The 243,793-nt window shown below is 33.5% G+C and overlaps 2 protein-coding genes across 6 annotated transcripts; one reads left to right on the top strand and one right to left on the bottom strand.

The window, feature by feature from the left end:
* Positions 1-574: 574 nt before the first annotated feature.
* On the bottom strand, positions 575-66,277 carry CCT1 (chaperonin containing TCP1 subunit 1). The gene is made up of 11 exons (XM_035358199.2): positions 66,126-66,277; positions 56,058-56,143; positions 51,588-51,716; positions 45,377-45,474; positions 35,969-36,261; positions 34,504-34,630; positions 29,870-30,045; positions 19,978-20,101; positions 9,618-9,810; positions 7,852-8,015; positions 575-972 (listed from the first exon to the last, which is right to left on the bottom strand). Exons 1-11 carry the CDS (start codon positions 66,193-66,195, stop codon positions 792-794), a joined length of 1,641 nt encoding a protein of 546 aa, XP_035214090.1. The 5' UTR covers positions 66,196-66,277; the 3' UTR covers positions 575-791.
* Positions 66,278-66,736: 459 nt separating this feature from the next.
* LOC118187908 (spindle assembly abnormal protein 6 homolog) lies at positions 66,737-138,844 on the top strand. Of its 5 annotated transcripts, XM_035358196.2 has the most exons (14): positions 66,737-66,921; positions 67,033-67,139; positions 67,372-67,432; positions 75,672-75,751; positions 82,293-82,397; positions 83,775-83,949; positions 89,390-89,587; positions 115,620-115,736; positions 116,746-117,015; positions 123,405-123,548; positions 137,271-137,396; positions 138,379-138,459; positions 138,556-138,653; positions 138,753-138,844. In XM_035358196.2, the coding sequence occupies exons 2-13, from the start codon at positions 67,057-67,059 to the stop codon at positions 138,568-138,570; spliced, it is 1,455 nt and encodes a 484-aa protein (XP_035214087.2). In that variant the 5' UTR covers positions 66,737-66,921; positions 67,033-67,056; the 3' UTR covers positions 138,571-138,653; positions 138,753-138,844. The 5 variants fall into 5 exon arrangements, with proteins under 5 accessions (XP_035214087.2, XP_035214086.2, XP_035214088.2 ...); XM_035358195.2 differs by lacking the exon at positions 66,737-66,921 and having other exon boundaries at positions 66,928-67,139; XM_035358197.2 differs by lacking the exons at positions 66,737-66,921; positions 82,293-82,397 and having other exon boundaries at positions 66,928-67,139.
* The last annotated feature ends 104,949 nt before the right edge of the window (positions 138,845-243,793 follow it).

The following is a 243,793-nucleotide window of genomic DNA, read 5'->3' as shown; positions in this document are numbered from 1 at the left end:
AGTGTAAGAGAATCTGTGTTATAAGCAAAGTGTCCTATAACTTGATTATTCTTCATATATTATTACACAAATAAATTACAAGAAAAAATAAATAATATAAATAATTTTAAAATTTCAGTGAAATGGCTGGCTGGTTTAGACTTTTCATGGTTTTCCCAAATATAACTTGAATATCAGCCAATTTTTCCCAGAAAGTTTGCCATGAAGGTATTTCACGAGTAAACAGCCTAGTGGTGTGCTCCACTATAATCTAATAAATCCAAATCCTATACAATATATTATATTATTAAATATTAAGACTATTTTTGCTATAAAAATTAAGATTTGGTTACAGTCAGACGACATGTTACATCGAGCATTAAATTAAATACGAAAGAGACTACAAATGAGTTTGAAAAAAAAAAAAAAAAAAATTTGTAATGATTCACTTAATAATGCAGAGCAATTTTAAAACATGAACTGGAAACAAAACAGAATTTTCTTTGAGTAAAGATGATTGGTTTGGTGAAAATTTTACTCATTAGTCACTTAGAAATCTTGTTTCTTATATTATGACTGATAAATAAATAAATGATTTAAATATAATTGAATATTTATTCAGTGAAAACTTGCATAACATTTATTACAAGAGATGGCAATACATAAGTACACTTTATGGAAATTGCTCCCAGAGCTGTTAAAGAATGAAGTTCATTAATCTTTTCTTTTAAAGCAAACACAGACCCTGCTGATGTTAGAGAAGCTAGTTGTTTTGCAGCATAAATTAGGAGTACTATGCATTGAATGGACTATTAGTCATCATGTCCTTGATTCTTTTGCTCCGGTGCTAGTTTTATCATGTCATCAATACGAAGAATTGTGATTGCTGCTTCAGTTGCAAATTTAAGAGACTTGATTTTGGAAACTGCAGGTTCAAGAACACCAACCTTTTTGTTGTTCCGCACTGTTCCTTCATATAAATCAAGTCCAACCCTTTAAAAGAATAAATACATCTAAAATATGCAATAAATTAATGATGCATTATTAATTTTTTAAAGTTCAGAATGTTCTGAGGGGAAAAAGCCATAAAATTATGATACATATATGAAATAGGCAGGTGATTTTTCTTGTAAATAAAAAAAACATCTGGCTAGTGAGTCAATCCGATTTTTTTTTTGTTTTTTTAGCTGCTGTATAATATAAAAGGTGCCCTTTTTTACCGTTCATCATTTACTTGTAATATTTAAAGGGAAAAACATGTCAGTAGATAAAGTGCATTTACGACACTGCATTTTATATGAATTCCAAAAAGGAAGCAACGCATCTGTTGCATGTAAAAATTTATGTGCGGTATTTGGAAAAGATATTGTAAATGTTCGTACTTGTCAAAGATGGTTTAGCAAATTTCGTTCTGGGGACCTGAGCCTCAAAGAAAGTGTTCGATCTGGACAACCATCCAAGATCGATAATGATGTTTTGCGATCCATGTTGGAAAATAATCCACATTTAACAAGTCGAGAAATTGCAGAAGAGTTTGGCATTCATCATACAATTGTTGGAGATCACATTAAATCTCTTGGGTTTGTGTTAAAGCAAAGTGTTTGGGTTCCACATGAATTAACGGAAAAGAATTTGTCTGATCGTGTAAGAATATGTTCATCACATCTGATTAGACACAATGTGGAGCCTTTTTTGGACAGGCTGGTTACTGGAGATGAAAAGTGGATTCTTTACGAGAATATTAAAAAAAAAAAATCTTACTGCAAACCAGGAACATCATCAGCAACAGTTCCAAAACCAAGTATCCATCAACGAAAAGTACTGCTTTGTTTGTGGTGGAACAGGAAAGGTCCAGTGTATTACGACTTGCTGAAACAGGGAAAAAACATCAACGCGGATCTGTACTGCAATCAGCTGGATAAATTGAATGCAGCAATCAAAGAAAAAAGGCCAGCATTAGCGTCCAGAAAAGGAATAGTGTTCCATCACGATAATGCTCGCCCGCATACTGCAGTGGTGACACTACAAAAACTGAATGCGTTAGGATGGGAAATCCTTAGTCATCCCCTGTATTCACCTGACATTGCACCCTCTGATTATTACCTGTTCAGATCTCTGCAAAATTATCTAACGGGAAAATTTCAAGTCTTTTGAAAGTGTTTCTAAGGCAGTTGCTGACTATTTTAACTCCATGGATGAGAGCTTCTACAAAACAGGAATTTACAGGTTACCTGGAAGATGGCAACAGGTTGTAACAAATAACGGAGAATATATAATTGATTAATATTAAACACATATTTTTATAAATGAATTCAAATATTTTCTTTAAAATACGACAGAACTTTCCCTCCAACCCATTATATTGAGCAGCCACCTTAATAAGCAAACACACCTAATGTGTCTTACTAAATCTTATCTAATCTCTGAAAAAGCTTCATTTCTAGAGTACACAGACTACATAAATTTCTAAAATGATTTTAAATACACACAGCCCCAACCATGAAACAACCGTATGCTACTTCATATTTTGACTACAAACAACAGTTTTGACTTCATTCCAAAGAAGGATGAGGTTACAGTACACTGCTCAAAGTTATTCAAAATCTACACTGTATTCTTAAAGTTATGTCAAAATGAATTAAGCTTTGCAGCTAAGAAAATTTGTCTACCATAGAGATAGAAGAAAAAAAGACAAAAAACCATAGAGATAGAAGAAAGTGGACAAAAACAGAGTATGAAGAATTGTTCAATTGGAATTCAGTGAACCTAATGAGTGCCATCAAAACAATCAATTCTCATACTTTGACATGCCACCAGCTCTTCATGTGGTCACTGTACAAAAGTACTACCTTATTTTGACTATTATCATTTCTCTACACAATATTTTGATATAAGTGATTTTTTAAGGAAAGAGAAAATTTAAAACATGAACTTTGAATAGCATATATTGGCAAAAATAATATGACCTGCCAATAAAAAATGATTTTTACTACACAGTCCAGTCACATTTAATATGACCCATCTGTCAAAAGCCAGAATAACCACCTTTCGCAGAGCGGACCTCTGCAAGATGTGCAGGAAGAGAGTCAGGCTCCTGAAGGTATTCATTGGGAAGTTGAGCCATACCCACTCAAGTGTACAGGCCAGCTGCGCTAGGTTAAGCCGTTAAGGATCTATGGTGCAAACAACCTGATCGAGGTTTTACTGCAGAGTCTCAAATGGGTTCAAGTCTGGCGATCTTGCTGGCCAGGGGAGTAAACTCATCCTGGTGCTCTTCAAATCATGCAGGTACATTGCAAGCTATATGGCACTCTGTACTGCTGACAGATGCCATCATTCTGAGGAAAAACAATTTGCATGTATGGGTGGACATGGTCCACAAGGAAGGTGCACATTTCCATTGATTCATCTTGCCCTCTTCAATTATGAGTTCACCCAGAGTGCCACGAAAACATTCCCAGACCATAATGCTCACTTCTCCTGCTTGGACCCCTCCCGGCAATTATGGCAAGGTGTTTGGTTTCCAACATTTTTGCCATATACGTCAACATCCATCTGTCCCGTTGAGCATAAAACCTCATTCATCAGGAAAAGGCCCCTGTCATCACTCAGTAAACATTCAGTTGCTGTGCTGGCTTGCAAATTCCAGCCTTCTTTACCGAAGAACTGCAGTCAGCATAGGTGTGTTAACCAGGCATCTGTTGCGAGACCAATACGGAGGAATGTTCGCCGAACCGTCATTGAGAAGAAACTGTTGGTAGCCCCTAGTTTCATCTGGGTGGTCAGTTGCTCAACGGTAGCACGCCTGTTCACTCGAATGTATATTCGCAGCCGTCGTTCACCTGTGTCATCTATGGCCCATGGTGCACCACATTTGCCACGTCACTCATTTTGGGTAGTACCATTTTGCCATGCATGGTATACTTTTACCATGCCAGCACACAAACAGTTCATAGAATTAGCCGTTTTGGAATTGGTTCTACCCTTGGCTCGAAAGTCAATGATTGTGGCATTTTGGACGTCACATAAATCACTCCATTTCTCTGCATTATGGCAATGACTGCAATGTTTTCTGCGTGTCTCGGCCACCCTTTATATGCGCTCCACTGCAATGACCTGCCTTCTGTGATTGATTAGTTCACATTGACGTTGAAAGTAGGTGGTGGTTACATTACGCAAACAGAAAGAAATTTACAGCAAATTTTTAAGCTCAAATTAATGTATGGAAGAAGGGGACAATCTAAATTTGTTAAATAAAAAAAAACTTTCGAATTAATTTAAACCAACCTTTAGTGAATTTTACCCTCTATACAAATAAGATCTAAGAATTAGAATTTTTTTTATAATTAAATATTTGACAATTCAATTTAAATGCATGTATTTAAAAAAACTTGTTTTATATTTTCCCCTTCCCCCTCTTTATTTTAAGCTTCCAAAATGTTTTAAATCTGTAATACGATCTTAAGTAATTTTCCTTTATCTCTCAGCACTGAAATTCTCAAATATTTTAGCTTTTCATAATGAACTTTATGTGATATTTTCAACAGAGAAGAGAATATATATTAAAAAATAAACCATATGTATAATGTGCTACAATTAAATATAAATTTCCCAATTTAGGAATTGGAGAGATGATACAAATAATTTTAATCCTGACTGATAATTGTAAATGGTGCTGGCATGCTGAATGCATAATGTACAGTAAAAGGACAAAACTTGCAAAGCTTAGATTCAACACATTTTATATATAGATAAAATAATTCTTGAGACGACTACTCCAATTCCCACATCATTACGGTCACAATCTTCATATTTTTGGAAGCTTACTAATATTATGTCTTAAGATATACTATGGATGGAAGAAAGAAATGAACCACATTGTGTTAGCTGAGGCAAGCAAGGGGGAAAGTCCATTCAAAGGAAGCCTGAAAGAGTTCAAATGATTTTGTTTCTTAAAAAAGTTTTGATTTCAATTGAAATCTTATTTTCTGATTGGCTAAAAGGTACCCAATGCAGAGTTATGCAAGACTGAATGATACGAATTAATATGAAATGATGAAGTTTAGAATTGACATATCAAAGGCAGTCAATATTTTTAGGACAGAAACGGTACATATTCCAATTAAAATGAAGATTGTAAGGTTGCTTTTCCCAATTAAAATAATAAATTCGCTTTAAATACTTCTTATCATACATATGTAGGTATATAAAAAGCTAACTGCTATCTGTAATAAATATGAATTTCTTTCTACAAACTACAAAATCTTATTATAATAATATCTTCAAAAGCAGGATATATGGACTACAATATTGCATTTAAGTTTGAATTCTAAATAAGATGTCTTTAAAGCAAAAATGGAAATTGTAACACTAGAATTACGGATGTCTTCATATACCTAGAATTACGGTGGGTGTCATTTTGACCCCTTGATAAGATATCTGCATATTTCTCTATATGATATAATATATTTCTGAAAAAGAAATTAAAATAACACAAAATATGACAACTACAGTTTATTTAAAAAAATATTGATACTTTGCAGGTATGTAGTCAAATAATGAACAAGCATTTAAATATTTTCATCGGAAAATGTTTCCCCTTCCCCCATTTTCTATAGCTTACATTTCAGAAACACAGAAAATAAAATGTATAAATATTTATGCAATTTTTTCCAAAAAGTGGTCTTTAATCCAAATATTAAATTATTTTAAAAAAAGCTTTTTGCTATAAAGAGTAAGTACATAGAAATGTTTTATTTACAGATAATATATTAGTCAGCGCAGCCATTAACACACACACTTATCTTTCTGATTTGATGGTGCTTTCACGGAGTACTTTCTTGCCATTTGATCCAAAACATCTACCCTGAATTTTGTAGAATTGTGAAACTGTATTACATCAGGAACCTTCTTTTCATTAGATTCAAATTCAACAGATGAATGGAGTGTACTTAACAAAATTATGTTTTTGTTCCTTTTCCCTTGATATGATGTAAGTGTTATATAGTCGTGTTTCATCACAACTGAAGAAAAAAGTTCGTTTCTTACATGTTTGAAACTAGAGGGAATTTCTCTTTTTGCGTGATGTACTGTTCCAACATGTAGATGTTCCAACATCCTTTTGATTTTAGGAATTTTGCAAGTTTTACTGATGTAAGGAAACTGTAGTTATATTTCGGCCAGTATTTTTGTAAGGATCAACTAAACGATTTACTACGTTCTCTCCTAAACCTTGATCACTTGGTCTCATTTCATCTTTTCCTAAATATGGAAATCCGTTTAACAAGTATTTTGTCCTAACGTCTACTGCTAGCCAAAATTTTATTCCAAATTTATCAAGCTTGTTAGGCATATACTGCAAAAAACGGCATCTTGTTTTTGTAGGGAATAACTATTCATCAATTGTAATGTTTTCATTTGGTTTGTAGCAAAGCTTACAGTTTTCTATAAAAGTATTCTATACTTCGGATATTAGTGCAAATTTATCACAATGAAAATGTGAAGACCTTGTTAGTTTATTATCAAAACGAAGAAATTTCATTATTTACAGAAGCCTATCTCTTCTCATAGTTTCATGAAAAAACTTTGTTCCCCAAGTCTTGGACCACAAACTAAGAATTGGTAAGCCGTTGGCGGCTAATGCCCCTCTTTGTACAGCAACGCTATAATTGCTTCCAGTTCTGCTAATAAAATAGTGAAAGAGTCATTATGAAGTTTACGCTTGGCTTCAGCATCGGTACACTCCTTTATGACACGTAAACTTTTTCCAGTTATTATTAACTTCCATGCACTACCAGAACAAATGTGACGTTTAGCATTGGATGTCGGTCCTGGATTTTCTCGTAAGATATTTTGCAAGGGTTGCCGACCACAAGTATTTGAAGTTCTTTCTACTTTCCATACAGTTCCATCACTAAGCAATTTCTTTAAAGTGTTAGTCTGAATTACATTGAATTTCATATTCCCTTTTGAGCGTCTACTAGTTCCCGCTTTGGCATTCTGAGGTATGGCAGAATTTGAACTCGTAGAAACAAATCCATTAGTATTTTCACTTGAGCTAGAGGATGATATTGCCGGATTACTCTCTATAATAAATTCAGAATCACAAGATGTTTTATCTTCATCTTTATCTGTAGAATTATTTTCAATTTCAGAACCGGAATCGCATCAGATAGTTCTTGCATCGGTTTCCCAATTTCTTCATGCGTTAGTCCTTTTCTACGTGCCATTAGTACATCACTATAATAAATTAATCTAAATAGAATAAAATTTTGCACTAAAATATTAAATTAAATAAATATAAAAAATACTAAAATAAAATAAAAATTTTATGCATAATAAACAAAATATTTATGAAAAAACTACAAATGTTCAGCTCGTAATCTCTTTTCTCTATTTTCTTTCAACAAAGAAAAGTACTACACATATTGCAAATCATGTGACCGGCAGATTTGAAACTACTCAGACCCACCACATTCTTTTCCTTTGTTTGTATTTTGTTTAGCAGGTGCAAATAAAAATAGTTTACAGAAGTAACAGTTTCAGATAATACAATGGAATGTATTCACATTTCTTTTCTCTCAAAGGGGTCAAAATGATACCTGCAGTATTTCTAGGTATAATCATTTGTTAGGGCTAAAATAAAAATATGATTTTCTTGAAATCTTTACTATTTCGTAAATCACAATGATTTAGGAAAAGTCGAAAAAAGACTAAGATATTTGGGAAAAAAAAAAAAAAAAAAAAAAAAAAAAGAAGAAGAAGAAGAAGAAGAAGAGCTGTCAGAGATAAAAGTTCGCTACGTGTCAAAATGATCCCTTCCGTAATTCTAGAGTTAAATTAAAATGCAACAAAACCTTTAGCTTTCATTACCATTTTAAATCAGCATGTTCAGGCTTTGTCTGGGAGCTGTTATGATATGCACGCAACTTTGCAACTAGATCACTGGCATCCTTAGCAGCATTCACAGCAAGAGTTTTCGGAATCACAAGAAGACTTTTAGCATACTCAGCAATAGCCAGCTGTTCTCTAGAACTCTAATACAAAAATTTCAAAACAAAGTTAAAAAATAAAATAATCTAAATTTAGCACTGAAAATAGATTATTATAACAAAATAATAATTCCTTAAAATAAAATTATAATAAAGTATTCAATAGCCAGTTATAAATTTTTAATATAAAATAATTCAACCAAAAAGTAAAATGTTATTTTTCAATCATTTTGTACATGTAAATAAAAAAAAAGTCTTCATTTATAATGAAGCCTTTTTTGTCAATTATAATGCCTTAAACCACTTATTTTTTTTTTTTTTTTTTTAATTTTAAAATTTGCAAATGAAAATGCCATTGAAAAGGACATAAACATTTTGGGCCAATACAATATTTTGTTAAACAGTCTTTATATTGAAGGTTCATAACAATGCACACTCATTACAGTCTGAAATTCAAGAATATTAATGATATGATTTATATAGAAAGTTATAAGAAGGCAGGATAAATATGCCAACGAGTCAAAAATAAATTGCAGTTTTATAAAATGCATTTTTGCAAAATTCTTGTGCAGCAATTTAATTAGTATGAACTAAATTTTATTTTATGGAACACCATAATAAAGAATATTAAATGAAGCAGTTACTGACTACTTCACTTAACGTTGTTAAATGAAGTTAAATAATGTTAGCTGAAGTTAATTAAGTGAAATTAAATGATGTTACTGCACAGTGCCTGCCCTCTTCAATGAGTGGCGGAGACCTCATGGGCCCTATAAGAGCATGGGGAGGAAGGCCTAAGCCCGCCTCTTTTTCTCCCTTTTCCAACGGCGGGCTGCGATTGTCGAGCATGGAGAGGAAGGCGCACGATCTCCGGATCTCAATCCCATCGAGCTCGCCGGGAATCGAATCCCGCGAACGGGCTATTCCAGAGGTCGGTGGTTCGATTCCCAGCGAAGACAAGAAAGAAAAAGACAGTATGGATAGGGCCTTCTCCGGGATTCGAATCCAGGCCCCCCTTCATGATTTAATTCAAGGCCCTCCCTTGCTGCAGCCACCGGAAGGCCTTTGCCGGGAATCGAACCGCGGACAGGACCTGTGAAAGCGAGGGCAGGCCAAATGAGAAAAGCTGTGCTGCCGGTGTTCTCTCTTTCCTTCAGTGCCCTTCCTTTCGAACATCGCACACGAAAACGTCCCTTCTTTCTGCATGCCTTCGTGGTGTGGTGGTCTCTCAGTAAGTATGCTTCTCTGGAACGGAAGCAATTGTCCCCCCCCTCGGTGCTTCATTTTACATTATTAAATAAAGTAGTCAGACAACTAATTCATACTAATCTGATATTTAAAGGCAAAAATACACATTGTTAAGAATTTGCATGCCATGTGAATTCATTTAGCACTTCACTAGCATTTAATCAAGTGATTAATTCAAGTGATAAGGGCAAATTTTTAGAGCTTATTTATAACAGTATTACATTTAATTTAAATAGCAGCAGATTAAAAAAAAAAAAAAAAATTAACAATCAAAATCTCAACTTACTAAAATTCTTCTTAGTTTATAACATTAAAAATTCTTGAATTTTAATTAGCTTTATTAAAACTTATTAGAAACTCATAAGAAAGGGAGTTAAAATTAATATGAAAAATACTAACCAATGAAGTTGCAAAGTTTTCCAAATAAATAGATAAAGCAGCTTCAACAGCACCTCCCCCAGGAACAACCGTTTTTGATTCCAAAACTCTTTTCACAACACATAATGAATCATGCACTGACCTTTCCATTTCATCAACATAATAGTCATTGGCTCCACGCAAAATGATAGAACTTGCAGAACGAGCTTTAGGCCTATTTAAAAATATTTATCAATAAATTATTGATATGAATTTAGAAAAATATTCTCAACATGATGAAATCCAGATTCATAAACATATTTTTGCGATAGACATTATACTTCAGAAAATTAATTGCGATTTCAGAAAGAATATGTTATATAAGTCTAGTAGAAAAGAATATTTGGGTATAAACTCCAAATCCCTTGCAAAAATATTTCATCATATATTCGATATTATACATTTTTATGGACAGTAATCTTTTATCTTATGCAGTCAACTTGTTCGTCTAAGCTCTCCTCATTCATTTTTTTTTTTTTTAAATCAACGTATATTAAAAATTCATACAAACTTGCTAAAATACTTGGCCTAACTCTAATTTCCTATGTCCATATTTACACCAAATCCTTTAATACATGCTTATGGTATAATACTGTTATGAAATGTAAAGGCACGGTGAGATGGTTTCCCCGCAAAGCAGTTTTAAGGTTGCCACATTTGGCGACATACCATGGACGAATGGAGAACCTTCTGGAACAAATTTTTACCGGTTTAGCAAGAATGTTCTCGAACACAAGCCAAAAGCTATATAAACCCTGCTGCTCCGCAGTCAGTTAGAGTGTGTGCGCCTCGTTAGGAGAGCTGATAGTCAGTTTGTATCGAGAGTGTGCCTCGTCTAAAGAGCAAGATAGTTAGTCAGTCCGTGCGGAGTCGATCAAGTTGACAGCCAGGCAACGAGTGCCGAGTGGGTTGTTGAGTTCCCTGAAGGAATCTCTTAGTGTATTGCGGTTAGTGCATCGTCGAGAGAGCGTGTTGAGCTCCAGCAATGACTGAGCCGAAGGGTCGGGAGCCATGCTCTGTGTGTCATTGAGTGCATCGCGACTTGTAGTGTGGAGAGTCTCAAGAGTACATGGAGTTCCAAAAACGACCGAGCAGAGTCGGGAGTTGTACTCTGGCGCTTTGCAGTGAAACTGTCTCCACCATTATTGCCCGACAGTGTGAAGGCTGTAAAATTGTGTTTTGGAGCTGTCCTGACAATACTAACCAATAAAGTGAGTTTCGATACTTCATCAAGTAGTATCATCATTATTCACTCCAAATTCACACGAACTCCATACGAACGTGAAGTAAGAAAATTACATAACAACTGGTGTCAGAAAAAGAAAAACGCAACAATACTACTGCCAACCAGAGCCATGGTTAAATATTTTTTTTTACCCAAGGCAAACAGATAAATGTGCACCTCTATATATTGTTACGAATTTGGTATTTAAAAAGCTAATGTTAGTTCAATTATAAATTAAATGGTTTTATTTCTCGCGCAGTGCAGCGCGTGACGAATATTAAAAGAAAGCTAAGCCGGAAAATTAAAAATACAAGAGCGCGTGCGTTAAATAAATAAATATCTCTTTTTGATTTCGAGAAAGTACTGGAAAATTCTAGCGCGTGATTTTAAAATCTTATAAAAGGAGGAAAACATCTCAGTTTGTAGTAGTTGCTTAGTTTGTTGTTGTTTAGAAAACTGCTCTTGTTGATTGTAGCGAATTCGCGGATTAGCGTTCTTTAGCTGTTTTGAATTACGTTCTATTGGATATTTGAGTAGTTAAAAGATAACTACTGTGAGATATTGTAATACTGCATGATAATTTGAGAAAATTTAAGCATTTTTGTTGTGATAATAATAAATTTTTGTTCATTTTTCATCGGACTTGTGCATTCATTTCATAACGAACCCGTACGCACGCAACAATTTTTGGTGTCAGAAGTGGGATTTGAATGCCAATAACAAGAGTGATGGAAGAGCAATTAAGGCAGTTGATCTCAGCCTCTGCCTCGTTGAAAGAAGATATGAAATCTAATCAGGAAAAGATTGAAGCAGGACAGGAAAAGATTGAAGCAAGACAAGAAGAGATGAAAAGAGAAATTACCTGCATAATAGAAAATAAATTTGAGGTTATAGGAGGCAGAATAGACGCGGTTGAAATTAAAGTTGGACAAATTGAAGAAAAAGTCTTTTCTGTGAAAGAGCAAATAGAAGACAGAGTTTCGGCAGTGGAACAACAAATAGGTTACAGAGTTGATTCTGTCAAAGAAGAAATAGAAGGAAGAGTTTGTTCTGTTCAACAACAAATCGAATCCCAAATTGATGATAGGGTTTCTGCTGCCGTCGCCAAAGAAGTTGACAGCCTAAAGAAGTGCATAGCGATGGCAGGAAGCAATTCTGAAGGTTTTAAATTTCTATCTATGCCTGCTCGCTCCTCTCTGAAACTATGCACATATGATGGGAAGACATCCTGGCAAGTGTATAAAACACAATTTTCTATCGTTTCGGATGCAAATGGTTGGGATTCCCAAACTAAGGCCTGCCATCTCGCCGCTTCTCTGAGAGCAGACGCAGCGGATATCCTGCAGACGCTTCCAGAAAACCAAAGACTTGACTTCGAAGCTTTATCCGGCGCATTGGAGCTGCGCTTTGGCGAGAAATGTTTAAAAGACTACAGCAGGCTTCAATTAAAATCCTGTCAACAGAAGCCCACCGAATCACTCCAGGAAATCGCCACAGATGTTGAAAGGCTGTCCCACCTCGCCTTTACGGAGTGCCCGAGAGAAACGAGGGAAATCCTGTCCCTGCAGTACTTTATCGATGGCATCCGGGATCCCGAAATACAGAAGGCTCTACGAATGGCGGATGTTAAAGATTTGAAAAGCGCTTTAGTGTACGCCATGAAATTCGAGGCAGCCCAGCAAGCCACTCGTCGAGACCGCCACCCCGTGAGAGCTGCTCAAGTCCAGCAGCCAGAGAATCAAGTCACTGCTCGTCTAGACGATTTAACTAGACAACTCAACGCTTTGAGACGGAATATTGGTGATAAGAAACCGACCGTTAAGTGCTGGAACTGCTGTGCTGAAGGACACATACGACGAAACTGCAGAACACCCCAGGGCACGGATGTTAAGACCGCTCCTAGCAAGCAGCAGGGAAACTAATTAGTGGCCATCTCGTGGGGCGGAGGTTGCCAGATAATGAAAAGCCCCAGTTTAAAGCTCTTCAGATTTCTGCAGTGAGAGGCGGCAGTAATGGACTTTTTATAATAGGACATATTAATGAAGCTCCCTGCAATATGACAATAGATACAGGAGCCAACGTTACCATCATCCGAAAAGATTTGGCTCAACAATTGGGATGCAAACTTATCTGGACGCCGCCCTGCGTTACCCTCCAGACTGTGTGCGGTGAGAAGATCGATATCGCGGGGAAAGTGAACGTTAATATCAGGTTTGGAAGTGCCGCTTACCATCACATGGCATATGTAGCAGATGTTACAGATCCTTGCATACTCGGATTAGACTTTTTAAGGAAATATAATTTTTCCTTGGACTTTAAAAATAATGCGTAATAAATTCTGCGTCTGAGGAAATAACGTTATTTGGAATTAATAATGAAGAAGTTAAATCTGTCCACAGAATCATAGCACAAGACAATATCACAATACCGGCAAGAACAGAAATTTTACTCCCTGGATCTATAGCCGAAAACAGAGATTTTCACTACGGCATCATAGAATATCCCAATAACTGTAATAGCCCGAAAGGAGTACTAGTAGCCTCAACACTCGTCGACCTATCGAGAATGGTTATTCCTGTGAGAGTTGCCAATGTAACTGAGAAGGCGAGAGTTATTAAGAAAGGCGACGTGGTTGCAGCATGTACTCCAGTAACAAGCGTTGAAAGAAAGAGCAACATCCCAGAACCCGTGTCCTCAGAGAGCATTACATCGGAGTTATTGCAGAATGTGCAATTAAACGACGAAGAGAAGAATGCTGCCGAAGCGTCATTAAAGATCTTCAAGTTGTTTTCTCCCGCTCGTCTTCTGACGTGGGTCGAACTAGTTTGACACAATATAGAATCGATACCGGCGATCATCACCCGATCAAGCAACATCCAAGACGCCTACCGTTTGCTAACCAGGAAGAGGTACGAACACTTTTAAAGGATATGGAAGAAAGCGATGTTATCGAGCCTTCAGCAAGTCCATGGGCACCTCCCATCGTTCTTGTCAGAAAGAAAGACGGCTCAACAAGATTTTGCGTTGACTATCGTCGGTTAAATGAGGTTACGAAGAAAGACAGTTACCCTCTTCCTAGAATTGACGACATTTTGGACACTCTTTTTGGAAGCAAGTGGTTCTCAACACTTGATTTAAAGAGTGGGTATTGGCAGGTAGAAATACAGCCTGAAGACCGAGAAAAGACGGCATTTACTACGGGACAAGGGCTTTGGCAATTCAAGGTGATGCCGTTTGGACTGTGTAATGCGCCGGCAACATTCGAACGCCTTATGGAGACTGTTTTGAAAGGTCTTTCCTACGATATACCTGTCTGATATACCTGGACGACATCATCATCGTCGGAAAGAGTTTTGAAGAACATTTAGAAAATCTTAGGAAGGTGCTTCAGAAACTGAAAGAAGCCAATCTGAAGCTGAGTCCCGCTAAATGCAAATTGTTCCGAAAGGAAGTGACTTACCTGGGACATGTCATCTCTGCAGAAGGTGTGTGCACGGATCCTGAAAAGGTATCAGCGGTTAAATCCTGGAAACGTCCTGAAAATGTCCATCAGCTGAGAAGCTTCCTAGGGCTTTGCACCTACTATAGGAGATTCGTGAAGGACTTTTCTTCCATCGCAAGACCCCTTCACAAGCTGACAGAGAGCAAGCAAAGATTCTTGTGGACAAAAGAATGCGAGGATGCATTTAACAACTTAAAGGAGGCTTTAACATCTGCTCCAATCCTGACGTATCCTCAGCTCGACCGACCATTTATTCTTGACACCGACGCGAGCAATGAAAGTGTCGGTGCTGTTTTGTCCCAAGAAATAGACGGCCAAGAACGTGTAGTGGCGTACTGGAGCAAGTGCCTGTCTAAACCGGAGAGGAATTACTGTGTCACCAGGAAAGAGTTGCTCGCCGTAGTCAAAGCTGTAGAACATTTCCATCATTATCTATACGGCAGAAAATTCCTCCTCCGCACGGACCATGCCTCATTAGCCTGGCTTTTAAATTTCAAGAATCTTGAGGGTCAAATAGCCAGGTGGATACAGAGACTCCAAGAATATGACATCACTATCCGTCATCGAAAGGGATCATCACACGGGAACGCCGACGCCCTGTCTAGAAGACCTTGCCCAGAAAGCTGCCGATATTGCTCCAGGGTGGAAGCGAAATACGAGCTGCTGACTCCGGTCGCAAGACAAATTGCAACATCAACATCGGCTGATCGAGACCCGTGGAGTGATGATGAAGTCAGGAAAGACCAGCTGGAAGACCGCGACATTAAACCCATACTTGATTTAATAGTCATCAAACAGAAAACCTACATGGCAGGACATTTCTACCTGTAGTCCTACAACAAAACAATACTGGGCACTCTGGGATTCACTTCACATTCGAAACGGCGTCTTATACCGGAAATTCGAGTTGGATGATGGGAAGACGTTCCGATGGCAACTGATACTTCCAAGATCCCGGATGTCCTCAAAGAACTACATAACAGCCCTACAGGAGGTCACTTTGGAATTCTGAAGACCTTACAGAGAGTTCGTGAGCGATTTTACTGGAATAATGCAAAGGATGACGTGCAAAAGTGGTGCCGATCTTGCGATGCCTGTGCAGGTCGGAAAGGACCAAGGAAACGCAGCCGAGGCAAGCTGCAACGTTACAACGTAGGTGCGCCGTTTGAACGTATCGCCTTTGACATCTTGGAACCTCTGCCACGAACTGCTGATGGTAACAAATACATACTCGTTGTCATTGATTACTTCACCAAGTGGCCTGAAGCGTATCCTATTCCAGATCAAGAGGCTGTTACAGTAGCTGAAATACAGCACTGGATTTCCAGGTTCGGGGTGCCTCTTCAGTTACATTCCGATCAGGGAAGGAATTTTACCTCGGTAGTAATCAAAGAACTATGCAAACTACTCGGCATTGACAAAACCCAAACGACGCCATTACATCCCCAGTCGGACGGCATGGTAGAGAGGTTCAATCGAACCATCCTTAATAACCTCTCATTAGTGGTTTCCAGAAACCAGCAGGACTGGGACAAGAAATTACCACTCTTTTTACTGGCTTACCGCAGTGCTGTTCACGAGACTACCGGCTATTCCCCATCACAGATGCTCTTCGGTCGTGACCTTCGTCTGCCTTGTGATCTATTGTTTGGTCGCCCTCCGGATTCTCCTTCATCGTCTGAGGAATATATTCAAGATCTCCAGGCCCGGTTTGAAGTGATGCACAACTTTGCACGAGAAAGAGTCAACTTGGCGGCAGAGAAGATGAAGACCCGCTACGACACAAGAGCTACTGAACATCAATTCCACGAAGGAGACAAGGTGTGGTTGTGGAATCCGACTCGACGGAAAGGACTTTGTCCGAAATTACAGTCACCTTGGGATGGCCCGTACACAGTCCTAAATAGGCTGAATGACGTCGTGGTTCGGATTCGTAAGTCTTCGAACTCTAAACCTAAAGTCATTCATTACGACAGGTTAGCTCATTACTATGGCCTTAGTACGTAATGTAAATAATTGTAAATAGTATAAGACCATGGTCCTTTTTGTTTTTAAATGTATATTTGATTTGATTTGTATTTAGTATTTGATTTGTATTTGATAGCATTTGATTTGTTTTATGTATTGCATTTATTGTTCATGTTGTTTATTATTGTAATGTAATGCTTATTAATGCATTTATGCCACAGTTGTAAATTTAGCTTCCTGTACAGGGATTGTACTGCCCGGGACGTGCAGTCCTTGGGAAGAGGGCAGTGTTACGAATTTGGTATTTAAAAAGCTAATGTTAGTTCAATTATAAATTAAATGGTTTTATTTCTCGCGCAGTGCAGCGCGTGACGAATATTAAAAGAAAGCTAAGCTGGAAAATTAAAAATACAAGAGCGCGTGCGTTAAATAAATAAATATCTCTTTTTGATTTCGAGAAAGTACTAGAAAATTCTAGCGCATGATTTTAAAATCTTATAAAAGGAGGAAAACATCTCAGTTTGTAGTAGTTGCTTAGTTTGTTGTTGTTTAGAAAACTGCTCTTGTTGATTGTAGCGAATTCGCGGATTAGCATTCTTTAGCTGTTTTGAATTACGTTCTATTGGATATTTGAGTAGTTAAAAGATAACTACCGTGAGATATTGTAATACTGCATGATAATTTGAGAAAATTTAAGCATTTTTGTTGTGATAATAATAAATTTTTGTTCATTTTTCATCGGACTTGTGCATTCATTTCATAACGAACCCGTACGCACGCAACAATATGATAAATTTAACTACATCTGTACACTTTTACATTCAACAAAGATCATAGCAAAGCTCCTATAAGTTTATAAAATTTTAAGTTTTCTGAAATTTCTTTCACCCATGGCAATGTTAAAAATATTGTTAATGCAATCTCCAAATTCAGGTACAATTGAACTATACAGTATTCTTGAATCATCTTTAAATAATTTGATATTGTTTAGCAATCAGAGTTATTGAAATATGATGGTTCATAATTAGGTATTTCTGCTGGAATATTTCAGGCATTTACTTTATTTGGATATTTAAGTGCTAAGCAGCTCTTCAAAAACATATAAATCTACTAACATTCATTTTGAACCATTTATAAACAGGGCAACTGAAGCTATTTTGTGAGGTTAAAATATTTATTTAGTCTTACATTTCTACTATGAAAAAATTTGCCTGAAAAATTAGTTCTTTCATCAATTAATTCTTGATGACCGATTTGCTATATTTTCCTTTTCCATTCTCTTCATATTCTAATGAAATATCCATCTCTCTAAAGCTAAATTTTCACATTTCTCAAAGCACCTCTCATATTTTGCTAACAAAAAAAAAAAAAAAAAAAAAGAGAGAGAGTATTTCTCCATTATGTTTATGCATTTATTTTAGTACAGCAAAGCAAGATGACGGTTTTTTGCCTAAGGACAGAGATGTCTCTTAGAGGTAAGCAGTCTTGTTTTAAGTTGCAAATTGGTAAAAGCACCCCCGCAGCTAACTAATTTCTTGGAAATCAATATTTGGTTTAAGTCCTCTATTAAGCGTGAACCTTTGTGTTCAATTAACATTTTTCATTGCAAGACTTACCTTTTCTGTTTCTTACAGGATTAAATTCCATGCAGAAAATTTTAAACTGATTTGCTTAAAGAGGCTCTTAATTTTAAAACATTGCCATGATATAGCATCTGATCCTTTATATAAATTTGAAGAATTTATATCAGTATAAAGCAAAAATGACAAGCTGAAAATTATATAAAACGTACAATTTTTGTCTCGTTTTAAATATTAAATCATTAAAAAATAATTATCTCCTGATTTTGATTTGGTTAATTGATTTCACAAGTATTCAAGAATGTAGAGGTCTCTCTCTTTTTGTTTTTTAATTTTTGCGATATTTTAACATGCTTTTCCATGCATTTTAAAATTGAATGAATGTTAACAATAATAGTTAATGTTTTAATGCATTGGTAAAAATTAGGTAATCTGGCATCCCTGCTACCCGTTCGCACTTGCTTCGCCCTTGTCCCAGCTCTGCTACCAACAAATAATACTATTTTCAACAAATCATATTTGCTGTTTAAATAATAGCATAAATTGTTATAATTATTATTTGAAAGAAAATGTGTCATGACACAAATGTGCAACTCTTTTTCCAACCTATTAAATGCTATAATAATAATAATGTGACAGACAATAATAATAATGTATGTGCAATAATATGTTTATAAAATTTCTTTCCCATCTCCTACATAAATTTATTAAACATAAATGTAAGAAATATATTAAAGCATGTATCTCAAATTTTCTAACAATATAAGAATTTATATACTCCCTTCACATTTTTACACAGAAGTACATTCATTCAATAGGAAAATCACTAATATCCCATCTGCATAATTTCACTGTAAGCAACTTAATAATCATATTAAAAACTGGAATGCATGATAAATTTAACAAAACTGAATATCCTATTCTTTTAATGTTATTCAAAGAAGACTCACTTTGAAAATTTGCAATCTTGTGTATGCCAAAAAAATTGCAATAATTTTATTACGTCCAATTTATGTTTATTTTTTGGCTATGATAAAAAGATTTATTGTCTACAACTAAACTGATATTCTACAATAATGTAAAACATACAAAGAAGACATTTATTAATCCTCTGTCTGATGTATTTAAATTTTTGTCACAATTTACTAAGAATTTATAATCCATTTTCTTTCAACTACTATTAATGTTTTTCAGAAGATTAAAAGTCCTAAAAGACTGAAAGAAAATACGAAGCAGACAGATGTTTAACATATTTGTAACTGATATGAAAGATCTAAATATTTATTTGAAGATAACATAAACTTGAATAATATTTATTCAGACACATCAAACTCATAGGCTAGTTTACCTTTTGGAGATGATTAATATTAAAGTATGCATTTCATAAGCATAAACAGCATTAAGTTGTAAAGTGATATTGTTGCATATTATTAACAAATAAAAATGTATAAAATATGACTTATTAAAGGCTTTCAGTCTTCATAATTTAGCAACATCATTAGAAATGAGATTATTAAATCTTGATACATAACTACTTCTCGAAGTTCACATGGGTTCCAATTTATTAATGTCCTTAAATCAATATATACAGTTTAAAACACACCAGAAATTTACACAGCTTTAATTTTGACAAGTTCAATAAACACACTAGTTACTTCAAAAACTTTAGTTATTAAGATAACATATCCACTCAATGCAATTTCATCCTGTATGTATGTATATACTAGTGTGCAATTTAGATTTGAAAATAAATTACTGCAAAAATATGATTTATTAAACATATTATTCATTAACATACCACCTACTAAATATTCAGAAACATGAAAGGAATTTCTCAAGGTTCCCTTCATCTTTTTTTTTTAATATGTGAAGAATTCTTCATATGTCTATTTGAACACAATTATAAAGATGTTAATCAGGATATCTGTTTCTATATATCTTTTCTGATAAACTTCAAAGCAGAATTTCTACAAAACATTGTTTATTATTTATTATATGGATATATATATATAAACCTACCAGCAAATATCTATTTAATGCATTTAAAAAGTTAAAAAGCCGACATACCCTTTTACAAGAATAAGTTCATCATCGCATATCCTTTCTTGACAAACTTCTTCAGCTTCACCTAACATTGAAGCATCAAAACTTTCTTCTCCCTCAATGTTGGCTAGACTCTGAATAAATTGAGCTAAAGGCAAAAAATATTATTTATGCAAATAATTACTCTTTTGTTTATTAAAATGATGAATAAAAAAAAATAAATGTATGTGTAATAATATGTTTATAAAATTTCTTTCCCATCTCCTACATAAATTTATTAAACATAAATGTAAGAAATATATTAAAGCATGTATCTCAAATTTTCTAACAATATAAGAATTTATATACTCCCTTCACATTTTTACACAGAAGTACATTCATTCAATAGGAAAATCACTAATATCCCATCTGCATAATTTCACTGTAAGCAACTTAATAATCATATATTAAAAACTGGAATGCATGATAAATTTAACAAAACTGAATATCCTATTCTTTTAATGTTATTCAAAGAGACTCACTTTGAAAATTTGCAATCTTGTGTATGCCAAAAAAATTGCAATAATTTTATTACGTCCAATTTATGTTTATTTTTTGGCTATGATAAAAAGATTTATTGTCTACACCACTAGTTTCAACTTAAACTGCATGCAGGCAAATGCATAAATTAAAAATAGCTGGTGTGTAAGAATTTTTTTAAAATAAAATGGAAAATGTTATTACCAAAGTTTTAAAAAATTTACATAAATTTTAAATTTTGCTTACTATATATTTATCAAAATATGCACAAATGACAGTATAATAATATATAATATACAGTATAATGATATTGCAAAGGGAAAAAAATTCAAATTTATATAAATTTTCTATCTTAAATAAGTTTGGTACTTTTGTTGAATATATTTTGTAATATAACTGATCATTAGCTTACTTTAATTTAAAACACAAATTATTCTTTTAAGTTTCACTTCCTAAGTTTTCAGAGAAAATTTACCAAGTGCGACATACAGCTTCAGAATAAATAATGACACACTAGTCTCTTTCTCTTATTTATTAATTTTTTCTTTGAGAGATTAATAAAAAATAAATATGTTTGAATGTATATAATTATATACTTTTTTATTTCTTACTACAGCTCCACACTTGACAGCATTTGGATTCTAATGAAGTTTGTAACTTTGAAAAGAAATTACTAAAAAATTATCTTCATTGTGTATTACATAAGCTCACTGATCAATCTGGTGCTTTACTCACTCTTCATATAATCACATTCCCAAACAAAGCAATTACTCTCAGTGAAAGGATTTTAAACTGTTATTTATTTATTTATTTTTGATTATTAAGAATAAAAATTAATAAAATCTGTATCTTCAACTCTTTAAATAAGATTTATATCATACTGTAAATTAATTAGCTTCATTTATAGATTTTCTGGTACATTATTCATGTTCATTTTTAAAGGAGATGAAAATAAACCATAATTGAAATGCATACTTGTTAACCTATGACACTCAAAAATCAGGAGATTTATCACAATGTTAAAAAGACTTTTTAAATGGTAAAAATATAGTTTTTAATACTGAATTAACTTTAAATAATTACTAATTCTTAAACACAAGCAACACAAAAATACCATACACATAAAAGCATTTTTATTACTTGCATCGTTTAAGGAAAAAACAAAAAGACACTTGTGTACTTTTCGTACAAATGTTATGATTAGTGGCAGATTTTGCTTTTGTTAAGAAAGAAACTTCATAATTTTGTTCATAACAATTGCCACGTCGGCCTGCTTTCGCTCATAAAGTCTTTTCTAATGTGTCATCACTAATATGAGATCTAAATTTAGTCCTCATTTTCGCAACAACACTGAAAATCCTCTTGCACTCTGCATTACTATGGGGAACTGTCAAGATGGCCAACATAATTCTAAACAGTTCACTATATTTTAAAATTTCATCAGCACATTTCTGTTTTCCAAATAAACTCCACTGGGTGTCAATCCTAGCTCATTTTATAACTTCATCAAAGTTTTCTAATTGTAAACTGCAAAATATTAGTGGCTACATCAATATCATCATCTTTCATGACTAAATGAAGTAACATAGTAAATCTGTTCAAAAAGTACCTTATATCAGAAAAAGATGCATTTGCTAGAGCAGAAACATCAGCAACTTTAGCATGCAAAATCATTTCATCGTTGACTAATAATTTAGGTAGTATGTAATCACATACTCGACAAAAGTAACTTCTAACAAGAAGATAAAACTTATTTTTGAAAGAACTTTCAAAAATAAGTTTACTTTTATTTTTGAAACTTTCTTTTGAAAGTTCTTCCACTACTTTTGTAGTTGCAGTTCCTGTTACCAAATCATCTTTCTTCTGATTTTCTATTTCACCATAAATCACATCATATATAGAATTACAAGACAAAACACAGACTGGTTTTACAAACTTTGATAAAATGTCTTTAAACAGATCATAAATCATTGATTGCAAAACATGAATTAATGGAATTCTGCTTTGTAGAACTGTGTTAAGGACATCAAATGATGACAAAATGAAAAGTAACAAAAAAAAAAAAGCAAAAAGCTTTGTTAAGGTCCGAAGAAATAAACATAAATATTTGTTCTTCACAAGAAAAATTTACAGTAATCGGAAAATGTTTCATGTGTTGAGCAAATTTTTTTTTATTTTGAGAGAAATTTGTATCAGTTTTATGCTTATATTTTGCAGTATTATTTTGAGAACTGCCAGTTTAATTGCTAAATGGTGCAGAAATTATTTTTCTCACCTATTTTTAACAATGGAAGTAGCAACTACATCTCCATTTACTTTAGGTATTTTATAACTTTCAATAGAGCCTTTTATCTAAACTCTCGAAGCATTTACTTCTTCTTTAAAAAATGCAAGAAGTGGGTTCCATTGATCGAGGATTCTACATACGCATTTCTTTAAAGACAGCCAGCGTGTACACACTTTTCAAAATTTTTCTCATTTCAGTATTATGCAGCTGTTGGAACTGTTTCAATTTTTCCTTTCTTTAAGAACTCCTTTCAAGATAATAATAAATATCAACAATGTGTTCATCCACATTTAATGGTAAAGAAGCTGCCCCCTTTTCAGCTGGTAAATTTAAGAGGTGACAGGTGCACCTCATAATCTGCAAATCTGAATTTTCCTTTCTTAAGATGCCTACAACACCAGTCTTTAAGCCTACCATTACTGATACATTATCGCACCAAGCGTTAAGCAATTATCCAGAGGGACTGCATTTTCTTTTAAAGTTTTAATAATTAGCTGTGCTATATTAAAGCCTGTCGAATGTCCTTCTAAAGTGGAGACAGAAAGTAAACTGCAATTTCTGAAGACTCTGGATTAAAAAAAGAAACAACAGCAGTTGGATACAGTTTTTAATCGGTATTATTGCTTCCATCCGTAAAGAGGCAGAACAGAGCTGTTTTAATGCAATCAATAACTGAAGATTTCTTTTTTAAACCCATTTTTTTTAACAATTGCACCTGTTGTAGTCCTTGCATTTGAGTATTTCTTAGCGATTTCACTATCGAGAGACATTTTTCTAAATAAAGCTGCAGCATGATTCGATGCATTCAGTGGCAGGTTGTGCTCCAGTAAAAAGGCAGAGAAGAGACATTCTGCATTAATAACTTCTGGTCCTTTGTTTCCAAAGAAAATTTTCATTTTTTATTTTTTCCAAAACAGCTCATGTTGTCCTTGTGTTTTTGTGTATGCACATGTTTGAGAACATCCGTCCTTCCACCATGCAAAATCGAAAATTCGCTACAACAGACGGTACACATCTCAAATGTATTACATTTCCTTGAAGAAATAATGGAAAGAAAGTCAACTGTGTACGATTTTTGAAACATACACGAGTATTTCGTCCTTTCTCGCAGACATAACAAAATATGATAATTTCTAAAACTATTTCCCGAAGGCACGTATACTCACACAACTCAGAACAAGATGAACGAAATAATTAAAGAACATCCAAATTACAGCCTTGAGCTTGCTTTGTGCTCATTGGCTAATACAATCAAAAGTCGTTAATCCGGACTCGTCGGGACTTCGGCGATTCCGGATTATAGATCATCAGTTTAAATCTCGTAAGATGCATGCAGAAATTCTAAAATTAAAAATATGAAACCGTAATTTATGAAATAAAGAACAATTATGATCTAAAGGGTATCAAAATTTACAAAAAAAAAAAAAAAAAAAAAAAAAAAAAAAAAAAAAAGCTTAATATTTATTTGTTTACTTTATTAAACATTTCTTTCAATGCAAGTTGTTTAAGTTTTGCTTCGTTTCATGTGATAATACTTTCTCTTTAATTCTATTAAACAGGCATAATTTCTTGTTCAGTTACAAAGTTCCGCTGTTTAAGTCCTATAATTGCTGTGTCGAGAACACCGACTAATTTGTCAATCGAAATTTTTTCGTTTTCAATAACCTCTGTCACCTTTCTTTGCTATCGGAAGCGAATTATAATAAGGAGGAACTTGTTTTAAGTCATATGAAAGACGGAGCATATCGAGATGAAATACCTACATTTGGTAAGGAATTATAAGCCAAATAAAATAAAAACATCTGCGCTGAAGATAAGGATAGTGCTGACAGATCAACTTCCAATTCATTACGCGCCCGCCGCGGCGTCCCCCCCCCGCCGAGCAGCGTGAAATTGATAAACAGATTTCGGATTTCAAAACATACTTTCGCTTTAGATCCTTTACATATTAACAAATATATATCGGAAATTCTATTTGATATAATCGAAAGTTTAAGCTCACTTTTATAAAATTGCTCTTACAGTCTGCAAAAAATAATAAGCCGGGTCCAATTTGAAAATTAAGGAACAACGCAATCATCAACATTAACTGAAATAGATAATTAGATAATTTTAGCTTATACATCCATTATAGATAAAACGCGCACGCGAAAACGTATTCTGCACTTGCGCAAACTCATATGCGCAGTCGTAAAAGGTAAATCTGGTAAGATGGCATGCAGAAATTATAAAATAAAAAATATGAAACAATAATTTATGAAATAAAGAGCAATTATGATCTAAAGGGTATCAAAATTTACAAAAAAAAAAAAAAAAAAAAAAAAAAAAAAACTTCATATTTATTTGTTTACTTTATTAAACATTTCTTTCAATGTAAGTTAAGTTGCTTCGTTTTATGTGATAATACTTTCTCTTTAATTCTACAAACAGACATAATTTCTTGTTCAGTTACAAAGTTCTGCTGTTTAAGTTCCGTAATTGCTGTGCCGAGAATACCGACTAATTTGTCAATCGAAATTTTTTCGTTTTCACTAACCTCTCTGTCACCTTCTTCATGTCTTTATTCATTTTTTGCAGCAATTCCACTTTTTGTTTGATGGACATCGAAACACACTTTCGTTTTGTAGATCCTTTGGGAGCTCCAGTATCGGAAATTCTATTTGACATAATCGAAAGTTCAAGTTTACTTTTATAAAATTGCTCTTACAGTCTGCAAAAATAATAAGCCGGATCCACTTCGAAGATTAAGGAACAACGCAATCGTCAACATCAACTGAAATAGATAATTTTAGCTTATACTGTCCATTACACATTAAATGCGCACGCGAAAACGTATTCTGCATTTGCGCACACGCACATACGCAGTCGTAAAAGTCTTGCGCGCACAGGTAAACGCATATGTGCATGTGTCAATGCAGAGCGTACGCAGAAAGTTTGTAGCTTTGAGGTCCGGATTATGGGCGTCCGAATTAACGACTTTTGACTGTATATGCCAGATGACACACGGTGGAGCTCGAAGCCCATTGGAGAACTGGAGAATGATGTTTCTGGATACGTATGCTCTGGAAATGTCTTTATGGGCCGCATAAAATTGCTTCTGAGGCTGCAAATAACCGAGGTTAAAACCACTAGTCTACACATTAACATCTCCCCTCTCCTCCACCAATACAGATTTGAAAAAAAATTGCCCCTTGTACAATGAGCTTTTAGGTCTGCTAGGCATTCACCAAAGGCTGGTCATACAAGCAGCTGTTCTTTAAAAAATAGAGAGAGAAACAGCATTTATAAAACAACAGACTTCTACAGTGAGCCCAATTTCTTTGCAAAATTTCTTTCTGACAAGGAAGGAAAGCTAGATTAAATAAATAAAATCAGTATTAGAGAAAATCTATACACAATGAAAAAAAGTTTTTTTATATGTTTTTTCCCTATTAAAATCAAAATCTAATAAAATTTCACAGTTAAAAATACATGTAATTTATGACATTGATTTTTAAAAGATATTAGGATAATTACACATTAAAAGCTACAAAACATTTATGTTTTGTAACAACAACACTCAACAAAATATTTATCCATCATTTTAATTTGAAGCCTTGCCAAACCTTTTGACTAATTTATATAGATTTCCTTCTCTTTAAGCATTTTTTCTAAGAATTCGAAATTTGTCTTAGTATGCACAACAATGTTCTCACTAGTTTCTGCGTGCTTTATCTCCTAATCCTCTCCACAAGGTACCTATGAGGGTTTTACTCGAGCTGGTAAAAGTTAAATAGTCCAAACCCCCCCAACAGATGTGAAGCAAATTATCACTATGTCTGAAAGTAACTACAAAGGCAGACGGGTTTAAATAAGCTTCTTATTTAAAAAGCAGTTAGAACACAAAGGCATGTTCTTATGCTAACAAAGTCAATTGCAGCTCGTAGTGATGTAATTAAACAAGAAGAGTCAAACTCAAGATAAAAATATGGACTAATGGTCAAAGACTATACAATTTAATTTTATCTTAAGCTGGCTTAGTTACTCTATCATCATAACAAATTCAAATGTCGGCAGCAGTTATGCAAAGACGAATAATTACAAATTATAAGAGCTGGCAGGAACTAATGCAAGGAACAAGTGGAGGTCAGAAACACACTCTTGTCTTACACTCCAAAAACCTCAGTTTAAAAACTGTGTAAGTGATTTGTATTCTGGTGAGAAATTAGAAATGGGAAATTATAGTAAAGGCTGAAATTGTAAACAACTGGATATTTTACATAATAGTATCTGTACACATCTTTGAAGAATAATTTTCTTTCTCTTTATGTATTTGGTTTCTTTCTTCCACGTTTCCTTTTTCACTTTAGAATTTTTGGATTTAATTAAAGATTTCTGTTATTCTAAAAAAACTAAATGCATTTAGAATGTATAGAAAAAGCTGCTAATTTTATTTCTCTAGTAATATGAAAATTCAGAAGGAATATGAAATTGTTATGGTCAGGTCTGGTTACAGAGCTGGTGTGGCAAATTTTTAGAATTTAGTGATTGCATCAGATGGGAAAATGCCTAGTGCCATCTCTGGATCTTTTAAATTGTAAATTTTGAATTTCTTTATTAATAAATAAATCCCTTTCTATAATGCTTATATGATAAGATTAGGAGCATTTTTTATATTTTCCATGCTTGTGTCTAGTGAAAAATAGAGAAAATAAAAGGAAGATGAAAATATTAAGAAAAAAATTCTAATATCAGAAGTAAAACATTCAACTATTATGTTTTCATTGTTCTTCCAGACATTCTCCAAAAAGTAAGAAATCCTTTTATTTTCTCTACTTTTCACTAGACACAAGCATGGAAAGTATAAAAAATGCTTCTAATCTTATCATATGGACAGGCATTATAGAAAGGGATTTTTTTATTAATAAAGAAATTCAAAATTTACAATTTAAAAGATCCATCTAATATGTCTTAATGCATCATACACAGAGCTGGCACTAGGCATTGGCCACTTGTTACTAGGGAGACATTTTCCATTTTTCCATTCTGGAATCTTCTAGAATCGTGGGTCTATAAATCTTGCCTTAAAATCTTTCTAAACTTTCCAAGCTCAAATATCTAAAATCCTAAAGAAAAATTACCCTTACCAATTCTGAAACAGCAAAAAGCCAGAAATATTTTGAAAGGGGGGGGGAAGGAAAAAGTGTAAAATTAATTTTATAGAGAAAACTGATGCAAATTCTAGGAATTTTGAATATTCTGCGACAATTACATGGGAATAACTCAAAGAAGACATTTTTAATTAATTATACAGCTAATTTTGCTTTTGCTAAAAGTTATTTCATAAATTATGCTTTTTATAGCATTATACCTACTTTGTCTACTGTCTCTATTTTTCAGATTAAAATATTGTATAATAAGTGGCCAAAATGGAATTTTTAATATGACAGTGAAAAATAAAAATGCTTTACTTAAATGTTATTTCTTAAATATAATTAGATTACATTACCGTTATTTTAATGAAATTTATCAATGTTATAATGTTCTAAAAAAAAGTCGTCGAAAGATTCCCAGATATCGGAATTAACCCCTTAACTGCCGCGGAAAACGTACAAGATTCATTCCCCAATGCCACGGTTTTTCACATATCCGCGCGTAGTTATGCGATTTATTAGGGGGAAAATAAGAGCAAGTTTTACTTTCTAAAAATTGTTTAGTTTCACAAAATAAACAGTAAAAAAAAAAAAAAAAAAAAAAACGCACAAAATTTCATATTTTGAGTAAAAATATAATAAAAAGATGTAAGTATAATAAAAATGATGTTTTTATAATAAAAAAGATCCCTATAATGGGGTTTCGATCAATTCATTTTTAGACCAGTAAAGTGTAATATCATGTTTCAGTGTTATATACCTTGTGAAATCAGTATGCCTATAAAAACATATATTTGTTCTGAATTGGTTGAATGCCACGATATTGTTCTTGATTTTTCTTTTGCAAGGTGTTGTTGGTTCATATACTCGTCTACAAAACGGCTAGTTTCAGTAGTAATATAAAGCACGAGCAGTTCATCAAAAAATAATTCAAGAAAGATAAATGGGTTTGAAACATCCGTTATATCTTTCTTTATTCCTGGAACCTACTACAAAAAGTAAACGAAAACGGAGGACACAGAATAAAAAAAAAAAAAAAAAAAAAAAAACGTTTTACTCAAACAACACTAGCCAATACCACGCAGTCATTACTTTCAGCACTTTAGACACGTCCCTCTCTCCAATTTCTCCCCCCACTTCTCTGAAATAATATCCTCCTTCACATACTTCGTCAAGGTCATTCTGGTGTTGCATTCCAAAAGTTTGCGAATAGTTTAACGGGTAGCAGCGCAAAGCAACTGATAGTATTTTGTTACGGGGCAGTTAACGCATCGGCTGAGCAAGGCATATATATACGCCCGCCGCAGTTAAGGGGTTAAAAAATTTCTATACAGACTGTTCTTAAAATCGTCAAAATTTTCACAAGTCGACAAATTTAAAACCGTTTAATAAAAGAAAATAAAAGAATTTACATCCCCAAGAGCAAAAAGTTGTTTAAGAGCTCATTTGAAGAAATGAAATAATTTCGAAATGCTTACGTCTCACTTCTTGCTCAGAAATTCTATTCCACATTTATATTAGAAATAGGAACAAATTATAACACATTTACCCATTCAAAAGATAACCATATTTGTCAGCAAATCGCCGAAAATATTCATCCACTTCACACTCAAAATGACAGTCATAAAAACAAACAGAAATTTCAGATGATTAAAATTAAGGACCTTCTGCCTAATTTGTCAAAATTAAAGACCAAAAATCGATTTAAAAAAACTTAAGGACCACACGAATCCTGTCTTTATGAAAATTTTTAAGGGTGATAACTCGTATTTAAACTGCCCCCTTCCCACAAATAATAATTAATACAATATGCATGTCTCACTTATGTGTATAAAATCCAGAATAATTAATTTGATATTGCATAGCCTAACAATACACAGTTTGCACTTTCTAAATTTATTATTTTAATTAAAATTCTATATACAGTTATTCAAATTTCAGTTCCCAGATGTACAATTTAAAATGAAAATTGACTCACCTCCAGTTGCTTTAGCTATTCTCTTCAGATCTTGTTTCTTACACCTGCGAACAGCCATAGCGCCAGCTTCAACAAAATACTTCAAACATAAGTCATCAATACCTCCAGTAGTAAGAACAACATTTGCCCCAGCTGATAAGATTTTCTGTATACGTTCTTTTGTAATGTCAGCCTCACTGTTATAAAATAATGAAGTTCATCCATTATATATTTTCAAATAAAATTTGAACATGTCTAACTCATATTCTTTCATATATGACGAAAAATCTCAAAATATTTCACATAATCTCATAAAAGATATAAAAATCTGTCATCCTAAACCATGATTCTGGATATAAAAGATTTCTAGTAAAGTTTTTCCCTTTGTCAACTAATTTTAAAACACTTTGTTAGTGGTTTGTCAGTATTAAACATCCACTGGTAAAAATAACGATTAAAGTTTTCCCATTTCAAACTAATCAACAAAATATATATAATTAAATTCCTTTCACAAAAGAAACAGGAATTATAATTTTAATAAGGTTCTATTTTTCTCATACATATACATATTAACAGAATTCTATAAAATATCCATATTCATTTGATTTTAGTTTGCATATATTTTCATACAAAAAGCTAATACAGTAAGGAGTAAGAGATCCAGACTCATCAGGACTTCTCCGAATCCAGATTTGGGATTTTTTCTGGATCATCAGTTTAAATCTACCAAGATGGCATGTAGAAATTATAAAATTAAAAAATATGAAATCATGACTTACGAAATAGTAAAGCATTTATGATTTAAAGGGTATCAAAATTTACAAAAAAAAAAAAAAAAAAAAAAAAAAAAAAAAAAGTTACTTATTTCTTTACTTTATTAAACATTTCTTTCAATGTAGAGTAGTTTAAGTTGCTCTCCTTTTTACATTAATACTTTCTCTTTGTCTACTTTGTCTCTATGTCTTTGTCTTTTTCTCCAGACAGACATAATTTCTTGTTCAGTTACAAGTTCCACTGTTCACGTCCTGTAATTGTAGTGTCAAGAATTTTGACTAACTTGTCAATCAAAATTTTTCATTTTCAGTAACTTCTCTGTCACTCTTTTCAGTATCGATAGCGATATTTTCTGGATCCAGAATCATACTACACATTTTGCTGTTCGTTAATTGATCGATGACCGGGGCATTATGATCACAATGAAAAACTTCTTTTATATCAACTTTATTTATTACCACATCTCCACTATTCTTTACAAAATCCATCAATTGGAAAATTTCACCTATGGTTTGCGATATCCTTCAAATTTGTGGCTATTATCTTCATCATCCCACTATGAAATATGGTAGCTGGACATAAATTATGCAAGCATTTTTTAAAGTATTTGGAAAGTAGTATGAGACTAGTGACTAAAGACAAGTTGTTCCATTAAATTTTATCTTGCTTCTATTGCACACTGAGACAATTAAGAATGAATTGTATTAATTTAGTTATTTATTATACTTACATCTATTTTTTGCACATGCTTAAGACTTATCTGAATCCCGAATAAATAAATTCCCACATATACTTAAGGCTTATACAGGGCCTGACACAGTATCTGCGGGTCATAAATTTTGTTACCAAGCACCTTCCCAAGTACTAAATTTTTGCAGAGTCTAAATTTAGGGTCCCAGTGCTTTCCCTAAAAATTTGTCATCCCTCAATTTTGTTGCTCAGTGCTTCTCTACATTTCAAAATTCTTGTCTTCCCTAAATTCTGCCACCTGGTGCAGCTACACGAGCTCTGGCGCTGGTTCTGGGTTTATGTGAATAAAAAAATCAGTTATTCTTAATTCAAATAGCACTAAATGTAATATTTTGGCCTATGAGTTTCATTAACAAAATCTATTTTCAGCATATGGAAAGAAATTTTTGTTAAATCTTTCCTCATCAACGTTTCTTAGCACATTCAACTTAAATCTGTAATCATCGGTAAGCGTAATGTCAACATAAAAGGTTACCACAATCTTTGTTATTCAATTACTAATATATAAAACAAAATTTTTGTAGGCATCGCACATTACTCAAATTGTCATGTTTTGATAATTATACGGTGATAAAAGCACAATATAATAAATAATGATTCATCAGGGATGAAAAATATTAGTAAAGATAAAATGAACAATGTTTCAGTTTGGGATGTATGCCAAGCAGATATGCAGCTACAGAGACAAATTATTAATCACACAAATTCATGCTAAAATGATTATTTCTTCAATAATGAGGTATTTTATTTTGTGTTGAAGTGAAATTAAGAATTGGGACTCTCCAAGTGTTACTATGAGAGGAAAAAATCAAATGCAGACACATCATGAATTCCAACCCCCCCAAAAAAAACTTGTTGGTGACTTTGTAGCCTGGAGGTTAGATCATTCCAGATATTGGACTTCTGGATCTGAGACTTTGTACTGTATTTAGTCGTGCTAAATACAACCAAAATATCAAATAACTGATTATGCTAAAGAAAATTCAGATGCCTCAAATGATAATAAAAATTGGCTAAATTATGCAAAGTGGGCTTTTACAATTTTGCAGATTTATTTAAATATTGGAAAAATGAGCAAAATACTTGAGCAAATAATGAGCAAATCTCGTTCCATACATGATCTTTTTTCCTCATTTAAAAAAATTTGATTTTGGTTCATCCTTCAACTATACATAAATATTAACTGGCAATTTATATAACTTGAAAATAACATTCAGAGTAAATCTAGGAATAATACTGCATAAAAAAAACTTATTTCTTGGCTAACTATAGTACAGATCCCACATAAATTGGAACTGCATCAACATAATTAATCTAAAAAAAAAAAAAAAAAAAAAAAAGAACTGAACTTTGAAATTAAAACACTATTGCGTCAACCTAGCAAATTCACTGTTATGGTGATGTGTAGCATTAACTTCAATCTTACACCTGCTCCTTTCTTAAAACACATAAATCTGTCACTGCTTGATGAGTGGTAGAATAAACCAGTATCATATGTGTTCAATGATTATTTAAATTTTCAAAACTAAAAAAGACCTTAAGGATCAATAAGTTTATGTGAAGTTCTGAACAAGATTGGCAAAAAATTTTACTAAAACATTTGAAATGTTGCAACAAGGATTTTTTTGCCATTCTCAATGCTATAAATATGCTTTCAAACCCAACAGAACATCCAACAAAGATGATTTGAAAACTGAATACGCCTCCCTGTCAACAAGCTATATTCACATCGAGGAAGTGCATACTTAAACAAATCATCATTTAAGTACCTGTGAGAATAAAGCAGATCTAAGGCATCAGGAAAACTTCATGTCACACAATTTGACTGACAATTTGCAGATATAACACACTGTAGCAAAACTTTCACAACCAGTCAGAAGATGTTAGATAATTCAAATGCAGTTCAAAACTTCACAATACAGTCTGGTTCATAATAGGTGATAGGTTTACAGATATGACACTGAAATAAAAAGGCAACTGTTGCAGTGGTTTGGATTACTGTCACCAAGACCAAAAAAGTTCCAGATTTTCATTTGTACCTATTTTTGTTAACAAAAATACTTACAGTAGCACCATTTGTTTATTTCCAAACACTGCATCCAAATTCAGGCATATCATGCATAATTTGTTATATATTAAAGTAAAGGAAATTTAAATAGTTAAAAAAACTTACTTATAATATAAAGGATGCAGTTTATTTTAGATGATGCTATGCATGACAGTTTATGTTTTCTAAAAGAGTTCATCTTTACATTAAATATACTATATTCATAAAAAATTAATACTGAGAAATAAAATAACTTCTTTAAAATTAAAACAAGGATCATGCTGAAAAACAAAACTACACCTTAATTCTCCAAGAAATCAATACAATGTATATTTACATTCAAAAATACGTAATGATTCCTTCAAATATACAAGCATGCATACTGAAATATGCCTAAACAAAAAATTAAGGCACTGAATCAAAGTATAAAGAGGGAAGGAAGGTCATTTCAGAATTCTAATTAAGAAATATGATTTGCTCATGGCCTTCTGGAGAATTCTAGGGTTTTAAGCCAAAACCTTAGTAGCTTGGAGGGTTAAGCTGATACAGAAAATGCCAGCTTAGAAAGTAACTTTAGATCATAATAATATATTGAAGCAATGTACTACTTAAAGAAATGTATTACTTAAAAAATTCTAAACTCCTATAATTGAATATTGCATTACAATGTACTGCAAACATCATTTTCGTGTAAAATTGTGCACAATATATAATAAAAATTACAAATATGAATTCTGAACTCTAAGCTACTAGTAATTAGTGTACTACTATTTAAACTATCATTTTAACAGTTCTTTTTTTAATTAACAAATTTTAACAAGCAATGAAATATAAACTTATCCCAATGCAGTAAAAAAAAAAAAAAAAAAAAAAAAAAAAAAAAAAAAAATCCACTGATGTATAATCATTAAATTACAAAATGCTTAATTATTTAAATTCAACTTGCAATACTAGCAAATATAAAAATTTTATCATTTTGTTACATATGCTTAAAACTTATATTCATAGCTAATATGTAACATATAATACAATTCAGAATAAATATAACATAAACAAAAGAGAGAAAAATTTATATACAATTTACCGTTGTCTAATAGCATCTAATTTTTCAGGATCAGTGATCAGAACTTGTACTCCAAGATGCATTTTCACTTTCTGTAGACCAAAATCAAGGCAAGCAATTTTTGCATTTGTTATAATTTTCGGCATAGCTACAAAATATACAATGGTTTTTCGAAACGAGTTACGCTACAGTTAGCATATGCAGAAAACAGTAAAGAAATTGTAACAGAATTTTAAAAATATTATAAATAAATATATCAATGAAAAGACATCTGTTTTCCTATTTTAAAGCAAACATAAATAAACAATTATTTAAAAGTTTAACACTTATTCAGATTCATACAATATGGTAATGTTTTTATCAATTAAATAACAAACATTTTTAACCAAGGTTTATTTTACCTAATTATCAGCAGTGAACTGTGAAAATTTTACCAAAAGCATTGCACCTTGTTTAAAAAAAAAGTTCTAATAAGATGTTTAGCTTTTTACAAAAGTAAAAATTTATGCATAAAACAAAAAATTAGATATGAAATATTAAAGAAATTGCAGAAAATAATGAATAAATTTAATTATGGGATACAATTTATCCCAGAATCTGCCACACATTTCTTCCTCTTTCTTGTCCGATGGATATTCTAGAAGATTTTAAGGTTGAAGAGTTTCGGAAACATTTTGAACACCAGATTTACATTAAATAAAAATCCTACGGCCAAAAACATTGTTCATGAAGCTGAAAATTTATCCAGCTTCATTGCTACCAGATACAGCCTTCATGAAGACTTGTATACATCAATACGCAATCCATTATGCACTTTTTTTGTTAAAGCTATCTCAATGAAATACTGAAAGTAATTTTACTATTTCAAATTATAAAATATAATGTTTGTATCTTTTTCTCCTTCTGCACAGAAAATAATAAATTATATAAGCAATAAAATATTTCAAACAATTTATTTTATCCAAGAATACATGCTGGGGAAGGGGAATACTGCTTCAGAAAATGCAAAGTAATTTTATATAACACATAAATACAATAAACCAGGGGTTCTCAACCCATGGTACACAAGAGAAAAACATGTGGTTCGCAAAGAAGCAAGATTTTTTAACTATTAAATTCGAAAATTAAAACCCCCAACATCCTGATTGAGTTTTTTCTCTAACACTCGTAAATTTATGCGATCTGAGCTTTGTTCAAGAGTGGTGGTACTAAAGGTTTCAATTTTTGTTTAGTTGGTATGTGTTAGTCAAAAGGTTGAAAACCGCTGCAATAAACTATAAATATGAGAGCTAGGTTTTAGCCAGATATAAGACCTAACTAATAAATCACGAAAGGCGGAGTTAAAAATAATTTTTAAATAAGTTTAAGGAGAAAACTATTTTCATCATTCATTTAAAGTAAGATGTATTTATAGTTTCAGAATAGTCTACTTATATCAAGAACATTTATATTCAGATTCCATTCTAGCTTTTCAAAGAATACTTACCTTGAGAAGCTACAGTGCAATTAAGTGCATATCCATTTATTAGCATACTTTCAGTAGAACTTCTTCCATGAGCCTTTAAAACATTTACAGCATTAATTGGAAACTTATAACCCCCTTTACCATCAGGAACCCGGACAGCCATGGCAGCATCAACTACCATATTAGCAAAGAAATCACTTTCAGCTCCAATAAGTTTTGAAGACAATGATGTTTTAGCAGCATTAACAATACATTCTCTCCCTAACTCATCAGTATTAATTGTGAGATGTTCTTGGATGTATTTACAAGCTTCCCTACAAAGAAATATATACATATAAATTACGATAAATAAGTTACACATTAAAAACAAAATTTTTCAAAATATTCAGATCTGCAATATACAAAGTTTTCAGAAAACAAAGGGAAAAAAAAAAAAAAAAAAGCCAAGTGACTAGCTATATATTGCAAAGTATCCCAGAATTATTGCAATAAACTTTAACGGTATGGGGGCATCACAAGGATTTATATTTGCATAGCAACCCATAATCGGAAATGTAGTGGAAGCATAGTATGGCACATACATGAAACAAAGTTTTTTGCAAGTGGATACATATTACAAAAATGAATCTTCTTAACTTCCCTGCATTGCTGACAATATGCATGGTCTCAAGCATAATTATCAATTTACTTATGTTCTTCGGAGTACCTTCCTTCATTTTCACAAAATTCCCTTCTGTTCATCCTTTTCTGAACACCTTTTCTAAAATGACGTTCAAAAGCTTTTATAATACCCTGGTCAAAAGGCTAAACACCAGAAGGTGTATTTGAAAGAAATGACACTTGCGTTCTTCAGGGAGATCAAATGTGTATATGTTGCACAGTTATCTAATTGGTAAATTAGTTTTCCATTTTTTAGCTCCCCAATTTCAAAACATAATTAGCATACACACTATTTGCCATCTATTAGATCTAGTTGCTATAATGCTATAAGGTGAATTCTTGACTCCTTTCAAACGGCAATTTTGTTTGTTTGTTTGTTTTTTTGTTTTATCAATAATTAAGGCTGTCTTCTTATTGGATCCATACTACATATAAATAGCCCACTTACTCATTCACTCAATTTTCATTCTCTGTAGAGTTATTTTCTGTGGATAATAATAGTAATAATAATAATTTAAAAAAAAAAAAAAACTTTTATTATCTGATATGTAATTCTGCGAAATGTAAAATCGGAGAGTATTTTTGTCAGTTTTAATACAAAATCACATCTTACAAATATGTGTCTAGTAATGCTTTGTAACACCATCCAGTTTTGTCAGTATTATGAATCTAAAATGACTTACATTCATTTTGCCATTCGAGTAAAACATCCTTTATCTAGGTATCAGTTGCATGATGATCTGCCAAAATGCAATTTGTGATGAATATTCTTGGATTTTTATTTCTACAAAATATAAGCCAGCTATCACCAATACAAAATTCTCTCCTAGCATTTGGCGAATTAATAAAAAAAGAAAGGCTCTAGCATTAAAAGAAGCAATTCTTAATTTTATAACTTGAAAACCATTCAGAAAAAACAGTTTTAATATTTCTCAATTTTCTGATTTTGCTTCCTTGAGACAATCGCCTTTTTTTGAGGGGGAGTCATTAACTACAATTCTCTGCTTAAATAAGCTGCTGTTTGGGAAGTTCCAAGTTTAAATGTAGTTTTTCTCTGGCTGCAATCACCAAGAACAACAAGGTTTTTCAATAATTTATCCTTCTCTTTCAGGCTGTCTTTTTTGCTTGGCATTTTCAACGTGGTAAGGACCCCAATTTTTTTTTTTTTTTAAATGCTTCTTCCAGTCATTTATTCAAGTTTTAAAACCTACGTTTCTAGAGCAGCAGAAAAATTCCCTTTGTACATTTAGCCACTTAATGACTGCATGTCCAATGCTTTACATTTTCTTCAGCCGAGAGTTATCACTTCTTCATTCAAAGGGTGTTAACATACTGTAATGCTAACAAGCACTTTTTTTTATATTTGTATAACTCTCTGAGAGCATAAAGTTAAATTTTCAATGTTAATTTTTCAATTCCAAATTTAGTTAAATTTTCAATTTCTAAATGGAAATTTTTAATCTGGAAAACTTAAAAGATAGGTTACAGAAGTTGTACTTTCACCTCTTATTCAAGAAGAATGATGCGGTGACTATGCACCTTTGAAGCTCAATGCTGACAAAGAACTCTGAAATCAATGTCTCACAGACACAGGGGCCAGGGGATAAGAAAATTTTGGTCAAACCTGTTTTGCTGAAGGATGACTGTTGTTTTATTTTACCCCAAAAATAAAGCCATAACCCAAAATATGTTAAATGGATGAACTATGAAAAGCTTTGCTAGGTACAAACAGGATATTTTGGCACTAAAAAATCATTTTCAACAGCAGAGATTAGTTTCATAAATAGTGGTTTTTCTATTAATTAATATGTATTTGTTTTGTTTCCTGAACATTTGAATACAATAAATGCCTAAGTTTTTAACCAGTGAGTTGTGGCACGCACTGTAATTTTAGTTTCTAAATATTCACCAAAAAAATGCCTTTAATTTCAATGAAAGTGATTTCTTTTATATGTTTCAGCAGCTAAAACATCTATTTTTAGACATGATCTGTGTATTGGTAAGAAAAGAAGAAAAGTCTGAAGCCAATACAATAGCTTTAAAAAAGTGCTCACTTCAATACATCAGAAAATACAAAGCGAGATGCTTTTAGCATACAGCAATTCTCCTCTGTATGTCAGAAGATACATTTTCCCTTTATGTTGATATGAAAAATAAATACTGAAATTTATGAAAAGTGATAAGGAGAGAAAGAAAAACATTTTGAAGAAAATAAATTTAAAAAATCACCTTGTATTGTTACAAATGTACTACTCAAACAGAAGAAGTGACTGACATGCAAATGATCTGGGTTGAATTCCACCAAAAGTTGTTTTCAATGAAAATACAGGAATATACATTTTAAAAGTTATTCTTAACTTGGAATTTGAGGCAATAGATAAAATTAATACACTTGAAATTAAGTGCACGAAATAGCATCTCCCATGCAGCAACAACTAATTAATTTAGACAGAGATTTCATTAAAGCTTTTGCAATACACGAAGGAAAGAAAAGAATGCCTGATCTAAATATTCCATTAGAAATATTGGTAAATAAAAAGAATTTTATCAAAAAACTCACATTTCTTAAGAAATGATTCTTTTCTAGATTTCTTGAACGCAGATGAGAATAAACTACTGTGGAAAAATATGTGAAGATGAAATTATTGATCAAGAGCTCAATATGAGAACCATGGGGCAATTCAATAAGAATGTTTAGAGACTGTTCCAAGACCTACACTTAAAGAAGTCAAAGAACGTCTGTCACAATATTTTTTAAAGTAGGTAACAATTTTGAGATGCTTCTAGCATTAGCTATGTATAATCAGATATTAATAAAAATTTAAAGGGAAAACAAGTTTAAAATATAATAATAAAATTTAAAAAGGGGGGATTCCTAGAGAATGAATGCTAGTTTTATTTTTTTACTGTCACTTCCATTTTCAAACTTTTTAATAGTCCATGCGAGTTGCAAAAATTCACAATCCACCGTAATTTTAAACTCTACAAATATTGCAATGAAACAATAAATATATTCTGAATGATGAAATTCATACTTCCTAACACTAAATACATACAGCATAACATATACACGTTCGAATATGACGGTTAAATAAAGTTAATAAAAATGCAAAGCATAGTGAAATATAAAGATTGTTTGATTATATATGAATAAAACACAATTGAATTAAAATTTTTTAATATATATATATATGTGTGTGTGTTAAGATACAGTCAAAAGTCGTTAATCCGGACTCGTCGGGACTTGGCGATTCCGGATTATCGTTTTTTCCAGATTATAGATAATCAGTTTAAATCTGGTAAGATGGCATGCAGAAATTACAAAATTAAAAATATGAAACCGTAATTTATGAAATAAAGAACAATTATGATCTAAAGGGTATCAAAATTTACAAAAAGAAAAAGCTTAATATTTATTTGTTTACTTTATTAAACATTTCCTTCAATGTAAGTTGCTTCGTTTCATGTGATAATACTTTCTCTTTAATTCTATTAAACAGACATAATTTCTTGTTTAGTTACAAAGTTCCGCTGTTCAAGTCCTATAATTGCTGTGTTGAGAATACCGACTAATTTGTCAATCAAAATGTTTTTGTTTTCAATAACCTCTGGGTCACTTTCTTCACTATCCGAAGCGAATTATAATGAGGAGGAACTTGATTTAAATCATATCAAAGGAGTACATCGAGATGAAATACTACACTTAGTACGGAATTATAAACCAAATAAAATAAAAACATCTGCCCTGAAGATAAGGATAGTGCTGACAGACCAACTTCCAATCTGCAGGGTGAAATTGATAAACAGATTTCGGATTTTAAAACATACTTTCGCTTTGTAGATACAAATTACATATTAGTAAATATATATCGGAAATTCTATTTGACATAATCTTTCTAATCTATCAGAATCTAATAATGACGTTTCTGCCCCTCCCCCCTCTGCCGCAGAGCAGCGTGAAATTGATAAACAGATTTCGGATTTCAAAACATACTTTCGCTTTGTAGTAAATATATATCGGAAATTCTATTTGACATAATCAAAAGTTCAAGCTTACTTTTATAAAATTGCTCTAACAGTCTGCAAAAAATAATAAGCCGGATCCAATTCGAAGATTAAGGAACAACGCAATCTGCAACATTAACTGAATTAGAGAACTTTAGCTTAGCGTATAACTCCGTTACACATTAAATGCGCATGCGCACAAACATATTCGCAGCCATAAGGGTCTTACGCGCTCTCGTAAACGCCTGTGCGCATGCGTGAACGCGACGCATGCGCAGAAAGTTTGTAGCTTTGAGGTCCGGATTATGGGTGTCCGAATTAACGACTTTTGACTGTATAACAAAATATGATGGCTGCTTTAAAAAATGATTTGCGACCTCAAAATTAACTATTCTACATTTTACGTTCTCCCCACCCCCTAAATTCGAGATCTTTCCAAGTTACATAATAACCCAAAATTAATCAATCACAGATCAGCTTTACTTATGCATCATACTTAGTATAAATACTCTTGGCAAAACAACTATGTCATTCCCAAGGTCCGTACAGTGAAAAGGTTTGCGCATTCGGAAACTGAGGCATAGAGCGCATGCGTCAAGTCTCAACGTATGACGTCACAGGGCGACCAGACGAGGCCTACGTGATATACGAGTCTAAGGGAAACGCCGTCATTGCTTTCGAATGCTGAACTCCTGTGAAGTCCTCTGTCAGTGAGAATATTTTCTTCAAGGTTAGTAAAATTTCAGTACTTTTGTTTTATTCACTTCTGTTTTATACTATCAAATATTTTATCTTCAGTACTAATTGTAAAATAACAAGCTTAAGTTCAGAGCTTGTTTATAGACGAATTTTGTATATCTATTTGTGCCAAAACAGCTTAAATTACAGAATAAAATTAAAAAAATGTGTATATATGTGAAATTACAAATTAAAAATATATATAAACATGTCTAGTATTTCCGCGCATTAGTTGTTAAAAAATTATCAGTAAAGACATAAAGTAAGAAATTTACTTTTCACAAAGACCAAAAGGTGAAATTCGTAATTAATAAATTTCAAATAATTCTTTAAATGCAAAAAAGAATTTTAAAAAGTTTATAAAAATGTATTTTAAAAATGTTTAAAAAGTTACATATATATATTAATGTAATATAACATAGTTTTCTATATCAAAAGGTTAAAATATTTACTGAATATTTTTATATTATATTATGGAATGCTTACAGTGCAGAAAAACGATTCTGAAATTCTTTCTTTTGTTCAATTTTACTAGATGCCTGGAATGCGATGTGCCGTTGCTCTTTGCAACAACAGTTTAGAAAAAACTAAAAATTTATTTGAGCGCATAGTTTATCATAAATTTCCAAGTGATCCTACATTAAGAAGGAAGTGGATAAATCTTTGCCGTCGAGAAGATAAATGGAATGCAAACTCTTCTAGGATATGTTCTGCCCATTTTACTGCGTATAAACTGAAAGAAGATCCAAATTGTATTTCGTCGTGGATACAACATCTGTCTCATGGAGGACTAATTCAGCCCTCTGAAGAGTGGAAAACGCAGGTCCATAAAATGGAAGAACAATTTTTAATTTTCAACGGTTCCGCTTTAAGAAAGGGAGAAAATATTATAAAGGACTTTGTCAAAACCCTTAAACAGCAGTTTTCCGACACAGATGAAAACTTACTTAAGTCCTTTGCTAGAATTCGAACTTTCATACGATTAAGGACTTTAAATCAAAAATTAGTTAATAAAAAATATTCGAAAGCACAAAAAAGAAGACTAAATTCAGTCGATGAAAACTGTGACATAACGCGGAAAAGAAAAAATAAATTGAAGAAAATAATTTCGTAATATCAAAAAATTATTTCTTTAACTGAATATAAATCGAGCTATCTTTTGTTTTGTTATCTTAGGTGCGCTATTTTTTTAGCCTAACCATTGTAAGGAATACTTAAAATTTTTCTTCAAGCAAAGCTTAGCTGCGGAAAAAATGGTGTATCCAGCATATCTGTTGAAAGAAATATTTTTTATTAAACAGAACTGATCCAAATTACGTAACTAGACTAAATTTTAGATGCAAATACCTGGTTACTTTTGGAAAGAAAAATATATTTTGTATTACGTATTATCTGATATATATATTTTTTTAAACATTCATCTCATAATATTTGTATATATTATATATATATATATAAATGCATATATCTTAGTGTAAAATATTATATGTATATATATAATACATCTTCATAATGTAAAATAAATAAATAAAAATACTTTTGATTCTGAAAAAGCGAATTGTGACATAAAAAAATCTGCAACTACAAAAATCTATTTTGTTTTTTTACAATAGCATTTGCGAATTCATGTGCCAGTTCCTTATTCAGTATGATATTTGAATTAGCTTAGATTATGTTTAGAATTTAATAAATATAGCCACTAAACTTATGCAATTTACAGCACATAATTTGGGTTCTGAACTTAATTTGCCCTCGGTTTAAATTATTCAAAGTTTATTTTTATAAGATATCTTTATATACTGTCTTAAAAATTATACGCTCAAGTATAAAATATGTCAAAGAAATAAGGGTATGTACAATGCAAATTTATTTTTCAGGTTAGTGTTCATTCATTGATTTGCGTATTTATTCGATACGGTTAGTTTTAAATATATATTTCAAAAGTCGTATGTATGTCGATAAAAAATGTTTATTAGATATTTATACATGTTAAATTATGATTTAGTTAATATCCTTCTTTAACATTTTAATGTAAACACCTAGCAAATAAGAACAGTCAAATAAGCGCAAATTCGTTTCAAGCGCCTACCGTAGTTTCTACCCTCGTAGTATCAGAGAAAGCAACAGAGGTCTCCCTGTGACGTCACGATGTGGTTGACCATTCAACGCGTTTTTCCTCTTATGCGCGAACCTTTTCACTGTACGGACCTTGCATCATTCCTTCCTTAACTTCTACCATGCTAACATCTTCGCACCAGCTTTGCTTCAAAGGCTAGGATGTCTATGTCTTACTTTTAAAACCAGTGTAAATAAAAATTGTTGTATTCAACTATGATTGGATAAAAGCCTTGTCTACCAAAAGTTATTTGATGCAAATTATCATAGAATAACACTGTGTTTAGAAATGGCCACATCTGGAAGTTACTGTTTTCTTCATCAATCTCTCTAACTATGCAACACAAATACTGCATATATATATATATATATATATATATATTTAAATAGGAAAGGAATTTAAAACCTACAAAAAGCTATCAAAAACACTTGAAGCAACCTATCATAGTTCCAGCAACACTTTGTAAAATGAGTTACTAAGAATATTACAAATTATGAAGCCTCCATTAGCATAGCAACAAGCTAAAGAAGACTTGTTTCTAGTTTTGGAAAAGCCTTGCTTTTCGTTGAAGATGACTGTTTAAAATTTCTGGTAACCCCTTGTTTGCTTCATTCAAAATTTGGTAAACTTTCCACATCCGGATTTTTCACAGCTTAACTGTAGCCAGAGCTCAAGTCAACAGCAACGTAAGTTTTTAGTTTTAATTCTTTTTCCATTATGAGCAAAATGCTCCTCCCTTTATTTACTTGCACAAGTCTTTACGGTTTTTAAAAGACAAAAGTTTTTCAATTCACGGAGTTGGTCCCCCTTAATGTTATTTTCACAAAAGACTTTCAAGTTTAATTTTAATATCTGAGAATTGTTTGAATATTTTTATTCTTTTGTATTTATTGTCATTTGACCGTTAGCCTTACTAGGCCAATTATGATTTAGGATCTGACTTTAATTATGTTTCAATTTTAGTTTTTATTTTTAGTACTTTGTTTGCTTTTTGACATAGTATGATTTAGAAAATGCAGACATGTCGGAAAAGAGGCAAATTCAATGAGAGTTTTGTTTAGTTTAAATTAATAAAAAATTTTGAGTTAATTTAAAAACTTTCGAAGTCTCAGTGGGTTTGTCAGACGAAACATGTTTGCATGTTCTAGTTAATCAACTTGGTTTGAGGCTCTCAAACACTTTTCCCTTGCCAATTTCTGTTTGAAGCTTTAAACAGAGAAGATTAACAAAATATTTTTGTGCTCCTTTTTTCACATTTTTATTGTTTTTAATAAAGTTTTTTAGTTCATAATTTGTAATATTCTTAGTATCTTATTTTACAAAGTGTTGCCGGAATTACAATAGTTTACTTCAAGTGTTTTTAACGGATTTTTCTAGGTTTTAAATTCCTTTCCGATTTAAATTCATTAAAAAAAATCAGCAGTTCAAAGTGCCATTTTTGACTAGATAGGTCTTTCGTTTTAAAAATTATTTTTTACTTCTTTATTTTCTTATATATATAAATGTAGAGTAAGTCTCAATATCACTTAGAGAAAAAAGAAAAATGGTTATCAGAGAGACCACCTGGCCCCCCCCCCCAAAAAAATCATATTTTTCATTATTATTATAGCAAGAAATTTTTAGATGAAAAAATAAAGCACAATGTTAACTATAGTAATTAATATCTTAGATTATCATTACTGATGATAAATTTCAAATTGCTAAAATAATGAAAAATAAACCAAGAATAATAATAAACTTTTATATTTAATACTACTGATTAGTTGAATTTTCTTTTGTATATAAACTTGCTATTTTTTCCCCTGTTTTTTGTATTTACCATTAATTTAATTACACATATAATATGTCAAAAAATTGTGGTAATTAAGGCAGAAGAAAAAGTTTATACAAATAAATAAAATTTGGCTCACTTGCAAGCCAATCGGTATCCACTTATAATTGAGGTTGGGTGGATCTTGCACTTTACTAATTCATCAGCATTTTTTAATAACTCAGCAGCTATTAATACCTAAAATATATAACAGAACTTAAGTGCAAAGAAGCAAAATAAAAAAGATCAGGAACAACTTGTAATCTAAAAACTACAATTTTACACCTCAAAGAGCTAACCAATAAAATTTTCAGAAAATTAAATACATAGTCGAATCCTACTATAATGAACTTCAAGATACCCAAAGTTTGCTTCGCAATATTCAATTAAATAAGAAAATGGATCATCGCATAAAATTTGCAAAAACTTGCTGCTGAATCACTCACACACAAAGAAAACTGACCAATATTGTTACATGTATCAAAAGATATGAATAATAAATATAATTAAACCAATGTTATTAGGATTTAATTAAAATTACTGTGTGCAGTTATTAAATTTGTTGGTTTTTTCCAGTTTCCCTGAATGTTAATCATTCATTACAAATAATCATTTTATTCATAAAATATTAAAACATTAAAAATGAATAGCAAAAAAGAATATTGATAAATTTACCTTCAAATTTTACTTAACTTCTGAGCACAAAAATAATCTGGAATACAAGTGTTATGCAAATCCCAGGAAAATTTTACCCATATTTTTGTTCAAAAATTTAAAGCTTCATTCATGTTCAGTTTATGTGAATAAACATTGAATGAATGCATATCACAGCCTTGGCATACACAGTGGTAGGTTAGTTCCCTTCCTATGTTTTGAGTTTCCTCAACATTTACATCAGTATCAGAAGAATTGTCAGTGTCAGCATTTCTTGTTTAATTTCTGTCACAATATATAACTTGGATTGGTACTTACTGATTATCTACTCCCCTGAAAAGTATTCATGACGCAACATGCTATGTTGACAAAATGTATTTATGTGTCAACCCAGGTATGGAAGTGTGTGCTCTCACAACAGACAAGGATAGATTCCATCTTAAAATTTGGCGGTTCATTTTCAACTAGTATTACTTTTCCATTGAGAACTTTTTTCTTTATAAAACATTTTAATGGGACTATGGAGTTTCTTCAGTCTTTAAACTACACCGTTTAATTTGGCATTATTTTACAGAACACTTGTTAGCACTGAAAATGTCTTTTTTTTTCATACTCCCAAGAAAGATAATCAAAATTTTCCCCCATTTCTCTACATCAAAGTTTGAAACACTATCAAATTCTCCAGCAATTTTTCTTAAGAAACGTTGTTTGACATCTTCAATTTCTCCAACTAGTTACCTGAGCACAAATAGGCAGTCTCTCCAACATGTCTGGAAAATTCATTGCCAAAACAACATTTGTACAGATATTAGTAGATTATAACTTCTTTGACTGCCAAAACCTTTTATTATTCAATCCTATTGCATGGTCTTTTTCTACTTTCTCTCATATATAAAATTTTTCCATTAAGAGAACTTAAAGAGTCTTGATTTTTTTTTTACGTAGTACTAACTGTAGATTTCGATAAACCGTATTCTTAGCAGACGTCGATTTGGCTGCATACATTGTGCAATTTTCAAATAATATGCCCCTTGTCTTCAATGCAGAAAATAGTTTAGTTTAATCTCCGCCATGCAGATGTATTTTCGACTCGAACAGCAATCAATATATCTCATCCAATGCTCATTGAGAATACAATAATTTCCTCCAAGATATGTATAATTGCAAAGCAAAGATTCAGTAACCTTTTTTAAAGAATATCCTACGTCACGCAAAAAAACCTAAACATTTATGCACGTGGAAATTATGAACTTTTAAGGATCATCAATGAAAAAAATTGACAACTTACCCGCAAATAGAAATTGAAAAAACTAAAGCAATTATCTACATCTGAACTTCGTTTTTGTAATTTATAAGAATAAAATAAATCTACAAGCAGGATACATTATTATTAAACCTAATCTAATATTAATTTCGTTATAAAACAAATTCAAGAATAAACTCAACTTCATAAATTTTTTCAAGAAATTGACATTAAATTATAAATTTTCTTGAAACATTTATATTTTACACTCATATAACAGTCCCACATATTTTAAAGAAGATTAGTGATATTTTATTTAAATTTTACAAGCAGCTTCATATTGATTCTTTCTTTTTTTAAATGCTTCATTGCATCATGTACTCGCTCAGTGGAATGGTTTATGCAGATTTTATATCTAGCAAGAATTGAAAAGTAAAATAATAATCATCCTAACTCATAACAAAAGCTTGGTTGTTGCCTCTAGCTGCTTACTTAGAGGCAGAGAGGCACTGATCAGAACAAATGCGTGCCTGATTTTGATGCGGTTTGTAAGTGTTTAAAGTTAGCTGCACTTTGTCTGACCAGTTAGTGCCTTAATTTCATGTAGATTTGCTGGGGCAGTCAATATACAGTATTTAATATAAAGGTCCATTAAGCCATTAAAGCATGAGAGGTGATAGGTTGTTTTGTATTAAGTCTCATTAGTTGTAAGTAATAACGTTTCACATTATTTTTTACATTTTGTGTTATATCTTACATCCATAATAAAGATTAAGGAAAGCAATAACTCACCTTAACATGTAGAAATAATTTTTAAGGATAAGCAGTTAGTTACCAATAATTAAATTACATAGTTAATAATTATATCCCTCAGTTATAATAGATTTACTTGGTTACAATGATACGTTTTTCATTTCTAAAAAATATCCATGAAAAAAGCATTAAGAACATTTTACAGCAGTTATAATTAATGATATTGATTCTAAAATGATATTCATATATTATACATTAAAAGCTACAAAAACATTAATGTTTTATAGCAACTAAAAAAATATTTACACATCTTTTGGATGAAAAAATTTTTTTAGATATTTTAGCTAATTTACATCAATTTCCTTCTCTTTAGCACCTTTTCTAAGTTCATCTGCTTCAATAAATAAGTCAATGTTCCCACTAGACTCTGCTTCATCTCCTAATTTGTTAGTGCTTCCCTGAAGAATAACTTTTTTTATCTTGTCGCGGCGTACCAGTAGCAATTGGCTTTTCAGTGAGGATTTCATCTTCTCTGAATTATTGTATGCCCTTCAGAATTTGGACTCCTCTAAATCACCTGGCCCAGATGCTGTCCACAGACATTTCCTATGACATCTTGGTATCTTGGGCAGACAGAAACTTTTGCACATACTTGTTTCGGAAAACAAGTAAACTTACGAGATAATGGAAATCTGCCATCATTATCCCCATATGCAAACCAAACAAAGAAGCCAGTTCTATGGAAAGATACTGGTCTTAAATGATCCATGATCTTAGGCCTTAAAAACCGGCCTAAGATCATGGATAAGAATATCATATCAGATGAATCACTCAGAATATCACATCTAAGCTTTTTTAGCTTGGACAACATAAATCAATATAACTCCAGTGGATACCATACCATGTTGAGATGTATGGTAATGAAATAGCTGATGACCTTGCAAAGAAAGATTGTGATCTCCTTAAGCCCACTTCCACTGATTTAAGCCCATCTGAAATACATGCCCACTACAAAAATAAAATGAACATGGTGTGGAAAATTCCTCCTGAAGTTTTCACATACGCTCAAAAGAAGCTAAACTTAATCTAGAGCCCACTTGAAGTTAGGTTCAAAGATGATTTTCTCTGTACAATGTCACATAAGCTTTCTGGCATGCTTCAGAGAATAGTATGGAATGCCTCATAAAAGAGATGTAAAGAGAAGAGGATATTCTGGTAAAAGGGCCCTTTCTCATCAAGCTCAAATAAACAGTAACCACTGAAAGCAAAATTCCAGTGACAGCAGAAGGCTCACTACAGAGCTGCAAGGCTGCAGCAATCTTCTGAAGAAAGGCTGAATGTACGTAATAGTTTTCCTTGTGATCATGAAATTTTTCCGTAAACTGCAAGTAGTACTAAGAATTAAAATGGGCTTTCTTGCAACTTAGGATTAGTCTGCCTCCGATCTTCAAATGATTCTCTACCATATTTCATCATCTAAACAGTGATAATTACTCATATTGCCAATAAAATTTGATAAGATTTTACAATAGATGACTACATTTGTACCTACTCTTGTTGTAGCACCACCTATATGCATATATAAAATACAATAGCATATTTGACCAATGGCACTGTTACATTATTTGATCGTATGCCTTCCAATTCTGGTTCCAAATTTTTTAAGAAGTTAAAAAACATATTCTGTTAATTTAAAAAAAAATCAATGTATAAAGAAAGAGGTTTGCAATCTACATATTACTATACAATTTCATTATAACTATTACTTTTTAATCATGGCAAACACAATAATGCATACAAAAACGTAGCAAGTTAGAAATTTTAATATCTACCACTTAAAGGAATAAAACACTTATCTTATTAAAGATACGCATAGCATGAAATGCAAAATATTTTTACGAAATCTAGGTAAATTGCCCTTTTAAATAACTATCTTATATTACAATGAATAATGTAGGTTATTGCTTATTGTCAATTATTGCCAACAGTGCATTTTTCTCACAGGCACGATTTATTACATAATGAAAACAGTAAAAAAAAAATTTGAAACAGGTTTTCTACAAGTTGCTTAACAAAAGTTTGTTACAGTTCTTAATAAAATTATATTACACTTTTCTTATTAAGTATGACACACATTTGAGTTTTTACTAAATTTTGATTGATTGGTTATTCAGCAATAAACAATATAACAGACAACGGATACTTAATTTTATTCCCATTATATATATAACAAAACTAATTTTGCATTCGATTTTTTTAAGCTGAAACCATGTCATATTAAAATGTATCTCTGGTCTAAATGAAATACGTAACTCATTAACTATCATCATTAGTACCATTTTATCATAACTACAGTTCACAAGAAAATATAGTGAATACATGTATGAATAAGGAATAATTGCTAGCGCAGCTTTTATTAAGTAGCTGCCACACAATTTGCTAAAAAACAAAAAGTTATTTAAACTGTTTTTACGAAATATTTTGGTAATGATGTAGTAATTGATTTACCACATTTAAGCTTAATTTTCTCTTAGATTAGGATACTATAATGCTGTTTTTAATTATAACATGCTTTTAGGAATTAAAGAATTGCAACAATAACCAATACTAGTGCGGAACCCTAAAAACAAATAACTAAAATTAGTAAATCGCATACTACATCACTACCAGCGTTTCAAAATATGTTTTCATCTTGAATAAAAACCTCCACTAATAATTTAATCAAATACAGTCAAAAGTCATTAATCCGGACTCGTCGGGACTTTGGCGATTGTGGATTATCGATTTTTCCGGATTATAGATCATCAGTTTAAATCTCGTAAGATGGCATGCAGAAATTCTAAAATTAAAAATATGAAACCGTAATTTATGAAATAAAGAACAATTATGATCTAAAGGGTATCAAAATTTACAAAAAAAAAAAAAAAAAAAAGCTTAATATTTATTTGTTTACTTTATTAAACATTTCTTTCAATGTAAGTTGTTTAAGTTGCTTCGTTTTATATGATAATACTTTCTCCTTAATTCTATAAACAGACATAATTTCTTGTTCAGTTACAAAGTTCCACTGTTCAAGTCCCGTTAATTGCTGTGCCGAGAATACCGACTAACTTGTCAATCGAAATTTTTTCATTTTCACTAACCTCTCTGTCACATTCTTCATGTCTTTATCCATTTTTTGGAGCAATTCCACTTTTTATTTGTTGGACATCGAAACATACTTTCGTTTTGTAGATCCTTTGGAAGTTCCAGCATCGGAAATTCTATTTGACATAATCGAAATTTCAAGTTTACTTTTATAAAATTGCTCTTACAGTCTGCAAAAAATAATAAGCGGGATCTAATTCGAAGATTAAGGAACAACGCAATCATTAACTGAAATAGATAATTAGATAATTTTAGCTTACACCGTCCGTTATATATTAAACACGCAGGCGAAAACGTATTCTGCACTTGCGCACACGCATATGCGCAGTAATCAAGGTCTTACGTGCACGCGTAAAACGCTTGTGCGTATGTGTCAACGCGGCGCATGCGCAGAAAGTTTTTAGCTTTGAGGTCCAGATTATGGGTGTCCGAATTAACGACTTTTGACTGTATAGCTTTTTTAATTGCTGCATGAACATGCAGAAGCATTTTCAGATAAAAGATGATTACATACCACAGATGTAGTACCGTCTCCAACCTCAGTATCTTGCAATTCAGCTAGCTGAACTAATACTTTAGCAGCAGGATGCTCAATTTCTAACATTTTAAGTATAGTAGCACCATCATTTGTACAAGTAACATCCTAGAATTATATTGCAAAATTATTTTTTTTTTCAGACGACAAAAAAAAAAAAAAAAAAAAAAAAAAAAAAAAAAAAAAAAACTGATGTATATCATTTAATAATAGGTGCTTATAAGCTTTCCTGTCAACTGTGAAAGTTTTGGAAAATTATTCTTTTTTTTATTTAGTTAGATAATCAACAAACACAAGTTATGCCACAGCATAAAAAAACTTGAATAAATATCTGCTCAACCTTATGTAGATGATTCCAGCAGAAGTTTGGAAGAAAAAGATTATGCTTTATCGGGGTAGATAATCAATAGATACAATTTTTTTTTAATCATTTCTCAAGGCTATGGAAAAACAACGAAAGTTGATTTCTGCCTTTACAAAAACTAAACTTGTGTATTGAAGATTAATCGGCATTACATAAAACTAAGGCAAGGAGCTTATAAGCATGTTGTACTTAACATTTATTCGTTACTGGTGAAAAAAAAAATCACACATGCAGCAATTTTTATTTGTCGAAAATGATAAATGGGAAAGTACATACATACCAGATAATACTGGAATGTGTGTGCCTATATGCATATACATAGCAACTGGTTTAAAAAAAAAAAAATAAGATTATCATATTTGATTACTTTTAATTTAATCCTCTGCTGCTTAAGTGCAGGAATTTTTCAATTAAGTGTTCCTCAATTCCTTTTGGACTTTTGTTACATATATATACATATACACACACACTGACAGAAAAAAAATCCCAACGCAAAGAAAAAAATTACTGTAATGAAATTTTGGCAATACATTTGTCTAGGTAACATATTCGATTAAATTTTAAGATCACAAGTTAATACAAGCACCAGAAGAGCCACTTCCAATGTGAAATGCTGGTACATTAATAAACTGTGATACTGCCAGAATTTTAAATGCAAGCATGCATATGAATATGCATTCTCATTCAGGTGCTGGATGTCAGTTTGTGAGATGGAGTTCCATGCCTGTTACACTTGGCCTGTCAATACAGGGACAATTAACGATGATTGTGGATGATGCTCAAGCTGTCACCCAATGATGTCTCGTACATGCTTGACTGGAGAAACATCTGATGATCTATCTACAAAAGCGATATGTGAGTGAGCATTATCTGTTGAAAAACACTCCCTTGAAAGCCAGCAGAACACATTGCACCACCAGACTGATGTATAAATTTGCAGTCAGGATGCGTGAGATAACCCCAGAGTACTCCTGCCGAGTTGTAGCTTGACACCACTAATGTCACAAACGGCAGTGGTTTGAAATCAGTGACATGAAAGCTACAAGACTTCTGGCAGGGAGTTGTCCTTCAAGTAACCAATTTATAACTGTTTATTGTATCACAGTGGTGCCAACTACAGTTCGAATTTCTGTTACAGACACAGTACGATGTGCCACAGTCATATGCTGAATAAGATGGTCTTCCCTCGACCATTGTTGCCAACAATCATGCACAGTGGATACATTCCAAGTCTTTCTGCAATATTGCTTAAAGAAAATCCTCCTACCTGTAGCCCTATTATGACCTCATTCAGACTCACTGAGCTGTTCATAATGGCTTCTTCGTTTTATTAAAGGCCTTTTTTATTAACATCAAATCTCAATGATAAATAATGTTCATGAACTTTACACTGTGTATTTTTAATGCAAATCTGATTTGCATGTTCATAGTGGCACTACTAGTATCACACTTGTGCACCTAGCCTAAAATTTGAATAGACATCATCTTTCAGATGTACAGTACAAAATCCGAGATCTGGACTCGTTGGGACTTTTTGGGCATTCTGGATTTGGGATTTTTCCGGACATTAAAATACCGGTTACATTCTAGTAAGATGGCATGTAGAAATTAAAAATATGAAATCATTATTTATGAAATAATGAAGCATTTATGATCTAAAGAGTGTCAAAATTTACAAAAAAGGCTTAATATTTATTTGTTTACTTTATTAAATATTTCTTTCAATGTAAGTTATTTAAGTTGCTGTGATTTTTGTGCTAATACTTTCTCTTTAATTCTATAAACAGATTTTTGTGCTAATATTTTCCCTTTAATTCTATAAACAGACATAATTTTTTGTTCAGTTATAAAGTTCCATATTGTTCAAAAAGTTCATTGAAGTACTCTTGTCTTGATAATCAGAGTCGAAAATTATGAAAAATTATCTCATGAAAATGTTCGCAAGTCAATTCCATTTTTTGCTCAAGATGAATTTTTCATTTCAATGTAAACAGCACAAATCACGCTAAAATGGCAAAATGTTCTGAAGAAGTTATGGTTAAAAATATCAAACTTTCTATCGGAATTGTCTGTGGTCACCTATTAACACTTACTTTGCCAAAGCCAGAAATATAAATAGCAACCTTCATATAGTTTTATACACATATTTATATTTGTTCTTTTATTAGGTAGACCAACCTTCACAGAAATTATACTGCATAATCAACTGATACACGGTTCCCTCTTTTGTTTCTAGCATTACATGCAATCTACATTCTTTCTTTTTAACAACATATATAACATAAGAACTTAAATTAGCAACTTTCTAAAGCCGTATATTTGACTTTACCCCTGATGTTTCACACATTGATCAATTGAGATAAGTTATAAGGTACGTGTTACTTAGTTGTGATGTAAAAGAAATGGTTCTAAGGTTTATACTGACTGAAGAATATATAGCATCATATCTGGAACAACAACTAGACCGCTTTAGCAAAATTACGTGCAGATATTAAACTTTGTAAAAGGTAAATATATGTCAATGCAGAGAACGTATCAGGAAAATACTGAGGATTGCAAAGCAAGCGTGATATAAATGCACTTATGCTAATCATTCTTTAAATTTAGTTTGTTGTCTTATGACGGTTGCTCATCTCAATAATGAAATTAAAGGCAAAGCTGTCTTAGTACATGGGCTCAATGGGCACTTGCCCATGGTCCTACGAGCATATGGGAAATGAATACGTTGAAATTGCATTTCATTTCTGTTGGTGGTTTTCTCTGGGGCCCATAATGCTGTTACAAGGGTACTTACTGCTTAACATTTTTTGATATTTCATGCCACAGCATCACTTGAAAAGTTTTCCCCTGGAATAGACTGAGTCACGAACACAAAAATGGCAGTACTGTTCTGAAAGCAATTTAAGTGAAAAGCTATTAGACTAGTATTTGGTAAGCAGATGTTTACTGCTTACCAAATAATATTAATGAGCAGTCACAGCAAGCAGTTGTTTACTGCTTACTGGCTAATCACAAAAGACCTTTCACAGCAGCCACTTCTGCGATATCTGAACCTGAATAGTATTTCTTAGAAAGTGATTACATTAAAAATATCCATGGTAGTTATTTCTCTAAAGCGTTCTATTTTCTCCCTTTATGGGAGTACAAAGCTCCTTAGAATTACAGGTGGTCGTTTTCGGAAAGTTTCAGCATGTAATTCCTCTAAGGTAACTGTAATAAACAATTTTGATTTATTAGCATTCTTAAATTAAATGAAGAGAGTATTTTCAGTCACTGTGTTTAGGGGCCCCACTTAATTTGCCTCTGGATGAAGAGTCAGCAGAAGAGGTTAATTAACAATAATCATAAACTATCTAGCACAATTCAAAGGCAATTAACAATAATTATCAACTGTCCATCACAAGTCGAGGGAACCTTGAAGCCTGTCTAAGTTTGACAGATGGGTTTCACATTTACGAACAGATGGTAATCAAAGATAAAGTAAAAACCTGCATTCAGTAAAAAAGAAAAATTTTGAACCATCCAAGAGATTAGTAATGAAAATTAACTGGGGTTTAAAGCTTGCAAAATATCATTCATGGAAAAAATTTTAATTAGTATGAGACATTTGAAACAAGATAATTACTCTAACAAGCCAGTTGACTTCATTAAGAACGGCATTGAAAAAAAAAAAAAAAAAACTACAATAGCATTGACAGAATGTTATTCATTCAGATAGGAAGCATATAGCCGATTAAATTCGTATCTCATTTTTTGTTCTTGAAAGCCTACTTCAAAAAACAGTATTACTTATGAAATGACAAAACACATAAATTTTACATCTAATTTACCATCTATAAATATTATTTTCTATGCTTTTTCTGACTGATCATCTTTCTGCTCATTTTACCCGAGATCTAGTCCCATAAAGACCAGTTAATTACACATCTACAACAAGTCTCAGTCACTGCAAGTAAAAAGATACTTTTATTTAAATTTTAACATAAGTATTTAATTCATCTGAAATAAGTACACAGATAATCAAAAAGTATATTTTTTTATATTTTACATTTTTAAAGTTTGATAACCAAAATTTAAATACTTACTCCAATATTATCAACCAACATTTTATCCAAACCAATAGGGCCTAAAGAACTTTTTACAATATTGGCTATTGCACAAGCTGCTGTCACTGCCAAAATTAAAATAATGCATTAAATAGAATGAATTAATGTATAAGTATGTATTATTTACAGAAATACACAGGAGTGAGTAAATTTCACTTTTAAGTAACTAAGAATTTTATCCAAAATCAGTTGCAATGATAAATTTATATAATATCTCTGGAAAAAAAAATTGCAGTAAAATGTATATTAATTAAATATGATATTAATTAAAATATATTAAACTTTTATTAAATCCTAATCTAAATAATAAAATCTGAACAAAAATTAATACCAGTATCACACTGTATAAGTCATAATACATGCATTTTATTGCGGTATTTAAAAGTCTTTAAAGTGTTTTAAAGACCAGTTAAATGGTTAATATAGTACAAAGTCTGAAATCCGGACTCGTTGCGACTTCAGCGATTCCAGATTTTGGATTTTTACTGATAATAGATCATCAATTTAAATCTGATAAGATTGCATGCAAAAATTATACTAATAAAAATATGAAATAAAGAGCACTTATGGGTATTACCCTTCTTCCATCACTACACTATCGTCTTCATCCAGTATTTGTTTGCACTGCCCCCAGCAGTCGTCTTGAGCACAATATGTATATACAGTCAAAAGTCGTTAATCCGGACTTCGGCGATTCCGGATTATCGATTTTTCCGGATTATAGATCATTAGTTTAAATCTGGTAAGATGGCATGCAGAAATTATACAATTAAAATATGAAACTGTAATTTATGAAATAAAGAACAAATATGATCTAAAGCAAGGATGTCAAACTCGCAGCCCACAACAAATATTTTTGCGACCCGGCCAATATATCGGCAAATAATAATATATAATAATAAAATAACATATCGACGAAGAAAAAAATGAAATGTTTACTAAGATTACTCACAGCGAGCTGACACACACACTACTTAAATTACAAATGTGTGCGAGTAGCTAGCGTTCAGCTACCTTCGGCTTTTGGGGAACAAGTGCACTCAGAACTTGTACGCATCCCCCCCGATAGCCGAACTCATGGTCTCAGTTTTCCAATCATAGTTTTGTACGATATATTGGTGCATGCACTTTGCTTTATTATTAATTATTACTTAATTCATATTGTTACGGATTTCATGGTTATTTATTTCGTTTTTTTTATTTAGAATTGTAATTAGATTTGCTTCATGTTGCCTTAGCAACGCAGACAATTTTTGAAAAGACAGCTGCGTTGGAAGGTTAAAAATAGAACAGCGCGTGCATTTAATACCTAATAAATAAATATCTCGTAATTGCTGTAGCCATCCACAAAAATCCAGATATTTATAGATGTTTCCAGTATATTCGAGAAATTAATTATAAAGCTTATAAAAGCCGAGAACAAACAACTCATCTCAGTAGCAGCTGTAGTTCTAGCGAACTGTTTGTTTACTTAATGTTGTGATTGATTTGTAGCGATTTCGCTGTGAGATAGAATTAGTTTCTCTGTTTTGAATTGATTTTTGCTAAACATTTGACATTTTGTGATATTGTTAGAATATTTTTGAAGAAATATTTCAGCATTTTGATTTATCTCTTGTGGAAAGAATAAATTTTTGTTAACTTTTTAACGTTAACCGTGTTTATTCCAGCACTTTGTATTCAGTATGTCTATATCAAAACTAAGTGGTAGTAAAATTAAACGAAAAATCGCTGACGAACATAGAATATTCTAAGTAAAATTGGAATTAGAATATTTTTGCTGTGAAATAAAAGATAAAATAATCTGCTTGATATGTAATAATACTATTAATGTACCAAAGTTATATACATTAAACGTCATTATGAACAACATAAATCGAAATATAACAATTACGAAGGATTAATGAGAGAAGAAAAGTTGAAAGAGCTCAAGTTAGGAGTGAAAAAGCAACAGCCCATGTTTAGTAAAGTATTGCAAGAAAGTGAAGCGGCGGTACATGCAAGCTACGTCTTGTCCGAGTTGATAGCTAAACATTCGAAGCCTTTTACTGACGGTGATTTCATCAAGGAATGCCTAATGAAAGCTGGAGAAATTGTTTGTCCTGGAAATGTGAAGGCTTTTCAATCAATTTCATTGTCTCGAAATACAGTTACAGAAAGAATTACTGATTTAGTCGCGAATTTAAGTGACCAGATCAAAGCAAAATCATCTAGTTTCAAAAGTTTCTCCATTGCCTGTGATGAGAGCACGGACATTAGTGGCAAAGTTCAATTAGCAGTGTTTCTTCGTTCTTGTGACAAGAATTTTAACATTTTTGAGGAATTACTGGAACTAATACCGATGCCTGGTACTACCACAGGAGAAGATATATTTACTTGTGTTTTAGGACTTCTGCAGAAACAGATGGCACTCCATCAATGACCGGGAAAAACAAAGGCTTCGTAGCATTACTAAGAAAAAACTTAGTGAAATTCATGGTTCAAACATTCATCATATGCATTGTATTATACATCAAGAAGTTCTATGCACGAAAGTAATAAACATGGAGAATGTTTTGTCATATATAAAAAAAGTTATAAATTTTATAGGATCTCGAGGTTTAAATCAGCGTCAATTCACTGCTTTCTTAAGTGAGTTAGATAGTGAATATTTGGGTTTGTCCTACTATACCGAGGTACGTTGGTTATCTTGCTCCAAGATTCTCAAACAATTCTGGGATTTGAAAGAAGAAATATGTTAGTTTTTAAAAACGAAAAATCAAGACGTAAGTTTGTTTTATGATCCAATATGGATACAAGATTTATCTTTCTTGGTTGATATAACCAAACACTTAACCGATTGAAATTTATCGTTACAAGGAAAAGATCATATCATTACGAACATGTTTGACATAATTAAAGCATTCAAATGTCAACTAGTTCTTTGGGAAAAACAACTTAAAAATGAAGATTTGACGCACTTCCCGACGTGCAGCATGAACAAATCAAGTTTAGATGATACTTGTTCGTATCAAGAATATGCAGAAAAAATTGCAAATTTAACAACTGAATTTGAAACGAGGTTTAATGATTTTAGTTCCCTTGAAGACAAATTTTTTCTGTTTTCTTCGATTTTCTAAATAAGTATTGACTCAGTACCCAGCCATATGCAAATGGAGGTGATCGAGATTCAATGCAACTTAAATTTGAAAGCAAAATTCATTGAAGTGGGCATGCCTGAATTTACAAATATTTACCAGCCAGGTTTGAAAATACTCGAAAATTCGCATATGAAATTATTTCCATGTTTGGTAGCACTTATCGGTGCGAGCAGTTATTTTCAGTCACGAAAGGTAATAAGTCTCCTATTAGAAACCATATTAATGATGCTCACCTTGGGTCAGCGTTGAAAGTTATCACTGCAAACAAAATTTCTCCTGAAATAGGAAAGATAATAGCAGAGAAGAGATGTCAAGTATCAGGACGTAAACATTAAATTTTTCTTGCTCTTTTCTATATAAATATATATATATGTTTATTATTGTATTATATGAAATAAATCTACGTTTCTATGAATATTGATTTTTTTTTTTTTTTTTTTTTTTTTTTTTTTGTGGCCCGCCTAAAGTTAAACCTTGTTTTTTGGGCCCAAGTGTACCTATGAGTTTGACATCTCTGATCTAAAGGGTATCAAAATTTACAAAAAAAAAAAAAAAAAAAAAAAACTTAATGTTTATTTGTTTTACTTTATTAAACATTTCTTTCAACGCAAGTTGTTTCGTTTTTTGTGCTAATACTTTCTCTTTAATTCTATAAAAAGACATAATTTCTTGTTCAGTTACAAAGTTCCATTGTTCAAGTCCTATAATTGCTGTGTCGAGAATACCGACTAACTTGTCAATCGAAATTTTTTCGTTTTCAATAACACCTCTGTCGCTGTCTTTAATATCAGGAGCGGTATTTTCTGGATCTAAAACCATACTACAGATTTCGCCGTCCGTTAATTGACTGATGATTGGGGCATCGTCACCGCAATGAAAGAGGAGTCTCAGATAACCGGCACCTGGCGAGGTTCCTGAAATCGCGTTCGCCAACTTGAGCAATAGGTGGCAAATGATGGGATGTTAACTAAGATAGGGAAATGAAAGGGATATTTCCTTTCGATATGGTTAATACTTCGCATTGGGTGTCATGACTTTGCAGATAAATCTTTGTGCTGATGATCACATGACTTTGTCAGTAGACATTTTGAATTCGCTGTATAAATATTTTTAAAATAAATTAATTACACTTATAATCAGAATAAGATTATTTTACTTTTATACAAGAAAATTACAAAATATGCTCCTTTTCCATACTTATGGCTCACATTATCCCATGTGTATTTACAGATAATTAATTTCTAAATAAATTAATTACACTTTTAATTGGAGTAAAATGATTTTATTTTTACAGAACAAAATATGCTCTTTTTCTAACTTATTCCTCATATTTCAGATAATTTCTAATTAGAATGAAATTTTTTAAAATTTTATACTTAATATTTAAATATATGGGAGTCTGGCTTTAACAAACAGTAATTAATTTTTAAATAAATTAGTTGTACTTCTAATACAAATATATATATATATATTTTTAATTTATGGAAGTTATTTGTTTAATCTAACCAAATGCCTTTTTTCTTATTATGTCCATATATAAATAAGATTAGGATTATTTAGAATATCAAAAGCACTCCCGGGCTATTTGCCCGGAGAGGGAAGTCTATTAGCCATGGCTTAACTTCGAGACAAACTACCAGTGTGCAACAGTTTTAGCCTTCAGTCGCTGAAATACACCCTGTATCATAAAAGCAGTTTTTAAACCCCTCATAATTAAATTTATATTCAAATATAATTATTAAAAATGCAATAAAATATTAATCAGACTTTGAAATAGTAATAAGTTAGTATAAAATATTAAACATTATTCTGCTGTTTTTCTACGTCAAGCATATTTCACTGATTTCTTTATAGAGAGGATTTTTGTGGATTAAAAGTTGGGTTATCAGTAAAAAATCTAAACCATTAGCCAAAGCATGAGCATTTCTTTATTTTTCCACAAAAAACAAGTAAAAGTTAATTAAATTTGTATCTTCAAATTGTTAAATAAGATTTATATTTATATTTTTCTGATGTGTTACTCATGTTCATGTTTAATAGTAATGATTGCAAAATAAACTGAAATTTCAAATAAGTAAAACATAGAAATCTTTGCAACAAATGCATAACTGACATTCATTTGCCGACCACATAAAATTGCTTCAGGGACCGCCAGTTTGCAACCAATGTTATAGACAATGTTTAGATTACACAAAAATAATATTTTAGGATTTAACTTTTCATGGATTAAATACGAACAACTTCAAATAACATTATCCTATTCTATTTGATTGGCTTCTTTATGAAATTTAAACAATTGCATAACGTCATGATAAGCCATAGAAGCGCTTGTTACAAATCTTGTTTCACTGCAGTTATGCAATTCAGGATGACATTTCTTTGGTTACCTACATGAAAACTATTTTCACACTTAAGGCATCCGACCTCGTTCGAGTACTATTTTTTTAAAAATGGTTTTTATTTTAACTATAAACATATTAATTTGAAGATAAGCATATTAATTGATGAAAACAGCTTAAAACGTAAGGCTGAGTAGTTTTAATTTTGAAAAATAATGAAAAAAAGGATAATTTTTCCTTTACGGCAACAACCGCAGTGAAAAATTTATGTATAAATATGCAGTTTTTTTAATTTGTATTTATATTTACACTTGTTTTGTATGCAATGAAGCGAAATAATTAAGAAATATTCATATATTCTTGAGATATGTCAAAATGTATAGTATTTACCGTATATTTTCCTATTATTGCATCCAAAATCTAAAAATAAAAAGTAACAATTCAACTTCTAATTAATATTTCTAAAATCTTCCGCTTCAGAGCATGCATCAGATTACATGAAACATGTATAGAAAGCATCATTTAATTTTATCGATAAAATTTTGAGTTATGGCTGTTACTATTGGTTATATTTACAGAAAAAACATTTTTTCAGCAAACAAGTTTAAAGTTTTCATAAAACAATTTCTTAGTGAAAGAAGCATCCCTGATAATTAAAATTCCCCTGCTTTGTAACTTGACACCTTGTTTTTTTCTTCCCACACTTTGAACCTTTTCTTTCTAACAAAGCATAATTTTTCCTTTAGTTTTTTGTAAAACTTGTGGAATACCACCAAAAATCAAGATTTTGCACTTTATCAAGTTTTCGAATTCTCTGCTCAGTGTAAAATTCAGGGCACATACCTAACCTTGAAAATGCTTCAAGCAAACCTATAAATCCATCCTTAAATAACACAACACTTACATTTGCTCCAAACATTAATATTCGCAAGTTTATGAATGTTTCTTTTGGAACAATTTGCAATAAAATGCCATTAAAACGTTCCTTGATATTTTGAGTTTTGCCATGTAGACACTTTCTAATAACTCTTGTTTATGTAGTCAACTCCATATATGTAGGTTTAATTAAATTCAAAATATATATTGATATACCAGAGCTTTTGCCTAATTTTTTTCTTTCTGATTTTTTTCCTGATTTCTGCAATCACACATTCATAGTTGCACCAATTCATTGATTATTGAGTAGGGCATTGGCTTCGAAAAAGAGCTACAGTGGAACAAGCAGTTAGTACAACCTGCTGCATCTCAATTAAGTTTGGTACAACTCTAATATACGCCCTAATTTCACCAAATGTGGCGATATGTGTTCTGCGCTGGTTTTTGGCGCGATTGCGTGTTCTATGGCAACCCTGTTGACGTTGAAAAATCTTTCGCTGGAGCTCGTTGGTTCGCCTCTGTGTCTGAGAAGATGGGAGGGAAAGATAAAATGGTAGTTGTTGAATTGAAGTTCGGCAAAAGGAAATATGATTGTGGCTATCCTGAATTTAATCCTTATTATGAAGTCACACACGCACACGTTGCAAAATGCATAGTTATTTCTTTCGGAGGATTCTTTAATTGTTGGAAATTCGGCTTTGTAGACAGGCCAAAAATATTGAGAATACGGGTTTTTTTTAACTCATTTCTTAACAACGATGTATTAAGAAAATTCGTAGCACGTGCAAACAAACAAACAAACAAAAAAAAAAAAAACATAATGCGACAATCCACGCTAAAAAAATAATCTGGTGCCGACAAAGAAAAGAGTGGGAGAAACAAGTTCAGCGCATTGGATTGGCTGGTTAAGCGGCGAGTTGGGAGAAACCGCAGGTTACTGGATTCGAAGTAGTCAGTAGTTGGCGGTAAAACACGATGCAATTGGCGAAAAATTCTAAAATTTCAACAAAAATCACTAAAAACACTTGAAAAAGGAAAAAAATCATAAAAAATGGATTGTGATCGTAAAGACAAATGCATTTTCGTAAAAATTACGAAAAATTCGTAAAAGTTGGCAGGTATGCATATCAGTTATTCTTAATCAAAATAGCATTAAATGTAATCTTTTGGCCTATGAGTTTCATTAACAAAATCTATTTTCAGCATATAAAAAGAAATTTTTGTTAATTTTTCCTCATCACCATTTCTTAGAGCATTAAAACATTCTTAGAGCATTTAAAAATCTATAATCATAGCCAAGCGTAATGTTAGCATTAAAGGTTACTATACTCCTGTTATTCAATTCCTAATATAAAAAAAAGTTTAGACATCATTGCATGAGTTATTACTGAAGCTGTCATGTATTGATAAACATGCAGTGATGAAAGCAAAATATCATAAATAATGACTCGCCGATGTAAAACAGGTGAATGGTTCATATGCCAAGCAGACAGTAAGCTAGGGAGCCAAATTATTAATCTTGCAAATTTGTGCTTACATAATTGTTTTTCTATAATGAGGTATTTTATTTAGTGGGTTTTCATCCGCAGAGAACCCGTTGGCGCCATTGTATTTTTACTCGCCAAGCTCGCGGTTCAGCGACGATGAGCCGAGCCTGTAAATGTGATTTTTAGCGCATGTAAATTCAAATTAGCAAACAAAACAATATATTAAGCATATGGTAGCAAAAATTCACAGATAATAAGCATATAGATGTAAAACCAACCGGTTAAACGTGATATACGAAAATAAATTCGTATTAAATTCAAGTTAGCAGAGAAAAGAATATATTAAGCATAAGACAATATATAAGCATTTATAACGGAAATAAAAATTCATTAAAAAAATATAAATGAGTATTAATATACTGAAATTAACCGGTTAAACGTGATAAACGAAAAAAATTGTCTTAAATTCCATTTAACACAGAAAACAATATATTCCTTACACCAGCAGTGGTTTGCTGATTTTGATGACTATGGTAAACTATTCTGTCATCTTAGATAAAAATATTTTTTATTTCAATTTAATCGTCTATTTATGTCACACCTGCCATCCTCTGAAAGGTTATTGTTAGAAAAGCATTAACAATATATTACCTTGTTAAAATTTTACACCATAAAAATTGGTTTATTCTCATAATTTTAGATGACATTAACCAATAATAAAAATAAAAGCATTACTTAATTATTTAAAATGCACATGCACATTTTTGCGGCCTACGGAAACAGATTATTTTAGAGGTTGGAAACCTCATGTTTCTTAGAGCTGTTAATAATTAAGAACACAACGTAAACAGCCGTGTTACAAATTAGCATTCACCCCTCCTGCCGTATTTTCTTCCTTTCATCCCGAACCGAGAACCGGCATCTATCTACGAAAATATTTCTATCTATTCGTTGTTAAAAAATTCAGAAGAAATAATAATAAATAAGCAAAATATAAATCTGCAAATGCGAACAACGACAGTGATAATTCATCAAAATGAATGAAAGAAGAAAGGTTGCAAACTTCGGACAAGCGAATAGGATAAATCTGCTGGGTTACCAGGTTTGAACTACTATCGCCAAAGTTGGCGATGTTTACATTTACCGGGTTCTCTGCGGAAGTGCTTCCTATTTAGTGCCTAAATGAAAATCTCCAAATGTTTTATTATGGAAGGAAAAATCAAATGCGCATGCATAAAGCATACAAACAAAAAAAAAAAAGTTTTGTGGCTTTGAGGTCCGGATTTTAGATCATTCCGGATAATGGACATCTGGATTTTGGACTTCGCACTGCAGTCAAAATGACTTCCCATGAATTTTTGGAATTCGGGTGTACCTCTCTCAAAACTCAACTCCGTAGTGTTCCGAAGGAGATGTTACAAACACACAAACAGATGCGCACAGAATACACGTAATCCAAATTTAATATTTATATATATAATTGGCTGAGCTATGTATTATCCTTAAAAAGTTCCAAGTCATAAGCAATAATTCATTTTCAGGGTGAAAAACAATTATTTAACAAAAACAAGCTCAGTTATTTAATTTCAGCAACACGAGAGGATTACTTTTCAGAGTACCATAATTTATGGAATTCTATTCTTATTTACTATACATAGGAGAATTCTGCGACCATACACATACACATCCTATACAAACAGTCTATTCTGCAATCAAAAATAACTCAAACAATACGCTATTAGAGTACAAGTCAACACAAAAACATATAAGTGGGCGCACCAAGGATGTGGGCTCTGCAAGGATCCAACCAAAAAAATCATAAAAAATAAAATATAAACTTATAACAGTTATATAATCAAATAGCTCATTTTATCAACTTATTGAAATTAATTAATAAAAGTACAAAGTAAAATAAAAACAAGCTTTTAAAACTGATTAATGCGATAACGGCAGGTTACCTCGATTATGCGATCGAATGCGATTACCTCGATTACGAAAATATTAAGTACGCAATTATTTTTCTTAACTTTTAAAAAAAGGATATGCTTTAGAGGACAAGAATTTGATAAATAAAACTGTGATATACAAAGAGATCAACACATTTTGACGCACGTGGAGCCGGTTCGATTCAGAACTAATTAAGCAGATTTAAAGACTACGACATTATATATATATATATATATATATATATATGTTTATTTATACCATTTTGCGTTCGCACAGGCTGCCCTGTTGACCTCGCACCACCAAGATGAAGCATACCACCAGTAGACATTTTTAATTAAACTTCTGCTGTAAAACGAGAACAAACTCACACTCTCTCCTTTCAGACAACGGAAGTGAAAGTATATAACATTTTAGAAGAACGCATCATGAACAAGGCTCAATTAGTAGATTTCATGGAAAACAAATTACAATTATTTAAGTGCTTTGAAAATACATTTTAATTAATAAAGGTAATACTTTATTACTTAAAAATATTTACAGTGAACATAATGTACAAGATTAAACATACTTTTGTTCTAAAATAATAGAGAAAATATTACACATTCTGATTGATTAAAATTATTCGTGGTTTGGAAGATGTTAAGCAGATTATAAACGGAAAATTATTCTGAAATTTTTGTTTACGTTCACCTCCTTAAATTATACAAACAAAAATCAATTTATTGTTATTTATTTTAATCAATTATTATTATATTTTCAAACGTGTCTTTTAGAGAAAATGGGATGGCAACAAAAGTTCCGAGAAATTTGGCTAGCCAATCACATTGATGGAGCGGCTTTCGATTCGCTCTCATCATCCCTCAATAAGAGGCGCATTATTCACAGGAAATCTTCACGAGAGTAACCTCCCTCTTACTAAAGTAACCATAGTAATCCGCGAAAATAAAAGATTTTCAGTGATTGTCTTACGTGATTGACATTTGTTTGAACCATTCAGAAAGAGCTACTTAATGGGCGGTGTGAGAAGATTCTCTGTGATTACCCAGACGTTTCAGTAAGTCTGTTAAGATGTTTATCATGACTATTCACTGTGGATTTAGATGTTAACGAATGTTTTAAATTACTAATTCTCTAACATATTGATTAATTGTGTATTTTACTTCAGCGTAATCATGCGAATAAAAATGCAATGTTGAATAATGCAGAATCGAAGAAACTTTTTGCCAAATCTGTACCTGTTACCATTAAGGATGTATTTACCCAAAAGTCCCGGTAAGCTTCTAAATTATTGCCTGACTTTCCCTTTCATAAATATATACTATGTGATATATATCTGTTATCTAGTTTCATAAATATATATGTACTGTATTATATCCCTTCCTGAGCCTATCGTCGGTTTTAACGGCAATGTTATCAAATTAAATAATTTTAACTTGATTTCTAATTTAACGGTGTGTTTTCAGACCTAGTATTAATTTTTTTTTTTTTTTTTTTTTTTTTTTAGAACGTGTAAGTTATTTTTAAGTGTGGAATGGGCTGAAGTTACAGATGCAATTTGTAAACGTGTAAGTATTAAATCGTACTTGATTGTTTATTCTTTTCTTACATGAGTTTCTGCGTTATTTTTCCTAATGTAAAATGTTATAAAAAGCAAAATATTAAAGTGTATTACGAATTCAAGAAATTTTAAAAAGTAAAATATAACGTGGCTTGGTTGATATTTGGATTATGGTAACTTGGCGATTTTTTGGTGACCAACTCTGCTACAGCAACCCTCTATTTTTTTTTTTCGAGGCCATTTTGTCTTCACGAAGTAAAGACATGTTTCTTTTCTTTTTATTTACTCAACACTTTTTCCAACAATCTACTAGCCGAATTACACTGATGCTAGAAATTTTAAGTAACAAAACTGCTTAATCATGACAAATATTAACTGCAAAATTGGAAAAAAGTGCAGAATCGCAAACTCCTTGCGAGTTTTTCAGAATAGCACATACACATAAACCATTTACACGTCGACTTATTTTTACTTAAAAAAAAATCTCAGAATTGCACAAAAATGGCATTGCACACACTCTTAACTTTATCCATCTACACTGCTATTTTCTCATAAATTACAAAAATTTGCACGAAAATGCAGGAAAATTTTCTTAATCTTTAAACTCGATAAAAAGCACATATATGAAATTACCTGATTGCGAAAAAGTATATACCCTTTCCAAGGATGAACATTTCCACATATAAAATAAATAAAATATCCAAAAGCTTTTACCTCTAAATTATTATATTATAAACGTCACCAACGAATTTATAAGCAAACATTAAAAATAGTTACAAATACTTAGTGTCAAATATTTAAATTATTTCCATATACGTTTACTTCAACTGAAACGTATACCAAATTCCTACAAACATAAAATTCACAAAATAACTATCATTTAATTAAAATATAACTAAACCATGTACACGTCGACTTATTTTTACTTAAAAAAACATCCCAGAATTGCACAAAAATGGCATTGCGCACACTCTTCACTATATCCATGTACATTGCTTTTTTCTCATAAATTAGAAAAATTTCACAAAAATGCATGAAAATACTCAACGTATACTACTCAAACGTATTCCAAAATACTACAAACATATAACTCACAAAATCACAATCATTAAATTAAAATATAATTAAATTAAAAAACACTACTTAAAATATAAATAAGCACATACATTAAATTAATAAAAATTAGATTACAATCCTAATTACTTTAAACTAAATCATTGCTAATAACAATTTTCCAATAATACCATATTAATTTATTTACTTCTTACATTTAGAAGAATGCATAAAAATAATATCCTCAAATGATTAAAAATACTAACTTACCTAATCTTCTTCAGAATCTTCATTACGTGGCACGCACACTTCCCTACAGAAAGAGTTCCAATCGGCTGCAGTACTACTGCTAATTTCTAAATCCGAAATACAGTAGTCAACTGGCAGTCTATTCACCAAGTAATAAGAAATTAATAAAATTTCACCCATACTCAAACTACTTTCTGCAAACCACGTACCCTTCCTTACACTCCGTTTCACAAAATGTCCATTTTCACCAGATTTCTTGCACCGCCATTCAAACTTATCTGTAATATCCTTCCTTTCACACAATCTCATTATTATTATCAGATAAACTCATTAAAAATTTAGAATTCACTTTACATAGCGCCATGCAATCCGAAAATTAATCAACACTATTTCACACAACACACAATGAAGCTTAATACAAAACAATTTTTCCAAATTTACTCCCTTTTCCGATTAAAGAACTGTAATTCGTCCATTAATGTCACATGACATATCTCATGATCTCTCATTTCCCTCACAAAAAATAATGCGTAATCGGAACTGAGTACTTCTCACATTATTACCAAAGTCCTAGGTAGTAACCTTTATCACCTCCAAAATGTCGCCAAACTACCTGTTGCCATATTCCAAAGATCAGCCCCAATTTATTGTGCAATAAATGTTCTTCAAAATTTTCTATAAGCCATGGTAAAAGTACAGATATTTAACTTCGTATAAATAATAACAAACATGAGATGTCAAACTCTGCTGCTGCATCTAAGTCGTCGTTAAAGAATTTCTTTAAATTGGAGAAATGGGTGGTAAGGAAGAAGAAATAGCTGCTGCACAGAAGGTGCTTTTGCGTACCATATTATTTGCTACAACCTAAGCTTTATGTCTATGGACTATACGTTCAAGCTGCTTCAAGTGGCATTTGAGCCTAAATTTACATATGTGCAAACCAAGGCCGAAGCAGTAATACTAAATGTTTTCATAGCCTTATGCTTTAAGAGCTTTGCACAATGATTTGGAAAAATGTTAATTTGTTTCATTCTTAACTGAAGTGTCCATTAACAAGAAATAAAACTTTTTCCAGTAATTGTTTGATTTATAGATTAGAATTACAGAGTTAGAGTAAAAATTTTAGCATTTAAATCCTTACTTGGTGAAACATCTAATATTGTGAATAACTATTTAACTAGCTGTTTTGGAAGCTAAGAAGATAATTTTTTACAAAAATTTATTGATCTTTATGCCAATAATATGAATTCTAACTTTGGAGGAGCTGATAGACATGGAGAAAATGATTTCATTGAAACTGAAACAAAACCTTAACCATGATTTAGTTAAGAGTCAGATGTGCAGTGCATAATATTATAAGAATGTCAGCTTATGTTTTGCTAGTTGATATAGCAATGATTATTTCTAAGATATATTGTTGAGTAGAAACATTGCAAATTTCTACTACTTCATAGAAACCAATTTTTCAATGATGCTAGGGTATTCACAATCAAGATCGCTAGCATTACTTTCCACCACTGAAAGTGTATTACAAATGAGAGTATTACACTTAATACAAACACAAATTGAAAGAGTATTACACTGAAGGCTTATTTTCAATCTCAGAAAAAAGTGTCCCATGCTTATTTTTAAATTCTTTGAAAATGCAATGGCAGAAGCTTGGTTTCATTTTATGAACACTCGGGCTTCAATAATTCTTACAGCAAATGAAAATCAAATTGTGTCTGTGTTTGATGTAATTGCTTCAACAGATGCTCTGACAGCTTCAGTATTGAGCAAGATAGAAGATAGCTTTATTCCAGTAAATCTTAAAAATACTCTAGAAAAACTTGAAGAGAATGGAGACATGGCACAACGTGAAGTTGTTGAATTTCAAGAAGCGGTTGCTTCATTTTATCAGACTGCTGTTACTTATTTGGAGGAATGAACAATAAAAGTATTTCAGGAGTTTGAAATCTGCGACTGAATCATATTAATTGAAATCCCTTCTTGGAGTCAAGTTGAAACAGCCTTTTTGTTAATTAATAAAATGATACCAAATCATAAATTATTGGAAACTGATATATATGAGGAATGTGTTTACCTTAAACCGTATATCATGGAAGAAAAAAATATTGGAATGGTCAAAAATAAGATGTGCCTAGTTCAGATGTGGATGAAAGTAGTTGCACATTTCAGTAGAAACCAGATTCCTTCTTCAAATGTTTTAAAATTGCCAGAGTTTTTCTTTTGTCTTCTTGGCACTAATGGTGAAACTGAGCGAGTATTTAGCATTATGAACAGTTTTTCAACCAGTGATAAGATATAGCTTAAAATGGACATTTTGAAAGATATGTTAATCACCAAAATAAATTTTGATGAAAACTGGCTTTTATAAGAAGATCAAAAAGGAAAAAGATATTCTAAGAAATATTCATGCTTCAGAGAAATATAAGGCTACTTCATCAAAATAATTTAGAAAGGTTGCAAATTTATTATTTTGTTTAAAAATAAATACTGCATTTTGATTTATTCTTTATTTATTAAAAAATATTATATATCACTATTTAAAAATTTTTAAAAAATATGTTGATTTATATGACCTGCATACCACCTGCATCCTAATAATTTATTTGCTGGCATATAAGACGCACCCTTTTTTTTTTTTTTTTTTTTTTTTTTTTTTTTTTTTTTTTTTGTACACATTTTTAATGATAAAACTTTATTACTGATCATTATAATGAATTTACAGCATTTTAAATATAAAGTAATACAAATACAAAGTAATACTTTCTGAAAATACCCAATCTATCTTGGAAAAAACACCATTTAATCTTTTTCGTCAAAGCAAAGATACTCATATTCAGAGCTAAAGGAAGAGTCACTTGAAACCTCTTCTAAATCAGCATCCGAGTCCTTATACAACAAACTGTCCTCTGTACCATGTAATATATTACTAATGCTACACTCCTTAAATGATTTAACTACCATCTCTGTTTTCACAGCATCCCATGAAGCTTTGACCCATTCACAAATGATGTATCGACATATAAAATGCAGTATCGGTGTATAAGACGCACCCTGTTTTTCAGAGCTATTTTCAAATCAAAAAAGTTCTTATACACCAGCAAATACGGTATATAGCATCCTGAATTTCAAGCTTTGAAATCTTTCACCTTAGTATGGGTTCATAATAGATTGAATACATACAGAACCTGTGTAAGCTTGATAAAATTTATTTTAGAAAAAGAAACACTTACAGTTCTGGACCTTTCTGTAGAAGTTTTTGTACAACTTTTCTCAGTATCACAGAGATGCAATGCAAAGCACATATAAAAGGTGAAGCTCTCTCCAGTCTTATATAGTTTTCACCGGGGTGCCAAGAAATGTCTAGTAAATTCTGTGTTTCAAAATTACTGGAAGGGATGTGAAAGGTGAATACAGTTATAGTAATGTAAAGATCAATTATAGTTATTGAATTACAGTACCCATTACAAATATACAAGGGCCACACTCAATAATTGCCAAGTTTGGTGACTTTTATCAATTTCTCAACAAATTTGATTAAAAAAAATTTGTTACCTCAACCATACTAACTTCGTGATATCTCATCAATTTAGTGAGATAGCAATTTACTCAATTTCAAACAGACTTGCTCCTGTATTCTTACTTGTTCGATAAGAAGCTTCGCTTCTTTAGGTTTTGATGTTATGTTATAAAAAAAATGTTCACATATAATTTCACTAAAATTATTTATATATGTACAAAATGTGTGACATTTCCCCCTTCCCAAGACCAGGCCTGCACATCCTGGGCAGTACAATACCTGGACAGGAAGACCTACTTACAAGTGAAGCAACTCAATGTAGTACTACTATAGTAATATCTTCAGTAAATAACATAAAACAAATCAAACACTAAACGAATAAATAACTACATTATTCTACAAATTTGTATACAAATAGGACCATGGTCTTGGTATGCTATTTACATTATATACGCTATGGAGACTGTGTACTATAGTTATAGTAAAGGGCTAGCCCATCATAATTAATGTCTTGAGGCTTAGAATTTGATGACTTCGGACTTTTGGATTCGAACTATGACGTCATTCAGCCTGTTCATGGCAGAGATCCCAGGATGTTGGAGCTAATATGTTCAAAAAGTGCATCTACACTGTAACGTTCCCTTGGTTGTATTTCTTAGGTCCTTTCTGACCCACTCAAGCATTGTTAGATTTGCATCACTTTTGCACATCACCCTTTGCATTACTGTAGTAGAATTGCTCTCGAACTCTGTACAATGTCTTCATTATTCTGAAGTGGCCACGGTTGGAGTGCTATTTAGTTCTTTAAGTACATCTAGGATTTTGAAGTATCACTTCTGGTACAAAATACTATTTCAAATATGAAGTGAGTCTCAGAGAGCTCAATATTGTTTTGTCATAGGGCTATAGATCGAAATGTCCTGCTGGGTAGGTTTCCTGTTTGAAGACCGCATTCAGTTATGGATTTAATGTCACCATCTTCAAACTGGTCTTTCCTGACTTCTTCATCATTTCACATGTCTCAATTTCCTGATATTGAAAATGTAACTTGTTGTGCAACTGGATTAAGCTTTTCATATTTTCCTTCAACCCTATAACAATATCGGAAGCTTTCTGGACAGGATCTTCTACACAGGGCATCAGCATTTCTATGTGATGATCCCTTCTAATGACAGATAGTGATGTCATATTCCTGGATTCTCTGTATCCATCGGGCTATTTGGCTTTAGGGATTCTTGAAATTTAAAAGGCAGGTCAAAAATGCATGATCTTTGTGGAGCAGGAATTTTCTCCCACAGAGATAATGGTGGAAATGTTTTACAGTTTTAACTATATGAAGCAACTCTATCCTGGTGACACAGTAATTCCTCTTTGGTTTAGATCAACACTTGCTGCAGTATGCCACAACACATTGTTTAGCTGCAGATACGTTAAGATTGTAGCAGATGTTAAAGCCTCCTTCAATTTGTTAAATACATCCTGACATTCTTTGGTCTACAAGTACTTTTGCTTGCTGTCTATTAGCTTCTGAAGGTGTTTTGCCATGGAAGAAAAGTCCTTGACAAATCTCCTGTAGTAGGTGCAAAACACCAGGAAACTTCTTAGCTGATGGAAATTTTTGGGGTGTCTCTAGACTTTAACTGCTGACACTTTTCTGGATCCTTATACAGACCTTTGACAGAGATGACATGTTCAAGGTATGTCACTTCCTTCCTGAATAACTTATATTTGGCAGGGTTTAACTTTGGCTTCTTTCAGTTTCTGAAGCACCTTTCCAAGATTTTCTAAATGCACTTGAAAAGGGCAAATTTACAAAAAGTATCTCTTGAAGTTCTGGACCTTTCTACAAAAGTATTTGTGCAGTTTTTCTCAATGTCACACAGCACAATCAGTAGTTAGTCTTCAAGCTAATAAGAACATTAAATGCAACTCAATGCAAAGCATATATAAAAGGCAATGCTCTCACAGATATCTCAGTACTCTGAATTAATAGCTGAGAGCAGATGCTCTCTCCAGTCTTATATAGTTTTCACCCGTTTACCGAGAAATCTCTAATAAATTCTATTTCTCGAAATAACTGGAAGGCATATGAAGAGCGGATACAGGTGCCATAACATAAGGATCATTTACAGTTATTTATTTACAATGCTCATTACAGTTTTACAGCAACCAGACCAAAATTATTACCAAGTTTTGTGACTTTGGGTTATTTCTTGCCAAATTTGACAACAAAAATTAGTCACGAAAACCACCTCCAACTTGACGATATCTGTCTAAATTAGCAAAATAGTAATGGCTAATGTTAGGCTTGCCCCTGTATTCTTGCTTTTCTGGCAAAGTTTCGCTTCTTCGCTCGTTCTATAATACAAATAAAAATACTACAATTCCACATATTATTTCACTAAAATTGTTTACATATGTGCAAAATTTGTAATAGTATTTATAATTATAATATTGTTCTGTAAGACTGACCATTACCTGACTATTGAAATAATGTCCTATACCAATATCTGTTAATTTTAAATAGGCATTTAAATTCTCTATCATCTACACTCATTACATGCATCATCATCACTGCATAGAGGAGATCATACGACTTTAGCAAATTAGAGGAAGAGCAGTTATTACTATAGTTATGATGCAAGTCAAAAGAGAGTGGAAATGTACTTGCTCTAAGTAACAGACTATAACATTTGTGTGGTTGAAACTACTATCCATTCATAAGTTGGCCCAAGTTTCAATTCCATCAAAAGGGTTGGTTTTATGGTTTCCTCATATATTATGCAGGATATGAGTTAGTTTCCCTTAGAATGTTCTCGATAAGGAAATTCTTTCCTTGAGACAAATAGCTCTTGTATGCTTTACCTTAATCAATTGACTAACTAGGTTTTGCATTATCTTTGGAAGATACTTTTTTAAAATTGCCTGATATAAATCAAAGAAATTTGTTTTGCAGTGAAAAGAAATACTCAAAATAAATTATCGGAATTAAAATTTTCGTAAAATAAGTCTTTAAAAATTTCTCATATACAGTAGTTTTTTACATGTGTTGAATGATATAAAAGAATGCACACTTTTCTTGATTTCAAGTGTATTTTGATAAACTTAATGCAAAATATTTTCAAATGCTTAAAACATTAGTATATTGCATTAAATTTATTCATTGAAAAAAATTAATGCATAAATTATTACAAAAAAAAATTGTACAGCTTCAGTGATTTGGAATGTGTTTCGACTATGCATGAAGTTTTCACATACTTAACATACTAAATTTAACCAAAGACTATAGTGTCTTTGGTTAAACTTAGTCGTTAAATTAATTGAAAAAATAAATTACAATTGTGATCTTAATAATTATTTATGTAAAGTAACTTATATAAAGAGTAATGAATATTTATTTTATTTTTCTATTTCATAGGAACTTATAATTTCTTTGACAGATGAAAATGATCCTTTTTTCTTGCATAATCTACATTTGTCTGAAGAAGACTTTCAGATGTTTGTATTATTGCTCCTTCTGTATTTGCTTTCTCATTAATGTTATTGATTTATTTCCTTTCATAACTATAATACAAAATCTGAGATCAGGAATTATCGTGAGTTCAACAGTTCTTAATTTTAGATGAGTTTAAATGTAATAAGATGACATGTAGATATGACAGCATTCTTTAGGTCAGATGGAAGAATTTTAACCTTCTGGTAGGGTCAACATAATTTTAGAACTTAAAGGAGTACTAAGCAACAGAAATTAGGGTTAACAGTTTTTTTTTTTTTTTTTTTGTTTTAATTTAGCGAAATACCAGGCAACAAAATTTAGGACACTCAGCTATCGCATCAGGTGGCAAAATGCATAGCACCATCCAGGGGCCGAAAGTGGGATCTTGGCCAACATCAGTTCAATGTCAATTAATGTATTTTTATTGGCTATGTTGCAACTCTCTAGCCAGCAGGTGTTGTGATACTTGTTTCACAGCTGAAGCAAGCTCCATTGATGGAGCACAGCAATGACGTTATTTAGCACTTCAGTTTCACAAGATGAAAAATACCCGAAAGATAAATGGCGACGTGCAAACAAAAATAGAAAACATCTTCTAACTTTTTAAAAATAAAAGAATTATTTTCTTAATGCGCTAACCGCATGTGGCTTTCAAGCCTGCGTTTTAAACATTGCCATTTGAATTGTTGTAAATTATTGATGGCTTCTCTCTACAGCCAATAAATCTTCTAAGGCCAATTAAAAATCCTTGAGTTTAACCCTTTGCAGCACGCTACTTTTTAAACTTGGAGTTTTAATTTATAAAAAAAAAAAAAAAAGGTAGGCAGTCTAATTAGGCCTAGAGGAGTACACAAGTAAAATTTTTTGAAGATAGCACTTATCTTTTAATTCTGTGGACACGCTGATTGAATAGAGCTTTAAAAAGAGTGCTGAAGCAAGCATTGTTGTCAATGAACTGACCGATGAGATGCAGAGAAACAAAGAATACAGACTCTCAGTTGTCGTAGATTATCGGTGAGCCCGGTCTGGGCACACCTAGGGTTCGCCGTTTGATTTTAGGCAAGATGTCAAGGTAAAAACTTAAAACTAATATAGAATAAGGAGATAAGCATACAGCCAAAAAAAAAAATAACATAGAAATTTCTTTTCAAACAATTCGTTTTATACCCTAAAAAAATCTGAAGATTTCTTTGAAAAAAGAGAGTCGTAAAAAACTAAACATGGCTAAAAAATATTTACTGGTTTGTGTTGAGCTGCCATCTACTATAAATAAAGAAGGTTCAGAGTAACCTATAAATCCTTTTGCATTCAGTTTTTCTGTGCGTACTTTGGGAAATTTTTAGGTGTGTCCAGACCTGACACACTGTGCCGCAAAAGGTTAAGAGCGGGCATGTATTGATCTGTGGCTGTCTACTCCCAGTCTTTAGTGATTTAAAGGGACAAAATTAGTTCCTAATGAACCACCCTGAAAACAGCACAGGTGAAAAGTAAAATTCAAGCTTTCTTTTAAATTTCAAAACTAATGGGCCGGCTAAATCAACTCTGACATTCTCGAAAACACAAACATCTTTAACTCTGTTTTCTGGTAGAGTAGCAGGCACAATCTTACTTTTGTGTCTCCTGCACCTGATGCATGCATATAAAGCTTTTTGAATCGTACCTCTGCTTTTCAAGATTCAAAACATCTCTTAAGTTTTGAAATCAATATGTGAATTCCTGCATTAGACAGAAAGATGTTATCAATTTCTTCTCAGTTGTCGTAGATTATCGGTGAGCCCGGTCTGGGCACACCTAGGGTTCGCCATTTGATTTTAGGCTAGATGTCAAGGTAAAAACTTAAAACTAATATAGAATAAGGAGAATAGCATACAGCCAAAAAAAAAATAACATAGAAATTTCTTTTCAAACAATTCCTTTTATACCCTAAAAAAATCTGGAAGATTACTTTGAAAAATGAGAGTTGTAAAAAATTTAACATGGCTAAAAAATATTTACTGGTTTGGGTTGAGCTGCCATCTACTATAAATAAAGAAGGTTCAGAGTAACTTATAATAACCTAAAAATCCTTTAGCATTCAATTTTTCTGTGCGTACTTTGGGAAATTTTTAGGTGTGTCCAGACCTAACACGCTGTGCCGCAAAAGATTAAGAGTGGGCGTGTATTGATCTGTGGCTGTCTACTCCCAGTCTTTAGTGATTTAAAGGGACAAAATTAGTTCCTAATGAACTACTCTGAAAACAGCACAGGTGAAAAGTAAAATTCAAGCTTTCTTTTAAATTTCAAAACTAATGGGCCGGCTAAATCAACTCTGGCATTCTCGAAAACACAAGCATCGTTAACTCTGTTTTCTGGTAGAGTAGCAGGCACAATCTTACTTTTGTATCTCCTGCACCTGATGCATGCATATAAAGCTTTTTGAATTGTACCTCTGTTTTTCAAGATTCAAAACATCTCTTAAGTTTTGAGATCAATATGTGAATTCCTGCATGAGACAGAAAGATGTTTATCAATTTCTGCACAGTTTTATGATTCTTCGGAAGTAACATCGGATAAATAAAATTTTCATAGTCTTTCCTTTCAGTCAACCTAGACTTGACATGTAAAATGCCTTCATCATCTTTGAACACGCTAATTGATTTCAGCTTCTTAATATCATCAGATGAAAACAGGGTACATACTGTCCTTAAAAGTCTGTAATTTCACTCAAAATTGCAAAAGGTCCTTAATTTTAATCATCTGAAAATTCTGTCTCTTTTTACAGCTGCCATTATAAGTGCGAATAAGCATTTTGGAGGGATATTTATGGTAATTCACTGACAAATATGATTACCTTTTAAATGAGTTCATGCGTTATAATTTGTTCCTATATCTAATATAAATGGTGCAATATTCGAGTTTCTGGGCAATATTCGAGTTCTGAGTTAAAAGATAAGCATTTTGAAATTATTTCATTTTTTATAATGAAAAGCTCTTAAACAACTTTCCACTTTTGCGGATGTAAATTCTTTTATTAAACAGATCTAAATTTTGCAACGTATCAAACTTTTTGGCGATTTTAATATCAATTTCCATAGAAAAATTTTAACTACGAGATTTGTGAATTTTTTGATGATTTTATTAGAACATTATTAAAGCTCTTAAAGAACTTTTCAATTTTGAGGATGTAAATTCTTTTATTAAATGGTTCTAAATTTCGCGATTTATCAACATTTTGGCAATTTTAAGATCAATTTCTATAGAAAAAATTTTATTTTGAGATTTCTGAATTTTTCGACAATTTTTTAGAATACTATAATATTAATAAATTTCATAAAAATGATGATAATATATGCAGTATGACAATATAGTGAAACCTAAGCTTTCGAAATTGTTTAATTTTTCTAATGAAGAGTTCTTGAACAACTTTTTGCTTTTGGGAATTTTAATTCTTTTATTAAACAATTCTAAATTTGGTGATTTTAATGTTAGTTTCTATAGAAAATTTTTTATTCAGAGATCTGGAAATTTTCGATGATTTTTTTAAACATTATGACATTGATAAATTTCATTAAAATAATGGTAGTATATTGAAATTATATTTAAGAAATAACATTAAAGTAAAACATTTTTATTCTCTGCTGTAATATTATAAAGTGACATTGCTTTTCATTTTAGTGATTTATTATATATTATTTTGGATGTGAAAAATAAACAAGGTCATAAATGATATAAATCATAATTTACGAAAGAAAGGAAACAATTCTAGGCAAAAGCTAAATAGCTATGTAATTAATTAAATATGTCTTTTTAGTTTTTTCATGGTTTTTCCCATATAATTGTTTCAGAATGTGCATCAGATTTCTCTATAAAATGAATTTTATACGCTTCTCCCCCCCTTTTTTTAAAGCCCAAAGGGACAATTTATCCAAAAAAGCTATTATTTTCATTTTGGCATTTTGCATCATCCACTCTAAAAATGGCATTTCACTTTCCAAATTTTAGAGCCCTGCATTATATTTAAAGAAATTAAATGGAATTTGTTTTATTATCTATTTCATATTTTGTAAAACTTGAATGAATTTCTTATTAACAAATTCAATTATTTCAAAGCGAACAATGGCAACACTGTACGAAAAAAAGCGTTTTTATCTCCAGCATATGAGACTGTGTATTTGAAATTCTAAAAATATGCTCTTTTTAAATATTTTGTGATACTGCTGTTGAATTGAATTTTATGGTTAAGTGCGAAGAACATGATATTTAATAAATAAAGATAACACACAAAACATTAAAAAAAAAAGGCCCCTTTGGGCATAATATAAAATCTGAAAGCTTTCAGTTTTATTATTATTATTAGGTCTTGTCTTTGCATTGTATACTTTTTGGGGAGTTCCTCTTTTTTATTTAGTTCTGATTTTTACCTTTTAATGGGAAATTTTAAGAAGATATAAGAACCTTTAACCTGATCAGTAGCACTGATATGCATATTATGGAGTTGAATGTGGTATTTTCAGAAATTGTTTCATGCTGTTTCAATGGCTTATGAACTTCCATCTATATCTTGAAAGAAGCCTGCGGTTTCACCGAATGAGTGAAAATGCACTAAATTGTGGGGGAAGAAGTATTTAAAAAATGGGAGAAAAAGGAAAAGTGTACAAATTATTTTGCATAATTTTTTTTTTTTTTTTTTTTTTTACTTTGGATGCAAAAATATGCACTAACCATGAAAAAAATATCCTTAATCTAAAAAGTAAATAAAAAGAAACACTTGAAAATGGTTAAAAATGTTTTGCATGCTTTGGTAATTAAATCTTTTTTATTATTATTAAATTAGAATTTAGGAAGTTTAACAAAGTACATATTAGTTTCTATTTTTATCATTTTTGAGAGTAAATGTTATCATTTGCCTCTTTTCTTGGTATTAAAGTAAATTTTCTTATTAAGAATAATTAATTTGTTCATTAGTATAAGAAAATAAAATGCCTTAGGATTAATTTAAAAGCAAAATAAAAATTAATTTCTTAAAACACTGGTTTGGCATAAAGTGTGTTTTTTTTTTGGGGGGGGGGATAAAATATAAAATGTTTGTGTTGTTCATCTATTAAGTATTGTTTATACATGAACACTATTAGTTTATATATTTGTGTGTGTGTGTCTCAAAAATATGCAAAAAAAAAAGTTGTAGTATAAGTGTAGAGATTCTTCCACCTCTTAAAAAAGTTAATTTGATAGTTATAAAACTACTTTTTTAATAGTAATTATAATTTTTAGGAGTTCTTTTTTATATTTCTTTTATTACTTTTGTAACTCAGTTAAGGTTAATTTCTTGAATCCTCTAACTTTACTTAATTATTTTAATAATTTTATAAAATTTCAACTGTTTAATTCATTTTTTGCCTGTTTAGTTATAAATTAACTTAATTAAATAATTATTTTCTGTCAATCTTAGCAGCAATTGCACAGGATATTGGGTTGAAAGTCCTGTTTACAAGCATCTTTGGAATTTTATTAGCATATGTATTATAAAAACATTAGTTATTACTAGGCATATTCAGAAGTCAAGTTTCATTTAGCAGTATTTTTTCTATAGAACATATGTGTGGACATCTTTAGGCTCTCAAGAATATGCAATGATTTCTTTACGTTTTCAGAAATCTAACGATCTTTACACTCCCCCAAAAATATTCAAAAGTGTTTTTTTAGGCTGAGGTTATATGTCATGTTTCTTTCTATTTAAGTGTTTAAAACGACTATAAATACTGCCAAATATCAAAAATAATCTGGCATTCATTTTAATTAAAAAAAAATGTTACTAACAAATATTCAATTTCAAATTCATAAAATTTATAGACCATCTCATATCCAATTATTAATGAGAAGATAGACAAGAGACTTTAAAAAAGGCCTTAATAATGTTCACTATGAATAACATAACAGACCTTAGAGAAACTTGATTTGGTAAATTGACAAACATAAATAAATTTGCATGGACAGAGATTTCACATTTTTATTACTTTTTGTGTATTAAGCATGTCAAAAACTCTTGCACCAAATTTTCTAAAGTCAATTGAATTAACAAAATTTTTCCTTTCTTTGGGTTCCAAAAGTGATCTCTGCTAAAAGCAAGAAATTACAAGTTATATTATTTTCTGCATCCTCCTTCAGTATCATACAAAAAGTGATATATTTCTGAGTTTCTTTAATCCAGAGGACAAAACACAGGCATCACATATGCTGCAGAATAGAAATATTAGTTTTTTGAATACAGACATTTTTAAATTCCTCAGAAATTAAACCTGAAGTAATCCCACGGTTCAGACTAGGCACAAAATGAATTTTATTTTGTCTGCATTTGCAAACGTTTTTTGCTAGTATGATAACAAGGGGAAAAATGAAATCTAACTAATGGCTGTATGGACAAGCAGTAAACAAAAATTGATGCTGCATTATTATAATTAATATTTTTTAATCTAATTCAATTTTATTCTTTATGGCTAAATGGATTTTAATATGCAGTTATGCTATGTACTCTTTATATGTGATATACCTAAATTTATATTTTAGTCTGAAGGTCAATCAAGGGCTTTTGGTAGATTTTTCTGATTTCTCCCAGAAATTCATTGACTTAGTAGAAATATGTATTGTAGAAGAAAATAAAATGCAACCAAAGTAAGTTTGTTACTTTCCATGTTTAATTAAAAAGGTCTTTGAGTAACTGTATCAGCTAAAATAATAATAATAATAAATATAAAACCTATTGTAATCAAAGTAGTTAGGCTGTTAGGTAGCTGAGTAGCTTAACTCCTTCACATCCAATTCGTCCAATACGGCTCTACATTGAAACAACCAAAAACGGCCGAGATTGTAATTTTGTTTTCTTCCCTCCCCCAAGATATGCAGTAGCAAGTGCAATTTCCCCAAATGCATTGTATCAGTTTACTGCAGACAGCTTGTCCTAAGAGGTTTTATTATCTTTTGGTCAATCGTGACATTTCATTGTTGATTCTTTTGTGGTACAGTGTGCTTTTAAGTTTTAAACAACAATAAAAGAGTAGTTTAAAAATTTAAGGACGGGGTCAAATGCTAATGAAATATTTGTTAGGAAGTACAAAGGATGTCATTGGAAATCTTCACACCTATTTTCTGCATTAATGGACGGGGAGGGGAGGAAATTGCTGTGAAACTTGAAAACTATTTCGGGCGGTCTGGTATTTTGAAGATATAAGTTAGCGAAGGGTCTGGATTTCAAAGAGTTAAGCCATGGAACCCTGGTAATTTCATCCTAGATTTAAGCTCTTGTGACAGGCTGTATAAATGCTTTCAGTTTTCCCATGTTTTATTCTTTTCCTTCATTCCACAGTTTATGTAAATGCAAATCAGTTTTACAAATATAGAAAGTTCTTTGATAAGCATCATTTTTTTTTCAGACAGCCTTGAAAATGTTTTACCATTATTTATTAATGAATCTGAAGAGGTTTTGGTTTAAGTAATCATATAATAATTTTAATTTAGAACCCTCACCTGGACCTATTTAAGTGACCTCAATGCTTTAATGATACATAAGGTATGAAAACAATAGATAAGATCTCACAATTTTATTGATTGTCTTGTAAAATTCTTAATTTTAATATTAAAGCAAATGGCTGTCTAAGAGTGACAAATTCACGCTATTTCTTTTGATATTATGTCATATAATATTTTATGGTGTAGTTTTGTGGATCAAATCATGTGAAATCATTTGATTAATTTGCATATTGTAACATAAATAAGAATATAATTTTTGTTCTTTAACTACATATATAAAGCTTGTAGAACTCTGTCTAAAAAGTCATGTTTTATAACCAACTACTAAATGAAAAAATTTTGTATTCACTGGTGTTCATACAAAATGTATGATGTGAATTATTATATGCATGGATATTTAATATTAAATAATTTTTATTTACTTTTATTTATAGTTTTTATTTTATTAAATAATTTGTATTTAATATAATAAAAACTGTATTATGTAAAAAAAAAATTATGAAAAAATATTTTTGCTCCTAGATTCCTATTGGTCTTAAATGTGAGTGAAAAAATAGGAAATGCTGCTTCATCATCACAACTTGAAGTTGTTGAAACGAATACATTTAAATTCTTGACACATTTATCCCTTAAATTCTTGGCTGCAACAGAATCTGCTGTAAAGCAATATTTAACTCTTTATTTCAGAAATTTAAAAGTAAGTACATTGTAATTCATTTTATTATGTGCCTTTTTTATCCTTAAAAATCATCTTTGTTTTGAATTTAAATTTGCTTGTTCTTTCATTTTGATAATTATAAAATGAAAAATGTTTAAAAAGTGTTATGAATTACAATTAGTATTTTTATGTACATTGATATTTATGCCAAAAAAAAAAGAGATTTTTCGATTTAATTGTGTTCTTAAATGCAAAGTGTAAAGGAAGCATGATAATGGTTTCCTTTTACTTTTTTCCCAAAATTATGAATGATGAAAAATGTAGGTAGAAGAATGGTTAAATATATGTGCAGGAATTCTTTTTTATAGATGTTATATGTTTAAGATTAATTTAATTTTATATTAACTTGTATTGATAAGAAGCAGGATAAGTATTCTAATAAAGAATAAGCAGTTATAATAAAATACAATAATATCCCAACTTGCAGAAGCTCAAACTTACATGACTGCTTATGTATCCATTCTTTTTCTAAATCAAGACAGAAACTGATAAGTCACTCATATAATAGAAGGAGTTAGTCTAGGAGGAAAATGGATTTGAAAGTTTGTAGTGATGCTATGAGCTGTTGGACTTGTATATCAAGGAACTGATAATCGATAACCTTAAAGAAATATGTGAGCAAATCAGTGCTCAAAGCTGACTCCATATATCCAGATTCACTAGAAAAGCTTGACAGAAGATCTTGGTACAGCTGTAAAAGAATTACAAATTTTGGAGAAAATAGACTCTAATAAGGAATGCAGTCTACATAGAAGGCTAAGAATAAAAAAATATATATTAGCTTGGTGTGAAGAAATTTTACGTGTTAAAAAAATCAAGTCTCATATAGCCATCTGCATTGAAAGAGCTCTGTTTTATGTTGCACATATTTTTTTTATATCATTCTGTATCGATATGTATAAAAACTACATTCTTTATAGTACACTTTTCTTCTAAAAGTGTTTTTTTAGCTCTCGGTCCCATTTAAACTAAAATTCACATATACAGTGAAAAGTCTTTAATTCGGACGTCCATAATCCGGAATGATCTATAATCCAGACCTCAAAGCTACAAACTTTCTGCGCATGCGTCAACGCATGCGCATAATACCTTTACGCATGCACATAATATGTTTGCACATGCGCATTTAATGTATAACAGACGGTATAAGTTAAGCTCTAATTATCTATTTCAGTTAATGTTGCAGATTGCGTTGTTCCTTAATCTTCTAATTGGATCCGGCTTATTAATTTTTGCAGACTGTTAGAGCAGTTTTATAAAAGAAAGCTTTAACTTTCGATTATGTCAAAAAGAATTTCCGATTCTGGAGCTACCAAAGGATCTACAAAGCGAAAGCATGTTTCGATGTCCATCAAACAAAAAGTGGAATTGCTTCAAAAAAATGGATAAAGGCATATCCTTTGTTTCTCTAACCATTCTGAAATCTGTTTATCAATTTCACGCTGCTCTGCGGGGGGGGGGGGATGGAACAACGCAGCGCACAATGAACTGGAAGTTGATCTGTCAGCATTATCCTTATCTTCGGGGCAGATGTTTTTATTTTATTCGGCTTATAACTCCTTACTAAATGTAGTATTTCATCTCGATGTACTCCGTCTTTGATATGATTTAAATCAATTTCCTCGTCATTATAAATATTGCGAATAGACATCAAATAGTTTTCTGGTTGCAATTTTCTAATTTCGACTATGCGTAATGTATGCTTTACGCATGCGCGTGTTGAAAGATATGTTTAATAAAGTAAACAAATAATTATTAAGCTTTTTTTTGTGTGTGTGTGTGTGTGTAAATTTTGATACCCTTTAGATCATAATTGCTCTTTATTTCATAAATTATGGTTTCATATTTTTAATTTTATAATTTCTGCATGCCATCTTACCAGATTTAAACTGATGATCGATAATCCGCAACCGCCGAAGTCACGACGAGTCCGGATTAAAGACTTTTGATTGTACCATGTATTTCCAAATATAGTAGACCAACTCCTATATAAGCTGAAAGTGCATTTGATACTTTTATATTATCTTGTCACACGACCTGATGACCATGTCCTGTAGAAATCCACAGTAGCAAATGGCAACCATTGCCGAAATTTATGTGATTGGTGGATAATATATAAGTAACATACTTTTTTCCTTCAAAAATTTTAATATATATGCTGAAATTGAAAAAAAAAAAAAAAAGGCTAACCTTCAAACATGTCACCGTGAGGGCAAAAAGATTGCCAAGCAGGTAAAACATGTGGATTATTTCACAATCAAATTTCTGAAAAGTAAAATGCAAGACATGACAATTTTAACTCTGGTAACCTTATCTGAAACTAACACATTTTTTTTCATTCATTTGTTGTCCTGCATATGATCTGTGATCTCTATGCTAGTCTTATTTTCTGTGACTTTTTATTTTTTGTCTGGAAGATGAGCAGGAAGACAAATTTATCCACTGTAAGTTACAAACTGCAGGTGATCGCATTTAATGAAAGTTCTAACATCAGTAGGCTGCTTGGCATTTCTCCCTAAATGAAAAATAAGCTCAAGAATGGAGCAAATTTTTGAGTTTTCCTGTTGACAGCAATGGACCAATAATTATAAACTATTTCAGAAACTTATTGTCATAAAATGAATTTCTCATTTCATTCAAATTTTTTTTCATAAATTTAAGAAATATAAAGTAAAGAAATAAAAAAGTGCAATATTTGGCAATGATTGCTTGTTCTTTTCTGACCTAAAAATACCTATACTTATTTGTAGATTAGCAGATCTGTATGTAAGCTAACACTGGTAATTTAGCTTTAGAAAAAAATTTTGAAAATTCTCGGCTTATACATTATATTTAAAGTGAGTTTCAGGGGATTACTGTATTATAATAAAATACTTCCACATTAAAACACATAAAATAATTTGGCCTTTGATAAACCTATATGTACTAAGCTGATCGAGAAAGTATGTGCTGTTTGCACATATCTCCTGTACATCTGATAGCACGCAGGTTGTGAATGCATAGTTACATCGTTCAACTCGAGAATGAATTAGCCTACCATTTTGTATGTTTATGTTAATGTTTGAAGTCATTGTTTTTTTTTTTTTTTTTTTTTTTTTGGTAAATAAATAAATCAATTGGCACACCAGCTGTGAAATGAGCCATTATCAAGTTTTTGAAATCAAGAAAATATTGACTTTGTAATTTGTCATCAGATTAGTGACTGACTCTAGTGGTAGAATTGGGTGCCCCTTCAATTAGCGACAATTTTTTTTTTAAATTTTGGCAATGAAACCTCACTTCTGGTTACCATGATAGTTTTAACTTTGTTTTAGCGTTCTGATTTTATTTAAATGAAAATAGATTGATGTGTACATGGACAAATTTAAGGCAGTGCGCAATGCCTAATTTGTGCAATTCTAGGATTTCTTTTGGTGAAAACCGATCGATATGTACATGGACACAGAGTTTGTGCAGTTCTTTAATTTCTTATTTTGGTTTTTTGTAGCGGCCATCTTGAAATTGGGCCTTCCTGGTGCCGATTTTTGCGTCAAAAAAGAATCGCCAAAAAGCAAGGGACACCCAATTGTAAATTTTTACCGTGAAACTTATGGAATGAACACGATGATTGAAGGTATGGTGTGAAAGCAGGTTAGAATGTTTAACAAAGAAAGGTATACCATTTGTTATCATCAAAAAAGCAGTACCAAATTTATTCCTATAGGCAATTTGCAACATCTGATTCGTCAGTGCATTTTCAAAACATTTCATGATTTTTATTACACGAAACTGTGACTGAACGTTTGCACTACAAAAAATTGTTCACAATGGGTACCAAAAACACTAACAGATGTTCAGAAATGGAAATGCACACATGGGAGCAGTGTTGGAGTTTTTGCAACTTTATGTGACAAAAGGAAATGAATTTTAGCAAAAGATTGTCCTATGGGATGAAATATGGATTTGTTATGAGACACCTGAAATGAAACAACAGTCCCTGAAATTGAAGCATACTGGTTCCCCAAAACGGCAAAGTCATCTCCTTCTACAAGAAAAATCATGTGCACCACGTTTTGGGACTGTAAAGCAATTTTGTTTGTCGACTGAATGGAATAAGGCATAGCAATCAACACTACAGCAACACATATTGTGCTCATACATGAACTCGCACAGCTTCATACCTCGCACGTAACGATACTGCTTGGTTAATTTCCCTGGGAACAATTCTGTCATCCTCCTTATAGTCTGGACCTATCTCCATCCGACTTCCATCCCGACAAGTCCAGATTAAAGACTTTTGACTGTAATTATATTTGTGTATCAGATACAAAATCTAGATCTGAAAAACTGGTTTCGAAAAAACAGGTGCATGGGTCCCTTTAAAATATTTTTCTACTTTATGTTTTCAAACTTATTGATATTTTGTTTATATTTCTGAATATAATATAAATGTGTGCATTAATTTAGTAAAATTGTTAGATGTTAAATTAGGCATGCTTGATCGCTATTTGATTTTTTATATTTTTACTTAATTAACTAAAATAAATAATATGACAAGGTGTTTTAGTTTTATTTTAGAATTCTTCTCATGATGCCTACTTTGAGAACAACTGGGCTAAAGAAGCATTACTTAATGCCTTATGTCAGCAAGGAGGTAGTAATAGCAACTTTAAAGATATAAGTTTCATGAAAAGAATGACTGCTTTTTAAAATGCAAAATAAATACAATAATAATTGAATAAAATATTGAAGTTGAGTGTATTATTTCACTTCTGGTTGCTATTGACAAAATTTTACGTATGTGAGCTTTTGACACCAAAAATAAAGAATTATCTGCACCCTTGTAGAAGAGACCTGAAAATTATTCATGAGGCAAAGTAGTATATGACACTTAGTATGTCACTACTATGTGACATACTAAGGCAAAGTAGTATGTCACTAAAAAAATTATAGTAAATTTATGTGACAATTCACAAAGTCCAAAAAGTATTTGTGTAGCAACCCAGGTATGCTCGTGTCTGTTTTGACTGGCGAGCAAGGTGAAAATTGTGTGGAGACAAGTTTACAACTTTTCACTTTTCGAGGAGGGGGTGCAGATAATCAGAAGATGTCATTCTTTTTTTAAGGAATAAAATATTTTTTCTCTTGAGGTTTTCAGTTTCTTGTTTTAATTAAAGAACTTAACAAGGAAAGCAAATGAAAATATCAAAGGAAAAATTACTGAATCTTTCTTTTTATTTGCAGTGGCACTCATTAGATGAAATAAATAACTTAATTACATTTAGCACGTGGCACACAATTTGGTGTTTTTGTGGGAAATTTTCCACAAGTAACTGGAAAGTGCCATTAACTGGAAAGTGCCGAAATGAGTAGTGTTATATATTTAAAAGAACTTAAGATGAATTTTAAGAAAATAGTTAATTTAGCATTTTAATTCTAGGCAGAAAAACATCAGCTGGAAAACAGGGTGAATTTTCTGGAAAAAGATTATAAAGACAAATTATCTTCATGCCAGCAAGCTCTTCAAAACAAACAAGAAGAAATTGAAATTGTAAAGAAAGAATTTACTGCTGAATTAGCAGCATGTGAAAGCAAGCATGCAAAAGAAATCATAGAAGAACGTGATAAGTTATTAAATGTAAGTTTTGCTTTTGCCTGTTTGTTTATGGAAGCTTAAACAGGATTTTAATTCTTAAATGAGATTATTATTCCATTATAGAATTATTTCCAAATTTCAGTAAATTCGTGTTATGTAATTAATAATGTTTTTAATCTTTTAAATATAAAGAGAGAAAATTTCCTTCAGTTTTTCTTATCACTCTAGAGGCATTTTCAGTATGATTTAAATGGAAAAGAATAATTTTCCGAATTTAACTGTTTGCAGGGTTGCCACGCTACCTGGAAAACCAGAAAAAGTCAGGGAATTCGGAAATTGACCAAAAAATTCAGGGAAAAGTCAGGGAATTTCATACAACGATCCCACCAAAAACGGCGAGTTTTGCGCCGACGTCGGAAGAGATTACTTTTTTGGCGAATTGTGTATCACGTGAGTGTCATTCAGGCAGCTGGCATAGAGCCAATTTTCGCAGCTCCAATCTGATTATTTTTTATAGAACATACTGTTTATAGATGCAAAGTATGTAATTTAGTTTTGCATTGTGATTGTGGTGAAGTTATTCATGCTTGAATCTTTCAGTGAAACATTTACTAACAGGGTTGCTACGCTACCTGGAAAACCGGGAGAACCGGGAAAAGTCAGGGAATTCGAAAATTGACCAAAATATTCAGGGAAAAGTCAGGGAATTTAAGTATTTTTGTCAAAATCTGGAAAAGTCAGGGAAGTTCATGCAACGATCCCGCCAAAAAAAGCGATTTTTGCGCCGACGTCGGAAGAGATAACTTTTTTGGCGAATTATGTATCACGTGAGTGTCATTCGGGTAGCTGGCATAGAGCCAATTTTCGCAGCTCCAATTTGATTGTCTTTTAGAAAGGCAAAGCAAGTTTCCCGCAACTTTTGGTTTCCAGTAACCTCGAGAATCGCATGTGCAGTGCATGAACTAAAGAAAATACCTGTTCTCATATAAAACAAAATGGGTTTAATCCTAGTATACGGTACCATGAAGGTTAGAATAAAAAAATATGTATTGTAAAGAAGGAAAACCTCTCTGTAACAGACGTGGCTCCGTTCCATCATAGAGGGAAACAGATCTGTCGCCAAAGCTCGAAACCGGTGTCAAAGTTCGAAGGTCACGTTATCAAGAGTTCATAAAATGAATATCGTTTAAAATTTCTTTAAACTCTAAAGGAAAAGAAAATATTTTTTGGCGCAAGTAAATTAATTCATGGATTAGTTATTTTGAGGGGGGGAAAAAAACTACGAAAATCCGTTTTTAAAATTATTGCGAAAAATCCAAGAAAAACGTTCTCTGATAAAACGTTTCTACTTAGATTTTTCTCAATAATCTAGAAACGGATTTTCGAAGTTTTCTTTTTTATCAAAGAACGTTTCTTCTTAACACGTGTTTCTCAATATCCTGTACACATCGCGGAGAGGGAAATTCTGGCCACCAAATCCCTTGGCAAATTTTCTCTCCGCTTTCTAGCAGCGTAATAGCATTTACGTGTATGGAACCTTTTCTTCTGTACATAGACGTTCTTTGGTTAAAATAATCTCCATGCATGATACAGCGGGATTTGGTGACATGGTGATGAGCAGTGAACGGGTCATTTTGTTCTTGGTGACATTTTTCAAAATCATGCGAAGGCTGTACCATATACTAGGATTTTACCACAAAATCTTTTTTTGTTTCTTTTCTTTTTAATAAATACCTTGTCATTTTGCAGTAAAATTTAAAAAAAAAAATAGTAATCTGTCATCTAGGCTAACTATATTCGCTAAAATATCGTTGATTATTCTAATTCAACTTTTAATTATCTTTATTTTTATGTTATTCATATTGTTTAATGTTGCTTCTTCCCTCTAAATTTATTTATCATTAGTAAATAATATATCCAAATTTCAGGAAATTTTCTCTGGCATAATCCTGAAATTAATTCTAGCAGTATGATGACATCACGAAATTTAATGCACATATTTTTTCCTTATGTATGCTGCGAAATAAATATAAAATACCTCAATTTAGTAAAAAAATATCATTAAATAGATTTCTTTCTTTCATTTAGCTGCAGAATGTCTGCAAAAAAAGCCTTATTTTATTCCAGATTGGGCAGATTCTAATCTCAATCTTCAGTGGAGAAAACAACTCTTATTATAATTATATTTGTGTTTTCAAGTGTTAAGGTGCCTTTTAAGAAGACACCTCACACAAATTAAATTTACCTGAAATCTAACCTAACTTTTAGCATTGCGTTGTGATTTATAAGAACCGGATTAGCCTCGTGTTGATCATGAGTAATAATTAAATAAAACGTACAATTGTTATCCAATGTATATATCTTAAATTTTATTAAGTTTCTTAAGTGGAAAAGTAAACAAAATTATCAAACAAAGTGTACCAAGAATAATTAAGAATAAATGTCCTCTGATATTTATTGAATAATTAAGTAAATTTGCTACACAGTACAAGTAATACCATAATTAATTTACCTCTTAGCACAGCCAACGTACATTACGCGAATAGACTGGAATTTTCTCGAAACATACCTGGAAAACCTGGAAAAGTCAGGGAATTTCATTCTCCTGTTTGAGTGGCAACCCTGTGTTTGTTCCATATGTATTTGTATTATCTTCCTCTAGTCCCTTCATTTTTGATAAAGCCTCTTCCCACTTTAGTTATCTTGTTTCAAAAGGTAATGTTACTGGTTAGATATTTCTTTATGATTTTATATCTAAAAACTATCAATCTTAATCAGGTTATCTTAGCATTCAAAAATTTTCCAGGTTACTTTCAAGATTGGAAATTCCAAAACAAAGTTTAAACTGTGTCGTAATTAAATAATGTGCTTTCAAAAATGGTATAGCTAACTAAAAAAAATTAAAGGAGTGTAAAAAAAATATGGAACAACAATTTATGAAATGGAGAGGGGGAAAATAGAATGAATGGTTTTTTACATTAAGTTTGTTTATGATAAACAGTTGTGAAACCATTTTTTTTTTCCTGTACAAGATACAGCCATTAAATAATGAAAATTTTCTTATAGAAAAATTTTATTAGTAATTAACTGAAAATCAATTGCATAATGCTTCACATTAACTCCCTACAATTCAGTGCACTCGCACCAGCATTCATTCAATGCAAAAAGCAGGTGTGAAAACCATTCATAGTTACATTATCAAAACAAACATCATGTTCCTTTTAATGTCTTCAAGGTGATTAAATTGGTGTCCTTTTATTGCAGATTTCACCTTTGTGAAAAGAAAAAAGTCTCATGGAGAGTAGAGTGAATGTAGAATTTTGGGGGTGGGAACATATATATTGAGTTATAGAGAGTATTAAGTTATGCATTATTGTCTTGTAAAATCCAATTTCTTGACACCTTAAATTGACAAATTTTCTCAATAAAATGCTACATTAACTGTCTTAGTTTGATGTAAAGAAGCTTATCAAACCATAAAATATAAGAAAATTTTTATCATCTCTTGAACAATGGATCTTTTTATCACCTTACATGCTTGTGATAAGCAATGTTAATCATACACACCATACAATTTCTTATAAAAACGGATGATTTTCCACCCAGTTTAATTGAAAACTTTAAAATGTTCTCTGTTAGATTTTTTACTAACCATTTTCATTTCAAGTATTCCAGAGATACTAGTTTTTACAAATCTTTTTTAACTCCGCATCTTTCAATACTGCTATAATTCAATTTGGTAAGCATACACTGCAACATACTTTGCTGTGCCTATAGCGGTTCAATCCAGTATTTAAAATTCTGGAACTATAAATCAGTTTTTTTTTTATTTGATTGTCACAATTCTCATTTTGTTTCGTTGCTTTTTGAATCATATAGGTAGAAAAACTCAAGGTAATTTACCTTGTCTTTTAGGTATGCAGAATGATCTAAATGTACTTCTGATTTCTACAGTTGTTTAGATATATTACATTTTTAGGTGTATAATTTCTATTTATAGGATTATACATGTTAACATTCCGTATTTAACCATTTAAATGCTGATACCTAAATAGGTAAAATTTGTAAAAAAATTATTAAATTAATTAATTTAAAAAATATATATAATATAATTTCTTATGTTACACATTTATTTCATTTGCTATTAGAGTAAAATTAAAAGATTATCTTTTACATAATATTTATAGTATATAGACGTTTTGGGCTAATTCTTAATGTCTTTTAAATTTCTTAATGTGAAAACCAGTAAAATTAAAAGTAACTATTTAATAAGAAAGAGGAAGCATGAAAAGGAAGATGATTCTAGAAAAGATAACTGAGTTCTAGAGTCATTTCTAGATCTATGTGTGCGCTTGTAAGGTTTATCCTGAGTTTTTAATAGTTGTCTTTAGTTAAAGCTACTTTCCTGTCCCTTCTAATTTCAGCTAACAAATTTCCTGCCAGTGTGTGTTTTTAGAATCGCGATTCATGCAAATGAAGGAAAAAAGTCTAATCAGAATCTCCTTCTATCTCATTACTGAATATAAGTTCCACTGACTTCGTTAGAGAGCCAGCGATTCTGACTAGTGCACATTTGCCTTTTAGTTACACTCTAAGCTACTTAAATTACTTGATACTTTTTTTTTTTTAATTTGATTAAGAATGCAAATGTCAAAAAATTACCATGGATACATGAAGGTAAAGAATATTAATATCTAGTGTCTAGCACATTATCTAACATAAGACATGTTTCTGGTGTAGAGTGAAGCTTTGGATAATTTTGGTTAAAATTCATGCATTTGAGTTAATGAAAGTAACTTTTCAATTTCTGATTATTTGATCTCATTAATTTTTGTTTTAGTCTATTGAGTGTTGCTTAGTTTTTGATGCACTTATTGTTTGTGATTATACATTTACTCCACTATTTTGGTATTTTAGTTTTATTAAACACATTGAAAGAAACTTCTTTGAAATGTTTATTGTTTTTTCAGTTTGCAGATTTTCTAATATGGAAAAGTAAAAAATATTGCCTTTTGAAAGAATATTTGCTGCAAATCTTGTGCACAAATGATTCAATAAACTATATGCACAACTATGCCTTCAATATTATTTATTAAATAACGCATAAGTCTCCATACAGCTTATAATATATAGAATGAAATAATGTAGCATTCCCCCCCCTCCCATTTAGTTTTGCCCATGTGAACAGCTGATTTTAAATATAAGATATTTATACTCTGTTATAAACCCCTTCTTAATAGTTCCCCAATATAAAAGTGCCTCAATTTTATGCAAGTTGACTCCTGTTTGAAAAGCCAGAAATCTTTATAATGGTGTTGGGGCATAGGGCAATGTCCACAAACTGAAGATCAGTTTCAAGCATAAAATTCCTTTCCCATTCAGCACCCTGTGGTGATCCTTTCTTTTATTTAATAACTAAGTGTAAAGGAACCTAGGGAACAGCTAAGCGAATAATGCCTTAAGTTCAGTAACAAAAATGTAAAACTCACGAAGGGTTAAATATCCTTTAAGGTTCAAAATAAGGATTAACAGATGGCCCCTTTCTGAGGACATACAACAAAGCCTCCACTTGGGCTTTTAAACTCAAAATTAGAAGAATTCAGAACTTAACTAATAACTAACTAAAAAGATTTAGCCAAAGCTAACACAATTCTAAGTAGTTGGCCCCTAAATATCGAATTAACTATCAAGGGCCCGTAATATGGCCGAGTGTAGTAACAGCTTAGAGAGATGTGGCCAAAAGGCAAATGCACGCTAGTCAGGAACTCTGCTTCTCTCTCCCGAAGTCAGTTGAACTTCTACTTAAATATAATCAATCTCATTTGCATTAAACCCGATTCTAAAAACGCATTCTGGTAAGGAAATTGTAAGCTGAATTTAGGAGAGATAGGAAAGGAGCTTTAACTTAAAAGTAACTGTTATAAACTTAGGATAAACCTTACATCTTTCCCCACAAGAATATAACTACTCAAAGAATAAGGTCTCTCAACGACCTTCTTTAAAAGTTTAAATTCTACGAAACTTCTTAGCACTTCAACGTTAAACTTCTAATACTCTGTTTTGTTAAATTGCTCTCATTATTGAATTCTTCCTGTTAGGGCCAACTTTACAAATGATCTAAAACTAAGCTTCTTCTTGAACAGTGTCTGCATGCAACTGTAAAGTAGAGTTCTTAAAATTTAATTTTGCACTTGTTGCGCATAAATAGTCGACCCCCAAAATAACCGAAGTTAATAGGGTTTTCTTTACTACCAGAAAATTTACTTTTTGAAATGCTTTCTTTATTTGAGCGTGCAGCCCTACTTTTCCCATGCAGACACACTGCTTGCCTTGGGTGGTAATTACCCTCTATCCTGTAGTTTTAAACAATCTATAACGATGAAAATTCTTCTTAAAAACCTCTTGCAAGAGGAAGCTGTATTGAACTCCGTTATTGAGTAAGGTGGTAGTAGGAACATCATTCAATAAGATGGATTTCTAGCAAGGCCAAATTTTGTAAGACTATCTTATTTAATTTGATTTCCGAGGAATTTTTCTTCTCATTGGTTACCAGGCCCTCTTCTCAACTACCCTGATCAGTGTAAATTCTTGTTTTCCACCCCTTGCTTCTCCTGCTTCTTATTTTGATCTCCAAATGCTTTAGACACACCTGTCTTCCTGTTATCTGTTTTTTCAGCTTTCCCTGCTTGCCGATAAGAACTCTGCTTGCCTTTAGATTTCTGTTGAGGTGAAAACCTTGAATACTGGCGGAAGTTACCTGAATGCACGTTTTCTGCTGTACGTCTGCTCTGAAATTTTACGGCCAGTTGAAATAAATTTTCTAGCATCTGATGATTTCTTACTTCTAGAAAATCTTGAATTGACGGAAGTAGTCGCAGCAAAATCACTTCAATTAATTCCCTATACGGCCTCTTTCCATGTAATAAATTAAATATTTAAATCTTCCTCAAGATGAAGTCTGTCAATTCTTCAAAATTAGTCTAATATTTACTAAACAATTCTGCCTCTAACGTTACTCAGTCTTTAATAACAGGAAACAGCTTCAATAGTGTGGTTTTAAAGTTTTCCCACATGTAGGTTTCTGATCCTGTGTCTCCCAACAGAAACTTCCCAATTCCTTTGAACCAAGTCAGGGCCTGGCCTTTTATATTTACTGTAGCAATTATAATTTTCTGCAGCTGGTTCATTGGATATAACGTGAAATGCAATTCCAGCTCTCCAGGAAGGTCATCACGGAACCTTTGCCATCAAATGTTGTAGCTGGCTTCATGGCTGCTCTCATAGTTTCTACGAATCTGAATCCCTCCATAGGATTTGCTGGTGGCTGAGGGATTTGAAAGGTTGGAGAGGTCAACGAAAATTTTTCGTTTTCTAACGACATGGTTCAGCAAAAATGCTACAGATGCCAATGTGGTGCTCCTCCCTTTTATCTAATAACTAAATGTGGAGGAACCTAGTGAGCTAAGCAAATAATCCTTAAGTTCAATAGCAGAAACGTATAACTCGCAAAGGGTTAATTAGCCTTTAATGCTGAAAATAAGGATTAAGAGATGGCCACTTTCTCAGGATGTACAACAAAGCCTCCACTTGAGCTTAAATTCAAAATTAGAAGAATTAAAAACGTAACTAATGACTAAGTAAAAAGATTTAGCCGAAGCTAACATTATTCTTAGTTGGCCCCTAAATATCGAATTAGGTAGCAAAGCTGTCAAGGGCCTGTAATCCGGCCAAGCCTAGTAACAGCGTAGAGAAATGTGGCCAAAAGGCAAACGTGGGCTAGACAGAAACTTTGCTTCTCTCTCCCAAAGTCAGTGGAACTTCGACTTAAATACCACTCAATCTCATTTGCATTTAATGGGATTCTAAAAATACATTCTGGTCAGGAAATTATAAGCTGAATTTAAGAGACATAGGAAAGGAGCTTTAACTTAAAAATAATTGTTATAAGCTTAGAATGAACCTTACAGCCCTTATGCCAGTCTGGTGTTTTACATAAAGTGGGTGCATCTTTATGCAAATCCGGTTTTCATTTTAGTTGCTGATTAAAAACTTTGCATAATGGTGCCCACACTCTTATGAGAAATCCTGAATTCTTATCAAGTTGCTCACACTTTTATGAAAAAGGGTGATTGACATAAAGTTGCTGAAGATTTTGTTAATTGGAACAGTTTCCTAGGTTGTATTCTACTGGCACATGAGGAGTGCCATTAAGCCACATTATGTGTGGAACATAAGCTATGCACATAAGGAGTAAAAAGAATTTTTCTAGAGTTTTTGTTTGTTTATTTGTTCTGGAATGAATATAGACTGTAAATTTAATAAAAAAATGTGTTATACTAAATCTTCAATATTCTATCAAATGTTAAATTTTTCATATGTTCTATTTAATAGTTTAAATGTGCTAATTTTCTTTCGCCTATCGATGAACGTGTTGTTTTCAAATACAGTCAAAAGTCGTTAATCCGGACTCGTCGGGACTTCGATTCCGGATTATAGATCATCAGTTTAAATCTCGTAAGATGGCATGCAGAAATTCTAAAATTAAAAATATGAAACCGTGATTTATGAAATAAAGAACAATTATGATCTAAAGGGTATCAAAATTTGCAAAAAGAAAAAGCTTAATATTTATTTGTTTACTTTATTAAACATTTCTTTCAATGTAAGTTGTTTAAGTTTTGCTTCGTTTCATGTGATAATACTTTCTCTTTAATTCTATTAAACAGACATAATTTCTTGTTCAGTTACAAAGTTCCGCTGTTCAAGTCCTATAATTGCTGTGTCGAGAACACCGACTAATTTGTCAATCGAAATTTTTTCGTTTTCAATAACCTCTGAGTCACTTTCTTCACTATCGGAAGCGAATTATAATGACGAGGAACTTGTTTTAAATCATATCAAAGACGGAGCATATCGAGATGAAATACTACATTTGGTAAGGAATTATAAGCCAAATAAAATAAAAACATCTGCACTGAAGATAAGGATAGTGCTGACAAATCAACTTCCAATTCATTACGCGCCCGCCACGGCGTTCCCCCCGCCGAGCAGAGTGAAATTGATAAACAGATTTTGGATTTCAAAACATACTTTTGCTTTAGATCCTTTACATATTAACAAATATATATCGGAAATTCTATTTGATATAATCGAAAGTTTAAGCTTACTTTTATAAAATTGCTCTTACAGTCTGCAAAAAATAATAAGCCGGATCCAATTCGAAAATTAAGGAACAACGCAATCATCAACATTAACTGAAATAGATAATTAGATAATTTTAGCTTATACATCCATTATAGATAAAACGCGCACGCGAAAACGTATTCTGCACTTGCGCAAACTCATATGCGCAGTCGTAAAAGGTAAATCTGGTAAGATGGCATGCAGAAATTATAAAATAAAAAATATGAAACAATAATTTATGAAATAAAGAGCAATTATGATCTAAAGTGTATCAAAATTTACAAAAAAAAAAAAAAAAAAAAAAAAAAAAACCCTTCATATTTATTTGTTTACTTTATTAAACATTTCTTTCAATGTAAGTTAAGTTGCTTCGTTTTATGTGATAATACTTTCTCTTTAATTCTACAAACAGACATAATTTCTTGTTCAGTTACAAAGTTCTGCTGTTTAAGTTCCGTAATTGCTGTGCCGAGAATACCGACTAATTTGTCAATCGAAATTTTTTCATTTTCACTAACCTCTCTGTCACCTTCTTCATGTCTTTATTCATTTTTTGCAGCAATTCCACTTTTTGTTTGATGGACATCGAAACACACTTTCGTTTCGTAGATCCTTTGGGAGCTCCAGCATCGGAAATTCTATTTGACATAATCGAAAGTTCAAGTTTACTTTTATAAAATTGCTCTTACAGTCTGCAAAAATAATAAGCTGGATCCACTTCGAAGATTAAGGAACAACGCAATCGTCAACATCAACTGAAATAGATAATTTTAGCTTATACTGTCCGTTACACATTAAACGCGCACGCGAAAACGTATTCTGCACTTGCGCACACTCGTATGCGCAGTCGTAAAAGGTCTTACACGCACTCGTAAACGCCTATGCACATGTGTCAACGCGGCGCATGCGCAGAAAGTTTTTAGTTTTGAGGTCCGGATTATAGATCATTCCGAATTAACGACTTTTGACTGTATAATAAAGGCATTTTTGATGCATTACATAATTTTCTTCATTACATATTGAATAACATTGTTTTCTCTTCTTTATCTTTTAGCAACTTTTTCTAGAGAATTTCAATAAAGCAGTTTTTTTTTCTAGTGAGGTTGTGCTGCTGAAAAATTTGGGAAATGCTAGGGGGGGAAAGGAAATAATTAAAAGAGGAATTCGAAACATTCTGTTGCTAATGGTAAAAATGTTATATATAAATGTATGTATCTGAAATCAACATGTGTATTTATATAGCAGGGTTGCCACGCTACCTGGAAAACCGGGAAAAGTCAGGGAATTCGAAAATTGACCAAAAAATTCAGGGAAAAGTCAGGGAATTTAAGTATTTTTGTCAAAATCTGGAAAAGTCAGGGAAGTTCATACAATGATCCCGCCAAAAAAAGCGATTTTTGCGCCGACGTCGGAAGAGATAACTTTTTTGGCGAATTGCCTATCACGTGAGTGTCTGCTGGCATAGAGCCAATTTTCGCAGCTCCAATTTGATTGCCTTTTAGAAAGGCAAAGCAAGTTTTCCGCAACTTTTGGTTTCCAGTATTCTCGAGAATCGCATGTGCAGTGCATGAACTAAAGAAAGTACCTGTTCTCGTATAAAACAAAATGGGTTTAATCTTAGTATACGGTACCATGGAGGTTAGAATCAAAGAATATGTATTGTAAAGAAGGAAAACCTCTCTGCAACAGATGTGGCTCCGTTCCATCATAGAGGGAAACAGCTGTGCATGCGTGATATATCTGCCGCCAAAGCTGGAAACCGGTGTCGAAGTTCGAAGGTCACGTTATCAAGAGTTCATTAAATGAATATCCTTTAAAATTTCTTTAACCACTTGCGCTAAAAAGACGTGCCACGCACGTCGAGATGTTTTTGTCTCAAACTGCGAGCGACGTGAACACCACGTCGATAAGCATTTATCGCAAAAATGAAAATAACATGGTGCACACGTCGCCTAACAACGAGATTGTTTATTTCTCGAGTTACAGCTCTGGATTGCACTCGCAGATGCGGAGCGGCGTAAATGAGACACTTTACCACTTGCTATATTGTAGCGCACGGCACTGCAACCTTGAAGTTTAGTCTTAGCGCAAGTAGTTAAACTCTAAATTAAAAGAAAATATTTTTTGGCGCAAGTAAATTAATTCATAGGTTAGTAATTTTCAGGGGGGGGGGGAACTACAAAAATCCGTTTTTAAAATTATTGCGAAAAATCCAAGAAGATCCTTTGATAAAACGTTTCTTCTTGGATTTTTCGCAATAATTTAAAAACGGATTTTCGTAGCTTTCTTTTTGTCAAAGAACGTTTCTTCTTCACACGTTTCTCAATTTCCGGTACACATCGCGGAGAGGGAAATTCTGGCCGCCAGGTTCCGTCGCCAAATCCCTTGGGAAATTTTCCCTCCGCATTCTAGCGGCGTAATAGCATTTTACTTGTATGGAAAATTTTCTTCTTTACATAGACCAAAGAATTAGAGATTCTTTGCATAGACGTTTTTTGGTTAAAATAATCTCCATGTATGGATTTGGCGACATGATGATGCGCAGTCAACGGGTCATTTTGGTCTTGGCGACAATTTTCAAAATCGTGCCAAAGCCTTACCGTATACTAGAATTTTAACGCAAAATCTTTTTAAACTTTTCTTTTTAATAAATACCTTGCCATTTTGCAGTAAAATAAAAAATAGTAATCTGTCATCTAGGCTAACCATGTAATATAACTATATTCGCTAAAATATCGTTGATTATTCTAATTCAATTTTTAAGTAATTATCTTTATTTTTATGTTATTCGTATAATTTAATGATGCTTCTTCCCTCTAAATTTACTAATTATTAGTAAATAATATTTCTAAATTTCAGGAAATTTTCTCTGGCATAATCTTGAAATTAATTCTAGCAGTATGATGACATACCATCACGAAATTTAATGCACATATTTTTTCTTATGTATGCTGCGAACTAAATATAAAATACCTCAATTTATTAAAATAGATTTCTTTGTTTCGTTTAGCTGCAGAATGTCTGCAAAAAAAGCCTTATTTTATTCCAGATTGGGAAGATTCTAATCTCAATCTTCAATGGAGAAAACAAGAACTATTATAATTATATTTGTGTTTTTAAGTGTTAAGGTGCTTTTTAAGAACATACCTCACACAAATTAAATTTACCTAAAATCTAACCTAACTATTTAGCATTGGGTTGTGATTTATAAGGACCGGATTAGCCTCGTGTTGAACTGGTGATGATCATGAGTAATAATTAAATAAAACATACATTTGTTATCCAATGTATATATCTTAAATTTTATTAAGTTTCTTAAGTGGAAAAGTAAACAAAATTATAAAACAAAGCATACCAAGAATAATTAAGAATAAATGTCCTCTGGGATTTATTGAATAATTAAGTGAATTTGCTACACAATACAAGTAATACCATAATTTACCTCTTAGCGTAGCCAACGTACATTACGCGGATAGACTGGAATTTTCTTGAAACGCACCTGGAAAACCTGGAAAAGTCAGGGAATTTTATTCTCCTGTTTGAGTGGCAACCCTGATATAGCCAAAAGAATATCAGATAGGATATTTAACTATAAGCCACTTATGGGGCCAACCACCTAGAATAGTTATTGTGCTAAAGAAAAAAAAAATAATAATTTTAAGGCGTCCAGAATAGCATATTGTCATAAAGCTATTTAATATTCCTAATTGAGCATTTCATGATTAGAATGCATTTTTATTTAAATCATTGAAATTAAAATGTAGAAAAAATATTCTTAAGAACTACGTTTATTGCTTCTAAATTTTGTAGTTTGTTGATCTATAGACAGATAAAATCTGAAAGATAATCATCATGTGCTTTATTGAATGGCAACACACTGGCATGTGAAAGATAAAAGGATTTTACGAGGGCCATCCAGGAAGTAGATTACGTTTCCGTCTGTGTCCGCTAGGGGCGGGGTAGTGCGGCCATCTTGGGGTCAGAGCGTTGCGCAGCTCAGTCTGCATCTAGCCGTGCTAGTGAGAGGTTCGTGCTGTGCTCCGTTCAGATACTGTGACGGTTTGAAATGTCTGCGTTAATTGAAAATCCCACGAGCTGCGAGGTGCGCTCAGTAATAAGGTTTCTGACTGCAAAAAACTGTAAACCGATAGAAATCTATCGGCAGCTTCGTGAAGTGTATGGGGACAACATTATCACTGAAGGTGGAGTGCGTCAGTGGGTCATAAGATTTCAAAATGGCCGAACCAATGTTCACGACGAAGATCGAAGTGGGAGACCCAGCATAGTGACCGCCGAACTTCTCGAAAAAGTCGATGCTAAAGTCCGTGAAAATCGAAATTTCACAATAACGGAACTTTCTTTGAGTTTTCCACAAATTTCGCGAAGTTTGTTGCACGAAATCATCAGCGAAAAGCTTGGTTACCACAAGTTTTGTGCAAGATGGATTCCAAAAATCTTGACAGAGGACCACAAAAATCAGCGAATGGCTGCAGCGTTGAACTTTTTGGACGCTTACCATAAGGATGGTGACTCTTTACTCGATCGCATCGTTACTGGTGACGAAACATGGGTGAAACATGTGAACTGTGAAACGAAATTGCAATCAATGCAGTGGGGGCACACAAGTTCTCCCCAAAAACCCAAGAAATGCATGCAAACAATGTCGGCAAGGAAGATGATGGCGACTGTTTTTTGGGACAGAAAAGGTGTAATTTTGGTGGACTTCCTGGAAACAGGCACTACAATAAACTCTCAAAGGTATTGCCAAACTCTCCAAAAACTCAGAAGAGCAATTCAAAACAAGCGCAGAGGAATGTTGAGCTCTAAGATCTTGTTGATTCACGACAACGCCCGGCCCCACACGGCAAATGTCACTCGTAAAGTTCTTGAATCTTTTAAGTGGGAGTTGTTTCCTCATCCGCCGTACAGTCCCGACCTGGCACCGAGCGACTTCCACCTATTCCCAGCAATGAAGAAGTGGCTGGCTATGCAGCGTTTTGATGACGACGCACAGCTGCAAGAAGAGGTAACGAAGTGGTTGAAGGCGCAGGCGGCCGAATTTTTCGACGAAGGAATTTCCAAGCTCGTACATCGCTACGATAAATGCCTTAATTTGTATGGTGACTATGTAGAAAAGTAGTATTTGAGTGTGGCTTTCATCTGTATATAATAAAATTTGTTTCCTATACTTTGTTTATTTTTTTATTCCAAAACGTAATCTACTTTCTGGATAGCCCTCGTATTTCGGACAGTGGCAACACATTGCTTTTAAGTAGCAGAGTTTGTTGATTAAAACTGAAGATAAATATATTGCATTTTGAAGGGCAACAGTTTGGTACAGTGAAGATAATTTTTTTTATTATGAGCAGTATGACTACTGCTGTAAATCACTGAATTTGTTAATTAAAAATTCATTAAATTCATACAAAATACACAGCTTCCAACTCTCTCAGTTTTTAATTCTTAATCTTTAATAATGAAAGTGTTTGTTGACATAAATTGTCATCATCTACTATAGACATTTATAGAACTTTATATGAAGATTCAACCAAATCTTTAATCAGTAAATATTTGTATTTGATTTTATTGTAATCAATTATATGATGTATTACTACGTTTATCCAAGCAATAATATCTACAGTAAATATAATTTTATTTATTCCACACTTAAAGTACCTTGATAAATTGAAGCTTTCCTTCTCCACTTATAATTTTTGCAGCTGAAAAATGTAAGAAATTTACAAAGTAAAATGAACATAAAATTTAGAATGTGTAATTAAATATTAATATACTTTATTTCAGAATCATATTATGAATAGTTGAATATTCTGAATAATGCATTATAATGCTAAAAAAAATCAAGTTTGAGGGTTTTTTTTTTTTTTTTTTTTTTTTTTTTTTTTTTTTAATAGTGACACTGTGTCATTATTTTTGAGTGAATTTACCAGTTTTTCTTATTTCATGGCTAGCAGCTATGAAAAGGAAACAAATAAGATAAATCCCAAATTCTGACTTTGAGTTTCACATATTAGATGAAGGACTGTATGTTTAAAATTTAATGGCTCTAGGTATCCCCCCCCCAAGTTTTTACAGTTCAGGGAACATGCATATATACATTCAGATTCTTTATTATTTAATATGAGATTAGGCAGAACTTATGAAAAATTAAATGATAAAAGACTGAAAATTTTGCATAAGGCATTTTTATTAAATTTAAGATATATACTCATCCCAAAATAGAAAGATTAAGTTAACATACATATGTGTGTGTGTGTGTAAGTGTGTGTAATATTTTTGAAGTCGGGATGGTACAGTGGCAGGCTGGGAAGGCAAACAGATGACGCCGACACAAAAATGAATTAGACGAATTCCCAGTCTTTATTTCCACACATATAAAATCATCTCAGTAGATATTTATCCAATCATAATGAAATCTGATACATTTCTATGATTCAATCATAATGAAATGTGATAAATTTCTATGTACATTGGTTTCTTAAAGAAATGACTTAGGATTTGAGAAGCAAAGCAGTGCGAGGATGACAGAGCAGCACTTAGGGAAAGGAATGGAATGAAGTAGTTTATTTTGCGAGCGGTGATTTTAGGTTGTTATATAATCATGGAAGGATCTTGAATTTGGAAGAACAGATGACTTTAGAGAGAGACCACCAAATATAGAATTGTTAACTTTGAAGTCGCCAATTACAGTTATCCCTCGCTACTTGGTGGTTCATTTATTGCGGCCTCAGTACGTCGCAGATTGTGCAATAATTCAAAATTGAGGAATTATGGCAAGAAAGCAGCCAGCAGAAGGCAGGAAGTGCCCACACAATTCAAAATCCACGTCTGTGATTGTCTGGCTACGAAGGGTCTAACGTCACCCATGACTATGTAGGATTTATGCCTAACGAAGTTCACCACTTCGCCATAGATAAGACTGTGAAGTTGGCTCAGTTAGTAACCACTGAAGAGTTCTCCGACATGACGACAGAAGAAGTGAACACACTGATCGAGTGCCACTCGAACCCTCTAACCAACAAGGAACTCATCAAAATGACAAGATCGGCGAGTGAGGAAAAAGAGGAGGTAGCTGGCAATGGTGACGACAACGAAGCTGAAGAATGTGGCCTTACCTTGGAAAACCTGCAAGGGCTCTGCAACAACAAACACAAGAAGTTGACGACAGCATGGTCAGAGCCATAGAATTCAGTAACCGTATTGACGGTGTAATGGCCTTGTACACTGCGCACACACACAAAAAAAAAAAAAAAAAAAATGGAACAGTTCTATATCTCCCATTCTACTGGATAAAATTCAAATTGTGTTTTTCATGTCTCAAAAGCGCGACTTGGGATATATATTAGATTTATATATAGCTGTATTCTAACATAGTTATTCTGACACGAAATTGAACTTTTTCTGAAAGAACATACCAAATTTTTTACATATTTCGATTCTACAACTCAACTTATGCCAGACTGCACAGTTTGGTAAAAAATCGTACGAGTAATTTGTAAAAAATTAGCTCTCAAAATTTTAGCTCCTCAATGTTAATTGAATTTGGCATATATTTATTAATATCTCTTTTTTATTAACCTTTTTTAATTTTTAACTTTCACTTTTCGAAATTTAGGTTCATTCCAAATAAAATTCACCCATTTTTTGTGTTTTATTTTTTAAATTTCTATTTTTAAATAATTTTTATAAATTTTGAATTATAACCTATAAAATTTTTACCATCATCTTAAAGTAGGTGTAGTTCTAAGCATACCTGCAAAAAATTAGAGTTTTTTATTTAAAATTTTCTAAGATATACACGAATTTACATATTTTTGCATTTTGAAATTTGGCATCTTCTTCCCCCCCCCCCCGATAATAGCGCCGAATGTGGTTTATGGATTTTTGTTACAGTGAATTGCCACAGCTACAGGGGTTGGACAAAAATATGGAAACACCTTTAAAAAAACATGTTTCTTTGCTTAATATGGTGTAGGAAAACCGTTGGCATCCAAAACAGCTTGCAGTCTTCTCGGAATGGATAAATACAGTTCCTGTATGTTTGCCAAGGGAATATTATACCATTCTTCCTGCAAAACGGTGGCAAGTTCAGATAACAATGTTGGCGGTGGATAACGAGAACGCACTTTCCGTTCCAATGTAGACCACAAAGGTTCGATAATATTCAGGTCTGGTGACTGGTGGCCAGGGGAGATGGGACAACTCATCCTCGTGCTCAGAAAACCAGTCCTGGACAATGTGAGCTGTGTGAACAGGGTCTTTGTCGTCTTGGAAGACACCATCATCATCGGGGAACAAAGTTTGTACCATGGGATGAACTTGATCGGCCAAAATGTTCACATAAGTCTTGGCAGTCATGTGCCCTGACACAGTTATCATGGGGCTAGCAGAGAACCACAATATGGCTGCCCAAACCATAACAGAACCCCCGCCATGTTTCACTCTTGGCAAGAAGCAGTCTTTATTATAGGCTTGAGATGGCGTTCTCTAGACTTAAACTCGGCCAGAAGTGGGAAACAATGTAAAAGAAGACTCATCAGACCGTATTACTCGCTTCCACTGCTCTATAGTCCAGGCTTTATGACTTAAACACCACCTTTTCCTGTTACGGGCATTAGCATCACTGATGAGTGGCTTCTCAATTGCAGCATGGCCAGCAATTCCCTGTTTATGAAGCTCCCTTCTAATTGTTTTGGTACTCACAGTGTTCGGTAACACAACATTCATTTCAGCAGTAACTTTTGCTGCTGTGGTCTTCTTATTTTTTGTCACAATTGCCCTTAATGATCATCTGTCATGATCACTCAGGACACACTTTTGTCCGCGCTGTGATTTAGCAGATGATGTTTTTCCGCTTTTCAAATATGCGGAATAAATCTTCGATACAGTACCTCTTGAAACACTAAACACCTCGGCTACCTTGCTTACAGAAGCACTTACCATACGTGCTCCAACAATTTGCCCACGTTCGAAGTCTGTTAACTCTGACATAATGCAATGACAACCTCACATAACAGTACTCCGACAACAACTGAACTGTTTAGCACATTTACGAAGCTGTATAGGTGGCGTCAGTAGTCAAAAATGCCAGCGCCACCTACATATTTCATTAAAATCAATCTTTCTTTTCAAACATGCATTTCACAAGGTGTTTCCATATTTTTGTCCTTCCACTGTATTTTTAACCTTAAATTTCAATTAAATTTTTAGGGAGAATTAATTATATGAAATTTTTTCCCTCAATGATGCATAATAAATATTTATTAATACTATATGAAAAGCTATTTTTTTAAATTATAGATGACATTATTCCAATTTTTAAATTTCTTTTTTTCTTCTTCTTTATATATATATATATATATATATATATATATGTGTGTGTGTGTGTGTGTGTGTGTGTGTGTGTGTGTAAGAGTAAATTTTTACCTTCGCTGTGTTATCGTCTGCTACTTTACTTTGACTGCATTTAAATTGAATAGTCTAAAACTGAGAAAGTTCATTTGATGTTTATTTTCACAATGTTTTTAAGCAAACAGGACGTTGATAGTTTGGGTCATGTCCCAGCTTTAAAAATTATATGTATAAATTTCTACATTAATCCTGTTCGAAAGAATGTTTTAAGTAGCTAATTTTCTCTCGTGTTATATATTGTATAAAAAACATAATCTTTAATATGATTTAGATTGTTTGTAGCCGATATAATAATCGGTTACTCAGTGGTACAGAATAGACATTGCTGGACTGTTTTATTTCTTTGTCAATTAACAAAAAATATTTAAATTAAAATATTTATCCTTTGGAATTTGCTTTAAACTTTATTTATAGTTAAAATGCCTAGAAAATGAAAAGCTGTCTTCAACTGAAACACAGTTGATGTGATTGATATTTAAAAAAAAAAGAAAAATGACAAGAATGCAAAATTTATGGAAATGTAACAATCAAAAAATCTTAATTTTCTTGTGGTGAGCACTGGAAATAAATGCAGAAGGAAAGAAGAAAATTATCGAGAAAAGTAAGCAAAAATTTGAAAGAGAATTTGGCTGTCAGAAATACCAAGATGTTTCGAAAAGTTGGATGCTTTTGGATATACTTTCAGAATACTTCAAGGAATTTGGGTGTTCAAAGAGGCTTGTGCTAACGGAAAAGACAAAAACGATATCATTGCAGATTAAAGTGAAGAGCGACTGGTTTTCGACTATGTGTTCGTATAAATTTAAATTACGTTATAGAACATCATATCATAATAAACGGAGAATCCCATGATTTCTTATTCAAATTATTTGAATATGCAGGAAGTTATCCAGTGATGTATGTGGACGTCACCTAAAGACGTTTTTCCCTCTTGATGAAATGGATTGAATTGGATTATTAAGTTACGTCAAAGAAGGCTATTTGCCCTAAAAGAAGGGATGCCTTCATGAAGAACTTTCTAAGGGAAACCAGCTGGCATACACGTTACAATGAGAAATACCACGAAAATGCCAATGAACCCAGGCCGTTCGCCGGGATTTGAACCATGGAGCGAACTACCAGTGTTCAGCGACTTTACCGCTTGGCCGTTTATGGGCCTTTATGAAATGGAAGGCGATAACCTTATTTAAAATGAATGTCAGAAATACCAAGACGTTTTGAAAAGTTGGATGCTTTTTAATATACTTGCAGAATGCCTGAAGAAAAAAAGCAAGCCATTAGGAAGAAAAAAATAATTTTCATAAAATTTACTTTTTTTTTATTATTTATTTATTTATTTATTTAAAACTTTTTAATATTATGTTATTTGATTTTTGCAGTTTCAAAAATAAAATATTTGACTAAAATATGAATATTATTTTAAGAAACTAAATGTAGGATAATAAAATTGTGTAAAGCAATGAGCACAATGTTAAAGCTATTTAAAGCAATTTATGCAATTCATCCTAAGTTAAAATGTCGGTTATACATCTTTCTCATTTATATATCTTTTCTGAATGGAACATTGAAAGGTGTGTTAACGGTGCTTTACTGTATTTTCTCTTTTAATATATTCAGTTTTCAGATACATCGTAGTCTGGGGCACAAAGTATTCTTCTGAAAGAAATGCAATTCAAATAAATAAAATAAAATCCTGGGAAATTTATATTAATAAATATATTTAAAATGCTCAGTTTGAATGAATAAATAGAAAATTTGAAGAGACAAGGCAACATAAATTATTAAAATAAAAGTCTAAAATTTAAAAATTACCTAAAATAATAACTGTGACCAAAAAAATTATTTATAAAGAGAACTATTTGAAAAAAATAAACGATTCACTTTATATTTAAACTACGCAGTTCGAATGGGTAAATAGAAATTTTTAAAACAATTATTCGAAAGAAACCATGCAACTTAAACAATTAAAATGAAGTTTGAAAAAGAAAAAAAAAAAAAAATATTTAAAATAATAACATAAAAATATAATATAAAGAACATTTTTTGAAAGGAAGAACGTTGTAATTTTTTTCCCTCTCACGGAAAAGGAAAATAGGTTGCCATATATTAAGAAGTTTGCCAAATGAACTATTCTTGCCGCAAACTGGGGGGGGGGGAAAAGCTAACATAAATTTGTGAATTTCTCCATAAATTCCGCACCAAATTTTACAAAATTTCATATTTGGGTATAATTGGAGTCGTAGAATCGAAATATGGAAAAAAAATGGTTATGTTACTTCAGAAAAAGTCCAATTTTGTGTCAGAATAACTATGTTAGAATACAGCTATATATAAATCTAATATACATATCCTATCTAATATGTATATCCTAAGTCGCATTTTCGAGACATGAAGAACACAATTTGAATTTCGTCAATCGGTCAGTAGAACGGGAGATATAGAACTGATCCTTCTTTTTTTTTTTTGCGCAGTGTACAAGGGCATCTTTGCTCAGAAGAAAAAACAATGTTCACAACTCCCCATCACGATGTTCCTTGTGCACCAAAAATGTTTTGCAGAGGCTCCTCCTGTTGCCTGTACACCGCCTCCTGCAGCTACCCCAGCTCTATCCGAAGCTGCCCGCTATGATCCAGATCTCCTAGCACCTGACGATGAGGCGTCATTTGAGGAGCAGTAAAGCTCTCATTAACCTGTGCATTAAATCATCTTCACCCCCATCGTACTGCACAGGTGTTTCATTGACATTTATAAAGATCGAGCGAAGACAAGCTATTGTAAGAGGTGAGTTAGTTACGTACCTTGTTATAAGAATAAAAGAGTTCTAAAAACATATTTGCAGTATGTACACTTTAGTTACATCTACGTATGTTACACACACGTATCATATTATTTATACGTTATTTTATGTATGTTATTTATACTATTAATATTTTATTTTATTTACATGTTTGAAACTATTCTTTAATGATCACATATGCAGTTATATGGTTTCATATACACTTATTGATATTATACATACACAAAAAATGTACGTACGAGGGCCATCCAGGAAGTAGATTACGTTTCCGTCTGTGTCCGCTAGGGGCGGGGCTAGCGCGGCCATCTTGGGGTCAGAGCGTTGCGCAGCTCAGTCTGCATCTAGCCGTGCTAGTGAGAGGTTCGTGCTGTGCTCCGTTCAGATACTGTGACGGTTTGAAATGTCTGCGTTAATTGAAAATCCCGCGAGCTGCGAGGTGCGCTCAGTAATAAGGTTTCTGACTGCAAAAAACTGTAAACCGATAGAAATCTATCGGCAGCTTCGTGAAGTGTATGGGGACAACATTATCACTGAAGGTGGAGTGCGTCAGTGGGTCATAAGATTTCAAAATGGCCGAACCAATGTTCACGACGAAGATCGAAGTGGGAGACCCAGCATAGTGACCGCCGAACTTCTCGAAAAAGTCGATGCTAAAGTCCGTGAAAATCGAAATTTCACAATAACGGAACTTTCTTTGAGTTTTCCACAAATTTCGCGAAGTTTGTTGCACAAAATCATCAGCGAAAAGCTTGGTTACCACAAGTTTTGTGCAAGATGGATTCCAAAAATCTTGACAGAGGACCACAAAAATCAGCGAATGGCTGCAGCGTTGAACTTTTTGGACGCTTACCATAAGGATGGTGACTCTTTACTCGATCGCATCGTTACTGGTGACGAAACATGGGTGAAACATGTGAACTGTGAAACGAAATTGCAATCAATGCAGTGGGGGCACACAAGTTCTCCCCAAAAACCCAAGAAATGCATGCAAACAATGTCGGGAAGGAAGATGATGGCGACTGTTTTTTGGGACAGAAAAGGTGTAATTTTGGTGGACTTCCTGGAAACAGGCACTACAATAAACTCTCAAAGGTATTGCCAAACTCTCCAAAAACTCAGAAGAGCAATTCAAAACAAGCGCAGAGGAATGTTGAGCTCTAAGATCTTGTTGATTCACGACAACGCCCGGCCCCACACGGCAAATGTCACTCGTAAAGTTCTTGAATCTTTTAAGTGGGAGTTGTTTCCTCATCCGCCGTACAGTCCCGACCTGGCACCGAGCGACTTCCACCTATTCCCAGCAATGAAGAAGTGGCTGGCTATGCAGCGTTTTGATGACGACGCACAGCTGCAAGAAGAGGTAACGAAGTGGTTGAAGGCGCAGGCGGCCGAATTTTTCGACGAAGGAATTTCCAAGCTCGTACATCGCTACGATAAATGCCTTAATTTGTATGGTGACTATGTAGAAAAGTAGTATTTGAGTGTGGCTTTCATCTGTATATAATAAAATTTGTTTCCTATACATTGTTTATTTTTTTATTCCAAAACGTAATCTACTTTCTGGATAGCCCTCGTATGTTAAAAATGAGAGGGTGACACTACTTCATGGTTTTTCACTTATCGCAGCTGGTTCTGGTCTCTTTTAACCACAATAGCTGAGGGATGGCTGTATTTTTAAAGCAGCTATCATATTTTTTTATATCTTACATATTTATATCTTTAACCTCTCTTTTGTGCATAGCAATTTGTCATTTTGGTGAAAATAAAGTCCAAGTTATTGAAATATCTGAATTCTTTCATAAAAGTACAACCTGAAAAATTGTTCTAATTGATGAAAAGTTGGGTACCATTATCTCAATCCATCATTTTTCATAAGGGCGCTCACACCTTTATGACAAATTCCTGTGTTCCCCAAAGGTCTCAAAGATTTTTTTCATCTCCTGCTTAATTAACTAATTAGTAACTGAATTGAAACTCGGGCTTGTAAAATGGTGCACATACTTTTGTGAAAAATGCTCGTTTGGCATAAGGGTGTTTTAAACAAGAAAATTATCTTTGGTTTGTGCATGCTTCCAAAGGCCCCCCTTGTCATAATGAAGATTTCTGTCATTTTGAACAGCGGTCAACCTGCAGAAAGATGCAGCACTATTGAATTCATCACCTCTGGTATATGTTTAATTATTGGTGCAATAATTCTTAATCTAGTAAGTCTACCATAATTCCCAAGCTTAATGAATCTTTGTTTAAAACTGGTTTTTTTACAACTTGTAAATTATTTTCAGAAATAGAAATGTTTGATTATGCTCTACTATTTATGTTACTTTCTTTGTGCATCACTTGCCTTTTTAAAATAGAATATTTTAAAGCAATTTTTATCAGCTATTAAGCTGATCATTATTAAACTAGTAACTCCTCAATTCTCTAATAAATTAATAATTTAATGCATGGCATTTGCTACAGTATGAATGGCTTGGGAATGAGACTGGAAGAATAAAAAAAATAGAGAATAAATGCAACTTTTAACTAGTGTATAGATTTGCTGACTTGAATGATAAGAGTAAATGAAATTAATTAATAAATGAATAACAGTGGATCAGTTATTGTGTTGTTTTACTTTATAACATTATGCACATTTTGTGCTAGAATGAGCAACAAAGGTAACAAAATAAATCAACTCTTGAAATTAACCAAAAACTTATCTGAACTGTATGTTTCAAGTAAAAATGTTGTTAAGCATTGATCAGCTGATGCCACCCAGATTTTTTTTCTCCTTTATTTTTTCTATTAAATACAACTGCAAATTTTAAACTGTGGTCCATGGACGCCTGTGGATCCTTCACTTAATAGTTGGGGGTATATGAATGATTTTGCAAACAAAAATCTTATTTTAATTTATTAGAAAAAGTGTGATAAAAATAACAAGCACACTTGTACATTGTGGACAGAGGTATGTAATGGACAGAAAATTATAAACAATCTTTCGTCATTTTATTTAAATTAGAAATTTCTGATTACTCTAGTATTCAGGCAAAAAGAGTATCTCATATTTCACATTTAAAGTTATTAAATATTAATAACGGTCTGATTTATTAGTATTTAAAGTTTTGCTAAAGGTAAGTTTTGTTGTAGTTATCCTAAAAATTTCAGAATTTTAAGTTAAAAATTGTTTTAGTATAAGAACTGATTTAGTTTCTTTTTACTTTAATGGTGGTTATGTAACTATCATGCTTTTTGGTTCATAGCAGGTAATGATATATTGGACGCCACTATCGTGCCATGTATATGCGTGTTTGCCATCTGTAAACTATTCTAGAAATTGTTTGCAATTAAAAACTTGCAAAAATGTATGGCAAGTGCATAACTAAAAAGTACCATCTTACAGTATATGTGGGAATTTATTTCATCAGAACTCAGATAAGCCTTAGGTATGTGCAGGAAATCAACATAAGTGTAACAAATAACAAAAGTAACATAATACAGGCTTAACGTCCTCAGCGCATGACAGAAACAACATAAAATTTAGTGCAGCAACATATCTTTAGCTGCCAATTGCCAATAGTGTATAGTGGATGCTTGTTAAGCCACAAATTTGAAGGTTTTCAGATACTACAAACAAAAAGAGAAATTTTCTAGTTAATGGAAATTGTAAGGAAATCTGAAGAACTGCATTAAAGGAAGATGTTGTAACAGAACTCAGTAATTGCAGTAACAATGCCCCAATAATGAATCAACTAATGAATGACAAATTTGAAAATTTGTAGTACAGTTTCAAATTCAGAAAATATTGCTGTCAACAGTAAAGAAAACGAAGAATGGTTACTGAGAACAAAAAGATTTCGCTGGACAATTTAGTGGGAATGCTTGACACGGCAGTTACAAGAGATGAAAATGGAACTTTGCAACTGAGAGAGAAATTATGTCTATCTGTAGAATTAAAGATAAAGTATTAGCACAAAAGAGCGAGGCAACTTAAACAACTTGCATTGAAAGAAATGTATAATAAAGGAAGCAAATAAATATTAGGCTTCTCTCTATCTCCCCCCCCCCTTTTTTTTTTTTTTTTTTTTGGTTTGTTAAGTTTGATTTTCTAAAGGTCATAAATGCTTCATTTTTTTCATAAATAACTATTTCAAATTTTTATTTTTTAAAATTTCTACAGACTTATAGATGAGATTTAATGGATAATTTAAAATCTGGAATCACTGAAGCCCCGACGATTCTAAAACTTTGTACTAAACTTAGACTAGTACTATTTGTACTATACTATTTTTTGCAGTGCTTTTGTATGGCCAGAAACACGTTAATGCATTGAAATATATTTTGTCATTTTACCAATTTGTTTTATTTGCTATCAAAAGATTTCTCCCATTTTTGGAAAAATAATATAGTTTAAATGTTTACTGTGATCAAGAATTAAAATATAAAGAGAAACAGTTTAAGCATCCTGGAATCTTTTAAGTCCTTTTACATGTTGGTGTTGAAGTGAAATGAGTTATAATTCTGTATATAAAAAATCCACTTTTTTTAATAAAAGCGTATTTAATCTTTGCAGTTGTGGTAAACCAGTTCATATTTTTTCTGTGTCTAGACTGTGGAATTATTTTAATCGCAAAATTTTAATGTGTTTGAAATTAATTAATTTCTATTTGAATTTTAATTTTTTAGAAATTGAGAGAGGAAGAAAAAAGATTTGAGAAGGAGATAAAAGAGAAAGAACATGCTCTGCGAAAACAGATTCAGCAGCTTGAAACTAAAATTTCATACCTTGAAACTTTAAACAAGGTTTTTATTTTAATCTTTTATCTTTATACGATTGAAATATTTTTATAGTTATCAAGTTACATTTTCAAAGCATATATTTGTATTTGGCTTGTACTCCATTTTCTTCAATCATAAGACAACAGCTTTTTTGGAGACGTGATGGGGAAAATGGTACATTATATACTTGAAAAGTTCACTAGTTTTTACCTTGCATACGATTGTGCTATAGCAAATGGGCAGTTGCTAGGCAACCTAGTATAATCAGAAAAACATTGAGAATACCATTGAGTACCTTGATTGCCCAATTCATAAATTCTTATTTATTTGAAAAGAATTAGAAACATTAAGAAGATAGACCTTACTTGATATAAAGGGACACATTAAGCCATTAGTAAATTTTGATACAGTTAAGCATGTATATGTAACTCTGCTTTTTTTTTTTTTTTTTTATTATTAATTTATTTATTTATTTAAATATGTCTGATCATGTACATAAATCCAGTCACTACCCATGAATTTTTATTGCCTAATTGATAAATTTTCAATATTGTTTAATATGTTAATTGTGGTAAAAATCTGACTGCAGATGAATGTCATTTTTGTGCTGCTGTGTTATAGATCTCAACAAATGGTAATCCATCTTTGGTGCAATGTTAGGAGAATATGCTAGGTGTGATAAAACTTTTCAATCTGTTGGCAATATTGTGTTGACTCATTTTGACGGACTGACTCATTTTCTGCTGATCAAAGCTAGCCTTTTTTTTTAACATTTTGGTAGATAAGCTTTTCTAATACTTGGCCTTTATGTAAAGCACTTTTATTTCATGTATAAAATTTAAATCCTGGAAAGGATTATCTTGTTTAAAAAATTATGCAGTTTGTTTTATTTTTCAGTGATTTTTATGCAAAAATTATTTTTATAAAAACTTTATATTGCAATGATTTTTTTCATTTAGTTTTCAAATAACATTAATTATTATAAAAATTTAATATTCTTCAGCTTCTGGCTTATTAATAATTCTGTTTGTAGGAACTTCACGAAAAAAATCATAAACTGGAGAGTACTATAAGGGATTATAGGTCAAAAAACCAGTTGTTGGAGGAAGAACTAAAGAAAACTAAAGACAATCTACGAAACTTCAAGAATCAGAATGAACATTTACAAGCAGAAATTAAGGAGAAGAGTTCACTTATTTGTCACCAGAAAGAAAAAATTGATGAATTAGAGCAGGACTTAAATTATAAAAAGCAAAGTATCTCAAGACTCAAAGAGCATTGCGATATTCAGCAACAACAAAAGGTGAGTTTTTTTTTATATGTGTGTGTGTGATAGTATGTAATTAAGAAAAAATATGAATTTTAAACAGCTTTAATAGTTAAATACCTTCCAATTTTATTCTCTAAGAATATACTTTGTCTTTTCTCTCTCTGTCTATGTATATATGTGTGATAAAAACTTGGAGAGACTTGTTGCATAATTAGAAAAATGACGCCCAAAGGAGAGATTTGTAGACAAACATAGTCAAACTGGATATGATCTTTACTGCTGGACACAAACTAATTATCAAGACCATCTTTCTCATTGCGTATGATCATGAGCACGATATACACACCACGATTTTATATAGAGTATCGCATTTTAAATAACAGCATAGTTAGCAGCACCACAATGCATAGCAAAATGGTATTCCAAGTGGCAACAGAAGCTGTAAGCTAACTGTGCATTTATCCAATATGGAAGTATGTTAAGAGAAAGATTTGGTTTAAGGTTTCTTAGAGTTTAGGTTCCGAAATTACTACGTCATCAGCGTTACATCAGCTTTGTGGCATAGATTAATCTAGAAATGACGCAATCCAGAGGAGTCATTACTATTTTTAGAATAGAGAGGGAGAATTAACGGGGTAGCCGATAATTTAAATTATAATTTTCGTTTACATATTTTATCTTTCATATAAATATATATATATTATTCCTAATATTTCAGTTTTTAACTGTACAGTATTAAAATCAGAATTGTAAAATAAATCATAGGAAAGAAATTTATAGTACTTTAAATCCTTAATAAATTTTTAAGTACTTTAAATCCATTTGGAAAAAAAATGTAGTGTTCATAAATAACTGCATAAGTAACATTTTCGCTCTTTTTTTCCACTTATCAGAATGTGTATGCAAAATTCTATTAATCTTTTTACTATTGCAAATTTGTCTAACAGGTAATTAATTGTATCTGTAATTGAGTTAAAGATAGCCTGAAAGTATTGTATTGTTTCTTGAGGAAGTAATTTGGTTGTAGAATCAAAGAAAGGAAAGTGTAATGTAATAAGACTTTGCTAAGCTGCTGAAGTTATACTGTAATAATAAACCAAATACAACATTTTTATAAAACAGTTATCTTTGTATAATAAATAGATAAGCTGGAAAATGGTAGATTCCAATTTTTATTTAATGTTCTTTTAACTTTTAAAATAATCAGCTATATAACTTATATTTTTTCCAGAAACTGGTCAACTTACAATATACATATATTTTGTACATTGCTCAGTTGATTAAAAAAAAAGTGTTTCTTTTTTATTATCCACAGTTCCCTGAAAAGTTTTTACAAAGCAATCACAATGTCACCAAAATAGACATCCTCAAAATGTATTTAAGTGGCATTGTGCATGCTCAGCAAACTAGGGTGGATTTCTCTTTAAATTTGGTTTTTTACTTCCTTGTACGAAGTAAAAAGGCAGTTTTGTAATCGCGAAAAATTTCAGGCAGCATATTTCAACAAAAATATCTATTTTGACCACTAGTAAATGCAATTTAATGATGTTTTTAAGTGACATCTGTGCGTAAGGACAGAATTAAAAAGACTCTTTTCCTTCCAAAAAATCATAAAATTGCTTTTAAAATGAATTTTGAAGAGAATTTTTCATGGTGTCTGTACATATGTACATACGTATGTAGCTCGCATAACTCAAAAACGAGTAGCCTCAGATTATTGAAATTTTGTATATAGTACTGCCATAACATGTAGATGTGCACCTCGTATTTTGGTTGAAATCGGCTGCACAAAATTTATATAAATATATTTATGTATATGTCCAATCTATTACCCGTGTCAGTAATCTGTTTCTTTACTCTAATATGTTTGTAAATTGTGCATTTTTGCTTTAAAAATTATTGAATTATGTTGTTCTTATCTTCTGGTTAAGGTTTTTATGCTTTTTGGAAATCTGCAAGCAACATTTGTGAAATTATCGACAATTTAAAAGCTGTTTAAGTGCAGTTAATCCTAATTTTTATATAACATGGCGGACATATTTGTTTACTTTTGAAACGGCAGAATAGTAGATTTGCCAATCTAGAGAGACTAACGCCTTCATTTATTATTGCGAATTACACCATGTTTAATCCTTTCTGGAATTTTTCGAGAAAATAAGTGTTTAAGATTTACTTCAAAATTTTTAATATAGATATTTTGAGTTTTCGTGTATTTTTGCCTTGTCGCAAAGGGAGAACTGAATTAATTGAATGCGAAATACTGTATCATCTGTGAAAAACTGTTTCTTTTTGGTTTTATTTGCTTAATTTCTTTTACACATCATTCTAGATTTATTATAGTATTTGAATAGAACATGTGGCAATGATTCGATAATTCTTCAAATGATGTAAATTTTGTGCATTCTGAGTTACAATATGAATGAAATATAACGCTGTTAAGTGCCTAGCGTCAGAGTATCGCTGTGGTAAACAAATATAGTGAATTTTAAAGAGTGCATTTATTCTATTGTGGTTTGTGCGCTATCGACGAAGTAGATTTAATTCAATCCAATAATTAATTTAGAAGTCAAACAACAAAAAATCAGCCTTATATTTTCAAATTTTCACAGGACTAGTTTCGATAGTTTTACCAAAGCATCATCCTCAGCTGCAAAAGGGCAAATGAATGATCCAGTAAATTTAAATGAATGCAAGAAATGATATGTATAATTTAATATTCCGTTCAAGGAAGTCATGTAGTGTACACATCAGATATATATATATTTTTTTAGCCAAAAGGGTATTAGCCCAGAAGAGCTATTAATTTCATTTTAGCACTTGATAGCGTTTCACCATAAATGTCGGTTCACTTTTCAAATTGTTGCCAGCCCAAATTTGGAATTTGTTCTATTAGTTATTTCATATTTTGTAAAGTATTTATGAGTTTTGGATTAACAAACTCAACGATTTCAAAGCGAGCAATAGCAACAGTGTACAGCAGGGAAAAAAACATTTTTATCTCCAGCATGTGAGGCTGTATATTGGAAATTCTTAAGATATCCTCTTTTTAAATTATTTTGGGTACTTTTCCATTTTGCAGGCGATAAAGTCGCCAAAAATGGTACAACTTATGCCAGCCAAATTATCCTCACTGGTAATCTTTTTGCCTCATTCTCAAAACAAGTCTCAGCCATTTCTTATCAGATTGATTGTTTCTTTCAATAATGGCATACAATTACATAGAATTTTACCAGATAGCTCAATTTTATGCCTTTAATTATTTCGTGGTAAGTAAGTCAATTAGGATGCAATCACACCGCTCACCCAAAAATATAGAAAAAGCAATGTCAAGGGTTAAATTCATCAGGTCTAATGAGAATGCTCTAGTGAAGTAAAGCACTGCGGATTTACATAATTTTTAAGTATGCTATTTGTACGAATTGAAATAATTCTTGTATTTAAACTTGTATTCCATATTAAGAATTAACTTGAAATTAGTGTAGATAATTACTGAGAGAATTAATTTTTGTAGCGTAGTTTACGTGAGATGAGATCACTTGGGGTCACTTGATATGAAACGGCAAATCAGGATGTTGAACCATGAAAGCATACTAAATTCTTAATGTCTTTTTACAAATTTATTGGCTTTTTATAAAATTGTAAATGATATTAAAATGTTTATGCCTTCAAAATAAAAAATTCTTAGAACTAAGATTTGTTAACATTTTTTTTATGTCTATACCATGTTGCCAATAAAGTCTGCTTGGCAAGATTTCCGCCGGCGAAACGGAAAAGTACCTTATTTTGCTATATTGCAGTTGAATTGAGTTTTATGGTTTAAGTGTAAAGAGCATGATATTTAATAAATAAAGGTAACACACAAAACATTAAAAAATGTGCCTCTTAGGGCGTAATATAAAATCTGAAAGCTTTCAGTTTTATTATTATTATTATTATTAGGTCTTGTCTTTGCATTGTATACCTTTTTGTGGGGTTCCAAAAAAAGAAATTGTATTATTGAGACCTAAATTATTTATTCTAAGTAATTCTATAGTAATGCTAAGAAATTGTAATGGGACCGTGGAGTTTGCTGGCTAATGTTGCATTTCTTCAAAAATATTGCATTTTCCCCAGCAAGAGAGAATGCAAAAATCACATTCCATGAAGTTGTATTCAAATAATCAAAATAGGTGCATAATGCTGAATATGTGAAATTCTCTGATTTTCAGCTAAAACAGATCGCTATGAACATGAGAGAATATCAGCGGGAATAGGGCCAAATTGGTGCAGTTGCCTAAATGTTTTTTAAGCAAAAACAGATCACTGTGTATATGGTGAGAACAGCAGCACAAGAATAATAATAGCAATAAATAAATAATATAGACTTTTTGTAAAAGTTAATGTTTTATTATGGATATTTCATGGTTTTTGAATTTTATTCATTTATTCCTCTTTTATGGAATTCCTAGTGTGCATTTTCAAAGTTACTGTTGTCTTTTGCATATTAGCATCTAAAAAATTAATCAGAAATGAGTTTGTGAATTTTTGTAAGCTTTGCTTCAGGAATATGTAATATGTAATTTTACTCAACAGTAGAGAATGAAAAAATGCAACTTGCAATTAATCAGAAAGTATCAAAAAGGTTTATACATATTGTTACAAATTTGGTATTTAAAAAGCTAATGTTAGTTCAATTATAAATCAAATGGTTTTATTTTTCGTGCAGTGCAGCGCGTGACGAATATTAAAAGAAAGCTAAGCCGGAAAATTGAAAATACAAGAGCGCGTGCATTAAATAAATAAATATCTCTTTTTGATTTCGAGAAAGTACTGGAAAATTCTAGCGTGTGATTTTAAAATCTTATAAAAGGAGGAAAACATCTCAGTCTGTAGTAGTTGCTTAGTTTGTTGTTGTTTAGAAAACTGCTCTTGTCAATTGTAGCGAATTCACGGATTAGCGTTCTTTAGCTGTTTTGAATTACGATCTATTGGATATTTGAGTAGTTAAAAGATAACTACTGTGAGATATTGTAATACTGCATGATAATTTGAGAAAATTTAAGCATTTCTGTTGTGATAATAATAAATTTTTGTTCATTTTTCATCGGACTTGTGCATTCATTTCATAACGAACCCGTACGCACGCAACAATATAATATATATATATATATACAGTACAAAGTCCGAAATTCGGATGTCCATTACCCGTAATGATCTAAAATCAGGACCTCAAAGCCACAAACTTTTTTTTTTTTATTATTATGACTGATTTACGCATGCACATTTGATTTTTCCTTCCATAATAAAACATGTGGAGATTTTCATTTAAAAATTCTGATTCTTAATTTCGCTTAGGCACTAAATAAAATACTTCGTTATGGGAAAACAATCAGAATCTTTGTAGCAGAATTTAGGACGCGTAGAGACTGCACCAGGCGGTATTGAGTGCCGGCTCTAGATAAAGCTTTAAGTATATGTGGGAGTTTATTTATTCTTGACTTTGACTAGTTTGAAGCATGTGCAAGAAATAAACATAGGTATAGTAAATAACTAATACAATTCAGGCTTAATTCAGTATGCAATAGGAGCAAGAAAAAATTTAGCGAAACAACTTGGCTTTCATCGCGAATCTTGTGATACACAGCCAATAATGTATAACGGACGCTATTAAGCTACGCTAAAATTATCTTTACTGATTCTAAGGCATTTTAATTAATGTAGCAGACTGTGCTGCCCCCTGATCTTCTAATTTGATCCAGCTTATTATTTTTTGCAGACTGTTATTATTATGGCAATTTTATAAAAACTAAGCTTGAACTTTCGATTATGTCGAAAAGAGTTTCCAATTCTGGAGAGTTGCCAAAGGATCTACAAAGCAAAACCATGTTTCGATGTCCATTAATAAAAAGTGGAATTGCTGCAAAAAATGGATAAAGGCATATCCGTCTCAAAATTATGAGAGGAGTATGGCATTGGAAAGTCCACTGTATATGACACAAGGAAAAAGAAAATTTTTGAATTTTTTGTGGAAGCATCTTAAACAACTTACATTGAAAGAAATGTTTAATAAGGTATTAAGCTTCTTTTTGTAAATTTTGATACCCTTTAGATGATGATTGTTCTTTATTTCATAAATTATGATTTCATATTTTTAATTGTATAATTTCTGCATGCCATCTTACCAGATTTAAATTGATGATCTATTATCCTGAAAAATCCGGAATCGCCGAAGTCCCGACCGGTCCTGATTTCGGACTTTGTACTGTATATACATATATATATAGCAATTTTCTAAATTCAAAGTTTTCATATCAAATTCATTACAAATTTTTAAGGCTTTTATTCTACACTGTTTTTAACTGTGCCTTATTAAGTTTAGTGTTATTTTGATATTAGTTTCCTATAATTTTTTACGTAAATTTGTGCTGTATTGATTGTTTCAGGTAACTCTTGAAACTGAATTGGAGATGATAAAATCAACACTTGAAATGAGTGAAAAATCTCAAGAAAGGATTAAAGTTGATATAGAGAAATCAAATGCTATAATTTTGAAATTGCAGAAAGAAGTGAAATTTAAAAATGATCAGGTATGTGTATATTATTTACCCCTATTTATTGCTCAGTGCTTAAATTTCCTTTTATGCTGCTGTAATATTTTCCTAAAATGTTTACTTTATATTAGCATTATAAAACTGAATATTTTTTGTTTTGGTATGCATATCATATTAATGAAACCTAAGTTATAGTTTTAAAATTAATTTTTAAAAATGTTTTATGCATAATTTTATGTGTTTCTATATTGATGATTTAATTTCTAGTAAAAGAACAATTGATATATGCAATGATTTTCTTATAAAATTTAATTGGTCAAAAGATACTAAAAAATAATATGCAGGTTAACTCCCTGGATTTTACAAGAGTCATTCAATAAGTCTATGCAAAATTTAAAAAAAAAAAAAAATGGGACAGGCATACTGAAATTATTAATGTTTTCATATTTGGCATACTTCAAAATCAAATTATGGATTTAATCTGAAACTAACAATTATTTTAGTTTAATAACTTTTATTGTTGCATGCACAGTTGAGAAACAGGAGTTTTGTTTGTGGCTAAAACATTGCATTTTAATAGGAGGAACAATAGTAAAGCCCAAATCCAAGTTCGATAAGTACTATAGCAAATCTTCACTTTCAGTTAGAATGATTCACAATAATTTATGGTTTTTAATGTAGCCATATGAACATAAGTGACTCCGAAAGTACTGATAATTTTGTAGATTTGTAATGCTGTAAATAAGCAAAAATTAATTATTATGCATTTCAAAGAAAAAAGTTTGGCACAGTTTTTGACTTCCTTGTATGAAGTAAAGGAAGTATTGTAATCGCGAAAAATTCCGGGTATCATATTTCGACAAAAATATACATTTTGACAGCTATTGAATACAATTTAACGATATTTTTCTGTGACGTCTCTACGTAAGGGCAGAATAAATTACTTTTTCCCCAAACATTTTATAAAACTGTTTTAAAATGGATTCAGAACAGACTTTTTCGTGACGTCTGTACATACCTTTTTATTCTTATATGTTGGTAAATTGTGCATTTTTTGCTTTAAAAATGACTGAGTTATATTTTTATCCTCTAGTTAAGGTTTTCATGTATTGAGTTAATCTGCATGCAATAGTTGTAGAATTATTAACAATTTAAAAGTTATTTAAGTGCGGCTAAGCCTAATTTTTTTTTTTTTTTACCATAGCAGCCATATTTGTTTACATTTGAAACTTAACAGAATAGTGAATTAAGTCTTTCTGCACCTTCTGTGTCTTTTTGCCAAGTGGGACCAAAAGTAAATTTTTAATTTTATGCACCAAAAAAATCTGCTTTCTTGCCTGCTGGCTGAATTGCTTGTTTTTGTATAGAAACTCTAATTTTAATTGTAAAAGTTGTTTTTGTATATTGTTTTAACTGTATTTGGTGTTTTGTGCTTTTCTATATTAAGTATTTTTAATGAAAATACTTTGAGGTTTTATGTATTTTTGCCTCACTGTGAAGTGAGAACATTAATTGAATGAGGAAATCTGTCTCTAATGAAATTTGAGGAAATAAGTTTAAATGAAATGCAGCAAAAAAATGCGTATAATTTAATATTCCATACAAGGAAGTCATGTGCTGTTCGCATTAGAATTTTTCTCTTTTAAAAATTAATTAGTGTGTGCTAATATTGTAAGCAATGAGACAAAACTTTTGAGCAGTTTAAAGTCAAAAATAAATGTATATTATTTACATGACTATACGTAAAAGAAGATGAAAAATAATTACAATGAGATAGATAATGCATGTTAAATACAAAATTATTGTATAAGTAAGCTCTAAATTAATATTTTACTGTAGTGTGTCTCCTGGAGAGAGCCTCTATGCATCTTGACAGTTAGAAATAAAGTATATTATACTAATCATAATTTCATTTTAAAATTAGTCACATGAATTCTTAGTTGTAGATATTTCACAGTCAAGATAGTTCATAGATGACTCGCAATCAAAAATCATCTTATTTATTTTGAATTCACAGATTGCTTAGGCAAAAGTGCAAAATTTCACACTGTAGAATGTTTGAATGTTACTTATGCATAAAATCCAATTCAATAATATTTTCCATCTAACAAAGAAATAGATTATTTCATCAACATTTAAAGTAATATACAAATACAGAGGGTATTTATATGTTTTAAGAACAATTTTGATAAAGAATTTAAAAAAAAAAAAAAAAAAAAAAAAAAAGAATAGATGTTTTGGAATAAAAATTTTTGACAGCAGCTTATTGTTTGAAATGAGAAATGTCATCTGCTACTTTTAAATTTATTTTCCTTCCAAAGTGTCACATATAAACAAGCTGGGGATTGAAGGATATGTTTTTGTACTTTCAGAAGAAAAATATTTTTATTCCAAAAAAAACGTCAATTTTTATTTCTGTGTGGAAGGAAGACTGAGAAAGGTAGTGTTTCAAGAGTTAAATCATTAGTAACAAGAGAAAATCCTCGAATGTAGAAATCAATTGCAAAATCTTTAAATACATCTGTAGCAGGAATAAATAAAATAATAAATGAAGATTTACAACTTAAAAACTTCGATCAGATGTCTGCTCCACTTAATGGCTGTGATGTTTGCTCGTTTCTCTACATGCAAACTTTTACACTGCTTGTATTGAGATTTTTCATGTTAGTACTTCTTAGGAACAAGATGTGGTGGAAGATATATTACTAATACTGAAAACATCCTGATGGAATGTAGGAAGAATGCCCATTCTTGTAACGTATGTACTAAAAGATATCCCAGTAGATATAAATCATCTCAATAATTATTTGTGAACTTTTTTAACCAATGAGAAAGCAATTACGATAACACCTCAAAAGTATAACAGAAGCAAATGAGTAACTGGAGAAGAGTGTAAAATTAATGTTCTAACTACTGTTGCTGTAGATGCGCAAGTTAATTCTGAGGACATAACAAGAGGGAGTGTCAACACTCAGCCAAATGTGCTATGTATTGTCCTTCATCACAAGTTCTGTCCATTTTGTATCACTCTCCATCAAGACTATTTTAAAACTCATCTTGATGACTATTTTAAAAATCGTGCTAACTTTTGTACATGACCATTAAACTTTAAAGATTTGTCATTCATCTTGTTTAGCTTGAAAGCAAATTTTACAAACCATGGCCACAACAACTGCAGAAACATGCATTGTCGGTCAGTGTATAATCCTCATTTGCTTAATGAAGTGAAGCATTAGCATCCATGGAGTGTAAATGTATGATTTTAATTAATCATCATATTCTAAGCCCTTTGTTCATAGAAAAAATGCTGAATTATAGTAAATATATAGACCCCGTGAAAAACTTGCACAGATATTAGATCTCCTGCTGCAAACCTAGAGGAGCTTATGGTATCAGCATGATGATTACCCAGCACATAGTGCAAGATTTACACTGGTGAAATAAATTAAGAGAATTTGTATATTTTATCAAATTGCATGAAAAGAACTAAAGAAAAAAGCCACTGCTTCTAGATAAAAATGCAAATCTTGTACAGCAAATACGTAAGCAAAAACGTGTGTGTGGGCAGAGCCAGCAGAAAAATAGGCTTTATAAGCCCGTGGAGGGTAAGATGAATTGCAATTGCTAGCACACCTCGGCGAATTTCTTGGTGTTATCTTGCAGCAATCGGTTAGATTCACATCAGAACAGTAAAAATGAGTAACTGCCAACGTTTAGGTGATGGAATGAGGTGGAGAATTGTGGGGAGGCTGGAGGCAGGCCAATCGCAAATCCAGATATGCAGAGAGTTTAATTTGCTGCCCAGCGTCGTGTGTAACCTATGGAAACAGTTCTACTGGATATTGGATCCTTCGAGAGAAAGCCTTGGCAAGGTCGTCCAAGAGCCACTAGGGCCAGAGAAGATTGCTATTTGTCCATTTTAGCAAGGCGTAACAGATGGACTACAGCTACTCAGCTCTCTTGGAACCTGTATGCAGCCACAGGAAGCCATGTAACAAGGGTGACTGTTTCCAAAAGACTGAATGAGAGAGGGTTGTTTTCCAGAAGACCGGCTGTTTGCGTCTCGCTCACGTCTACAGACAGGAGAGTCCAATTAGCATGGTGCAAGCAGCATAGTGATTGGAATATGGAGCGATGGGCGACCGTTCTGTTCACCGACAAGTCCCGTTTTAGCCTAAACATCGATTCTCACCATACTTTCACATGGAGGGGATCCGCTACCTACCCTCCAATACTTGCAAAATCAACAATTATGGTGGTGGCGGTGTAATGGTCTGGGCAGGCATTATGTTGGATGGCTGCACACCTTTGACAGAGGCTCTGTGACTCATGTGGGGTATGGGGATGAGGTCTTGGAGCCCTATGTTTGACTTTTCCAGGGTGCAGTGGGCTCCGAGTTCATCTTACAGGAAGATAACAAGTGGCCACATAGAGCTCTTCTGGTCGACGAATTTCCAGATAATGAGGATATTCGCTGGATGGATTGGCCAGCTAGGTCTCCAGACCTGAACCCCATAGAGCATGTCTGGGATGATCTGGGGAGGGCAATTGCAACTCGCATCCCCTCTCCGAAAACCATCTAGGAACTGAAAACAGCGTTGCAGAATTAGTGGGACCAATTGCCACAGGCACTGATAAACTTCCTTATTTCCAATATGGCATCATGCTGCAAGGCCTGTATGGCTGCAAGAAGGACCATACCCCCTATTAATCCATTTCTTTTGTATCTTCTGCAACCATTGTTTCAGACCTTCAGACTCCCATGAGTGTTACACACGAACATGTGTGTCTATTATAACTGTTGAATGTTTATTTTGTTTGTATTATATCAACCTATTTTCACACCAAATTTTTTATAAAAATCTGTCCAGTAGTTCTGGAGATCGTAGATCAAATATGAAAATTCTCTTAATTTCTTTGCAGAATGTACTACAGCTTTTCTTTACCGACTGTTTCAAAATCATTCTCTTGGGCGAAGGGGCCCAGGCTGTTCATCAGATTTGACTCTGTCAGATTTTTTTTTTTTTCTGTAGGGAAAGCAATAAGGCAGTGTCTACAAAGACATTACCAACTGTACCATGAGATATGAAAAAATGTATTACTGCTGCCTCTTGTAAAATTTTGTCGGAAAAGCTACAATACGAGAGTAGTCTTTACATGAGAGATTGAAACATTGTATTGTAGCTGGTGGTCATCATTTTGAACACAACCTTTGAATGCCAGTGTTCTTTTTCTTCAAAATCTTCATAATTTTGTTCTTTACTTCTATATTTCTTTATAAAGTATTGACTCCTGGACGCCTATTCTAGGCTACGAGAGTCGGCAGCAGTTTGTGGGCGCAGTGAGGGGTGCCAAATGGTCTCCAAACAAGATTTCCATCATATCAGCGTGTGTTTTTTTTTTTTTTTTTTTTGTGTGTGTGTGTGTTCGGGGAAGGGGGGACGCTAAAAAGGTATTTTGCCCCGGGTGCCAGTTATGCTAGCTACTCCACTGTGTGGGCCACCAGATGTTGCTGCTAGTGAAAAACAGGTTTACCCAACATAACATATTCTCTGAGTAGGGAAGTCGTCAGAAGCGCGAGGAAAAGTGTTGCCCCATCGTCAATCAGGCTTGTCCAGGTGACTATCTAAGTAGGCAATGACTTTGTATCAGTTTTCGCCCCTAATTTTTCCGTATTTAAACGAAGAATATGGTCGTAGATCTCTGAATCGGTGGCGAATTTATAGGAAATATGTTGATGCTTTTACTCTGCCAGAAGATGTTTTCATTGTGTATTTCAGATTGCCAAAATTTATAGCTATTTTAATTTGCAATGAACTGAGAGAATATTTGAAGCCACACACAAGAACGCAGTTTCAGCTGAAAGAAAGGTTATTTATACTATTCCGGAAATTATAGATATAAATTGTAATTATATCTTTAAAAATGTAGACGATAATAGGTTTGTCAAGCACATAAACCTTCTTCATTTAATACAAATATAGACATCTGATAAGCTTCTACTCGATTTATGTACAGCAAGAATTACATTTATTTTAAAATCTAACAGTTGAATACCTTACAAACAATACTGTGAACACAAAATGGAATGTTGTTCATTATTATGTGAAATTCACACTACTGTAAAATAAAAATTAAAAACAAAATTATAAAACTATAAAATAGCTTTATAATATTTTTTCAGTAGCAGTATAGCAGTACTATTACTTGTGTGATACTTTAAAAAATAATTTTTTACCCAGAAGGGCTCTTAATTTCATTTTGCCATTTTGTGGCATTTCACTTTTCAAATTGTTGCCATCAAATATTATCGCACTGTATTATATTTAAAGAAATTAAATAATGAAAAATCTGCATAAATATATGAATGTTTCTTGCACTGTGATAAAACAACGCTACCTAGAGCCATGAAATTTTGAATAGCATTATCCTCCATCCTAATGTAGGCATCTGGAGGCCCAAATTTGGAACTGGGAATTTGTTTTATTATCTATTTCAAATTTTGTAAAGCATTTATGAGTGTTTGATTAAGAAACTCAACGATTTCAAAGCAAGCAATTTCAACATTGTGCAAAAAAAAAAGGGGGGGAGGGAAACATTTTCATCTCTAGCGCAGGAGACTATGTGTCAGAAATTCTAAAGATATGTGCTCTTTAAATTATATGATATTGCTGTTGAATTGAATTTTATGGTTTAAGTGCGAAAAACATGATATTTAATAAATAAACGCAAAACGTTAAAAAAAGGGCCCTTTGGGAGTAATATAAAATCTGAAGGCTTTCAGTTTTTTTTTTTTTTTTTTTTTTTTTTTTTTTTTGTGTGTGTGTGTGTGTGTGTGTGTGTGTGTGTCTGTCTATGTGTAATTTTTATTACTATTTAAAACTGGTTTCTAAGGGAGAACTTTCTGAGGGAAACTGGCTCATATACACGTTACACATGGGGAAAGCCACAGAAATGCCGATGCGGCCAGCTCGTTCACAGGATTCGAACCTCGGACCAAACTAGTTCAGCTACACTACCGCTCGCCTGCTGGTGGGCTTATTAGTGGAATTATACTGGATTATGATTGTATTATGCTATAAAGTAACAATGCTATAAGAGTGAGGATTTGTTCATAGAATAGTACTTATGTAATCTATTATTATTAAAAAGTATTAATCAATTAAATTAGTATTAAAAAATCATTGTTTCTTTGCAAACTTAAAAAAAAAAAAAAATGCTGTTCATAGCAGAGTTCTCATTTTTATATTGTAAAAGAGATATTGATTATTATTCATTTTCTATTTAATGTGTCGAAACGCTGGTTTGACGAGGACTTCAATTGCAGGAGACCTACACTGATTATTTTTACTTTAGTACTTGCATTGTGAATATAATATTACTATCTTTTAATTATTTTCACAGTATAAAATCTTTTGAGAAGGAAGAATGTTTAAAACAAGCAGTTCTTACATATATATATATATATATAAGAAATTAAAATAACAGGAATGTAATATTAAAAAAAGAAGTATTAGTGATTGAGTGACAAAAATTGCAATATGAATTAACCACACATACAGGATAGATTAGTATAATTTTGGTTATATATTTTATATTGAAAAAATATTTTCTTGCATGCTAATTATAGAATAAATTATTTAAAATAAAACATTTTGATGCATATGTGATAGCTGAATGCAGCAGCAATCGGCCATATTGTAATAGCAAATGAATTTTATTTCTTTTCCTGAAAGAAATAATTTTCATAGAAACAGAAAATAAAAAAAAGGAAGAAACATTAAGAAAGAAATATTTTCTTTCGAATTTCTTACTTAAAGAAATGTTTTTCTAATATTAACTGTAAAATAAATTGCGTCAAAACACAGTTTTAATGTAAGCATGAATTTCATGGTATCCCACATCACTCTTTATTTCTTAGCCCTAAATTCCTGCATTAACTTTCCACTAAAAAATGGGATTTTCCTTCACATAACACAGCAGCATATTCTGCTGCATGTTGGTCATAATACTGTTTTATGCCATTTTTTTTTTTTTTTTTTAACTACAAATGTAGCATGTGAGTTAGTGAAATAATGGGAGAATATTCCTAGAACTTCAGCCAGCATGCACTATAAATTTTGTCACTAGTCTGTGCTGTGATTGGTCTAAAGCTCCTTGAAGCCTTGTCCCCTTTCAGTCAAACGGACCCACCCGCCCACCAACTGAGATCCACAGAATGGCTTTTCCTGATAAGTTGTGATGGCTGTCCACATCAGTTTTTTTGAGTCAATGTTGTTTGCTCAAATTGTAGACAGATCCAGTGATCCTAGAATTGGCATCCTGGTACATGAAAAAAAATACATATTGTAACATGTGTTTTATTGTGAAATCAGCTACAAATACAATAAAATCACACATATGAACACCGTATCCAATAACTATGTTATTAAATGGAATAAATATGATCAGTATTTTTAATTTTTATATTATATTTAACTTTATTTTAAAAAATAATTTAATAATTATTTATTTAAAATTCATGTATGAGCTCAAATTATGAGTCATTATCTAAACTTCATTTCTGTGAAATCAGCACATCAGTAGTACCTTTTATTTCAGAAATAATTGTGGTGCAAGTTTTAGGTGATTTACCATGTATACGAACAATATTTACTCACATATTTTTCTCCATAGTTCCTTCAGCAGATGACCAGTTTACTGTTGTGTCATTCAAATGGATAATAGTAAAAGCATATGCGCTACACAACAGGTTCAGCAAAAACTGTATAAATTTTCTTTATGTTATATCTTCTTATATCTTAATTCGCTGGAAGAACAAGCTATAATAGTATATGAATTGTTGCAAATCCAGGAACATATCAAGTGAATTTCCAGAAACAGCAAGTTATTGGATTAATTAGAAATCTGAGTCTTAGATAATAACAAGATAATTCAGGATAAAACTGTTTTCTTTTTTATTATTTCACATTCGATATCCAAGTATTATAATTTTAATGCAACCTTGAATAGAATGGTGTATAAATCAAGACCTATGTTAACTAATTCTAAATGAAATATAAAAATAAAACAAAAGCTGTTAAATGCATGCCAACAGATATTTTTAACAAAAAAAAAAAAAAAAATTATCTCTACAATGCCAACTAAATATTCATCAGCCAGAGGTCTAATAATACTAAATAAGCTCTTTAGAAATCAGGAATCTGCTCTTAGAATCTCCCCATCCACTGATATTTTTCTTTTAGAAGTTTCCAGTCTTTCGAAAAACATTTAGTTAATTTCACAAGAGTCATAGCTCAAGATATTCTTATTTTTTTGTTACCAACATATTAGTCGATTTTCTTTTGTTAGCAACATATAATGTCGTGACAATATGACTCAAGATCCTATTATTATTTTTCACTGCCAACATACACTCTGATCACTCAGCATGATTTAACTATAGGTAACTTATATTGAGGTTCAAATACAGTTATTTTCCTAGACATAACACATTTACACTGTGTTATGTCTAGGAAAATAACATTAGTATACAGTTCTAATAGCAGAAAATATTAAATAAATATTTTCTGCTATTAGAACTGCATACTAATTAAAGTATTAATTATTTTTTATTAATAATATATATTAAAATGTACACAGATTTTCTGGATTAAAATAATTTAATAAATTTGTAAGTATAACTAATTAATATAGCATTTTAAGCATTTTATCAGTTTCTACCACCAGCAAGAATTATGTTTTGCCTGCAGAAAACAGATCTTCATCATTTAGCAATGAGCATTAGAAAGATTTAAAACAATAAATTTGTTCTCAAATATGTCTACAAGTTCTATATGTAAAGATGTTAATCATTATATGTTTGATTTAATAAAATATAGTGGAAATTTTACTCAGAAAAGATCATTTAAAAAGTTAGATTTTATATTTTAAGTGTCTTTTGATACCCTAATGCTTAAAATTTTTCTGTAATTAATTTTTTATAATGAAAATTGCCTTATTTTTAGAGTTTCTTTAATTGAAAGTACATGAAAGCCTATAATCTTTTCTTTTACCACATCAAAGGGAACCTCTTTGGGATATTTATTGTTTTCTGTTTGTGAATTTTTGCGTCCTGATAAAATAGAAACTATATATTTATTGCAAGTTTCATATGTTGAGTTAAATGCTCAGCTAAGTCTTAAATAATTCCTTTCTTTGTTAAGAAAGTGAATAAGTCTTCAGATGAAGGTAATTTAGGATGAAATAATGCCGTTACAATTTTTTTTCTCTCTAGAGCATTGCTATTTCTAACAGTTAATTTTAAATGTATGGTCTTTATGTTCTGTATCTCAAATTCCCAAGGGATTAATTCATAAATCAATAAGCTAATCTTTTTTAGCTTAAATTTGTTTTAGGTGTTAAACTGAAACTGGCATCAGCACATGAAGATTAAATGACATATTTTTAATTTTATATTTTTTATATATTTAAATACTTCATTAACCTTTTTCAGAGTTGCCAACTCTCCCGATTTTCGACCGCTCTCCCGCCAACCCGATTTACAATATATTTCTCCCGACTTTTTCTTATTCTTAATATTTCTCACGATTTTTATGGAACTTGGCTTAATACTTCGTTATATGAACCAAAAAAAAAAGTGATTTTGGACGTCTGAAAGCAACTGAATTTTCTCTAGTTTATATCTAAAATGAAACCTTGCGAATCAGATTAGAATTTCTGCTTTGTGATTGACAGCATACGTATCCAGAAACTTCGTTCTCAAGTTGTCCAATGGGCATCGAGCTCCACTGCGTGTCATCTGGCATATATTAGCCAATGAGCACAAAGCAAGCTCAAGGCCATTGGCCGTTCTTTCGCTATTTCGTTCATCTTGTCCTGAGTTGTGTGAGTACACGTGCCTTTAGGAAATAGTTTTAGAAATTATCGTCTTTTGATATGTCTGCGAGAAAGGTGAAATACTCGTGCACGTTTCAAAAATCGTACACAGTTGACTTTCCTTCCATTATTTCTTCAAGGAAATGTAATAAATTTGCGAGGTGTACCATCTGTCGTTGCGATTTTTCGATTTCGCTTGGTGGAAGGGCAGATGTTCTCAAACATGTGCGTACACAAAAACACAAGGACAACATGAGTTGTTTTGAAAAAACGAAAAATTAAATTTTTCTTCGGAAACAAAAGACTAAAAAGTGATTAATGCAGAATGTCTGTTCTCTGCCTTTTTACTGGAGCACAACCTGCCACTGAATGCATTGGATCACGCTGCAGCTTTATTTAGAAAAATGTTTCCCGATAGTGAAATCGTTAAGAAATACTCAAGTGCAAGGACCAAAACAGGTGCAATTGTTAAAGAAATGGGTTTGAAAAATAAATCTTCAGTTATTGATTGCATTAAAACAGCTCCGTTCTGCCTCTCTACGGATGGAAGCAATAATACCAATTCAAAACTGTATCCAATTGTTGTTTCTTTTTTTAATCCAGAGTCTTCAGAAATTGCAGTTTACTTTCTGTCTCCACTTTAGAAGGACATTCGACAGGCTTTAATATAGCACAGCTAATTATTAAAACTTTAAAATAAAATGCAGTCCCTCTCGATAATTGCTTAGCGCTTGGTGCCGATAATGCACCAGTAATGGTAGGCTTGAAGACTGGTGTTGCAGGCATCTTAAGAAAGGCAAATTCAGATTTTCAGATTATGAGGTGCACCTGTCACCTCTTAAATTTAGCAGCTGAAAAGGGGGCAGCTTCTTTACCATTAAATGTGGATGAACACATTGTTGATATTTATTATTATCTTGAAAGGAGTTCTTAAAGAAAGGAAAAATTGAAACAGTTCCAACAGCTGCATAATACTGAAATGAGAAAAATTTTGATTTTTTGTAATTTCTGCATCATTCAGAAATTCAACTGGCAGTTCTCAAAATAATACTGCAAAATATAAGCGTAAAGCTGATACAAATTTCTCTCAAAATAAAAAAAAAAAAATTGCTCAACACACGAAACATTTTCCGATTACTGTAAGTTTATCTTGTGAAGAACGAATATTTATGTTTTTTTCTTCAGACCTTAACAAAGCTTTTTGCTTTTTTTTTTTTTTTTTTACAATTCATTTTGTCATCATTCGATGTTCTGAACACAATTCTACAAAGCAGAATTCCATTAATTCATGTTTCGCAATCAATGATTTATGATCTGTTTAAAGACATTTTATCAAAGTTTGTAAAACCAGTCTGTGTTTTGTCTTGTAATTCTATATATGATGTGATTTATGGTGAAACAGAAAATCAGAAGGAAGATGAAGATTTGGTAATAGGAGCTGCAACTACTAAAGTAGTGGAAGAACTTTCAGAAGAAGACAAAAATAAGTTTTATCTTCATGTTAGAAGTTATTTCTGTCGAGTATGTGATTACACACTACATAAATTTCCAGTCAACGATGAAGTGATTTTGCATGCTAAAGTTGCTGATGTTTCTGCTCTAGCAAATGCATCTTTTTTGATATAAGGTACTTTTTGAACAGATTTCCTGTGTTACTTCGTTTAGTCATGAAAGATGATGATATTGATGTTGCTACTGATATATTGCAGTCGCAATTTTGCAGTTTACAATTAGAAAACTTGGATGAAGTTATAAAATCAGCTAGGATTGACACCCAGTGGAGGTTAATTGGAAAATTGAAAGGTGCTGATGGAATTTTAAAATATAGTGAACTCTCTAGAATTATGTTGGCCATCTTGACAGTTCCCCATAGTAATGCGGAGTGTGAGAGGATTTTCAGTGTTGTTGCGAAAACGAGAACTAAATTTAGATCTAATATTAGTGATGACACATTAGAAAAACTTTTATTAGCGAAAGCAGGCCTACGTGGCAATTGCTATGAACAAAATTATGAAGTTTCTTTCTTAACGAGAGCAAAATCTGCCACTGTCCATAACATTTGTATAAAAACTGATTAAAGTGCCTTTTTTTTTTTTTTTTTTAAACGATGAAAGTAATAAAAATGTTTTTTTATGTCTAAGGTATTTTTGTTTTGCTTGCATTTAAGACTAGTAACTATTTAAAGTTAATTCATTATTAAAAACTATATTTTTATCATTTAAAAAGTCTTTTTAACATTGTGAAAAATCTCCTGATTTCTTAAAAAAATCTCCTGATTTTTGATGGCAAGTATGCTTTTTTAACTTAATGGGAAATTTTTTAATGTCTTAGATTGCATCCTGAAATTTTTATATTGCTCTTCTGAAAGCTTATAACATAGTCCTCACAAGTCATTCATTACTTTCGGCGTGGTCTTTCAGTATGATTATGTGTATTTTTTTTTTTTCCATCCATAAAAAATTATTGAATCTTTTGTCTCCCGTATGGGAAGAACAGTAGAGCATTTCATTATCTAAGGTATTCTGTTTTTAGTGCTTTTCTTCTCTATTGTATGAATTTATTTAATGTTTTATATTTTTAAAATACACTAAGATAATATAGGATGTGTTTGGTAAATATTTGCTCAAGATGCAAATAAGCTCCTAATTTATGTGCCGGTATATTGTGTGGTATTTAATTGTTGGTTGTTTCTTAATTCATAATATTTAAATCGAGCATTATATTTCACTCTAGAGAATGTTAGTTTTTAATTCACAATATAATAATTGCTTTTGTATTTAATTTGTTGCTATTCAAATTTCATATGTAATTTCATATATGATTTTGCATGGAGATAGTTGTGCTAAAATATTACTAAAATTCATAAATGCATAATTTTAGCTACAAAATAGGGACAAACTACTTTTAAAGCAAGAGAGAAATATTGAAGATAAGGAAAAAAATATAGAAAAAATGAAGAAACATGTTACCGAAATGAAAGCTGAACTGGAAGCGAAAAATTCAGAAGTAAGCTAAATTTTATTACATAGAATTTATGATAAAATGGTATTTTAAAGATGTTCCTCCGCTGGGAGGCGCCTGACTTTTAATCATATCTCTCAATCTCCTGGTTTTTAATTTATCCAGAATTGATTATCTCTTTTAAATATAGTTCTATGAGAATTATTGATAAATAAGTTTTAAAGGAAAAGGAAATGCTGTGAAAAATACTTTATGTCAAAAAAAAGTTTGATTAAAAAAGTGTTAAGGGAATGTCATTGTAATTTCTAAGTGAAACCTACATTGTGCAAATTAATTTTATTCTGTACATATTTTTCTGGTTAATATTTATTCAACCCAAACTGTTTTAATCCATTATAGAGATGTAGAGGGAATTTTTGAAGACATAATTAATATTTAATAGGTAAATATTTGTGTTTAATTTTGCTTTAAATATATAAATAGTATGTTATTAAGTTTATTCTATGGGACTATATACACATATACACATTAATTGTTTCTTTCTTTTTTTCTTTTTTTTTCCTCCCATCATGTTTAAAAGTTCTTTTGTAAATAAAAGGTATTTTCCTCTGCTGGAGCTTTTATCACTGTAAAACTTTAAAAAATTACAAAATTGAATGCAATTTGCAAAGTAAATGAAAATAAAATTTAGAGTAATGGCCTGAATATTAAAGCAATGCATTTTACATCATAACCCTATTGTAATCAAAAGGAACAGAAACATGCCAGTGGAATCCTTTTGAAGTCATATCATCATGCAGCATGACATTGCGCAGTTTTTTTTTTTTTAATTTGAAGGTTGGCAGCAGTGATATTTCATTTGCCATTGTTATTGTTTCTAATATGTCATAATTATATTTAATGAGTTGTTTTAATAAAATATGTTTAGTTAATTAAAACAACTAATAAGTTTAGTATATTTTGTAAATTCAATAAAATATACTAAACTGCATACTAAGTGTCTTTAGAAGCAGTTATTCTGTTTCAGGTAGAAAATTTGTCTTTTACTGTATCATCTTTAGAAAGAGAGATAAGTACCCTTAAAAAGATGTCAGGGATAAGGATAATGGTGAGTTAATGAGCATGAGCCAAAATGATGTTCAATGTTTTGTCTGTATAATATTTGAAATTAAAATGATGTAAAAAATGCTCTATTCTATTGCAGTTATTAAATATTTAAATCGGCAACTCACTGATCTATTAGCAGTTCCTAAGTATACTTCTCCTGCAAATCTTGTGTCGAGTCCATCCACCACTGATCAGGTAGTTATATAAAATTTTATTTGTTTATGAATTTATTTATATGAAGTTGCTAACATTTTACATTATATTTAAAATTAAATGCTATTTCTTCAAATCTAGGCTATAAAAACAACTATTAATGCATCAAAGCCTATCAGTTGTGGTAGCCCATCTAACATTTCAATTCCTAGCAAAGGAAAAGCTCACTCAAGGTATTTAGTTATGTTTATAGTAAAAATAGTGCTATAATTTATTATTTACTGAATTTGTTTTTATTTTTCATTCCTACTCCAGCACATAGTACTTATAACAATCTGCTGTACCAGGAGCTACAGAACATTTATGTAGAGGCATGGCTAGATTTTCATATGATAAGCTAGACTTTTAAAGAAATAGCTTAATTTTAGATAACAAAACATTTAATTATAACATAACTATTACACATTAAATTAACGTTGGTGATAATTGCATCAGAGGAAAAGACTGACCAATGAAACGTGAAGTGACATCCCCCCCCCCCGAAATCTCCATTGCAGTTGCAGTTAGAGGTATGGGCACACGGTTGCGAGTAAACACAAATTCAACTAAAGTCACCACAGTACTTTCCCTCCAGTGTCAATAAAATTAAATGTACCGAGGGTTAGAGGGTTAAATCAGACCCTACGTCCAGAACTCTATGCTGAGGAGCACTTTGCTTATAGAATCCAGGCACAGGTGATAATGTAGGGGCAATTGGAGGTTTAGTTACAAGGGATAAAGATGTAGATGTCTTCAAAGGGGGTGTAATATATAAATCTTGACAGTTTCTGGTGCAAAGATAAGGGCTGGTTTAGGGCTATCAAGGCTCACCACTGTCTCTTTGTTTCCAGTAAATATCCAATAGTTCTTGGCCAGGGCTAAAAGGCTGGTTTTTCAGCTTCTCGCAGCTGAAACTGGAAGAAGATCCTGATGACGTAGTTGGGTTCACTTGCTGCTTTGAGTATCTTGTTCCGCCTTCGGTTTCATAAGTATTTGTTTAAAAATCAAAAGGTAGGTTTTGAAGAATTGTTTGGTAAATAATATGAGCAAGAGATTTTATCTCATGAAATTACAATATATATGCATTTATATCTGACCTAATAATGTAGCTATGGCACATTTAATTAAAATATAGTATGCGTAAAACATAAGCATAAACTAGTATTTAAAGTTTGAATATACATTAAATATGTTTCATTTTTACACAATATTTTTTAAATGCAAATAGTAATCCATTGACAAAAACATGATAAATTTGTATATTTATGAAGAATTCTTTTTGAGTTAAAATATCACAAATAATGTCACAAGTTGCATTTTAGAAATATTAAATAAAATTATGCAAACAGACTTTCAGAGTACATGCTAGAAAGGTCTTACAAACCTATCTGAGTAAAAGTTAATTAATGCTAGTAATAAATTTCATAATACATTAAATTCAAATAAATTTCGCTTCATTTAATTTTGTTTTCAACTAGCTCTGGAAATGAGTTGATCAGATTTTCGTAAGCCTTGAAACTGACTATTATGAAAGCATTATTATGGATTATCAGAATTACTATGCAGCGTCCATTACTCATAAAATAATAAAAATATTTTAAATTGGTATTTATATACTTTCTTATGTATACTCACATATTTTTATATTTTAAAAATATGCATTCTAATGCTAATTTATCACTATGTGGAATTTCATGATTTATTTTGCATAGTTTTATGAATAGCTACAAAGTGCATAAAATAAATAATATAACAAATTACATGAATAATAAATCAAATGGTGATTTAAAATATTATTTTTAGTACAATAAAATGAATTAATTTACATGATTTATTTCCATTTACCTATTTTCTGGTTAGCTTTTCTTGCCGACGCAAGGGATGCATTCCAATTCAAGTGTCTTATTAATGTTCATAAGCAGCAAAATAAACAAAACGTGTTCTTATTGATGGAGGAAAAATGTTTTACAAGTTTAGAAATATGATTTTTAATTTCTTCTATACATTTTCAAAAATTTTCTTTGAACGTCCTGGAGGCCTTTTAAAGGAAAATGGCTCATATTTACCTATTATTTTGCAGGTAATGATTTGATTAATTTGCTTTATAAAATGCCATCTGAAGACAATTTAATTCGTTTTTGTTTCATTAATGCATTTATTTTTGTTTCTTTATATATGTTTTAAACATACATTTTCATTTTCCGTAATTTTCCATTTTCTTTATTAAATTTTAGCTCGAAAGGGATGTTAGTCACAAATGGGATATTAGTCTCGAAACGGCATTTTGCGTTGAATCACCGTAAACGACGTATACTTTTCAAATTGTTGCTACCAAATATTATCGCTCTGTATTAAAGAAAGTAAATAATGAAGGATCTGCATGAATGTATGCATGTTTCTCGAACTGTAAAAATCAACGGTATCTAGAGCCATCTAATTTTGAATAACATAATCCTACACCCGAACATGGGCATCTTTGAATTTTGAATTAGTTTTATTATCTATTTTATATTTTGTAAAACTTTAACAAATTTTTAATTAACAAACTCAATGGTTGCAATGCAAGCAGTAGAAACACTGTACAGAAAAAAGCATTTTTATCTCCAGCGCGTGAGACTGTGTTTCGGAAATTTTAAAGATATAATGTTTTTAAATATTTCGTGATTTTGCTGTTGAATCGAATTTTATGCGCCATAAGTATTTAATAAATAAAGCAAAACCCAAAACGTTAATAATAAAAAGGAAAAAAGTTTTGTAAAGTCATCTCAGTAAGAAAACTGAACATTGATATGATGAATTGACAAGAGACTGGACAAAAGCAAAACCAAAGAAAAAAGAAAAGTATGCTTGCTCTGCAACACATATGCAGCATTATTTTGTCTGCTGAATGTTTCTGTACAAAAACTGATGAAATATCATGTTTGTTTCCTTCATATTATGATATCAATTACCACAGGTTGCAACAGCACAGGGCCCCATTTTTTTCAATATTTTCCCAATACAAACACTTTATAAATACTAATTCATTTTAAAAGTATCCTCAGCTATAATTTTCTTGTAAAAGAAATATCTTTCAAAGAATCTAAGAAGTAAAGATTTAAGCTTTCGCACTGGTGAAACTCTGGTTAGTAGGCGAAGCGAGGAACCCAGTGACATCACATTGCTCTCCAAGAGAGTATGTGTCGGCATCATTCTCCTGAAAGAGATGAACCAGCCCTTCTTTTTCTTTAGCCCTGGTTCTTGGCTATGCAACACGTAACTAGATGGGGGCCTGTATAAAAACGCTTCAAAGACTTTTTGAAGCATTGCATTTAAAAAATGTATGTGAAGGTATAGCGAGCTGTTTGGGAATAAACACAGGTCACACATACCATGAGAAATACATAAGGAAAAAAACTCACCCACTTGACAAATGCACACCGATAAAATCCATGTTGTGGCAGAAAAAGGTACAAAATATCACAAATCACCTTGATACACTAATCTTAACCATGGACATGTTGCTGGAACATGATAATTGACAAATACGTTAAAGCATTCCACGTTGTTGGAACATGATTACTGGTGAATATATTAAAGTAATCCAACTGTGCAGCATTTTTCAAACATTTTTTTAAGTGAGGACTACTTTTATAAACTATAAATGTTAGGCACCACCTCATAATCATTAGCTAAATATTTAGTTTCTAGATTTTTTTTTTTACTTTTCTGTTTAATAGCGTTTACACCATAAAAAATTCGATAAAGATTATAAAAAAAAGTAAAAATCATTTCTGCTAGAAATTTCATCATGCTTTCTTTTGATGTAAAATCATCAAAGTGAATTCCAGCGGAAAATTTACTTAAATGTCTAAAAGCCAGACTTCAAGAATTTCTGTATCAAAATTGATGAGCTGATTTCCCCTGATCAACTCTATCTGAAATAAACACGTTTTGTTTCTCAAAATAAGTATTACAACCAAATTGAGGAATTAGCTTTGGGAGCGGCCTTAGTTCTGTCCTTGCTGAAATCTATATGCGTTATAATGAATAAAAATTCTTTGAAATTTTACTTCATTTGTCATACCACAATCATATTTATTACCATCGGGGTAACTGTTTGATGTAATAAATATGATTTTAATAAAATTCTTTCAGTAATGAATTCTGTTGATCCTCATATTCAGCTCACTTTTGAACTTGAAACATCCAATGCTCTTCCGATTCTGTACGTTTGATCGCACACTGTATCCAACTCGGACTACTATTTATCATAAATCTTTACCTATTTGCCTTCCACCACATTTCAAATCATGCCATTTGACTAAACAGAAGTTAGCTCCATTTTATTTCTTTGTGCACTTAGAGTTTGCTCCTCCTAATCAGCTCTTGATCATGAGCTAAATTACCTATGAGCACCTGCTATTGACAGAAGTTTTTCATCTAATGTTATTGACTAAGCAATTAAAATATTCTCATCTCAACACACTAAGAAGCACCTTTTCATTTTAGGAGATTATAAGAATTCAGTGGTCATTCCTTTCTTTCCATCCAGCACCGGGTCTTTGATTTTTCTGATGTGGGACAAAAGCTAAAACTGCCGCCCTCACCCATCATCCTTTAAGTTTCTCTAACAAGTTTTAATTTGTTTAATAAATACAGAAATAGATAGCGTTTTTGTTATATAAAGGGAAAATATGTACCAAAGTTTCATAATTAGAAAATCATCCTCTCCTAGGAGACTTGCCTTTCTGGTGAGCTTACTTTCAGATCCAATCCTAATCCGAACTCTAATCCTGAAGTGCTTCTAACCCTCCATTCCTCGCCACCATTCCTTTTTCCGCTCTAGGTTGGACGGGCATCTCCTAAGCCTCTCACTATTCTGTATTATTGCATACAGGTTAAATTAGGTTAGATTATATGAATATGGCAAAGACAAGAGGGCTATCTGATTATAGGATAGGTGCTTTCGTGGAGGAACTTTTTAAAAGAAACTGGCTCATATTCACGTTACACATAAAGAAATCCATGGAAACAAACCATGCAGCCAGCTATTCGCCTGGGTTTGAACCCTGGCAAGGTCGAACCACCAGTATTCAGCGGTCATAATCACTCGGCCACTGCTAAGGACATTTGTCTGATTATTTACTATGTGTTTCGCCATTAGGCACTGCATGGAAAAGGAGGAATGCCCCGTGTAAAAACATTTGTAAGGGAAGCTAGCTCGTATCTATGTTACGCACGGGAAAAAATCACGGAAATGCTCATACAGCCAGCACATTCACATATATTTGACCCTCGGACCGAACTATTAGTGCTCAAGAACTTTTATTGCTCAGCCACTAATGGGGCCACTGAATACAAAATATGGGTTATTGTCAAAAGGAAAAGATTATACAGAATATGGGCTATTACTGAGAGTATTCATGCATCCTGTCTTGTTTTTCTTAGTTCCTATTTCAAAAGTAATTTTAAATTCTTACCTGCCTTAACGCTATTAAAATATCGCAGAATAAGTAACAAAAATTTAAATTTTACTGTGTAAGCCTTTTGTTCTGCTAATGAGCGCATGGAATCACAATAATTTGATCTGCGGTGATGCTAAAGCAAAGTTTAAAGTTTATAAAATTAAACATTTAGCAGTAGTAGCAATAAAAGCTCCCTGAGATTATATGTTTGTGCAGACATTGAAGACAATAAAGAGGTTTCAAACTTAACCAATTTATTAACAATATATAAAAAAAATAAAAACACAAACGATAAATTTAAACAATATCAGAGTCTTAGAAAAAATATAATATAACCATCATTTTCAAACTTTCATTCATCAAATATTATTTTACCTGGTCTCCAAAAATACTGGCATTCAATAAAAGAAAACCTGAACAGAAATTATGTGGTCTCAAATGAAATTGGCTACACATTCAATAAGTCCATGCTCAATGGTCAAGAAAGCACCTGAAATCTAAATTAAGTCCTTGAAAGCACTTAAATCCGGCCTAACACTTTTCACAGTAGTTGAACACGAGGAATTGCCACTAACTTATTTTAAATGCTGCCTTCATAAAGAACATGTATGCCGCCCACGGCAGTCACTCACATTGTAGCTTCTGGAACCAAGGAACTTATTCTGGAAAGGTCATCTTGTATACAGGAACCAAGGAACTTATCCATGAATAGTCATCTTGTGGAAAGGAACCAAGGAACTTATTCATCGGACTGCACGCATCCTTCAAAAGGGGCTGGAAACCGCACACCCAAGAGCCAGGAAAGCAGGAACTAGAAGGGCTGAGCCAGAGCGCCGCGAGGTACTTATACCAGAAGTAGGCATGACGTCATCTCATGGCAACCAGTCAGCTATCGGCACGATTCGGCTTTCCAGATGACGTAACATCACGTTTCGTTTCTGCATCTTAATTAGGTTGAAACAGTCCGTTCTCAACACAAACAGTGGCAGTAAGAAAAAGAAGTAGAAGTAACTACTATATTACTTTTAAAATAAGAACTAAGCCTAATAAACATTTCAAGGAGGAGAGATGATGCAGTAAAAGGATTACAATAAGTCATATTTTCCAACGTGCGGTTTGATTTTCGGTTTGCGAGAATCGCAAGACTTGATAAAAGCCATTGGCTCACCGATGATCGTAGATATTTTTTAATATGTTTTAATTTGCTGTAACTTCAATCTAAACAGGTTGAATTGTTCATGATTCTCCTCAAACAGTTCATCAGATTACTTTTTGCGCTTTGGAATTCTTTCTTTGTCAGAATAGATTCAAATGCAATTTTTTCTGCTACTATTTTAGACTCTTGTATCCAATATCCCATAGGATTTTTCTCTCATTTTTTTATAATTCCTCAGTTTTGGTCAGTTTATTCGTTAACTACACAGAACAAAGAGGAATTCCTTTTGAATTTTTATATTTACTTAATTTAATTCTGGGAAAATATTAGTTCAAATTTTCAGGTTGATAGTAAATTCAAAATTTGTCACAGCATTTACCAGATGTTCTACCTTGTGCTTTGATTTTGCATTAACAGAAATATCTTTAATTTCTTTTAAATATTTCATATTTCTTGTAAATTTATTAGAAGGACTTTTACAGCCACATATTTCCGACCATCTCGTCTGGCTGCCTCCTTTTAAGTTGTATTTTGTACATTTTTTCATAATATATCACCGAGTAGTGCATCCGACAAAAAAAAATGAAGTATTTTCTGAGTAATTCCAAACAGATTAACTGCTTCTAGGCACAAAGAAACAAAATGCACACAAACAAGATACGAGGAGTGAGCCAAACATGGCACAAATTCCTCCAGCTTATTCATTTTTGTAATCCTAGCTTGTACTGTTTTAGAAATGCCAGCCATATTAGACCAGTTATCGTAAGACTGACACCAATTTTGTCCGATATCTAAACCATCAAGTGTCAATTAAGACACTAATTTTCTAAAATGCGTTCAGAAATACATTCTCCTATCTTTCCACCAACTTCTATTAAATTTTCAATTAAATTCAACAAATCAATTAAATTTTCCTTTATCTCGCACACACCACAGTGGCGTGGAGAAGGGGGGCAAGGGGGTGTATGATGCCCCGGGCGCCTCTCGCAGAGGGGTGCCAAATGGTCTCCAAACAAGATTTTCCGGAAAATTTCAGTTTTTAGTTTGGTTGATTTCTGGAAAATATATTTAAAATTAATAATTTTTAAACTACAATTCATTAGTAATATTATATTCTCAGTAAAATATTATATTCTCTTTAGTAATTCTATATTCTCATTGTATATAATATTATATTATTATTAATAAATATATCAACTTATCTATAATACATATAAAACTTTTAATTGTTTAAAATTGTACTTTTTTAAAAACAGTTGTATGTAGAATAAATAATAATGTTTAATAATTCTAGATCATCGTATGTCTGCTTTTTTCGCCGGCACAGATATATTTGTAGCAGTTTGCTACATCATTGACAAATAATTGCCTCTAAAAAATACTCCAAAGTCAATAACGATTCATTAACCTTTTAACAGTCATGCCTGAGATTATCTTGGGCACAGCACTGGTGTTCGAAAATGTCACGTCCGAGTATTTCTCGGACATGACATTTTCGAACAAAACTTAAAAAATTTTACCCATGTACTTCAAAATATCAATTTTTAACTACTTAAGTATATTTTATTTTGTACTAAACATTTGATTTTTCCAATTAAAAAATTTGACATTTTGTGTACCCAAATCATCAAAATAACTTGACAGTTAAAGGGTTAAAGACTCCAAGTTCGTTTAATAAAACACATTTATTAGACGTAAGCACATCGAAACTCAATATGTGCATCTTTAAATATCACAAAAAGATGCATTTTCTTCTTACAACTCAAGAACAGAGCATAAAAAAATTACTCTTAAAATTAAAAAATCTGATGTGCAGACCACATGACTTCCTTGTACGGAATATTAAATAATGCGCATTTTTTCTTGCATTTCATTTAAACTTATTGGATTGAATTAAATCTACTTCGCCTACAGCACATAAACCGCAATAGAATTAATGCATTCTTTAAAATTCACTCTAGTATTTGTTTACCATAGCGACACTCTGGCACTAGATTCACATAACAGTATTTTGTTTCGTTCATATTATAACTCATAAAGCACAAAATTTATATCATTTAAAGAATAGAATTATCTAATCGTAGCCACATGTTCTATTCAAATACTATAATAAAGCTAGGATGATGTATAAAAGAAATTAAGCAAACAAAACAAAAAAGAAACAGTTTTTCACAGACGATTGAGTATTTCTCATTCAATTAATTCAGTTCTCACTTCGCGAGAAGGCAAAAATAGATAAAAACTCAAAATATCTATATTAAACATTACGAAGTAAATCTTAAATACTTATTTCCTCGAAAAAATTTCGGAAAGGATTAAGCATGATTTAATTGGCAATAATAAATGAAGGCATTATCTTTGTTGCTGCGAAGCTAAGTTTCTCTAGATGGGCTACAAATCCACTAGTCTGCTGTTTCAAATGTAAATAATCAATGACTGCTATAAAAAAAAAAAAAAAAAAAAAAAAAAAAAAAAAGCTTAGCGGCACTTAAACAACTTTAAAATTGTTGATAATTCTAAAAATATTGCATACAGATTTACTAAAGGCATAAAAACCTTAACCGGAGGATAAAAACAACATAATTCAATCATTTTTAAAGCAAAAAATGTACGATTTACTAACATATAAGAGTAAAGAACTGAGATCACTGAGGTGGGTAACAGAGTGGATATACATATAAATACATTTATATACGTTTGGTACGGCCGATTGCAACCAAAATACGAACTATTGCATATGGCATTATATTCAGCAGTATTACCAGAGTTCAACACATATATTAAATTATTTGAAACAAAAAAACCAATGCTTCATTTAATACATTTCAGTATTTATAAATTGATGGCAAAATTTTTCTCTTTTTTTATGAAGCCAGAAAATATAGAGTGCACATCTTATAATGATTTATTAAAGGTTGATGTCACAAATCCAGAATTCCATCTACCTAGCAAAGTAATATTTACTGGTGCAGAAGCTTCCACTCTCCTGAAGAAATTATCAAAAAATCATCCAATAGCAAAAGAATTCCAAATTTCTCTGATGAAAGTTTACACTAATACAGCACAGCATATGAAACAGAAATTACCCCTTAAAAATTCATATCTAATTAGTTTTACAGCATTAGATCCAGAGCTAAGAGGTAAAACCAGTACAATATTAGCTTTTGAAAAATTATCATCTTTTATGTCCCATATTTTTAGTGATAATGAAAAGTCAAAAGTAGAAGCTGAAATAAGGTTATACCAGCACTAAACTCGTTGGAAATGTGGTTTAGCAGCTGAGTGATATTGATATCACCAAAGAAATGCTCTACACATCTGATGAAAGTGGAATGCAAGTCAAGTGTACAATTGATAAATATTTGTCTAAAGTTTTTAATTTAAAAGATGATTTCACAAATGATTATAAGTATCCTACATTGGCTAAATTGGTCAAAGCCTGCCTTAGCTGCTTCTATGGCCCATTAGTGGAAAGTGCATTCAACTTAATGGATACACTTGTCACTGACTATAGAACCTCTCTTAAGATTGATTCCCTAGATGCAGTGCAGACTATTAAATATGATTTAATGGCTTCTAAAGAAACCTCATGTGAAAAATATGGCTAAAAAAATCCAATGACTGATGCAATTCACAAAGATCTCTTACTGAATATGAACAGAAGTTGGAAAACATATCAAGAGGACTTAAAACGTTTCAGATGAGTCACTTATAAAAGTCTCTGAAAAACCTTCTACATTAGCAGAAAAGCAAACTGCTTGCATGTGCTTGCATGTGCAGTTCTCGAGGAAATTTCTTCAACTGCAAATGAGGAAAATAAGAGTCAACCTTCCTGCAATTATGAAGTTCACCACAAAAGAAAGACAAGCCCACAAACATCAGAAAATAAAAAAAAGCAGCAGAAATTAGATAAATTTTATTTTAAGAATTAATTCAGGTAATTTAAAATATTTACATAAAATGTAGTAGTTTATATGTTTGAAAATTTATGGTTATTAATTTTGCAAAAAAGTAATTCATTGAACTTTTATAATTAGGTCATTCAATACTTCATAATTGTAATTTTTCATTTTTCTCCCCCCCCCTTCTCGAAACTCCAAAATGTCGGTAGTAAGTCCATAAAAGTTTCAGGGGATTTTTTGGGGTCCTACAAACACCCCTGTATATGCAAAATTTCAAGGTTCTGAGGCTACTCGTTTTTGAGTTATGCGAGATACATACGTTCGTACAGACGCCACGAAAAATTCTCTTCAGAATTTATTTTAAAGCAGTTTTATAATTTTTTGGAGGAAATGAGTCTTTTATTCTGTCCTTACTTACAGATATCACGCGAAAACATCGTTAAATTGCATTCTATAGCGGTCAAAATGGATATTTTCGTTGAAATATGCTGCCTGAAACTTTTCGCGATTACAATACTTCCTTTTTACTTCGTATAAGGAAGTAAAAAGAATAGAACAGATTTAGGTATTTTGTTGTTGCCTGAACCTAACTACTAAAAAATCGCGCAGTTACGAACAAGTCAAAAAATGAAATTCAGCACGCATTATTCAAAGATAAAAATAAAATATAAACAAAATAATAACTTACGTCGGTAAATATTTGAAAGATACAATTGTTCACAAACATAAGCATTATTTTTCTGCTTTAAGAATTATTTTACACTACTAATTTTGAAAGAAATACAATTTATTATTCACCTTTTAAAAACGTTCTGTTTTAAACGACATCATTTTACAATTATTTTCGTTTCTTACAGTTGCCACTCGCAGTCTGCATAAAGTTGTACGAAAAAATGATTATATATGGTTTGTAGAGGTTACACAATTCTCAATCCAATGCTAATGTAGTTAGGTAATAATTATTCTTAATATGTTTTTTATCTCAGATTCAGCGTTTTATTTTTATTTGCATTATTTTCTTATTACGAAGATATTCTATACAATACAAAGACAAGCCCACAAACATCAGAAAATAAAGAAAAAAGCAGCAGAAATTAGATAAATTTTTTTTAAAGAATTAATTCAGGTAATTTAAAATATTTACATAAAATGTAGTAGTTTATATGTTTGAAAATTTATGGTTATAATTTTGCAAAAAAGTAATTCATTGAACTTTTATAATTAGGTCATTCAATACTTCATAATTGTAATTTTTCATTTTTCTCCCCCCCCCCTTCTTGAAACTCCAAAATGTCGGTAGTATGTCCGTAAAAGTTTCAGGTGATTTTTTGGGGTCTCACAAACACCCCTTTATATACAAAATTTCAAGGTTCTGAGGCTACTCGTTTTTGAGTTATGCGAGATACATACGTACATACGTTCGTACAGACGCCACGAAAAATTCTCTTCAGAATTTATTTTAAAGCAGTTTTATAATTTTTTTGGAGGAAACGAGTCTTTTATTCTGTCCTTACTTACAGTTATCACGCAAAAACATCGTTAAATTGCATTCGATAGTGGTCAAAATGGATATTTTCGTTGAAATATGCTGCCTGAAACTTTTTGCGATTACAATACTTCCTTTTTACTTCGTACAAGGAAGTAAAAAGAATAGAACAGACTTAGGTATTTTGTTGTTGCCAGAACCTAACTACTAAAAAATCGCGCAGTTACGAACAAGTCAAAAAATGAAATTCAGCATGCATTATTCAAAGATAAAAATAAAATATAAACAAAATAATAACTTATGTCGGTAAATATTTGAAAGATACAATTGTTCACAAACATAAGCATTATTTTTCTGCTTTAAGAATTATTTTACACTACTAATTTTGAAAGAAATACAATTTATTATTCACCTTTTAAAAACGTTCTTTTTTTAAACGACATCATTTTACGATTATTTTCATTTCTTACAGTTGCCACTCACTGTCTGCATAAAGTTGTACGAAAAAACGATTATATATGGTTTGTAGAGGTTACACAATTCACAATGCAATGCTAATGTAGTTAGGTAATGATTATTCTTAATATGTTTTTTATCTCAGATTCAGCATTTTATTTTTATTTGCATTATTTTCTTATTACGAAGATATTCTATACAATATATTACTGTAAGTGTTCTTTTTTTTGAGGGGGCGCCAAAAAGGTATTTTGCCCCGGGCGCCAGTTATGCTCGCTACGCCACTGACACACCACCACACGATTTTATGTATTGAATCACCTCGTTCATTTTTTTCTATATAAGGCACATATGGAATGCAATCGAGCATTATTGTGCAGTATTTGGCTTCTTTAATATCGTTTAAAATTCTACTTCAGACTGTTTTGCCTTTAAGTTAATAACTTCATTTTGAATTATCTTAGATAAATATGATTCCTTTCCCTATGTTCGGTGCTTTGACTAAAAGTTGAATTATGTTTGGCAAGCCAAGAGATTAAATTAGAAAATTTCCTTCGTTAGGTCGCGAACACTTTGTGAACAGGCTACTTGGGATTTCTTCAGATCCAAGAGGAGAACAACAGTTTGTTGAAAGATACAGTGCCGCATCCATGACCATATAGAATCTCTGTCTATTTTTCTTTCTCTGTGTGAATGAGTCGCTCAGTGTCGTGATTGATGCCTAGGCACAATTTCATTTGTTGTACTCGAATTTTCAACGTAATCATGCACCTCTGTGGATTCCAGACGCTTCGTGCTCAGTTAATCTTGCTAAAACTTTTTTCCAATTAATGAAACTTGTAGTATGGTGTAGCAGCAGCACCAAGTTTCTGATAAATCTTGCAGGGTGTACAAAAAATTGCATTCTTGTTTTTAAAATATGTAAGCCAAGATCTTCTAAGCTTTTCATTATATTCTAATGTTCTGTATCACATGTCAAATGTCTGCCATTACGTTCAATAGGCCTGAGGTTTACGTTTTCCGGTTGTTTACCGGCTAATAATACTGATTGGCTGCTTGAAAGCTTGTTGGTGATCGTTCATTTTTTTCTACGACCAGCCAACTGCATGGATCCAACAAATAAAAGTTTTTAGATTTTCATCTTTCTGCTGCCTGCCCCCATATAAATGAAAAGATCTTTATATCCTGGCTTCATGTCCTCCAGCTATTCGCGTGATGTTGATGAAGGGATTGTTCTTTCAAATGCTGATTCGTAGATTATTTGGGGTTGATATATGCAGTCATGTTTGATCGTGCAAATTGCAGGAAATATTAATACCCTCTAAAATCTCAACACAATCGGAATTGCGGCAAGGTCTTACAGTTTACTTCTTCCGTAAAGTTATTTTTTCATCTTCGCTGCACTTTGTTTTCTCTGTTTGGACTTATCTTTGGCTCGCTTTCTATATTCCGCTTTTCTCCCCCTCGGCGCGCAGATGGTTTATTTTAATCTAAATGAAAATCACTATGAATTGCCTTAATAAGAATAACTAAGAATTGACATAATTACACTAAACAGTCCTAAATAAATGGTTGCATCTCGCTAAATATAGTGCAAGCTATTAAAAAGCATATCTAAAAAAAGAAAAAGAGTATAGAATAGACCTGAAAAGTATAAAAAAAAACATAAAAATAATAAATCTAGGTTTAAAATCCAAAATGCATTCCACTGTTCCGATTCAAACCAAAGGTGAGCCTAAGTTGCCGACTGGCTGCAAAAAAAACCTAAACGCCTTGCTTCATCTTGACGATATAATGATGTGTTATGTTTATGTTATACTCCATGAATATTAATTTGAATTATTTCATTTTTCCATGATGGCCCAAGGCTAAATGTTTTGGGTTGGCTCTTAGAAAATAGTTAAATTTCCCAGCACACGTTGCTATGAAAACCAGGCGACTTCTTCAACAAGCTATCATTCTATTTCTCATTTGAATACATCCTGCCCAGACAGGAAATGATAGTGGGACTTCAGACGTTACTAATAGGGTCTGTCTGATTCTGTCAGTGACGCATGGAGTCCTTCTATTGGCCTCTTTCTGATCTTATATTTATAGTTGTAATCGGCTATACTTAACTTTATTTTAACTCATGTTCCTTTAAAAGGGTTCTTAATATTTAATTATAAATCTTCTTAAAAGAGGTTTTTTAAACTTGGCCTTAAAACTATTAACATTGTATTAAAATTAGGGAGCTGTTTTAGTGAACAACATACCAAATACGATCCAACGTTAAATTTGAATTTGCCGCCCGGGGCAAGAACCCCGGCTTGCCCCCCCCTAGATCCAGGACTTAGGTATATTTTCATATTTCATCAATAGATGGCACCAATAGCTTGAGTTCAGTTTTCTTGTTGTTATCGCCAAAGCACAGGCTTCTCTGCTTTCATTTGCACTTCTGCAGGTAAAGAAGAAGGAAAAGGTACAAAATGTCACAAATCACCTTGATACACCAATCTTAACCATGGACATGTTGCATGAACATGATAATTGACAAATACATTAAAGCTATGTTTAAAACTTCGAAACTAGTCCTGCAAATTTATGAATATTGTACTGATTCTTCTTGCTTTAATACCTCCAATATCATTATTCAGCATGTTATTTAAACTCGAATTCAAGGTTATTAGAATGTAGATAATCTTTATCTAATTAACTAAAAATTAAATAAATGTTGGTACTCACATTAATGAGATGAATGAGCCTGTCGATTCTTATACAGCTGTTCCATGTTTGGGTATATGCTATTAAGCTTAAGTCGGAGATTAACTCATGCTCAAATTAATTTCAGTACTTTGTTATCATTTCAGTTAGTGATGAGAACAATTTCTCATACATATAATGTGCAAGCAAACTGAGTAATTGCAACCAAGCAAACTGAGTAAAGCTTTTGTGTTTTTCACAAGTAGTTTCTGCTTAGAATTTCATTTTAAATTTCTTATTTGGAATTTGAGAATTCAAAGAGATGTTCTTTTTCATTCCATAACAGTTTGTTATTTTCAGTATTACAATGGAAAGAATAATGAACCCATGAAAATCTATTATATTTACGAGTTGGAAAAGAAGTTTCAATTGTGCCCTCAGAGTTTCAAGATGTGAACATATATCCTTGCATAACATAGAGAATTTTATGTAAATCGCACTATGCACAAGAAGCGTTTGATTAGGGGGAAAGAATGTGCTGGCCTTTAAAGACAGAAGCATTAATTGCTCAGCTTAAGTAAATGTTTTATTGTTACGTGTGAAGTCTTGGCTCACTTATTCACGAATACTGCATGTTACTATCAGAATGGACTACCCACTAAAGAAAGATTTGAAAAGATTCTGACTTCTTTTTTTTGGGGGGGGGCACCACGTAAGTGAAGTGTGAAGTAAGAAGCTGTGAGATTTTTTTTTAATTTTATTTTGAGGGTAAAGGATAGTTTTATTATTATTATTATTATGGAGCTTTAATTTGTATCTCTTCAAAAGAAAAGAACTGCCATATGTTCTCTAAAAACTAAACTTTTTTTAATAAATTTTAATTCTGTACAAGATCCTTTATCAGTTTCTGAATCCTTAGATGAACATCTTGAACAGTTAGTAGTTAAACGAGATTTACTCAATCAGTTGGATAGTAGTAATTGAAAAACTAGCAAATGAAGAGGAATTTGAATTAGAAATTGAAGCTTTACAGGATTATCAGGGTAAGATATGAAAGTGCAGGGCTTCTATATGATTAAAATAGCTTTCTGGAAATTTAAATTCTATTATGAGTTTGAATGCTAATGAGTTTAATGAATCAATTGCCATCAATGCAACAAATACCATTAAATTGCCAAAACTTATAATAAACAAATTTTTGGTGATGTAAACAAGTGGCTTGGTTTTTGGAGTCAGTTTAAAAGCTCTGTTCGCGGAGACAAAAGTTCTAACTGTTGTTGCCAAATTTTCGAACCTGAAAATTTTGTTAGGGGAAACTTTACTGAATGCAATTAAAGGATTTGCTCTAACAAGCAAAAATTAAAGTAAGCATCACTTTTCTAAAAGAATGTTTCGATCTGATAGATCTCGTGAAGCATGCGTGTGATATTATAGGATGAAATAAAAAATAATATTCAATCCCTGAAAACTTTAAATGTAGTTATGAGAAGTTACAGCCATTTATTGTGTCTGAATTTAATAAAATTGATTCCAGAAGAGACAGCTTTAGAACACAATATGAAAAGGCAACCAAACACAGAATTCGACATTTTAGAATTATTTGAATTCTTAAAAATTGGAACAGAATGTTTGTAACCTTCCATTCTATCACACAATTCAAAGAGATCTAAAAATGTGACTGTTTCTGGTAGTTATTTTAAGGACAAAATAAATAAATAAAGTAGTGTAATGTATTAGTCAACTGACACAACTCGTTTCAATACAAAGTTCTTTCATCTGTTAAAAAATAAAGCAAGCTAAAAGTTGAAGATCCTCATTTAAAATGCTACAAAAAGTCACATTTGAGTGTTAATTGTACTTGTAGATAAGAATTAAATCCATGTAGAAAATGTAATTCTATTAATCATCATGAAAGGATTTGCTTCGAAAAAGTAAATTTTCAAACTAAAAGTTCACTGAATGAAAGGGTTGATACAAAAGAAAATGACAGACAGGGTTGATACAAAAGAAAAGAAAATCCCAAATCAATTTAGTACAGAAAATGTTAAAATGCTGTTTTGATGAATCCAACCTATATTTTCTTGATACTACAAAACAGCTTGAAGTTTTGATAGGCACGAAATACTTCTTCAGGTGGATGCGAAAAAATAATAATTTGAGCCCTGGGAAGGCATTCGTAAAATGTGTTCAAGGTCGACCATCTTATGTTCATCCTAGTGAAGTGCTAGGAAATATTTACATAGCTTTGGTGCAACACCCTTCACACATGACAACAGAATAAACAAGGAAGTATTAATGGTCGGCTCATTGACTGTCACATATATATGTAATGAAAGATTTTTGTGCAAATTTATAGCTTAGGTTCTGAATCTCGGTTTAAACATATTTCATTGAGTTTTTCTAATGCTATGAAACAGTTATAAAATTTAATGGTAAAACCTATGAAGCTAGATTAACATTTTCCCCTGTAAATTATTTAATTTTGGGGAACCAAAATTAAATGATAATTTTAATATTGCAAAACAAAGATTACTCAGAACAGGTTTAAGAGTAACTTATCTCTGTATGAAGAATATAAAAAGATTGTAAATGAACAATCAGTTGAAGAAATTATAGAGTGAAAGACAGTGAAACTAAAAATTAAGGGTAGTTTATGATGCTTTTGTCCCAAGAGCTAAACAGCCTGTCTTTGAATGGTAATCTATCAAAGGAAAAATAAAACTGCCTTCTTGGCAAAGGCTTTCTTCAGATTTTTCCTAATGGAAGCCGATTGAGATTATCAGAGATTTCCATGATTTGATGAGTTGGCATCTGGGAACTGAAAATTTGCCAAATCACAAGAGTTACATTTGGAGTGACTTCTAGTGCTTTTCTCATAGCAGTGACAATAAAATACCAGATAAATAAATACAAGGACTCGGTTTAAACATATTTCATTGAGTTATTCTAATGTTATGAAACAGTTATAAAATTTAATGGTAAAAGCTATGAAGCTAGATTAACATTTTCCCCTGTAAATTATTTAATTTTGGGGAACCAAAATTAAATGATAATTTTAATATTGCAAAACAAAGATTACTCATAAAGAAACATGTAGGATACTGAATGAATGCTTATATGTTGATGATTTGTTGGCAGGTACGAATTCTGTATCTGAAGCTTGAAACTGGTCTGTTATTATTTATATCCTTATCGTTATTGTTACTTCTAACTAATTAATCAAGGTAAAACAAAACTGCTTACATTGTTCCGATGAGTTCTGCCAGGGCCACGGGTTGATCTCCTCTATGCAACTCTATCTGCAAAATCTTCAGAGGAATAATCCATAAATGATAAGTACTTTCTTTACACAAACACATTTAGTAAAGATGCAAATGGTTACAGAATATTTAAATAATGAAAAAAGATTTAGTTATTTAGTTTAATTTTCGCACGACGCAGCGTGCAACTTCTCAGTTCCGAGTTCTCGTGATCTCTAAGCGAGAGTTCATAGTTCGAGATGACGTCACTCAGCCATTGGATCTCAGCAAGAGTTGAGTTGCAACATCCTCCCGCCAGGAAGGACAATTGCTGTAATTGTCCTTATTACATCCCAGCTCCACTGGATATAGTAGTTGCACTGGTCTTTTAATCGTACAGCCATTGGGCAAGCGGACAGCACAGGCTTTCACCTTGCCATCTCTCCCAAGAAGGACTTCCATTATGATGCCCATCTTCCACATCAGCCTTGGAATTTTATCTTCATGCACTAATACAATAGTTCCTTTCTTCAAACAGGTTCCTGTTTTCACCAGTTTGGAATGATGAGCAGTTTAAATTCATCAAATAATCCTGCCTCCATTTTCACCAGATTCTTTCTACCAGTATCTGTTGATGTCGAAATCCATAAAGTAATCGTCGAAAAAGTCGAAATCCATAAAAAATGTAAGACTCTCCTTTGTTGAAGTTAATTTAGAGCTTCCTTGCAGTGATGACAGTAACCGTCTTCCTATTAAGAAGTGACCAGGGGTCAAAGATTCTGGCTCTCCTAGATCCGAGTATGTAAATGTTAAAGGTCTGGAGTTCAATATAGCTTCCACTTCTGTTATGACTGTCTCTAATTCCCTGAATATCAAGGATGATTTGCCTAAGATTCTCTTCAGAACAGCTTTCAGAGACTGAACCATATGCTCCCAAAAGCCTCCCCACCATGCCACCCTCTCAACTATAAATTTCCATTTGATTTCTTATTTAGAGAACTCGTCTTGAACTTTATTGCTTTTCATCACCTCGTTCAATAGCTCTAATTCTTTTTTCGTTCTTTTAAAGGTTTTGGCATTATCGGTATACACTATTCGGCACAAACCTATTCTTGCTATAAACCGTCTAAATGCAAGCAAACATTTTTCTGTGGAAAGGTCAGCTGTAAGTTTTAAATGCACGGCTCTAGTTACAGTGCAGGTAAACAGTACAACATATGTCTTAAATAATTCTCTTCCATTTTGACGTACAGTGGACCCACGTAATCTATCCCGGAGTTTTCAAACGGAAAGGCTTCTCGGCATCTGTCTGGTGAAAGAGGGGCCATATCTTGCATGACAGGTTTCGTTCGAAATATTTTGCAGACATTGCAATTGTACAGAACACTTTTAATTTTCCTACGAGCCTTCAGCAACCAAAATTTATCTCTTATCTGATTTAAAGTATCTGCTATTCCTCCGTGCCCTACCACCAGATGACTGTGAAAAATAATTAGATCAGTCAAATGATCTTTGTCAAGCAACACAATTGAATGTGCTTGTTTGTAATCCAAATTTGAATTTTCTAATCATCCACCAACACGAATTACACCACTTTTGTCGACAAATGGATTGAGGGACTTCACTTTTGATTTTGAACCTAATTCCTCGTTGTTCTTCAATGCCCGTATTTCATTTTTGAAATTTCGCTCCTGAACACGTTTGATCCAATAAGTTTCTGCCATTTCCAATTCGGTAACCTGCAAGCATCCTGATAATTTCGAGGCATTTTTAACATTGTTGATGAACCTCAAGCACCACGCAGTAATTCGGTAAATTCGATGTAAGTTGCTGTAATTTTGGGTTTTAAATAAATCTTTGGAAGGTTCGGTAACACACGAATTTATGAAAACTTCATTTGATGTTTTTCTTAGTTCCTTATTGGAATCTTCAATGTTCTTTGTGGAACATAAATTCGGGTTTGGCCAGTGTTCCATTTCTTCTTTTAACCATGTGGGCCCTTCCCACCATATGCTATTCTGCTTCAGATGTTTGACATTTTCACCTCTAGTTAGCAAATCAGCTGGATTATGTTCACCAGGCATATATCTGTACTGAAAGAATGGCTTCCACCTTTTCACAGCACTTCTAATCCAGTGTAACGTTATACTAGAATCAGTCCACATATATACAATTAAATCAATGTCCCGAAGTTTCTTTTGGATGTATTTTGACAAGTGGGAGCCTATTAAAGCACCCATCAATTCCAATTTGGGAAGTGATAATTTTTTCAAAGGTGCCACTCGTGATTTTGATGTAATGAAACTTGTATAAATAACTCCATTTTTCGAATAACGGAAATACAGAACAGCCCCTTAGGCCTCCTGACTCGCATCTGTGAAGCAGTGTAACTGTAAACCATCCTTTATATCCCTTTTCCCAGCACCTGCAAACTGATGTCTTAGTATTTCCAAACTAGAAATACGAGCTAATTCATCTCACCAGCTTTGCCAATTCTTTCTGAGATTTTCTGGTATTTCACTGTCCCATGCTATCTTTTGTTCCCATAAATCTTGCAATAAAATCCTAGCTCGAATGATGTATGGATTTAAAAACCCCAGTGGATCAAAGAAACGTCTTACAAATCTCAAGATTTCCCTTTTAGTTGGTATGTTATCTATCCTTTTGGCATCTTTTACCAAATCTTCAATTTCTATCAAAAATGTATCATTTGACTTATTCCATATGTACCCCAGTACTTTAGAAAAGTCAAATCTTGTGAAAAATCTTCTTCAATCCATACCCTTTGTAAATTCGTTTCATTTGTTTTCCACTTCCACATGTTAAATCCACCTTCTTTCAGTATGTGTTTAATATGTTCCGTTTCCTCAAATGCTTTTGATTCTTCATCTGCTCCAGCGATTAAGTCATCAACATACATTTTTTCAGTTAGCATGGAAAATACGTTCGGATACTGTGACTTGTATTTGTCAGTGTGTACATTAAAAGTTGCTCTGAGAAGAAATGGACTAGATGTTGCTCCAAAAATTACCCTTGTCATACGAAGAGCCTTTGTTTTGGTTCCATTTAATTCACCATCGTTTCCATAGAAACTCGACTGCATTTCTAACTTGTTCAATGTCAGTTGTAAACGCAATTCGATTTTGACGGAACTTAAGGGGCAATTCTAGTATGTCTGGACACATTTTGGGACCTGAATGTAAACAGTCATTTAATGACAAACAATTTTCCGCATGTGACGAAGCGTCAAAAACCACACAGAGTTTTGTAGTTTCCTTGTTTTCTCTTACAACAGCTTGATGTGGCATAAAATACACTTTTGGTCCAATTCCAATGTTAGTCTCTTCGGCGATTCCTTCTTTTAAGTACTTATCAATTACTTCGCAATATCTGTCATAGAACTGTTGATTATTCTTAAATCTAATTTTAGCAATCTCCAGATTATCTCCTAACTCATTTGAATTGTGATTTGAAGGAAGGCACACAATATAACGATTGTTTTCAAATTTCACAGATCTTTTGAAATTATCAAAAACTAAATTATCTTCTAATTCGAGTTTCTTATCCGAATCATAATTTATCCCCATAGATTCGAGCTCCCAGAGATTCTTCAGCAAACTAGACAGTGATTCGTTCTGTGTATCTTTATTATTATGAACCACAACCTTCATCATATTCACATTAGTTGGTGAAATTCCGTAAGCCCTTTCTGTTCCACTAATGGCCCAACCCAATTTTGTTTCAACCGCTACTAAGGAATTAGACAGCCTGTGAACCTTACCCGTAACTATTTTCCAATAAAAATCTGCTCCTATCAGCAAAGAAATTTCCGGCGGTTTATTCCCTTGTCACCATTCATCGGAAAGTTGTATGCCTGTTTTTTAATAAGATTAACTATTTCATTTCTAGGGAAATGAATATGTGATCCGTTAATGACAGGAATAATTAAAGCTTCTATTTTGATTTCATATCGATAATTCGAATTACGCAAAATGAGCCTGGTTTTTTTAACATTCTGCACTTCAGACGCTGTGCAACCGAAAGAGAGTATTTTTATTTTTTCTTCTCCAACCACCGGAAGTTTTAATTTCTTACAGATGTCCTCCCTAATAAATGTTCGCTGTGATCCTAAATCAAACAACAAGCGAACGCTTTGCTGGCACCAATTGCTTGTGTTTATAATTTCAGCTCGTGCTGTCAGAAGAAATGAGTTATTTGCTGTTGCGCAATCGGAAACAGAAGAGACTACTGCCCCTTGGACGGGACTCTTGTCTGACGCATTCGTTTCGTCAAATTGTATCAATGTATGATGTCGTCGATCGCAAATACCACAAGTTAGTTTCGATTTGCACTTCCTGGCTAAATGATATTTTTTGAGGCACACGAAACAAATTCCACTTCGCTTTAACGCTTCCTTTTTTTTGGCACAGTCTTTTGACATGATTCTGATGTATGATTTTCAAAACAGAATAAACAGCTATTAGATAGTGATGTGTTTAACACTGCTGCTGAAGGAATTCTACCCTTATTATAATCCCGATTTCTTTCGTTGTCTCGAAAACGTTCTCGAAACTGCCGCTTATTTTCAAAATGGGATTTCTTTTCAGGGACTTCAGAATCTATTGGCTTGATTAAAAATCCTGTACGTTCTCAACTTTCTATTTCTTTTCTTAAAAAATTTGGCAAATTTGTAATTTTTGTCTGGTTATCATCTTTATATTTCCTATTAAATTCTAGTGCTAAATCATTTGGAATCACCTTTATTAATATAGGATACAATAAGGTACTGTACGAATCCGGTAAAATATTACACGATTCTAATCCCCTAATTTGTACTTCACAACGATCATATAATTTTCGAAGTGCTGTCACATCGCAAGACCTTTTAACCGGAGTCAGAGTTAATAAATTGTTCATATGGGTATCTATTATTAGTTCTTTGCGTCTGAAGCCATCTTTTAATATTTTCACAGCCTTCTCGTAATTCTCCGCTGTAACGTCAACCCTTGTATTGCAGTTTCTGCGTCGGAAGTAAGAATTAACTTTAAATAGTTAAATTTATCTACCGCATGAAGACTTTAGTTTTCGTGTACAGCTGTCTCAAATCATGCCCAAAACTTGGGCCAACTGCACACATCCTTTCCCGAAAATATTTCCAGTGCCAATTTGGGAAGTTTAATTGTGTTCTGCGATTCAGTGAGAGTTCCTTATGAAGTAGAATTAGTGCTATGTGGATTAGTATTTAAATATCTTTTTGCGCGTAATTTCCAAACAATAATTTTACTTTTATACTCTTCTCTAGACATTATTTCATCTTCTAAATTTGTTACATCAATTAAAGTTTCAATACCATTATCCGCTAAGATTAGTTCTTCTTCTTTACTAATTAACTGAGCAACCGTTTCTTAAATTACATTTTTATCACCCTCATTAGCAATTTCTCTTTCTATCTTATTTATCAGTCTCGTAACTATTTAATTTTTCTAAATCCATGTTTTTGTTTAAGCAAAATCTATTAAATTTCAGTTCAAATTCAACTCAATGGCCTCATGCTATGGCGCCACAATGTTATTATTTATATCCTTGTCATTATCATTACTTCTAATTAATCAAGGTAAAACAAAACTGCTTACCTTGTTCCAATGGGTTCTGCCAGGGCCACGGGTTGATCTCCTCTGTGCAACTCTATCTGCAAAATCTTGAGAGGAATAATCCATAAATGATAAGTACTTTTTTACACAAACATATTTAATAAAGATGCAAAAGGTTACAAAATATTTACATTATGAAAAAGGTTTTAATTTTCGCACGGCGCAGCGTGCGACTTCTCAGTTCCAAGTTCTTGTGATCTCTAAGCGAGAGTTCATAGTTCGAAATGACGTCACTCAGCCATTGGATCTCAGCAAGAGTTGAGTTGCAACATCCTCCCGCCAGGAAGGACAATTGCTGTAATTGTCCTTATTACAGATGCCACCGCTCTAAGGTTAGGTACAATGATATTTAGCGTGTAAAATAACATTAGGTACAATGATATTTAGCGTGTAAAATAACATTAGGTACAATGATATTTAGCGTGTAAATGCCTGCTGTCGAGCACATGAACCTCATCCAAGCATATGCTTACACATTTTTTCCAACAACTTTCATGTATTCTTTAGGATTTCAAAAATTTGTTCTCCAGTTAACAAGTTAGCAGGAGATTTAAAATTAACATGTCTTCACAAATGTCATTATTAAATTCATATCTGACATAACAAATCAACTGTGTGTAATTCGAAACATCAGTTATCTGGTCTTTCTGAGGTGAATAAAATATAATTTCTTCTCTCTATTGATAAATATAGATTCTATGTTATTAGCCATGTCATTAATTCGGATTGTTAATGTAAAATTTGAGAGTGGTTTTAAATCAGTGTCCTTAGAGAATTTTTTATTAAACATATTTTTGATTATGACTTTTATAGCTGGAAGTATTAAAGTCTCAACCTATAGAATAGTATGTCCTGCTTTTTGCAATACGAAGGTTTTTTAAAAGCAGAACCTTTTTTGAGAAACAACTTTGATTTTTTAAATCAGTTCTTTATCAAATGCTTGAAACAATTCAACAGATTTACTTGTTACACTTGCATGTTTCATCACGAAGTGCCATTTCAGTTTGGGGTTTCATGCATTTGTTTGCAAGAATTTTCTAGCATACAACACTAAGGTTTTGTTTATTGTAATTGCCACACTAAGTAAAATCCATTTTCCAAATAACTCTTGTCATGGTTAAGAAAATATTTTTAGTTTGAATACCTATGAGTACCACATAATGTTATTTTAACGACAGTAGCATTGCTGATATTAATATCATAATCACACACAAGTTACATTTAGTGAAAAAGTTCCATGCATGTTCTACCTGAAGGTCTAACAGTTATTACTGAGGTACTATGTAAGCTTTCATGAAACAAAAATTTAAATTTTATTTTTAATAATTGAGATTGGAAAATTACGATAATTATGGCATTTAAAGTAAATATTATGTTATACAAACTGTCAGTTTAGTACAAATTAGAGGAGTGTATTTATTTCAACTTATAAATAAATGTAAATTTTGGTGGATTGTTTAATTGTGTTTTACATGAAGGCTATTTGCCAGAGCTTCAAGTTTTGACTAAGAATACTCTTTCAAGATCCAAGGTTTTGATACCCCTTGTCCACTGCCAGCAAGCTCTTGAAAATAATTTTAGATTTTCAAGTCTTCACATTCCTTAAAGGTACTTACATTGACAACATTGCTATCTTGTCTGGCATTTAGACTTTGGCTTAATAACATGTGCTGTTACCCCGACTGACCACCATGTTGTCCAGGATGGCATATAAATATCAAATTAAGATGGTAAAGGGAAAGAAAAGGCTACACAAGTATCATATATTATATTGCAGTTTTATAAATTTCACCTATTTTTATTGGTCCTTTTTTTTTTTTTTTTTTTTTAATATATAATCTCAAAATAAATTTTAAACTCGTATATTTCTCCAAAATAATTAAGAATTTGTCTGTTTCTTCAGCTGTCCTTTGATATTGTTCTCTCAATGTAATATTCTCTAACACTCATCACACCTGAAGTAAAGTAACCTTTTTCACAGTATTTAATTTGCTGTATAATGTCTTTCTCCCTTTACTTTTTGTTGTTACTTATCATTGCAGAACGTGGGACATTAGGTACATGCTCCAACAGAGGGGCAGAAAGTAAAGTGGGAATTTAGCATGTTGACTGTAAAATTCTGCTGTTGCTTAGCTCTGCTGCCGTGATCAGTATAGTGTTGCAGTGCTCGCTGCCATATCGAGCCTGGGTTTGAATTCTGCTGGCATGATTCTTTGTAAGTGCGTAATGTCTCTAGCTTGGGAATGGGCAGTCAAAAAGATATATTGATCTGTTTTCTAGGACTACTGCCTGTGCCTCTTGTTTAATTTCTAATTTTGATGGAAAACTCCTAGGGTATGAATTTAACAGTAATTTTAAAAGCCATCTTGCTACAAAGATGCTGTACAAATTTTCATGCCTTCTCCAAGATTCAAACTTGGAAGCCATCATATCAAAGGGTGATAAACATTGCCTATATATGCTGAAAAGGCAGCTGCAAGAAGTGTATTAGAGTATGTTTTTCAATAAATAATTTAAAACAATGTGTTATTTTATGCCACCCCAAGGATTGTTGTATTATCTATCCAGAATTCTTTTATTTATATCTTCACACTTAAAATATATGTTATGTATAAGATATTTCAAGTGAAATACAGTCCAAAGTCTTTAATCCGGAATGATCTATAATCCGGACCTCAAAGCTACAAACTTTCTGCGCATGTGTAAACGCATAATAGCTATTTCTGCGCATGCGCGTTTAATGTATAACGGACAGTATAAGCTAAGATAAAATTATTTATTTCAGTTAATGTTGCAGATTGCATTGTTCCTTAATCTTCTAATTGGATGCAGCTTATTATTTTTTGCAGACTGTTAGAGTAATTTTGTAAAAGTAAGCTTGAACTTTCGATTATGTCAAAAAGAATTTCCGATTCTGGAGCTGCTGAAGGATCTACACAACAAAATCATATTTGGATGTCCATCAAACAAAAAGTGTAATTGCTGCAAAAAATGGATAAAGGCATGAACAGAGTGACAGAGAGGTGATTTGTTTCTCTAACCATTCCGAAATCTGTGTATCAGTTTCACGCTGCTCTGCGGGGGGTGGGGGACATTGCGGCGCGCAATGAACTGGAAGTTGATCTGTCGGCACTATCCTTATCTTCAGGGCAGATGTTTTTATTTTATTTGGCTTATAATTCCTTACTGAATGTAGTATTTCATCTCGTTGTACTCTGTCTTTGATATGATTTAAATCAAATTCCTCGTTATTATAAATATCACAAATACACATCAAATGGTTTTCTGGTTGCAATTTTCTAATTTAGACAATGCGTAATGTATGCTTTACATATGCGCGCGTTGAAAGAAATGTTTTATAAAGTAAACAAATAAATATTAAGCTTTTTTTGGGGGGAGGGTTGTTTGTAAATTTTGATACCCTTTATATCATAATTGCTCTTTATTTCATAAATTACGGTTTCATATTTTTAATTTTATAATTTCTGCATGGCATCTTACCAGATTTAAACTGATGATCTATAATCCGGAATTGCCGAAGTCCCGACGAGTCCAGATTAAAGACTTTTGATACAGTCAAAAGTCTTTAATCTGGACTCGTTGGGACTAGACATATAAATGTGTGTGTGTGTGTATATATATAACATTTATATATCTATTTTAGTTAAAAAATTGTTATTTATAGTTAAACTAATGTGCTGTAAATGTGTAAAAAATGTATCATCATAAAACTCAAAATGACTGTTTTCTTCCATTTAGGCAAGATTTATCAGTTAATCGTACTGGAATTTCATCTCTTTCACCTCTTATTGGAAGTTCAGGAACAGTGAAAGATTCAGCTTACCCCTCACCAACTTCTGGTTGTATAGGTGATGTTCAGCAAATGAGAGATTTAAATAGGAATGAGCCCAAATGTGAAATTGATCCTGCTGCTTTAAATGCAGCATTTGGAACTGACAAGCCTTCTTTAAAACATAGCACAGCAAAAAAAGAGAACAATTTTCGGACAAATTTAAGAAAATTTAAGAAATAAACTGTATTACATATTTAACCAAAAAATTAAATATTTGTTTGCTTTCATGTTTGTTTATCATAAGCAGGAGACTATTATACATGACTGGTTTTATATGAATTGCTTTAATTATATATAAAGGAGCAGTTTGGAGCAAATACATATATGTGTGTTTATTTTGAGAAGCTTCAATTTATGTTTCCAGAAAAATATATCAGTGTTGCTTTTTTCATCAGTTAAAAGTTTCAGGTCACTTCTATTATTATTATTAATTATTTATTAATAGACTTTGTTTTGTGTTTGACTAATATGATAGTACCCAAATTTGATGTGTTGATAAAGTACTACTATTTGTCATCTGAAGCCTTTTTGTGCTTATCGTAGGAAAATAATGCCTACTGTTTAAGTGTCAACTGTTATATTATTCTGAAGAGCAAAAGAGCTTTATATATAGCACTATTTCAGTAAAACCAGTTTTATGGAATCTTTATGTTTATAACTGAAAATTCATGATAAAGTATATTAAAGATATATTTTGAAACAATACCAATAAAAACTGATAAAATCATTTGGGTCAGTATGGCTTCTTTTATATATATATATATATATATATAATTCAGAGACTTGCATATAAAAATATGTTATTTGAAAACTCAAATTGTGTGTTATGTTTATACCCATCTGACTTTTTATAAATATGACATATTAATAAATATAATTTAAGAATATTATTTTGTTCATTTATTCAAAGTGCAGTGTGTAATGTTTTTATATAGCATATTCTCATTTGTTTTTAAAATGTAATAATTGAATTCAAATTGTACATTTTTATTTATGAATTTTTACTTTCATTGCACTTCATTTGATACTATTTTGTATGTTCACAAAATGCACCTCCCCCCCCCAAAAAAAAATTCAGCTAAATCATTCAGCGGCTGAAAATAAGTGATATTAAAAATTATTGGATTAATTTATCTTTCCATAAATTCCCTGTTACATATGAATGAATTTGTAAACAAGGAATATTTTGTATTGATACAGTAATATCATATATATATATACACAAAAAGAAGAATTAAGAAGTGAATTTGATATCTGCATAATAGATATTTTTTAAGTGAAATTGTTAAAGATAATAGAGGAAAATTAAATGAAGTAGATGCTTATAGTTTTGTATTTAATTTAAAACAGTCTTTCAGCCAAATGACAGCCTCTAACTTTTTAATGTATTGTACTGAATTTGATATCTTTATATTGCATATAATATCATATGTGATGTTATGTATAGTTGTTTTGATTAAAATGCATCTATAAAACAATTTGGGTTTTTAATAGAAAATTAGAAATTTATTTCTTCTTATATCTTCACTTACATGTATTATTTTTCAACTAAGTTGCTCATGTTTTATATCTTTATGATATTTTACTGCCAGGAGCAATTTATAATTTATTCATTTCTCCATTGTGTTTAGTTCCAATTTAATAAGCATGATTATTTTGTTTAAACAGCTCTGAGGTCTTGAGATTACTTATCACTGTCATTGATTCTTTTCATTATTTAAAGAAAAACAGGTTGTGAAATTGCCATTAGCTTTAAGAAAAATTTTGTAATTTCTCTTAGGTATTTTTTTTAACAATGTAATAAATGCTACAGGAATTAAGGGTTTAAAATGTTGATATTGTTAAAAATATACTCTTTAAAAACTTTCAGTTTATATTGGCATGAGTGTTTTAATAAAGAGAACTCTGGTTCTTCTTAAACAAACTTTATCTTTTAAGTGAAGCAGTAATTCCCTCTCAATGGAACTTTTACTTTTTCCTGTCATTCTTACTCTAACTTAATTTTTTGGCCTTAATAGAAACAGTTTTTGTAAAAAGTGATGTAGTGATATTAAAGCCCACAATTTATATAATATTCTACACATTGAAGAAATGTTCAAAATTATATGAATTGAGTGCACAAATCAGTACGTCATAGATGCCAACTCTCTCGATTTGTAATCATATCTCCTGGTTTTTAGCATTTACCAGGAAAAGTATTAAAAAAGTGTTTTTGAACAGTAAATGAAATTTATTGAATTAATAAAACTTGAGTATACACATTCCATTCCTCCACTTCTATTTCAGCATATTTTTCTTATTAAATTTTATTTGTTCTGAATTACCTTAATATTTTGTAGATATTGGGAGAATTTTTGAAGATTCAATCAGTTAATAATTCTATCTAATTTTGTTATACAATTATTAATTACAATTTTAATAGGATATTACTAAAATTTTCGACTTAATAGTATGTGCATTAATTATTCATTTTATTCTTGTCACATTTAAAATTTCTTCCCTACTCAGGATTTTCTCACTATAAATGTGTAAGAAAATTTCAAAATAAATTAGCCAAAGAACATAAATCTTAGGATATATAATTATTCATTAATAATTTTTACATAAAATCACATTATAAATATTAAATTAAGTAATATAAGTCATGCATTGTAAAGTAAATTTCGGTTAGTTAATTTCGAGTTCTGCTGAGTGGTGCTACCACTAAACATGAAAACCTCACAGAAGCACCCAATTTTTCATATTTTAAAGTTGGCAGATACACTATAAATCTATTAATACATTTTCAGAGGTTAAAAAAAATTATCAATTTGTTATGTAAGGTGACTTGTTAAAAGCGAAATTGTTTTACAAGCAATAGGGTAACAGTTACCAAGAAAATCAAAATAGATTACTCACAGATTTCTACAATAATATTTAATGAATTTATTATATCTATATTTTCATTTTGAACTCGTTTAAAAACTTAGAATTAAATCATTTTAGAAAGAACCTCCTTAACAGTTAATTTATTGCTATGCCAGCAATTTTCTGTGGTTAACAGAAATTGTCTGCTGATTGCTGAAACATAAACTGCTGACTATCGCTACAAATTTTGTACATAGATAAATGATTTTAGTGAAATTGTTGTATTTCTTTGATATAAGATAACACGAAAATCTAAAGGAATAAAGCTTGCTGGGAAAATAAGAATGGAGGAGCAAGTCTGTTTAACATTGAGTAAATGACTGTCTTGCTAATTTGGAGAGATATCGCCAACCTCACAACGATTTTGTCGAGAAATCAGCAAACTTTGCGACAGTTTGGTCCGGTTCCTGCATCACCATAATAAGTATTGTAACTGATGACTATATTAGTTGTGACTAATTTGTCCCTCATATTGCCTTCCAGTAATTTCAAAGCTTCACTCTTCCCCTTAATTGCTTGAAACAGTGTTCTATCTATTGATAATAAGTTGCTCATTTACAAAGTCATGTTGCGTCCAATTCTTAGTTATGCATGCCTCGTCTGGGCATACTCGTGCAAAAGTTTGAGAAGGCAGTTACAAGCTGCCCAAAATGGGGTATTGCGTATGATATGTAATGCCCCCTGGTACATTGGAAATAGCCAAATTCGTAAAGAGTTAAGAATAGAGGATCTTTGTGATTTTTATTGCCACCTATCTAGGGCATTTTATGATAAACAGGAACTTCTGGACAATCCTGTGGTTGTTAACTATTGTTATGATACTAGGGACCCCAATTTCAGTAAACGCCCAAGGGCGATCCTAAATGTTAGTAATATGTAATTTTGTATATGTGTTATGCAAATTGTTGTTCAGATTCTTTATTGTATATTGTTCCTGTGAAATAGTTGTTAAAAAATAGTTAATTATGTTTAGATTAGTAATTAGGTACTTAAGGAAAAAAATTAATTCGAAACTTTTATCATGTTATTCGATGAGGGGTAGGGCTATGGCGCCCAGGCATCCTGGTGGTTAAGCACTGCAGTTCATAAAATAAAGAAGCAGAAAATACTAGAAATATCTTGGCGGCCAGATGAAAATTATATAAGAACATCTGTTCTTAGTTGTTGTTAGCTGTGAATTAGGAGTACTGAGAAATCTTCGCTGTTTAGATGTACTCTCTTTTTATCACGTTGTGGTTAATGTCTTTGGTAGTTTGAAGTGTAACTACCGATCGTACTCTATGAACACCTGTACGAATATTTTTATGCAAAGTTTGAGAACTCAAGTGTTTCTTTTGATAAAATAAATTTATTAATCTATCATCATGTGATAATGTGGGAATTCAATCTATTATGAACACAACAATATATGTAAGCAATTAGTAGATGTATGTACTGCACCTTAATACAGGGTTCCTACGGTCCTTAAATTTTTCAAAAATGATTTTTGGTCCTTAAAAGTCCTTAATTTTGGTCAAAATGAATAAACAGTCCTTAATTTTGCTCATTTGACATTTTTTATCATTTCTAATGATTGCCATTCTAAGAGTGAATTGCGATTTCTCATGAATATGGAATTAAAAATTACACGGTTCTTAACCAATCTGTTGGCGGATTTGCGTTGCAAACGATAAAAAAACAATTAGCTACCCTACAACGAAAGTATCGGTGTCTGATTGGCTATTCACCCAATCTTTCGAAACAGGTGTTATCCATAAATTTAGGCAGATGACAAAAGCATGAAGCCGGAAGTTCTTTAAGAGGCGAAAGTGATGATGAAGGTGCTCGAGAAAGAAAAAGGAGGGGGAGGGATTCTGAAAATATTTGCCAAAATTAGAACAATTCCAATCTGAAAGGCCACAACTCTTCCGACGCCAATAAGAACGAGATGCCTGGAAAGTGCATTTTCAATAAACTGTGGCTTCATCAAGCTGACTACAAAGACTGGATATTGATGGATGACAATCCTTATAAAGCTAAATCTGGTTTTTGTCTGAAACAAAGGGTTTTCATCCGCAGAGAACCCGTTGGCGCTGTTGCATTTTTACTCGCCAAGCTCGCGGTTCATCGACGATGAGCCGAGCCGTAAACGTGATATTTTGTAAACGTGATTTTTAGTGCATGTAAATTTAAGTTAGCAGACAAAACAATATATTAAGCATATGGTAGTAAAAATTCACAGATAATAAGCATGTAGATGTAAAACTAACCGTTTAAACGTGATATACGAAAATAAATTTGTATTAAATTCAAGTTAACACAGAAAACAATATATAAGCATTTATAACGGAAATAAAAAATATAAATTAGTATTAATGTACTGAAATTACTCGGTTAAACGGGATAAACGAAAACAATTTGTCTTTGTCGCCAAGGGCAGTTAACACATAAAACAATATATTCCTTACACCAGCAGTGGTTTGCTAATTTTGATGACCATGGTTATGCATCAAACTATTCTGTCATCTTCGATAATGAATCATATTTTTTATTTCAATTTAATCATCTATTTATGTCACACCTGCTATCCTCTGAAAGGTTATTGTTAGAGAAGCATTAACAATATAGTATCTTGTTAAAATTTTACGCCATAAAAATTGATTTATTCTCATAATTTTAGATGACAATAACCAATAATAAAAATAAAAGCATTACTTAATTATTTAAAATGCACACGTATATTTTTGAGACCTACGAAAACAAATTATTTTAGGGGTTGGAAACCATAGTTCTGCATGCTTACAGCTGTTAATAATTAAGAACACAACGTGAACAGCCGTGTTACAAATTAGCATTCACCCCTCCCGCCGTATTTTCTTCCTTTCATCCCGAATAGAGAACCGGCATCTATCTACGAAAATATTGGCAGTTTTCAGAAAAAATAATAAGAGAAGAATAATATAAATCTGCAAATGCGAACAACGACAGTAAACGATAATTCAACAAAGTGAACGCAAGAGGAATGGTTGCAAACTTCGAACAAGCGATTAGGATAATTCCGCAGGGTTACCAGATTTGAACTATTATCGCCAAAGTTGGCAATGTTTACATTTACTGGGTTCTCTGCGGAAGTGCTTCCGAAACAAATTGAAATTTCTAGAATGGGAGAGTCAGCGCTGAAAATTTACGTGAAAGGTAAGTTTCGTTTTATCATTTCAATTTGTTTTTATACGGTTTTGCTTAGCTTAATTTCTGTGTTTGTTTGAATTAAGCCATACATTAATTTTTGATCAGCTTCTACGGAGTTTATTTATATGTTTACTTTATTAAACATTTCTTTCAGTGTAAGTTGTTTGATTTGTTTTCTCTGCTAATACTTTAGACTAATACTATAGACATATAATTTCTTGTTCAGTTATTCATTGTTCAAGTCCTGTAATTGCTGTGTCGAGAATTCCGAACAACTCGTCAATCAAAATTTTTTCTCCTTAGTAACCTCTCTGTTACTTTCTTCACTATCGGTAGCTGTATTTTCTGGGTTTAGAACCATACTACAGATTTCGCCATTCGTTAATTGATTGATGATTAGGGCAATGAAAAACTTCTGTTTAAGATAGACAGACAAAGTAGACAGATGTCTTGTTTTGTACCCAAGTCTTTCTGCACCGATGGGCGAAAAATCAAGCATAGGAATTTTCCTAAATTCTGCCGCCTGGTGCGGTCATGCGAGCTCTGGCGCTGGTTCTATGGGATATCGGGATTATGAAATTATTTCTGCAGAGGGTCTGTTGTCGATTTCGCGGGAAATCTGTTGGCTCCATTTCGATTTTAGGTCGCCAAGGGCAAATTCGGTAACGCCTAGCCGAGAAAAAGTGAAGTCCGGAAATACGTTTTGAAGCTTCAATAGACAATTAAGTATTTGGTTTAATCCTATGCACAAGGGATTTGGCGACTTTATGATGAGCAGTAACGGGACATATACAAAGTTTTATCGAGTTAAAAAAAAAAAAAAAATTGCTGTTGATAGTAATGCATTATTTTTGGTAATGACAATACAATTATTAGTTGCAAACAACTAATTAAAAAATTTTTTAATATTTTTAAAGCTGAAAACAACTAATTGAAACTAATTTTCCTGAATTAACTAGACGCAAAATTAACTTGGTACTATTCGGTTTCGAGGGCCGTAAAAAATCGCCAAACTCTTGTCAATGCCAATACTGCCAAAAATAATTGCGGCAACCCTAATAATTGCGTCAAGAAAGGAAGTATTATAGTAAATAACTATTTAAGATTGATGTTTTAATTTAGATGAAAGGTTAATTTCATATAATACTTAATTTATTATTATAATTTATATAAAAAAGGCTAAACAGGACTGAATGAAAGCATATGAGTAAATAACTATTTCAAATCATTATTATAATTTATATAAAAATTGCTAAACATAACTGAATGGATGCCTGCATCGCTATTTCGCTACCGACTTATCGCTAAAGCATAATTTCATCTCGTTGGTTGTTCAAACGTAATTTTCTATAATGAATGATGCCTTTCCTTTGAAAATATTCTCGGTAAAGTGCAGACTCGCTCACTTACTTGTTTGCCGCTTTTTACAAGGGTAAAAAGCAATTGGATTTTTGTCAATTTTCTTTTACTTTTTAAGTAAACATATGTCGATATGTACATAGATAAAGTCAAGGGTGTGCGCAGTGCCATTTTTGTGCAATTCTGGGAATTTTTTTTAAAGTGAAAATAGGTCGATGTGCACATGGATACCGAGTATGTGCAATTCTTAAAAACGCGTCAAGCAGTGGGCGATTCTGCACTTTACCCAAAATTCTATTGCCGACTTTTCGTCATGGCAATTCCCATATTGTTAAATCCATAGGATATCAAAAAAGGATTTAAAATCAAAAAAGGATTTAAAAATTAAACTCGTATTTCAATGGCGTCTTAAGAAATACAGAACTATATAAACTTACGCAATCTGAAATCAGCGCGTACGTTAGATTTGGCGCGCTGTTAAATGGGCGCGTTTGCTAGATTTGGCGCTTTTGCGCATACATTTTCGCTGCAATTTTTTTACGGCCCTCGAAACCGAATAGTATCATTAACTTTCATGAATTTCTAAAGTTATTGGGTAGAAGTTTAACTGAAAATATACATTCCGTATTATATATATATATATTTATACAGTACAAAGTCCGAGGTCCGGACTCGTTGGGACTTCGGCGATCCCAGATTTGAAATTTTTCCGGATATTAGATCGTTTTAAATCTACTAAGATGGCACATAGAAATTATAAAATTGAAAATATGAAATAGTGATTATGATATAATGAAGCATTTATGATTTAAAGGGTATCAAAATTTACAAAAGAATGAGCTTAATATTTATATGTTTACTTTATTAAACATTTCTTTCAGTGTAAGTTGTTTGATTTGTTTTCTCTGCTAATACTTTAGACTAATACTATAGACATATAATTTCTTGTTCAGTTATTCATTGTTCAAGTCCTGTAATTGCTGTGTCGAGAATTCCGAATAACTCGTCAATCAAAATTTTTTCTCCTTAGTAACCTCTCTGTTACTTTCTTCACTATCGGTAGCTGTATTTTCTGGGTTTAGAACCATACTACAGATTTCGCCATTCGTTAATTGATTGATGATTAGGGCAATGAAAAACTTCTGTTTAAGACAGACAGACAAAGTACACAGATGTCTTGTTTTGTACCCAAGTCTTTCTGCACCGATGGGCGAAAAATCAAGCATAGGAACTTTCCTAAATTCTGCCGCCTGGTGCGGTCATGCGAGCTCTGGCGCTGGTTCTGGCTTTATGTGAATAATAAATCAGTTATTCTTAATTCAAATAGCACTGAATATAATCGTTTGTCCTATGAGTATCATTAACAAAATCTATTTTTAGCATAAGGAAAGAAATTTCTGTTAAATCTTCCCTTATCAACATTTTAGCGCATTAAACTTAAATCTGTAATAGGATAATACTCTGTTATTTGGTGTCGCTGCATGAGTCATCACTCAAGTTGTTATCCGTTGATAAACATGCGGTGATGAAAGCAAAATACAATAAATAATGATTCGCGATTTCGGCATTAAGGATATAAAATATTAGTTGGTGTAAAATCAACAAATGTTTGGGTTTGAGATTATGCCAAGTCAAATTACTAATCACACAAATTTATGCTAAAATAATTATTTCTTCAATAATGTTTTATTTAGTGCTGATATTAAGAATCGGGATTTCCGGCATTTTTTTTTTTTTTTTTTTTTTTTTTTTTATGATGAGGAGAAAAAAAAATCTAATGCGCATGCATAAAGCATACCCCTTCCCTCCGAAAAAGCCCTTAAAATTGGTTGGTGGTGGCTTTGAGGTCCGGTTTTTAGATCATTCCAGATATTGGATGTCCGGATCTCGGACTTTGTAAAGTATATATATAGTAAAAATGTATATTTTCAGTATACATTTCTTATTATATATATATAGATATATAGATTTCTTATTATATATAGATATATATATATGGGGGGGATTTTGAATCCTTAGTTTAATATTTTTCCTCGCGCGCTGTTTAATTTTTAGCTGTCGGCTTGCACGAGTGAAATTGATAGAACTCTCGCCACTTTGTTTTATGATAGGAGATATACGATAATATAAGATGTTGTTTTATAGATGTAAGATGTTATAGATGTATTAATAGATGTAAGATGTTGTTTTATAGACCTAACATGATATAGATGCTGTATTAATAGATGAATTATATTATAGATGTATTAATGTTTTATTAAATGTGTTTCGGGTTAAAATGCGGTTTAGCCCACTGCTTGGCGATTGTTTTTCAATGGGCAATAAACGCGCCAACATGGCTAACCCGCTGTTTTGAAGCTGTGTTGTTATTCTGTTGCCACTAAATGTTATCGCCCTGTGTTATATTTAAAGAAATTAAATATTGAAAAATCTGCATAAATGTTTCTCGCATTGTGATAAAACAACGGTACCTAGAGCCATCAAATTTTGAATAATATATGTTTCCAACCTAATATGGGTATGTGGAAGCCCAAACTTGGAATTTTTTTTATTATCTGATTGATATTTTGTAAAACTTGAACGAATTTTTGATTAGCAAACTCAAAGATTTCAAAGCGAGCAACGGCAACACAGTGTGAGAAAAAAAAAAAACATTTTTACGTGCAGAGTGCAAAACTGTGTATCGGAAATTCTAAAGATATGCTCATTTTAAAATTATATTGCGATATTGCTGTTGAACTGAATTTTATGGTTTAAGTGTAAAGAACATTATATTTGATAAAGAAAGGTAACACACAAAACGTTAAAAAAACGCCCCTTTGGGCGTAATGTAAAATCTAAAAGCTTTCATTTTTTAAAATTTATTTATTTATTCATTCTTATTTTTACTTGTTAATTCTGTTGCGGTTTGAATATTCTTATGCGGTGGTTCTTTTTTTAATCGAGTGTTTCCCCCCCCCCTGTGGGTTTTAGCCTTTTTTCTGCATATATTACGGAAACGGCGTATAAAACGTTAGTAAATTTATTTAAAGATGAGGAGGGATCCAAAAGGGTTTCCCCCTGAGATAAATTCATATATAAAACCCCTCTAAAAGACTTTACATTTTTCTTGAAAAGGGTAAGTGAAAATATTTTTCTTGTATGGTTCGTTTTAAAGATGCTTATTTTTAATATTTTGTATTTCTTTTTGGCTCAATCCTAGAAGATTGGAAAAGCTGACGTTGGGCTATTCTCTGATGCTTTTTTTAATGAAAATAGATCGATATGTACATGGGCAAAGCCAATGCAGTGCGCAATACCGACGTTGTGCGCGATGCTGAGTATGTGCAATTATGGGATGTTTTTTTGAAGTGAAAATAGATCGATGTGCACATGGGCAAAGCCAATGTAGTGCGCAATGCCGAGTTTGTGCAATTCTGGGATGTTTTTTAAGTGAAAATAGATCGATGTGCACATGGGCAAAGCCAATGTGGTGCGCGATGCCGAGTTTGTGCAATTCTAGGATGTTTTTTAAGTGAAAATAGATCAATGTGCACATGGGCAAAGCCAATGTGGTGCGCAATGCCGAGGTTGTGTAGGATGCCGAGTTTGTGCAATTCTGGGATTTTTTAAGTGAAAATAGATCGATGTGCACATGGGCAAAGCCAATGTGGTGCGCAATGCCGAGGTTGTGCGTGATGCCGAGTTTGTGCAATTCTGGGATGTTTTTTAAGTGAAAATAGATCGATGTGCACATGGACAAAGCCAATGTGGTACGCAATGCCAACGTTGTGCGCGATGCGGAGTTGGTGCAATTCTGGGATGTTTTTTTAAGTGAAAATAAATCGATGTGCACGTGGGCAAGTAAAAATAGATCGACTTGCACATGGACAAAGCCAAGGCAGTGCGCAATGCCAAGTTTGTGTAATTATCTGAATTTTTTAATCTCATTTAATTGACTTCAAATTGTATAGCAGGCTTTTCTATACATTGTTTCTGGTATGCATAGTGACTGATATCTCTTTAAGAAAATATGTATGCACGCAAATAAATTTTAACAAATGAATCCTTCGCATGAATCATGCATTTTGCGAGAAATAAACTTCCATGTTTGAATGAAAATGTTGTAAATTTCTACGAGGTTTAAACCTCTCTCATTTGTTGTGAATTACACGTAGCGTTTAAGCGAAACTAATGATATTTTGTGTTTTAAACTTAAATTTCAGATTTTATTTTGTTTTTTAATTTCATTATATTTGTTGTCTTTTTTAATTTCCTATCGTTGACAATATTACTTATCGTAGCTTTAGATATCGAAAAGCCATGGCTTTCACAGCGTTTTTTAATAACTAGATACGAATAAATTTCTTCGGAGAGAGCAAAAATGTCCGAAGACAAATTGTCAAGTAGCAGACGATAATTTATGTTTTCAAAAATATATACTTGCTGTTAAAAAGAATTTCCAAGCAGACGATTTCTCTTGGAATTTTTACTTCGTAATTTGGGCAATTAATTCAGTTGCCGTTTGAATGTTATTTGGTAGTTATCAATCGAGTGGTTTTATCTGTGTGTTTTTAACATTTTTCTGCATATATTTCGTTAAATAACAATCGCTATGGATTTATCTGTGATGCTGAGAGAGGTGAGTGATTGTACATGTAAATTTATTACTTTATTGGAAGTGCAAGGGAAACCTGCCGTCATTGAATGGTGGTATGAAAGTTGGTTTGATTGCTACTTTTTTTGTTTGTTCGAAATGTGGTGAAAATATGCGTTTTTGTGAGAGAAAGGGAAGTATAGATGGATTTGAATGGCGATGTAGAAAGCAAGGAAAAGTGAATGCGCATGATGTTTGTAGGAGTATAAGGAAAGGTTCATGGTTTAGTCATAGCCATTTGAGTATTAAGACACAATAACACGCCGAATAAATACTAATTCAGAAGTCAAACAACAAAAATCAGCGTTATTTGTAAATATAACGCTGATTTTTGTTGTTTGACTTCTGAATTATCATTTGAGTATATGTGATATTTTGAGAATTACGAGGTGTTGGTTTTTGAAAATGGGAAATGAATCTGTGATTCAAGAAGTGAAAGTGCATGAACATGCTGTTGTTGATTGGTTTATGTTTTGCAGAGAAGTGTGTATGACGACTGTGATAAATGATAGTGTTCCAGTTGGTGGTGAAGGAGTAATAGTTGAAGTGGATGAGAGCAAATTCAGGAAAATGTAGTATGGAAGAGGAAAGCCTGTGGACGGTCATTGGGTAATTGGTGGTATAGAGAGAGAAACGAACAGATGTTTTTTTAGAGAGGTTGAGAATAGGTCAAAGGAGAGTTTGGAGAGAGTGATAGTTGAATGGGTGTTGCCGGGATCAACTGTGGTTTCAGACTGCTGGAAGGCATATGGTGGACTAAAAAATTTAGGTTAGCCATCTGACTGTCAACCACAGTCTGTACTTCCGTGATCCCGAGTCGGGTGCGCACACTAATTTCATAGAAGGTACCTGGTCTGGAATCAAACGTCATTTACGTCGAAATACAAACCACGTAGATGGCGAATTTGATTCATATTTAGCGGAATATATGTGGCGAAAATGGCACAACCACTCACTAAGTGATGAACATTATCGTGCCTTTTTAGCGGCAATCATAAAGATTTATCCGCCGGAAACGGCCGATAAAACTGAGTAAATTTTCTTAAAGACGGGGTTTAGGGAGGTTTTCCCCCCGACATAAATTTTAAAAAAAAAAAAAAAAAAAAAAAAAAAAAAAAAAAAAAAAAAAAACCCTCAAAAAGACTTTATTTTCCTGAAAAGGGTAAGTGAAAATATTTTTTCTTTTTAAAATTGCTATTTTTTATATTTTCTTATTTTCTTTCACTGTGAGAAATTAGATTTTTTAAATGTATTAATGTGTAAAATTCTAATACCAGAGTATAGAACGTGGTTTAGGAACTTAAGAAACAGGGAAATGAAAGCTGTGTATGATGTTGATATTCAATCATAGATATTTTTTCTTTCTTATTAATGTAAAGCTTAAAAATTTTTAGAAAATAATGAAGATTGTTTACTTACTAGTATGTAAGAGATGGTGTCGTTACGTAGCAATAAGGTAATTTTGTAAAGATGATAAGTTAAAATGTTCCGCAATATGAAATTAAAATTTAAAAAAAATCTGTTTTTATTTGTATAAATACTAAAGCTTAAAAATATTCACCCTCTATGAGAGACTGCGACGTTGTTTACAGTTTTAATAATTGTTACAATTCGCTTACGGAATTATAGTAAGAAATACAAAAAATTTAGTATACTTATTTCTACATCTGTAGAGAATACATTGTGACGTCACAATCTTAGTACCACCCATTTATGAACGTCACATAGCCTTCGCAACTTTGTTTATGCAACGTATTCTGATATTTTACTGGCGATTTTCAAAAAATCGCCGCTGCTGAAAATCGCCAAGCAGGGGCCTAAAGCACATTTTCACCGCTTTCTTCAGAGACTCGATTTCTTTGGGATAAAAACGTTCCTGTTCGGATCGAATCCAATAATTTTCGGCATCCACTATTTCTTCAGTCATTAAGGTATCCGACCTCGTACAAAAGACAATTTTCGGTCAAAATTTTGATTTTTACTTTATTACATTATCTTAAAGAATACATCTTTGGCTATCAAATACAAGTTTCTGCTTGTTGATTGGTTAATTAGAACTGAACTTATAAGCATTTTTCTGTAACGGAATAAACCGGAAGTTCTAATATTCTGGGCCGGAAGTGAGCGTTTAAATAGATATACCTATTAAGGAACCTTATTTATTATCAAGATTTTGTAAATTATAAACCTTCGTACTAAGTTTAGATATTTTTAGATATTTTGTAATACATTTTTTAAGAATCTGGCGATAGGTTTCTCCGTTAATTTCGTGTTTAGTTTGGCGCAGAGGGTATTCGACGTTGAATGGATGTGTTGCTGCTTTGTCGATTAGTGTTGACAAAGTGCTTAATTTGAAAGCTATGTCTCATTTTTGCATCATTTGCAGCAAAATAAACAGAATGGAATGCAATCTTCAGCACGACATATGTAAAGCGTAACATAATTGTTCTGCAAATTATAAAAAAGCAGCCTCGGGTATGGAAGCAGTTGGTGCTTATGCGCTTTTTGAATGACATATTACATTACGAAAGCTGAAGTACACGGAGTATTATGGGGATTCGTACACCTTAAACCCCTCATGATCTTCGAATATGTGACTGTTGCAAGAATTGCGATATTTTATTTATTTTAAAAGCAATTTCTTCCAACTTTCTACAGCTGACTACATAATATAACTGCTTTGGAAACTAGTAGTGGTGTGGTGTGTGTGATTATGGCAAAGCCTCGAGGGCTATCTGACTAAGAGGAGGGATGCGTTCGTGGAGGACTTTCTAAGGGAAACTGGATCGTATACACGTTACACATGGGGAAAACCACGAAAACGCCCATGCAGCCAGCCCGTTCGCGAGATTCGAACCTCGGACCGAACTACCAGTGTTCAGCGACTTTACCGCTCGGCCGCTGGTGGGCCCTTGGAAAATAGTAACCAGAAAGTTTGTGTTGCCACAAATAGTTTTGTAATTTAATCTTCTTTGTGACAAAATATTTCTCCATGTTTCTACTTTGCGCGCATGATATTTTAAAAATGGCTAATGATACATACTTGAAATTTGATGGAATTCCTTATATGGGCACTATTTTCTAATTGAACCAACAATCTGATGAATATTTTAATATTGAAAAATTTTATGGACGAAAACATTACAAATTTTTTTAATAAAATACATTTTATAAACTCAACTCAAAATAAAATAAAAATTTAACATGAAATTTTTAGAATTTTAGGTTCACAGTAGTTTCCAAATGTTATAAAAGCTATATAATAAATATGGAATTACATTATGAAACAGAATGTTTTGCGCGCAAGTTGGAAACAAGACGAAGAATGTTGTCACAAAGCGGATTAAATTATAAAAATATTTGTGGTAACACAAACTTTCTGATTACTATTTCAGAAAGCAGCTACATTATGTAGTCAGCTGTAAAAAGTTGGTAGTAATTGCTTTTAAAATAAATAAGTTAATAAGTCTTGCAACAGTTGCTGGTTGCCTTCAAGGCCAGAGGTTTAATCCTCTTGATAATTTTAAACGTATCGTAGTTTTAAACGTATTAGTTATATTTTTTGTTAAATAACTATGTCAATGAATTAGCTTTCACCCTTAGGACCGCAAAACATGATACGACGGGCAAAACTCCTGCTGAGTTATTTTTAGGCAGAAAGATTATAACGCCGTTAGATAAATTATTTTATGTTCAACAAAGAGCCCGAGAATTTAAAATGAGCGATATAGAAAAATTAATTAAAGAAGCAAAGAAGACACTGAAGTAGCACAGAGAAAACAGAAGCTTTATTATGATATGAAACGACGGGGAGTAACTTATAAAGTAGGGGATGAAGTGTTAAAAATTAAGCATTCACTTTCTTCAACACCAGAAGATAAAACCGCCAAATTTTATCCACGATTTGAAGAACCATATGTCATAGAAAAAGTAACTCAGGCTGTAGTGGTGTTAAAAGCCAGGAATGGTGAAACCTTCACCGCAAACATTGACCAGATAAAACCATTTTATAATCGTAATAAAATGCCAATATTTCAAGATCTTTTGCAGGATCCGGCACGGCAGGCACAAGCTCCAGAGGTGGAACAACGACAATCACAAGGGCAAGCCATGAGTAGACAGGAGAAATTGAAAAAATAGTTCCCCCGTTGGAAAACTGAAGGTAACAAGAAAAAGAAGCCGTTCCACCGACCAGAAAAGAGAGGGCACGACCACCCCAAGAATGAAGAAGGGAGAAGTACGACTAACGTAAAGAGAGCCAGGAGAAATGACAGCAACTATAACCCGGCTCCAAAACGGAAGATCTACCCATCGGATAGGAGTCTACGCAGCAATTGTCGACGAATTTATGAAGGAAGACCAGCTGCAGATGCAAAGAAGCAAGAAAAATTTGAACAGCCAGCAACGAGATCCAAGCAGGAACGAGAGAGAAGTGTCCCGGTTCCGCCAAGACCAGCTGCCATCAAACGGCCGAGACCACAGGCAGAGGCTAAAAAGAAGGTCTTCAAGGGTGACCGAACTGGAAGGAAAAGAAAGCTCATGGAGGAATTAACCGAAGGGCGAACCCGCACAAGAAGGAAGATAAACCAGACCGTAGTCTTCGCTACCTTCCAGGACTGGGCAGAAAAAAGGATGTCTGAATATCACAAAGATAAGTAAAACTTTATGTTACTTTGAAACCTAAGTTAATTTTTCATTCTTACTGCAAGTGGCAGAATTCAAGAAGTTTTACCTCATGTGAGGCCTACCTTTATCGCCAAAAAGGCGAGAAATGCGTTGTTACCTATTTTGGTATTATGTTTTTCAATTACTCGCGAGTAAAACTAAAATTAATGTATAATAGGAATGTGTAAATACTTGAATACTGTAAAAGCATTGATAATCTTTGAGAAAGGTACCTTAAGAAAATTGTAAAAATTATTGTATAAAATTGTATTTAAATGATTCTGGCAAGAAAGAAGTTTTAGTCTGAAAGACTTTTGAAATGTAGTATTTCAATATAGAAGAATTGGCACTTGCTTGGAAAAGAATAGAAGTTATCAATGTACTACTAATGTAGGTTTTAAAATGCGTAAAATTAACGGAATGTTAATATGTCCTTATATACAATGTGAACTGTTATCTTAAAAGTAAGAAATACTGTGATATGTTAAAAGTGAAAGTAATGCCAAAAATTTTAACTTATTCGTGTGACTGTAAAAAGAGCAAATTATTGTGAATATGTGTTTAAAGGTTGAATGAATGTAGTTAGTCTCTCTGACGCTACACTTCAGAGTTGGCCACTTTTCAGAATAGTACCTCAGGGATTAGAGATAAATATAAAGTGTGTTCTGAGGTCTTGTTATGTTGAATTTTAACACGTTAGTGTTTTGATTGCAGGCGGTAGTGTTGAACACTTAGTAGACACGATCGTGTTTGGTGTTTTCCTTTACAACACATGTCAGAGAGCACGAGGAGATAATTAAATAACGTCATGAATGAAATAAGAATGTTAAAAGAGAAATATAATTATTCATGTCACTTGCCATTTAATTGTGTAACATTTCATTAAAACCAGATTTCAACTAAGAAACTCCTGTTTAGATGCAGTACAGATGAAAAATCTTGTCCGGAGTTGATAATGTAAAAACGACTTTTTTTAATTTCTAGTTTCTAGTGAGATATGTTTGTAAAAGATTGGCCTCGCGTTAGATTCTAGAGCTAAAAGTTTTCAACAAGGTCGTTTTAGACCTCAGTTTCAAACTAATTAACTCTGGCGGGAAGTATGTAAGGATCCTAAGTTTTACTAAAGTTTATTTTATTTTAAATCTTTACTATCACTTCTTATTTTCTACTTCCGGCCAGAATTAAAAGCTTTAACTTATTTATGCAAATCTGTCTTGCTAACGCCAAGTACTTAAGTTGTGGCTTTTTTACCAAGCAAGAGAGAGGAAGGAGTTATTAGAAGCAGGCCGCTTGCCATAGTAGTTTTACTCGTTTCCTGGTTGCCTTCAAGGCCAGAGGTTTAATCCTCTTGATAATTTTAAAGGTATCGTAGTTTTAGCAACTCTCTGTACTACATACGGATTTTTGTTAAATAACGGCCAACCTTGAAGTTAGGCACTTGTATATTAATCCAAAGTTAGTTTTAGTTAGAGTTTTTAGTTATATTTTTATATTCTTACGTTCAGACCACAAGTGGTTGGTATCTGTATTCCAAAGTCCGGAAATCTCTGTAAAGATAGAAAAATAAAGGGTTTTGTATACCCTTCCTGTGTGTATTGTCTACTTCACAATTTATTGAACATAGCTTGAGTAAGCTCCCTGTTCCGAGTCAGGACAGTTCATGTTTCCAAATCAAGTAAAGAGGAATACAAGTCCTGATAACATGGCAAAACTCAAAATATCAGGGAACGTTTTAATGGCATTTTATTGCAAATTGTCCTGAAAGAAACATTCTTATATTTGCGAACATTAATGTTTGGAGCAAATGGTAAGTGTAGTGTTATTTAATGTTATTTAATGATAGATTTATAGGTTTACTTGAAGCATTTTCAAGGTTAGGTATGTATCCTGAATTTTACACTGAGCAGGAAATTCGAAACTTGATAAACTGCAAAATCATGACTCTAGGTGGCATTCCACAAGTTTTACAAAATCCGAAATAAAAATTTACGCTTTGTTCGAAAGAAAAAGTGCAAAGTGTGTGAAGAAAAAGTAAGGTGTCAGTTACAAAACAGGAGAATTTTAATTGTCAGAGATGCTTCTTTCACTAAGATTTTGTTTTATGAAAACTTTAAACTTGTTTTCTGAAAAATGTTTTTCTGTAAATATAACCAATAGTAACAGCCATAACTCAAAATTTTATCGATAAAATTAAATGATGCTTTCTATACATGTTTCATGTAATCTGATGCATGCTCTGAAGCGGAAGATTTTAGAAATATTAATTAGAAGTTGAATTGTTACTTTTTATTTTTAGATTTTGGATGCAATAATAGGAAAATATACGGTAAATACTATACATTTTGACATATCTCAAGAATATATGAATATTTCTTAATTATTTCGCTTCATTGCATACAAAACAAGTGTAAATATAAATACAAATTAAAAAAACTGCATATTTATACATAAATTTTTCACTGGAGTTGTTGCCGTAAAGGAAAAGTTTAAAGAAAAATTATCCTTTTTTTCATTATTTTTCAAAATTAAAACTACTCAGCCTTACGTTTTAAGCTGTTTTCATCAATTAATATGCTTATCTTCAAATTAATATGTTTATAGTTAAGATAAAAACCATTTTTAAAAAAATGGTACCCGAACGAGGTCGTATACCTTAATGAACCTGTCAAATGGTTTGTTTTCCTAATTTTACCAATGAATCGCTTCAACCAACCAGTTATTCTCAACAATTTTCTTAAATTACTATATTTTGAGATGTCTATAAGCCTTTCTTCAACTGCTGTGCACACAAATTCATAAATATCATTAATGTTCTTACGGTACTCTAATTCTTCTTCACTGACAGGTTTCTCTTCATTCTGTCGAGGCCACAATTCAGATGACATTCTAAGCCATTCTGGTCCTTGAAACCAGATAGGATTGTTTTTCAACTCAGTTTAGCTCCTCTCGAAGCCAAATCAGCGGGATTACATTTACCGGGGCAATAAGGCCAATTTTCTGGGGATGTCAAATTTTGTATTTCCTGAATACGATTTTTAACGAAAAGCTTAAATTTCTTTGCACAGCCTTTTATCCAGAAAAGTGTAATTTTCGAATCAATCCAGAAAAAACAAGAAAGTTGTAACTTCAAAACTTTAGTGATGCTAGTGCCTAATTTGGCTGACAAAAGAGCTCCCATTAGTTCCAACCTAGGTAAGGTGAGCGGTTTTAAAGGCGCTACTCTAGTCTTTGAAGCAACGAAAGCCGTAAATATTTGTTCATTGCTAGAAATTATACACAGATACGCTGCTGTACCATACGCCCTTTTGCTAGCGTTAGAAAAACAATGCAGTTCAATCTTTTTCACATCACTGTTACCGATTGCAGAAAAATAATATCGTGGAATACCGATTTCGTCTAAATTGGAAGCTTCTTTGCACCATGTTTTCCAAACAGAATATAAATTTTCTGGTAGTTCATCATCCCGATCTAAAGCAACTGTCCAAATTTGCTGCAATGAGATTTTGACTCTAAGTACAAACGGTGATAATAGACCTATAGGATCAAAAATTCGTCCTATTGCTTGTAGGAGAAAACGTTTAGTATTAACTTGTTTTGATAGAAATGTTATCAAATTTTTTACATCAAAGTAAATTATGTCACTTTGATTGTCCCAAGCGACTCCTAATACTTTCAATGGAGGATTTCTAGCTTCCGAAACATGACTAGATTCCTCATATTCAAAACCTTTAATCTATAATTCGCGCAGTTCTTGAGAATTGGTATGACATTTATGTAGAATCATACTAGCATCTCTAAAAATGCTGACGCATTCTAAACTGGTATTGAAAGCAAGTTCAACGTTTCGGTGTCCCCCAGTGATGTCATCTACATAAATGTGATCATTTAGAAATTCGCAAGTGGCAGGGTAGGTTTTCTCATATTGTTTCAAATGGTGTTTAATGGTTGCAGCCAGTAAAAACGGACTGCTATTTATGCCAAATAACACACGTGTGAACCGATAAGTTATAAAATTTTGTGGATCATCGAATGGATTTTTAGTAAACAGAAAACGCGTTACATCTCTGTCCTTCTCATCTACTTCTATCTGAAGAAAAGCCTTCTTTATGTCACTTGCAATGCTACAGGATGAAGCCTGAAGGCCAACAGAAGTTCAAAAATGTCAGGATACAAATTTGGACCAATATGCAAGCAGTCATTTAACGAGATTTCAGCAGGTCCATGTGAAGACGCGTCGAACACGATACGTAGTTTACTAGTAGTTCGATCACTACGAACAATTTCTCTGTGAGGCAAATAAAATGTGATTTGAGATTCACTATCAATAGTGTCTGGAACTGGTTCAATGATGTTTTGTTGTAAATAATCTTCTAGAACTGTTTGGTACGAATAAAAGAGTTCAGGGTTATTCTGAAATCGCTTTACAAGTTTCTCAAATCGTTTCAGCGCAATCGCTTTATTGTCATGTAACTCATATTTTCTATCAGACTTCCATGGCTGCCTAACCTTGTAACTAGAATTTTTGTATAGAATTTTCGATTCGAATTTTTGCATTATGGTATTATCTAATGGGTCGGATGATTCAGTTTCAGGTTTTATACCTAAACTTTCAAGCTCCCAAAATTTCTTTATCTGGTCAGATATTATATCTTCCTCAACTATGATATTAAAGGCTGTGGACGTGTGTGTTGTACCTTTAGTGTAACCTAGCAGAGACCAACCGAATAACGTGTCAGCAGCTACTAAATGTTTGTTTAAACGCTTAAGTTTCCCAGTTACTACATCATAATAATGATCAGCTTCTATCAAAAGAGTAATTTTTTCTTTGCAATCCCAAGAATCTGCGAGTTGTAAACCTTCTAACTGTTTGCTTAAAATGCGTCTATCCAGATTAGGAGGTGGTAAATCAGAACTTGAAATTTGTTCAGTCACGAGAGCTTCAATTTCGATTTTCAAATTCGGTGTTTCCTTGTTCTGTAATTTTATCTTAACAACGTCAAATGTTTTTCTAATGGTTTTATTTCCAAATGTAAATACCGAAAGAGTCTCTGTTCGAATAACAGGAAACTTCAATTTAACCGCGATTTCTTTGCTCAGGAAGGAACGCATACTACCTGAATCCAGTAGAGCTCGAATTAAAACCGACTGCGTATTCGTTCGAAGTGTTACGCAACACGTTTGAAGCGAAATAGTTTTAATTTTGTTGCGTGAGAATGCTGAAAGAACATGCGAATCTTCTATACTTTTATTTTTTTCATTTCGTTCTTTCTCAGCGCGAAAGCATATTGAACGGTTATGTCGACCTTTGCACTTGGAGCAGACGAAATCGCTTCGACACTGATTTATGCGGTGGTTTGATTTCAGGCAAAGGTAACATTTGGCATGTTTACGTAATAAATTTCTCTTCTCATCAACTGTCAGTGATTCACAGTCTTCAGTAACATGTTTGCATGAATTACAAAACAGACAGCAATTAGTAGTTTTGTTTTCTTTAACTGGCGCCAGCAGCTGCTGAGTGGAATGGACGATACTCCCCTTCCCTCCCTTCTCTTTATAAACACAGGAAGTGATTTCTGATTTATGAGTGGAGAGCAAAAGATGGTTTCCCTCGCGACTTTCCAATTCTAATCGAACAAACTGCAATAATCCGTCAACATTAAAAAAAGATGATGAATCCGTTTTACAATTGAATTCTAAAGTTATATCAGTCGATAGAGTTTTCATTATGGCTGGAATCAACATATAACTATTTATCCGGTGTGACTTCTAATGATTTCAAGCTGCGTATTTGAGTTTCTATCGTGTCTCAAAGTTTGCAAAGTTTTACAGTGTCACTGGATTTGGTTACTGGGGTAAGATTCAGGAGTTTTTGCATGTGTGAGTTTATAATTATATCTTTCCTGCCAAACCTGTTTTTAAGTATTTCGACAACTTCATCGTAATTTTGTTCCGAAATGCAAAAACCTTCTATCGCGTTTGCAACATTGCCGCATAAGTACGATTTTAAATAATTAAAATTTTCGATCTTTGTTAAAGATTCATTATCATGGATTGCTACCTTGAAAGAGTTCCAAAAACTTGTCCACTGGGTGTAATCTCCATAGAATTTAGCGATGGTTAATTTTGGCAGACGCGTACATTTATTGCTTTCGATTTTAGAATTAGTTTCGTTAAGAGAGTTTTTATTATCCGAATTTGTTACTTTATTTAATTCTTTCAATTTTTTTCTTTGCTCTGAATTGCCATAACTGAATTTTCTCTTCGTATTCGATACAAGATAGAATTTCTGTTTCAAACTCTTCCGCCTCTGATTTCCCCGCTGAAGTCCCGCTCTACCTGAGCATCTAACTCACTCAGAACTTTCGATTTCGTGATTAATTGATCTAAATTTTCTTCTAATGTACTTGTATCAATTTCTTCTTTATTCAACTCCGATTCGATTTTTTTTAGAATCTTAGACACGGTGGTCCTGATAACTTTTCTTTTCGATTTTAATTTAACAACAGACTCTTCCGCTATAGTTACTCTACAAATTAGAAAATTTAGCCTTACCTTTTGCTGACTTCGCACACTTGCGACGTGCTAAATCCAATTCTTCCCGGCCGATGCACCAGCTGTTTAAAAATATTCTAAGATCTATAAATCGACATCAATCACTTTTGAAATGTAACTTTTAATTTGTACAATATTTACAGATCATTGATCAAAATATGGTGGTTCAGTTGAGAAACAAATCTATATGCTTTCATAATCGAAAATCAAAATCAAATAGGAACCGAAGTGTTCCTAATCAAATAGTGTGCGAACCATCAGACACCCATCTATCGAGCTGCCGGTGGAGAGTGTATGGAAATTCAGAAGGCACATCGCGTCGCGTTAACACGCAACGCTAGCGCCATCTATCAATTAATCAAAATAATTTCCACATTGCCGTCTTTTACGGAGCCGGTTTTTCTCTTTAATATTATTTCTTATATCGGCAGGCAGGGGGAGAAAATGCTTGCTCACGTAAAATGAAGCAGAATTGATGCAGTAGATAAATTTTGAGACTTCTTGTTCTAATTCTTCTTTGTTACTGGATGCATGTGTGTCCTTGAATGGAGTTATTCAGAATTTCTGAGTATTTGATCCAATTTGTAACTCTTATACTTCTGTCAAGTGAGGGGAGGTATTTATTAACGCAGTGGCTAATTGCACCGTCCTTGCGAATAGCTAACAGGCTATTCACACCACCTATGTTCGCGCATGCGCACAATCAGCCCAGGTACAAGCATTTTACGCCGATTTCCGTAAGACAGACGGTAGTGAGAGCGAATGTTGTTAATAGTTCACCAGCAGGGGAATAATTGGAAAGTAATAATTATCAGTTACAAAGACGAAGTCAATCTATATACATGATAATGTTCAAGAAATGATTAGATAGAATAGGGATTTAATGATGGATCTAATTGCAAGCGAGGACGAGTAATTAGTTAAAAAATCTTTAGTGTATTGACAAAAAGGCTACAGAAATTACTTAAATTCTTTTATTTAACAGAGGAATTTTTATGCAAACTTAGACACTATTCTTATAGCCAGTGGCGTAGCGAAGGGGGGCAAGGGGGTGTATGATGCCCCGGGCGCCGCTCGCAGAGGAGCGCCAAATAGTCTCCAAACAAGATTTTCCGGAAAATTTCACTTTTCAGTTTGATTGATTTCTGGAAAATATATTTAAAATTAATAATTTTAAAACTACAATTAATTAGTAATATTATATTCTCAATAAAATATTATATTCTCTTTAGTAATACTATATTCTCATTGTATATAATATTATATTATTATTAATAAATATATCAACTTATCTATAATACATATAAAACTTTTAATTGTTTAAAATTGTACTTTTTTAAAAACAGTTGTATGTAGAATAAATAATAATATTTAATAATTCTAGATCATCGTATGTCTGCTTTTTTCGCCGGCACAGATATATTTGTAGCGGTTTGCTACATCATTGACAAATAATTGCCTCCAAAGTCAAAAAAATACTCCAAAGTCAATAACGATTCATTAAAGACTCCAAGTTGTTTAATAAAACACATTTATTAGACGTAAGCACATCGAAACTCAATATGTGCATCTTTAAATATCACAAAAAGATGCATTTTCTTCTTACAACTTAAGAACAGAGCATAAAAAAATTACTCTTAAAATTAAAAAATCTGATGTGCACACCACATGACTTCCTTGTACGGAATATTAAATTATGCGCATTTTTTCTTGCATTTCATTTAAACTTATTGGATTGAATTAAATCTACTTCGCCTACAGCGCATAAATCGCAATAGAATAAATGCATTCTTTAAAATTCACTCTAGTATTTGTTTACCATAGCGACACTCTGGCGCTAGATTCACATAACAGTATTTTCTTTCGTTCATATTATAACTCATAATGCACAAAATTTATATCATTTAAAGTATAGAATTATCTAATCGTTGCCACATGTTCTATTAAAATACTATAATAAAGCTAGGATGAAGTATAAAAGAAATTAAGCAAACAAAACAAAAAAGAAACAGTTTTTTACAGACGATTGAGTATTTCTCATTCAATTAATTCATTTCTCACTTCGCGAGAAGGCAAAAATAGATAAAAACTCAAAATATCTATATTAAAAATTACGAAGTAAATCTTAAACACTTATTTCCTCGAAAAAATTTCGGAAAGGATTAAGCATGATTTAATTGGAAATAATAAATGAAGGCGTTATCTTTGTTGCTGCGAAGCTAAGTTTCTCTAGATGGGCTACAAATCCACTAGTCTGCTGTTTCAAATGTAAATAATCAATGGCCGCTATAAAAAAAAAAGCCTTAGCGGCACTTAAACAACTTTAAAATTGTTGATAATTCTAAAAATATTGCATACAGATTTACTAAAGGCATAAAAACCTTAACCGGAAGATAAAAACAACATAATTCAATCAGTTTTAAAGCAAAAAACTATTTTGTTGTTGCCAGAACCTAACTACTAAAAAATCGCGCAGTTACAAACAAGTCAAAAAATGAAATTCAGCAGGCATTATTCAAAGATAAAAATAAAATATAAACAAAATAATAACTTACGTCGGTAAATATTTGAAAGATACAATTTTTCACAAACATAAGCATTATTTTTCTGCTTTAAGAATTATTTTACACTACTTATTTTGAAAGAAATACAATTTATTATTCACCTTTTAAAAACGTTCTTTTTTAAACGACATCATTCTACGATTATTTTCGTTTCTTACAGTTGCCACTCACAGTCTGCATAAAGTTGTACGAAAAAACGATTATTTATGGTTTGTAGAGGTTACACAATTCCCAATCCAATGCTAATGTAGTTAGGTAATGATTATTCTTAATATGTTTTTTATCTCAGATTCAGCGTTTTATTTTTATTTGCATTATTTTCTTAGTACGAAGATATTCTATACAATATATTACTGTAAGTGTTTTTTTTAAGGGGGCGCCAAAAAGGTATTTTGTCCCGGGCGCCAGTTATGCTCGCTACGCCACTGGATTGTTAACCCTAACTCAGAAAGGGTTGTTAATAGTTCACCAGCAAGAGAATAATTTGCAAATAATACTTATCAGTTACAAACACGATGTCAATCTATATACATGATAATGTTCAGGAAATGATTAGATAAAATAGGGATTTAATGATGGTTCTAATTGCAAGCGAAGACGTGTAATTAGTTAAGAAATCTTTAATGTACTGACAAAAAGGCTACAGAAATTACTTAAAATCTTTTATTTAATAGAGGAAATTTTATGCAAACTTAGACCCTATTCTTATAGCATAGGACTGCCAGAATTTATTATGCTATAGGAAAACTTACTAAAAATTATAATATTCTTATATATTCATAATTTTTTCACTTTTCACTCATGTTTATAGGTTCAAATGCCACATTTCAAAATCAAAGTTATTTATGAAATATAACCTTATACAATCTGATAAATCATTTGTGTGTGCAAATTTTTAAATCTAAATCTCTCTCATTAATTTTTTTTTCTGTCTTTTAAATTACATCCCATTATTTATTTCAATTTAATTTATTAATGTGCTTGTACTAATATTTCAAATTTCTTTGAAATACTTTATGTGTCATGAAAATGCAAAGTATTTCCATAAAAAAATATCTGTCATACAGAATTGTTAATAACCAGTATTATATGATTAATTAGTCATTTAATAGTTGATTTAATCCTTTTAACTTATTTCATGTCTAAATTTTCTACACAGAAAACTTCTGTCTAATTTTTATTATCTTTCCTCGGACGAAGATTTTCAAAGAGTCTTGATTTTCAAAGAGTCTTGATTTCAAAGAGTCTTGGGAGAATTAAAGTCTTGATTGCGTAGAACACATCTTTGAAGCAGGGCCTACCAGCGGCCGAGCGGTAAAGTCGCTGAACACTGGTAGTTCGGTCTGAGGTTCGAATCCCGCGAACGGGCTGGCTGCATGGGCGTTTTCGTGGTTTTCCCCATGTGTAACGTGTATACGAGCCAGTTTCCCTTAGAAAGTCCTCCACGAAAGGCATCCCTCCCTTTAGGCAGATAGCCCTCGAGGCTTTGCTATAATCACACACACACACATCTTTGAAGCTAACTGTATTCTAAGAAGTGCAAAAAATGTAAACAAGATTTTGTCCCCCCCCAAAAAAAAATCAGTCATTTATACTATTTCAACTGTTCAGGAAAACGACAAACATTGCGAACATAAAATCTACCCTTTTTTATATATACTTTAATAAAAGGAAATGTATTCCTTCTTTTTATAAGAAAAGCAACCTATTTTCCTTTCTAAACTTCTGAAAGTCGCCAAGGCTTAAAGAATGATAAACTACGCCAAAGTAGTAACCCGCCTTTTAAAGAAAACACTCACTACAACACTTAGGCAGTTCGCATACGTAGAATCCGTTATGGATCTAACAATTTAATGCGCATGCGTGGTTAATGGCGGTGCGAATAGCTTGAGCGGCTAATCGCACCGCTGGTGCGAATAGCTTCTGCCAATCGAAAATCGAGTCGGCTGGGAAACAATTTCTGAGGGTGGAAAAATTTTCTGGCTGGCTGAGTTATATAAAAAAACCTTTTTGTTAATTTTATGATGTCTTTAGATATCATGTCTTTAGACATCATAAAATTGACATATGATGTCTTTAGACATCATAAAATTGACGACATACCCTTTTTGCTTAGAATGATGTCTCACTCTTTCTAAAAATAGATCATTGTTTTTCTTGGAATTCTATTTTTAGAACATCATTCTAAACAAAAAGGGTATGTCGTTAGTTTTATGATGTCTAAAGACAAATTAACAAAAAGTTTTTTTTTTAAATCTGAGCCAGAGAAAATTTTTTTCCAGCCCTCAGAAATTTTTTCCCAGCCGACTCGATTTCCGATTGGCAAGACAATACAAAATTCTTTCTAGAAATAATTCACACTTATCTATTTCAAACACTCGAGTTTCGACTTCCAATCAGTCTGTGCTGTGTATTTCACCTAGATACACACTTCTCCCTCCTAGAAAGAGATTCTGTGAAGGCATGCGAGCATTCCCCCCTACTCAGCTCCTAGAGAAATATTTTTCAGTCGACGTGATCAACGAGACGGCCTTGAAGGCAACCAGCAACCGAGTAAAACTACTATGGCAAGCGGCCTGCTTCTAATAACTCCTTCCTCTCTCTTGCTTAAACTTGCCACAACTTAAGTACTTGGCGTTAGCAAGACAAATTTGCATAAATAAGTTAAAAGCTTTTAATTCTGGCCGGAAGTAGAAAATAAGAAGTGATAGTAAAGATTTAAAATAAAATAAACGTTAGTAAAACTTAGGATCCTTACAAGTTTAGATTTTCCAAGATTGGATGAGAGAGTGACCCCAAAAAATAGGTCTCGGAAGGAATAGAATGCATTGACACTCATGGGTATTGAAATATGCTGAAAAACGGGCGTTTGGTTTAGTTTCTAGATTATTTCTATACAAATTCCACCGTTTCAAATGACGTCATCTTTGCGTTCAAACAGAGTCGACAGAGGATCTTTTTCAAGATTTCCTCTCCCAATTTTGGGAAAAAAATATTTTTCTGAGAGATTGGAATCAAAAATGGGAGATTTTGATTTCAAAATCAGAATAAAAATTTCTGAGAGATTGGAATCTCGTCTCGTGAAGAAAAATACAAATGTGTCGTCTTTCGGAGAGGATGCTCCATTACGTGAACACCACACGGAGTTGTAAAGAGAAAAAAAATAACAAATAGCCCCCCTCTCTCTCTATTTTGAAAACGATCACGCGAAAGCATGAAAAAAACATTTCTGAAAGCTGAGAAATATGTTAGCATACCTATACAGAATGTGTTTCTTTGAGGAAGAAGTGTGTATCCAGGTCGAATCCCCAGCACAGACTGATTGGAAGTCAAAACGTGAGTGGTTTAAATAGATAAGTGTGAATTCTTTCTAGAAAGAATTATCTATTGTCTTGCCAATCGAAAATCGAGTCGGCTGGGAAAAAATTTCTGAGGGCTGGAAAGAATTTCTGGCTGGCTGAGTTATATAAAAAAAACCTTTTCGTTAATTTTATGATGTCTTTAGACATCATGTCTTTAGATATCATGTCTTTAGACATCATAAAATTTATCAGGGTCATTGTTCCTTCTTACCTTCTTCGGGAACATACAAGGACCTGACTCGGAACAGAGAGCTTACTAAAGCTATGTTCACTAATTGTGGTAAGTAGACAGGATACACATGAAGGGTATACAAAACCCTTTATTTTTCTCTATATACAATAACTTCCGTACTTCGGAATACACTGACCCGCCACTTGGGGTCTAACGTAAAAGTATAAAAATAAAACTAAACTCTAATTTAACTTTAGAATAATGCACGTGGAAGATTGGCCTTATAATAACAGGAAGCGTATGTAGCACAGAGACTGTGAACACTACAATACGTTTAAATTTATCAAGAGGATTAAAACCTCTGGCCTGGAAGGCAAACAGCAACTGCGTAACTTCTAAGGTAAGCGGCCTGCTTTGACTCAACTGCTTCCTCTCTCTCGCTTGGCAAAAGGCCACAACTTAAATACTTGGCGTTCGCCAGACAAACTTTGCATGAAAACCTTAACGCTTATAATTCTGGCCGGAAGTAGAAAATAAGAAGTGATAGTAAAGATTTAAAATAAAATAAACGTTAGTAAAACTTAAGATCCTTACATACTTCCCGCCAGAGTTAATTAGTTTGAAACTGAGGTCTAAAACGACCTTGTTGAAAACTTTTAGCTCTAGAATCTAACGCGAGGCCAATCTTTTACAAACACACTTCGCTAGAAACTACAAATTTAAAAGAAAGAAATTTGTTACAAAAGCAGCTCCCAGGATATACAACAATCTTTTTTCATCTGTACTGCATCTAAACAGGAGCTTTTATTCAATTCTGGTTCCTTCCAGAGATCTGGAAGGAAAACTAGTTTAATGAAATGTTACACAATGAAATTGCAAGTAACATATACAATTTTATTTCACTTAACATTCTTATTTCATTCGTGACTATTTTAATTATCTCTCCCCGTGCTCTCTGACATGTGTTGTAAAAAGAACACCAAACACGAATGTGTTTCTGTCTACGTGTGCCACACTTCCTCCTACAATCAAAACACTAACGTGTTAAAATTCAACATAACGAGACCTCTTAACACACCCTAATTTCAACTCTAGACCCTGAGGTACTATTCTAAAAGTGGCTAACTATAAAGTGTAGCGTCAGAGAGCCTAACTACATCATTCAACCTTTAACACATATTCGCCATGATTTAGTCTTTACAGTCACACGAATAACAAATTTTTAACATTACTTTCACTTTTACCATATCACGGTATTTCTTAACATTTAAAATAACAGTTCACATTGTATATAAGAACATATCAACATGCTGTTAATTTTACACATTTGAAAACATACATTAGTAGTACCTTGTTAACTTCTATTTTTTTCAAAGCAAGTGCCAATTCTTTCTACATTGAAATAATACATTTCAAAAAGTCTTTCAGACTAAAACTTCTCTCTTGCTAGAATGTTTTAAATAAAATTTATACAATAACTTTTTACAATATTTAAGTTTTTACACAACGCTATTATACATCAACTTTAGTTTTACGCGCGAGTAATTGAAAAACATAATACGAAAATCGGTCACAACTCATTTCTCGCCCTTTTGGCGATAAAGGTAGACCTCGCATGAGGTAAAACTTCTTGAAATCTTCCACTTGCAGTAAGAATGAAAGATTAACTTAAGTTTGCAAAGTAACATAAAATTTTACTTATCTTTGTAATATTCGGACATCCTTTTCTGGGCCCAGTCTTTAAAGGTACTGCAGATAGTAGTTTGATTTATCCTCCTTCTTGTATGGGCTCGCCCTTCAGTGCTTTCCTCTGGAAGCTTCCTTTTTTTCACCAGTTCGGCCACCCTTGAATACCTTCCTTTTTTCCTCTGCTTGTGGTCTTGGCCGTTTGATGGCAGCTGGTCTTGGCGGAACCGGGAAACTTCTGTCGTGTTCCTGCTTGGACCTCGTTGTTGGCCGTTCAAATTTTCCTTGTAACTTTTCCTCCGCCGCTGATGGCCCTTCCGCAGTTCGGCGACTTTTGCTGCGGAGAGTTCTGTCGGATGAGTAGATCTTCCGTTTTAAAGCCGGGTTATAGTTGCCGTCATTTCTCCTGGTTCTCTTCACATACGTCGTCCTTCTCCCTTCTTCATTCTGGGGGTGTTCGTGAACTCTCTTTTCTGGACGGTGGAACGGCTTCTTTTTCTTGTTACCTTCAATTTTTCCTCGGGTCAATTTTCTTTTGACTTGCTTCTGTCTCTTATAGGCTTGTCCTTGTACTTGTCGTTTTTCCACCTCTGGAGCTTGTACCAGCGGTGTCTGCCGTGCCGGATCCTGCAAAACAACTGAAAAGATTTGAATTTTATTACGATCGAAGTAGGGCTTGATTTGATCAATGTTTGCGGAACAGGTTTCACCATTTCTGGGTTTTAACACTACAACAGCGTGAGTTATTTTTTCTATAACATATGGTCCTTCAAATCGTGGAAAAATTTTGGCAGTTTTATCTTCTGGTGCTGAAGAAAGTGAATGCTTAATTTTTAAAACTTCATTCCCTACTTTATAAGTTACTCCGTCGTTTCAATTCATAATATAGCTTCTGTTTTCTTTGTGCTACTTCCGTATTCTTTTTTGCTTCTTTTATTAGTTTTTCTATATCACCCATTTTAAATTCTGGGACTCTTTGTTGCACATAAAATAATTTATCTAACGGTGTTATAATCTTTCTGCCTAGAAATAACTCAGCAGGAGTTTTGCCCGTTGTATCATGTTTTGCGGTCCTAAGGGCGAAAGCAAATTCATTGACATAGTTATCCCAGCTTTTATGAAAATTTTTAACATAACTACGGATAATTTTCACTATATTTCTATTGACCCGTTCCGCTATATTTGATTGCGGCCGATACGGGACCATTTTTAAATGACGTATGCCCAGTTTTTGGCACATGTCTTCAAATATATTACTTACAAATTGAGGACCATTATCCGATATAACTTTTAGGGGCGCCCCGTATTTTAAAATATATTTATTTAAAATAGAATCGGTAACCAATTTCGCGGAGGCTCGTTTTAAGGGAACAATTTCGGTCCATTTACTAAAATGATCAACCATAACAAGGAGATAGCGACTTTTATTGAACTGACTTTTTGGGAAAGGGCCCAATAAATCGATGCCAATTATTGCATTTGGAAATTCGGATTTAATACTATTAAAAACCCGGCCGGGCGGAAATTAATATAATTAACTGCTTGACATGTTGGGCAGGACTGGACATACGCCCTTGTTAACTTTTGCAGTTCAGGAAAGTAGACTGCCTCGCGTACGCGTTGGATAGTTTTTCGAATACCAGCATGAGAAGCTAAAGGGCTGTCATGGAGCTCCTGCAGGATATTTAATCTAAGACTAGCTGGTATGACAGGTCGAAATTCGTTGTTGGAATTCGTAGTCTTTGTATAGAATAATAGACCATCTATTAGTTCGTAATGGGCCGCCCTATTTCTTATCGCCACAATATCTTGGTGACTAAAATTTTCAGGATCCTTCAAATACTCATAAATGCTTCCAAACTCAGGATCCTTACCCAGTTCAGTTATTACAGTTTCTCGGGAATTTATTGTACATGCTGTGAGCATTGCCACCTTTACGGTATTCCCTTGTTCATCTATTTTAATTCTTGATAGGGCATCTGCTACGATATTTTCCTTTCCGAGGGTATGCTTGATTACCAGATTATATTCTTGCAGCTTGAGTGCCCATCTTATTAACCTTGGGGATAAATTTTTCCCTGAGTACAATCTAGTTACCGCCGCATAATCAGAGTATACTGTTATCGGCGCCTTTCCAAAATAGACTCGGAACTTTTGCACAGCTAACAGAACTGCAAATGCCTCTCTCTCGGTCGCGGAATAGTTTCTTTGTGTTTGATTTAAAGTTCGGCTAAAAAATGCCACGGGCTGCTGATTTTGCGAAAGTACCGCTCCTACCGCATAATCCGAAGCATCCGCTGAAATTTCTAAATTCTCATCCTTTTCAGGAAATTTCAACACAGGGGCTTGCGTTAATGCTTGTTTTAATTTTTCGAAAGCACTATTGGCTTCGGCCGTCCACGAGAATCTTGCCTTTTTCCTTTTTAATTTTAAGAATGGCTCAGAGATATCCGCAAAATCTTTTATAAAGGACCTATAATATGAACAAAGTCCTAGAACAGAAGAGAGCTTCTTTGCCGTGTTTGGAGTCGGATACTTTTGTACAGCGATTATTTTTGATTCATCCGTCTCGATCCCTTTTTGAGATATTTTGTAACCTAAATATTTTAATTCAGGGGCTGCAAATTTGCACTTTTCGACATTAACTTTTAGACCGGCCTCATTTAATAAAGAAAACACCTGTCTTAAATCCTGTACAGTCGGTCACAAAAGTATTCGAACACCGGTACCCTATCAGAAAATGACAAGATGGCGTTTTTTTCTCTTTCTCTCAGTGTGTCGTGTTATTCCATCCTAGGTTTTCTTCTCCCCCCCCCATCTTGGAAAAAAACTGGGAAAAAATTGGTCACGATCTCTTTTTGAATGGGGAGATGCCATTTTGGGAAAAAAGCAGACGACCCTATCTTGGAGAATGGAAATGAGCGCCTCTTCCTCTCTCTTTGAAATGGGAAGCCATTTTGGGACCCTCTATTCTTGGGGAGGGAGAAAACTGAAGTCTGCACTTCGCTGTCTCTGAATGCGGAAAACCCTTTTGGGAAAAGCGGACCCTCTTCTTCTGATCTTGGAGAACTGGAAATGAACGCTCTACACGATCTCTCTTTGAATTCAGAAGGTATTTTGGGACCTTCTAATGTTGGAAAACTGAAATGGACGCTCTACGCATTTTCTCTCTCTCTCTCTCTTTGAGATGAGTAGCCATTTTGGAGGATTCTCCACCACCATCCTAACCTTGGAAAACTGAAATGAACGCTCTACACCTTCTCTCTCTCTCTCTCTCTCTTTCTCTCTTTCTCTGAAATGGGTAGTCATTTGAAAACTCCCTAACTTTGGAAAAAAACAGAAATGAACGCTCTACACCATCTCTCTTTGAAAATGGGGGGTGTCATTTTGAGACCTCCCTCCCCTAAACTTGGAAAAAAAAACTGAAATGAACGCTCTACACTTTCTCTCTTTGGACATGGGTAGCCCTTTGGGGACCCTCTCCTCTTGGTAGGAAAAAAAAAGAACTGAAGTGAAGGCTCTACACAATCTCTCTTGGAATGGGATCCATATTTCGGGAAACGTGGATCACCTCATGCTGGAAAACTGAAGTGAACCACCAAGATTGGACTCTATATAATATTTTTTTAATTGACATCATGACCCTCCTCCAATATGTTATTAAAAAAGTTTTTTTTGTTTTGGTTTTTATCCCATTTCCGATGTGATTTCAGAAATGCAATTCCATAACAGTTCAATTTCATTCGAGGTTAAATGATCTAAACAGTCTTTGACCCACCCATCCGTATGATTATTTTCTTCTCCTTCCTGTTGCACCAAATTTTGTAAGTCCATATAATCATTCCATACGGGAAGGGCTGGATCCTCACAAGGCTGTCTTGAAACACTTGGAGTCTCTTTGGGATGAGTGGAGGGATCTAGGATGTCTGGACCCGGCTGCGATTCTACCTCCATGATTTCTGGACCCGTTGGAACTTGTTTACCCGGCTGAAATTCTACCTCTACGATTTCTGGACCCGTTGGAACTTGTGAACCCGGCTGTGATTCTGCCTCCATGATTTCTGGACCCGTTGGAACTTGTGGACCCGGCTGACATTCTACCTCTAAGATGTCGGGACTTTTTAAAGCTTGTGGACCCGTCTGACATTATACTTCTACGATGTCGGGACAGGTTAGAGAAGAAGAAGAAGAAGAGGATACTGGAAGAGGTTCTGTCTGTGAGGATTCCGAAAGAGGCTGCCTGTTGGAACAAGTCGGGGAAGAAGAAGAAGAAGAAGAAGCTTCTGGATTCTGAAGCGGATCTTGCACGCCAGGTAGGTTCCGGTAAGTCGACCGTTTTTTAAGAGGTAATTTTTTTTCTTCCTCCTCATCGTCAATTGTGATGACTTCAATTTCATTCCGTTGCCGGGTCGATTTTGTTTCGGGCCATGACGACGGTTTGGTCCAGCTCCTCTTATCATCTAAGGAAGGGATGGGTAAAGGTGGCGGATGGTTTTCTTCTTCTTTTTCTTGAAACATCATCGGCTATTGGAAAGAAATCTCCTCTTTCAATTGTTTCCAAAGCGAGTACGAGCACCGATCGACGAGAAAGAGACTCTTCTGGGTCGTGACGATGAGATATTGCGTTTTCGGGGGAACGACATAGTTTTGAAAAGGTCTTAGAATATATTTCTTATATTTCACCCTGTCGCTGACTTTAAAACTTCTTTCCTTCAGATTGGGGGACGATGATTCGTAATAGGCGAGAGGAGCGGCTGTGGTTTGAACAATATGAACTTCGTCCTCAGCCGTCGTTCTCACTCCAAACGTAAAATATCGTTTCGTGAGAAAAATATTCTTCCACCGAAAACTCGTGCGCGGATCCGTATATCGCCGGTCTGTTTGAATGGGCCGTCTGAAAGCTCGATCCATCCGATTCCAAGAGAAGGGAGATTCCTCTTTCGTTTGTTGCGATTCGAATGAATTTCTGTATATATTCTGAACGAGCAGGTTGGAGGATTCGAGATCTTGGTTGAAAGAAACGATCGCTCGATGAGGTGGTAAATGCGGAATAAATGTCGCACAATGACACGCCAAAAAAATTTTCAAGTTGGAGATTTGCTTTAGCGTCTTCAAATCCTCCCCGTTCGAAATCCGTTGAGTTGGAAAAACGTCTAACAGCGACATGGCTCCCAATGGAAAAGAAATGATCTCGCCCAGTACTCTCGCCTTTTTATATATATAGACACACACAGACACATATAGAGGCTCTTTGACGTCCGTTTTATTTGTTTTTTTTTGTTTCTCTCTCTCTTCTTTCCAAGAAATCTTATCTCCACGACCTCTTTTTCTTTTCTTAAAAAGATGAATGTGTGTGGGAATGAGGAAGTGAAAGTAATAATTTAATAAACAAAAAATTATCCAACCATGACCTTCTTTTTTTTTCAAAGTCACCCTTTCCAATCCAAGGACGTCCAGAGATAGAGGAAGCAGGGAGAGAGGAGGAGGGAAGGGAAGGTCACACTCTCTTTCTCTTTATAAATAAAAGGGGAGAGCCCCAAAGTCGTATTTTTGTCCAAGTGGATCATGAGGAGGCATACCCAGCTCACTACGTGTATTCCTTTCAAATATAAATATGTTGATCTTTCCTTTTATGTCATCCAAGGAGTCGTTTACCTGAAAGCCTCCGATTTTTCAAAATGTGCGGGTTATCATACCGTGGGGAGTTATCAAAAGATGCGGGACGAATTTTTATCCGACGAAAATGTGTTGATGGCTCGTGACATTCCACCTTTGGATGCACAAATTTTGTTAATGAAACGAGCCAAATATTTTTACACGTCCCACTTTCTAACCGTCTAGCAAATGAATAGGATTATGTATCGTCTTGAGAAGACAAAAGGGATTCTCGTTCATTTTAGTGAATGGTTGCATAAATGTCTGCACGAACCTCTCTCGATCGAGAAGACTGGGAAGAATACCTATTATATTCTTCTCGAGGACTCTCCTCCTTCGTCTCATCTTAGAGAGGCCACGACTTTTGAAAAAATCCTCGAGCAAGAAAAAATAGAATGGTGGAACAACTACCCCATCCCTCTCCCCGAGCATCAAGAGGAGCCTGTTCAGAAGAAAAAGAAAAAACCTTTCCAAAAGCCTATCCTCATCCTCCTCGATAATAATGGGGATGAGGAGAAGCCTGTTCAGATTCCTCTCCGTTTGTCAAAACCCGTCGAGGATGAAAAGCCTCTCCCTTCCTCAAGACCCCTTGAGGAAGAGAGACCCCTCGAGAAGGAGAGATCTCTCCCATTGTCAAACCTCCTCGAAGATGAAAAACCTCTCCCTTTCTCAAGACCCCTCGAGAAGGAGGGACCTCTTCCTTTATCAAACCCCCTCGAAGATGAAAAACCTCTCCATTTATCAAGACCCCTCGAAAATGAGGGACCTCTCGATTTGTCAAAACCTCTCGAGGATAATGGAACCAAAACTTCTCTCTCTTTCGAAGAGGAGGGACCTCTCAATTTGTCAAGACCCCTCGAGAATAAGGGAACCGAAAATCCTCTCCCTTTCTCAAGACTTCTCGAGGAGGAGGAGGAGGAGAGACCGCTCCATGTCTCAAGACAGGACCCCCCTCTATCTCTTGAGGATCCGAGGGAAACGATTCCGATTGAAAAACCATCTATCGACGATCCCCAGAAAAGGTCTTCGGAGGAGATTAGACTTCCATGTAGAAAACGAATCTGCCACAATAATAATAATAATAATAATAATAATAATAATAATATACCCCCTTCTCAACAACAGAATCCTACAACATTTGCAGATAAATGCATTCAAACCAATCCCTTTATAGTAACCCTTTTGATTGGAGAACCCGTGCATTAGCCTCGAAAAAAAATGAGATTCTAGACTGTTTCTATGACCAGAATGTTAAGCCAATAGATTGGTCTACCTCAGAATTTTTCTTTTTAAAAGAAAATAAATAAATAATCCAAAGACTATTCGTAAATATAAATGGTAAAGTCTCGAGTCGGCTGGAAAAAGAATTTTCCGAGCTGAGAAAAATTCTCTAACTCAAAAAAAAAAATATATATTTTGTTAATTTTTATCATGTCTTAGACATGATAAAAATTAACGACCCCCCTTCCCTTTTCGTCTGGGAATGTTGTCTCACTCTTTTGAAAAACAAATCGTGATTCATTCATGGAATGATTGCCATTAGAGAAAGGATGAGTCATGATCTATTTTTAGAAAGGGTGAGACATCCTACCCAGACAAAAAGGGAGGGTCATTAATTTTTATCATGATAAAAATTAACCAAAAGACATGATAAAAGTTAACCAAAAGTTTTTTTTTTTTTTTTTTTTTTTTTTTCAGCTCTGAGAAATTTTTTTTCTCCCAGCTGATTCGAGACTTTACCATTTTTTTAAGAATGATTTCTCCCTGATCTATTATTTCAAAATTCCAAGTTTCGCTTCAGAACCATCTATGCTGTTGAAGAAGTAACATGATATATGTATTTTTTTTAATGAGATCTGTCAAGATTGAATTGTGCAGGATCGACCTTGCGAATTTCTTCTCTGTGTCTTTAAATAATAATGATACCGAACTGCTTTTTGTAGAGCGCAATGGAAAAAACCTTTTGTATGGTTAGGACAATTCATGTGTTCGATCCCATTGTATTTGAGAATCTCTTGCGTCGATCCCGAAATGCAATAAATGGATCTTTGCAACCATTTCTCTAAAAACCGCCGTTTCATTTCTCCTCGCACCCAAATCATAGAAAAGGGTTCCGTCAACATCGTTAACACCCATGGAAAATAACTGTACGGAATTTCTCCTTCGTACCACGACAAGCCGTGATAATAATCACTTGCCCACACAGCGGTTCGTTTTTCTTTCTCGGTGAGCATTTGCCATGAAAACGGGGGTTTAAAAACAAAGACCCCTCGAGAAGTACCGTCCAATGTGACGTAAGCCAATTCTTTCACAATAAAGGCTCCTTGAGAATCGTAGAAACCTTCAAAGTCGAGCACGAGTTCCATGTTTTTTATTTCTTTTTCTTTCCAAGGTGACCTTTATTATTATTATGATGGATGTGTATTGAGATACGCACGATATTATTCAAAAAACAAATATATATACGAATGTGACCTTTTCCAGAATTCATACGACCTGTCACGTGCAACCTTCTCTCTCTATAAAAGAGGAGACGGCGAGAGAACGCTATCCATTTTTTCCTTCAGGACACACAGCGAGAGAGAGAGAGAATTTTGTTTTCTTTTTTTCCTCAATTGAAGAAGATGGACATTTTGAGTGCCAAACCTCTCAAAGATTCCTACATTGTTCTGGACATGGAATACTTTCACTGTTATGATGCAAAGACGGGAGATATATGTTTCATCTTGAAAGAACTGGGCTACATCACTTGCGATTTAACCTTATGCGGATCCATGATTTTTCTCCCTCCTGTCCATTACGATGACTTATCGTCCCGCAATCAAGCTGTGGTCAACCAGACTACAAATAACCGACACGGCCTGCAATGGACCGAGGGTCGTCTTTCCTACGAGCATCTTCCTACGATCCTGAAAATGCTGACCGAAAATGTGGAGGTGATCTACGTCAATGGATACGATAAAGCCGAATTTTTCAGCAAGCTCTGCCAGCGATCCGTTTATGAGTTTTACATCCCAGGGAAAACCGAGTGGCGGAACAAGTCGAAATGCACGCGACACCAATATTTCCAAAAGATGATTCATTGTGCCGAGAACAAGGTGAGAAATTTTCGATACCATTTGATGGAGGGTAGTTACGTTTTCCGGAAATTACATTGTTACCCCTCCGAAAGCAAAGTTGTCGAAGACGAAGAGGAGGCGGAAGAATCTCCCCAGGAGAACTCGTGCGACGATGAGGAGGAGGAGGAGGAGGAGGAGGATGAACTTTCTAATAATAATAATAAATGTCTAAGTTGGGATGCTTTAGAGACCCAAGAATATTGGTCTCAACCCTTATCTCACCTAGACCTGAAAGAGGATCCTCAAGTGTACTCTTTGTGGTCCTCTTCTAAAATTTGGTCTTGGAGAGAACCCTTGAATGTTCATGAATGAAATGGTATGTAAATCCCTAGAGAAAAAAAATAGAAAAAAAAGTTCTTTTTTTTTGTAATATGTTGATTTCTTTCCAATCCCATTTCTTTTCCATAACTCCACCCCAATCGACGAGAAGAAGAAGAATTTTCCAAGTTACACAAGACGAATCTTCCAAGTTACACAAGACGTAGAAAGATTTCACAAGGATTTATAAATTACACGCTCCCACATGATATATGTATAGAGAGAAAAAGACCCTCTGTTCTCTAGCCAATACGTCAAGACTTCCCTAAACTAAGAGAGATCATGAGTACCGAGGAAACCTTAGCAGAGCAAGTGGAAAGACTTTCAAAGAGATTAGAAGAGTTAAGACGGGATAGATTTACAGTTCCGCCGATTAAAGAGGAAGCTATCATGGATTTCAACAAACCGCTGTACTTTCATCCTCTACCCCAAAGAATGAGACGAATGGACTCGCCGTTGAACAGTTCCAATGAGAAACAAAATGTCACTTATTTGAATAGTCAATTTCAACACATGAATATTTCATAAGTATTTTTTTGTTTTTTCCCCTAAAGCGTAGGGAGATCGGATCAGTAGTTTTTCCCTTTTCATCGTCGAAAAAGATTGGGAGGAAAAATCTTTCTCAGCTCTCTCAGAAAAATTTTTCAGCTTAAAAAAAAAAAAAAAAAAAAAAAAAAAAACAACTTTTTGTTAATTTTTATCATGTCTTTAGACATGATAAAAATTAACTCTACCCCCCCTTTTTTGTCTGGGAATGTTGTCTTACACTTTCTAAAGATAGACCATCACTCCTCCTTTCCTAAAGAATAGAATTCCAAGAATGGGATCTGGTCTATTTTTAGAAACGGTGAGACCCTATTCCCAGACAAAAGGCGGGTAGAGTTAATTTTTATCATGTCTAAAGTTCAGGGTCCATCCATCTTCTTATGTGAAACGGTGACCCTGACGAGATCGAGATAAACAAGTCCTGTGAGTTGTTTTGTAATCTTGACGCGATCCAAGAAAGAATTTTTTTTTTTGAAATAGGCGGGGGGTGGGGAGAGAAAATATTCTCACGACCCTCAGATATCTTTTCAAAAATATATTTTTTATCAAAGTGTTTCTTTCATTCCGATCCTTTTAAGAGGTTGGAATGACCCTGACATTTAGATGGGGTCGCGATCCCGACAGATGTCGCGCGAGTATAAAAATGTGTGTTCTCCACGAGATTTCTTCAGAGAACAGAAGAAGACGTGAACTGAGCTGGTAAGTCCCTTTGGTCCTATGAATATGGTTATCTATAAACTCGATTTGATTCTTTGTTTCTTTTTTAATAATCATAATAATCATAACTTCATTTAAAAAGAACTCTCTTCTTAACCCTTTGAAAAGAAAAATGTCTCTTTCAAGACGACGACTCTAAAACGTTTTATTGTTTTTTTCCCCCCTTTCTAGATCTTCCCTGTTATACATATATACCTTTTCGATTCTTTTTTTTGCTCCTGTTTGTGGAAGACATCACCGTATTCATCGCCATGGCGTGTTCAGAAAACTTTATCGTGCTCGATCTAGAGGGTTTCCAGTCCTACAACCACAAGAAGGGTGAATTTACCTACGTGTTAAAAGAATTGGGCTATGCGACAAAAGATTTTTTGACCGTGGGATCGTTGACGTTTGCTCATCCTCACCCCTTCCACCAACTGAATGAAAAAAACCAAAACACGAATGCCTGGCTGACGAGAAACCGGCACGGACTTCGTTGGAACGAGGGTCATATTCCCTACAACCATTTAGGACGCATTCTCCAATCGCTCACTCACAGCTTCTCCACGATTTATGTGGTGGGATGTCAGAAAGCTAAATTCTTTGCTAAAGCCTTGGATTATCAAAAACCCGTGACGGAAATTTATGTGCCAGATGGAATCATTTGGAAGTATCGGGAAAAATGTGCCCGACATCATCAAAGGAGGAAATATTTCCATTGGGCCGAAAACAAAGTGCGCAACTATCGATGGCATATTATGGAAGGAGATTTTCATATCAATCACGTCTATCCAGACGGAACGGAGAAAGAGGAGAGGATTCAGGAGGAAGCAGACAATCCTCTGCAAGCTTTTGATAAGGCCTACGATCAGTTAGAGAAGGAACCGTCCCCAAAAGCGTACGATAACCTCATCCAGAAATGGGATAATCTGTCCTGTTTCCAAGTGATGGAACATCCGGATGAGCATACGCCTTTAAACTTGATGGGCTCTTCTACTTCTTCTTCTTTGTCGTCAACTTCCTCCAATAACTCGAGGAAGACGGAGGGTTGGGGAGACATACCTGAAAATATTCCCCATTACGATGCAGCAGCCTGTTGGGACGAACCTTCCAAAGAATCTCATGAGACCCCCAAAATATCTTCAGAGGATCCAAAGACAAAATCCACTGAGTGTTGGGACAATGAATGGACGACTCATGCTCTAAAATCCACTAAGACTATGTCCACTGAATGTTGGGACAATGAACGGACGACCCATGCTCCAAAATCTACTGAGACTATGTCCACTGAGTGTTGGGACGATGAAACCGAAAAGACGACAGAGAATTGGGATGACCGTTCTCAAAAGTATTTGAATTGATATATACATAAACCCAGGAGAAAAAAAAAGAAAAGATTTTTAGAAATAAGTAGGGAAAGGTTCTCCGCTTTCCCTATATTTATGGAAATGGACTGAGAAGAAAGAGAGAGATGAATCAGGAGACCAAAAAAAAATGGGTCTTGGAAGGAATGAGTGCAAATGCATTCGATTCCTTCCGAGACCCATGTTTTTGGGTCCATCTCTCATCCAATCTTGGAAAAGAACTTTGTCCTATTTTTCTAGGTCCATTCAAAAAGAAATGAATCTATCCATAAATTTTCTTAAAAGAAAAAAAAACAAAAAGATCCTTTACCTCTTGACGGTCCAAAGTCGAGAATCTTGGAAAAAGTCATCCACTCTCCATCTTCTCTGTAGAAAATCTAGTACGTACATCTGCATTTTTGAACACCCGGCAGTTATTATTGGACGCGAAACGTCGAATGCTGAAATAGTTAACAGTGACCCCATTCTTAAAGAAACGGGGATGTTTTATTCATCCAGTCGAGTGCGGAAAAATTTCTGAGAGCCGGAGAAAAATTTCTCTGGCTGAAAAAAATACCCCCCTTTTAGTCTGAAAATTGATGTCTTCATTTTTTCAAAAATTGAAGACATCAATTTTCAAATTTTCAGACTAAAAAGGGGGGTAATTTATTTTTCAGAAACTTTTCCCAGCCGACTCGATGTGAATAAAACTTTACTGTTTGTTAAGAATGTTATTTAATGGATCGATTTCAACCTATTGAGTTTCGCTTGAGTTCTGGCCGTGCTGTGGGCCCACCTGGATACAAGTTTTCCCCTTTTGGAATAGAATAAAACTTTACTGTTTTTTAAGAATGTTATTTAATAGATCGATTTCAACCTATCGAGTTTCGCTTGAGTTCCGGCCGTGCTGTGGGCCCACCTGGATACAAGTTTTCCTCTTTTGGAATAGAATTTTCGTCAAGGTAGCTTACTTTTCCTCTTTTTGCATTTTTCATGTCATTTCATTTGTATTACAATATACTGAAAACGGGCGTTCGAACTGATTTCTAGGCTATTTCTATACAAATGGAGCTCGATCCAAGAAAGAAATGATGTCTTTTTTTTATTTTGTGGACTGCCAATTTGTATTGGAATATACTGAAAACGGGTGTTTGAGTCGGTTTTCAGTATATTTCAGTACAAATAGAGCTCGATCCAAGAAAGAAATGATGTCTTTTTTTTTATTTTGTGGACTGCCAATTTGTATTGGAATATACTGAAAACGGGTGTTTGAGTCGGTTTTCAGTATATTTCAATACAAATAGACCTCGATCCAAGAAAGAAATGATGTCTTTTTTTTTATTATGTGGACTGCCAATTTGTATTGGAATATACTGAAAACGGATGTTTGAGTCGGTTTTCAGTATATTTCAATACAAATAGAGCTCGATCCAAGAAAGAAATGATGTCTTTTTTTTTATTTTGTGGACTGCCAATTTGTATTGGAATATACTGAAAACGGGTGTTTGAGTCGGTTTTCAGTATATTTCAATACAAATAGACCTCGATCCAAGAAAGAAATGATGTCTTTTTTTTTATTATGTGGACTGCCAATTTGTATTGGAATATACTGAAAATGGATGTTTGAGTCGGTTTTCAGTATATTTCAATACAAATAGAGCTCGATCCAAGAAAGAAATGATGTCTTTTTTTTTATTTTGTGGACTGCCAATTTGTATTGGAATATACTGAAAACGGGTGTTTGAGTCGGTTTTCAGTATATTTCAATACAAATAGAGCTCGATCCAAGAAAGAAATGATGTCTTTTTTTTATTTCGTGGACTGCCAATTTGTATTGGAATATACTGAAAACGGGCGTTCACGTCGGTTTTCAGTATATTTCAATACAAATGGAGCTCGATCCAAGAAAGGAATGATGACTTTTTTTTATTTTGTGGACAACCAATTTTGTATTGGAATATACTGAAAACGGGTGTTTGAGTCGGTTTTCAGTATATTTCAATACAAATAGAGCTCGATCCAAGAAAAAAATGATGTCTTTTTTTATTTCGTGGACTGCCAATTTGTATTGGAATATACTGAAAACGGGCGTTCACGTCGGTTTTCAGTATATTTCAATACAAATGGAGCTCGATCCAAGAAAGGGATGATGTCTTTTTTTTATTTTGTGGACAACCAATTTTGTATTGGAATATACTGAAAACGGGTGTTTGAGTCGGTTTTCAGTATATTTCAATACAAATAGAGCTCGATCCAAGAAAAAAATGATGTCTTTTTTTTTATTTTGTGGACTGCCAATTTCTATTGGAATATACTGAAAACGGGCGTTCACGTCGGTTTTCAGTATATTCCAATACAAATGGAGCTCGATCCAAGAAAAAAATGATGTCTTTTTTTTATTTTGTGGACAGCCAATTTTGTATTGGAATATACTGAAAACGGGCGTTCACGTCGGTTTTCAGTATATACCAATACAAGTGGAGCTCGACCAAGAAAAAAATGATGTCTTTTTTATTTTGTGGACAGCCAATTTTGTATTGGAATATACTGAAAACGGGCGTTCACGTTGGTTTTCAGTATATTTCAATACAAATGTAGCTCCATCCAAGAAAAAAATTATGTCTTTTTTTATTTTGTGGACTGCCAATTTGTATTGGAATATACTGAAAACGGGTGTTTGAGTCGGTTTTCAGTATATTTCAATACAAATAGAGCTCGGAAAGTCGAAAAACGCAATGAGATCGGCTGGCAAAATATTTTCAGAGCTCAAAAAAAAATTCTAGGATGTAAAAAAAAAAAAAAAAAAAAAAAAAAAAAAAAAAAAAAAAAAAAAAACTTTTTGTTAATTTTTATCATGTTTTCTAGACATGATAAAAATTAACTCACCCCCCTTTTGTCAGGGTATGTTCACCGTTTCTAAAAATAGACCAGAACCCAGTCTTTTCTTGGATTCTATTCTTTAAAAGGATGAGTCATGGTCTATTTTTAGAAAGTGGGAGACAACATTCCCAGACAAAAGGGGGGTGAGTTAATTTTTATCATGTCTAGAAAACATGATAAAAATTAACAAAAAGGTTTTTTTTTTTGTTTTTTTTTTTACATCTCAGAATTTTTTTCTGAGCTCTGAGAAATTTTTCCTAGCCGATCCCATTTCGTTTTTCGACTTTCACTTTCAACTCTTCACTTTTCTATAAAAGCATTCCACGTTTCTGTTCAGAACAGTGTCTCTCTCTACCCAAATCTGGAACCCTAGTCACGAGAGAATATGAGACTAGAAAAAAATAGTTTAGCTTATTGATCTAAAAAATGTCCCATGCTAGAACTCAGAATTATAATCAGAGCGGGGCTTTCCAAGATCCACTTCCAAGATTTTAGATTTGCCTCTCCCAAGATTGGAGGAGAGAGTGGCCCAAAAAAATGGGTCTCGGAAGGAATCGAATGCATTTTGAAATGCACTCATTCCTTCCAAGACCCATTTTTTTGGTCTTCTGATTCAACTCTCCAGTCTATGGTATAGGGAAAGCGGAGAACGTTTCCCCTTCTTTAAGCGACTGGAGACCATATCGCATCATCATCATCATCATCATCATCATCACCATCATCCTCTTTCTGATACTTTTCAACGAAGGCTTGATGTCTCTGGATTATTTTGGGGAGATGATGGATCCCGAATTGAGTGATGAAAAAGAGAGGACACTTTTTCCTTTCTTGTTCGTCTTGCACAGTCTCTCGGAGGGTGATATACGTTTCCCCGTCCTCCTCAATTTTCGTCAGAGGTCTCATGAATATTTTACACATCCAAGCGAAGAGCGACTTGTTATGCAGGGATTTCGAAGCGACGAAGGCCGCTTCATTCGAAGTGAGGACAATCTGGTTCGGTCGACCCCATTCTTTGGAGTAGTTGTCCAAATCGCCTAGTCGAAGAAAATGGTGTCGATTAGGAAAAAAGACTTGGAGAACACTCGTCGTATGCGAGATGTTCGTAGGTAAGAGAGTCAAGATATCTTTGGCATTCCAGTACAGGAATCCTAGATCCACATACGCGTGCACGTAATAGTCATCGTTATATTCCAGTTTGAGCAGCATGGCTTTTGTATTTTTTTTCCGTTCTCAAGGCGAAACACTCGTCTGATATGAACAAGAGCTCGCTGGCGATCCGTTTATATAGACTCCTCAGAGAGAGAAAGAGGGAGAGGGAGGAGGAACAAGGTTGATGAATTCTAAAATAAAAAAAAAATGATGAAACATGAGATCGGCTGGCAAAATATTTTCAGAGCTCAGAAAAAAATTCTGAGATGTAAAAAAAAAAAAAAAAAATTTATCATGTCTTCTAGACATGATAAAAATTAACTCATCCCCCTTTTGTCTGGGTATGTTGTCTCATCGTTTCTAAAAATACACCAGAACCCAGTCTTTTCTTGGAATTCTATTCTTTAAAAGGATGAGTCATGGTATATTTTTAGAAAGTGGGAGACAACATTCCCAGACAAAAAGGGTGTGAGTTAATTTTTATCATGTCTAGAAAACGATAAAAATTAACAAAAAGGTTTTTTTTTTTTTTTTTTTTTACGGCTCAGAATTTTTTTCTGAGCTCTGAAAATATTTTGACAGCCGATCTCATTTCGTTTTTCGACTTTCACTTTCAACTCTTCACTTTTCTATAAAAGCATTCCACGTTTCTGTTCAGAACAGTGTCTCTCTCTACCCAAATCTGAAACCCTAGTCACGAGACTAGAAAAATAGTTTAGCTTATTGATCTAAAAAATGTCCCATGCTAGAACTCAGAATTATAATCAGAGCGGGGCTTTCCAGTATCCACTTCCAAGATTTTAGATTTGCCATGGGTGACATGTTCCCAAATTCATAAATTCTTCAATTATAGTCCCCTTCTTTGACAAATGGCTAAGAAATTCTTAAAGAATATCATGATAAAGATTTAGCTATCTATATATAACATTATGTTTTCTTTTCAAAAAAAAAATCCAGTGTTGATCGAAATGGACTTTACACACAATTTATTGTATCCCCACCTTTCCAAGATTGGCTTGAAGAAGTGATAAAAAAAATGGGTCTGGAAGGAAAAGAGTGCATTTCGAGAAAAGAAAAGAGGACCCTCTTTTTCTCGCAATGCACCCGTTTCCTTCCAGACCCATTTCTTTTGCCTCCTCAGAACTCTCTTTCTTTTCTCCTCCCTCTCTCTCTTAAGAGGGATTGAAAGAAAGAGGCTAGATGGAAAAGTTTCTTTTTTTTTTCTTTCGAGAAGATAAAAAAAATTTGGAGGAGGAGCAAATTTTTTTTTGGGTGGTGGTGGTTGTTTTTGTTTAGAAGGTGATGACTTTAGTGACATTTAAATAGACCACCAGAGGATCCGTTTGAGTCTCGACGACCTTTTCTTGACGGGGGTCTGTCTGGCAATAAGCGCTGGCATATTGTTTAGGGTAAGTAGAAGAATCCGTCATGCCTGGATGAGGAGGTATGTAGCGCACTCCCAGATTAAAGAGGGTGATGAAGGGAAATTTCTCCCCCGGATAGAGCAGTCGGTAAACGGGTTGATTGGGTACAACTCGAACCAGCGGCTGAGTTAAAATGCTATACACCCAGGCCAGAAGCTGATTATTTTTAGGATTATTTTCGGCCAGATGTAATATTTCTTCGCTGGAGAGGACATATCCCTCTTGAGAACTGCCGAGACTCTCAAGATATTTTATTTTCCTGAAGACGTGATGTTCGTCGAAAAACACGGAGAGAATGTCCCAGGTTCTTTTACTGGAAGTATGAATCAGAGGCAAAATGTCCGTAGCGTTCCAAAACAATCTTCCGTCATCCACATAACAGCGAATGCTCACAAACTCATTATATAAGACGCGGATCATCATCTTGAGTAGAAATATGGATACGCACAGCAGTCTCTCTCTCTGGGAAATAGAGTCTGTCTTCCACTCGCCTCTCTATATATACGAGAAGACCACGTGATGGTCGACGTGACGGTTAACTTCTAGAAAAAAAAATCAACTTTGTCTACCTCTCTCTCTCTATGACCTTCTATTTTTTTCCTAAAGGACACCCCGTAACCTTTTCAAAGGTCATGGGATTGAGAAGAACGAAAAAAACAACTATCCTTTGTATACTACCTATGACCTTCTCCTAGAGACCCCTGTCATTTTCTTCTCGAGAGCTACGTGATGAAAGCTTTTTTTTTATTCTAAAGTTTATCAACTTTGTAGACACATGACCCCGTCACCTTCTCAAAGGCCATGTCGTATGGAATGGGACCCTTTTGGTTTTTTCTTTTGAGAAAATAAAAAATAAAACAACTTTATAATCATCTCTCTATGACCTTTACAAACACTCAAGTTTTATCATTTTTTTTTATTTTAGAATTCATCAACCTTGTTCCTCCTCCCCTCTCCCTCTCTCTCTCTCTCTCTCTGAGGAGTCTATATAAACGGATCGCCAGCGAGCTCTTGTTCATATCAAACGAGTGTTTCGCCTTGAGAACGGAAAAAAAATACAAAAGCCATGCTGCTCAAACTGGAATATAACGATGACTATTACGTGCACGCGTATGTGGATCTAGGATTCCTGTACTGGAATGCCAAAGATATCTTGACTCTCTTGCCTACGAACGTCTCGCATACGACGAGTTTTCTCCAAGTCTTTTTTCCTAATCGACACCATTTTCTTCGACTAGGCGATTTGGACAACTACTCCAAAGAATGGGGTCAACCGAACCAGATTGTCCTCACTTCGAATGAAGCGGCCTTCGTCGCTTCGAAATCCCTGCATAACAAGTCGCTCTTCCCTTGGATGTGTAAAATATTCATGAGACCTCTGACGAAAATTGAGGAGGACGGGGAAACGTATATCACCCTCCGAGAGACTGTGCAAGACGAACAAGAAAGGAAAAAGAGTCCTCTCTTTTTCATCACTCAATTCGGGATCCATCATCTCCCCAAAATAATCCAGAGACATCAAGCCTTCGTTGAAAAGTATCAGAAAGAGGATGATGGTGATGATGATGATGATGATGATGATGATGCGATATGGTCTCCAGTCGCTTAAAGAAGGGGAAACGTTCTCCGCTTTCCCTATACCATAGACTGGAGAGTTGAATCAGGAGACCAAAAAAATGGGTCTTGGAAGGAATGAGTGCATTTCAAAATGCATTCGATTCCTTCCGAGACCCATTTTCTTGGGCCACTCTCTCCTCCAATCTTGGGAGAGGCAAATCTAAAATCTTGGAAGTGGATACTGGAAAGCCCCGCGCTCTGATTATAATTCTGAGTTCCAGCATGGGACATTTTTTAGATCAATAAGCTAAACTATTTTTTTCTAGTCTCATATTCTCTGGTGACTAGGGGTCCAGATTTGGGTAGAGAGAGACACTGTTCTGAACAGAAACGTGGAATGCTTTTATAGAAAAGTGAAGAGTTGAAAGTGAAAGTCGAAAAACGAAATGGGATCGGCTAGGAAAAATTTCTCAGAGCTCAGAAAAAAATTCTGAGATGTAAAAAAAAAACAAAAAAAAAAAAACTTTTTGTTAATTTTTATCATGTCTTCTAGACATGATAAAAATTAACTCACCCCCCTTTTGTCTGGGAATGTTGTCTCCCACTTTCTAAAAATAGATCATGACTCATCCTTTTAAAGAATAGAATCCAAAAAAAGACTGGGTTCTGGTCTATTTTTAGAAACGGTGAGACAACATACCCAGACAAAAGGGGGTTGAGTTAATTTTTATCATGTCTAGAAGACATGATAAAAATTAACAAAAAGTGGTTTTTTTTTTTTTTTTTTTTTTTTTTTTTTTTTTTTTTTTTTTTACATCCTAGAATTTTTTTCTGAGCTCTGAAAATATTTTGCCAGCCGATCTCATTTCGTTTTTCGACTTTCTGAGCTCTATTTGTATTGAAATATGCTGAAAACCGACTCAAACACCCGTTTTCAGTATATTCCAATACAAATTGGCAGTCCACAAAATAAAAAAAGACATAATTTTTTTCTTGGATGGAGCTCCATTTGTATTGAAATACACTGAATACCAACGTGAACGCCCGTTTTCAGTATATTCCAATACAAAATTGGCTGTCCACAAAATAAAAAAAGACATCATTTTTTTTCTTGGATCGAGCTCTATTTGTATTGAAATATACTGAAAACCGACTCAAACACCCGTTTTCAGTATATTCCAATACAAATTGGCAGTCCACAAAATAAAAAAAGACATCATTTTTTTCTTGGATTGAGCTACATTTGTATTGAAATATACTGAAAACCAACGTGAACGCCCGTTTTCAGTATAATCCAATACAAAATTGGCTGTCCAGAAAAAAAAAAAAGACATCATTTTTTTCTTGGATCGAGCTCCACTTGTATTGGAATATACTGAAAACCGACGTGAACGCCCGTTTTCAGTATATTCCAATACAAATTGGCAGTCCACAAAATAAAAAAAAGACATCATTTTTTTCTTGGATCGAGCTCCATTTGTATTGAAATATACTGAAAACCGACTCAAACACCCGTTTTCAGTATATTCCAATACAAAATTGGTTGTCCACAAAATAAAAAAAAGACATCATTTCTTTCTTGGATCGAGCTCCATTTGTATTGAAATATACTGAAAACCGACGTGAACGCCCGTTTTCAGTATATTCCAATACAAATTGGCAGTCCACAAAATAAAAAAAAAAGACATCATTTCTTTCTTGGATCGAGCTCTATTTGCATTGAAATATACTGAAAACCGACTCAAACACCCGTTTTCAGTATATTCCAATACAAATTGGCAGTCCACAAAATAAAAAAAAAGACATCATTTCTTTCTTGGATCGAGCTCTATTTGTATTGAAATATACTGAAAACCGACTCAAACACCCGTTTTCAGTATATTCCAATATAAATTGGCAGTCCACAAAATAAAAAAAAGACATCATTTCTTTCTTGGATCGAGCTCTATTTGTATTGAAATATACTGAAAACCGACTCAAACACCCGTTTTCAGTATATTCCAATACAAATTGGCAGTCCACAAAATAAAAAAAAAAAAAAAGACATCATTTTTTTCTTGGATCGAGCTCTATTTGTATTGAAATATACTGAAAACCGACTCAAACACCCGTTTTCAGTATATTCCAATACAAATTGGCAGTCCACAAAATAAAAAAAAAGACATCATTTCTTTCTTGGATCGAGCTCTATTTGTATTGAAATATACTGAAAACCGACTCAAACTCCCGTTTTCAGTATATTCCAATACAAATTGGCAGTCCACAAAATAAAAAAAAGACATCATTTTTTTCTTGGATCGAGCTCCACTTGTATTGGAATATACTGAAAACCGACGTGAACGCCCGTTTTCAGTATATTCCAATACAAATTGGCAGTCCACAAAATAAAAAAAAGACATCATTTTTTTCTTGGATCGAGCTCTATTTGTATTGAAATATACTGAAAACCGACTCAAACACCCGTTTTCAGTATATTCCAATACAAAATTGGTTGTCCACAAAATAAAAAAAAGACATCATTTCTTTCTTGGATCGAGCTCCATTTGTATTGAAATATACTGAAAACCGACGTGAACGCCCGTTTTCAGTATATTCCAATACAAATTGGCAGTCCACAAAATAAAAAAAAAAAGACATCATTTCTTTCTTGGATCGAGCTCTATTTGTATTGAAATATACTGAAAACCGACTCAAACACCCGTTTTCAGTATATTCCAATACAAATTGGCAGTCCACAAAATAAAAAAAAAGACATCATTTCTTTCTTGGATCGAGCTCTATTTGTATTGAAATATACTGAAAACTGACTCAAACACCCGTTTTCAGTATATTCCAATATAAATTGGCAGTCCACAAAATAAAAAAAAGACATCATTTCTTTCTTGGATCGAGCTCTATTTGTATTGAAATATACTGAAAACCGACTCAAACACCCGTTTTCAGTATATTCCAATACAAATTGGCAGTCCACAAAATAAAAAAAAAAAAGACATCATTTTTTTCTTGGATCGAGCTCTATTTGTATTGAAATATACTGAAAACCGACTCAAACACCCGTTTTCAGTATATTCCAATACAAATTGGCAGTCCACAAAATAAAAAAAAAGACATCATTTCTTTCTTGGATCGAGCTCTATTTGTATTGAAATATACTGAAAACCGACTCAAACTCCCGTTTTCAGTATATTCCAATACAAATTGGCAGTCCACAAAAGAAAAAAAAGACATCATTTCTTTCTTGGATCGAGCTCCATTTGTATAGAAATAGCCTAGAAATCAGTTCGAACGCCCGTTTTCAGTATATTGTAATACAAATGAAATGACATGAAAAATGCAAAAAGAGGAAAAGTAGCCTACCTTGACGAAAATTCTATTCCAAAAGAGGAAAACTTGTATCCACGTGGGCCCACAGCACGGCCGGAACTCAAGCGAAACTCGATAGGTTGAAATCGATCCATTAAATAACATTCTTAAAAAACAGTAAAGTTTTATTCTATTCCAAAAGGGGAAAACTTGTATCCAGGTGGGCCCACAGCACGGCCGGAACTCAAGCGAAACTCGATAGGTTGAAATCGATCCATTAAATAACATTCTTAACAAACAGTAAAGTTTTATTCACATCGAGTCGGCTGGGAAATGTTTCTGAAAAATAAATTACCCCCCTTTTTAGTCTGAAAATTTGAAAATTGATGTCTTGAATTTTTGAAAAATTGAAGACATCAATTTTCAGACTAAAAGGGGGGTATTTTTTTCTGCCAGAGAAATTTTTCTCCGGCTCTCAGAAATTTTTCCGCACTCGACTGGATGAATAAAACATCCCCGTTTCTTTAAGAATGGGCTCACTGTTAACTATTTCAGCATTCGACGTTTCGCGTCCAATAATAAATGCCGGGTGTTCAAGAATGCAGATGTACCTACTAGATTTTCTACAGAGAAGCTTGAATGGATGGAGAGTGGATGACTTTTTCCAAGATTCTCGACTTTGGACCGTCAAGAGGTAAAGGATCTTTTTGTTTTTTTTTCTTTTAAGAAAATTTATGGATAGATTCATTTCTTTTTGAATGGACCTAGAAAAATAAAGCGAAGTTCTTTTCCAAGATTGGATGAGAGAGGGACCCAAAAAAATGGGTCTCGGAAGGAATCGAATGCATTTGCACTCATTCCTTCCAAGTCCCATTTTTTTGGTCTCCTGATTCATCTCTCTCTCTCTTCTCAGTCCATTTCCATAAATATAGGGAAAGCGAAGAACCTTTCCCTATATTTATTTCTAAAAATCTTTTCTTTTTTTTTTCTCCTGAGTTTATGTATATATCAATTCAAATACTTTTGAGAACGGTCATCCCAATTCTCTGTCGTCTTTTCGGTTTCATCGTCCCAACACTCAGTGGACATAGTCTCAGTCGATTTTGGAGCATGAGTCGTCTGTTCATTGTCCCAACACTCAGTGGACATAGTCTTAGTGGATTTTGGAGCATGAGTCGTCCGTTCATCGTCCCAACACTCAGTGGATTTTGTCTTTGGATCCTCTGAAGATATTTTGGGGGTCTCATGAGATTCTTTGGAAGGTTCGTCCCAACAGGCTGCTGGATCGTAATGGGGAATATTTTCATTTATGTCTCCCCAACCCTCCGCCTTCCTCGAGTTATTGGAGGAAGTTGACGACAAAGAAGAAGAAGTAGAAGAGCCCATCAAGTTTAAAGGCGTATGCTCATCCGGATGTTCCATCACTTGGAAACAGGACAGATTATCCCATTTCTGGATGAGGTTATCGTACGCTTTTGGGGACGGATCCTTCTCTAACTGATCGTAGGCCTTATCAAAAGCTTGCAGAGGATTGTCTGCTTCCTCCTGAATCCTCTCCTCTTTCTCCGTTCCGTCTGGATAGACGTGATTGATATGAAAATCTCCTTCCATAATATGCCATCAATAGTTGCGCACTTTGTTTTCGGCACAATGGAAATATTTCCTCCTTTGATGATGTCGGGCACATTTTTCCCGATACTTCCAAATGATTCCATCTGGCACATAAATTTCCGTCACGGGTTTTTGATAATCCAAGGCTTTAGCAAAGAATTTAGCTTTCTGACATCCCACCACATAAATCGTGGAGAAGCTGTGAGTGAGCGATTGGAGAATGCGTACTAAATGGTTGTAGGGAATATGACCCTGGTTCCAACGAAGTCCGTGCCGGTTTCTCGTCAGCCAGGCATTCGTCTTTTGGTTTTTTTCATTCAGTTGGTGGAAGGGGTGAGGATGAGCAAACGTCAACGATCCCACGGTCAAAAAATCTTTTGTCGCATAGCCCAATTCTTTTAAAACGTAGGTAAATTCACCCTTCTTGTGGTTGTAGGACTGGAAACCCTCTAGATCGAGCACGATAAAGTTTTCTGAACACGCCATGGCGATGAATACGGTGATGTCTTCCACAAACAGGAGCAAAAAAAAAGAATCGAAAAGGTATATATGTATAACAGAGAAGATCTAGAAAGGGGGGAAAAAACAATAAAACGTTTTAGAGTCGTCGTCTTGAAAGAGACATTTTTCTTTTCAAAGGGTTAAGAAGAGAGTTCTTTTTAAATGAAGTTATGATTATTATGATTATTAAAAAAAGAAACAAAGAATCAAATCGAGTTTATAGATAACCATATTCATAGGACCAAAGGGACTTACCAGCTCAGTTCACGTCTTCTTCTGTTCTCTGAAGAAATCTCGTGGAGAACACACATTTTTATACTCGCGCGACATCTGTCGGGATCGCGACCCCATCTAAATGTCAGGGTCATTCCAACCTCTTAAAAGGATCGGAATGAAAGAAACACTTTGATAAAAAATATATTTATGAAAAGATATCTGAGGGTCGTGAGAATATTTTCTCTCCCCACCCCCCGCCTATTTCAAAAAAAAATAAAAAAATAAATAAATAAAAAGTCTTTCTTGGATCGCGTCAAGATTACAAAACAACTCACAGGACTTGTTTATCTCGATCTCGTCAGGGTCACCGTTTCACATAAGAAGATGGATGGACCCTGAACTTTAGACATGATAAAAATTAACTCTACCCGCCTTTTGTCTGGGAATAGGGTCTCACCGTTTCTAAAAATAGACCAGATCCCATTCTTGGAATTCTATTCTTTAGGAAAGGAGGAGTGATGGTCTATCTTTAGAAAGTGTAAGACAACATTCCCAGACAAAAAAGGGAGGGTAGAGTTAATTTTTATCATGTCTAAACACATGATAAAAATTAACAAAAAGTTTTTTTTTTTTTTTTTTTTTAAGCTGAAAAATTTTTCTGAAAGAGCTGAGAAAGATTTTTCCTCCCAATCTTTTTCGACGATGAAAAGGGAAAAACTACTGATCCGATCTCCCTACGCTTTAGGGGAAAAAACAAAAAAATACTTATGAAATATTCATGTGTTGAAATTGACTATTCAAATAAGTGACATTTTGTTTCTCATTGGAACTGTTCAACGGCGAGTCCATTCGTCTCATTCTTTGGGGTAGAGGATGAAAGTACAGCGGTTTGTTGAAATCCATGATAGCTTCCTCTTTAATCGGCGGAACTGTAAATCTATCCCGTCTTAACTCTTCTAATCTCTTTGAAAGTCTTTCCACTTGCTCTGCTAAGGTTTCCTCGGTACTCATGATCTCTCTTAGTTTAGGGAAGTCTTGACGTATTGGCTAGAGAACAGAGGGTCTTTTTCTCTCTATACATATATCATGTGGGAGCGTGTAATTTATAAATCCTTGTGAAATCTTTCTACGTCTTGTGTAACTTGGAAGATTCGTCTTGTGTAACTTGGAAAATTCTTCTTCTTCTCGTCGATTGGGGTGGAGTTATGGAAAAGAAATGGGATTGGAAAGAAATCAACATATTACAAAAAAAAAAGAACTTTTTTTCTATTTTTTTTCTCTAGGGATTTACATACCATTTCATTCATGAACATTCAAGGGTTCTCTCCAAGACCAAATTTTAGAAGAGGACCACAAAGAGTACACTTGAGGATCCTCTTTCAGGTCTAGGTGAGATAAGGGTTGAGACCAATATTCTTGGGTCTCTAAAGCATCCCAACTTAGACATTTATTATTATTATTAGAAAGTTCATCCTCCTCCTCCTCCTCCTCCTCCTCATCGTCGCACGAGTTCTCCTGGGGAGATTCTTCCGCCTCCTCTTCGTCTTCGACAACTTTGCTCTCGGAGGGGTAACAATGTAATTTCCGGAAAACGTAACTACCCTCCATCAAATGGTATCGAAAATTTCTCACCTTGTTCTCGGCACAATGAATCATCTTTTGGAAATATTGGTGTCGCGTGCATTTCGACTTGTTCCGCCACTCGGTTTTCCCTGGGATGTAAAACTCATAAACGGATCGCTGGCAGAGCTTGCTGAAAAATTCGGCTTTATCGTATCCATTGACGTAGATCACCTCCACATTTTCGGTCAGCATTTTCAGGATCGTAGGAAGATGCTCGTAGGAAAGACGACCCTCGGTCCATTGCAGGCCGTGTCGGTTATTTGTAGTCTGGTTGACCACAGCTTGATTGCGGGACGATAAGTCATCGTAATGGACAGGAGGGAGAAAAATCATGGATCCGCATAAGGTTAAATCGCAAGTGATGTAGCCCAGTTCTTTCAAGATGAAACATATATCTCCCGTCTTTGCATCATAACAGTGAAAGTATTCCATGTCCAGAACAATGTAGGAATCTTTGAGAGGTTTGGCACTCAAAATGTCCATCTTCTTCAATTGAGGAAAAAAAGAAAACAAAATTCTCTCTTTCTCTCGCTGTGTGTCCTGAAGGAAAAAATGGATAGCGTTCTCTCGCCGTCTCCTCTTTTATAGAGAGAGAAGGTTGCACGTGACAGGTCGTATGAATTCTGGAAAAGGTCACATTCGTATATATATTTTTTTTTTGAATAATATCGTGCGTATCTCAATACACATCCATCATAATAATAATAAAGGTCACCTTGGAAAGAAAAAGAAATAAAAAACATGCAACTCGTGCTCGACTTTGAAGGTTTCTACGATTCTCAAGGAGCCTTTATTGTGAAAGAATTGGCTTACGTCACATTGGACGGTACTTCTCGAGGGGTATTTGTTTTTATACCCCCGTTTCCATGGCAAATGCTCACCGAGAAAGAAAAACGAACCGCTGTGTGGGCAAGTGATTATTATCACGGCTTGTCGTGGTACGAAGGAGAAATTCCGTACAGTTATTTTCCATGGGTGTTAACGATGTTGACGGAACCCTTTTCCATGATTTGGGTGCGAGGAGAAATGAAACGGCGGTTTTTAGAGAAATGGTTGCAAAGATCCATTTATTGCATTTCAGGATCGACGCAAGAGATTCTCAAATACAATGGGATCGAACACATGAATTGTCCTAACCATACAAAAGGTTTTTTCCATTGCGCTCTACAAAAAGCAGTTCGGTATCATTATTATTTAAAGACACAGAGAAGAAATTCGCAAGGTCGATCCTGCACAATTCAATCTTGACAGAACTCATTAAAAAAATACATATATCATGTTACTTCTTCAACAGCATAGATGGTTCTGAAGCGAAACTTGGAATTTTGAAATAATAGATCAGGGAGAAATCATTCTTAAAAAAAATGGTAAAGTCTCGAATCGGCTGGGAGAAAAAAAATTTCTCAAAGCTAAAAAAAAAAAAAAAAAAAAAACTTTTGGTTAATTTTTATCATGTCTTTAGACATGATAAAAATTAATGACCCTCCCTTTTTGTCTGGGAAGGATGTCTCACCCTTTCTAAAAACAGATCATGACTCATCCTTTCTCTAATGGCAATCATTCCATGAATGAATCACGATTTGTTTTTCAAAAGAGTGAGACAACATTCCCAGACGAAAAGGGAAGGGGGTCGTTAATTTTTATCATCTCTAAGACATAATAAAAATTAACAAAATGTTTTTTTTTTTTTTTTTTTTTTTTTTTGAGTTACAGAATTTTTTTCAGCTCTGAAAATTTTTTTTCCAGCCGACTCGAGACTTTACCATTTATATTTACGAATAGTCTTTGGATTATTTATTTATTTTCTTTTAAAAAGAAAAATTCTGAGCTAGACCTATCTATTGGCTTAACATTCTGGTCATAGAAACAGTCTAGAATCTCATTTTTTTTCGAGGCTAATGCACGGGTTCTCCAATCAAAAGGGTTACTATAAAGGGATTGGTTTGAATGCATTTATCTGCAAATGTTGTAGGATTCTGTTGTTGAGAAGGGGGTATATTATTATTATTTTTATTATGATGATGATGATGATTGTGGCAGATTCGTTTTCTACATGGAAGTCTAATCTCCTCCGAAAACCTTTTCTGGGGATCGTCGATAGATGGTTTTTCAATAGGAATCGTTTCCCTCGGATCCTCAAGAGATAGAGGGGGGTCCTGTCTTGAGACATGGAGCGGTCTCTCCTCCTCCTCCTCCTCGAGAAGTCTTGAGAAAGGGAGAGGATTTTCGGTTCCCTTATTCTCGAGGGGTTTTGACAAATCGAGAGGTCCCTCATTTTCGAGGGGTCTTGATAAATGGAGAGGTTTCTCATCTTCGAGGGGGTTTGATAAAGGAAGAGGTCCCTCCTTCTCGAGGGGTCTTGAGAAAGGGAGAGGTTTTTCATCTTCGAGGAGGTTTGACAATGGGAGAGATCTCTCCTTCTCGAGGGGTCTCTCTTCCTCAAGGGGTCTTGAGGAAGGGAGAGGTTTTTCATCCTCGACGGGTTTTGACAAACGGAGAGGAATCTGAACAGGCTTCTCCTCATCCCCATCATTATCGAGGAGGATGAGGATAGGCTTTTGGAAAGGTTTTTTCTTTTTCTTCTGAACAGGCTCCTCTTGATGCTCGGGGAGAGGGATGGGGTAGTTGTTCCACCATTCTATTTTTTCTTGCTCGAGGATTTTTTCAAAAGTCGTGGCCTCTCTAAGATGAGACGAAGGAGGAGAGTCCTCGAGAAGAATATAATATGTATTCTTCCCAGTCTTCTCGATCGAGAGAGGTTCGTGCAGACATTTATGCAACCATTCACTAAAATGAACGAGAATCCCTTTTGTCTTCTCAAGACGATCCATAATCCTATTCATTTGCGAGACGGTTAGAAAGTGGGACGTGTAAGAATATTTGGCTCGTTTCATTAACAAAATTTGTGCATCCAAAGGTGGAATGTCACGAGCCATCAACACATTTTCGTCGGATAAAAATTCGTCCCGCATCTTTTGATAACTCCCCACGGTATGATAACCCGCACATTTTGAAAAATCGGAGGCTTTCAGGTAAACGACTCCTTGGATGATATAAAAGGAAAGATCAACATATTTATATTTGAAAGGAATACACGTAGTGAGCTGGGGATGCCTCCTCATGATCCACTTGGACAAAAATACGACTTTGGGGCTCTCCCCTTTTATTTATACAGAGAAAGAGAGTGTGACCTTCCCTTCCCTCCTCCTCTCTCCCTGCTTCCTCTATATCTGGACGTCCTTGGATTGGAAAGGGTGACTTTGAAAAAAAAAGAAGGTCATGGTTGGATAATTTTTTGTTTATTAAATTATTACTTTCACTTCCTCATTCCCACACACATTCATCTTTTTAAGAAAAGAAAAAGAGGTCATGGAGATAAGATTTCTTGGAAAGAAGAGAGAGAGAAACAAAAAAAAACAAATAAAACGACGGACGTCATAGAGCCTCTATATGTGTCTGTGTGTGTCTATATATATAAAAAGGCGAGAGTACTGGGCGAGATCATTTCTTTTCCATTGGGAGCCATGTCGCTATTAGACGTTTTTCCAACTCAACGGATTTCGAACGGGGAGGATTTGAAGACGCTAAAGCAAATCTCCAACTTGAAAATTTTTTTGGCGTGTCATTGTGCGACATTTATTCCGCATTTACCACCTCATCAAGCGATCGTTTCTTTCAACCAAGATGTCGAATCCTCCAACCTGCTCGTTCAGAATATATACAGAAATTTATTCGAATCGCAACAAACGAAAGAGGAATCTCCCTTCTCTTGGAATCGGATGGATCGAGCTTTGAGACGGCCCATTCAAACAGACCGGCGATATACGGATCCGCGCACGAGTTTTCGGTGGAAGAATATTTTTCTCACGAAACGATATTTTACGTTTGGAGTGAGAACGACGGCTGAGGACGAAGTTCATATTGTTCAAACCACAGCCGCTCCTCTCGCCTATTACGAATCATCGTCCCCCAATCTGAAGGAAAGAAGTTTTAAAGTCAGCGACAGGATGAAATATAAGAAATATATTCTAAGACCTTTTCAAAACTATGTCGTTCCCCCGAAAACGCAATATCTCATCGTCACGACCCAGAAGAGTCTCTTTCTCGTCGATCGGTGCTCGTACTCGCTTTGGAAACAATTGAAAGAGGAGATTTCTTTCCAATAGCCGATGATGTTTCAAGAAAAAGAAGAAGAAAACCCTCCGCCACCTTTACCCATCCCTTCCTTAGATGATAAGAGGAGCTGGACCAAACCGTCGTCATGGCCCGAAACAAAATCGACCCGGCAACGGAATGAAATTGAAGTCATCACAATTGAAGATGAGGAGGAAGAAAAAAAATTACCTCTTAAAAAACGGTCGACTTACCGGAACCTACCTGGCGTGCAAGTTCCGCTTCAGAATCCAGAAGCTTCTTCTTCTTCTTCTTCTTCCCCGACTTGTTCCAACAGGCAGCCTCTTTCGGACTCCTCACAGACAGAACCTCTTCCAGTATCCTCTTCTTCTTCTTCTTCTCTAACCTGTCCCGACATCGTAGAGGTAGAATGTCAGACGGGTCCACAAGCTTCAAAAATTCCCGACATCGTAGAGGTAGAATGTCAGCCGGGTCCACAAGTTCCAACGGGTCCAGAAATCATGGAGGTAGAATCACAGCCGGGTTCACAAGTTCCAACGGGTCCAGAAATCGTAGAGGTAGAATTTCAGCCGGGTAAACAAGTTCCAACGGGTCCAGAAATCATGGAGGTAGAATCGCAGCCGGGTCCAGACATCCTAGATCCCTCCACTCATCCCAAAGAGACTCCAAGTGTTTCAAGACAGCCTTGTGAGGATCCAGCCCTTCCCGTATGGAATGATTATATGGACTTACAAAATTTGGTGCAACAGGAAGGAGAAGAAAATAATCATACGGTTGGGTGGGTCAAAGACTGTTTAGATCATTTAACCTCGAATGAAATTGAACTGTTATGGAATTGCATTTCAGAAATCACATCGGAAATGGGATAAAAACCAAAACAAAAAAAAAATATTTTTTTAATAACAAATGGGAGGAGGGTCATGATGTCAATTAAAGAAAAATATTATATAGAGTCCAATCTTGGTGGTTCACTTCAGTTTTCCAGCATGAGGTGATCCACGTTTCCCGAAATATGGATCCCATTCCAAGAGAGATTGTGTAGAGCCTTCACTTCAGTTCTTTTTTTTATATACCAAGAGGAGAGGGTCCCCAAAGGGCTACCCATGTCCAAAGAGAGAAAGTGTAGAGCATTCATTTCAGTTTTTTTCAAGTTTAGGGGAGGGAGGTCTCAAAATGACACCCCCCCATTTTCAAAGAGAGATGGTGTAGAGCGTTCATTTCTGTTTTTTTCAAAGTTAGGGAGTTTTCAAATGACTACCCATTTCAGAGAAAGAGAGAAAGAGAGAGAGAAGGTGTAGAGCGTTCATTTCAGTTTTCCAAGGTTAGTATGGTGGTGGAGAATCCTCCAAAATGGCTACTCATCTCAAAGAGAGAGAGACAGAGAGAGAGAAAATGCGTAGAGCGTTCATTTCAGTTTTCCAACATTAGAAGGTCCCAAAATACCTTCTGAATTCAAAGAGAGATCGTGTAGAGCGTTCATTTCCAGTTCTCCAAGATCAGAAGAAGAGGGTCCGCTTTTCCCAAAAGGGTTTTCCGCATTCAGAGACAGCGAAGTGCAGACTTAAGTTTTCTCCCTCCCCAAGAATAGAGGGTCCCAAAATGGCTTCCCATTTCAAAGAGAGAGGGAGAGGCGTTCATTTCCATTCTCCAAGATAGGGTCGTCTGCTTTTTTCCCAAAATGGCTTCCCAATTCAGAGAGAGAGAGAGTGAAAAGGTGTGTAGAGCGGTCATGTTCATTCTCCAAGATAGGGTCCTCAGCTTTTTCTCAAAATGGCATCTCCACATTCAAAAAGAGATCGTGACCAATTTTTTCCCAGTTTTTTTCCAAGATGGGGGGGAGAAGAAACCCTAGGATGGAATAACACGACACACAGAGAGAAAGAGAAAGAAAAACGCCATCGTGTCATTTTCTGATAGGGTACCGGTGTTCGAATACTTTTGTGACCGACTGTCTGATTATACTGGGAGAAGCATAAAATCGGAAAAGCGATGGGTTTCACAGTTAATGAGGCAATCGAAGACAGACTGGGAAAGGGAGATCCTTTTTTTTTAGCTGAGAAGCAGATTGCCCTGGAAATCCGTGACTCTGACCATATAATTTCTCCATAGACTCTTTGAACGGTATTCAGGAGACATCCTCCATGAGGGAAAAAAAAATCTCCCCTTCCCCTTCTAAATCGACTGGAAAGAGAATGAGGTGGAAGAGATTCATCCACGAGAGATCATACTCTTGAACGTCAGACAAATATGAAGTCGAATAGCTTAAACAAAAAATGCTTGAAAAGTCATCGAGTCTCGAAAATCTAGGTCTCTCTCTCTCTCTCTGAAGGAAATGAGAAAATGGGAATCTGCGTTTTTCTTCCTCAACGGCTGACATTCATCTGAAGTGACACTCGAAATGCTTAAATAGATAAACGAAAGTCCATTCTTAAAAAAATGACGCTGTGTCGTCAATTGGAGAATCGAGTCGGCTGGGAAAATATTTTGAGAGCCAGGAAAAAAATTTCTAACTTTAGAAAAAAAAAAAAAAAAACTTTTTGTTAATTTTTATCATGTCTTTAGACATGATAAAAATTAACTACCTTCCCCTTTTGTCTGGGAATGTTGTCTCACCGTTTCTAAAAATAGACCATCACTCATCCTTTCTAAAAAGAATAAAATTCCAAGAATGGGTTCTGGTCTATTTTTAGAAACGGAGAGACAACATTCCCAGACAAAAGGGGGGTAGAGTTAATTTTTATCATGTCTAGAAGACATAATAAAAATTAACCAAAAGTTTTTTTTTTTTTTTTTTTTTTTTTTTCAAAGTTAGAAAATTTTTTTCCCGGCTCTCAAAATTTTTTCCCAGCCGACTCGATTCTCCATTGACAAGACAGTGCCATTTTTTTTAAGAATAAACTTTCGCTTATCTATTTAAGCATTCCCAGTTTGGCTTTAAATGAGTGTCAGCCGTTGAAGAAGAAGCATCTTGTCACTTGGGAGAGACATATTTTGAGGAGTCAACATGTTGTGTGGACCGTTGAGATCGATTTTTCTCTTCCCATTGTGTGGACATTGTTGAGCGTTTTGTGAAGCTTTGAAAGAATGGAGGGGTTTTGATGGAGAATATTTCTTTTTATTGAATTTTTAAAAAAAGATTTAAGATTGACATTTTATAACAGGTTTTACATGGAAAGAAGGTTTTTCTTCTAGTTTGACGACTTCTTTTTCTTGGGAGATGTTTCTATTGGAAAGATGGAAGGAAAGACGATTCCCACATTGAAGAAGGTTCATGAGAAACTCGTACGGATCTTGGTTCTCTTTTCGAGCCGATATATCATACGGAATCCGGGACATGTTTTGCAATCGCTCCAGTTCCTCCTCGTATTTTTGCTTGCTCGCCAATTTCATGCGGGGACGAAACTGGTCCAGAATATACAATCCCTGGGGTTGAGTCACTCGAGAAAAAGCGACATATTGCTGAAATCGATTAAAAGGTCCGTGCATGTAAATTGCGATCGACGGAAAGGTGGCTCCTTGGGCTTTATGAGCCGTAATCGCTTCGGCTAACATCAAAGGAAACTGTTCGCGATAAAATGCGAGTCTTTTCGTCGAACAGGTGTCAATACGAATGGAGACGCGATCGATAGGAGCTAGACTATTCGAAAATTGCAGCCAGACACGCGTCACAACTCCGTCTTCATCCTGGTCTATTTGGTGTAGTGTTCCAATCGCTCCATTCATCCATCCTTTGGATCTGTCGAGCGTTTTAGTCAATTGATATCGCGCTCCTCTTTGTAAATGGAGGACGGATACGAGATTCGCCATCTGAGATCGATGTAAATGTCGACTCCGTTTCATCATTCTCTTCCGCAATTTTTCGCTCTCGGAATAAATCACGTCTCGAGCCAAACACGAACAGTACGTCCCTCGGGATTGGAGACGTTTCATATTATATTTCTCTGCATCCTTGCTCGAAAAACAGAGAATAATAGCTTCGCGAGGAATTTCGTCGAAACTGCGAACGCGGGACTGAAAAAATGCCACATCGTCCGGTTCTAAAAAGTGATTTCTAGTTAAACGATCGAGTCTCTCCTCGTAATCCAGAGAGAATCGCATACATTCGACTAGTTCATAGTAGAGCGTGGATTGAGGCGTCCACCACCTTTCAGAATAAAAAATGGGCGTGTCGCGAATCGGTTGGAGCTGCTGCAAATCTCCGAATTTAATCATATGCACATTCCCAAACGGTTTATCCGGCACATGACACAATTGTCGAAGTTGCTGGTCGAGGCGCGAAAATAAATTGGATCCGGTCGTGGAAACGTCATCCAAAATCACCATCCGTAAAGGAGCATACAGGGGTCTGTAATAGTCTAAAGTCTCTTGGGTCAGAGGTCGAACAAAAGTCCCGTTCATTTGAAGACGCAGGGCATGATGCAAAGTATCTCCCGTAATGTAAACCGCTCCTTGAGCACTGAGTGCGAGTTTGAGAAACGAGCACGCTTCGCTAAAAAGTGGCGTTCGAATCAGAGTTTGGTATAAAGCTTGGGTCAGGAAAGATTTACCCGTTCCGGCAGATCCTTGCACAATAATATCCAAAGGAGGGGGACGTTTCGATTCAGGTAACGCGTAATAGGTGTACAAACGGACGAGAACGTAGATCAGGAAATTGTATTGCTCTTTATTACATTGTCGAATACATTTTTGATAGGCTTCTTCGGACCACATATCCTTATACTGCAAATTCGTATAGCTTTCCCACTGCTTGGGAGGAAGATGTTTCTTTCGCGGTCGGGAGTTCTTTTTAAGAACAGCATAACGTTCCCTTTGAAGTATTCGTTCTCGCTCTCGATTAGCTGAATTGCTTCGCCAGCGTCGTTTCTGTTCACGCATTCTTTCCCTAAGACGTTCTCTACTGGATAGGCTCATCGTGACACCACTCAAAAAGGTGAAGTGTGTGTATGAAAATCACTTCCTTTAATTTATATATATATACTTTTTGAGGAGGAGGGGGTGTGAAATGACCTCGTCTCGAAACGAACCAATAGCACTTCGAGAAGATTTGGAACGAGATAGGTTTCTTAGAGAGAGGGACACAAAAAAATATATAAAAAATCAGAATGATTTATCCGTCGACCTCTGGGCTAAAAGTAAACAAACAAAATTTGAAAAGGTCAAGGTGAAACAGTCTTTAAACAATAGAATAGTTTGAAAGGTTCAACCCATTTTATAGATATCAACCTCATACCTTCATCTCAACGGGTCTCGAGTGGGAGGAAGGAAGGAGCAGGCGACAAGAACTAAGCATGTCTGTTTATCGAGTAGACGCATCGGGGAAAGAACGATACCCGACCGACCCCCAACATCCTCATTACGAATTATACGTTACGGATCCTGAAGGAAATCCTATCTTGGCTCGAGACGAAAACGGTCATGAGTATTACGCGGTAGATTTAAACGGAAACCAATACATTTTAGCTCCTCGACGGTATGCCCGAACGTCTTTTGGACGAGAATACTACCCGAAATTTCAAAATGGGGACGAGTATTCGCTTTATACGTCTGTTTTATTCCCTTATGCCAAAGACGAATCGGGGCATGAAATGTATCCTAAAAAGGCGGATGGAGTCGAATATTGTTTAACGGCCGGCGATCGAATTCGTTATGCTCGCGATGCTTGGGGAAACGAGTTTTATCCTCGAAGAGCGGATCAGCAAACGGAATACCTCTGTGAAGAAGTGGGATATGCGAAAAGAGCCGACGGATCCGAAACGTATCCTAAATTTTATATCTACACTTCTGGTTAAGATCTCTCTCTCTCTCTCAAAAGAGAAGAAAATAATAAAGAGTGTGTTACTGCAATGGAGCATTCTGACGCGGAACCTATTTCTTATTCCATTTGGTGTGTGAAATGCCGAGCCAAGACCGATACGGTCGACGTCCACTATCGCATGTCGAAAAATCGACGGCCGATGGTCACGGGAAAATGTCAGGTGTGTGGAACCAAGAAACAACAGTTTATTACAAATGCTTCCGTTCCACCTGAAATTCAGTTCCTGGATGAGGAGGAAGAAAAAGGAAAATGTTCCGAGTAAGAAGAAACAAGTATACAAATCAAAAATTGGAAAAAGATGGATCTTACTATTATCTGCTCTCCTAAAGCGGGTGGTTCACCTTTACAGTTTGGCATACAGACGGATTCGCATAATCCGGTTCCAAGACTCGTGAATTTTCCTCAACCGGCAACTCCACCCTTAGATACTTCTTCTTTGAATGAGTTTTCTAGCATTCTGAAAGAATATCTAAACGTCGTAAAAGAATTGATTCTTCCCCTGCATCGAAATGTTGAAGAAAAGAGCTCTGAATGTGGAAGCAAGGACACGGATCCAAAGCCAAATTCGGAGGGTTGAAAGGGATAGGTGAAAGTCCATTATTAAAAAAAACAATGGTCATGTCATGTCTTGTCGATCGAGTCGGCTAGAAAAATTTTCTAGATAAAATTGAAAAAAAAAAAAAAACTTTTGGTTAATTTTTATCATGTCTTAAGACATGATAAAAATTAACTCTCTCTTCTTTTTTGTCTGGGAAGGATGTCTCACCCTTTCTAAAAATAGACCATCTCTCACCCTTTCTCAAGGCAATTATTCCAAGAATGAGTCATGATCTATTTTTAGAAATGGTGAGACAACCTTCCTTGAAAAAAAGGAGGGACAGTTAATTTTTATCATGTCTAGAAGACATGATAAAAATTAACCAAAATTTTTTTTTTTTTTTCATCACTTAGAAAATATTTTCCAGAGCTCTGAGAATTTTTTTTCCCAGTCGACTCGATGATCCAAACAACAAGACATCCAAAATTGTTTCTAGAAGAAACTCTCGCTTCTCTATTTAAACCCCTCGTGTTTCCAACTTCAGATCCGTGTGTGCTGTGCACTCAACCTAGAATTGCGCTTCTCCTCCCTCCTGGAAAGAGCTTTTTTTTCTGAGCTCTTAGCATTTTTTCTCAGCTTCATTTCCATTCTCCAGGTTTCTGTCTCCTCCTTTCCGTTAACACTGCAAAATTTCTAAATTTCTCATCACTCGGAGCTTGGAAATCTGTCATCAAAAAAACATGACATAGCTCTGCTTTCAAGGAGTCGGTTTAGATCCTTCAGGATCATGGCTGATTTTCCATGACGGCTCTCCAACCGCAATATTAGAGTTTGAAAGGAATAAGGTAAAAAAGTTCGTCCTAGATATCCAACGAAACGTAAAAAGAGCGACGAGGATCTAAAAAAGCTACGAGTCTTTCCAGAAGGGGGAGGGAACAATGGATATTCAGGTGAGTCCACAGCATGGACTGCACGAAAATGAAACGACTTCCGCAGATAACAGAATGTTCGAGATGTCTCTCGTCGATCAAGTCAGCTGGTAAAATTTTTCTAAGAGCTGAGAAAAATGTTCGCATACCTTCACAGAAATTCTTTCCAGGAGGGAGAAGTGTGTATCCAGGTCGAATTCACAGCACAGACTGAACTGAAGTTGGAAACACGAGTGGTTTAAATAGAGAAGGGAGAGTTCCTTCTAGAAACAATTTGGATCTGTCTTGTTTGGATCATCGAGTCGGCTGGGAAGAAATTCTCAGAGCTTTGGAAAAAATTTCTGAGTAATGAAAAAAAAAAAAAACTTTTGGTTAATTTTTATCATGTCTTCTAGACATGATAAAAATTAACTCTCTCTTCTTTTTGTCTGGGAAGGATGTCTCACCGTTTCGAAAAACAAACCGTGACTCATTCTTGGAATAATTGCCATGAGAAGGATGAGTTTTGGTTTCGTTTTCGAAACGGTGAGACATCCTTCCTTGACAAAAAGAGGGGACAGTTAATTTTTATTATGTCTATAAGACATGATAAAAATTAACAAAAAAATTTTTTTTTCATTACTCAGAAATTTTTCCAGAGCTCTGAGAATTTTTTTCTTCCCCCCCAACCAACTCAATGGACTAGACGATGAGTTTTTAAGAATGGACGTTTTGTTATTTATGCAGATATTCCGAGTTTCGCGTCAGGTAAATGCGCCCTCACCTTAGATTGGATTCCCTTCAGACAGGTCTAGAGATTGGATAACCCATCAAGAATTCTTCGACAGGTTTTTGGAAAAAGAAATCGTCAAGAAGTGAGTATTGATTTTGATATTTTCTTTTCAACCTTGGGTCAGTTTCTAGTACATTCCTATACTAATTCCATTGTATTTAAAAAAATAATGTCAGCACGGACTGATCTGACCCGAAACGCTTGCCCATCCAGTTGGCTGCTGGAGGGAGGAAAAAAAAAGAAATTTGTTTTGAAGGATATGTCAGTTTTTTTCTAAAAATAGATTTCTAAGAAAAGAATGAACCTTTGTTGGAAATCTATTTTTAGAAACATGTCTAGACAACATGTTGACAAGAAAAAAAATTCTTTTTTTTTTTCTGAGAGCGAAATGATTTTTTTCTTTCCACCCACTTTTCTTATTCTTTGGGAGGAAGGAAGAACTTCCCTTCCCCCCGCCTTTTTTCCACTAGTATTTATATAGATCCGAGTTTTCCTGCCTACAGGGTTCATTCTCGTTCTTCCTTCTCAGCCGAGCAAAACTAAAATGTCGACCGATGCCGTTGCAGTTCTACCTACCCTGGTGGAAATCACGCCCGTCTGTCATCTCGAAGTAGCTCATCAGTGGGAACCTCTCTCCCGTTTCGAAGAATGGTTTCGGGACCCGGAGCGTATGGAACAAATCGTCCAAGAAACCATGTGCTATTTATCCTGTTACGATGGAAAAATCCTGCATTATTTTTCGTCCATCGAAGTTTTCAAGCATTTTGCTTTCCAATCGATGATGGAGGCAGGAACCTTTCGCTTACACGCTTATCTGCGATGGGAAAATGTGATCGCCGTCGATGCTGGAACCTTTTTAAAACTGTTTTACGTTTCACCCGAGTGGGTTCATATTCTTCAAACCGGAGAAGCTTCTATCCGTCTTTATGGATGGGAAATGGAATCAGAAGCCGACGAGTATCGTATGATTCCCTATCGACTGCGAGCTCGCTCCGTGAACATTATTCACGGACCTCTTTACTACCAACTCCAATTTCATGACAAGACGGTGTTTGCCGTAGACGCCCTCTCCAGGAAGAAAGTGGAGTCTTTACGAGCGTTGCATCCTGAACAGAATTTTCAATTCCCTGCTCGCGAGGAAGAGAGGAGAAGGAAAAGATCCAGAAGGAGGAGACACCTAAAGAGGTACTAAAAAGAAGTCGGAAGGTAGAAGCATATTTGTTTTTCATTAACGGAAAAAAAACTGTGGATCATTCTTTGTATATTTCTTGGAAAAAAAAAGAAAAAGACTAATAGTTATAATAGAGGGAGTTAGGAGGGACCCTATCTATATATAGCTCTCTATATTAATCGGAAGCGTCAACAGGACGGTCCACCGAAAACAATCTATCCTATCTTTCTCAGAGCAGAGTGGAAGAAAGGCCAAGATGCGTGGACTCATTGGAAGCAAAAAAATTCGAGTGGTTTAAATAGATAAGTGAGAAAAGATTTTGAGAGGTGTTGTTTTATGGATGGAGCTGGCTGGGAAAAAAATTGGCAAAGCTCAGAGAAAAATTTCTGAATTAAAAAAAAAAAAAAAAAAAAAAAAAGCTTTTTGTTAATTTTTATCATGTCTTATAGACATGATAAAAATTAACTCTCTCTTTTTGTCTGGGAATGATGTCTCACCGTTTCGAAAAATAGACCATCACTCATCATCCTTTCTAAAATAATAGAATTCCAAGAAAGGGATATGTTCTATTTTTCGAAACGGTGAGACATCATTGCCAGACAAAAAGAAGAGAGAGTTAATTTTTATCATGTCTATAAGACATGATAAAAATTAACCAAAAGTTTTTTTTTTTTTTTTAACTCAAAATTTTTTTTCACAGCGCTGAGAAATTTTTCCCAGTCGACTCACTCATTCAAACAAGACATCAAAAATTGTTACTAGAAGGAGCTCTTATTTTTTTCTATTTAAGAAACTCGAGTTTCGGCTTCCCATCAGTCTGCACTCTACATTCAACCTGGATACCCATTCTTTGGAGATAGGGGGGAAACTTTCGCAGTTTTTTTTCTGAAACCCTCTATGGATCAGAGAATCTCAGACATATCCTCCTCCGTAGATCGAAATGGACTGACCGCCACATCTGTTTTAGATAATAGTTTTGAATTTTCCACCTCCTCCCCAAGATTGGACTATCTCAATATTTTTTTTAAAGAAAAACAAAATTATTTTTTATGATTATTCTACAATTTTTAGTTTTTCTTTCCCCCCCCCCCGACTCTTTAAGAAGAATAAAAACATAAAGCACATTGAAACAGTTCCGATAAATTTTGAAACTGAAAGTCCATCACCTTGTTCTCCACGGGACTAAAATAAGTTTCCCCGGTCTGAGAATCTTCTTGGATTTGAAGAGGTTCTCTCATCACACTCTGAAGCCAGGTCGAAAAGAGGAGAGCGTCTGGACCCAAATCGTTGAGCAGTCTTTCCAGGGAATCGAAGGTAATAAAAGGGGTATAGCGGAGAATCCGGCTGGGGCGGTCCGACGTATCGATCCAGAGATCCGTCGTTAAGGATCGGTAAGGGCGAAAAGGGGCTCGAGAGATCCATTGCTGAAGGGTCCGTTGACTTTTCGGACTCATCCAAGTCCCTTGCTGGGAAAGGCAAGTCACGAGTTCCGATCCTCGAAAATAGAGCGTGCCCGACCCCAAGTAAAACTTGAGGGGGGATCGTCTTGGCGAACCGGAAACGAATCGCGAGGGAAAAAGACTCTCACCGTAACCACTCCATGGCATTTGGTTTTCTCTCTCTCTCTCTTTCTCCTGAGGACGAGATGGAAAAAAAAAGAAAAGACAACTTTTCTCTCGGCTTCTTTTATATATAGGAAGAGAGAGGGGGAGGGTTCTCGAAAAGACTCATGGGAAATTTCTTCTTCTTCTTCTTTTTGGGGTAGGTGGGAGGAACTCGTTTTTTTTTGGCGGAGAGAATGCGTCAGATGACATCCCTAGACATTTAAAAAAGAATAGATAGGATGGATTCTTCAAGTGAGAAATGCGGGGTGGTTAAGGGATCTTATTTTAAAGAATATTATTACCATTCTTCGAGGGTGAGACGTCTTACCATTAAGTCAGGTAATCCGAGATGATGAGCATTCCTTTTGACATGCCTCATATGTTTTCTAATAGTTATGTAACATAAATTTTCCAGGCTAAGAATACGTGGTTCAACAGCATAATTGAGTAACCGCATATTTTCCTCTTCCAATTTTCCATTTTTTCGCCAGCGTTCTAAAACGGTTTTGGGATCGCAACACCGGACATTCGCACCAACAAGCAACAACATATCCACGATGAGTTTGCATCGTAATTGACAGGCATAGTGTAAAGGGGTAAAACCAAAAATATCATGTTTGTTCATGTCGCATCCAAGAAGAATCAGTTGCCGAACGATATCATCCATTGAGAACAAAATAGCGAAATGTAAAGCATTTCTTTTCGTTAATCTGTGTTCATAAAAAACGGGTGGTTCCGCGTTTATTATTAATTTTGTGAATATTCATTGATGAAAACTGTTAGAAAAACTCATATTGAATTCAACTCTATTAAATTTACGCGTAGCTTCTTTGATAGATAGGTAGGAGATATCCTTAAATTCTTCACTGGACGGGGTTCTTGAGAAGAGAGGGTAGAACCATGTTGGAGAGCACACACTCATTCTAAAAGGAAACACGGATTGAACTAAAGCGAAACTCGGAATGCTTAAATAGATGAGCGATAGTCCGTTCTTAAAAAATTGGATGGTTTTGTCCATCGAGTTGGCTGGGAAAAATTTCTGAAAGCCAAGAAAAAAAATTTCTAAACCTTGAAAAAAAAAAAAAACTTTTGGCATGATAAAACTTTAAGACATGATAAAAATTAACTCTCTCTTCTTTTTGTCTGAGAATGATGTCTCATCCTTTCGAATATGTTTCTAAAAATAAATTTCCAAGAAAGAAATGAGTCATGTTCTATTTTTAGAAGCATATCGAGACAACAGGTTATCAACATCATTTGAAAAAGAGGGTATAGTTAATTTTTATCATGTCTAAAGACATGATAAAAATTAACAAAAAGTTTTTTTTTTTTTTTTTTTTTTTTTTTTTTTTTTTTTTTTTTTTAAGGCTGAAAATTTTTCTGAGAGAAATATTTTTCCCAACGACTTATCTTTTTTACTCCTACCTACTTTCATTCCCCCCCTCTCACTCTTTCTCTATATAAACGATTGCAGAAGGAATAGCGGCTCATTTTCTTGAGCAGATAGGTCGAGAACAGATGGCTACGGGAGACTTAATCATGACGTGTGAAGACGATGATGAACCCTGTTTGGACTTGCAACCTTCTTCGCCTTTATATGAATGTGTTTCTTCGGAGAATGAGTATATCACGTCGTGGTCTGATATATCGCCAACTCCTTCTCCTCCACCTGTCCGCCGTAGGATCAAAAAGAAGAAACCTAATCCAATTCGTGATACTCCTTCTCTGAATTTCAATCCGCCGTTATCGCCCATTTCGTCTTCTTCCTCTCATTATTCAGAAATAATGGACCAATCCTCTCCACCACACATGCGTTCTACAATCGAAGAAGATCTTCCCTCCTCATCCCATTCTACTTCTTCTACTAAAGAAAAGAAATATCGAACTGAAATTCATCCGAGTGTCATAGGTGTGCTGGCCATCACGTCTGATGGATACACTCTGACAAACAGTGTCCGGTTTGCCTCTAGAGACATGAAAACGTATCGACCGCATACCAAATGGATTCAGCAATTGAATGAGGATCTGCGAAAACTTCATATTCAAAGACTGTATGTCGCGAATGAACATTGTCGAAAAAAAATTTATCAATTGCTCCGTGTTGAATCTGTATGGACAGTAAGCTATAAACCTTCTCGTCGTCCACAGAAATGTGGGTATTGTGGAACGAAATATTGTCATCGATTTATGGCTATGATCGCCCTGCAACAAATAGTGAAATATGGTGTCAATAAATATATTCATTGAAGAACCAAATGAAGTGTTTTTTTTTATAGATGATGATTAGTATTTTGTCCAACCTCCTCTGTGTTCTATGACAGATGCAATTCATCGAGGCATGGACGCGATTAATGTTTCAAAATAAGTTTCTTCCAAACTATAAAAAGCATCGCGGACCAAGTCCCATAATTCCAATCGGTTTCGAGCTACCCGTTTCGCTAATCGACGTTCTAATTCCGCCCAAACATTTTCGACGGGATTCAAATCAGCTCCTTTAGGAGGCCAGTCTTCGACCATAGGAATTTCATGTTCTCGAATCCATTGTATGACGCGTAAACTCGTATGGATCGGAGAGAGATCGTGCATGAACAAGAGAAGATGTTCGGTGATCAAAGGGTTTAAAGAAACATCGGGAGGTTGACTATGATCGAGAAGCACCGGCTCTAAAATATTAGAGAGGTAATAGTCGGCATTTAAATGCTGGATCCCGATTCGACGGATTTGGTTGGGAAATTTTCCGCTCATGCACATCCAGACACTGAGATTAAAACGACCGGAACGTTGACGGCCTTCTAACGCAGAAGAAAAATAACGTTCGTCTTGATAACGCAGGACCTGTCGAGGCCGCCATACGCGAATAGGACCGTACCCGATCGAACTGAATACTTTCTCATCGGAAAATATAATCCGGGACCAATCGTCAACCGTCCATTCCGCACGCTGAGAAGCAAAGTCGTAGCGTCGTTGACGATGAATCTCCCGCAAATAATCTTTTCGGACGGGGATGCGCGACACTAATCCTTTTTCTTTTAATCGACGACGAACCGTTTGAGCGGTGCAAGGCACTTGTAATCGACGACCAATATCCGTCGCGGGTAAAAAGGGATCACCCGTCGACATTTCAAAAATACGTTGATCCATTTCTTGGGTCGTGGCTCGAGGTCGGCCGGATTTGTATTTGGTTTGATAGTTCTCCTCATTTTCCGAGGAGCGGGAGATCCAATATTGAACTGTGGAAGGAGCGACATTCAAGTGCCGAGCAATTTGACGAACCGTTTGCCCTCGTTCATAATACGAACGACGAATTTCCCGTCTTATTTCAATAGGTGTATACGGCATGATAAGAATAAGAATAATACAAGTAGGATCTTGGTTACCATGTTCCTTGATTTCATTTCAACGTGTCACGGTCCCGATAAAATCGTAGCAGGTGTCAATGGTCAATTGCAGTGCACGGAATGTGATCAAATTCAAGATGCGTATGCTTTTATTTTACGAGCATCCTTTCCTGATGACAGTGATCCGTTCTTATCAGCTCGTCTAGCGCGAGAATATGCGAATTGGACGGGAGATTTGAACGTACCCTGCACATTTCCTCTCATAGGGATTCCTGGTATTTTACCGATCCGTAATGTTTCCGTCACGTTACGTATTTTATTAAACGGGATTCGATTATTACAATGCGTGAATGCCCCTTTTCGATCCCAGGCCGAACCTTTTGAATCGTATGAATCGCTCGAACGGTTCATGACCGAATACATGGACGAATACGCCCAGCATATTGAAAAAATCGCCAATGAAGAGAATCACTCCCAAGTCGATAAAGCGGCTCTGCACGCTCTTTTCACCAACATGAAATCGCTCATGGAAAATGTCCATCAAGACGAGGACCAACCTTTCAACTTCTTAAGTTATTATCACAAAGTCCTAGCTCCCTACGTAAAAATATGTGACGGCGACGATGCTTCGTTCCTTCTACCTCCTACTTCCAAGGATGTTGAAAAGGATCCCGCTTATCAATTATGTTTGGAAATGAAAGCCTCGAATCAAATTCGGGCTCGTTATTCTCCTTACACGACCCTATTTGATCTTGTGCACGTCATGATTTATTGCAATTTATGCCGGAACGAACTCAACGTGGTGGCGAATTTCGTGTTTGAGTTTGGAGTTCGCATTTGTCGTCGCCCCTTCTTTTTCAAAGAATCGTTCTTGACCCAGCAATTGCGAAAACTGGTCACTTCTCAAATTACGTACCATCGGAATACAGAATTCTACTACCTCCTTCGAGAGATTCAACAAGGCGGCACGTGCGATGCCTTATCACTAGAATTTATTGAAAAAATGAGTCGAATCGAAACCTTTTTAGCGAAAGTGTTCCTAGGAAAAGCGGATGATCGAATAAAGCAGTTTGCGTTCAAACAAAATTTCCCCTACGTCCTGTTTGTTCCGAAAGAAGACGAAGAGACGACGAAAAAAGCCACCCAAATTGATGAGTACCTCGGATATCTTTTCGGGACCGGGTTTATTATTTCCAAGCTCAAAGGTAAAGGATTAGTGAAAGGTTCGATCGCGACGGGTAAGAAATTTTACCGTCTTGTACAGAAAGTGGCCTTGAAAATACGCGAATTTGAAAAATCCGACGAAGAAATTTTCTGGACGATGGAAATGGTGAAATTGTTCTTATGTTCCGACGGGTATATGGAAAAAGAATTGAGAATGTTACTCAATGTAGCGACGAAGGAATCTCAAGTTCCCTCTCGTCAAGAAATATGTCAAGGAGGAGGAGGAAGAAGAAACGAAGATGGCGAAGAGATGGATATGTCATAATCAAGTAAATCATTGGGAAAAATGGCAGACGCAGAGGAAGAAATCTGTGGAATTTGCCTGAAGGCCTTCAAAGAAACGAAACGCCTTCAAAGAAACGAAACGAAACGATAAGTCTACAATCTCGATTGTGAGCATTCCTTTCATATTAAATGTATAAAGAAATGGATTCGAGAGTATGGTAAAAAGAAATGCCCGACCTATCGGACTCGTATCAGCCAGGATGATATGCTCTATTTCACCAGCGGAACATTGCAAATGGAACATTTAAGAATAGATTCGGATGAAGAGGAAGAGGAGGAAGAACCAGAGGTGGAAGAACCGCCAAGGCAACGACGAAGACGAAGACCCGAAGAAGAATTAGTCGATCTGGGAGGCCATGGTCTCATTTTTTCAGGGCCTAGTACCAGTCAGACGAGACCCAGAAGACAGAGAAGAGAAGATTTAGTGGGAGATTATGCTTATATGGATA

The sequence above is a fragment of the Stegodyphus dumicola genome, chromosome 4 (assembly GCF_044657685.1).
Source record: "Stegodyphus dumicola isolate Sdum_Otavi_A_Nest chromosome 4, ASM4465768v1".
In the NCBI taxonomy this organism is placed as follows: Eukaryota; Metazoa; Arthropoda; class Arachnida; order Araneae; family Eresidae; genus Stegodyphus; species Stegodyphus dumicola.
The sequence above is the reverse complement of the archived record's forward strand: the minus strand, read 5'-3'. Positions and strand labels throughout refer to the sequence as shown.

What these genes read in the sequence shown, in the direction of transcription:
- CCT1 (XM_035358199.2), bottom strand. Translation starts at nt 66,195, where the DNA reads ATGTCTACTGGTGGTATGCTTCATCTTGGTGGTGCGAGGTCAACAGGG. An exon ending in GGATACCGATTGGCTTGCAA is followed by an intron (nt 36,262 to 45,376) that starts GTGAGCCAAATT and finishes ATTTCTTTGTAG; the next exon opens with GGAAGCTTGTAAATACATCC. An exon ending in TTAGATGCTATTAGACAACG is followed by an intron (nt 30,046 to 34,503) that starts GTAAATTGTATA and finishes ATTTTATAACAG; the next exon opens with TGAGGCTGACATTACAAAAG.
- LOC118187908 (XM_035358196.2), top strand. Translation starts at nt 67,057, where the DNA reads ATGTTGAATAATGCAGAATCGAAGAAACTTTTTGCCAAATCTGTACCT. An exon ending in ACCTTGAAACTTTAAACAAG is followed by an intron (nt 115,737 to 116,745) that starts GTTTTTATTTTA and finishes TTCTGTTTGTAG; the next exon opens with GAACTTCACGAAAAAAATCA. An exon ending in ATATTCAGCAACAACAAAAG is followed by an intron (nt 117,016 to 123,404) that starts GTGAGTTTTTTT and finishes TGATTGTTTCAG; the next exon opens with GTAACTCTTGAAACTGAATT.